Below are 279,552 nucleotides of genomic sequence, written 5' to 3' on the forward strand. Positions count from 1 at the left end.
GCTGCTGCTCTATTTGTGGATTGCACAAAGTAGGCTTAATATTCACGAACCTGTCCTGAATATGCATTTAATTGCCACAGGACTTTAAACAGCAATTCATTATTACCATCCTGAGGGAATGCCTAGCCTAAACAAGTCATGGTTCAGTGATTAATGTTCAGTTTTGTGATTATGTATTTGTTTCTCTGAAACAAGGTAATTCTTCATGTTTATTTATGTTTTAATGGATGGAATGATTGTATGGTGTACATGTCTGTCTAACAAGGTTCTTCTGACCTTGACCTTATTTTCATGGATATTTGTTCATATTTAAATTTTGTGATAAGGATTATTTCTTGGATACTATAAGTAAAAGTTATAAGAGATATTCAAAAAAGGGTCAACTATATTTGGTATACAGAATGATTATATAAAGGTAAACATGTTTGTCTGATGAGGTACATCTGACCATGAACTTATTTTCATGTTTTTATAGCGCCTGCAACTTTAGTGGCAAAAGCAAGACTATCTAAGCCATCCTACATTTCTTTTGTAGTCTTCTACAAATATTCACTCAGTTTTTGAAATTTTGATAACTCTGTACTAAACATGAACAGAAGTTTGTTTACAATCAAGCTAATATTCAGATGGAAATTTTGTAAAAATTTATTTCCTGTTTTTTTGTATATTACTTACAAGTGGTCTTAATTTTGCTAGCCTTCAACATTTTTCGAAATAGTGAAACATAGCAATCCTACATTCCGTCGTCGCCCCCACAAATATTCACTCTGTGGTTAAAGTTTTTGAAATTTTAATAACTTTCTTAAACTATCCTGGATATGTACCAAACTTTTACAGAAGCTTAAAGATTTTACAAAAATCTTCTCTGAAACAACTGGGCTAAATTAAACTAAACTTGGCCACAATCGTTTTTGACAGTGGCGTAGCCAGGGTTGAAATGATGTGGATGTTTCGCGGAGCGGAGCGAGGCAAAAAAATTTTGGACCTTTTTATGCAGAAAAATTATTTTTTATTTAAGCACATGTACTCCCCCAGAATCCGACACTAGTTACATTTTTGTTTAAATTCAAAATACACACCTTTTCATATATTTATATTTTCAACTGAATTTTATTGTTTCCTCGAAAGTACCTGCATTTAATTCATGAATATTGCATTTAAAAGTTTCCCACCTAATTTTATATTTGACATATCAAAAACGGACCCCATTACAGCGGCACTTTTGTATAATTAAGGAACTTCGGAATATAGGAACTGAAGTGACTCTTCTTTCCAGGAATTTGCGTCTACAACCTTAGGTTTTTGATTTTTGATTACTAGTATTTAGCTAAACGCGTTGCAGGAGACATAAAAATACCGGGCCTCCGACCAACCGGTCGTGTTAGCACTCTCATGTGTACAATTTTTGTCAGATTAAGTGAAACTCATATCATCAGCAATGTCTTTGACACTTTCAAAAATAAGTAATATTCAAATATTTTAACCAGTTATGACCCTTTGAAATATAAATGGTAATGGAAATCCCATTTCATTTGCTGTAAGCTTTAATTTCTCTGAAGATATTGAAAAGAGAAAAGAAAAAGAAAACAAGTGCTTTTTTAGTTATTCCCTTGTTCCTTGCCCTTTGATAGATAAAACATGACATGAACATTTCTGATGTGCATGGCGGGGAACAATTTGGACCTTTTCTTTAATTGAAAATAAAACTAGTATTTGAACCTAGATAGAAACGGGAATTCATAAGCCTAGGAATTTTCACGGTATATTACAAATTGATTTTTGTTATCACGTCGTTTACCATGTCACAAAAACGATACCAGGAGTCAGGATATGGTGTTTTAGTTGTTAGTTGCTATAGTAGATAAGAAGACATCACTTCACTAGGTTCAATTTCAGAGGAAACATGTCCAAGGGTCTGCGTTTCATCATCCTCTCCGCTTACCTTAATTAGCCGATAACGTAGATTTTTTTGACGAACAAAAGTTAACTTGAAACACTATTCTGCGATTGGACTATCTTGTTTACATATTCTAATTTATCCTGAATGAAAGACCATGCAGGCATATACTGCTTCGAAAATGACTGGATATTAACCTCAGCCTTGATACATTTGGATACTTCTGAGTTGAAGTCTGCTATTTTATTTTTTTGGTCAAAATGATGTGGATGCTTGAGCATCTGAGCATACATGCAAGCTACGCCACTGATTGAGGTATTTAGTTTAAAAATGTGTGGTGTGACCTGGCCAACCAACCCAGACCAGTAAGGTCTAGATCACTTACCTGCTGATAGAGCACCTGCTGATATAGCACCATCAGCTGGCGATACGGCACCTTTTTGGGAAAATTTGATTTGCCTCCCTTTGCACAGTGTCTTAAGTTTTCAGAGAAAAAACTATTATTGATATAATTTAACTAATTGCAAAAAAAAAACCACATTGTGTTCTTCCACAACCGTTTTTAAACTTAATAAAATATATCCACAAATGTGTATTTTCACAAACATATCTAATTTACAACTATTTTCTTCTCATTTTAAGTTAATTTAAATTGTTTTGTCGGAATTAATTTGAATAAATACTTTGAAATTGTAAGTATTTTTTAATTGGCTTTGTAGTATCTCCTTTAGATTTAAATAATATGTAAACTATAAGCTAAAAGAATAAGATTTAATTTTCGTTCTTAATATTTTTCATATAACTCACCAATAACAATGCCTGACCTGTCATATATATGCATGAAGTTCTGGAAGGGATGTTTATATATATATATTAGAGAATAATAGAAAAAGACAACAGAATGGACACAAAAAGGAAATTAAAAACAATAGGATAACAATAGAGAATAATATATGTAAACAACAACTTAAAGACAAAAATGTAAACCTCGTTCTAATTAGACAAACAATGGTGCCTGTCATACACATGCATGAAGGTCTGGATGGGTCGTTGATATAACAGAAAATAACGGAAAAAAGAAGACAGAATGGACAAAAATGAATAGATAATAATATTGGGGGAAAGGAAGAGAATAATGGCATAAAATGTAATGAACTTATAGATAGAGCAGGAGCATTTTTTTCTATTTGAATTTAAAGCACAATGAAATAACTGCCTCTAAAGCTAGATTGTTCAACACATACACACTTGGATATCCACAAATGTTCTAGTAAGAAGACAATCGAAAATAAATCAAGACCACTTAGAAAAAACACTTGGTTTTTTCACGGTATCTTATACAATTTTACTAACAGGGTGATAAGTTCTATTCAGGCAAAAACTACAGTTACCATCATCCGCTTGTCAACAGTTAAACTGTAGACGCATTTTTCGCGAATTTATAGTTTGTAAGGGTTATTGCAAACTTTGCAAACGTATGTTAGAAACAAAGGATATAAACGTGTGCTCGCTGAACCGTTTTTATCGTTTTTGTTAGAAAGAAATGCACTCTAGATACGGAACAACTTCAGTTTTTTTGTAGGGTTCGTGTTGATCAGTCTTAAGTTTATAGTTGTGTGTTTTGTGTACTTTTGTTTGTTGGTAATTTTTTCTTTTCTCCATGGTGTTGTCAGTTTATTTTCGACTTGTTAGTTTGAATATCCCTATGATATCTTTTGCATCTTATTTGTTTTCAATTAAAGTAAAACAGCTTGCTGAATGAGTGACAGTATTTTCAATTCTTTCTATTATAAAAATAATAATCCACGACTAAAAGATTGAATTTTCAGAGAAGAATTAAGCGCGTTACATTCTAAGCTCTGTGGACAATTTAATTTTGAGAAACCGTAGGACTTGACTACAGCTAACTTGAAAAGAGCATTGTTCGAATCGTATTATCAGATTATTACATGGCATTTTTCATATCGCATGTATTATCGGGCACAGGACGTTTGCGTTTTTTTACCTGTAAAACGATAGGACATTTGCGCTTCAAATACTATGGACATTTGCGCTTTTAATTTTGATTTGTTTATCAGGTGAAGATTTATCTGCCCTAAAATTTTCAGATGAATCAGACAACCCATTGTTGGGTTGCTGCCCCTAAATTGGTAATTTTAAGGAAATTTTACTGTTTTTGGTTATTATCTTGAATATTATTATAGATGGAGATAAACTGTAAACAGCAATAATGTTCAGCAAAGTAAGATTTACAAATAATAGGTCAACATGACCAAAATGGTCAGTTGACCCCTTGAGGAGTAATTGCGCTTTATAGTAAATTTTTAACCATTTTTCGTAAATCTCCATGATCTTTTACAAAAATCTTCTCCTCTGAAACTACCAGGCCAAATTAATCCAAACTTGGCCACAATCATCATTGATGTATCTAGTTTAAAATTTGTGTTTTTTGACCCGGCCAACCAACCAAGATGGCCCCCAAGGCTAAAAATAGAACATGGAGGTTAAATGCAGTTTTTGGTTATTACTCAAAAACCAAAGCATTTAGAGCAAATCTGACAAGGGGTAAATTTGTTTATCTGGTCAAGATCTATCTGCCCTGAAATTTTAAGATGAATGGGATAACCAGTTGTGGGGTTGCTGCCCCTGAATTGGTAATTTTAAGGAAATTTTGCTGTTTTTGGATATTATCTTGAATATTATTATGGATAGAGATAAAATAAACAGCAAAAATGTTCAGCAAAGTAAGATTTACAAATAAGTCAACAGGACCAAAATGGTCAGTTGACCCCTTTAGGAGTTATTGCCCTTTATAGTCAATTTTTATCCATTTTTCGTAAATCTTAGTTAACTTTTACAAAAATCTTCTCCTCTGAAACTACTGGGCCAAATTTTACTAAACATAGCCAGAATCATTATTAGGCTATCTTGTTTAAAAATTGAGTTTTTTGACCGGGCAAACCAACCAAGATGGCCGCTACGGCTAAAAATAGAACATAGGGGTAAAATGCAGTTTTTGGCTTATAACTCAAAAACCAAACCATTTAGAGCAAATCTGACAAGGGGAAAAATTGTTTATCTGGTCAAGATCTTTCTGCCCTGAAATTTTTAGATGAATCGGACATCTCGTTGTTAGGTTGCTGCCCCTAAATTGGTAATTTTAAGGAAATTTTGCTGTTTTGGGTTATTATCTTGAATATTATTATAGATAGAGATAAACTGTAAACAGCAATAATGTACAGCAATTTAAGACTCAAAAATAAGTCAAAATGACCAAAATGGTCAATTGACCCCCAAAGAAGTTATTGTCCTTTATAATCAATTTTTAACAACTTTCATAAAATTTGTAAATTTTTACTAACATTTTCCACTGAAACTACAAGTTCATTATAGATAGAGATAATTGTAAGCAGCAAGAATGTTCAGTAAAGGAAGATGTACAAACACATCACAATCACCTAAACACAATTTTGTCATGGACTGTCTGCTTCCTTTGTTTAATTCACATATGCCAAGGTGAGCGACACAGGCTCTTTAGAGCCTCTAGTTTATTCACCTTTTCCAACCTAAAGCAAGTTTTTTCCCCTGAAGTTTTTCTTTACATAAGATTATTCTATTCAAAAATTGATAGGGAAGAAAATATTTTTGGTTTTCATTGTTTTTGAATCCCCAATATATATGATTTATCTAACTTTTACCTAAAATTCTAAATCAGTAAAAGATTTAAACTACCTGTTAATATGTTTGAAAATTTAAACTGTTTTTAAGTAATAAATGCTTCTTCAAAATTTTACCTTCATACATAGTATTGTCCAGCTGCCAGTGAAACAAGAAATAGCTGTTCAGGTGTTGACAGTTTAAATTTTCAGATGGATATGTTGTTCATTTCTTCACATGACCCTTTGCGATTTCTATTTTGGATTAATATTTGCAATGTTTGAAATCTCTTGGTATCATTGTGCATACAATATTGGATTTATTTTATTTCACTTCTCAGACTTTTTATAGCAATTTTGCTTCTTAAATGTGACTTGTTTTTCCAAGATGGGCTTACATATGATGTTGTACATGTGCAATTCGAAATAGTTTTGGAGTATACCTTGTAGTGTTTTTTTCTTTGAAATCTACTACAATATTAATAGGACGTATGTGCATAAAATGCTGTGTTCACTCAAGGAAATTCAATTTTTATAAGATGGGATTTAGTTATGTTAAAAATCTTAAAATTTGAAAACTGCAATCCAAGTAGGCGATATAGTGTGAGTTCAACAACTTGTTTCTGTTGCTTTGAATAAACTAATCATAGATACCAGGACTAAATTTTGTATATACCATAGACGCGCCTTTCGTCTACAAAAGAGGGACGAAATATACCAAAGGGACATTCAAACTCATAAATCTAAAACAAACTGACAACGCCATGGCTAAAAACGAAAAAGACAAACAGACAAACAGTAGGACACATGACACAACATAGAAAACTAAAGAATAAACGGCACGAACCCCACCAAAAACTAGGGGTGATCTCAGGTGCTCCGGAAGGGTAAGCAAATCCTGCTCCATATCTGGCACCCGTCGTGTTGTTTATGTGATAACAAATCCGGTAAAAAGTATAATTCGGTAGGTCACATTCATGAAAGGGAAGAGGATGGATTGTAATTACGACGTAAGGAACATATCCGATATCATTTGTGAAACGGTTATTCCATAACGGTCAACCAACTCGTGATGGCGTCCGTAAAATTTACGAAGGGATGATTTCAATTTCACCATTTGGAACTCTTGGTTTAATAGCTTCCTTGTGAGCAGCAACCCTCTATCAAGAAAATCATGATAGGAAAAAGTAAAATCACAAAAATACTGAACTTAGAGGAAAATCAATTCGGAAAGTCCATAATCACATGGCAAAATCAAATAACAAAACGCATAAAAAACGAATGGACAAGAACTGTCATATTCCTGACTTGGTACAGGCATGTTCAAATGTAGAAAATGGTGGATTAAACCTGGTTCTATAGCGCTAACCCTCTCACTTTAATGACAGTCTCATCAAATTCTGTTATATTTACAGGAAATGCAAGCACGGGAATATCGTATCAATTAAGATATATATACCCCTTCTGCAGGTGCTGCTAGAATGTTGCTACTTAGAAATGGAAAGTTCACAATTGGAAAGCTGAAATCATCTCTTTTGTGGTACAGTTTTGTTTTCACCCGACCCTCATTGTCAATTTCTAGATGTAAGTCAAGATATGAAGCCGACTTAACTGTATCTGTAAAATCCTTGATCTCCAGTTCGATGGGATAGATGCGTTCCACATAGTCACCAAATTTTGAATTATTTACTGAAAGAACATCATCTATATAGCGGAAAGTAGAGTTAATGGATATTGCTAACTTCTTATCTTTCTTAAAAGACTCATCAGTAACGCTCGAATCCAAAAAAGTTTAAAAAGCCAAATAAAGTACACAGTTGAAGAGCATTGAGAGCCAAAACTCCTAAAAGTATTGCTAAATACAGCTGAGGTAATCTATGTCTGAGGTCCAAAAGCCTCAGTATTTAAAAAAAAAGTTTTGTAAACAGTTAATTTTTAAATATAACCATATCAATGATAATTCATGTCAGCACAAAAAGTGCTGACTACTGGGCTTGTGATACCCTTGGGGAAATTAATCTCCACCAGCAGTGGCATCGACCCAGTGGTTGTAAATAAACTCATCATAGATATCAGGACTTAATTTTGTATATAAGCCAGAAACACGTTTCGTCTACAAAAGACTCATCAGTGACGATCGAATCCGAAAAAGTTTAAAAAGCCAAATAAAGTACAAAGTTGAAGAGCATTGAGATCCAAAATTCCTTAAAGTGTTGCCAAATACAGCTGAGGTAATCTATGCCTGAGGTAGAAAAGCCTCAGTATTTCAAAAAAATCTAAATTTTGTAAACAGTTAATTTATAAATATAACCATATCAATGATAATTTAGGTCAGCACAAAATGTGCTGACTACTGGGCTTGTGATACCCTCGGGGAAATAAATCTCCACTAGCAGTGGCATCGACCCAGTGGTTGTAAATAAACTCATAGATACCAGGACTAAATTTTGTATAAACGCCCAGACGCGTGTTTCGTCTACAAAATAATCATCAGTGACGCTCGAATCCAAAAAAGTTTAAAAAGCCAAATAAAGTACAAAGTTACAGTTTTAATCTTTAAAGCACAAAAATTTAAATACTACCATTTTCAGAAAAGAGAGATATTCCATGATTGTAGATGAGACAGGTAATATATATGATAACCAAGAATAAAGACGTAAAATAATAGTTTGTATTACCCATATTTTATATTCAATACTTGCTTTTATAATCTTAAAAATGTTCACAATTACTCAATTAATGACGAAATATGAATAAAAAACTCAACTTTGAAACTATCGCCAAGTCACAAAATATTGATCACATGATTGAGATACAATGATAAAATGTAACTTTCAACACCCTGTTATATTCACTTCATGTATCTTTGTCTCCTTTGCATCACTGTCTTTAGGATTACTACATCCTATATATAGTTGTCCTGTTGTATTGATGGCAAGAGAAAGTGGATAAAGTATTCCTTTTTTCTTCATGTTGTAATAAGTCATCAAAAGGCCAGCATTGTTGAGAATGTGTATTGTATGTGTATCCATATCAGCGACAATGACATTGTCTTTTGGTGTTGTTACTATACCTTCTGGTCTGAATGGGATGTGCGAGTTGATATCTATATGTCCTAAATATGTTTTGATTATATTACCGTCTTGTCCTAATATCACCACGCTTCCTCTGACACTATCTGGATCACAATCTGCGACATGAATATTCCCATTACTTGTACTAGTTGATCATATTCATACACAGTTTCACGCACTCCCCTATTGTTAATAACAAACACAGCTTGTCTTCCCAGTTTACCGTGATAACCCCCTACAACTACTTTATTACTACTGGTAATGTGAATGCCTGTAGATAGTAAAGGATCCACATTATATGAACTGTCGGTTAATTTTCCAGTTGTAACACGTAGTTGTTGTAGTGTTGTTCTACCACTTGACAAAAGGACATCATTTGATGGAAGTACTGCAATGCCATATACTGTTGTGTTAATACTAAAAATTACTTTAAGTTTGTTTTTTTCAGGTCTAACTTTCTTCAGTACTTTATCTTTACTACAAGCTATCCACATTGACTTCTCATGATGTATACTTGGATATAAGTATGTTACTGTCGATAAGTCAGTTTGATGTGTTTTATTTATAACCATATCAACACTTAATTCAGTTGATTTTCTTTCATCACTCTGTAGAACTCCAACATTAGCCTGGGTTATCTCTCCTGGTATAAATTTAGGCAAAGCATTGTTAGTTGTCGAAATTCGAGTTCCTGGTTCTGTTTCCACTTTTTCAATCTTTTTGATCTCTTGGAAAAAAGTGATAACATCTGTAGCGTTCATGACATCCTTCAGTTTCCCTTTTTTGTTTTCTATATCTTCACTGGATTTTATGATTGCGGAAATACCATGCTCAATTGGTTCTAGAAAGCTTTGGTAACTGCTATCTAATTCCATTTCTAAGCTTTCAAAGTATTTGTCAACTATTTTGATTAAATTACTTTTATGAGAAAGAATGTCTTGCCTTACTTTCATTTTTGTTGAGTTTTGTTCAGCTATAAGTCTTTCCAATATATCCTTTTTGTTTGCCATCCTTAATTTTGCCGTATACATTTGACTAGTTTCTTTATTCAGTCTGTCTATTTCTATATCATATGCTTCCCTTATCTCAATTAAATCATTCGCGTCAACCTTATGAACTTTTGATACACAAGTTGGGCAAACGAGATTTTCACACTTCTTGCAGAAAAGACAGTAGAATTGTTCGGAATGTTCAATGCATTTAATATTAGTGAAATCCAATTCTTCATTTTGTTGTCCAATATCTTTGATATCAACAATCTTATGATCTGTTGCATTTCTAAACTTCGGATGAATTTTATCACGACAGTTATAACACATTAAAAGATTGCATTCTATACATTTCCATTTGATAAATTTGTCTGTTTCACAAAGCTGACAATTGATAGGTGTTTGGCTTTTCCGAATAGACTGGGAAAACGCCATTATCAACGTTTGTTTTATTCCAATCCCTTCTCTGTATTACATGGACAGACATTTACACTTTATTGCAGTTCAATGCATTCAGATGTTACCTCTATGAAATTTATCAAACCTTTTAAAAGGGTATTTAAGTGCATTTTATAATAAGAATATTAAAGGTTGAGTTACATGGCAATTTAACGAAGCGGAAAATTATTACGTGGATACACAGTTGAAATTAAGGTTAATATATGGAATTCTTTGTTAATAATGTAAAAAGAGTCAAGTACAGTAAATATGAATTGTTTACATCTGTTTCTATGGGCCTTACAAGTTTAATAAAGGTGCCGTATTAATGATTTTATACATATCATATAGGTGCTTTAACTGTAATTGTAGCTTAGATATATTTGTAAACGTTTAAATTATAGATCAATTTTCTTAAAACTGTCGATTCTGGTAGGTGCAAATACTAGTAGATCTATTTTGTGCATGAGTATAAATTCCTTCGAAAAAAATCCAGACGGTCGATCAGATGATAGTTTTATATTGACTGAAAACAGAATAGTGCATAACATTATGCCCAACAGCTAGTTAATACATGTCTTCAAATTTACAACTGGCATATAAGAATCGTGAAGGTGCTATGATTTATCGGTTTTCATGAGCTAAATTAGCAGTGCGTCATCCTTCAAATGGCTTCCTTTTAACGATTATAAAAATTAGTTGGTGGATAATGGGGAGATAATTATGACGAAGTAGAATCCAGACTGTATGTTCCTAATTTGGCTCGCCATATATGCATATAGGATGTTGATGAGCAATATATGTTAGTATACTACTTAATGGATACACTAACACATCAAAGGTGACCATCTTGTATTAATTCAGAAAAAAAAAATATAGAATGATTCAAATTTCAAAATCAAAAAATAAAACACATCACCCGAATGGATAACAGCTGTCATATTCCTAACTTGGAACATGCATTTTCTGTAAGTATCTATAATGATTATTACATCACTATGTCCATAGTTGTTGGCTTTAGATGAATTTGGCTATTTTATTTTAGGTATTTTAGACATATATATAGCTCTTCAGCGGTTTCGGTACTTATACATCTTTGGATTTTAAATGTTTGGCTTTGAGCGGTCCTGATGATGGTAAATCCAAGAAAGCGCTTCGGACGCAAGAAATTATTAAACGTGTTACTTTCATATTTTTAATAGACGAAACATTGATGATGACAGATTGAAATAAATTCACAAAACACATTTTAAGCAAATGTATTGTTAGCATTTTTTGTACGACCAATAGGGATATAGTTGCTTAACGCTAACTGTATTGAAGACTTGCTCACTTTCATATGTCACTAGTCTAAATACCACATGTTAAGATATTCGATAAGATAAATTCGTTACAAAATGTGCTTGTGACGTAATACGGTAGTTATATGGGGGTTCGAGCTCCGCTGTCACCCCATATTGATTTTTTTTTAATGTAACTAATAACGAACCTCGGATAGTGAGGGGAAAATATACTAAAGTTTGTTTTTAGAAAAGTTATTAGTCAATAAATAAAAACTGGATTGTAGACTTTAAGATGTTCAAATCGTGCATTCCACAAATGATGGCTGCAAGTTTAAGAGTAAATGGTAAAGTACCAGGATTTTTAATTTGGTACAACAGACGCGCGTTTCGTCTAAACAAGACACATCAGTGACGCTCATATCAAAATATTCATAAAGCCAAAGTTGGAGACCATTGAGGATAAAAAATTTCAAAAAGTTGTTCCAAATACGGTTAAGGTAATTTATGCCTAGGATAAGAAAATACTTAGTTTTTCGAAACATTAAAAGTATTGTAAACAGGAAATTTATAAGAATGTCCACATAATTGATATCCATGTCAACATCGAAGTGTTGACTCCTGGTGAGATAAGAAAAAAATAATGAGAATTACCACATTATTGATATTCATGTCAACACCGAAGTGTTGACTACTGCGCATGTGATACCACTTGATACAAAAGGACGAGGATGTACACAGCTATTGGTCGTCGTACGGTATTCAACAATGGACAAACCTCATACCGCATCGTTAAGCTATGAAGGACGTTGCTATTTTGTTCGAAATTGGAAATGAAGCCATACTACAAATATCAAAGATTAAAGAATCAAAAAGGCTTAATATAATGAAAGCTTTTCCATTACTGTTGGAACTAGCAGCCGGCTTCGACTGTGATTATTTTTAATACATGTATTTATTTTACATGTTTATTAGTAAAAGAATGTTATGGATATACATTTTAGGTCTAAAATTACAATAAGGTCATGAAGAATCAGACCGACTATATTATAATGTAAACACTATCGTATATGAGGTCACATTTCCATCTTATCAGTAATGCAAACTTACACAATTGAGTGGATGTGCTACAAGTAATTATGTGTACGTATTCTGTTTTCTATTTGATGACGATTTATATCCAGAATATACGGTTAAAGTTTAACCAAACTTTTTTAAACTATATTATAATCTGAGACTACTATTTGTAAAAGACAATCTAGTAAAACTTTGTCAAGACTCTTTTAACATTCAAAAGTTAATTTTAAACCATTGAAAATGGATATAGATTACTATATTCGATTTCTAAATTTCATTTATATTTAAAAACTAATTGACAAAGGTTCACCAAATATCTTACGAAATATATGTCGTCAGCAAATAAGAACTGAAAATAACGACAAATAACACGTTTTCTATGTTTCTGTTTTAGCCTTTATCATTTATTGTTTATGATCAATTCTAGATTACCTCCTGATTGTTTTACTATATACACTGTTGGAAGCAGGTATGTATACAAATTATTAAAAGTTCAATAATTCCCGAATTTAATAAACAGTTCATATATCTCGAGAATAACGCATCAACTTCAAGAAAATTTGTCTAAGACCAAAACATTAAGAGTTGAAACTCTTTTCACCAAGTATTTTTGTATAAAGCAAGTTAAAACAAAAGCTTTTCAAATACCGAGTCCAAAGGTACTTCAAGCCGTGTAACTAGTGTAAAACATTATCACTTAGATAGAGTGAAAATACATTGCCGCTTGGAAGACATGTTGAAGCCACTGCCGAAACAAACTGACAATGGACTAATTCATAACTTGCCCAAGTCCAAAAGGATTTTATTATTAAAGCTTAACGAGTTTGATTTCTTTCCATTTAAAATAAAATTATGTTGACCACTGAAACACTTTAGCAGCAAGTGGGAAGGAGGTAAAATAACAAAAATACCTCACTCCGAGGAAAATTCAAAACGGAAAGTCCTTCATCAAGTCGCAAAATAAAAAGCTCAAACACAACAAACAAACGGATAACACATGTCATATTTTATTCCCAAATTCTTCATATCTTCTTATTTCACTGGAGTTTAGATTCATTGCTTTCATAGTCGGATTGGTAGCAATCCAAAGTGTTTAATGACATTACGTTTTAAGAGACAGTGGTACATTTCTCAACAACTAAGGTTAGCACAATCGTAAACGAGCGGTTGGAAATACCAAAGGAATATCCAAACTCTTTATTCGAAAACAAACGGACAATGCCATTGCAAAAAGGGAAAACATACCAAGCGATTAACAACAGTTTACAAGACTAAAGAATGAGCAACACAAAGTCCAAAACATTAACGGGATTGATCTTAGTTGCCAAAAAAGGGTAATCTGATTCTGCTTCTTATGTGGCATCTGTTATTAGCTACCTTTGTTGATCACAAGTCTTTTTTTAAAAATGTTTTAGAAGGTGGACAAGAATGTCTGTCATGCACTTCAGTGGAGAGTGCTAATAACTGCAACCATCGAATCCAATGTGATGATAACGAGGTATGAATCATCTTTTTTAAGAACACTTGTTTACATACTTTTTTTTGTTTTTGTTCTTATTATTTGTTTTTGTTTTTATTATTATTATTTAAAACGTGTTTTTTTTATCTTAGTAGTCTGAAATATTCATGAAATTTGAGTTGCTCTAAACTTATCCAAGATTGAGTTTTTATCCATTTCCAGCATATTCTGAAAAAGAACAATATTTTTGGATAATATTTTTAGGGGCTTATAAGCTAATTGATATTTTCATCATACATCTTTATTTTCCATACTGTAAATCTTCTTATCTCTAATCATTCGCGTTAGATAGAAAGATTGGAAATTTGGAATATGTCAAAGCGAAAAAAAAAAACGACCAAAGAGCATATAAGAATATGCAAATAAACATGAGTTGGATTGAAGTATATAGTGACTAAAAAAATACTCGCATAAACCCTTATCAACCCAATCAAGAAACATGAAACACAAAAGAAAACAATAAACAAAAACACTAAATTTTAATTGATTTATATTTGCAGTTATGCTACATGCATCACTATGTAACGGAATCCGGATCCTCTGGGTTTGATTTTGGATGTGCCTCTCAGCAGGTATGTACCTTAATCACTGATGAATAGAAAATTATATACAACATCAAGGACATTGACTTTATCTCAAACATTTAAGTACTTGTTTACTTAAAGATGTCATGGGCAAGTGCATTGAATTTCCAAATGTATTTCAAGATTAGAGAGAAAATTACCAAGAGGATAATTACAAATCGTCAGAACAATAAACACAACTGACAACACCATGTCCCCGAAGAAAAATACGACACAAATAAAAACAACAATAATACAACTTTACATAAACACTAAAGATAAAGCAACATTGACAATCCGCCAAATCGGGTTTCCTGGATAGGTACGCAGATCCAGTTCTACTAGATGTACCTGTCTTGTTGCATTTTGCACTAGTGAAATGCGGCGATAAGTCGCATTTGGTTATTTTGCCATGTTTCCCCCCTTTGAATAAATATGAAGTTGTCCAAGGAAAAAGAACAAAATTGTTGTGTCTACGACCTATGGAACATATTGATGGCATCTGTGCAACAGATTTTCAATATCGGGTTTTGTCAAATTATAACGGCGTTTAAAAAAACTCTTGAAGTGATGACTTCAACTTTACCAATTATACGTTGAAGTCGGTATTTCCGTTATACTCTTTTTATCATTTATAACATTGAAACATTTGCTTCCTAATGAACAGTATCCCTCCATCGAAGAAGTCATGATTGAAAACACTTTTTTAATTGCTGCAAGCAGTTTGATTACTTTGTTTTAAATCTGGTCATATGTTTTAAAAAAAAAATCCCAAAATGCGCTCTTCATTGTACAATTTTCAGCACTGAAGATGATTTCGTCGAGATTTTTTTTTACCTTGCTGTGGTTTAAGAAGAGTTGTGACTTGATATGGACAAGTCTTAAACGTTCAGTAGTATAGATATTTGTTTAGAGAAGTTTCTAAACCTTTTAAACTTGTTACTTTCAGTATTTTTTTAAATTTTGCATGACCAGTGCGTAACGGTGTTTTTGAAACGGTAATGAAAAAAATGAGATTAAGGGAGTGTTACACATGTCAATTACCAGAAACGACAATCTTTGAAATCTTTATTATCGAAAAGATGTGTCTTAAGAATGGAGAAACAGACGCATCGCATTAACTAGTCAACTTAGACAAACAATTTTGCGATGGTGAAAATACCATTTGTGTAATGTGAATCTCAACAGTTCTTCTTCATTATCGTAATGCCGCAATTGTTTGAGCTCAGAGTAAACGTATGTTTATGAAGCCTTCATAATCTAAAGATGCGTGCAACCGATATTTGCGAGGACATGTTTATGCAATACCATACATCCGGTGAACAAGATGGTATTTTACTGCTGAGAAATTGGAAGTTTACAATTGGAAAGCTGTAATCATCACGTTTATAATAGATGCTTGTATGAAGTCTTCCTATTTTTAACCTTTTTACCTATTGTGTCTGTTTGTTTTGTTCACGCATCGTTGTCAATATAATGGAATTTGATGCGACTGTCATACAAGTGACATATTTAGCTAGCTATAAAACCAGATTAAATTCACATTTTCTACATTAGAAATTGCCTGTACCCAGTCAGGAATATGACAGTTGTTATCCATTCGTTTGTTGTGTTTGAGCTTTTGATTTTGTCATTTGACTAAAGACTTTCCTTTTTGAATTTTCATAGATCAGAATTTTTGTGATTTAATTTATAATTTGCATTATCAAAATTACAAAAAGGCGAGACATGTCTCTGTGCTTTTTTCATAATCTTATCCAACATTTTTCTTAATTCAGAAATTTCTGTACTAGTTCAGTGATATGTTTTCCAGTCCTCCCGTTGATAACACAGTTGAGCGTTTGATGTTGTCAGTTTTTATGGGCTCACTTCTATTTGAATACACCTTTGAGTTCAGAATGTTTGTTATTACATATTTTTGGTACATTAATTTCCCTCTGGAGTAGTCTTTGATATCCTCTTTTAAAGGCCAATGCTAGCGAGTGATTTCCTCATGAAAAAAAATGTACGAACCTAAAAAAACATTTTTAACTGATATAATTAACTTTTGTCATCGCCTGTTATCATGGTTATGTCAATTTTTGGGTGAATTTTTCTTCCATTTGTTATCTCAGTATCTATTTATTTGTTGTTCAACATACACGTTAATTTTAAATGATAATAAAGCTGTTTCATAAACTTGTTAAGGGCATACGATACATTTACAGGGGAGGTAATGGCGTTTCTAACGTAAAATGTTATTTTCGCGACGTCAAACTGTGACATATCGGGAAAAGATGCATTTTTCGACTAAGTTTTATCATTCAAACTGATTAAATTTGAAAACTAGTGCATGAACCTCCATTTTTTAAACCGACATTTTGTTTCATTTTGCAAGGAGATTATGTGCACCAAATTTTAAAACTGTGAATAGTGCAATTTTTTAATTTTGATAAATATACAGCAAAAAATTACGTTTTTTTCTCAATTCATGACCATTTGATAAATATGAGTTATCAAATACAGAAATTACAAATTATTTGACAAAAATAATTCGTGTTTATCGTTTAAAACAAAAAAGTTATGTCTTTCTTTCGAAAAGGAAAATACGGCCACAAATCAGAATTTTGAGCAAATATACAAATTTCGACCTCATTAAACTAAAAAAGTAGCACATGAAGATATATATTTTATGACATGTTTGATTAAATCAGGTTAAAAAAAGCCTATATGCAAATTTTCATCAACTTTTAAAAACTGAATCAAAACTGTATCGTATGCCCTTAATGTGTTTTATTGGCATTCCCGAAGTCTTGATTCTCTTGTTAGCTCTATACGTTTGTTTTTGTTTTTGTGGAAAGTATTATGTTTATGTTGGTTTTGCATATAAAGTTGATGAATTAATTATATGTTGAATGTTTATAGGTTTGTTCACAAACGGTCGGTACAATATTTGGACGTCGATCTGAAGGTCACCATGCAAAGTGTACATTATGTTGTGATGACTCCAAGATTTGTAACGAAGATTTAAACTGTACCAGTACAACACAAACACGTAAGTTCTATAATGAATATAAAAAGTAAAATACACTTATAAAAATAGGTATCGATGAATGTCAACTTTGGAGATTTCAAATGGACGACTTTTATTGTGAGGGTGGATAACCTGACAAACAGATGAGGTCAGAATATTTTGACAAATTACCGTAAAAGGTTACTGCAAATTTGCTTCATTGCTGATGATCAGTGTTTGGAGAGATCTTGATGCAGGTTTCTGTGTTACGACCTTCCCAAAAAGACATTAAACACTTTTTGATAGTTTTTCTTGTCTGACCTGCAGGCAAGAAAGATATCAAACACAACAGGTACTCTTTAAATGTTTATATATGGCCCTATGTTTTTTCTTGAATTAAAAAGACCACACTTCAAATTTGTCGCCTATTAAGTCTTAATTTGAAGATAAAAATGCAATACTATCACTATCACCATCACTAAGTATGTGTGTTACTGTACCAAATAATTGCTTTTTATAATTTTTTTTATTAGCATCTAGTTTACCACGTGAATGTGCAGATTTGAAATTGTCTACTAGCGGTGTTCATACTATATACCCGTATGGAGAACCACCAAAATCGATGTATTGCTTCGTTGATGATAAAGGTCATATATGGACGGTATGTTAACTAAATTTCTTTGCATCATTACAAAAAAAAAAGAAATGTCAATGAAGACAAAACAATTTATTCTTAAAGATAAGTAAGGATTTTGAATTTTATAGTCAAAACGGGTTGAAGTAATACCGGAACGAAAATAATTCAAACAGCACATATTTAAAAGCTAAATTAACATAAAGAGTAAAGAAAAATTTAAGTTGAAATTTATATTTGAAATATTGGATTAACAGCAATAGGGGGATGTGGAATAGGAGCCCATAAGACAATTCTCCATTCATGTTACAATGTGTAAAACGTAAACAATTATATGCTACAGTACGGCCTTCAACAGGGAGCCATGTTTCACCCAAAACAGCACCATAACATTGAGGTTATTAGAGGAAAACGATTATAGTTCACCCATGTTTATAACTAATCATATCCCCCCAACGAAAGGGTTGCAGTTTGCCGAGGATCTTTAGTAGCGTTCTGCTCAATACTAGCCCTTCAAAGCGATGTTCTGTCCAGGAACTATCACTTCCTCAAAACGGGTACCATGCAGAATTAATATTATATATGTATCTAGTAACCCTTTTTAATACCACCCTATTTGGATAAAACGGGGTATTTTTTCTTCTTTCTTTTTATTTAGGCTATTCAACGTCGCTTCGATGGATCTGTAAATTTCTACAGGGGTTGGCAGGATTATAAAAAAGGGTTTGGACAAGCGAGCGGTGAACACTGGATAGGTACATATTGAAATTATGGCAACGTTCTATGTTAATCCGTTTATATCTAGTCTTGGTTAATGCATTTAAAAATCCTCATCTGAAGTTCGAAGCTTACATTTATGTACACCAGACTCGTGTTTCGTCCAGAACAAAAATCAAAAGTGGCGCTGGAATAAAATCAGAAGACCAAAATCAGATACGATGTTAAAGAGCATTAAAACCGGAAATTAATAGAAATTTGTTTTGAATGAATATTTTAGCAATTGTCTTTTAAGTACTGTAAATCTAAACATCGTCACATAAGAACGTTTCTAAATGCAAGCTTAAGTTTAACATTTTTTATTACTTGTCACAAAAACAAAAAATGATTCACTATTGGTATTTTTGTTGAACTGTAACGTTGTTTTGTAAACTTGGGGATACACATTCACGATTTTTACTGCCGTCCTTGTCAGGACCATTCCTGATTAAAATTCGTCAAAAGTATGATCAAGATCCTGTGAATCGTGGATGGAGATCCAACCTTTAATTAAAATTTGTAACAAATACAATTTACTCACGACAACAATCAGATAATGTTCAGGAAGCGTCGATATTAAACCGTTTCCAAGCGATTTCATCCCGATAATCCTGTTCTAAATCCGATTCTTATCCGTTTGTATCTTTCTTTTGTAAAATTTGACCAAGTTTGTCACGACTTCGTCCCTATTCTACCAAATGAAAACCGACAAAGACCAGACAGTGACCAGACAGTTAACCGACGCTGACGGAAGTTATCCGTTCGAAAACTGTCGGCATACTCGGGATGATCAGGTACTGTCGGAACGTAATCTTACCACGGTCCGCTCTATCGCATTGCAAACGGCTTTGTCTGGTCTCAGTCGTATTGTATTCTGTTATTGTCGGGACTCTGACGTGGGTATCATTGACGAATTTCGAATTAATAACGGGACTGTTTCCGAACTGTTTCGGCAAAAACGGTTCGCAATCGACAAGATCTGGATGCAATCTGAACTCAATCGGCAGAAAAACAGCAAAATTTTTTCCCAAAGATCATTCCCGTTCCACAGGACACCGCCCAGAATAAACAGAACATTGTAAGGAATTCGATCCAATACAGCAGAATCTGTCACGACATAGGCACGATTATAATCCGACTAGACAAAATCGGCCGAGTTTCCCGGAATGTTACGGGACGCACCTAACTGTCGGGGTGCTTTGTCGAACTATTCGGACCCTTCCCGAACCGTAGGAACATGTTACGAACTTCAACGACTGCGTTCCGACAATGCTAGGACATTCCAGATTATTAAGGATAGTAATCCGAATTTTTCACTTTTCGAGTCGTATCGCTGTCTGATCTCAAATTATCACAAATTAATTCAGACATCTAAAATCTTTACGACAAACAAATAAACTGTCGTAATCAGGAATTAGTGATAGAAAAGGCTTATACCAACAACTGCATTTACTTCGTCTAAAATCGTCGCGGTGTAGCGACAAGGAATTGCATTTGTATATGGTAAATAAGTACAAAACACTGTATTATTCAATTACTTGATGTAAGTCTTATACATGTATAGTCGCAGTCATGAAAATTTGGCACCTTGTTCAATTATCAAACACATTCATTCGAGATGACATTTGTCAACTAGTGGAATCAAATATCTTTCCAAAAATCAACTACTATCCTACATTTTATTGTGCTTGCATTATATAATCCTGACCTCCACATAATCATTTTCCACGGTGGAATCAGACATTGTTATTACCGGGAGTGTTGACGTAGATTTCCACGTGCAGTTCATTTTCTAGGAAGCATCCGGATCTTTTCTTCATATTTATTGTAAGCATGCAAAAGGCGCCGGAAACTGTATCAACTCGATGAGACGATTATTACCAGAGAGTAACGAATTTTATGTAAATAAAGGATCCTCATAGAAACCGAGATGGCGGATTTACAATGACAAAAATATTGGATAATGTGCAGGTCAGGATTATACAGTGCAATCACAACACAATATAGGACAGTACTGATTTTTGTAAAATGTTTTTGATTCCGCTAATTGAAAAACGTCATCTCGAATAAATGCGGTTGATAGTTTATTTGTTTATTACCAAAACATGGTGCCAATAAAAGAGGGACGAAAGATACCAAAGGGACAGTCAAACTCGTAAATCTAAAGCAAACTGACAACGCCATGGCTAAAAATGAAAAAGACAAACAGAAAAACAATAGTACACATGACACAACATAGAAAACTAAAGAATAAACAACACGAGACCCACCAAAAACTAGGGGTGATCTCAAGTGCTCCGGAAGGGTAAGCAGATCCTACTCCACATGCGGCACCCGTCGTGTTGCTTATGTAATATATGACGCTGACTATAGTATTATTGACAATAAGACAACTATCCATCAGAGGTCAAACCATGTAAGCCATGAGTAAATTCTATCAAATTTTGTAGGCAATGACATCATACATGCAATTACAGCTGATTCGAATTACGCTCTCATGGTTCTGATGACAGATTACAACAATGTTACAAAGTATGCGGAATATTCATCATTTCATGTAGATACCGAAGAAAATGGATACCGTTTAATGTTAGGAAAATACACTGGGAATGCCGGTAAATCATATGAATATGTGCTTAATATTTCTTTTTCAAAAGATTTTCTCTTTCACATGAATAAGGATAACATTTCATGGTATGCATGTATTGTTCAATTCCGATATCCGTTCAATTTTTACATGATTTCTTTTAAAGAAATGATAATATTATTTATGAACCTTATTGCATCAATATAAAATTATGAGAAGTTGTATTATGCCAATGTAACAATTATCCACAAGAAACTAAACGACATAGAATAACGGGACTATGGGTTAGTGTACAAAGTAAAATATAAAAAATACCAAAATCCTAGGAAAATTCAAAACAGAAAGTGTCTTTCCAAATGACATTTCAAAAGCTCAAAAACATTAACCGAATGGAAACTTTCATATTCCTGACTTGGCATAGGCATTTCCTCACGTAGAAAATGGTAGACTAAATATCTCTTCCATTAGCTAACTAAACCCCTCACTAGTATGACAACATTCAATGAAAAGCAGTAATATTGGAAATGAAAAAGTATGGTCAGAATTGATATCAGACTAGCTATGCATATTGCTGGATCAAAACGTAAACGATGCTATGATTTTAAATCTATTAGCTAATGCCTCTTGAAGACGATTAGACGTGTTACTCCTTTTCCAGTGTAGTGTTTAAGGTAGCACTTCACAGTTAGGTGTGAAGTTTCGCATTTTGCCCCCTGTGGATTTTTCAAATATGAGAGCTAGTGTGCAATAAAATTGATTTTTGGATAGCTGAGTATTGAAATAGCCTTTGTTTGGGTTTATATGAACATCAAGGTTATGTAATGTGTGTAATATAGGCTGTTTTCTGTATGACAGTTCGTATTTGCATGTCCCTACCATACATTGATCCGGCAAGTATTGCAATGTCTTTTTCCAACTTTTTATCGCACGAACTTTGTGATTTGAATTTACGAAAAAATGAGGCGAAAGACACACATTTTTTATTTAGTCATTAGGAAGATTTAGGAAAACAGTTTCTAAAAAGGTATCACTCAAAGGCATTGAAATTCTAGTTTGATCCAAACTTTGGGGGGATATGTGACATGTTCACCCCCCTTTTTGCAATATTTTATGGTAAATAAATGCAGAATGTTGCCATGGATACACATAAAAGGAATTAATTTTTACCCTTTTAACTTCTGAAAATCAAATCTATGGAGGATACTGATTACATACATATGCACATGTACAACACAAACAGTTAAGTTAATGTATTAGAAATCCAGGAATAGGGAATAATGAAACATTTTGTGGCTCATTTTAAATTTTATTTTCTAACTGTGGAGTGCTACCTAATGTGCTGATATTTGATATTTACAGTCATTCAAAAAGAGACAGAAAATACCAAAAATATATACAAACTCAAGTCGAAAACAAATTGTAAATTTCATGGTAAAAAAAACCCTACAATGACGAAAAGAGAAACAGTACAAAATACAAAACACGGACACATTAAGACTACTCAAAACAAACCTCTACAAAAACCGTTGGATATTTTAGGTGCTCCAGAAATGTAGTCAGAACCTGCTCCTTAATTGGAACCCGTCGTCGTGCTCTAATAGATTTCTAAACTATCATTTTTAGAATCTACATTTGATATGAAAAGTTGAATCAATAAATAAAGGCAAAATTAGAATATCGCTGTTCAAAGTTATTAAAGCCGTTATACTTTTTTTATGTCTAATAGGTGATTCCATGATAACACATAACAGTCAGAAATTTTCGACATATGACAAAGACAGTGACGTGTATTCTGGTAACTGTGCACAGGTATATAAAGGAGCATGGTGGTATAGTAACTGCGTTGATGTCAATCTTAATGGTCTATATCTAAGGGGTCCTAATAGTCAAACTGCCCAAGGCGTAATATGGTTGACATGGCACGGATCCGAATACTCACTTAAAGCTACAACCATGATGATAAGAAAATACTGATTATAGCAAATTGATTTCGAATTTTCTTTTTAATATCACATTGCCTTAGTCAACGGTTGAAAGAACATTAGTATTATACTGCATTTTGTGAAACTCTTTTAGGAAATAACAAAACAATATGACAATTAAAGAAAGCAATTTCCGGTTTCATATACTAGTATTCTTTTTTCTTTATAGCTTAACCATTGTATGGTATCAAACGATTGAGGATAAATTTACATGGTTTTTGTTTCAATTACATGATCCAATTTTTTTTTTAAATCCGTCTTGAAACAGAATTTAAAGAGTCTGTATCATATATTTTAAACAGTATACAGGTTACCATACATTAAAAAGTAATTCTGCTCTACCTTTTGAAAGAAATTTCAAATTTCACAGGTTTTTTTTTCACGTTTTGCAACGAGGGATATTGCTAATCAAATGAATTAACTCCCTTAGTTAGTACTTTTGAATTTATAGTTACCCGCAAAATGTTTAGAATATATGATACAGACTCTTTAATTTCTGTTTCTAGACAATACATATCCTATTTTTGACATTTTCACTTATTGTGTCTGTTTGTTTTGTTCACGCATTGTTGACAATGTAATGGAATTTGTTGCCACTGTCATACAAGTGAGAGGTTTAGCTAGCTATAAAACCAGGTTCAATCCACTATTTTCTACATAAGAAAAAGCCTGTACAAAGTCAGGAATATGACAGTTGTTATCCATTCGTTTGATGTATTTGAACTTTTGATTTTGCCATTTGATTTGGGACTTTCCTTTTTGAATTTCCCTCGGAGTTCAGTATATTTATGTTTTTACTTTTTTTATATGCCCTATGTGGAGCAGGATCTGCTTGCCCTTCCGGAGCACATGAAATCGCCCCTAGCTTATGTCGGGGTTTGTGTTGTTAATTCTTTAGTTTTCTATGTTATGTCATGTGAACTATTGTTTGTCTGTTTGTTTTTTTTCCTTTTTAGCCCTGGCGTTGTCAGTTTGTTATAGATTTATGAGTTTGACTGTTCCTTTGATATCCTTCGTCCCTCTTTTATAACCACTAGGTCGATGTCTCTGTTGGTGGACATTTTATCCCCGATGACATCATCCGCCCAGTAGCAAAACTACAATGGCATAAATTTACGAAGATCAAACAGGAAACTGGCTCGGACGTCGTCCAGTATAAAAAGGTCAGAAACAGACGTCACCATGCATGACAAATATCTCAAACGTGACTCATTCAGATCATCGTCCTAGTGACAATAGCAATATTACACATATACAGCCGTGTTCAGTTCTCCTTAAAGATATTTTGGTTTTTGATGACACAGTACAACACTGTCAAATTTCGAAATGTGAGACCAAAGGCTGTAAAAATTGTGCAATTTTAATTAAAGATGATGAATTTACTAGCAATTTGACCAAGAAATCATATTTTACCAGAAGTTACGGTGATCTGAATTGTAAATCGATATATGTCGTCTACGGATAAGAGTGCAACCTTTGCGGATTGGTATATGTCGGTGAAACGAAAGGAAGGCTGAACAAACGTATGTGCGGTCAAAGATCAGACATTAACCTCAATGGTAACGACATTCTTTACTAGCATTTCAATCAGCCCCATCATTCCATCGTTTCTATGACAGCTCGCATTATTGAAAAGATATACCATAGCTCTAACAGTCCTAATTTTTCAACGACTCTCCGTAGACAGAAAGAGGACTACTGGATTAAACAATTGGGAACTGCGACACCATTGGTTGCAATGACAAAATTAATGGTATAGGTATTCATTTAGTCCTTCGTGTAACTCGGTGAATGTGATGAATATTTTCAACTCGATTCCTCGACGTAGACGCATTTATGGTCATCGTCATTATACATTACCTTCTCTGCATGATGTCTCTATTAATGACTTGCTGCCATTTATACATAAGCCGTTAGGTATTCATCACATTAACACGAAACTTTATTCATTACCCCTTTCAAAACTTCATTCTCTGTTCAATTTGTGACTGAAATCCACTGTTACAAACCCTCATTCAAACCAATACAAACTTGAAGCTATTATTTCGGATATTGCAAGTCACCAACTTTTCAAGCCTGTCCTAATTTCCCTAATCTTTCCTTTGCCAACAAAGGTCTCGATGGCGTCAAGTTAGGCAATATCCTTTATCATAAATTAGTTCAATCGAAAATATCTCCTTATTTCAAAGACCAGTCTGTACCAATCATTTCTTATACCTATACCAAACCTATTGCAACTAAAATTTTCAATTACAAACACGTTTTGCAGGATCCTGATATTTATGACTTCAAGTCTTAACCTCCTGATTCCACTTGTGCTAGTTCATGTGTAATCCTGCTGGCCACGTTATTAACGGTGACTCCAACATTGTTAATAACACTTCTCTTCGAAATGTGTTATCGAAAGGTCCGAAATATCGTGAGCCTAAATCCATCAATCGGAAAAACAACTTTAAAATTTGATGGATTCAGTTGAGAATTATGCCAGGCAATGGGCTAAGCGCGAGAAAGAAGACGAAGACACTCTTTCCGAATGGATTAAGGCATTGAGGTCGAAGATACAAATCAAAATTAAGAAACTGAATGGGTCTATCAATGCCCATGCTGTGTCAATCTTTAAAGACCCAAATGTTGCAAAACACCTATCCTACCTCCATGACAAATATGTTGTTGCCCCGCAGATAACAACATCGTTTTTGTATGTAAAACTCATTACATTAACTGCTTGATAAACGAATTAGGTATTGACAATTCACTTGAAATTCAACATATACCCTCACGACACTTACCAAAGAGGAAATTCTGGATAACCATAGGTCTGTTCTATGTTCCTTTGGAATTTCAATCAAAGATGAAGAACTTAAGTGTCCTTATAAACAACAGTATATTGTCAAGTGCTCAACGAAACCTCTTTCTAAATTATTAACATATATTTTATCAGCAATCAAAGACGGGCCTCAAAGTTATTGTGAAACTGCCTATTTTAGGGGTGGCGTGAATCAGATGTGGATACTTAAAAATTCCAAAGATCTTTTAGAGTACATACAATCTTACTTTCTTTCATTTTGTAACAATGTTAAAACATTTGACTCTTCTACTCTTTACACAAGTATTCCACATTCCGAACTAAAAGACAAATTAAAAGAGTTGGTATTGCTTTGCTTCATAAAAAGAATGGCCAACGTAGATACAAGTATCTTGTCTTACATATTGTCTTATGGAGGGATAAATCCTCCTTTGTTAAGGATTACTCTGATTCAAACAAAAAATCTCTGAAACTGATGTTTTCAAGGTGCTTGATTTCTTGATTGACAACATATTTGTTTGGTTTGGAGCACGTGTTTTTCAACAGATTGTCGGCATTCCAATGGGAACAAACTGTGCCCCTCTACTTGCCAAGTTGTTTCTTTATTATTTTGAGGCTGACTTCATGCAGGAACTTCTTAGAAAGAAGGATGAGAAGTTAGCAATAACCTTTAACTCTACTTACCGCTATATAGATGATGTTCTTTCACTAAATAATTCAAAATTTGGAGACTATTTGGAACGCATCTATCCAATCGAACTAGAGATAAAGAATACTACAGATACAGTTAATTCGGCCTCATTTCTTGACTTACATCTAGAAATTGACAATGAGGGTCGGTTGAAAACAAAACTTTACGACAAAAGAGATCATTTCAGCTTTTCAATTGTGAACTTTCCATTTCTAAGTAGCAACATCCCATGAACACCTGCATACGTGGCATATATCTCCCAATTGATACGATATTCCCGTGCTTGCATTTCCTATCATGATTTTCTTGATAGAGGGTTACAGCTCACTAGGAAGCTATTAAACCAAGAGTTCCAAATGGTGAAGTTGAAATAATCCCTTCGTAAATTTTACGGACGCCATCACGAGTTGGAGTAACCGTTTCACAAATGATATCAGATATGTTCCTTACGTCGTAACTACAATCCTCTTCCTTTTCATGAATGTGACTACTGAATTAGACTATCAACCGGATTTGTTATCACATAAGCAACACGACGGGTGCCACATGTGGAGCAGGACTTGCTTGCCCTTCCGAAGCACCTGCGATCGCCCCTAGTTTTTGGTTGGGTTCGTTTTGTTTATTCTTTAGTTTTTCTATGTTGTGTCATGTGTGCTATTATTTGTCTTCTTCCTTTTAAACCATGGCGTTGTCAGTTTATTTTAGATTTTTGAGTTTGACTGTCCCTTCGTTAATTTTACGGACGTCATAATAAGTTTGTTGCAATGTGACCTACCATGCTTGTACTTGCATGATCAACACGTAGAACATGATCTGCTTAACCGTCCTGAACACATGAGTTTAGTTTAAACATATTTATTTATAGTGGATTGGGAAACAAGTTTTGCAACTTATATTAATCCCTTTCCACTTTGCGAATGCGAGTGCTGCCTTGTAGCGGCATTAGCCTACTCTTTTTCGAAATCTACAAGAGTATCTTTAACGTGCAAGAGATGTGGCTCTCTCTTAACACGGGTCAGCCATTTATCGTCCCTTTCCGACGGACTATCATCGTTTCCTCACATGAGTTTATCTTTTATTTTCATTGGGTTCGTATTGCTCAGTGGTTAGCTTTCCATATTGACACGAACTTGTATTTTGAGTTCTGTTATTTGTCTTTTTCGTCGTTTTTCATATTTTAGTCATAGCGTTGTCAAATAGTCTTCGATTAAAGAATATCTCTTTGGTGTCTATCATCTCTCTTGTGTTTTCTTTTTCCACGGCATCGTCAAACAATTTACATTTTTAATTAATCCGTCAATCATGAGCAATGTTTCCTTTTTCTTTATTTAAGTTAGGAGGTGATGACATGATATACCTCGCTGAGACAGCACCCAATTAAACTATTTCGATATAACTTTGCCGTTTGCTCGAAATTGGAAAATGAAGCCATACTACAAATTTCAAAGATATAAGAAACAAAAAGGCTTGTTATAATTAGCCAATTCCATTATTGGTCTTCAAGTTTGACTTTTCTTTGATGTGTTGGTATAACGGACTTTTACTGTGAATATTTTTGATATTTAGTTTACATGTGTATTAGCAAAAGAAAGTTGTGGATATACATAGTAGGTATCAAATTAAAATCAGGTCATGCAAAACCAGACCGACTATGTTATAATGTAAGCACTATCCTATATGAGGTCATTTGATTTTTTTTTTATCTTATCAGTAATGTTAACTTACACAATGGAATGAATGTGCTACACGAAATGGTGTGTAAGTATTTTGTTTTCTATTCTATTACGATTACTTTATATATAGAATATAAGTGTAAAGTAAAGCCAATCATCTTAAAAAACTATATTGTAGTCTGAAACTATGTGTGATTGAAGAATTAGTTACAATCTAGTACAAGTTTGTTTAGAAGACTTATAGGGACTTAATTTTCATAAGCTCAACTATTTTAGCATTTTTAAGCTACATTTTATACTTGAAAAATGGATAAAGATTGATTTATTTAGTTTATAAACTACATTATAAGTTATTATGCTTTCACCCAACTAACATGGTTATTTCGAATCCGTCTAAATAATCGTGCTAGATGGGTCAAAGCATGCTAACATTTTGTTCCGTATTAGGTACCTAATTAATGAAACGTTTAAAACACTACGCAAAATTCACATGTTTACTCCGCCCACTAATCGTGTAACTTGATGATCTATTGATTTTCCATGTAGTGCATAGTTCGTGTGTTTTAGCCAACTAAAGATCGAGTTTGATAAAAGACGATTTGTCGATACTAGTGATGAAGATATTGAACAAAAACGTTTGAAAATTAGTGCTGACAAAACAATAAAGCAGCAACTATTTTCAGGGAGTATCTAAAAGTAAAGAAAATGTATCAAGGATTTGAACAGTATGACACCTTAAAACTAGTTGAAGTGTTGGGTACGGACGTGCGTAAATCTGGTTGAAATCGATGTAAAACAAATATACTGCAGTGCTTGATATACTCATTAAATAGATATTTAAAGGCTTCATCGTACAATGAAAAAAATGACATTGTGAATAATGAAAGTTTTAGCGCTTCAAGAGAAAATTTCAAAGCGGCAATGGCAGAACGTTAACGCATGGGTTTAGGAGACGTCGAACATTACCCGTCAATTAGCGAAGCTGACAGAATGAAAATATATACCTCAATTTATTTATCACATACAAAGAAAAAAAATCAGGGATAATGAGAAAATTCCAGTTCTGAATATTGCCCCGTGTCCTCCTTTGAAAAGTATGTAAATCAATAAAATACAGAGTGTGACAAATTATTTCAGAGACTAAAAGATCAGTTTTGGGAAGATGAACTTCATGGTATTATATAATTCTTGTACAAAGCGCCTCTATTGCCATTTAGTGGACCTTTGCCATGCAATATGTTTAAGCCTGGACATCTGTTTAACGATTTTACTGAAACTGCCGTAAACATAAATCGTACTCCTCTTTGTCCATAAGTTTTCAACGACTGTTCCGTAACTATTGTTTACAAAAAAGAATGACTTCATTTTTAGAAGAAGAACAGATCCAATAACATATGTGTATTTAGAACATATGTGTATATACCGTTTGGTTTAATGTGATCGGGAGCATTTCACTTTATTTCATTCCATCTTATTTTTTTTTCTTATCTATATTTCTATGGGTTTTCTGGACGAAAAACATTTTTTTTTCAAAAATCTGTTATTACTTTTAAGTTTGTATAATACAGAGATGTATAATAGATATATTTTATTTGCATTTCTCTAGATTGATAAAGCCATTGATTGCGTCATACATATATAGATGTCAACCAGTGGAATTTCCCACAAGCGGACCGGATAAAAAGTCAACTGGCCTTATGTAGGGCAACATAAGCGTTTACCTTACGTTGTTTCTTTTTATAGCACACATGATTTTAGGTCAATAGGTTGAGCACATTGGTTTAGAGTCAACATATTACAACGCGATTTCTGATTGGCTAGAGGCACATGTTTTGTAAGAAGGTTTCTTCTATTGGGACAATTTTATTGGGTTGTGTACGGCGAACATGGTTATTTAGCAGATGGCAAGGCAGCCAGTAGAACTCGAGTTTACAACTGCATAACTGCACAATTATATTTGTAATATTCTTTTTTTTTTACAAAGATCACTATATAACTTATGAAAAATATGTCATCAGATAATAAGCACTGTAAATAACAACAAACTTCATGTCTTTAATGCTTCTGTTTAGTGTCAATCATTCATTTTGTATGATTAATTCTAGATTACCTACTGATTGTTTTACTATATACGACGAGGAGAGTAGGTATGTATACGAATTGATAAAAGATCAAATATTCTTGATTTCATAAACAGTTCATGCTTCTCAATTATAACGCATGATCTTTAAAAAAAACCTAAGACCAGAAAATCAATAGCCGAAAAGTGATAGTGGCAAATTTTTCAACAAGAAAGGTTATCACCATCGTAAACAAGCGAAAAGGTTAAATCTAAAAAATACTGGAAACGTCATGGAAAATTCAAAGCAGAAAGTCCCAAGTCAAATGGCAAAATAAAAACATTTTAAAGGAATGGAAACAAACTGTCATACCCCTGACTAGGACAACAGTTTACAAAACACAATATCGAAAACTAAAAAATGAGCAACACAAAGTGAGAAAATATAACAAGATTGATCCCAGTTGTCCCGACAGAGTAATTTGATTCTGCTTCATATGTGGTACCGTTATTCGCTACCTTTGATGATCGTAACTTTTTTTCTTTTTTAAATTGTGTGTAGAAGGTGGACAAGAATGTCTGTCATGCACTGCGGTGGAGAGTGCTAATAACTGCAATCATCGAATTCAATGTGATGATAACGAGGTAGATATAGGCCATTTGTTAACAATGCCTGCTTACCAACTGATTATTTATCTACAACTCAGATTCAATTGACAGAATTGTCTCCTTTTTCGTATTAATAATTTATATAACAAAAAAAGATTTTAATTGTACAGATAAAACACTGTAATGAAAACAACTGAATATTTAGATTTTATATGAAACGACTATCCTTAATTGATAACATATTTTGAAAGAAAAATGTTTCTTCTGACATATTGTCATTAATTGATATCTTCATACATTTTTGTTTTTGTTCCTTTTTTTTGGGGGGGGGGGGATTGTTTATGTTTCAAGGACAACGGTTTTATCTTTGTAGTCTGAAACATGCATGAAATTTTAGTTGTTCCTATATCCCCAACGATTGCATTTTTGTCCATTTTCAGCATATTTTTTAAAAAGAATAATGATACAGGATAATATTCCTGGGGGCTTATATTAAGCTAATTGATATTTTCAGCATACACATCTTTATTTTCCATATGTACTTCTTATCTCTACACATTCGCGTTAAAAAGAAGATAAAATTGAGAATGGAAATGGGGAACATGTCAAAGAGACAACAATCCGACCAAAGAGCAGATAAGAATATGCAAATGAACATGAGTTGGATTGCAGTTTATAATGACTAAAATCATCTACCCTGATCAACCCAATCAAGAAACATGGATCACAAAAGAAAACAATAAACAAAAACACTCAATTTTAATTTGATTTATATTTGCAGTTATGCTACATGCATCACTTTATAACAGAATCCGGATCATCTGGGTTTGATTTTGGATGTGCCTCTCAGCAGGTATGTACCATTAAACGCTGATGTTTACCAATAATATACAACGTCAAGGACATTGACTTTTCTTCAAACATTTATTTACTTGTTCACTTAAAGATGTCATGGTCAAATAAATATAATTCCCATATTTATTTCAAGATTAGAGAGGATAACACGGGAATCATAATTATAAATCGTCTGAACAATAAAAACAACTAGATTTGGAGCCGGTATTTGCGGTATACTACTTTTATCATTTAGAACATTGAAACATTTGCTTTCTAATAAACAATGACCCTCTATCTTGAAAAACATATTTGGAAAAGCTTTGTTAATTGTTGCAAGCTGTTCGAATGAGTTGTTTGAAATGTGGTCAAAGGAATGGGAAGAATTCCACAAAGGGCTCTGGATTGTACAATTTCTGGCACTGAAGATGATTTCTTCTAGTATTTTACCATGCCGTGGATTTAGAGGAATTGGGACTTAAAATAGACAAGTATTAAACATTCAGCAGTATACAATATTTGTAAGAAGAAGCTTATTAACCTTTTCAAACAACTTTTTGTATTTTTTTTCAGTTTTGGATGATCAGTGCGTAACGGTGTTTATGCAATGGTCACAAAAAATGTGTCACTGGATATACCAATGAGGTTAAGTTAGTGATACAAATGTCAATAACCTGAAACGACGATCTTTAGAATTAATCGAAAACATGTGTCGTAATAATTAAGGCACAGACACATCGCATCAGCTAGTCAACTTAGTCAACAAATTTCGCGATAGTGACAATACCACTTGTGTAATGTGGATCTCAACTGTTCTTCCTCATAATCGTAATGCAGCAGTGTTTGAGCTCAGAGTAAACTTATGTTTCTGAAGTCTTGATAATGTAAAGATGCATGCGCGCTACCGATATCATTTAAGACATGTTTATACAATTCCATACATCCGATGGCCAAAAGGGTATTTCACTGCTGCACAATTGAAAGTTTACAATTGGAATGCTCAAATCATCACGTTTATCATAGATGATTGTTGAAGTCTTCCTATTTTTGACATTTTATCTATTGTGTCTGTTTGTTTTGTTCACGCATCGTTGTCAATATCAAGGAAATTGATGCGACTGTCATACAAGTGAGAGGTTTAACTAAGCTATACAACAGTGATCAATCTATACATGGTCAAGATTATGACAGTTTTTCTCAATTTTTTGCTGTGTTTGAGATTTTGATTTTGCCATTTGATCAGAGACTTTCTTCTTTGAATTTTTTTAATATTTTTGTGATTTTACTTTTTAATTTTAACAGTTGCATTATCAAATTAACAAAAGGGCGAGACATATCTCTGTGATAAAAGTTATTATTTTTTATAATAATATTATCCACCATTTTGCTTCAAAAATGCCTGTTACAATTCAGATATGTCAGTTCTTTTCCAGTCGTCCTTCTGTTGGTTGAAAAGTTGAACGTTTGGTGTTGTCAGTTTTTATGGGCTCACTCCTTTTTGAATACAACTTTGAGTTAAGAATATTTGTTATTTCATGTTTTTGGTAAGTTGATTTCACTCTGGAGTAGTGTTTGATATACTCTTGTTCGGGCCAATGCTGGCAAGTGATTTCGCCAATGAAACGAATGTACGAATTTAAACATATATTGCTAACTTAGCTTTTGTCATCGCGTGTTAACATGGTTATATCAAATTAAAAATATTTGAGTTAATTTTTCTTTTTTCCCTTCGTCTATTTATTTGATGTTCAACATACAAGTTAATACCGTTTAAATTTTGAATGATTTTAAGTTTCATAAACCTCTTAATGTTTTTGACTGTCATTTCTGAAGTCTTGATTCTCTTCAATAGCTGTATGATTTTAGTAGTGTTTTTTTTTTTAAAGTATTGTGTTTAGTGGTTATGTTCATACATTTTATGATTAAATTATATATTGAACGGTTATAGGCTTGTTCACCATCGGGCGGTACCATATTTGGACGTCGATCTGAAGGCCACCATGTAAAGTGTACACTTTGTTGTGATGACTCCAAGATTTGTAACGAAGATTTAAACTGTACCAATGCAGTACAAACACGTAAGTTCTATACTGAAAAAAAACCCGTAAAAATACACTAATAAAAAAATAGTTCACCCTTATCAATCATTGTCGACTAAAGAGATTTTTTAAGTAGACGACATTAATTGGGAGGGCGGACGGACTGACAAACAGTTGAGGTCAGACTAATTTGAATTATTACCATAAACAGTTATTGCTAGTTTGCTCAGAGCTGATGCACTTCAGTCTTTGGATTTGTTTGAACTGATTATAGAACAAACTGAAAAATACACTAATAACAGTTGAGGTCAGACTAATTTGAATTATGATCATACACGGTAACTGCAAGTTTGCATCAGAGCTGGTGATCTTCAGTGTTGTAAACCATCTAGATTATAATTTGTCAAAAACGAAATCTAAAACTTGGAGAGACATCCGATGATTCAAAATAGTGTTGCAGCAGATTTGATAGAGAAAAATCAAACACGATGTGTACTTCCTTAATGCCTATATATGGCTCTGTGTGATTGTTTAAATTGCTAAAAGATCAAACTGCAAAATTCAAAATTGTAGCGACGAAAGTCTTAGTTTTAAGAAGAAATGAAAATAATACCACTCAGTTTTAAAGGTTTTTTACACTCATGTTACATAACAAAATACAGGAACCTTTATATTTGAAGGATTCACTAGGTTGCCGTGAAGCTGCGTTACTGTACCAAATAATTGTTGTTTTGATATTATTTTTTTTTAGCATCTAGCTTACCACGTGAATGTGCAGATTTGAAATTGTCCAGTAGCGGTGTTCATACTATATACCCGTATGGTGAACTACCAAAACCGATGTATTGTTTCGTTGATAAAACTGGTCATATATGGACGGTATGTTTACAAAATGTCGCGGAAATTTCGCATCACATCAACAAATCAAAAAAATATCCATGTAGACAATATGATTTTCCAAAAAAGGGTTAAACAGATTTTGCAACAAAACAAAAACAAACAACACAAATACTGAAATTAAATTTACATATTAAAGTTTCAGTTAAAATATATATGTAAAATATTTGCTATACCATAGGTAGGCACGTAATAAATAAATTAGGCAAAAGTTTTCGATTTCTTAAGTCTTCCGATCAGTCGGACTATTGTTATTTATGTACCTGGTAACTTACTGAATGCAATATTGTGATGATAAAACCACAAAGTACACAAGAACATGCTTCTTCTTCCTTTCATTTAGGCTATTCAACGTCGCTTCGATGGATCTGTAAATTTCTACAGGGGTTGGCAGGATTATAAAAATGGGTTTGGATAGGCGAGTGGTGAACACTGGATAGGTACATATTTATTTTATTGCTATGTTCTTTGCTAACCTGTTTAATTTGTAGTCTTCGTTTAATCATCTAAAATATAAAGCTAATATGTTTGTACGCTAGAAGCGTGTTTTTCTCTACAAAAGACTCAATAGTGGCGCTCGAATCATATCAGAAGATGGTTTTTTTAAATGAATATCTTAAAAATTGTCTTTAAGTACTATAATCAAAACTTCGTCAGAAACAAATTAGAACACTGCTCAAACGACAAGCTCGACATTACCTCTCTTTGATCAAATATGGAGTTTGAAATTCGAAAAATGCTACAAGTGGAGTATGATACTGAATTTGTTAATCCATTTTTGTCACAAAACATATTTCTTATCAACCCAACCCGTGGGTATATTGATTGCTACTTCTTTAAAAAAAAGGAAAAAATAATAACATTAGATAATCATATTCAATTTTGGTAGAATTTTGATGTCTCTCATATATTAATGCCCATATTGATGTGACTGCATTGCAAGTATATTAAGCCTGTACGATAGACAATCACATATGATCTGCAACTATGCATCCAAATCAATATTATTTTGTTTATTGATTTTTTCTTTTAATTTTTTTTTGATAACTTTACGACAGACATGTATGAACTTCGTCTAAAATGGTGTATTTTGAAAATATTGTAGGCAATGACATCATACATGCAATTACATCTGATTCTAATCACGCTCTGATGATACTGATGACAGATTACACCAATGTAACCAGGTTTGCGGAATATTTGTCATTTCATATATCTAACGAAGAAAATGGATACCGTTTGATGTTAGGAAAATACACTGGGAATGCCGGTAAGTCATATGCATAAAACTTCGTGCTTTCATAAATATTTTTCAAAAGATTGCCTCTTGGAAAAATTTATATGACAAAAATACTGAACTGTAAGGAAAATTCAAAACAGGAAGTCTCTTATAAAATGTCAAAATCAAAAGCTGAAACCCACCAAATGAAGGGAAAGCAAATATAATATCCCTGACGTATTACCAATGATGTAATCATTAACATAGATGACATTAACGAAGCTATTGTTTATTGTACTGCATTCAACAAGAGCGGAACCCACACCGTATTGTCAGCTATAATAAAAGAGTGACGAAAGATACCAGAGTGACAGTCAAACTCATAAATCGAAAATAAACTGACGGGTGCGGGAATTCTCGCTACATTGCAGACCCATTGGTTGCCTTCGGCTGTTGTCTGCTCTATGGTCGGGTGGTTGTCGCCTTGACATATTCACCATTTCCTTTCTCAATTTGACAACACCATGGCTAATAAAGGAAAAACGCAAGCTATAATAAGACACGATAGGAAAACATTAATGATAGAACAGTAGAATGAAGTATGACAGAGAATAACCAATCATGACATCAACTGATATATAGGCTCCTGAATTTGGACTTTGCTGGGTTTTTAATAAATCCTGTTTCGATTTACATGTGTAGACTATGAACTATTGAGTTTCTAACTTTTCCTTTACTATGTCGTTGCCAGTCAAACAGTATCACTTCAAATAAATTCAAATAATCTTTTGACTTTGAATGTGACACAATTTTATTCAAATTTTAAACACATACAGTGGTCAAGATATGTTAGTGAGTGGTCATCCGGTTAATAATTGGACTACATGTTTCTGGTTGTTTATTTTTGCGTAAACGACAAAATGACTACATAGGCAATATGGTAGGATTGTGTATATGTTATACTTACAAACTGGTAAAACTACCAAATATTTCTATTTGTACTATTCTTACAATGTTGACATATTTGAATTAAAAGTAGGAAAAGTAGAAATATAGCTTTCGGATAATTTCTTAATTCACATGTAAGATACAAGAAATGTTATAATTTCATAGGTTTTGTATCGTTTAATCCCTTTAAAGATTTGTGTTTTTATTTCAGTAAAAAGTCTTGGCATTTCCTCCACTATATAAAATGCTTCTTTATAAAAACCCTAGAAAATGTTAAACAAAAGGAACATCAATTTTATGTAATCTTATACGGGTTTAGATGCTTACAAGGAAGTTATTTATAATGATTCGAATATCGTAACTACAATCCCCCTTTCCCCCGAATGTGACCTTCCACGTTAAACTTATAACGTGGTCTATACTAACATGAGCAATATGACTGTTGCCACATGTGGAACAGGATCTGCTTACCCTTCCGAAGCACCTGAGATTAACCCTAGTACTGTTGGGATTCCTGTTGCGATGTCTTGATTTTTTTATGTTATTTTTTGTGAACTTTTGATTGTCTGTTTTTTCTTTTTTCTTTTTTAGCCATGGAGTTTTCAGTTTAGTTTTTATTTTTGCGTTTGATTGTTACTTTGGTATCTTCCACCTCGCATTCAATGTCCCGACTTCCTTCAGACAAATTGTTTGAGTTGTTGTATCTATACCTTTAATCACATCGTAACTGCTATTGAAATTTTTATCATATTTCTACGTCAATTAAAAGTGTTGCTCCTATTTAAATGTAGTGTTTCAATGGAGTTTTATTTGGGTTTATTTGGGTTTTTTTCGGGATCAATTAGAGTGAGGCAAAATATAGAAAAGGCATATTCAAACTCATGATTCGAAAACAAACTGACAATCCCATGGCCGAAAAAAACCAACTGATAAATAGACAAGATGTGAACAAAACTATGCAGCAGCACTGACGTTTTGAAAGCCACAACATAATACTTTGGATCGAATAAAACCTTCAACAGAAGATAAAACGTACAGCCAAAACTGTATAAGATAAACTTTGCTGATAGGAATAGCTTTCTTAGATTCGGCATAATTATATTTTTTTATGATAGGAAATTTACAGTCAAAAGGGTTATTTGAATCTTGCAACTCCCGAAGCAATAAGATTTTAACATATGTCAAGCTCGAAAGAATAATTTCTATCATTACGTGCTTCTTAAATACTTTTAGGTCAATTTAGTTTGCTGATATAATTGATGTTTTTAATTTGTAAATGGGTTAAAAAACAAAATTTACAATAATTAATTCAATTGATTTAACTCTGGTTAGCGTTCGAATCATGACAATTGGATAGATAAGAAAAAGAAGAACATTGAAACCCAAAGATTCCAAGTTTGTCAGATATATTTGAAGGTCATCTATACCTCGAAGTTATAAACTGACCATTTAGTAAGTGTGACATTTATCATATTTCCTGTCAGCGCAGGAATGATATGAAATAATGCAATATTCACGATTTATTTGGAGTTTGAATAATACAAAAAATATTCAATAGCACTGATGCATGCAATACCGTAGCCGTCATATTTTCTCTTCTGTCTAATAGGTGATTCCATGATAACACATTATGGTCAAAAATTTTCGACATATGACAGAGACAACGATATATATATTCTGGTAACTGCGCGCAGATGTATAAAGGATCATGGTGGTATAGTAACTGCCATGATGTCAATCTAAATGGTCTATATCTAAGGGGACACAATGGTCAATCTGCTTTAGGCGTGGTATGGCAAACATGGCACGGAGATGACTACTCGCTTAAATCTACAACCATGATGATTCGGAAATTCTTATAAAAAACCAAATTAATGTTGAATCGTCTTTTTAATAAACTCATCATAGATTCAAGGATTAAAATTTTATATTTGCGCCAGACGCGCGTTTCGTCTACTAAGGAATCTTCATTGACTCTTTTATTTTCATTTAAACGTTGTGGTTGTTTCACCGGAAATGACCAAGGAAATAGCTCGATTGACGACACAAAATTTAGTTTTTAATTCTAGCTTTTCATCTATTATCTTATAATCCTTCATTCTAATTGAAAGATTTCTTTTTGAAAAAGTAATATCAACACGAATTATGAATAATTTAGAAAACTGTTTCATGAAAACATTTCATAGCATACATGTTCAGTTGAATTTTAATAAAGATTTGATTCTCGTTTAGCCTCGTTGTTATTTACCACCTTCTAATCAATATTCTGCCCAGAACGGGCACACTTCAAACTACATTACCTATGACAACTTTATTTCCTTTGCTAGTCAAGTAAAGTCCTTTAATAGCTATAATACCAGTCAAATGTTTATGGGTTACGAATGTGGCCTAATTTTACATACATATATGGTCAGCTCGTATATGATGTATAAGTAAAACACAGAAAATGCCTCAAGATATGAATTTGAGTAGTCAATAAAATTAACGGTACCAATTTTCTTGCACCAGATGCGCATTTCGACAATACATGTCTCTTCAGTAATGTTCGTGGCCAAAATATTCAAAATCCAAAGCTTATATAAAAGATGGAAGAGCTATAATCCAAAAGGTCCAAAAAGTATAGCCAAATTCGTGAAAGGAATCAGAGCTATGCATGAGGGAGATACATTCCTTAATTTATAATAATTTCTAATATTTTATAACAGCAAATTTTAATAACACAAAAAAAACCGTATTTTCATGCCAGTACCGAAGTGTTGTCAACTGTTGTCAACTGGACTACAGGTTTATGATTGTTTGCTAAACATAATGGTATATGGTAAATATAGGAAAATGCATATGTTTGTGAACATACAAAACTAAGAAAACGCACTCTACTTTTGAAACTACATATTCTTTCTTTTCTTTTGTTATTTGGGTTGTGTGTCTGGTGTTAGTGATCGTGTCCTATTTTGATAAAATCTATTATCCATGAATTAAAGGTTTCATAGTCCCGTCTTTTCAATTTCTGTTCTTATTTCAATAGAAATGTTGACAGTCCTTCCCTCCCAATGCGAGCGTAAAAAATGTCTGGACGCTCAACCGTCTATTTTAGTTTGATGTTTAAAGACCAAGATTGCTTCTGTCAGAGCTAAACACTTATTTATGTTTATAGAAAAATGAAACTGAAACTTCTTGACAATTCTGTTTAAAAGCCGGATTACTGTACATGTTGTATAGTGATGTATGTCGATTGTTGTGGACCCACTGGGAACAATGAATACATATTTTATGTAATTATCCTCTTCTACAGTTCTCAACCCATGTCATTGAAATTTTAAAACAAAGTGTGCATACTTTATGGTGTTGCTTTTAGAAAATTTCCTTCCCATTTCTCATTAATTTAACGTTTTATATCTTCATATTTAAAATATTAATTATAGACTATCAGCTTGTGGCACGGTTTTAAATGTTCCTGTAATATATGGCAAACATTAATAAGTTGCATGCATTGACAAATTGGAACTATTCACTCAGATTGATTTTTAGAATTCTCTAGAAATATTTTGAGTTAGAAATAGAGAAGTAATTTTTCATTTATTAATGCATTATAATATTATTTTATTAGAATTTAACTTTGATTGTAATTTTGTTAACAGATCTATGAACTTTTTATGGACTGGAAAATTACAGTCAAGATTCGTATTTTAAAATTACCTTTCCGTAGTAATAGTGACTGTTGAACATATTGAATTTTCGGATACCAAATTTCAACCATTACTTGTTTCTAAATCATTGAAACCAAATTTAATTCTTAATAGAAGGGGGCGAAAGATACGAGAGGGACAGTCAAACTCATAGATCGAAACAAACTGACAACGCCATGTCTAAAAATGGAAAAAGACAAACAGACAAATAATAGAACATATGACACAACATAGAGAACTAAAGACTAAGCAACACGAAGCCCACCAAAAACTGGCACTTTCATAGACAAGATGGTTATAAACCCATAACAGGTGTCCAATAACAAAATAGGTATTAACCAATTCATTCAATACATTTATTGGCATTCAAATCACAACAGTTAAAGGACGATTAAAATATGAAGTAGAGAAGCATTAGAAACTAAAAATTCCAAAAAGTTATGCCAAATATTCCAAAGCAATATATGTATTAAGGAAGAAACCAAAGAGCTATGAAAGAAATTTGTAAGCAGTAAATTTACAGAAAATAATAGTCTAAATGATTCAAAATGGCAATACATGAAGGCTGTGAAAAAGTGCAATATTGCCTTTAAAATATATAGTTTTAATAGCACTTAAACATAGCATTCGTTTCTACTTGAAGAAATATCATGCTTTTATAAATATTGTTGTATGCAGTACCTTAACCGTCATATTTGTTTTTGTTTATTAGGTGATTCCTTGCAGCGACAAAATGGTCAGAAGTTTTCCACATATGACAGAGACAACGATATATATTCTGGTAACTGTGCACAGATATATAAAGGAGCGTGGTGGTATAGTAACTGTCATGATTCGAATCTAAATGGTCTATATCTAAGGGGACACAATAGTCAATCTGCTTTAGGCATGGTATGGAAAGCATGGCTCGGATACGACTACTCGCTTAAAACTACAACCATTATGATTCGAAAATACTGATTAAAGCAAATTGAAATTGAATTTAAAAAGTTTAAAACCTCATTGTCTTTGTCAATGGTTGACAGAAAATTGGTTTTATAGTACATTGTATGCAAATTTGAAACGCTGTTGATGAAAAGAAAAAAACACTACTCTATCATGAATTGGTTGCCAGTTATGAAATATCCATTTTACAGATGATATAGATATGCTCTGTATGTCGTATCTACAAAACCGTCCCTCTTTTTCGAAATTGACCTACCGAATAAGAGTTATTACCGGGTCTGTACTAAAAAAAGCTAAACATCTCAATTATCTCCATCACATTTTCATAAAAGAAATAATGTTAAGGTTATATTTTTACTGCAAGAGGATCAAAAGTGGTCTCTTAGTAATCAAAATGTGCTTCCCACCATTAAAGACGAAGAAACAAGATAAAATGTATCAATTCTGCTGAATGTATTCTCTCGTCTGAAAAACGATCACCGTAACATTTATTCAAAAACCTTTATCATACAAACAAACGTTTGAAAAATGAATGTTTGGATTTTAAAAAAATCAGCAAATACCAATAGAACGGAAATTAATTATAAGTCAACAAACATTAAACAATATAGTGGTGTGACATCGGATTGACAATGTCATTACTACTAAAAAGACAATTATATCCAATATACATATCTTTTAAAACTCTTGAATATTAAAGATCAGGTTTTTTTAATATAAAATATCGATGAAACTACATACTTCTAAATTCTAAATTCTAAATAATAAAATTAAGTACAAAATATAAAACACTAGAAAACAAATAGAACTTTCCCTATATTAAAAACGATATATTGAAGATCATCGAAAATTTGGCGTATTTCAAATTAAACTTGGATATGAAAATACACTTGCAATCCTATGATTAACTGATACTTCTTTAATTGTATATGATTAAGGTATCCTAAAATCTATATTGAAATGTATAATAAGCTTTTGACGTCTCCGTTTCTTTAAAACCAAAGAGTTGTCTCATTGGCGCGCACATCAAATAGTCTTACTGTCATATTTATCGTATGCTTTACAGATTTATATTTTTTGTAATGAGTACGGTGTTTTCAAAACTAGTTATTCAGAGAAAATCTTATTTCAACTGATACGACAGAAACAATTAAAATAAGACAAAAACATCTGCTTCAATTGTTAATATCTGAAATTTAACGGTTTTTTAGATTGTAATCGGGCTTCATATTTTTTTTGGTTTACTGGAATGATAATGACAACTGATATTACGTTTTTTTACCCTGAGGAAATCTGTACACTTGCAATACTTTTGAATTATTTTAATGAAGTAACCAATTAAAAAAAAGAATAATATTGTATGGACAATATTTTTGATTATATGCAATTACGTTTATACATGGGAACTGCTATATCGGGTGTAAAATCACCTATTTTGTCCCCTTCTTTTCATTGCTATTATAACTGTCAGGTGCACGCTTTGTATCGGTATAAACATTAAAAAAAAAATGCGGTATGATTCCACATGTCATTTTCAATCTGAGACCAAATGACCAATATGTAAGCAACTATACATTCCCATCCGGAAGTTTACAATGATTCAAACCAATAACGCATAGCTGATATCTCTGTATTAAGCGTCAAGAAAACCCCATCCTACTTGTTAAAATTGTTCATAATTCCGATTTTTTTACAAACTTAATCTATAAAAAAAATAAAATTGAAACAGTTAAATAAGGGATAACCTCTCCTGTAGTTGTGAATTCAGAGATATACAATACTTTGAAATCGTTTATAAAGGGACTTAAAATTACACGTCCGGTCGGAATGGGGACGTTTAATCATACGCTTTGTGTTGTGAGAGTGACACGCTCTCTGTACGTTAAAGCATATTTGCAATAACACTGAGATGACTTTAGGTGATCTATATCTACGTTTATATTCCAGTGAGAGTTTAAATTTTACTCTCTTCCTTGGCAACCTACATAACGGATCTTTCTTATTGTAGTATTTGTTATTTCGGCCTGATTCTGCATGCATTATTTATCACTGGGAGTTAATAAATGAAAACAAAATATCAATCGATGTACAGTTTCATCGTCTAAAGACATTGTAAAAAGAGGGGCGAAAGATACCAGAGTTTCAGTCACACTCATACAACGAATATACACTGCCAACTCAATGGCTAATAAAGAAAAAGATAAACAGACAAATAATAGTACACAAGACACAACATAGAAAACGAAAGACCAAGCAACACAAACACCACTTGCGACCAAAAATTAACATCAAAAATATTGTTTCCAATGTATGAGAAATCGTAACAATTAGCATATGGAAACTTTAAAGTACACACAAATAAGGATCAACGTTATATGTGAAAGGGAAAAGACCACAGGCGAACATTATTTAACCTATTTCAATAAAATATCAACGAATATAACAGAGAAATTAATTGATGTCAAACTTTTTTATTGCCTCGACAGAAAGTAAAGATCCTTAAATACCTCTGTGGTAGCTCAAGTTTATCTGTCAATTCAGTTGAGTAACTTCATTGCATCATGAAGAAAAATGTCACCAGGGAATACAAAATATTGTACTTTAGATAATTAAAACTGGATAAAATTGCAGACGCATCAGTGTGATAAATACGACGACAAACTGCATGTTGATACTAAATGATATCTACAAAAGCAAAGAAATTATAAAAAAAACACAATTTCTATTTTATATGTAGTGTAAAGTGAGTTTGAATTGGTCCATAGTTTACTTTAATTACATTTCATGGTTCTCTGCAGTTAAGGGAGCAAACGATTTTTCTTAGGATCGTTAAAGTATGGGGCTAACAATTTCTGTTTCTTACCTTGAGTTTCGGGACCTAGAGCATAAATAACATTTTAACAGTAAAGGATTTCAGAAATCAAAATCTTTATACTTTTTTTTTTATAAAGCACTGTTTTCTTTTCCTTTCAAAAAAATGTTTCTATTGAATATTATTCTAATTAACATTTGTCCTATGGTCTCATATGTTAATTCCTATTTTTTTGGCGAACCCAATTACTGTTTGTATAAAAGAAGAAGATGTGGTATGATTAACAACGAGATAACTCTTCACAAGAGATCAAATGACACAGAAAATAACAACAACAGGTCACCGATTGTTTTAACATTTTACGTCAACTTGAAATAAATTCTATGTTGTATTATTTCATTTAAAGAGTGGATTGACATCAGTTTGAGAGTTCATTGGCCTTTGAAAAACCTTCATGTTGCAATAAACCAAACAGTCTAGCTGGAGAACTTAAGCTCAGGGAAATATTTTAAAACATTTATTTGAAAAGTTGTTAACTTTAATCTAAATACACAAATTCAATTGGTTTTTTGCATATAAACAATGCTTAAATATCAATGATATATGTACCATTGTTACGAAGGCGTAAAAGGTCTCGCTACAGCTTGGCGCTATGCGTTTGTTCGTCCGTTCATCAACCAAAAAATTAAACTTGCTTCTAAACCGCAGTTAATCTGATTTTATGTGAACTTACATGACTTAGTTGATTTTATTTTTAAATACTTACATCAACACATTTTCTATATGTGCCTGTTCTAATTCAGGAGCCTGTTGGTTTTGTTGATTTACGTAATACATTTCATATTGGTTTTTTTTGTAAATTTGGTTTGCTATAAATTAGGTCTGTAGTCTTCTCATATTTTTAACCCGGTGTATTTTATAGTTTATGTTTGTTTTTCTTCTCATAGATGAAGGGCGTACACTAGACAATTATTGCTTATATCCACTTGATTTGGACTTTGTGGATAGTTGTCTCATTGACATTCATTCTACATCTTCTTTATTTCATAAGCCTTATTAACGTGAGCCTATTTATACATAATAATAATTACATTTCTCCCATTTTCCATATTTTAAATTTGTAACAATTTCCAGATTACATAATTGAAAATTGATTTTGTAAGAACAATATTTGAGAAAAACAAATTGTATGACACCTGCAATTCTACAGGCTGTCAGAATTATGGAACAATCATTACCGATGCCGAGGAAATATTGCAGTCTTATTGCAATACGTATAAGAACATGACAACCTACATTTCACCCAACTTGATATGTTCTTTCATTTGCAACTAAGTTGACCTCTAGATGTATTTTCGTGTTTCTGTATCGCTAATGTGTTGTCTATTTGGCCACATTTGATAAATGTCCAGTAACGTCTAATTTATATCTTGCTTCAAATTGTCAACAGCAAAATATGCTGCTACAAGACAGCACTCACGCCGCAAAGAGGAAATGGTTTAATGTAATTCTCAATTACTTGTTTCCCAATCCACTATACATAATTTTTTGTAAACTAAAAAAAATCATGAATCTACTTACGATTGTAAGAGCGTCTTGGATAATCCTTTTTTGTTCTGGTATCTATGATTTTGATTTCAACCCCTGGGTCTTTTGGCGTTGTTGGTGGAGGTTTTCTAACCGAGCATATGACCAGCCCAGTAGTTAGCAATTATGTGTTGACATGAATCATAACTTATATTGTCATAATGTCAATGAATTGTTTGAAAACTGTTACTTTTTTCGAAAAGCTGAGGATTTTCTACCCGAGGAATGGATTGACTAAGCTGTTTTTGGCAAAACCTGTTTGAATTTTGGGTCCCAAATACTCTTTATCTGCGTTTTTAATTTGCATTTTTACCGTTTACATTTCAGCGTCACTGATGAGTCTTTTGTAGACGAAACGTGCGTCTGGTAGAAAAAATAAAAATATCAAACATTGATAAGTTAATTTGATATAATAACCTTGATGAGTTAATTTGATATAATGATCAGGTATGGTGAAGACTCGGTATTGTTATGTAAAGTATGATTTTAGTAAATTGTATCTCAACTTCTACTTGTGTTGGTATAGAGTAAAGTAAGTAGTGATGTATAACCATAAGATCTGATATAGTACTGGAGACTAGTTAAAAACAAAAATTATTTCATCCTGTTTATTATGTATGTATATATATATATATATATATATCCCTAACTTCCGCCTTACTAGGTACATCGATATCTTTTACCAGATATAACGCATACGTCCATTAATTTCAAACTCTATATTTACAAATATCCGTACTTATTTTTGTTTTGTTTTTTATTATCAAATAATGACTTTTACTACTTTTTAAAAGTTTTTTTTTGACACACGTCATATTATTGTGAAGAAACGAGTTAATGACATTATCTTCATGCTTAATTACACCCACCATTCAAATGTAAATAACTCCTCATACTGAAACATTCCTGTCAGAAATTCAAATGTAAATGACCCCATCTACTGAAATAATCCTGTAATAAATTAGTATTTATATGCCAATCGAACGTCAAAAACTTCGAGAGACGGCAAAAGTTCAAGTTCATTTCTATCAAGTACAGGATTTATAGCTAGAAGTTCACCGATAGGTCTTAATAAAATCTGTAAAATGTCTGCTCTTCTGTCACTCCAAGGTCATGGTCAGTGTTTGCATTGTTTCCATAACTCAGTTCAGTAATACAGTAAACAACAGAGGAAATGACAGAAATACAATATCGAAGCCTTTGTTACAGATTTCTTGTCTAGGTTTGTCACCATATGCTTCGTTAAAGTGTAACGTTATTTTTGGACAGTGACAAACAAAATGTGTTCTTGTTGTGATTTGTTAATAGACATGTATGCCATGATAACTACATCACTAGTTGAACATGTGGAAGACCCATAAATTTCAAACCCTTTTTTTAGTTTTGACTCTTGGTAGGAATTACAATAAGCCTACCAAACATTGATTGTAAAACTAAAATTCATCCTTTGTGGGCAGCCTAAAGTTGATAAAAATTAGCGGCGTGTATAAATATAAAACAAAACTAGCGGATTAATTCCGTATAAATATTTTTTTTTATAAAATGCGCTATGTTCACCATGGTAATTCACCTAAAACATCAACATAATTACTTTTCTAGCGACTCATTCGTTATACGTGCTTGCAGATAAACTTTGAAGACAGGATTGCAAACATTTAATATTGGAGTTCGTGTTATTTATTCTTTAGTTTTGTATGTTGTGTAATGTGTACTATTGTTTGTTTGTTTGTCCTTTTGTTGTGTCACGTGCACTATTGTTTGTCTGTTTGTCCTTTTCATTTTTAGCCATGGTGTTGTCAGTTTATTTTCGATTAATGAATTTTACTGTCCCTCTGGTATATTTCGTCCCTCTCTTATATAAGCTATACCGATAAGGGATAATTCAAAGTTCCTTCATTCATGAATATATTCATATGTATAAACAGGGGTAATTTGATTACCTAAAACTGTACCTTAAGGTTTGCAATAACAGATTGCATTTCTTGCGTATGTTGGTAAAAGATAACCTAATTTCACCACTTTAACTGTGATGATGATTGAAAATGAAATGTTTCATTTTTTTTTATGTTTTTAACAAGCCTTTTCAATTAAAACGACACAACAAATGAATATAAGGTTGAGGTTACACAAGAAATTTACAAAATTTGATACATAATGGCAGTTCATTGTATCGTTTTTTGTTGTTATTCTATTTATCATACTGGGCTCTACACGGCATAAGTTTTTGCATAAATATGGAAATGAAGTGTATACTAATTTAGACGATTCAACCAACAAGCAGTATTTCAGCATTGAATGGCAGAAAAACTACTGGTGAAGTAGGTGAAATTAAAAGAGAAATAGCATATTTATATAAAAAGCTCACAACCTTTATTGAAAACGTCAAACATATATCATAAAAACTCCAAATCTTGATCAGAAACAGAAAATCTAGAATTTTTTACAAATCCAGAGTCACTGCAGGGATCTATTGTAATTGTATATCTATCCGGAAGATGTGTTCGGAACTCATGTACCGACGCGACATCATCACATTCAAAATGTCTTATAAAAATCGGACTATTGTTGTATTCAGCACTTATTGCTAGTCTTTGTTGAGATCTTTTCTCTAGTTGACAATTCAGGTCTTTAATTTGGTCTTCCAACTGAAATTCGGTTAAATCGTAATAATAAATCATGGAAAACAGTTCATATATACTTTTTCGGTAAATATATGTAAAATTTTGTAGTACATCTTTTTTGCTCTCATAACATAGGTACTCCTCAAACTCATAATTTAATGTGTATGTTCCGAAACTCCAAAAAGAGACATATCTTTGCAGTTTTTAATCGTAAGACAACAGTACCTAAAACATTTGTCTGATTTGAAGAGATAACAGATTTGTTCTTTTTAATGTATTGACATTTTATCTGAATCTTCATTGCACACAGGTGACACATTCATAGGAGAAGATTTCTTTGGTCTTGTTTTGAGTTCCCTTTAAGGCTTTTTCTTGGTTCGTTTGTTCAAAATTAATTTATTAGATTAAAACATTGATTCAGTAGTGTTGCTGATTATCTATTTTCGTAATAGATTTAAGATTTTCGAGAAGTAATTTATTACTATGTTTTAGACCAGACGAAGAACATCAAAAGCAAAAGCAAAAACAGAAATCAGAAGTCGACATCAGGTCTTACACAAACTACAGGTCAAGACAAACATTGAACTAGCTACAATATCTGTGAATACTTTTAGTCAATCCCGTTCGAATTGACATTTACAGCTTGCACATATAATGTGCCAAAGCACCACTGGGTCATGTAAGGGGAGGATTGAACGCTCACAATCATGTTTCATCCCGCCATTATTTTGTATATCAAATTTATACATTTTTACATGTTCTAACGTTATTTTTCTATTCGTAAAGTATTATATTTGAAATAACAGTACTGTAGTTGAGGAGTTGCCACCGTCAATTTTGATTTTATGGTCACAAATTTCTGTTTAACTGTCTCCTCTAAGCGTCGCCAGTAAAACTGTATTTTCCACCATCAAATCGACAATTGACGGTGGAAACTCTTCAACTACAGTACTATTATTGCTAAAATGTATGCAAAATACATGCACATACCTCTGAAAGCTGGTTTTTAAATTCATCATTTTCTCTCAGCAGTTTTTGATGTCTTTCTTCCTCTTCACGACTAGCATGTGACTCTGTTATGGTTTTTATTTCTGAATTATATTTCTTGGGTCGCTTTTTTATTTCTATCATCTAAAATAAATAAGCAGAAATTAAAAGAACTGCTAAACTTGAGTTCCTTTGAGTTTTGCAATGCCAGACGTAAACTATGTACCTGGTGTGATTCTAAATTTAATCACATATTGGTTTACGACTGCGACTGTCATCGCCGGTTGCATGACCTTTTAACTTGTTTTCGGTGAAGTTTTAAAAAAAATATATGTATAATTGAGTGACTGACCTTGGGTGGCAAGTTTTGACCTCAAAATCATACTAGAGTCAACATTTAATTAAGACAGATTAATGATAGACCAAAACATTCATCATCCATTTTTCATCATGCTTATAGTTTATTTGTTCTTATAAGCTCGCTCACTGTAGCGCATACCAAATCTTTATTTCCGTCAACCATCCATTTTTTGCTTCGTTTTTTTTACATCATGTTACCGCCCTTATTCCAATCTGTTCGCCAAGAAATGCCTCATGTGGAAATAAATTCTTTCAGAAAGTAAAATAAATAAAAACTCTAAGGAAAATTCAAAACAGAAAGTCCCTTTTAAAATGGAAAACTGAAAGCTGAAAAATATCAAACAAATGGATAAAAACTGTCATATTCTTGACTTGGAACAGGCATGTCCATATATAGAAAATGGTGCAATTGACTCACTTGACTTCCCTATATTTACAAGTCTATATGTGTTTATCATATGGAAAACAAATGATGATGCAACAGCTCTAATGATTACAAACACTGGTCTATGAGGATATAACGCATAAACGCATAAGAGTTGACTACAGTTTTAGATGGAGACGCGTACGATGACGACGAACCCAGTCAAACTCATTTTCAAGTTCGACGAGTCTATCAGTTTTGATTTGTTATTTTGATTTGTATCTTCTTAGATTTCAACATCAGTTAACTTATTTTACATACACGTCAACTACGCCACTTGTTTAGACTTGTGTGAGATACTTTGGCAGTTGTTGTCTTATCTTATGTCATATCTCGATGCTTTATGTTATCCACTGAATTTTGTGTTATCGGTAAATCTTGTTTACAAATATAGTATGTGAATTATAGACCAAGTACAATTTTAAAAGGGCTTAAAACAATGTTAAGAATGTGTCTTATAGAAGACTAATGTTTGTTTTTAAGATGTTTTTTTTGTTGTTTATTGTTGTTAGGATTCTGTCTCATTGACGTATACTTCACAAAAATTACAATCTTACCTTTGGAACAAAAATAAGACCCGTGGATAATAAGCTGCATAGAAGAATGGCTAAAGACACAAAGGCAAAGCTGGCATCTTGTTGATTGTTTATAAGTAGTGTAATAGGAGCAGTTATTACACAAAGCACCTGTAAAGTACAAAATATGCAGAAAGTTAACCTCTGTATTTTATCGGCAAACGATGGAGCATGTACTCGTTACTTAATAGTTATACTTAAAAAAAAAATATATAAAAATACAACAAGGCTTCTAATTAAGTACGATAGACATTAGTTCATTTTACTCATTAGTTGCAGTGAAATAAAAAAAATATAATGTGGAAACCAATTATTAAGTTGAAGTCATCAGTGTTGCAATTCAAAAATCTCTCCAAAATTAATGCCAAGTATGGCTGCGACCATCTATGCATAAGGACAGAACAACCACAGTATTACAAGTTTTCACGTTACATAATCCGATACATTTGTACACAAATAAAGAAAAACAATTAAAAAGGCTTCAATCAATAGAGCAATGCTCCGACATTTTGGCTGATACTTTGAATCTCAATCGAATAAAACCTCAAATTTTTAACATATACAATACAAAGATGCAATAGAACCGAATGATTTACATTTGCTTCTTTTATTAAATCGTAATTGTATCTGACGAGATATTGAAAAAAATACTGCTGCATCGTTTTCATCACGTAATAATTATATTACAGACAAAAGATATAACAACTTAATTTACACTACAAATGATGACTGGTTCTTTGTATGGTGCTTCGAGAATATAGAATAAATCGGCTAAATCTCTTGAGAAATCTGAAGTAATGAATGTCCGTGTCAACCCCAACATTAGAGTATTCACAGTAGATGTAAACAATATTTACAAGGATGCTATTTTAGCCGCCATTAAATATAGCGAAACAGTCGAGAATATATTTGATTCTAAAGTCTATTTTGTTTTATCTCTTTGTTTTGAAAATATTGAAAAATTCATAATTGTATAACATTTGTTTGAAATATGCATCGAAGTATATACTCTATTATAATCCTTTCATTGATTTTAAGTCTAAGAAGATTTATTCTTTTGTACACTAATTTAGGATTATGATGTATTTGACAAATCTCGGTTAGAGTGCGAAAAGATGTCTCCCGGTACAAATTTCTACTCACCACAACATTATAAATGCTCATACCAACAAATCTAGAATCATTCACTTGTTTCAATTTGACACTCCGGGTTTCATAGGCTAGAAATATGCCGAATAATAAAAGGATTCCTTTATAACCAAATATAACTCCTAAAATTGAAATATGATAAACATTAAAAACATCTTTTAATTTAATTATGTCTTATTATAAATACAATGATTGAGAGCAAACACATCAAAAGTAGGGAGAGGGAGGAACCGACAAATGTCCAAGACTTGAAATATTTTTTGAAAACAATTTAAAAGAAAATGCTAAATTTTCGCAAGCATATCAGACGTCTCTTAATAACATTTAATTTGCCAATTGTAAAATGCTCATTCTCCGTTAAGCAGCACAAAATAAAGACGAAGAATACCAAGGGGACATTTAAACATATGGAGGATATGTGTGCCAGGAGTTTTTTTTAAAGAAATTTACTTCACTTTCCAAAATAAAGATGATGTATTTTCACGAAGTAATTTTGGTAAATTTGTAAACTGTTTCTATTACAGAGACCTTAAAAAAGATGACAGACCAAAGTCAAGTGTTGGTCATATCTCGACTTACATCTATAAATTGACAAAGAACGTCGATTTAACACAAAAGTTTACAACAAAAGACAGGATTTCAGCTTTCCATTTCTATGTAGGCTGCATATGCAGTATATAATTCCCAGTTGACATATAGAGAGCTTTCGCAATAAAAATATTAAACCAAAAAATTCAAAGTAATAGAGGTAAAATCATCCTTTCGACAGTTTGAACGCCGTAAAGGGCTAATTTGTATAAAATATCTGTGTAAAGATGACGATAAGTATGTTCAAGTTGTCGTTTCCACAATCCCACCTCATTTCCTCGAATAAGACCTTCCGAATTTTACTGATCATCGGGATTCTAATTACATGAGCAACAAACGGGTGCCATAATTCGATCAGGATCCGGTTACTTTTTGGAGTTAGCCGATTTTTTACCGAGTTCGTATAACCCAGTCTTTTCTATGTGTTATTTATTTTACTATTAATTGTCTTTTGGTGGTTTTTATCTCTTTATTTGACGTTGCATGGTCAGTTTGTTTTCGACTGATAAATTTGAGTATCTCTTTTGAATCTTTCGCCTATCTTTGAGATTGTTTTACAGTGGATAAAAAGTAAAATGAAAATAAATTAAGAACTCCGGGCAAAACGGAATGTGCAAAATCAAATGGCAATATCAAAGGCTCAAAACACACTTAAGAATATATAACAACTGTCAAATTGCAAAATTGGTACACTCATTTTCTTTTGTAAGAATTTACGTCCCATAGTTGGTAAAGTTATAGCCCCGTGATAATACGATCACGAATGTGTTCCCTCCTTATTGCTAATTCCTGCAATTATGCTATTTGTACTGTTGTCAGTATTCCTCCATTAGATTTACGCAGTTCTGTAGAACTATGTACATGTATTATGATAAAGACATATTTCGTGACACGAAACAAATAATTAAAGAGTCCATTAATTTAAATTGCAAATAAAACATTACTGTCACGTATAACAAATATTCTGCTTCGTCTTTTGGTCATTTTGCAAATAATGATTAATGTTTTACTAAGAAAATTCTGTCTCAGGTTAAAACAAATGAACGCAAATGTCTTAGAATTCGAAGATTGATGTCGAATTAACACTTTTTTTGGGCGAACATTCAGACAATTTAACAACATGATTTATAATAGCAGAAAGTATGCTCAAAATGGAATTAAATGCATGCATCTAATGCTATTTGGTGCACTTTCATCTTATCAATCAAAATAATGTATTAAGTTTGATGGATAATCTGCATGACGTCACAGTGCAAATATAAAAGATACATTTTGTGTTATAAGAAATCAACGTTCGTATTGCCAGATTCTCGCTTGTAACAATTAGTATTTTTTTAACTTCCAGAATGACCATGGGCAAAAAGAGCGATTAACTACACGTTTTCTGCACATACTCGACAATAATTAACACAAATTGCTTGGCCTGGTCAGTCCGTATGAATCGAACAATTTGGTAAATGTCATCCAAGCTGTGTATTGAGATTTTGCCATATATTTCCTTAACATTGACCAAATATTAGTCTTTTACGTTTGTAATTGTAATCTCCGTGATTACCATTTGCAGTCGATCTGAAATTGACTAGACTCACTCAGCATCAATCCATTTGTCAGATTTATGGTCATATTTGATAGGATTATATTTTATATTAGAGCAGAAACCTGTCTGGTTTTCTCCGTTTACTAATGGTTTTCTATTGCACAATACACACAACATGGACATTTGTCCCATTTTAATTGCAACCTCATTAATTATCGATAGTGAAATAAATAAAAATAAAAGTGAAATTATCTGTCTGCCTGAAGTTGAAAATGAACATGAAATGCTTTGTCGCAATCTTTCCGAAATGCCGTTGTATGTTAGTTTTTGGGTTATTAATTTTCAATGTTACACCCAAACATTGCATCTGATGTCGTCACGACTTGACTATGACTGATGAAAATGAGCCAAAAGAAGTGATAATTCGATCAACCAAATTATAATTCGAGTTTGAAACTAATGACGATTGAATGTTAACTTCAAGTTTGATTTTTTCCATTTGACATCTCGTTGTTTTAATTCACAGCGACGAAGTTGTCACAGTCTCAATGCATTAATTTAAGATAGTCTTTGAAATCTTCTGAGTGCTTTTTGTTTACAAATTATTCATCAATATCAATGGCTGTGACTCATGAATATTTACACGCAGAATGTATATTCCTTTTAATTACTTTAATTTAGAATATACTGACTATCAAGAATCTAAATTGTGCAAAACGTAATGTATTAAATGTATATAAAGAGAGGCGAAGAATACCAAAGGGTCATTCAAACTAATAAGTAAAAAATAAACATGGCTTAAGATAATAAAGACAAACAGACAAACAACAATAACTAAAACACAACAAAAAAAACCAAACACGAATCCCACCAAAACTAGGTTTTATCTCAGGTGCTTTAGAAGGGTAGGCCAACCCTACTCTACATGTGCTGATTTTAAATATTGCAAGCAATTGCAAAAGATAAAAGATTACAAGGTTAAATGTTATAGCACATCTAGAAACCATTAAATCACGAAAACACATATACGAAAAAAAAGGAAACAGACATGAAATCACTATGATTTAACTGTATCAAGTGTGTTATAGATTAAGAATCAACTTGCTGTTTTGTTTTATTATCATATTGCTACATTTATACTCATTGCTTGTAGAATGGAAGTTTTGAAGATAAGATATTCGCAATATCAATCATAATTATTTCATAATGATGTATTTCACTTAAACCGACACATTTTACTACTTTATCACCTGGTCGAATTAATGCAAAGAATGTCATTTTTTTTTTATCAAAATTCAATGTCATGCTTATGTTCTCGCAAATTAAAATTTTAGTCATAAAACCATCGGAAGGAAACGTTTCACTGTAGTTAATGATGAGAGAAAAGGTTTGGCAAATAAGTTTGTCACAATGATGCTCCTTATATTGATTGATTGACCCATTGGAATTAATTCATGCAAATTCGAACGAGACCAAATTATCAATTTATTCCATAGGGATGTTCGGAAAGTCGACCCAGGAGGGGAAAAATGACTGCCACTGAAAAATAAAGGTATGTTAGGTGGTATACATAAATTGTGCCTGGCAACAGGGCTACATACTGATCAATCAAAGAATTGTAGGAGAGGTCCTTAGCATGTAGAGAGCGTGCCACTTACTCATTAAGAGCTATCGGATTAATCGTCTGCTATCCGCTAGAAATTCATCTTCAAATTCATAGAGCACATACGACTAATCATAAAAAGGAAAGGTGTCACTCGGAGAAGTGAAGACATGAACGTGTTTTATAGGCAGTCAATCATTTTGATTTGCATTCTTATTAGGACAACGCCAATATATATATATATATAGGGTTGTATCATAAAATATAATGAAAGTGCCGTGAATCTTTTACTCACAATTGTTAAAAAAAACAACGGAAGTAATGTCCAAGGTTTCAACACAAATGGCAAATAACGGCAACAGTAGTATATCTCTATTTGAAAGTAAAAAAATCGATTAAAATAAAAACAAATCTAGATAAGAAACAAAAAAAATACAATGCTAGCATTTACTGTCAGGAATATGACAGTTGTTGTCCATTCGTTTGATGTGTTTTATCATTTGATTTTGTCATTTGATAAGGGACTCTCCGTTTAGAATTTTCCTCTGAGTTCAGTATTTTTGTGATTTTACTTTTTACACTACATTTTTATTTATAGACTGGTCACTTACCTAACCAAACTGACATGTTTTTTGAAGTACAGTGCTCTAGCTGGGGTTGGTACACTATATCTTCGTCCGTATTTGTCTGTGTTTCCATGTCAAATGTCTCTACAGTTCTGTACAACGGATCCTTGATTTGCCACGTTGTCAAACAGGCAACATCTAATACTAGAATGACTATCAACACTGTATACAGCTCACAACTATTTACCTTCTGCAAAATAACACATACATACTTATTTGATCGAATATCAATTATTTCAACAACAAAAAATATACTGAATACGTGTATTTTTACGGGGTCATACCATATCAATTAAATGTCGTTTTCAGTTATTAAACTCAAAATGTTCCAAAAAAGCTACACAGGAAGAAGAACCCATTAAAGATAAAATGTATATAATTGTGCACGCCAGGGGCGCAATTCTTCTAGAAAAAAATATACCAAATGAAAGCAATACTTTAAAAAAACATCATGTGTTCGAAGCGCTTTTCTTGATTTCGCAAAAAGCTGAATGTTAATGTGTTCTGAAAGAATGCATACGTAAACGAGATTGTGACCTGTTCCCAGTTGTTACATTTTTAGTCTGAATTCGAATATTGGATAACACATGAATAGCAAAAGACTACGCACACGGTCTTACTCCTTTAAGAGTTTATGTGATTCCCACAGTTTTTGTTGGTTACCTTAATTTGGTTTTGTTGCAATTTGTGGGATTTGAACATCGGTAATTTTTGCCTTTTGTAAGATGATTATGTGATCATCTACGACTTTGCTTTAAATAAACGTAAAGATTTATTTATGAATTATATGGTATATTAGGTATAAGAAATTCAATTGAATGAATTTTTGTTTTTGTAATTATCATTTAAGAAATAATTCATTGTGGCTTGAATATATCGTGATTTTACCACGGGTTGGCCCTTATCCCAAATATGTTACCATGAGCGATAGCGAGGGTACAATATCGGCATAAAGAGACAACCCGTGGTAAAATTACGAAATTCTAGCCCCCATGAATTATTCTGATTCTAATAGGACAAATAAGGCAATTCTTTTGGATCGAAGCGCTCTAGGTGGAGGCAAATATTTGCCGTTCCAATAAATAAACGCATTATTAAATTGGCGTAAAAGAACGTAGCAAATCGAATTAGTGATATGCTTAAACTATTTACAATAAAGTATTCAGATAGTTTTGGATGAATTCAAATGATTATTTACTTATATGTCTTATATGTATAAAAAAAATTGGCTTATACCACATTTTAGCATCGTTTGTTCACGTTTCCTTGTTTTCGGTTTCACCAGCGTGTATTGTCCCGTAAAATGCTTATATTCTTACGTCATCGTTCTGTACCGCCGGGTTCCTCATTCATAAAAAGCATATAACATGAGAGTACCATCGGAACAGCCAAGGCAATATATTCATATTTTACCACGGGTGTGTGCTGAAAGCGTTGGAAGGACGTCATGTCAGAATCACACTTATATTTTCAATTTTCTAATTACTGGTGTAGGTTGGGGTTTTACATTTTTACTCAAATATCATCATCCCATGACATGGTATATTGTTAAAATACTTAACATAGATACTTCGTCGCATGATTATTTCATATGTTAAAGTCAAGTACAACGTAAATAAGCTAGTATAGCTGTTTGAAATTCTAGTCTCCTTTCAACGGATTGACCACCGTTTGTTGTCTCCCGTGGGGACCTTTTAACATTTTGCATTGATAAAAACATAACCATACATACTATTATTTTTTTATTTTTTTTATTTTTAATATTTTTGAAATGTTATTTGTAGCCACCCTTTACACAATCATCTGCTTAAACCTCAGATTTTAATATTTAAGTTACATTAGCATACTGATTCCCTGATATCTTGCTTTCAGACAACACCAAACAGATACAAACAAAGTGATACTAAATATAAATTGAAAATTAACTCAATTTTCATAAAAATTATTCAGCATCAATAAAACTTACCTTTTTTTCTTTTTTCCTTGCAGTTGTCAACCTGTGAACTGTCCAAATTTTTGAAAACATTCCCCCATATCCCAATGTAAAACCAAGTGACAATAACCAACATCGGATCTGCAAATGGAAACAACATAAAACACACAAATCATATAGCTGATATTTTTTATTTAATCTTTCAACAATGCATCAATGTGTATGGAAAAGCGTGCTTTGCAATGATGATGTTTAAATGAGGAAACTGAATTACAAAATATAATGCGAAAATAGGGTTGTATCCTCCCCCCGAAAGATAGCAAGGCATTTGATCATTTTGTTGTTGTATGAATACTATGTGTTCATAAGTTTGTAAATCAATCATTGACGACGGACCTTTAATTCTTCACTGTTACTCTGGTTCCAATCAGTAACGGAAGTTAAAACAATATCATCAATTGACAATATAATTCAATGGAGTGGATTAATTTTTATAGAATTAAAAAATGTGGCTGTTTTCTATAAAACAAAATATAGCTGATAGGAAGTTACCTGGCAGATAAGAGGAAAGGTATCTGGTTCAACAAATTGTCCATCCAATCCCAATAAAAATATTGAAACCAAACATACCATACAACCGAATATGGTTATGTTATTCATATTAGGTTGGGAGTACGCTATGCACCTACAAAATAAGTATATGTTTGTCATCGATATATGCATGGAATTAAATAATAGGTTACACATAATTTGTTAGTTCCCTATCAAGTTCTATGAGAACTGACAGTAACAGTCAAGTGTTGTCAATTGTTACTAAGAAGCTAATACCACTATTGCATTTCAAACTTTAACGAAAACCTTGCTACTACAGGTTTTTCAAACAAGTTTCCGTTGTTATAATTACTAGTGTTAATTAAAATGTATCTTGGAAATTGAAAACCAAATATTAGCAAGAGACATCTGCTACCCTAGTGAGTCTTTGACATTTACTATTAATAAAACATTTGCAGATTGAAATGTTACCTTCACAATAAAATTGAATATGTTTTACTTTAATTAAATGCATATTTGTATTTCCATTTTTCATTCTCGTTTCCGAACACTTGAGCTGAATGTTAATAAAGGCATTGTTTACTATAAAAGTGCTGTTTGGTGTACAGAGGTCAAAAGAAATCACATATACCCAAAAAAATTATCTCTATTTTTGTTGTGTAAAAACAAATACCTTCTTCAACAGTAACGAATATATTAGTTTTGATATCAAATTGATCGCTTTTTGAATAATTTTACCAATAATTCTGACAGCAATATCAAAATATTTATGCTTGGTTAATCAAATGTCATCTTATATTTCACAATTACGGCTTCATCTAGGGATGGATGAACAGAGCTTCACATGGGAATATTTTCATTACTGGTGTAGTTTATATGTATCGATCATGCAGCATTTTGACAGTGGTCAAGGCTTCCATCACTTGCCCGATATAAAATTATAATTGTAATATTTATTTAAGAAAAAGACCACTAAACATAGCGTCTTGCATTGAACAATAACTGAAAAGGAAGTATTTACCGTTTCACAAATGATATCGGATATGTTCCTTACGTCGTAACTACAATCCCCTTCCCTTTCATGAATTTGACATACCGAATTAGACTATTTACCGGATTTGTAATCATATAAGCAACACGACGGGTGCTGCATGTGGAGCAGGATCTGCTTACCCTTCCGGAGCACCTGAGATCACCCCTAGTTTTTGGTGGGGTTCGTGTTGTTTATTCTTTAGTTTTCTATGTTGTGTCATGTGACTATTGTTTTTCTGTTTGTCTTTTTCATTTTTAGCCATGGCGTTGTCAGTTTGTTTTAGATTTACGAGTTTGACTGTCCCTTTGGTGTCTTTCGTCCCTCTTTTATCGTCCTTTATGAACAAACACAATCAGATACATATAAGAGTACATATTGGCAACATTTGTATTGCGTACATTCTAGACAATGAAAAAGACCAGATGAAAAATAATGCTTTCGTGAAGGACAAAGCTCAACGCCTTTACAAATTATTCCAAGGTTTTCAAGTAAAGTGCATTTGTTTATTCTGTACACACATTTGTTTGTTGGCATTGTAGTTAGGTTCGACTGTATGTTTGTTCGAAATATTTAAGTCGACAATTGTGTTGTATGTCTATGATGTATGTGAAGCAATTGTTGTCACGTTTATAACTAAGTATGTTATGATTGCTCACTCACATACAAATTAGGAAATGTAACGCATCAATAAAATTCTGTCATACAAGTTGGATGATAGCTAGCTATAACACCAGGTTTGAATCACTATTTTCTTTGAAAAAGCATGTTACAAATCAGGAACATAACAGTTTTTGCCAGCAGTACAGTTGGTTGATCTAGTCTTTGTGGACATTTTCCTTATTTAATTAAGCTTACAGTTCGTTTTTGTTGTTAAACAATTTTTTCATTTTCTATTGTTGACTTTTTTTTTTTTTTTTTTTTTTTTTAGTTTTTTATGTGTTCCCTGATTGCCGTATACCCAATATGTCTTTTGTTTATTAATGATCTTATCACAATAAAGCGGTCATTGACAGGACAAATAAAGTTATCTCTGAGAATTATGTCCTGGATCTTTGTTTTACTCTAGAATGTAAACAAGACTGCAGTTGAAAGTTAAAAATGGTGCACAATATCAGTAGTATGACTCATGTTCAAAGACCTTGCAATGTAAAAACATTTTGAAACAGATGAATAAAAAAGAAGTCACAGAACCTTCAGCCCTTTATTATATTATGTACAAGTTCGAAAAGAAGAAAGAGAGTTGAATTCATACCGTACCTTCTATGTTTGTTGACAATATTAAAACACAGACATACAATTCCAAAGATTATCCCCAAGGCAGCTAAGGCACAAACAGACACAAATAAACTGTATGTTACCACTCTGAGAAATGGTTCAATTTCTGTACGATCCGGTGGTGGTTTTTCACCTAAAAATGAAAATGGAGCAAAATCTGTATTAGTAGAAACATGAATCATAGGGTTCAAATGTGGATAATTATAAAATAACGAACCTGGATAAATTAATTGAAATCGTAACGAAGGAGAAATATATAGTTGCAAAAATCCAGATCAACTGTAGTGATACAAATATTTTGATAGGTAAAAAGTAAAATCACAAAAATACTGAACTCCAAGGAAAATTCAAAAAGGAAAGTCCCCAATCAAATGGCAAAATTTGTACTTGTACATAATATTCATTGTCTTTTTTTTGGAATGTAATTTCATCACAATTACACCTCTGTTTGTCAGCTTTCACATATTTTGTTGTTTTATCACAGTAGTTTGGTGTAAGTTTTATCTTGTTGATGTTTGTGTCCGAGATACTTTCGATATTTATTTCTATATAAAAAGACCCTTAAAAACAGTTTAATAAATCTGACATTAATTGATATTTCGCAAACAGTTCCAATATACAGTGATAGTATATACATACCTTTCCATTTCTCAGCATCAAACCATGTCAAATTATCTGTGTTATAATCATAATAACCTAATTTGCGATATGTTCCATCTGAAACAGAACATGGACTTGTTTACCTTAATATTTTGTAATTATGCAGTGATTAAAGGTCATTCATATTGAACACTTGCAATTTTGCTAGACGGTAAAAAATAATTGAATATAAACATAACTTACATTATTTCGTGTGTATTGAAAAAAAAACCTTATGTTCTACGAAGAAAAGACATTTAAAAACATTTTCATGAATCTGGAAAGCAATTCTGATGAGCCTTAATGAATTTTGAAAGATACATGATTTATAATTTGTTACCCCGTACGCATGTTTCGTCTACATGATACTCTTCATTAAAAGTAATACTAGTTATTAAACAGAATCAAACCTAAAACTTTAATGTAATTTTCATTGCAATAAACGGACAAATTCATTCTATATAAGCACTATTGTCTAGAGAAGATGCTTTCTGCGATCATATTTTATATACACTTGATATGTTAAAGGAATTTAACCGTTTTTAAATATCTTACTTATCATCTGTTCAATCTGTGTCCATGCAATTCTGTCACCTTCCGAGGAGAAAGCAACATTTCCCTGATAATATAGAATTAACAACACATCTAATAACTATATTGGAATGATGGTCTGCATCTTACGTCTAGACACAGTGAAAGAAATATTACGTTAGCCAAAATCTCAATGAAAACAATTTGTTTCGGTGAACCAAATTAAGAAAAGGGCATCCAAAACATTAACCATTGTGCTACTGAAGACTATCAAAATGTAATTGAAAATTAATGACTCTGTCTGATGACTGCTAACATTGATTTATTGTTGTTATATTATGTTTGCTTGTATGTTTCCGATACAGCACCATAAATCATAGAGTAACTACCACAAAGAATTTGTATAAGACTAAATAGAGTTTTAAGAACTTGGTTGATGCAGTTCATTTTGCCAAAAAATTGAGTTTTTAATTGTTGTAGTTGGAAATTTGGCAAACTCATTTCATTTAAAAACTTTTAATTAGAAAAGTCCACCAAAATGTCTAGCATAGCAATCAATAGACCACTTTCGAGTTCATCCGTCACCGGCAAAAACTCGTCAATTATACACGCCTTTATGACGTCATTTACCAGATAGAGGGGCTCGCCTGTATCCCTGCACTATTTACGTTCATCAAGCGTCTTAGTGATCGTCTTTGTGCAGGATAAACTAGAAATAATGGTTGCTCTGTAGGTACTTACTGACATTTCCCTAATGACAGCAGTGTTGATTGTCAATTTTGAGAATTCAATTTGCCGAATAATTCGTACAATATAGAATTATAGTTTTCCAACCACTCGCTCAACATTGGAAGGAAGTGACGACGCCCCTAAACGCACAAATGACGATGATAAATGCGCGTATAATTGACGAGTTTTTTCCGATGACGGATGAACTCGAAAGTTGTCTATTGCCGCCTCATTGTATACTGTTTGGTTATTCCAAAGAAATAATTAAAAAAAAATGACAGCCCCAAATTAAAGTAGGCAACGACTACTCATTTTAACTGTTTGAAAATGATACTTTTATGTATGCAATTTATTACACAGTTTTGTTCATTTTAAAATCCCATTTGATGATACAAATTAATTATTGAGAATGAAAGCCAATATATTACAAACCGAAACTCCAAGAAATCTTGTATTATTCATTGCTGAGTAAATTTCTCTTGTTACATCATTACTGTAATAGTCGAAATGTTCCAACGATTTCTTCTGTTCCGCCAACCTGAAAATACAATTCTGCCATTATTCTCACTTTTGAATTTCGATTAAAATGTTCATTCACCAATTGATGACCACACAGTGATTATAATCATTAAAAACATACGAATAAAAGGAGATGTTGTTCGTCTCTAGTTATGTCTTCTGGTTATTTTGTCATTTAGTTGGCTAAGATTTGAGAGAAACTCATGGGTTTTGAAATTATCACTATTACAATTTGATTTTGAATTTGAGTTATTCGACATCACCGTGCCGTGAGATAGTCATATATAAAAAAAGAGACCTCGACATGTGTGTCCAACTAGCTCAATAAAACTGGTTAAACAGAAACACTGTTTCAATATATATTTTAATGGCTAGCCATTAAACCAGATTCAACCCACCATTTTTGTCTTAAAATGTCCTATCCCAAGTCAAGAATATGAAAGTTGTTATGAAATAGTTCTTTCTATGTATGTAAGCGTGTGTTTTTTGTTTTTTTGCACTTCAGTTTTACTGTTGTTCATTTTTTTTCATCTTATGGTTGATGTGTTTCCTCGGTTTTAGTTTTTAACCCGGATTCGTTTTCTCTGTATCGACTTATGACCTTTAAACACCTGCATACTACAGTTGCCTTTTTATGTATTTGGTAAATTTTGGGTCCTCGTTGCTTTTCATTTCCTTATGTGGAAAATGATGGAAAAACCAACTGGTTTTATAACTAGCTAAACCTTTTCCATGGCTTTAAAAAGTAAAATAAGAAAAAATAGAAAAAGTAAAATAACAGAACCACCAAACTCAAGGAAAACTCAAAACGGAAAGTCCAGCAATGAATGGCAAAATCAAAAGCTCAAACAGATTGTTGTCAATTTAATGGAATTGTATGCGACAGTCTTACACGTGAGAGGTTTAGCTTGCTATCAAACCAGGTTTAATCCACCATTTTCTACATGAGAAAATGCCTGTATCAAGTCAGGAATATGACAGTTGTTGTTCATTCGTTTGATATGTTTGAGCTTTTGGGTTTCGATTGATTAGGGACTTTCCATTTTGAATTTTCCTCGGAGTTCAGTATTTTTGTGATTTTATCTTTTACACACCAAAAGAAAAGAAAACAGCTGTTATAAAACTTACTTGGTATAGGCATTTCCTTATGTAGAAAATAGTTGATTAAATCCCCGACTTATGTTGATATAAGAAGATGTGATATGAGTGCCAATGTGACAACTCTCCATCCAAGTCACAAATTATACAAGTAAACCATTATTGGGCAAAATACGGTATTCAATACGGAGCCATGGATTTATGAGTTTTGAATAGCGGTATACTACTGTTGCTTTTATTTATATGACATTCGCTAAACATTCAATTACATTGACAACAATGTGTGAATAAAACATACAGCAGTCAACATTGTGTTATAATCTTAATGACTTTGGCGAATTGAGTTCTGGCTAAACAGTAGATATTCGAATCACTACAACCGTTGTTTTTCGTCAAATGATTCATTTTTTACTTTGACTTGCACAAAGTGGAACTCATCCCCATCAACCCCACCCCAAACAATGACTGACATAATTATATTTATGATTCCCTCTATTTTAAGACAAATGGGATAAATATAATCAACAGTCAACAAAAAGTGTAAGAGGAAGTCATCATTACAGCGTTAAATTACATTATGTTGAGGAATGATGCCATCGTCTATTCAATAATTTTAAATGATTGAAATAAACTATCTTAATGGCATTTTTCTATAATTAATTTTTTTTCTTAAGATCACTCAATCAATAAAGATCCATGCATACATTTCTTAGGAATTCCTCTGGCACTTTTCATGACTATGGACATTTGAAAAAAACTTTAAGTTGTCAGAACATTATTCTGTATAAGTAATAAATTATAAATGTATTCACTAAAATCAAATGTATACTTCGAAAACAATTTTAAATGCTTCAAATTTATCTGAAACTTAATTGGAAAGACAATCACAACAGAAATTAAACTTAAAACAATTCTTAATTCCGATTAATCGTTTTCAAATTGACATTTATTCCTATTGGTGGCGGTGGACATTCGTTGCAAAACAGCTTACTGTTGGTGTGAGTCAAGGCTCCGTGTTAAATACCGTATTTTGCCCAATAATGGTTTACTTGTATAATTTGTGACTTGGATGGAGAGTTGTCACATTGTCACTCATATCACATCTTCTTATATCAATAAGTTTACAATTTCGGATAAATTGTGTTTTGACAAGCCATGCTTAATGCTAATTAATTTATAAATACGTGTATATGTTAAATAGCAGAAGAATATTTAAAGTATGTTACATAGAATCTGTGATATTAAATTGCTGTCTGTTTTAAACCCATGAGTGAACTCAAATGAGGGCATTGTACATATGTTTTACTAACCAACATATTCTTCATGGTAAAGAAGTATATTTAGCAAAGTCGATATCAGTCTGGTTTGTTTCGGATCCATTAAAGTATTTTCATTTTTTGAACAGTGTATGACCAGTTTAAAGGATATACAGCAATACTGTTTCTATGAAGAGACAGCAAGTAATTGATCAATTGAGAAACATCCGAACGCTTCTGAGTAATCTTCATCTTATTTTTGTTACTGTTATTGCGCTCTGTACATGTCATAACTTCATCACAACAAAGAGCGTATCAATGCTGTTCATTGAGGTTGACACATGTCTTTCAAAATATCAATTAAATTCTAATAACCTTTAAAATTGAGCTTCACATTTCATGATCTAACAGAGAAGTTATACAATTAGCTTGAGATTGATTTTTAACACTATGAACGCTGCCTTTAATTCGATTTCATAGAATAAATAAGTGACAGTGTAAACTTAGAAAACTCTTAAAGTGCTTTGATTTACTTATGTAACATTCCAAAACGGTTGATACATACAAAACGTCGAAAAGGAAGAACATACAAATGTGTCGATCAAAGACCATAAGATGATAAAAAGATAACCCACGAACAGATTAACAATAGCAAACACAGCACAACACAGTATTCTAAATATTGTGCAACATCCTTCAGTAAATTAGGAAGATCAGGAAAGGTTAGAACTTCCTGTTTGAAAAGTACACCGATTTTGAGTCACAACCGATCATAGGCCACAACGAAAGACAAGCCATAATTAATGGAGAGCCATGCAAAATGGTGATTCAGAGACGAGTCATAAATAAAGGCAACAGTAGTATACCGCTATTTATAATCAATGGTTGGTGAGTCATAACCAATGACGAGTCACCCAAATGTCTATTCATAACCAATGATGTGTCAACCATTTGTTTTGCATAAGAAAATGCCTATTACAGTTCAGGAATATAACAGTTGTTGTCCATTCGTTTGATGTGTTTGAGCTTTTCACTTTGTCATTTGATACGGAATTTCTGTTTTTTTAACTATCTATGGAGTTCGTTTTTTGTGTTATTTTAATTTCAACAATTGCCTAAGTAATCCCACTTTTTTTTATTGACGATTTGCAAACGTTAATATGTAACTTTAAAGAATGTGTTTAAAAGGGACATGACGTGTGACTGCTCACGAGACAAAAAATATCGAAGTCCAAATGAAGTGAATGTATGCAATGTATTGGTCATTCATCAATGAGTCAAAATCAACCGCATGGCCCGCTGCAAAAGACTCCGACATGACATATATGAAGCTTTTCAAAAGAGAGAAAAAAGGCCGGATTAATGACAAAACGATTGACATGAAAAATAGACAACAACCCACGATAACCACTGATAATCTTTATACTGATAAAAAAAGGTCATATTGTTTGTTACAAGATGTCGTTTGAGTAAGCTTTTAAATCACGTGCAAATAGACAATTGTTTTACGCATATTGTAAATCGTTAATCTCTGTTGTTGCTTCATGCTGATTTCAAATACTTTGATCTGAATTAATACGCACTGATGTAGTTGATAATTGATGTAATCCTCTTTACTTGAATGAACTAATGGCCACTCGCAATGGTTTCTTTCTAACAATTACGATCTCTCTTACTATACAGTGATGGCTTCACAGCAACAATGATGTATCTTCTTCACATGACACAAAGCCAGCAATAAATAGATTGCTGCTAAATAATAACACAGATCTAATTAACCACTGGTGCTGCAGAACTATCAAAGTGCATTGTCAAATCAAATTTAGTTTGGGAAGCTGTGAAAATTAGCATGCTGGGTAAATAAACAAGGAAGATTTTTTACAGATCAACCGATGCAGAATGATTTATATTGGGTACAAAATTTCCATTTCCATTTCTATCAAAAACGGAAAACCAACGCTTTGAAAGGAAAAGAAAATATCAAAATACAATTGTAATCGTCTCGTAATATCAAATTATTAACAAACAGATAATCACATATTACAAATGACAAATGACAAAAAGTAATGTGTCTGAGAATACTGATTATATAATACCAGTCATTAGATTAAAAAATCATTCGAAAGATAGTAATTTCATATATTATTTTCGCAATATTAACAGGTTTTGGTGCAAAATATTTGTTTGTGTTTAAAAAGGATGCCTCAAACAAATTAAAAGTCGGTGACATGTTTTTTTATATTTTTCCATGACCTTTATTTATAAGTGACAAATTTACAGATAACAAGGATGCCGCGAAACAATTGAAACACAGTGACTTCCTATCATTTCACTATGATTTTAAAATGTGAATAACAAATTTGTTAGAATTATATTTTTTTAATATAATTAGATTATGACATAAAAGCCAAAACGTAACAAAAGAGGGGCGAAAGATACCAAAGGAACTCATAGATCGAAAACAAACTGTCAACGCCATGGCTAAAAATGAAAAAGACAAACAGACAAATAACAGTACAAATGACACAACATAGAAAACCAAAGACTAAGCAACACGAACCCCACCAAAAACTGGGGGTGGTCTGAGGTGCTCCCGAAGGATAAGCAGATTCTGCTCCACATGTGGCACCCGTCGTATTGCTCATGTTATTACAAACCCGGTTAATAGTATAATTTGGTAGGTCACATTCAAAAGCAAACTCCCCGACAGTTCCAGTTCCGATCCGCATACGGGCCCGAATACTACTCTAAAAATTGATGGAGTAAGGGAAATAAGTTCCGGAACGGAAACGATCACTGTCCGGAGTTTGATTCGAAAGGGGAAGGGGATTGTAGTTACGACGTAAGGAACATCTCCGATATCACCTTTGAAACGGTTATTCCATAACGGTCAACCAACTCGTGGTGGCGTCCGCAAAATTTACGAAGGGATAATTACAACTTCACCATTTGGAACTTTTGTTTTAATAGCTGTAATAAACTGTGAAGAAAACATAATTCGATTTTAACCTGACATGAACCGAAAGTAAACATTTGATGTCATTTAAGTACACTTCTGAGTATTTTCACACTTACTGCATAGAAGTTTTATTTAGAGCTAAAGCTAAAGCCCAGACTGCATCGTACGCCAATGGAGCCTCTGGATACCCAACGATCTGACTTGTATCTGTAACATTCAGTTTCTCATCTAATCTTTCCTTGAATCTTTGTGAAGTCTGAAAAAAATAATTAACCGCAGTATAGAATTAAAACAGAAATATTTAGCGTATATGTTAAGGGGACGACCATTTGATATCCAGGGGGGGGGGGGGGGGGGGTGGGCAGGACGATTTGTTTTGGATCAGTTATTTATTTTTGTAAAATAAGAGGACAGATTATCTATTTTCTGCACTATTGAAGCAAGATTTTTCATTTTCTTTAAAGCAGGGGACTGATTATTTATTTTCACAACTATATTTATAATATTCGAAAACCTACAATTTTAAATTATTTGTTTATTATAAAAAAAAATATATGTATAGTTAAGTGACGTGACCCCCCTTAAGTCATTATGTACCATTTAATCAGAATTCATCATCATTCTCTGTAGAAATGACTCTTCTATATTCCCAACTGCATATACATGTATTGTCTTGCATACATACACAGTATTAAAGTATGGTTGTATCTAGCATTTTTTTTTTATGTATTGGCAATTATGTTTCGCCGAGCGGAGCGAGGCAAAATTTTTTTGAAAGGGTTTTGTAGCCACTGAGGGCCCAAGAAGCTTTAGAACAAATGATGCAAAATCATGCTTTCTGGGTGTTCCTTCAGACCCTTCCTTAATTTGAAAATATCGCCGCGGTATAGCCTTTTTGTGCTAATGCGGCGTAAAGCAACCAACAATCAATCAATTAATTTGAAAATGCAAACTCTGTTTTAATAATTTTGACAATATTTTGGTCTTAAAGCAAAATGTTTACATTCAGTGTAAGACTTAAGTTTCTAGGGACAATATCAAAAGACAAATATGCATGATAAAGCAAAAATATAATTCACATAGTTAAGTCTGTGGCTTCTGCTTTTTTTAAACTCATGATCAAGTTAATAACAAAATTACAAAAGGAATGCAACACTAACAGAATACAGAAGGGCAATCAAAGAACAAAAGACAAATAAATAAGAAACAATGATCTGGAAAAATCAAGGGGTGCGTCTGAGGGAGAACAAAACTTGCTTCTTGCAAGGCACTCGCCGTGAACACAATTTGATATGGAGACAAGCGTTTGGTTTTGAAATTTCCTACATGAGGCATTTGCCTCAATGTAGTTACGATTTTTCTCGGAAAAAAGATGAAATTTATATGAAGAATCTGTTGCCATCTTATACTTTCTATTAGACCTGCTGAGTTATTTATTTTCAATACATTGCAAGTCAGGTTATTTATTTTCAAACCACCACACAACAAACCATTTATTTAAGGGCAGGTTCCTAAGTTAACAGTTCACACGAAAGCTTGGTTTTTGTTTGAAATACAGATTGAACAGTACACAATAACATTTGCTTTAAAAACTCCTATTTTGCTAATTTATAATTTGTTTGTCTATTTGTCTTTTTCCTTTTAGCCATGGCGTTGTCAGTTATTTACGATCTATGAGTTTGAATATCCCTCTGTTATCTTTTGATCCTCTTTTTATAGAAATAATGAAGCAGTTTATTTAAAATTAATATGAGTTGAATGTGTCAAACTAATTATGACATGAAAACTATATTTCAATGCCTTTGTCGATTAATTTCAATTATTTTTAATCATAACGTTCATATTGCTGAAGATTAAAATGAGGGTAGCATTATAACTATACAATGGTTGTTCTGATAAAATCAAGTATAAAACACGAACCAGAGAAATATGTATGAATGAATAATGACAATAAATCTAGAAAAAGCACTTCAGAAGCATGAAATTTATAACGTGTTATTTCATTTTTTCAGCACTGGGTGGAAACCTCTGCTGAAAGACTATCACTCTCCGAGGGTATCATCAGATTATCAATTATTTGATGTACTAACATGATTTATAAAAAACTTTCTAAAATTGTCCGTTTAAAAATTGTGATATATTTTTGGTAATTCTTAGTTATACATGTATAGCTTTTTATTGTTTATGTTCTTACATTGTATACATCTTTAGATTTCTAATATATGTTTTAGAGCGTTGCAGATGAAGTTAAGTTAAGAAAAGAACTTTAGACGCACAAAATTCATATCGATTTTTTTTCTCGAATTTTTCTAGCATTGTTTTATGAAATATTATTTCAAAATGTATGGTTTGATTCTGTCGTCGTCCTCCTTAGATCTGTGAATACTATGGTTTGCGTAAATATTTTTTTAGTTACCGCCAATCATTCGCATAGCGATTTTAAAATAAGTCACCTATAGCGATGGTATTGGTAGACATTGTTTCAAAGCCACCATCAGTTAAAAACATTATTTAACTAACGGGTTTTAGAAGTTAAAGATTTTACTGTTACAGTAGTAGAAATGAGTTTATGGCATACGATAAAATAGCCTTATTCAATAACATTACAGTAGATCGGAAATTGTTCATATACCTAATGAAACTTGTGGTTGACCTAAGTGGTATTACATCTGAGAAAAACACTTATATTGATCCAGATCTTTATCTGATCTGTCAGAAAAATCTAGTATTAAGAATAGTTTTACAGAAACGTGGTTAGACATCAACGACTCGCTTTAGAATGCACTACCAAACGTATGCCTAATATAAATCTCCATCAAATCTCAATTGATATTTTATAAAACGAAAAGTGGTATTACAATGATCAATGGTTCTTAACCATTACACGAATGTCAAATTTGTTGACGATTTAATCACAACCTTGAATCGATTGATATCACTTTAATGTATTCAAAAGAGCTAGGAATAAACCACTATTTTGAATTAGATTGTACTTCGGCTTTCAAAATGGAATTCCGTTAATAATAACTAAACATATCCTAACGATAAACATATCACGTGACTTATAACGATTACTAGAAGATGTGAGTAATTCATTTTATTAATTCCGCAAATTATAGGGTGGCATATAGCATGTATAGTTATTATTGAGTTATTAAGTCACTGAGAATTTATTTTTCAATTCGAACTATTCCAGTTGTTAAACGTTATAAGCTAAGCCAATGCCATAATAGGGATAACGAGGTGTGTTGCAGTAGTGCTAATAGCACAGACACTGAATACAAGTTTAAAATCGGATAGCAAGTTGAATATAAGCCGTCGTAACAATTTTAACATCCCCAACAGGAAAGCTTTTTTTTTTATTAACTATCGATTAACTATAATTTGTTGATGTTTTAAACACGAGAAAAGCTTTAGTTAGAATTTTTGCAAATAGACCTATAATCAATGGAATTTCTGTGATATGCATACTTCGTATTTTTGGAAAAGTTTTAGTCCAGCGGATATCAGAATAATTGATCACTTTATGGTAAAAGCATGAAACTTGGCAAAATGAAAGATTAAAGGGTATAAACAAAATTCAGATATGGAGCCACGTAAAAAAAATCCAATATGGCCGCCAAATTCAAGATGGCCGCCATAAGTATAACATTTTTCACTTGATGAATATCTTTCAATTCTAATGAGTTCCAAAGATGTCAGAAACTTAAGGAAATACAATTCAGATATGACATTTATTATGTTGTTAAACCTTATGGTACAGAAATCATAGAAAATGGCGTCCAAATTCAAAATGGCGCGTCAAAATGTCTAAGTTTTACCATATTCGAATGTATACACCATTATTATGTGATAGAAAGTTATCAAAGCAGTAAAACTGATCTTTTTGATATCGACAAAGGGTAACAATGTATCATTTTTACCTGGGTACGAAGATAATATTTTCAAAATGGCGGCAATATTCAAAATGGCGCCGTTTAACATGTAAAAATTTGACGTTTGTTTTTGAATATGATATAAAATGATTAAAAAATAATGGATCCAAATGCAGGGTAATCAAAATAAAGCACAGTCTCAATCGGTTTCTCTGTCACAGTCCGGTGAGCATTTGCATAATGCTGTGCATTTTAATGCTGCTTTTAAGCATTTACATGCACCTCGACATCCTTTCTTACAGCCACAGTGGATGAGCTCTTGGCATGACATTGAAACTTCAGCCAGCACAGACCAGAATGGTACCCAAGTACCATCAAGTTTTTGCCAACCAAATAAATCTGGTGATGGCATACCTGGATTTGAAGCTAAACAATTTCCCCAAATAACACTTCCTTGGTAAACTGCACGTTTCGTATGTTGAAGAAGTGCATCTCTTGTTGGAGGAATATTGTCTATTGTTCTTGTCTTTTGTGTGAATAACTGTTTTCTTAACTCATTCACCGTATTAGCTGTACTAGACCGATCATACAAAAGAACAACATACCGTTCTATTACTTTAAACACTTTTAAAATTTCAACTTCATTTGGATTCTCAATAATCTGCAGAAATGCATCTGACAACTCCTCATATACGGACCATGTGTCCCAAGCTGATTTCTTACCTTTCCCAGAAAAAGCTGAGACTGTGTCACAACCGGTAAAGGCATGGAACAGTGGAAAGACTTTCGATTTCAATGGTCCTAGAGCAAGGCACAATTCATGAACTGAAATATATCGGAAGTTCTTTCCAGTGCCAAAACCTATCCACAGCTGTTCAATTTGCAGTCTGTTGAAACAAGAGACAGACAAGACAACAACATCTGTGTCAACTGTTCTGATCAGTATTCTGTTATGGCCTTTCAGTGAAGCATCTAAGGCATGCAACAACATTCTAGTATCAGCTTCCTCGTGTGAACATGGGCTTAACAATTCATAGCTGTGTCCTGCAGTATTTCCAAGGGCGTTGATCTTGTCAGTTACTACGATCTCATTGTCGATACCAGCACTGGTTATTTTATCAGCGAGAAAATGAAACAACTCAATTTTATTTTCATCTAGACGCAAGAATTCCTGCCAATTTCTTGGTACATTCGTTTCATCTTGAACTCGTCTTCGAATACCTTTCCCACGTTTTCCTCGAGTAGACGCCTTTAAGATATTGTCAATGTATGTGTCAAATACAATGTCAATTCTTTGTACATTTTTTCCAATATTCTGAATATACGGTACAAACACTTTTAAAGCGTATTCATTAAATGATTTGACATTGACACTACAGGTTGAACATCTGTTGGAGGGGTTAATCTCTCCAGACATTTTGAAAGAAGGTCAGCTTTTGTTCCTAGACGTATAGTACCATTTTGACTAAGCGATGGAGGGAAAGCATGATTCTCATGTCTGAAGAAATCGTCAAGGTTTCCATCTCTTGATTGACAAGCAATATACAATCTTGAAAATAAAGAACAATTACTTTTCAAAGCCATTAGCTTGTGATCTGTCATAGACGTTTTCTTTGCAGGAGGTGGTGTTTGAAAAAGTGGTACTAGTAACTTATTCCTCTTGATAGTATTAAAGACAGACGTTGTTCGATCAACAAGGCGTTCTTTCGTATACTTTTCAAACTGTTCTTGTCCCAATGATTCTATTGTGTTAACAGTTTTAACAACTGATATGTCAACAATGTTCTTCGAATCTAATACAAGCAAATCCTTACTTGTCTCTAAAAACGGATTTCCAAGATCATCAATTACATCATACAAAGACACAATGTCATTTCGGAAAGATTCTTGAAAGGATAATGTTTGTTCATGATGAAGTTTATTAGATGCGTTAGTGTTCACAAAGCATTCAGTGACATTTTCAAATTCATTTACCAACCTTACGAAGCGCCCCTGGATTTTCCGTCAACCCAACAGCACCACCATCTGCTTTAACACAAGCATTATTTTGTTCGTGGGCTTGATCAATAGCCATACAGGAAAATTTCTTCTCTGTCTTGTTGACAACAAAGTTGCCGTCAAGGAATGCTCTATGAGTTTCTGGGTTCGTTTTTGGTAACTGAACCATATCACGCAGATGAATTGGTAGCCATCGTGAATAATTGGTGTGATCCAAGGCAAAAAACCAAGGAATGATCTTTGAGAGAGCTTCAATATATAATGAAAAGTTAGCCTCACGTATAGACCTTATAAATATTAATACTGTCAATTCAAATCGGAGAGTTATATACCAAAATTTAAAATGAGGAGATTCTTTAGATCGTTCCAAACACCACTCTTCAAATTCTAAGGTAACCTCATCATCCCTCAAAATATCTTTGTATTGACAGTAAGCATTTGACAATAGACGGTAAAGTGTGCATGCTGTAACTTGGTGTGCTCTACGTGTTTTTGTAACATGAGAAGCCTTTAGAAATGAATCAGCTGTACCTGGTGATGTAACCTGTGCATTTACTAAAACACTAGTCCATCCACTATCTTCAAGCCAACTACCAAGTGCTTTGAACGCAGCCATCTCTATGTGTAGGCCACCGAACATCATAACAAAGTGATCCTCACCATATATCTGAGGCCAGTTCCACTGTATTAGTTTTGCTACAGTGAAAAGGGGTTGGTCAAAAGCAACAACTGGCGTTTGGCCAGGATTTAGCTTTCTAACAGCGCTACGAATAATGTTCAATGAGTGTCGTATCATTGCAACAGATTTTGCTTGCTCATGAAACAGAGGTAAAAGGGCAGACACTGCTGGTAATTTATTCCCATCTGGCAGGACTGCAGCATGATAGGCGGACCATGAAATATTTGTACCCACTGTAGCACTAACACTTGAATTTTCTGCAACATGTTTCAGCCATTTGAATTCCCCTTTTAATGCAGCTGGGAATGAGAACATATCAATTGAAAGTTCTCCTTCAACTAATGGAATATCTGGTTCGTTGAATCTTAGTACAGCTGGTGGAAGGTTTGAATAACTCTCTGGTAAAAGAGAAACTCTCTTTGACTGACATTTCAACATAGTTTCAGATTGGTCCAATGCTTGAACAACGCCTTGAGCATCCTCTGAAATATGTTGGAATAAAGATATACCTGTACCATGGAATGAGTCTTTTGACGATATACTGCTTGGATTGTGATCAATGTTGTCTACAGCAGATGAAGTGAATACATTTTGCAATAGATTGGTAGGGCAAACAATACCTTCTTGAACATAACGACGACAAGCATCATTGGCCATTGAAGTAGAAATTTCTAACACTCGATCGTAGGAGACAGACAGTCCAAGTTTGAAGAAAGTATCTACTAGATCACGTTTTCTAGTCTTACAGTGGATCATGACTCCCAAATAAACACAAACTGGAGGTTCATGATCTTTCATGTGACGGTTTGATTGTTTCTTTGTACAACTATACATCAGAAGCTGTGCTATTGTTAATGTCGACTGAGAATAGGAACGGTCCTGAATGTTGGGTCCAAACTGAATCATACTGATTAAAGAAAGCAATGACTGGGGTACAGAAGCTTCCTGACATCCCTTTGGGAAGGTTCCTTTGAATTCTGAATTTAATGAGAAAATATCTTTACGAACAAACGTAGCTGCTTTAGATATGTTGACAAACTCATTATCAAAGTCTTCTAAGCAGACTCTCTTCAGTGCAGGACCAATGTCATCTTTGAAAGCAAGAATGTTTTCACGGCCTTGTTTGTAAGCATCTAAGTCTGGGAAATTAGATACGATTCTGTCTTTTAGTCGTGAACTATTAACTCTAGATGAAACATCTGCACCTAGACATGTGATTCTTTCCGTATACAGTTTACATAGATCTGACAATTTGTAAACACTTATGGTCTCATCGCATGACCTTGTCTCATTTATATAAGAGACAAGTTGTGAGAAATAAAGATACAAAACAAACTTTATTCAAAAAAATATATATGGTGAGAGGTAAAGATATATAGATCGATAATGATTGCAGGTACATGTACATTTGTACAAGGACAGATAATATTTTTACTGAGGGTTGATGTTAATAATTTATAGTGGGAGTTTTTTTTTCTCATTTGATTTTTCCCCGACAAATGAGACTGTAACAATTGGGGCCCCCTTAGTTGCTCCCCTGGGCAACTGAGGGTTGATGTAACAGGCGATTGTTAATAAAAGATGTTTTATATTTAAAAAAAAAAAAAAAAAAAAAAAAAAAAAAAAAAAAAAAAAAAAAAGAGACAAGTTCTGAAAATGCAATGCCATGGATTTGCCTTTCTTTCTTAGATTCGACATTATCATTTTTCATTTCAATTCGAGATGCACGATTATATAGGGAAACTAAACATTTAGAGTGGTACTTTGCCTCCTGTGCAATTAGATCACCAGCACTTAACTTTGCAAGCAACAATGTGTCGTTCAATTTCACTGCACATTCTCTCACACGTGTATCTTGTCCAAATGTTGAGGACTCATGAAGGGCTTCTTGGCCATTTTCATTACAGAAAAAGCACACAGACGGGTTACTGATAGACTGAACGGAAAAGCTATGTCTAGTCTTTTTTTTTAGATGTGGTGGCTTCATCTATACTCTCACGTAATGTTCGTTTTTCTGCTCTATTTAACTTTGTCCTGTTTAGTTTTAAGTTGCAAGATTTATGCCAACATGCCTTGTGATCAATAAAAGACTGAGCTATTCCAGATCCCTCATCTAAGTTTTCAACGCACACATTAATGCCTTCAGGCATTAATCGCAATGCATGAAACTTCTTAATATTGTCAGCTAAAGATTGATAACCAGCCCCAACATTGAGACGTTTAGAATCAAATGGGCATATCAGTTTTTCATCTATAATTTCTTGGCATAGGATGCAATTTGCCCAATCAATATTATTTGATTTAGTTGGTTTGTCATATTCTACACTTGATACCCTGAATGTCTAATCAGTAGCCATGTTGTAAGAACTATGATCGTAAATTTGTTTAAATATTCCTTGTGGATAACTTCTGTATGCCAGACGCGTGTTTCGTCTACAAATGACGTATCAGTGACGCTTGAATCACAAAAGTCAAAAAGACAAACAAAATGTATGTAATTCAAGATGATGACCTGAAATCTTGAAATTTTCGCAAAACTCAATTATTTGTTAATTGTTAATGGCTTTCCAGATAAACACGATATAATGTTTAAAAATAAGACTTTTGGCGGCCATTTTGAATTTGTCGGCCATTATCGAATTGTTTTCCATATTCAGAAAAGATAAATTAGCATCATATTTAGCAATATACAATGTTTTGTGATTTTATTTTCAATGTTCAATTTAACTATTTTTTTTTTATTCTGCCTAATGACTGTTGGCCGCCATTTTGAATTTGTCGGCCATTTTGTGATTAGTTTTGATTGTTCAATATTCGTTAAAGATTAATAAGCATCATTACTAGCAATATGCATTGTGGTGTGCTTTTATTTTCAATTGATAAATTATACCTTATTTTTTGACTCCGTCTCATGACTGTGGGCGGCCATTTTGAATTGGCGGCCATTAAAGAATTATTTTTTTATTTTTCCATATTCAGAAAATATTAAGTACCATCATTACTAGCAATATGCATTGTGGTGTGCTTTTATTTTCAATTGATAAATAATACTATATTTTTGGACTCAGCTTCATCACTGTTGGCAGCCATTTTGAAATTGGCGGCCATTGTGGATTTTTTTTTATGGCTCCATATCCAAAAATGTTTATCAGCATCATAACTAACACTGTGCAAAGTTTCATGCTTTTACCATTAAGTGATCAATTGTCCCAAAATATTGGACTTAGCTGCTGGACTATTTGTCGGAAGGTGAACATAATCATTTTACTTTACGGTTATCATCCTTGTTTAGTTGATGAGATTGAAACATACATATATATATATATATATATATATCTTAGTGTACATATTGGTTGTCCCATTTATCAAATCCAAAACCATGTACAATAAAATAAGTAATTTCTTTGAAATTATGGTTTTCGTAATGGGCGTGGAAGTTATGAAGGAACAAACTAAATATGCAATCGAAAACTTAACTGTTATCAGAATACCTATCAATTCATTATTAAAATACCGCAGAACAAGATCCAAATTATTTTGATTAAGGTACCAAAAAAAAACCACAAACACCAATTAGGAACTGTCATGTTAACTTGAAAATGATATTCATACTCTTAAAAAGTGAAAAAACAAATGAAAAAATACTGAACTCCAAGAATTTTTTTAAACGGAAACTCCCTAATCCAATGACAAAATCAAATGATCAAACTCAGCAAACAAGTGGAGAATCAATCTCATATTCCTGACTTGGTACAGGCATTTTTTAATGAAAAAAAACCCGGTGGATTAAACCTTGTTTTATTTAGCTAGATAAACCTCTCTATTGAATATCAGTCGCATAAAATTCCATTTTATATCGACAATGTGTGAACAAAAACAAAAAGATATAATAGATAAAAGTGTCAAAAAAAGGGACACAGCAGTCAGCGTTTTGTTCTAACCTTGATCATTAAAAAAAAAAATATGTCAACAAAGAAAAACAAAAAGGCACATAGACAAAGCACAAAACATAAAAAACGAATGACAAGAACCAAAACACAGCTACACAATAACGGGATGTTTAAGTACAGATCCACATAAAAAGGATATAAATACAGTGTTGAAGAAATGATAAATATAGAAAGAAAATAATTCTTAGCTCAAAGAATAAAGTAGATTTTTGGATGGATAAGAATAAAGTAGCGATTATATCAGACTAAAAACTTTCAACAATGGTGTCTTATTGAAATATTTGTATTGTTTGGTCCCGATGGTCCTTCTCGATTCATGAACCAAATACAAAATAACGAAATATATTTAGCGTGAGTACACTACTATAGTCATCATTAATGCTAATTCAGATTGAGAACAGTAGTTAACAAAATATATCTACTCTATAGATGCACTCAGTTTTAAGTTCATATTCATCCAGGGTGATATTGACGTAATCTGTAATCTACTAACTTTCCACAATGATTAATCGCGTTTTCCTAATCAGACATAACATGTTTTTATAGTGATGTGTCCCAATGGAACTTCCTTAGGTTATGTCGGCCTATTTTGAAACATCCATCAAGACTGATTCGTGTCAGTTAAGATGTAACATTTGTACTATTGCATAATTGTGGTTGTCTTGTATAATTATGTCATTCCAGTAGTTACCTTCTCCTCTAGACGATGATTTATTATCATCAGTGGCGTAGCTTGCATGTATGGTCAGATGCTCAAGCATCCACATCATTTTGACAAACAAAATAAAAATAGCAGCAGTTTAACTCGGAAGTATCCAAATGTAACAAGACTGAGGATATGAGGACAACGTCCAGTCATTTTCGATGCAGTATGCCTGGTCTTTCATTTAGGATAATTTAGTTTATGTAAACAAGATAGTTGAATCACAGAAAAGTGTTTCAAGTTAACTTTTGTTCGTAAAAAAATTTCTACGTCATCGGCTAAGGCAAGAGGAGAGGAATGATACGCAGACCCGTGGACATGTTTCATCTGAAATTGGACCTAGTGGAGTGATGGCTTCTCGTTTGACTATAGCAACTAACAACTAAAACAAAAATTTCAGCAAAAAATTAAACCTTTATTTTTTCATTACAAATTTTATTTATTACACTATTAGTTATTACTTTATGATATGGTACAAAAAGCAACCCCAAAAATCGATTAGGTTTAGCCCCAGATGACTTTTAAAATGTTTATATCATTGAAAAAGCTCCAAATTATCTCCCTTTGGTGCAAAAATGCCATTTTTTTTGCATTAAATTTGAAATATCTTTTTTAACTCATCGGTGACCTATTATTTTTATTAAATATTGTTTTCAAATAAGCTGTACATGAACGAAATAATTGTAAAATTTAAGCGATTTCTGTAATTATGTTATTTTTTTTTTTTATTTCGATATTACCTCTATTTCTCCTATTAATTCAACAGAAAAAAAAGGACATTCACAAAAATGTATGCTTCTTCCGGAAACAGATTGTGAGCTAAAATGAACGGTGACCCCATTTTTTTATTTCATTTTTCTTTGAAGTATATGATTAAGTTTATTTATAAAAAGATATACCGAAATCCTATATTAGAAACAAAAATTGATTTATACCCAGGAGCCCCCTTAAGAGAAATAAAAGCTTCACACCAAATGAAATGGGGATTTCCGTCACAATTTATATTTCAAAGGGTCATAACTGGTTAAAATTATTTGATTACGACTTATTTTCCAAATTGTCAAAGCTTATTGCTTATGGTATAAGTTTCACTTAATCTTACAAGAATTGTACACATAAGAGTGCTAACAAGACCGAACGATCGGACGCCCGGTATTTTTATGTCTCCTGCAACGCGTTTAGCTCAGTAATCAAAAATCAAAAACCCAAAATTGTAGACTCAAATTCCTGGAAAGAGAAGTCACTTCAGTTCTTATGATCCGAAGTTCCTAAATTATACAGAAGTGCCGCTGTAATGGGGTCCGTTTTTGATATATGTCAAATATAAGATTGGATGGGAAACCTTACATCAAATATTTATGAATTGAATGATGGTAGTTTCGAGGAAACAATAAAAAATATAAATATATGAATTGGTGGGTATTTTGAATTTAAACAAAAGTCTAACTAGTGTCGGAATCTGGGAGAGTACATGTGCTTAAATAAAAAAAAAAGTTTCTGCATAAAAAGGTCCAATTTTTTTTTCGCCTCGCTCCGCTTGGCGAAACATCCACATCATTTTAACCCTGGCTACGCCACTGATCATACATAAAAAGACTAACAGGAAAAACAAAAAATACTTTCCTGGACATCAGACCCGTCAAACACCCCCTAGCGGAGTATTGAAAATATAAAAGAGAAGTTGTTGTATATTTGCTAATGAGACAGCTCTTCACAAGAGACCAAACGGAACAAAAATTAACAACGGTAAGCTTACTATGAGTTATGTTATTATGCTCACCATTCCAGATTGTGTTACAGTGTTCTCCTGATGTAAAACAACAGCCTCTGTTGTTATATGGCCCTCGAGAGCCTCTTTGATTTGGTCAGCAGTACAATTAACGGGCCATTTAGGATCCTTCTTCTTGTACCAGTTGTCTGGGTACCAACCAATTATAATCCAAACATATTTTTTACCATATAATTTTTCTTTGTATGCCTGAAACAAACCCATGAGGAATACTGTTGATGTATCAACATCAACTTAATCAAAACAACATGCACCTTTTTTTAATTGTGTTCTACATATTTCATATAAGCTATTAAAACAGAATAATTGTGGGTTCCATATCTTATCCTCGTTTGCAATTACTACTTTATACAGTACAAATGCAAATTGATTTAGTTTAATATTACATAACAAGATAGTCTAATTTCAAAATTAATGATTTTATAGAGATGCAAAGTTGACAAAATACATTGACGAACAACAAAACCTCTAATACGTACAATTCAAAAATTTCTAAGTTTTTTGTAACGTTGTCGTCTCGAAAAGAATTTTATGGTGTACCATACCTGACAAAACACTTTTCTTGCCATATTTTCATAGAATACTCCAATAATAATTCTTGCATCTTGACGCTAAAAAAAGTTGTTATTTTTTTTAAACATTGGAAAAGTATGTTTATATGTATACAATATATTCATTAAACATGAACTAAGTAATAGATATGTATATAATAATAGAATACATTTCAACTATGTAATTTTTGTGACTATATAAACTGGTTCGTCCCATTATCACAAATGTTTGTGTTGCTCAGTCTTTAGTTTTCTGATAAAATTGATTTACAAATGATTCAATTATCAAACAGAGATCAATTGATGTGTATGATCATCTTAAGACCTTCAACAATGAGCAAAACTCTGAACATAAGATCAGCTATAAAAAGCCCTGTCAAGAAAATATTAAACTATAAACGGGAAAAACAGTTTGTCTGTTTTATGGTTATAATATTATCCGTCTTTTGTCGACTAATTGTTTCGATTTCCCCTTTGATACCCCCTACAATAGTTACAATTCGAGTTGTCTAATGGTTAAGTACACTTTCTTCATAAAAATCCAACCAGTCTATTTGTTTTCATGAACAAGGTTATTAATAAAATAAGTAACGCAAAAGACAAAATCTAGATTTAAAAAAAATATTGTGTATCAAAGAAGAAACAATAATACACGTGTCCCTAGTCGAATAAAAAATGTCAAAGATATATTTTGCTGGGAACAAATATACTTTGATTTCTATGAGCACTTTGAAGTAATGCCTATTTACCACCATATTCCAAATCATCATCTATTTCCCTACGTATTTGTCAATTTAGCCATACGCTCCTCAACAAATATTCTTGGTTTCGATAAAAATAAGAAGTAATGGAATGAAATAAAACTGCATGTTTGCGCAAAAAATATATAGTACAATAAAATTGAGAATGGAAATTGGGAATGTGTCAAAGAGACAACAACCCGACAAAAATAAAAAAAAACACAACAGCAGAAGGTCACCAACAGGTCTTCAATGTAGCGAGAAATTCCCGCATCCGGAGGCGTCCTTCAGCTGGCCCCTAAACAAATATATACTAGTTCAGTGATAATGAACGCCATACTAATTTCCAAATTGTACACAAGAAACTAAAATTTAAATAATACAAGACTAACAAAGGCCAGAGGCTCCTGACTTGGGACAGGCGCAAAAATGCGGCGGGGTTAAACATGTTTGTGAGATCTCAACCCTCCCCCTATACCTCTAACCAGTGTAGAAAAGTAAAAGCATAACAATACGCACATTAAAATTCAGTTCAAGAGAAGTCCGAGTCTGATGTCAGAAGATGTAACCAAAGAAAATAAACAAAATGACAATAATACATAAATAACAAGAGACTACTAGCAGTTAACTGACATGCCAGCTCCAGACTTCAATTAAACTGACTGAAAGATTATGATTTCATCATATGAACATCAGGCACAATCCTTCCCGTAAGGGGTTTAGTATCATACCATCATAAAATATATGAGAAGAACATAACCCGTGTCATGCCAACAACTGTTTTTAGAATAAATGTGTTTAGTTCCGACGCAAAGACCTTATCAGTGACTCAATATTAACGCCAAAATATGCAATCTTTAATGACTTGACAACAGTATCGTAATTATATCCCTTCTTAATAAGTCTATTCAAAGGTTTTGTAAGTTTATGAGGTGAATACTGACACCTTTGTGCTTTATAAAGAATATTTCCATAAAAAAATGGATGTGAAATACCTGAACGTATAAAAAGTCTGCATGTTGAGCTATATTTACGAATGATGTCTTTATACCGATGATACAATTTAGTAAATGTTTTGACTAGTTTGTGATATCGAAAACCCTGGTGTAATAATTTTTCAGTAATACATAAATTTCTTTCGTTAAAATCTAAAACATTGTTACATACACGAGCGAATCGTACAAGTTGAGATATATAAACACCGTAAGATGGTGACAAGGGAACGTCACCATCTAAAAACGGATAATTAACGATAGGAAATGAAAAATCATCCCTTTTATCATAAATTTTAGTATTCAGCTTTCCGTTAGTGATATAGATATCAAGATCGAGGAAAGGGCAGTGGTCATTGTTAGTATTAGCTTTATTTAAAGTAAGTTCACCAGGATAAATTTCATTAATATACATACTGAAGTCGTCATTATTGAGAGCCAAAATATCATCCAAATATCTAAAAGTATTATTAAATTTGTTTATCAGATGTTGTTTTGATGGGTCTTTGCTTATTTTTGTCATAAATTGTAACTCGTAACAATACAAAAAGAGGTCCGCAATAAGTGGTGCACAGTTAGTCCCCATTGGAATTCCGATAATCTGACGATATACGGAATCCCCAAAGCGAACAAAAATGTTATCTAGTAAAAATTCAAGGGCATATATAGTATCAAAGCATGTCCAATTAACATAGTTTTTTTGTTTATTGCTACTAAAAAATGACCTAAAAGAGTTTGAACATATATATTCACATTCTGACTACTTACTTTTAAATTTCGTACGGCATTCGTTGGGTCAGTAAGGAAGTTTTGTCTAACAGAGACCTCTATACCAGCTTTTTTAACCCTTTCCTCCAAATCTTCTACTGTCTGAAATATCGAAGCATTTTACCATATAATGCCAAATAAGTGAATATTTCTTTTTATCATTTCTTGTATTTTATTTAATTTTATTCTCAATATAATAATTACAGAAATAAAGGCAAGAGTAGTATATATCCCTGTTCAAAAGTCATAAATCGATTGAGAGAAAACAAACCCGGGGTAAACTCAAACCGAGGGATACACAACAATTATATAAAAAAAACCATCATCAACTGAAACATTGAACTGCAACAAACAAACAAAAACGCCAATAAACATTGAAACGGACAATTGTTACAACTGTCAGAAAAGTGACCCAACAGTTATCAGTATTCCATAAGTGACTACAGAATTAGAATAAAACTTAATATAAAAAGAGAAAATGTGGTATGATTGCAAATGAGACAGCTCTCAACAAGAGACCAAAATGACACACAAATTAAGCATGTTTATGAAACGAACCAGATCAATCCTTTGTGTTTCGTGTCAATTTATCAATTTATTTAAAACAAAAACTATAATTTCGTAACTAAATATTCAGCAACCAAAAAAATGTTATTGTCTTTCAATCGTTTTCCGTTTTTCACCATAGTGCTCTCAGTTTGTTTTAGACTTGTAAGTTTGTACGTCTCCTTGATATCTTCTGCCTATCTATTTGTATCAATTTCACTTATGTACACTAGTATAATGAAACTTGCCGCTATTGAACTAAATTACTTACTTTTCTTAATTGAATGCATATTTATATAAGTTCACTCTGTAGTACTGAATGTTATCAAAATAGAAATTATAGCTTCAATGCAAGAGCATCTATTAAAGTGCTGACAGTCTAATCATTTACCAATGCGTTTATTTACAAGGTGATGCGAGGTCTTATCCATAAATGGATTGTAAAATGGGTACTGTAATCCAACAAGAGTAAAAACAACATCTTTGTATTGCAAACATTCTGAATAGTAATGACAATTAAGACCTCGGACATCACCCTCACCATTAGGACACTACAATGTAGTACAATTGAACTTTCCTTACAAAGATGATATAATATGTAAATGCACTTTCCATCTAGATTTTATTTCTTACTTACAATGTTACAGTGGAGGAAACTAATAATACAAATACCATTTCTCGATCACGTCACTCATACGTCAATTTTAAAGATTGCAGTGAGTGACAATGGTCACATTTATACCATTAAGATAATTTTATATTGCTATTTTTGTGTATCTGTATTTTATCTTAACGGTATTTATGGGAATATTGAGTTCAAAACATGAAATCTAATTTCACAGCGCTATTCTTATAAAACAGAGTACTGCTGATTTATTGTTTGTAAATGATAATAAAAGAAAAAAGGATCAGATGAATATTTCGACAATTAATATTGTTTTCAAATATGCCAAAAGGCAAAATTATTTGAAAACCTAATACAACCATTATGAGGACCATTGAACCAAAGGACTAAGAGTATAAACGAACCTACAGTGTATATTTGATATTTAAAAAAAAATGAGTTCTATAACCATCATACAACATGTCGGATAACTTTACTAGTTTGTTTCCCGCTATTCAAAGTGTAATGTAAATAGAATTATAGTTATAAGTACAAGGTTTTAAGGATGATGCTAATATATAACTAAAATGTTATTGTTGTGGACTTAGAAACATTGAAAGGTTTTAAAGCGCACATGCCATGGTAAAGCATGGACACTTGCAGAGCTGTTGTGAACCTTCAATGAAGGTATAATTTCTTAATTTTTGTTTTAAATAGTTATTGATGTTCTAGATATATGCTTTTTAAATAACAGTTATCACAACAATTTAACTGAAGATTTCATGAATAGGGTTAATCATGAGTTAGTGATGAAAGCCATGAAGTAGTTAAATGCAAGTATTATAAAATACTGTAATATTTAGATTAAACTTAAGGAATGTTTTGAATGACAAAAGGTGTCATTAATTGGTTTTCTGTATTGCTGGCAGGTAAATTCTTCTGATCAATTTGAAAGTTCAGTTCAATGACCAAATTCCAAATTTACAATTGAGTCTATGGTTAATTTGAATCCTGTTGTGGCCAAGTGAGGAACATTAACATACATTTACCTTGATTTATTAAGGTATATATAAGTTACTGGAACTCTGATTTTAAATTCTCGTCATGTCCTTCTATTTATATTTTAAAGGTTCATCATTGCATCAATGGAAATTTATTTTCGTTTAAATTGCTACGGAAAACTAGAGTGTGATTCTGCTGCCTCGATAAGAAAACGGGACATGTTATGAGTTGTCCTTTGATAAATTGTACTGTTATCTAGAAACTAACTCTACCGTTGTTGGGATACTTTGTATATTTTAATAAAAAACTATAGATAGAAATAAATGTTCTAACATACAAGCACATTTCTATTTGTTCATTTAAAAACAAACATTTTATATTACTATTTTATCTGTGTAACGGTGTGCTCATTTATTGATTACATGGTCCGAGACCACAATTGTCGTCCCTTGATTTTCGTTGTTCAGTCCCTAGTGTTAACAGTGGGTTACTTGCCATTAATTTTTATACTCCTTCCAAATTTATTTCTCCATGTTTAATGCCTCAAATTGTAAGTAGGGGGTGAAATTACACTGTAAACAAATTTGGGTCCAGAATTTTAAAGGAAAGTAGTGATTTGGTCCAGGTGAAAAAAAGGTGGCGAAATAGCACTTCGGAAGCTGTCAAAAGATTTCAAGACGCCCTAAAGATAAAATTGTCCATATTTTGAGTTAGAGACGATGAAGTTTTCTATAATTTTGATATAATTTGTCCCAAAAGTAGTACAACACACTGTGAAAATTTCATTGAGAAAGCGCAGATGGGATTTTTTTAATTTTCATTTATGTTCTAAAAGAAATGCACTACGAATTAATTGTGTTCTCGGACCACATGTCAAAATCGACCTCTGACGAAGTGATTATAAATTATGATAACTCTTGACAAATTTAATCGGTTATCAACAGGGAATGGATAGCTATTAACCTACAAGATGTATATACAAAAAGCCTTTAACTGACAGATAATCAAATACAGTGAAATTAATGGGTACGATCGCATTTTTTTCTCCATGATCATGACTTTGGTACAATTTCCTGAGTGTGATATCAATACTCTTTGTCGATACAACATCTGTACGAAATAGAGAATATCGTATATCCCGTGGTTAGGGCTTCGGCAAACTATCTGAGATTGTCATCTCCAAAACCATTATTGGGATACACTGCAAAATCTCTAGAGTGACAGCTGTTCCTTGGGCCAGACTTCAATACACGTTCTGATGGTATCACCAACCATGAGTTCGAGTCATATTACTGCATGCATTTTGTGATTTTTAAAACTATAAATCCTTCACATACAGTTTCACGGTTTTATACCGTTTGTTATTGGTCTGAATGTAATCTTAGTTATATAAAGATGTAGTATGAGTAACCATGAGACAACTCTCCAACAAATTCACATTAAGTAAAAGGTAACCCATTTTAGGTCAAAGTGCGGCCTGCAACACGGAGCCTTGGCTCACACTAAACAGCAAGATATAAAGGGCTCCCAAAATGACTAATGTTAAGGTAGCAATACACAGTTAGGAGTTTAGTTTCACATTTTGGCCCCTGTGGATTCTTCAAATAGGAAAGTTATTGTGTAATAAAATTAATTTTTAGACAACTGAATGCTAATTTAGACTTCAAAGATGGTTTATAAGAGCATCAAGATTATTTTTTACATGTTTTATGGGCTGTTTTCGGTTGGACAATCCGTATTTTCATAGCTAGACCGAAAACGCTCCAGAAATTAATGTAATGTTTACAAACACTTTTTTTCTACACGAAGTTTTTGACGCAATTTTACAAAAAAATGAGATGAAAGACATATGATTTTCATTGGATTTGCTGGATGATATATGTACACAGTTTCAGAAAAGGTATTACTTCAAGCGATTGAAATTCTAATTTTTAATCTTTTCCCCCCTTTTTGCAATATTTTATAACAAATAAATGCAGATTGTTGCCATGGATACACCCAAAAGAAATTATATTTATAATTATATGAAATCTATGGAAGATTCTGATTACATACATATGCCCATATATGACACAAACAGTAAGCTTGATATTACAAGAAAGCAATGAAAAGGGGATGGTAAAATTTATAAGGGCAAATTTTAATATTTTTTCCTAACTGTTTATTGCTACATAACCTTTCAAACAGGAAAACCAACGGTCCAGTCTATCTCAAAATCGAGAAACACTTATGAACCCCAGCAACGAACTATAACCACTGAACAACAGGTTTCTGGCATATGGCCGGTGCAACCAAATGCAGCAAGTTTGAACATTTTAACAGGCTCCAACCCTTCGCCCTAACCTGACGTAATGGTTTTACATCGCAATATAGAAAGACACACTATAGAATATCAATTGAAATGGCTTTAGTCAATCATAAACACTTGTGAATCACAACAACAAAGGTTCACCACTGAACATCAATTTCCTGCCATAGGAGAGGTACACACAAATGCAGAGGGTATAAAAGTGTTAACAGGCTCCAAACGTAACCCTAATCTGACGTAGTGGTGTTACATCACAATATAGAAAAACACACTATAGAATATAAATTGGAAGGGCTTTATTCAATCAAAAACACTTATGAATCCCATTAACAAATAACAACCACTGAACATCAGTTTCCTGCCATAGGCCAGATGGAAATCAATGTTCTCTTACCATATTTCCCGATAATGATAAATTCAGGGATTCAACCAACCTAGTCCTAGTTTCATGCGTCGTAAGGTGAACTTAATTAGAGACAGCTGTAGTTGTTCAAATAAATGTAATCAACTAAGAACATACTAAATCAAGATAACAACACAACAAGGTATAAACTCGCAAAGGAACAGACCGGTTCGTGGACAAAGTCTTTTATAATTAAAGTAATTGACTTAGTTGTTAGTATGGAAGGGATGACTGATATTATATCAAAACAGTTCAGGTACTTTGATCTAACATTTTTTTTCATATTTCGTAAATCAATTAAGAAAAGACAAATTAAGTTACAAATAAGAACAGAGCAATCGCATGAACTCCAAAAGGAGCAAGACCACGTGCTTTGCCATGATAAGCGTCTTCTACTATGCAGGCATCATCGGCATCGGTCTTTAATCATATTAGACCGCGAAGTCTTGTCGTTAGAGAGTTGAGACATCGGTCAATACAGAACAGTATAAAAACGCGAGTGTCTCCTGTTTAAAACACCAAAACTATTCTTGAAGCAATAAATTTCATGTCATTGACCAAAAGGTTTTATATAATCAATTATAAAAAAAAATCAAAAAGTCAAGGAATATGTATATATACATTTCCTGTTTCTAAACAATCTGTTTATCAGTCAAAGATAGTTATCTGGAGAATGTGGGTACATATAAGAGCCGTGGTGTAGTGGTTAGTGCATCGGACTACTAACACAAAGGTCCCTGGTTCAATTCCCGTTATGGACTGAATTTTCGGCTCTCCCTTGACACCATTTGCGAGTATGGTCTTGAGGAAACGATGATAGTCCGTCGGAAGGTGACGATAAATGACTGACCCGTGTTAAGAGAGATTCATATCTCTTGCACGTTAAAGACACCCTTGTAGATTTCGAAAAAGAGCAGGCTAATGCCGCTACAAGACAGCACTCGCACCTGCAAAGTGGAAAGGGATTAATGTAAGTTGCAAAACTTGTTTCCCAATCCACTATAAATAAATCTGGAATACGATACAGTAGCAGGGGCAGATAATAACGTTTTCAAAACTTTTCGTGTTGTTTTCGCGACGTTGGTAACCAGAACGTTGTAATTTCGCGATGTTTCTAATAAGAACGTTAACATTTCGCGACGTCGCTTTAAAAGAAGTCATATTTCGCGGAATGTTCACTGACGTCATTAATTTCGGTTGCGCGAATTTCAAAAAAGTACCTGCTAAAAAAGTGGCCATGCCGTTTCTAAAAGACGGAGAAATCCGCCGAACAGCAGTGAGACTAAAGGAAATACTTGAGATGTACAAACATAAATCAAATACAATTTTGCATGACAAAATTGAAGAAATGGTGATAGACACAGAAGAGAGTACTGACAGTATAACATGAAAAGACGAAAGAATTGTGGAGCTTTTTAGTCTGGCACTGAATAACTGCCAAAACTGCACTTCCCAGTGGAATCTGCTCAACGTAGAGAAAGAAAAATTACAAGGAATTGGGGTCTATCTTACTATTCGTTGCTTGAACTGTAACATGCTGAAAAACATTTTACCAATAACACAATTCGGAACAAAACGACCTGCAATAGCTAATTATGAGTATTGGTAGCTGCTTAATGTCCAGCGGCAAATATACATCCAAATGTTATTTTAATGAAACTTAAAGAAATGAGAAAACGTATGAACCCGTGATTAATGAGAAAAAATTAACAAAATCTATGGCGCGTAGACATGGTGGCTGAATCGGGTCTGGTATTAAAATCCATACACATAAGTCATTACTACGGCGTGTTGTAGAGCTGTGCAATATTTTTCATGACGAGCAGAGTTATTTTTATCAATTGATAATGAATTTCGAAGTAAATAATACTATCTTGAATTGAAAAACATCAGAATCAAAATAGTTAAGTTTGTGTCTTTTTTTTTCTTTTCTTGTTTAGCATTTGGAAGCCTCCAAATTTTACGGAGAATTGTCATTGTAAGGTCAAAAACAGACTATCAATGAAATAACAAAACCGACTGCATGTGCGAGACCCTCATTGGTGGACAAGGTCGTATAACACACATATTGGTAAATAAAAAAATAACTAAAGAGAGTGTATCATCCTGTTCTGGACTTGAAATTGGTACATAAAAAAGAAATGCCGATATAAATTCATATTTTAAAAACATAGTATTGTATGTGTACGTAGAAAAACTGTCATTAAAAGTCCGTTAAAAAGATTTCAAAAAAATATATTGGTGTCGTTTTTGGTTTGAATTTAAGCAAAATATTACCAAAAGATGCAGAATTGTTACACGTTAGTTTGTTTAATTGGTTGTATTTTCTTTGTATATGAAACTGAATGTAATAGAACAAAACAAGAAAACGCCCGTTCATATATGCTGTTTAAAAAAGGGCTTGTAATTAAATGGTGTCTTTTGGTATTGTTCATCATATTTTTATTTTGTTCATTGTTTTGTACTTAAATCAGGCCGTAAGTTTCCCGTTTGAGTTGTTTTGCATTTGTCATTTAGGGACCTTTCATAGCTGACTCTGTGGTATGGGTTTTACTCATTGATGAAGGCCGTCCGATGTCCTATAGTCGTTAACTTCTATGTCATTTGGTCTCTGGTTCTTTTTTGTATAAGCATATCTCTATTGAACTTCAACATATTGAGAGATAAAATTAGATATCGGCAAATGTTCAATAACTACAAACAGACAGACCAGAAAGTATACACACGTTAAAACTCGTAGCTGTCAAGCTGATCAGCAAATTTGAAGTCATTCAGTAAGGCTGTTTCTGAGAAAAGTAACAAACATATTGTTATACGATCGGACATAAGAACAAACGAAGTGTTTGCAATATAGACAAACAAGTAAGCCAATAATTATACATATAAGCCGTATAAAATGTAATGGAACTTATCTATTGATAAGACATCATTCAATATAGTTCTCTAATACCGGCTGCTGTACTTCCTATGAAATGATAAACTACAACTTCATTTTCGGTCGATTGAGGCAATAAGGACATGAAATTGCACGAAGCAGCTCTAACTATAAAACCAGAAGTACTCCCTGTAATTTAAATTTTAAAGCTGACAATACGGTACCGGATTGTTATTGTCGAAGGTTATATGGTTGTCAATTAATGGTACCACCCACTTAACTTATAGTTGGTTCATAATTTGCCACGACATGGCCTTTGACATAATGTTGTCTACCTTCTTTCAGTACATGAAGCAATTTTGAACTAATGTCGGACGGAGATGCACCTTTATACTTCTATCAGATTTTTCGTTTTGCCGTACATCTGACAAAGTAATCTGCTAGAATCCTTTTTTTGTCTTATTTTTTATTATGAAAAAGGTCCTGTCCAAATTTCGTTTTCGTCCAAATGTTTAGCACAAATGATTTGCCATTTTAGGAGTAACCATCTTATGAAACTTATGATACAAGTATCAACGCTTAGTGGAAAAAACCTGCATATACTGCTTGACAGCATAGTCGTGTACGGCGGGAATTATTACACGACGTTGTTGCGATTAAAACTTAATAGTTCGTAATTTAGCGCCATACTGACAAGCGTTGTAAGAAATCAAGGTATGTGGCTTTTGTTGAAAAAACAAGCACGTGGACCCCTATTTTTTTCTTTTGTAATCAATCAAGTACTGTGTCAAGATCACTCCGCCAAAATTTCAAGAAAAAATCAACGATCAAATTTTTTCTGCACTTCCGAATAGTCACAAAAATATGATCAATTTCTTTATTTTGAAAATAGCAAACACGTTACGCACGTTATTGCGTCAATACCGTATAATCAACCAGTCCACACTAATAACCAGCTTTTCTATAAAATCATAACAGTTAAGTTATATAAAACTTATATCCATAGACTAGACAGGTAAATACTATTCCGAAAAAAAGTACAAATTGTTTTATCATATTTTACTTTAGTTAATGAATGGCTGTTATTTATTTTGAATTTATTGAACCATAAAATTAATTTTTGACTCTTCACATTGAAAAATCCGCGAAGCGGATTATGTTAAATGTGAAGAGTCAAAAATTAATTTTATGGTTCAATAAATTCAAAATAAATTATTGCCATTCATTATAAATAAATTTATATCAATAATAAGGCTCAAAGATGTATATTAATTAAGGGCATACGATACAGTTACAGGGAAGGTAATGACGTTGCTAACGTAATTTGTTATTTTCGCGACGTCAAACTGTGACATATCGGGAAAAGATGCATTTTTCAACTGATTTTTATCATTGAAACTGATTTAATTTGAAAACGAGTTCATGGACCCCTATTTTTAAAAACGGCATTTTGTTTCATTTTGCAGGGAGATTATGTGACCCAAATTTGATAAAACTGTAAATAGAGGATATTTTTTAATTCTGATAAACATGCAGTAAAAAATGACGTTTTTTCCTCAATTCATGAATATTTGATAAATATGAGTTATTTCGGAATAAAAAATGCATATTTTGTTAGGATATTTATAAAATTCAGAAATAACCGATTATTTAACAAAAAACAATATGCGTTTATCTTTTATAACAAAAAAGTAATGTCTTTCTTTCGAAAAAGAAATTACGGCCACAAATCTGAATTTTGAGCAAATATACAAAATTTCGACCTCATTTTACTAAAAAAATAGCACATGAAGGTATATTTTTTATTACATATTTGATTTAATCAGGTAGAAAATAGCCTATATGCAAATTTTCACGAACTTGTAAATACAGGATCAAAACTGTATCGTATGCCCTTAAAACGAATAACAACGTACACAGAATGTTTGCATATGAATACACAACGTTAGAGTGGGCGTGTCGCCATAAAAATTGATAACATTGAAAATAAAGCTAATTCTTTTAACCAATCAGAAGACAGTAAATACACCAAATTTATTTATTCTAAAATAAGGACAACATATTGACAAAACGTCAAAATATGCGTGTCAGACGTAACAGACTATACACTATACACTATACATCACTTTAGCAGGGGTGTTTATGTTCTTTAAAATAGTGTTATATCTACGAAAATTCGAAGGAATGATATGCTTTATATATTAAGTATAACAATATTACTGGATATGTGTTTCTGATACGACCAACGCTATTTTTTGGCAAAAACAAATAGTGTTCATTATGGTCAGATTTTGGAAGATGTTAATTTATCAAAATTTATAGGTTTTGAAATATAAGATTGTATGATATTTCGTTTGTGTAATTTCGGCTCACATAAGTGCATTCATAGACCATATCAAAGTCGAATTTTTGCAGCACTCACACTACATATAAAAATGCAACGGCTTCTGGCAAATGTCTTGCAAGATGTCCAATGCCGGATTTCGTCGTTTGTTTACAAATAAATTGTCATTTGCGACGTTATTTATTGAAAATTTAGATTAGTTGCATGCTAAATAGTGCTTTTCCGTAATTGTGCTTTAACTTTACAAAACAGCTACATACTTTTTGATAACTTGCGTAGTCAAAACGACTTCGTTTTCAAAGAAATGAAATGTCTTGCAAGTTTGTCCACCGAACGATTTTCGTACGTTTTCAACGTTGTCGATTCGGGGTACGCTATTTATGGTGGATCATCTGCATATAGTTCTTCAGATAGAAATTTCTTGATAGTCAGATACTATAAACAAGACCACAAAGTATTAAAAAAAATCCGATGAATGGGTTTGTTCGTTTATAGATGAGGTTCTTAAGTTGTGAAAAAAATTTGTATCACAAGAGGATAACAAATCATCTTTGTCAAATTTTCAAATTTGGGAAGCGTAAACTGACTGCGATTTTTTTTCTCTGCAATAAGATTCAAGTGTATAGAATTGAAAGTGAAAATAAAATTAGGCCTAAAGCGTGGCTATATACCTCTCCACATCATATAAAGCTTTTAAACATTTGAAATGAATTAACCTTTTTCATTTCAATCGTTTAATTTCATAATCTAATTGTACCGCTATTAAAGAAAGTATAGTGAATTCTATAAGCAAGACCCGTTTAACTTGTTATTCCCGACAAACTTTTTATATTAAGGCAAAATACATATCCTGCTCCTTTTCGGATCTAAATGGGAAAACATTGCACTTTATTACGTTTTATGTCAATTGATCTCTGGTAGAGAGTTGTCTCATTGACACTCATTATACCGTATATATCTTCTCATTTCATATAGCTTATGCATTACCCAAATACGATATATTTTGTTGTTTGTTGCTTACGTTACTTTCATTGGGAAATATTCCATGCATATTCAGTACAACAAAACATTATAAGAAGTATCCATATTGATATGCAAAACAAAAATTGCAAGCGAAATACAAAACTTATCCCAAATAATCGGTAATAGTTGTAAAACGTAAAAATTTGACGTTACCATTTGAGACGCAATATCGTGCTTAACGTCAATCTAAATCGGGAACATAATAATCTGGTTTAACCTTAAACTTGTTTCATCATGTTGATGCCATGGATCCAGGGAACATTTTACAAAAAAAACGGTTAAGTTATGGCTTTTCGTTCAAAAGTATTGTTACTTTCTTTAAAAATCCTTATTTATGAAATTTCAGGGATTTTCTTCCAAATATGCAAATTTCGAACCAAATTATCACAAAAAGTAAGTCATGAAGGTACTTTTTTCTTTGCATATTCAAAAGTACACATTGAAATTGACCTTTTACCAAAATTTCAGGAAAAAATCAACGAGGGATCTCTACTGTATCGTATGCCTTTAAACTAAGACAATATTAAAAGAAACCAGAGACAAAGGAAAGCACTTTAGTTACCAATTTAAAATTCACAGAGTTGTAGGTTGTCGTGGATGAACTTATTAAGTCACATTTAATTACACGACAACGACGGTGTCCATATTGATAAAGTATGTAGTTATTAAAGACAATGGCCATTGAGACATCCCGAGAAATATCATTTGTGGCATTGCTAAACAAGACTGTAGTATAACAGCACCACATGCCAAGACAATTACAGGTTAGTATCAAGTATAATTGTAGACGACAATGCTTATTAAATGTGAACTTACCGAGGTGAACAGTTCTTGAGTTTCCTGTATTGTTGCAATTCTCTTCCATCCAAATTTTTGACAAAGTTTTACACGTGTGGGATTGTGGAGTGTTGCAGATGGATGGGTACGGAAGAATGTGGGAAACCTTTCCCTGTGTGATAATGCTGGCGAGCTAGAACCGTATCCAAGCTGGAAATAAACATTAAGAAAATATTATTGATAGAAAAGTTTTAAATAGGAATGTAAATAATATTATCCTGATTTAGAGTAATTTCTCACAATTTGATTGGCTGATATTGTCCTAATAAATTTCAGTACAATTTTTTATCACGTCAATTGGAATTATCTCCCTTATTTATTACGTCAATTGGAATTATCTCCCTTATACCATTGACCTAATAAAAAAAATTGAGTTGCTTTATAGTCATAATATTTTTATTTTTTCACAGTTTTAGATTAAATATCTATAATATATTATTGATATTGTCCTAAAATTGAATTTGAATATAATAATATGTAATATAACAAAATCAGGATAAATTCGTTACACAGTGTTCAGTTGTCCTAATACGGAATTTATCGGGTCAATAAAATTCATATCGGGTTTGGCTTCGCCTCACCCGATATGAATTTTATTGACCCGATAAATTCTCGTATTAGGACAACTGAACACTGTGTAACTAATAATATTCTTAATTTTGTATTGGTATAAATTCAAATCCTACACGTTGTACTACAAATGTCTAGTTATATATTGCATAATTGTAATAAAAAGACAAGGTCGACATTTTGAAATAGTAAGAAATCAAGGTTCCAACTCCCGCTGGCAAGGTAGGCCGTAGATTGATTTGGCTATTATTTCTCTGCCATATTTTGTCAATAATCTCTTTCTGTTCTAAAACACCATTGGCTTTCTAATATTCAACTTTGAACATTGCTTATGAAGGTAAACAACGCATGAAATTACATAGGTTTTTCGTAGTCTTTTTTATTTCTGTGTATAAGATTTTTAGCCTGAATATCGGTAGTTAACATGATATATTATATTATTGGAGCAGGAACTACTTACCCCTCCACATAATATAGTATCGGTAGAGTAAGAATTACCCAATATTTGGTTTTCTGTTTTGCGTTTTGTGGAGATTGTCACTTCATCTTTTTGCGTTTTGTCATGGGATTTCTACCTGCCTTCAATACAACATTTTTTTTAATTGTCCCCTTGGTTTGACAGTTTTTATTGCTTCGTTTGATGTTATTGGTTTTTTTTTCATTATCTTATGGCGTTTCCGTTTTTAATTTTTCTCGGAGTTCGGTGTTTTTGTCCTTTTACTTCCTAGTACAAGTCTATCCTTTTTAGCATCTGATATATTTTCGAAAAGGAACACGTAAATAAAAAATACGACATAACATATCCTTTAAGCTGAAAACTGTTGTAATGTAAATATTTTCTAAATAGGTTATTTCCAATTGATGGTAGAGTTAATAATAAGTTTGTCGTTCTTATTTCAGAGGCAACGGTATATAAAAGTGAAGAATCTCCGATAATCATCCGCTAAGAAATAAAACGGGAAAAGGAAATGGTTCAATCATAGTTTTATTGAATAATGGTATGATTTATAGTGGACAGAGACGTAAATTAACGGGAAAATCAATAACACCATCATAGGAAATGGTCAAAATTCAGCACATGGACAATATGGTGAGACAGCCATACATCGGTTGGAATTAAAGAAGTAAGCTGCTGTTGTAAACTGGCGGACTGTTGCTCTCCGATGATACCATCAGTACAGCACATCTTTCTTCTTTTTTTGAAGTTATGGTGTTATATGATATTATATACAATAATATAAGAAGAACTGTGTAAATTGTATCAGATAAACCTACGGTTTTTATGCTGAATATGAGAATAAGTTTTCAAAGGGAATAAAATTTCTAAGGGAATAAAATTTCTGTACAAAATTGATCTGATTTTGTAATCTGTTATAATCTGTTCATTCGTTTAAGAAGCATTAAATGCCATTCATCAGAACATAATTTGTATTAAGGAGAAAATAATATTAAATCGAATACAAAATTGCATTTTGTGCGTGAGAGTATTTTAGAAATTGAAGTGCAATCAAAACATGTCAGAAAATATAACATCAAAATGCTGTGATGGATAGAATAGCATGCAATTTATATTTCATAAAAATTTGAAGAATGGGGTGATTATGCAACCAATTTCAACGCTCTCTCGGAATGTCATTAAACTTATTAAAGTTCTCCTAATCTTACTCAGGCAGTAATCAATAAATTATATTAAGATTTTTTAAATGGAAGCATTCACAGCTGCAGGTTCTGATATTTTCATTTAGGCCTCTTAGATTATAGAATCTTCATCTTTTATCAATATAATTTTAAAACAGTTTAATGGTAAAGAAATGCAATTTTAATGAATGGCTTGTGTAATGGTATGGAAAATTAAAATTTCATATACCCTCATTATTGCATAATTTTTACATCTCTTCTGGTCATTTCAAAATGCAGATAAACAACAGATAACAGATGAGTTAACACCATTTAAGTTCAGCAAAACCTGCTAAACAGTAACTTCTTTTTAGCAAAATACATTTTTGTAAAGCCATTTTTTTTATTTCCCGCCGTAGATATACCTATGCATTTTGACCATCAAATCAAAGGTCGCCTCTTTTAATATTTTAATTTCACAGGTCAATAGAATGACTTTTTTATACAGATTTGACCGTAATATTTTAATAATGTATCAAGTCTGTAATAATGGATAACCACACGCACTACACACATCTAAATTATACTAAATCTCTCTCTCTCTGGGTTTAAAATGTTGTTGTTATTAGTATTATGATGTTTGTAGCTATATTGCTATTGTATGTTAATCACTTTTTAAAAATGCGGTCCATACAGGTAAGAGTAGTTTTGTGGCTCCTTGTTGGTAGAAACGTAGACCTTTTATCGTAAATATAAAAAAAATATGGTACATATTTTCAAATAACCAAAAGAATAAATTTCGAAATAGCATAAGATAATCACTAAAACGGTTTCTAATTTTGGACAGACATATGAACATGCTCAGGTGTAAAAGTAGGTTTCTGAGGTTTTAACCTCCTTCTCAACATGTGTAACCGCAAATGGTCATGAAGGCATATTCAAACTTACATGTTAACATTTCAACCATGTGTGCGTGAAACTAGTTATTCTACAGTTATTGTATAATCATCTGTTACTTTACAACTCAGTTTCAGAAAGTTCAATTATGCTGATATATTTCAACTCATGAGAAAGGTTAACTCTATGCACTAAGAAATAACCAGAACACGGTTAAACTGTGTTCAAAGAAGTTCGGATAGGATTGCAATCAACTATATAATTTATCTCTCGGAATTCTACTAAATTTGCAACGTATACAACTATAGCTTAGAGGGCACACTTTATTGAAACTGCAAGTTTGACATCATCAATTTTATTGTCACAACGTTATCGTATTCATGATCAACATTTCAAATAGTGAATTAAAGTTCTGGTTCTTGTTTTATAGCTTTACCACACAGGATAATATTAAGAAGTTGAAATAAGAGAATTTTCATTTCTCAATTTATCCGTTTAATAAGATTTAATTCAATCATTTAGTTAGTCTCTGTGTTCTCAGAATTAAAAAAAATATCAATGTCCATAATATTGCTTTTAGAGTTCAGGGACTCGTCCACCAACTAATAACTACGAAAAAGATCTTATCTAAATTGGCTATTTCCATCAATATAGCAAATACATCGGGATTTCATTTTGTTCGGAAGTGATATACATCTCCTTAGAAGCAAATTCTTTAAAGGTGGAATATGTCAGTTGGAAAAGAGTTTTGATTAGGAAAATCTATACAAGAAACACATTTTACTCTTGTCCATATCTTTAACCAAACTCCCTGCCCGTAATCATCTTTTATTCTGTATGCTGGAGTATATCTGAGGCGACAAAAACCTAACGAAAACTCCTGATTTCTTTAGGCAATAGATCGATTAAAACAATAGGAAAATAGCCTCAAGAATGGAATAAGATTATAAACGATCTGTTATCAAATCTTACTCCATAAATAAAGAAAAAATGCACTGTTTTTTTCTTAGAAAACCAATTCACTTGCTACGATTTGCAGAGCAGACATTGTTTCTGGTCTTCTCAGCATGTTCCTTCATTTTACTATTTTCCTTGTTCCCAATCATTTTTTCTTAACAGTATCACATTAGTATGCCTTTAATTATTCCATGACTTCCGCATGCTAGCTAACATATTAAAAGCATGTCAATCAAAAACATTAAAACTATCATTTAAAAGAGCCTTTTCTAATAACAAAACAAAAATAAAACTTTGTTTTTAACAACGGTGATTCACCTTTTCCGTGAAATCCATTTCATAATGTTTGCTTCATATTGGATTATGTTTGTAAAGTTCATATGCATGCATAAACATAAATTTACACTAGTACACATCACATGCTACTATGCTCTGGTTTGTTACATGAAAGTATCTTGTATTAATGACTGTTTATCAATGAGGATATAATCACAATTGCTTGCTTGTGTCGTTTTTTATATGGCTTTTATAAGGAAAAATACATGTTTCAAGGCATTTAATACGGCTATACTTCGTGTATATTTTAAAGAATTTATTCAGCGTTTGTCAAATTTTTATAGTGAAGTTATTTCAAAACAGAGGTTTTATTTCCATTCATAAAGCGTAGTGAGTATTTAGATTTTCAAAGCTAACATCGTTCGATTTTTCGCCTTTCAAAGTTCAGATCGACTATTGAGAAGACATCATGAAAAGATCGAGACCAGAATAGGAATTAACACGTGATGTGTTTGCTTTTATGACATTCGCGGCAGACACTAGCGTTTTGAATCGATTTCAACAATTAATTGTGGGGAGAAATGGTAATGAGACAGTAACAAAAATGTTTCCTGTATTCAGTTGAGTTTTGCTGAACCCTTCTCAAACGTGTTTGTTTTTATTATTCGTTAAATAAATAGTAAGCAAAGTGTTTAACTTCTTAACAGTAAATCTCGTATATTTTCCTTTTCAACTATAGTAATGGCTTTATATAGTATAATATGCTATGATATTCTCTTTCCCGAAGCCGAAATTCGCCGTTTCAGAATCTAATGGATTGTTAATAATTATAATTTTCGTAGCACAAAACAAAAATAACGGCATTTCATTTTTTGAATTCATACTATTTAAGTGTGTGCCTTAGAAAATATTTCCCTGTATACAAGTATATTCGAACAAAGTTATTTGATACAATAATTTGATTAAACATCTTTATCTTTACTAAAATTGACCCAAATCGTATTCCCACTTCTCGATTCCTTTATTAAGTTGCCTTTTTCTTTAATTAAACAAAATAACTCATCAAACTACAAATACGTTTACAAAAAATGTTATAATGAATAAAATGTAGCTTCGTGATTGCGTGGACTCGCATTGCATCAGTTTAGAATATTTGTTTTAACAAATTGAAAATAACACAAATGGGAGCTATAACCGATATCATATCAACAATTTTCAAGCATTAATGTCATATTAAATAAAGATCTGTTTGGATAGCAATAATAAAAATTAACTGTTATATTCAATAACCATTTCTATTCCCTAGAAATTAATGACTATAAACATACCCTAATCAATCATCGGTCATTACTACCGTTTGTTTTGGCTAACACTAAAAAAATAATTGAATAGCAAAAGGCACAGCAAAAATTGCTCACATAACAAGATGAAATTGATTAGAGTTGACACAATTTCCCATGGGATACTACATCACCGGAAGTAAAGAGAAAATTGATTGCCGATCATCAGCATATAATGTTGATGGGATATCACATACTAAAAAAATAAAAATCTTTAAATATGTTCTTTTTTCAACAAACCGTAAAACAAGTTATCTAATAAAAGACAAACAGAAACTTTTAACTTCAAAGAAAATGTTGACGTTGACGCTTAAAGATCTTTAACAGTCTTACGGTTCTTATGTAAAGTAGAGATAACTTTACGGACTCAATTTCGGGACTGTCTTTTCATTAACGAGTTATTTCCTGTCTATTTTAAGGTTTAATATGTTATTTTAGTAACGTTGTTAGTTTGCTATGAGCTATTTACATATTTTATCTAATGACCAAATTTTGAATTTTGATTTTTAGAATATGGTCTCAGCTTAATAATTTAATTTGAAGTCTATATGCATACTTAAAAGGGTTTTAATAAGATTGTCCCTAAATAAACATGTTTTGCATTTTAATTCCTTTGACGTCGATAAACTAAATGAAACAGCATGCTTCTAATGACATTTTGTCGTGGACTTATTCCGCTGACATTCCAGAACGGAAATACAATTAAAGATGCAGACAATACGTAACGAAGAATCGTATTAGTTTGTAATATCTCATTATTTGTAAACTTTACGATTCGATTTTAGACATTCTATTTCTTTATTAAACTGATAAAATGTATTGAATTATTTGATCTACTTATGTATCTATAAAAAAGAGAGGTTGAAGATACAAAAAAGACAAGACAGTTAAAATTCATAAGATGAAGAGAAAAGAACAGATCTATGTTAAAAAAAAACGAAAAGAAAACTACGGTTTACAGATACAAAACACTACATCAACAACTAAAGGCTGAGTAACGCAAACCCCATCAAATACCGGAGTGGCCGCTAGGGCACTGTGAGGATAAGCAGACCTTGAAAAAATGAGACACCCGTCATGTTGCTGATGGAAAGTGCAAATTCGATAAGAAGTCTAATTCGGTAATGTCAAAGTTAATGCCCGCGTCACACTGTCCCGATTTTTATATACGATGGACACCCGAATGTGAAAATTGTAAGTGCATACGAAGTTGGTCCCGATCTCGTTAAAATACCAAAAAGTGACCGAAGCAAGTACGATGAATAACGAAGTCTATACGATGGTGCCGAAATTATATACGATAGCAAAAGATGGACATACGAAGGTTAACCGAAGACGGGTATTTAAGCTTCATATCTCAGCCGTAGCCTACACGATGGATCACGAAGGCTACACGATGGGTTACGAAGGTTACATGATGGATTACGAAGGATACGCGATGGATTACGATGATGGCACGGCCATACGATGTATAACAGACGTGTACAGATTACGATGCATTTAAATTATATGCCGAATTCATCACGCGTTTGAGATTGCTTTAATGAAATTGGTTTCTCATTTTTTTACCTGCAGGTTCTAAAGACAATATTAAAGGTATTTCCACCTACTGAATGTTTTGGTTGATTTCTAAAAAAAATAGTTTATGTATCAAATATGCATATTCAATTTACCATTTTCTGCATGTGTCATATACAAATATAGTGTCCATATTTGTCCCCAATTTAACAAACGAGGGGATGCCACGCTCGGCATTGTCTTGTTTGAACTGTAAAATGTGTGCAATAGTCTGAATAATCACCCATAATTATGCCCATGTTTACTGATCTATCTTAAAGGTAAGGTAATGGGTTCCTTGATCCTTTCTATTCAAAAAGAGCGCTTTCCAGGAGAATAACATAATAATATAGACTAAAGAAAGGATGTGGAAAAAGCAACAAATGCGGCAAGATATGACATATAGAAAAACAAAATGGTTATGGAGTAAATATTCCTGTGACAACAACTCAGACGATACATAAAAAAATCAGAAAAATTGGGTTTCCCTATATACGTGTACCCGCAGTGTTGGTGTACGAGACGCATTTATGATTTTCATTATGTTACTTGATATGAAAAATTGACAAAAAATAGTAGTTTACTTGTAAAAGTAAATCTTGAGCCTGTAATAGCTGCTCTTCTGGTTCAATTTGAATTAATAGAAACAACGCTGTCGCCATTCTTGTTCTCATAGAATCATATTGTATGAGCTCCATGTTTTGTGAACGTATTTCTTAACTGTCGTATTAGACTGACCAGTCCATATCGCGCATGGCACTTTAAATGTATTTTAGCGCGAACATTATTTACATTAAGCTGGATTTATTGCCGTCATAGTTCCATCTTGTCGCCTTCGTATTTTTGTTCGATGGCAACACGACGGTTTTACGAGGTCTTCACGAAGTCGTGTTGCCATCGTAAGACCTTCGGGTAGCTTCGTGATTCATTCGTGTAGTCATCGTAATGTCAAAACTGCCCGATGGAAACGATGGAAACACGAATGCAATACGATGTTCAAAGATGCATTCGCGGTGACATTACGATGGTGAGGATGGTGATACGAACTCAATACGAACCCTCAACATCGGACGCACCTTCGGGGATTTGTTAACATGTTAAATAATTTAGAACCCTTCCCGAAGTTGTCCCCGAAAGCTAGAAAAATTTGCTGATGGTTCTACGAGGGTTAAAGATGGCACTACGAATAGCCCGATCTGGATACGATCAGAACCGATTTTGAAAATTTCCATAACCGTGTTGCCATCGGCTTAAAAATCGGGACAGTGTGACGCGGGCATAAAGGAATAGAGAACGATATTTAGGCTACGACATTTGGAACATATCTGTGGTCACAATAAACTCATCATAGATACCAGGACTAAATTTAGTATATACGCCAGACGCGCGTTTGTCTACAAAAGACTCATCAGTGACGCTCGAATCCAAAAAAGTTAAAAAGGCACAAGTGACACGAATAATTCATTACCATCAACAGACCTATGATGGCGTCCGTAAAACTCACAAAAAGTACAAGATGGTCTTGAAGTGTCATTTAAATAACGTTTTATGGTATTATTGTATCTGTCTTTGTGAATATGACTTATTGTGTTTAGTCAATTTTTAGTTAAGTCCATTGGACGTGGCTTGGCACTTATACGTCCTGAAATTTGGTGTTGTGCTATGGTTAACTTTCGTATTCTTGTCTTTCACTTTTGCTTGTGTGCTTTGTCTGTATGCCTTTTTGTTTAGATATTTGTTAGTTTTTACAGTGATTAACATTATAACACAATGCTGACTTCGGTACCCCTGATAGTGAAATGTTTACCATTTATGTCTCCTTGTTATGTTCATAGACCGTTTCCAATATAAAGGAATTTTATGCAACTTTCATACAAGTGAGAGGTTGAGCTAGTTATAAGATCCGGTTTTACCCACCACTTTCTAAATAAGAAAGTGCATTTACAAAAACAGGGCTATGACAGTTGTTATCTTTTCGTTTGATGTATTTGAGCTTTCCATTTTGACCCTTGATTACGGACTCACTGTTTTTAAATGTCCTCGGAGGTGTTTTTTTGGTATTTTTGTTATATTTTTTTTCATTCTTACTCTGCATTGACAGAGAGCTAGAAATATTTTGTGTGCATGTTTCTGTTAATATACTGTATATTTTCTCATTGTGGATGCACTACTATTTGTATTCTTTTATACATATGATAACAATGATAATCTATGTTTCCAAAGGTAAATACCTATGTTTTTGATTTTTTTTCGTCTATTCTTTATTATCATATTTAACGCATGTCCGGGAAATATTTGTTGAGGTCTTTACTTTCAAGAACTATTATGTTTTTAGCAGGGGTATGGAATTATCCTCACATTGTTTTCCTCCTCCAAACAAATAAATTATCAAGTTCTTTTTTTAACGCTGTTGTTATAAAACACGTAACAATATCATGTTTGAACTATAAGATCACTGATGCCTGATCGGTACATAAGGTGAGCGACATTTACCCCAAAATTACACAAACATTCTTCGTCTTAATCAATGTCTCTGTGATGACACTTTCTCATTACAATGATTTCTAAAAAGTGAGCTGTAACGACGTGTCAGTCGTTTGCGTTGAATTGTATTCAATCTGAATAATATAAAGCAATTATTCTATTTGAAAAAATATCCCTCGGCAAAAGTTTAATTTTTATTTTGCATGTTGAATACACATTTACTGACTGCTGATTGTTAAACATATTACTCTGATTGGTGTTGTTTTGTCCATAGATAAATAGTAACGTATTCGATGCAAACATAAAAACACATTATATGAATTTAATGTACATTTGAAAGGGACGTTAGCTGTAAATTTAAAGAATACAGCAACAAAAATCAAATCTATTTTTTTTTAATTTCAGACATTTATAAAGAAACTATTCCCGGAACACTTATGACAGGTCAGGGGAGCATAACAATTAAGCAAGCTGTTGCTCAATCAATGAATAGAATTATGTCAGTCAATTTATTTCATACAGATTAGGCACTTATTTCCTGAAAATACAAGTAGCATTTTGTAAGCTTACCTATAATTTCTGCATTCGTACTTGTCGGTTTTAACATTTTCAGACAATAATTAAAAGGCAAAACAACCCTTTTATTTATCTACCTATTTATCTATCAACTTCTCCATCTATGTATCCAACCATCAATGCATCCATGAATTCATTCATCAACCCATCCATCCATCCATCTGTATCATACACATTGAGACAGAATAATTTTTAGTTATTTTGTCCCAGTTGACAACAATACAAACAACACAACAAACTATATTGGCATTACAATAAGTTGATGCTTACCACAATAAGATTCCACATTTTTGCTGCCTGTGCTACGAATGTTGATACTATACTACATCCAGTTAATACCATAATTTTGGTTGGCTCGTTGTATAGGAGTTCATATAACTTTTTGGTACCAAGACCTGGAAGGCACTGAAAAAAATAGATATGTACCATCAATCCGCTTTATCATATGAGTTAAAAAAAAAAAAAAAGAAAAAAGAAAAAAGCAATAGTAGTATATAGCTGTTCGATAAATGCTAGTGATGAATAATTACAAAATGTATTTTGTTATTGGTGTATCAAAAATATTGATGTAAGAATATAATTTCATGAATTTGAACGTTTAAAATGATTACCTACCAATATAAAGAACCGTTCATCATTTTTGAAAAAAGACTATAAATGACAGTCGAATTAGTTATTGCCACTTCATGATAGATTTAATTGAAAAATTAACCAGTTATCTAATATTACTCACAGTGAGGGACTAGCAAGCAATTTTTAATTTTAGCTTATTTAACTATAAAACTTTCTAGAGTTAAAAAGAGGTGCATCTCTTTTCATACAAATTTGTTTAAGAAAATATCTAAAAATGGTGTTTTGTCGTTTCTTGTATAGGATAAAAATGAGAGCTCAACATGCTGTATTGACACTTGACATTACTTATGTCTTTTGTATTAATTCGTAGTTGGGCGGCTTCCTCATTGCATTGCTCATTTCAAACATCTTCGTGTATTCATGATGATAAAAAGGTTTGTATTGTCCATTAGTAGGGCAAGCTTTATAGGTTTCGGTATAAACATTTCGAGAATACTTTCAATCAAGAATACCAAAAAGAAACAATTTACAATTAATTCATATATATATTTTGTTTATTATTTAAACATTTTTAACAGGTTTAATTTTTCGATCATATAGGACACCGCCAATCTACTCAGCATCTTGTAGTTCAAGTATGTTGAAACTTTCAATTATGGTCTATATAAGTGCGTAGTGGATCTATTAAAATAAGCATACAAAGCGATGATTTTGTCCTTTTTGTTGCTGTGTCGAAAGGAAATTCATTAAAGATTCCAGGTTTATGATTTTGTGTGCCAGACGCGCCTTTTGTCTTTAAAAAAGTATGTGAGGACCAATCAAAAATGTTAAAGGTCAAAAATGAACAAGGATATTGAGAACTCAAACTCAAAAACGTTTTGACTAATACAGACATGATTATATATTCCTAGGGTAGGAAATTCTTAATCCTTCGGACAACTCAAAGTTTTGTGAACGGAATTTATGAATATGACCATATCAATGATATTGTATGACAACACAGAACTGCTGACTAAGAGATTTTAAGGTTGACAAGAAAACATATAACCATGTATAATTTGTCACGATTCTCTTATTTATTCAATTTAACAAAAACATAACTCTAGGGCAAAAAGAATCTCAATAAACAACAGACAAACACATTTAAACATTTGCCATACAGCGAATTGTGTTTGCCTTTACACTTGAGGGTTCTCTTTACTTTAAATAAGCGACAGTAAAACTAAATCATCGGGAATCTATAAACGTCTCTTAAATGGTGTCCAATAATTATGCCGTACTTCTCGCATGTTGAAAATTAGGCATCCTCTGGGAAATTTTCTGTTTCTTTCAAGTGTTAGCCTTTGACGTCTTTGTCTTCGTTTTACATTCTACACCGGCACCGTGTCACTTCCAAGGAAATTAGAAATATTTATCACTTCTGTATTACGTAACATCATTGCATTGTATCAACAGTATCATTTATCACGTGCGTGCAAGTAGATATAACAATGTCTAAAGGAGGGAAATGCATCAAATGTTGCTATTTGATATGAATAAAAGAAGGATGCGGCGTTAACGTAAAACTAACATTTGTGTGTTATAAATGATTTTAGCACGACAGAACAGATACATGTTTGAATTGATTTCAATCACAGGGGTTGAAATAAGACATATCTATGATTTCATATTTAGAAGAGTTTTCTTTTTTTGTAGTTTTTTTAGCAGTCTATGTCACTATATGTCACTGGCACTTTTTGTTATCTACTATTCGTAAGTTTCGCTGTCCTATAATTTCTCAAATTTATTTGTATTGTAGTCATGTTATGTTGTCATTTTTATTTTATATTTAAAATTGTCATGTTAGAGGTTTTGCATGCAACAAAACCAGGTTTAACCCACCATTTTTTTTCTTAAAATGAACTATACCAAGCCAGGAAAATGGCCATTGTAATATTATAGTTCGTTTCTGTGTGTGTTACATTTTAATTTTGTGTTTCTGTTGTGTCGTAGTTCTTCTTTTATATTCGATGTGTTTCCCTCAGTTTTAGTATGAAACCCGGATTTGGTTTTTTTTTCTCAATCAATTTATGGATTTCGAACAGCGTTATATTACTGTTGCCTTTATTTGGTACAACTTTGAATCGAATTTATTTTACAACGAGCCCATTTCGACTGATTTTTTTTCACACCAGGGTATTTTTTTAAAAGTCTTAACTAAATTTCAAAGTAGAACAGCTCTAAGTGAGTAGAAGTTTGAAATACTAACAATATTGTAACCAAAGTCAAATCTCACAATTAGCCAAAATGTTGAGTATTTTTTCTCAAAGTTATAAGCAGAAAATTCTTAACCAAAATTCGATTTTCGTACAAGAAAGGCGATAAACTATCTTTCGAAAAAAAAAATCATTTTGATTAGAAACGATAGTATTCGTTGAAAATTTTATAAAACTTCTTCTTTTGGAAAAACTGTACTAAATGTCTTAACTTTAATATGTAGTGCTGTACAATGTTTTATATTTATGGTTAGGCATCCATGTTGGAAAAAATATTATAATTTCCAGTTTTAAATCGTCTAAATTATATATTCAATAAAACTAAGGCCGTACGGTGACCTATAGTTGTTAATGTTTGTGTCATTTTGGTCTTTTGTGGATAGTTGTCTCATTGGCAATTATACCACACCTTCTTTTTTATATGGGGCAATATGCGCAATTGTTATTCCATAGGCCGTAATGGTAACGTTTTCTTCTGTTGCTCAGCCCATATCGTAAACTTGTATATGTATGATGGCTTGTTTCGTAGCTGAGACATTTTTACATATGTGGTTAAATTTTCGGGGTACGAAGTGTGATTCATTTTTCCGCAATTTAGCAAACCCCGAGTATCCTTTTGCGATGTCGCTCCTCATGGTTATAAATCCCAATTTTAACACAATAAGTTCTTTGAAATTTTAATACTTTGAACACATTTCATAGCTCCATGGTTTTTACACATTTATTCTGTGTTCCCTTATTTTCTAAATTAACACTAATGGTTCAGCTCAGTCATTTGTTTATCATAGAAATGTGTCAAATATCACTACACAGAGATTTTTTGTTTACATGTGACTTTTGTGTTCCTCATTTCAAGGCGCATTAGGGGTATTGTCCCATATAGAGAGTTGTCTCATTGGCACGCATAACACATCTGCGTAAACCACCCGAATTTGTGAACTTATTCTAATCACTTTCGTGCTTATGCCTCATTTATGTTTTCTCTAAAAAAAAATATATTTTGACTTTTCTAACTTTGGTAAGAATTTTATTTACAAAAGGTATTCTTCTTTAGGAACAATATGTCTTGTGTACTTAAAAAGTATTGTAGAATATCAGTTTTTAATAAAAATATGAACCTGTTGGCGAGTGACTAATACGTAAAAGGATTCATATTGTGTCAAGCGGCTGATATTTCACATTACGATATCATTGTGACTAGATTCTGATTTTCGATTTATCGACACGTACTTGATATCAAAATGCTGCAATTTGTGCAATTTTTTGTAGAACTCAACAGAGTGATGCAGGAATCGGGAATATGAACACTGTCTTTTAACAGAAATACAAGATATTTCGAAAATAATTACAACATCAAGCGAATATTCCATGATGTATTTTTTACCAGTTGTCACAAAATCTTTAGATTAAAGTGTTCAAATACTTAATTCTCTAATCTCACTAACGTCTTTTTTGTACTTTTGAAAAGAAATTTGATATTCTGACACGAACAAAATAAGAATCTTTTCCTTTAAAATCTTGTGCTAAAAAGTACATGACATTTTTGGGGAAGTTAACTAACTATAAACTTTGACCTTTTGTACATTTTTAATTCGAGAGTCACCGAAGATGAGTCTTTTGTAGTGGAAACGTGCGTCTGACGTACCTTTTTTTTTATCAATGATATATTAAATAATTTTGAACTGTTTTGATTACTTGATCCATGAACATTGTTTTTTGTAAAGTCATAAACTAATGTTTCGTCGGAAATTAAATCTAAGTACGATTTTAATACGCCTAGGTAATTCTTTTATGTATATATTATGCATTTATGCACGACTTGACACAATTCCTCCTTTCTTTTTTTCAAGAGGTAAACAGCATTATTTGATCTCAATATATGGCCCAGACGATGCTTAAATCTATTAATTAAAAACATATCAATAATCAAATATAGCAATATGTCTGGACTAATTAAACCAATTCTATCTGTCATTCGTGAATTTTGCTGAAGGTAATATGAAGTATCTACTAAAGATTTGATTTACTAAGGAACAAAGACAGGATTTAGTAAAGCACACAACAGATATGGTCACTACGACTTCCATTGAAAATACTTGTTAATTTTCCAGTATTACAGTGCTAAGAAACGTTTTGTGTAAACAAAAAATAGTTTGTAGATAAAGTAGAAATGAAAATTAAAGTAGCTTCAAACTCAATCGTGTATATATATATACTACTCCGTTATCAAATATGTCGTATGTTCTCAGTAATCTTACTTTACTATCTGTGTATCTATTCCTAATCAAAAGATCAGTAAATAAAGGCAATAGTAGTATACCTTAGTCAATAGTCAAAAGTCGACTTAACTGAAACCAAAACGGGTTGCAAACCAAACTGAGTGTAAACACATCAACTTTAAGAGGAAACAAAACGGAACAAAATAAATATTGCACTGCTACAAAAATAAACGATTCCTTACATAGAAACGAACTATGTGATAACAACTTGGTACAAGACAGGTAGTAAATTGGCGTATCGAATTGCATGTCAGTCATGTAACCATTTTACAGACTTGTTTTCCACGTTAACTTAATCATTTGACAAATTTGATAATTGTACGATTCATGTGAAACATATTGTCAAAATAAATTTGTATGCACTTTCGAAATTTGATCGTCCAGGAAATGAGTGTATATTTTTTTATACATGTACGTTCATATGATAAAGATTCTTTTTCTGGGTTTTTTACGAAAGGTTTTTATGAATATCTCCTTAACGTTCTTCAGATGCTCACAAAAATAGTACCTAATTTGTACATTTTTCACTTTGAAGCTTATTTAAAATGAGACAGATAAAATATATTTTACTAATCAATTGCTCTTTACATATCTCAATTGATACGTAAAGGGTCGTGTAAGTTCAAAATTCCATTACAACAGGATTTTAACATTGAATTCCCTATTGTGAATTTCCCATTTCAAAAAAGTAGCATCTGTCCCATTGTATGGCGTTTGCACATCTCAATAAATACATAATACACAAAAGAAAAGCGAATATCAAAGGGCTGATAAAAGCATTATCGAAAATAAAATGTCATGACAAAAATGGCCAAAATAGACCAAAAAAAGTTATAAAACAATAAACTATAGACAAAACGAACCCCACCATGTAGCGCCAAAAGTGTTGCGCATGTTAGTACAAACCCGTTGATAGGTCTTAATCGGTAGATCACATTCAGGTATTTTCTTAAAAAAGGCCTACTCTTCGAGTTATGAGGCAGAACTATTGAACTCGTTACTGCATAAGTTTTATAGTTACCATATCGAATCTTTTGACCAATACCATATGTCGGTAACGCTCTTCCCTAACGTCATGTGTCTGTGAGTTGATAACCAAATGTTCACATTTATAAGGTATAGATTTGCACTTAAAATTGTAATATCTTTGTAAGTTATATCTTACTTGACAAAATATTTCTAGTTTATTTTGGATATGGATAACTAACACTTCATGTAAAACTTTAATCAAAATATAGGCAAACTGGTGTAAATCAAGATTTCATTTACAAAAATTCCAGTTGTTCTTTCATTTTAACGTATGTGTTTTGCATCCTTCAAATGTTTAAGTTCAGCTGTAGTACAAATACGTCTACATGATAATATATCGTTCTATGTAGAGAGATAATTGTATTTGTACATTGTGCTTTTTCAATAAGTTAAAAAAAACTACTCCGGGTCAGGGATAATTGAGAATAATAACCACTATGTATATCTTTTCTCTTTTGTTGTTTATTTTCAGAAACACCGTTATGGTTATAAATTCCCTTGCGTGATTAAGGTTATTTCCAGAAAACAAAACATCTGTAATAATAGCCCTTCGACGTTTTGTTAAGCTATTTTCCACAAAAAACGACAGGACAGGAAATGATTTGCATGTCAATAACCGCCAAAGAAATTGATCTATATCACCTATATCTTCTGAAAGGTCATTGATAAAAATATATAGGTTACAAAATTCGCACAAAAAAGTTTTGAAAACATTTATTAGCAAAGAACTGACCGAAAATAATGTTTAGAAAAAATAAATGCGAATATATATATTGATTCGGCTACTGAGTCAGATTTGTTTTATCATAAAAGCTGAGTTGAAATGTTTATCATCATTGATCGATTTTTTTTTTCGTAATAACATAATTGATTATTGGACAGTTTAATCCATTTTAAATTGATTCAGTAAATCATCATCTGACTGAAATTCAACAGAAAGGCTTTTAGGAGCCTTGAGCAACAAATTAGTGTTGTGTTTGAAGTTTTGTGCGATTACTCTTAACACATTACTTATTTATTAGATTAATGATACAGTCACAATCTTTTCAATGCAACTGCAATTTAAACTTCGATCTTGGTAACTAATGCCTAGTATCAAGAGAAAGCAAATTAAATGAGAAGGCATTGGCTTCGTCTTGAAAAATAGTTGTACAATTTTACATATAACAGATCTTTGCTGTAGAAGAATGGTCTTAGACAATGTTTTTTTTTATTTAACTATGGAAATCACGGTTGTTTTCTTGTAGATGGTAAAATCCTTATATCAAGCTTGCGTCTTTTAAAAAAATCATTCATAATACAAATCTTAAAAAATATCTTAAAAATTAGACAATGCTGTTCTATCTGGTTTATTTAAAAATGCATAACTAAAGGCAACAGTAGTATACCTTTGTTCAAAAGTCATAAATCGATTGAGAGAAAAAAAAATCGGCTTACAAACTAAAGCCGAGTGAAACACATCAACTATAAGAGTTGATAACAACAGAACGCATAACACATTTATTAATTATCTCGTGTAATATACAGTATGATGAATGTATCAATAGGGCTGAGGGTAACGTTATTATAATATATATAGTTGATTTCGTTTTCTAGCCACAATTCGTGTATGGACTTTTCCATTAGTATTTTGTTATTTTATTGGATTCTATTTTTTTTCAGTGGAAATTATGAATTTCTGTTTCTTTGTGGGTTTGCGTTTTCGTAATCTTTTAATTTTGATTGATATGCACGAATTTCTAATTTTAATCATTCCAGCAATACAATGATTAAAAAAATTAACAAAAATTAAAGTTGTAATTTGGAATATCGTTTTTAGCTGTCAGACCATCAATTAAAAATCCCCATATATTTAATCATCTTTTTAGATTTTATAAGCTTTTTAAATATTTTACCATACGTTCAACTTCATATAAACCAGGTATATCCTGAACTTTTTACATGCCGATTTTCAACAAATGTTTGTTCAATGTTTATATTGATTCTTTAAGTAAAAACTTCCGTTTCAAGGTCAAGTACAACTAAAAGCTTAAGTAATCTCTGATATCCTGGAAAACTAAAATAATTGTACTAAAAATTGCATTAAGGTGGTACCCAATACTTTCACTAAAATTAATTTGGCTCGTTTAATTTTTATAAAGTTTTGGCAGAGTATTTACTTTGACACTTTGACAAAAATGTAAAAATTCAAAAAAAAAATTAAACCAAGCGTTTTGTCAGAAAAATTACACTGGTTATATAGCAATTTGACAAACACCAATTTTAATCATTGAGAAGCTTAATTTTTCTTTTTCAACACAACGTAATTTAAACGTTTCGCTGACTTTACAGAGTTATCTCCCTGTAGTGTAAGGTACAGCCTTTATCCTTAATTTTAATGCAAACTCATGAACAAGTAAATATTTACTAAAAATGGTCAACTTATAATTCTCGTCCACCAAAAGTTTCATTTCTGCAAATGTGTATGTTCTTTAAGTAAAAAGTGTCATCAAAAGTACCAAAGTAATAATTAATGTGAACTTATACCTGTACTACTTATGAGTCAGATTTTTCTTATCAGTTCTGTGCTTATCATTTATCGACAAATTTGTCGTAATCACATAAATATCGGAAAGTTTAATCCATTTTAAATCGAATCAGTAAATCATTAGATGACTGAAACTCCATTGAAAGGCTTTCAGAAAACATTAAGCAGCTAGTTAGTGTTATGTTTGAAGTTGTGTGCAATTAATCTTAGAACAGAAGCATTCTTTATAGTTATGCTATAGCACATTCTTTTCAATGCAATTTCATTTGTATCAGTTTGTATACCATAGATATTTGCTTTCGGGAAATAATCTGAGAAACGGATTATTTGTTAGATATATTAGAATCCGTAAAATTGATTTATTCAAATCAACTTGCGTTTGTTTTCTGCTAGATAACGTGTTTGCTCCCTTACGTTTCATTTTTAAATATTTCAATGCTGGTCTCAGAGTTGCATGACTCTATTACTTATTTCTTTATACAGGTTCAACCAACCATTTTTCATAAAATTTCCTGTTCCAAGTCAGGAAAATGAAAATAGTTATCTTAAAGTTCGTTTCTGTGAGTCTTGCATTGTCGTTTGTTTTTTGTGTTGCACTTGAGTGTTTCCGTTGTTTCGTTTTTTTCCTCTTATATTTGACGTGTTTCCCTCAGTTAAAGTTTGTGACCCGATTTTGTTTTTTCTCAATCGATTGATGATTTTCGAACAGCTGTATACTACTGTTGCATTCATTTATTTCTTTGAAATATCGTGTGAAGACATATAGACAAATACATAGGTTTGTTCGATTGATCATGTACTGTAGTGCGCAAGTTTTGGTGCACATGTAAGGGTTTCTGATGGAAACATTGTTTCACCAACTTTTTCAGCGATACAAGGTTTAACAAGTAAATATTTTTTTGAAAAGGTTTACAAATGTAATATCGGATTAAATGCCACGTGATACAGAGTACACACTGATATATCAACACAGCATACCAATACAGATGCATATGATGTTTAAACAATTTAACAATTAAAGTTCGTCCATACCGAGAACTGGGCACTATTATTAAAGTCAGCCTAGTTTATTAAGTCTGAAATGAAAATCGCAGTGGAAATGTAAATAACTTTCTGAGGTAATTGTTAGGTAACTTGTTATTTTTCTTTATTCAGGACTGGAATCAATATCTAATACTGGACTTGTAAGCTCAAACGGAATTGGTCTCGTTGTCGGACAATAATCAAGTTTAAAATAGTTTGCACTTCATTTCCTTGTTGTTGTCTGGGTTGCACTCATTTTAAAGTGGTTAATAGTTTCATTTGGTGCATTACGATTAACTGGCTGTTTCTTTGGCGAAAGACCAACAGTTTCGCTAACTTTTCTTATAAGCTTTTTTGATTTTTTGATAGTGAAAAATATTGACTCCAATGTTTAAGAACATTTGCTCCTCAATTGATGTATTTGTTGTAGCATCGATTTATAACGCGTAAATGAAGAACTGCAAATATCACAGTTTTGTGTTGAAGGGATTTAAATTCCATACAAAAGACATCGCGAATAAACTAAACAATTCAATTGCTTAACTATAAATTTGTTGAGAATTATTGGGAAGGGTTAATTACAAATTAATGACAATACACAAGCTCAGAAATAAAGTATCGAAGTATTGTAATGTTCAACACAAATCTTGCAAAAGTTTTGCAGTCATGCATCATTCGTCATATGATTCCAATTCATAATTTTGTCAGAATTACATATTCTATAGAAATTTTCTAAGATAAAAGGCAACACACGTTTTCAAAAATCCAAATTTTCTTATTTTGCACGATCCTATTTTGTGAATTAACATTCAATCACCGAATAATGAGTATGTGTTTAAAGCTTTGAACGATGATCCTGTTTAAACTAGAACCCTTTTATATTTACACTACGCTTAAACGGTTCATGAAAACCGTGTCAGCCGAGAACCAGCTCATGTCCGTTTTATAATAGTAAAATCGAAATCATTCTGTGAAAAGATTTTACGGATTCTTTTAGCATTATGGAATATCAGCGTTTATGTTGACCACAGAGAAATGTTTCAATCGTTACTCAAATTCCGTCCGATTTCACTCGATTGGGAAACTACCGACCAAGATGCTGTATGCTCTATATCATCTTCTTATTTGTAATTGTCTTTTCTTTCTGTAAATATTATTTATTTTGCAAAGCATTGAATATAGCATATTAAGGTCGGCTGACGTCGAATCAAAATTTGCATTAAAACTACATGAAGTTAGATTATACAAATTTTTACTTTCTACTTTAATTGTAATCGACCAATATATAGATATAGGCAGATGTTGTTGATTGCCGCAATTCAAATGAGAAAAATGTCTGCCACCTATTTCGGAAAGTTGCAAAAGCTAAAAAAAAAATAGAACGAACATGGCTTTTTTAAGACTTTGATTGTTTCCAAAGAACCTTGGTGTGTTTTTTAGTCTTATTTTTTACTTTTCATAATAGCTTGATCATACATATTCGGTCAGTGAGCTTTTTAGTCAATGTCTTATTGCCTACAGTAAAAACACGAATTAAGACGCCGATATAACTGAAATAATTTTCTAGAAATATACAAATGTATTACAATAAACATCCATTTACCAAAATAACAATATGCACTAAGACAAACAATTTATTAGATTACCTGAGAGAGATCGGTTTGTTCCTTTAAATCATCAAGCTATTTCTATTACTGTTTTGTCTTTACCATATTTCTAGTAAATCGGAGATTCCTTTATTTTCGTTTCTTTGGTATAAATATGCATGTTTTGATTAACAATTTTATTTTTTTATATTCTAAATTGCAGTATAATATGACGACCTATAATCGACAACCAGTATAATCTCAGTATATTTACTTTTCGCGCAAGCAAGCGCATAAATACACAAAAACTGTTGTTCCGCGTTACCCCCAAATTAATTATAATACCAAATTTTCTGTATTTTCTACACCATTACCCACAGTTTACGTACGCCAAGATTCAGATACCATATAGATATTTCTATTCTTAAGCAAAATAAAAAAAGAGTCCATTTCAATATATTTTTCGGGTTAAAATTACATAAAACGAAAATTCCGCGAAATAATGTTATCGTCTTGGCTTGGCAACGAAACAAGGTTTACGTCACAATTATATTTCCGTAAACAAACAATCAACTGTAAACACCGGGCATTTTAATGATTCTTATACGCGTCAGAATGCAATAAGATAACATAAGAAAAAAATATATAGGTAAAAAAGCGACTGATTAAAAGTAAATATTGAATGATTCAATATAACAAAAAATTACCGAGTGTGTCCTATTATAATCGAAATAATTCCTGGTATCTGTATATTTGTTTTCATTTAACCATGGGTTGTGCATTTATATTCGTATTTTACCCCCCGCTTACGGCTACCATGACTTATTTCTTTATTCTTACCTACATTTTTGCAAAGATGACTATAGCACAAATGTCATTTTCTGAATACTTTCATTCGCTGTTAACCTTTTCATACAAAAAATGAAAACATTAGTAGTTGACAAATAGGTGTTTAATTAATAACAACAGAAATAGCTATTTCAGACTTTATGGGACCATGGACACATACACCATTGTATTGTCAAATCCCTCAGAGAAAGTTAAAATAAGACGATGTTCGTGTACTTATAGAATAGAATAGAATAGAATAGAATATTTTTATTTCCCAAATTACAGGGCCCATAAAGGGCATAAAATCAGATACAATTGATTTACATAATTAGTAACAACAGCAATAATAGAGGCATATACATATATAATTGGAATATAAGCATTGGTCAGAATCAAGCTAAAACCCACATATATATATTGTGAATAAAAGAATAATAAAATTACATTATACATGCATATGTATTTATTTTCAAATTATTTACTTGACTAAATGTCAGTGTTCATGCCTGATCTCCTTAATTCAATATATCATTGGCTTTCAAATATTTTGACATTAAACTTCTTAATGAAGGTCAAATAAGAAAATAGCTATTCGGATGCATACATTGATTTATAAAGTGTTATTTTCATTTACATAGTACTTTTCTGATAGAAGGATCAATCTGATAAAAAGAAATTATATAAACATCTTGAAAAAGTATTGCACCACTTGCGTTGAAAACAATATAAAATGACATAATCGTAGAATATGTTTAATTTGGATTTAATCAAATACTTTTAATCCGTTTATGTTTTAAAATTGAATTTGTGTTATGAACTTACAATTCAGGCAAAATGAAGAATATAGAGACGCATCATTAAAACTGTACTGAAAGAGTTATCCAAGCTTTGTTTTGTCTTCTATATCAACATTTTTATCAAAGTAATCTGACACAAAAAAAATGTATGTTAAACTAGGCAATTCAAACAGTTCTAAATGAGTATAATAAATTAAAAAATCTGTATTTATTGGAGAACTAATGTTTTGGAAAACTGAGTCTTGCAAATTTGCAAATTTTTGGTAAAAAAACACGTACAGATGTTATGTTTTATCCATATAGCATTACTATTGGACAAGATGTAATTTAAGACAATGAACTCAACTTTAAACCATAAACAGATTAAGAGTATTTGGTAAAAGCCATTCTACAATCATGTCATTTTGCATTGTTTTCAATGGAAGTGTGGCAATACTTTTTTCCATGTGTATAGTAACTAATGGCGCATTTACCTTTTACGCAGACTGTAAACAGATAATGTTGATGAAAATAAACATTATATATTAAGCCAAAGGAATTGCATGTGATTGATGAAAGTCTTATGTTAAAAGTTGGTTGGATTACAAACCGTTGCTATCATTGATACAGTATATATGTCAGATCTTCAGTTAATAGGTCACACATACTTTTTCATTTGTGAGTTTCCCATTTCTCGCAAAAATTCAAATGTTCATGAAATAAATAAAAATCCTAAGAAATTGGAAATGTAACCTGCAATTTACACGACGATGCATTGATTAAGAAATAAAATAAAGGTTTGAATAACATTTAGAACTCAGTCTAAATTATTTTGTTAATTGTCTTGCTGTTAAACAAGCATGGAAAATACGCATCCTAGTTTCTGGTGAACGCTGATTTTTAGAAAGCTACCTTAAGGGCATACGATACAGTTACGGGGAAGGTTTTGACGTTACTAACTTTAAATGTTATTCCCGCGACGTCAAACTCTGACATATCAGGAAAAGATGCATTTTTCGACTGATTTTTATCATTCAAACTGATTCAACATGAACACGAGTTCATGGACCCCTCGTTTTTAAAATGACATTTGGTTTTAATACGTATGAAGTTCATTTGTACCAGTTTTTATAAAAAAAAAAGTCAATAATGCAATTTTTAAAAAGATTTAATAGATATACAGCCAAAAGTATTTCAAAGTATTGTACATGTTATATACCATATATTTCTTCCAACCCATTAAACATTTCATGAAACAACGTTATAAGGAGACTCGTAAAGGTTATAAGTGCAAACAATATTTGTGCTACTAGGAAATTATTTCCATAATCAAGCTGAAGTAACTAAGTATAATATTGAAATATATTATATTCACGTACTCAGCGGAGAGCGACCTGAACCAAGCAATCCTATAGTTAAGGCAAAAAAATATATATTGAAAAGCTCAAATCGCCTATTGATTTTATCTCGTAATCTATTATGTCATTTTTTGTTAATCTAATATAAAGGTTTTTAGTATTTCATTAAAGCTAAAAAGACCCGATCAGACAAAAATAAAGTCGGTAACTTAATTTTGTTATTAGTACATAACACTCAATATAGATTATACGTTATTGAATAATTATATAACATAGAAAATACCAATAGGTCGCCCCCGTAGGCAACTGCTTTAAGGAAAACTTTAAAATTAAGAATTTTGATAAACAGAAAATAAACAGATTTTCTTATGTTCACAAATCAGATAAGAGCTTAATACATAAAATTTTCGGTGAAAAATTATGATTCATTTAGTTTAAGATATGTATATAAATCGTACATTTGAACATTTTACTTTGTTCCTACTGTATTTTTTTATATCTAGGGCTGGACAAGATACTCGGATATATAATACGGACGTCCTATAATAATAACACTACAAAAATATTTTTTTCATAGCTCATCCCTGAAATTAAAACTCGTCATTTCATTGACTTTTATGAATTTTTTTTTGCCAATCACAAATTGTGTTGTACCTTGAATTCCTTTCGATCTTTAAATATTAAATTGCTGATGTTTGAATTTCATATTTTGTCTTTAAATGTTTTATGTTCTACCAATATTTAGTTTATTTGTAAAGTACTTTATCTTTAAGATTAATTGAATAAGATCGCACAACAGACAACAAACATTCTGTAAATCTTATTTCACCATTATATAATAAAGTATAGATAAAAAAACATTCAAAAACTCAATATATGTTTAAAAAAAAAGTAAAACAACAAAAGCACCAGACTCAAGGCAAATTCAAATCGGAAACTCCCTTCTCAAATGGCAAAATCAAAAACCAGAACACATTAAAAGATCGGAAAATGACTGCCTTAGTATATAATGCTTCTTTATAAAGCTGATGAAAACATATATACATAGAATAATAGGTAGTTTCGATTTTGATACTGACTATATCATGTGGAATATCTAGACGAGCCCGTATGGGCGAGTTTCGATATTTCACATGATATAGTCAGTATCAAAAACGAAACTACCTATTATTCTGTTTATCGGTAATTATGACGTCACACAATGTATTGTCTAATATTTTCAGTGATACAGCCAGTAAGTTGATACTTGAATATATTAGGCAGTAAGATCAAAGGGAAAATATACGAATTACCGATAAATAAATATATACTAGAACACACCCGTGAATCGCGCAGGGGTCTGTGACTGAATTAAAGAATATAACTATGCGTAAGCCTTATTTTAGTATTGGTAATGTTATCTGATAAAGTCATGCCGATTTTAAGATGCACAGTTTTCTCTGCTTTCAACATCTTTCTATTTGAACCCGTCGACCTGGAACTTATCTATTACTTGGCATTATTAATTTTATTTGGAAAACAAAAGGGCCTGCATGAAAGGAGTATTTTTTAATCAACAGCATTGTCCTGTATGAGTTATAAATAAAGTTGAATTCTTTGATTCGCTGTTTAACGTAATTCCGGCTAACAAATTGAAAACTGTACATGCTGTACCTATATACGCCTTATTTTCAGTCCAGATTTTTATTATTCGTATTGTCATTTTAGAAAGTCATACTGATTAAAATACTACAATCAGGAACAATGTGACAATAATTGAATTTAGTAGTGTCAACACTGTGATTACGACCCGTGTATATAGCAAAATCCTAAATACAGCGTTTGGTGGTGCGCCTGTCAGATGCGGAACGTACATATAAGATAATAGGTAACAGGTGAATATACTATTGGTATCGGTATCGGATTCGACCTGGAACTTCTTAATTATTGGCAATATTAATTATGTGGAAAACAAAAGGGTCTGGAGTGGTGTAATTTTTAATCAACAGCATTGTATTATATTAGTTATATATACAGCTGAATTCTTTGATTCATCGTTGTTACGTGATGACGGCTGACAAATTGGACCTCGTAATTTTAGTATTATAGATATGATATGCCTTATGACGTGAATATCATGAAAACTTAGATACAAAAGTACACGAGTTCAACAAATAAAGTATCAGTTTTGCTATTTCAACATATTGATATGACACAAGAAAGGATATGATCTAATAATTCATAATTGAAAACCTGCACTTGACTAACCCAGGAAGGCTTTCCTATAAAGGATTTTACAAAGAATTTTCATTTCACTATTGATCTCGTTTAGTATTATGGACAAATTTCTTCTATGTGATTTTTTTTACTGTATTACCATTCTGTTAGTAATTAGCATATCTTATGTATTGGAGAAGCTAACAACATCAATGCGATCAATCAAACATCTTTACTAATGACTTTGATCTCTTAACAGTCATTTCTAGTAATTACCGGTTTTCAAATCAGGAAAACAATTTTAGATACTTATGGGACAGTATAATTGTCTGTCATTTCCTGTCAATTCACATAGCTCAACAGTTCTGAGAAGATATTATATCAGTTGGAATTGTGTTGTTATACAATGGATAAACAGAAACATGACTGCAGCAAACTGTTTAAAAGATCATTACGAATAATGTCTTAATTTGATGGATTCTCTTTAAGTGGTACATGTAATCAAATCGTCCTTGTGCTTTCAAAAATATTTGCGTGACTGTATTTGAAATAATGTTTCTTTTTCTCAAAAATTGATATTTAGTCTTTTCTGTTTAGTCATTTCATTTACAAGATTGAAAGTTTGACCGTTTGCTTGAATTTTTATTTCTTTACCTAAATGCCGTATTTGTCTTTTCTTAGTAATTATCTTAACAGGTGATGCATGGAGATTCTAGATCTGTTATTGCACATATCTTTACAAGTAATATTTTGTGGAAATATCTTTGTAAAATAAGTTTCAAAATTCTGATAGCAAAAAGGTTGTTATCAAGAGTAGACGAAATTGTCCATTGCGTAAGCCTCTAATAGTTTACGTAATAAACGTTGTAACAGCAATGGTTGTTAAAAGGATCTTTGTATTATTTTGGATATAATACATCAAAGTCATCTTGGATATTTTTATACTTATTCAAATAAAAAAAATCATGAAACATTTCCGATTGTGCGGCTACGTTGCAACCCGAAATTTGGAATGTTTGGTCCTCAATGCACTTCGGCCTGTTTTTGACTTTTTATCAAACTTTATTTGATTGTAACTGATGATTCATTTGTAGAAGAAACGTGCGTCTGGCATTCAAAAAATTAAACACTTGTATCGATGACAAGTTCATAAATACAGTGAGGTTTATTTTGATTAAACTTTGATTTACTCAAGATTTGTAACGATATCAGGTAAAGTTTACCTGAATCTTTTTCAGAAGATTTTACATCAATGTGCAACCTTCCTGACAAAACAACTCGTATTTAAAACACTTGTACGACGGTTCCAAAATACGAAAGTTATATTTGATATACTACATTGTCATGTGTTTTTTTAAAGATCACTGAAGTATGGTAAGGAAGTGACATTTATCTACGTCAATCATTCATCAATAGCATTAGTGGAAAAGACAGAAATCGGAAGACGCTTTTAATTTGAATTACAAAATTTACCAATTATATATTTATATTAGACTTTATTGAAGATAAAGGAGTGTCTTTAAGTCTGTTTTGCAATAATGACTTTGATGGAAATGAACCACTTAGTATTAAATAACATGATATAATGGTTATTTCAGAAATAAGAAAAAAGCCGACTGGTAAAAAATGTCTAAATGCCAGGTCTACTTTTACTTTTATATTAACCTTGGGATAAAAACCTAAATCTACATCCGCAGCATCAAACAGACCATACTAATGCTTAGATCGCACATCTGCTCTAGAAACAACCCTATGAGGTCAGTATGGTCCAGTATGAGTAGCGGAAAACGGTTCCACACGACACGAATGCAGGTAAACTCATACTTTTTCTTGCGCGATATAATGAAATTAAAAAATATTCTTCAACCGTTTGCAAATAAACTCATCATAGATACCAGGACTAAATTTTGTATATACGCCAGACGGGCGTTTCGTCTACAAAAGACTCATCCTTAACACTCGAATCCGAAAAAGTTAAAAAGACAAAATAAAGTACGAAGTTGAAGAGCATTGAGGACCAAAATTCCTAAATATTTTGACAAATACATCTACGGTAATCTATGTCGTCTGAAGTAGAAAAGCCTTAATGTTTCAAAAAATTCAAAATTTTGTAAACAATAAGTTTATAAATATAACCAAATCAATGATAATTCATGTCAGCACAAACAGTGCAGTGCTGACCAATGGACTTGTTATACCCTCGAGGAAATAAATCTCTCCAGCAGTGGCATCGACCCAGTGGTTGTAAATGAACTCATCATAGATACCAGGACTAAATTTTGTATATACGCCAGACGCGCGTTTCGTCTACAAACCCAACGCTTTAATGTCAGTAACAGTTTTGTGATTGCTTGATGAACAATATTATGTTGGAATATATTCATTTTTATTTTCATTTATGATAATTCGTCAATTCTTATTTTTAAATTCAAATGGCATGTCTAAATCTTTGCTTCATTGTCAGTTGACATTAGGTAAAGTTAAAAAAATGTCTCACCGATCTTTAGATTTTATACATAAAATGAGTTAATTGTTTGTCAATGTTTTATCCAACTGGACAAGTTAGTTAATACACAAAGTGAGATATGTAATCGAGTGTTAATCCAAAATCTGTATTTTAAATATTGAAGTAATGTAAAGAAAAGATCGACGCTACATGCCGATTCACACATAGTATTAAATTATCTTTACATATTTTAAATAAAATAGTTCCTATTGAAAAAAGTAAGATATTTTGGGTAGTTTAAGTATTTTTGTTACAAGAAAAACAAAAAAGTAGAGTAGCCTTATTTTCCTGGGGTAGATATGAAAAGGAAGGTTAATAATGGTTACCAAACATCGTTCCTTTGGCACTTTTTTCAATTCAGCCTTAGAGTCCAAATAATCTTTATATCACCATAATATTGATTTACCTATACGAATAAAAGGAAATGTTCTAAACAATGTTTTTAGACATCCCGACAAAAAATATACTGCAATTGTTAAGTTGTTTGAAATGACTCAGCCCGACAAATGTGGATTTGAAGATTGATTAATTCCATAAAAAGCGGCGTCACATGTTACATTGCAATTACATCAGAAAGCATGTAAAACATGATCACTTTTAAGATAGAAACAGAGTTAAAACAATGAATTATTTTCTGTTAAAAACCATGATCATACAATGTAAAAATATGTGAACATCGCCAAGACGAACATTGGAAAGGTATATTTTAGATGACCTTTTCACTGTCAGCACTGAAAAAAGCATAAAAAAAAAATCGGTGATTGAAAACAAACGTAAATTTATCGTTGTCATCCTGCCGTCCATGTTCGGGAAAACTTCTATACACTAAGGTGTGCTCTATTCCTTCAGCTTTATGACCAATGAATATAAGTGTTTTGACTTTTAACATGGAGTGCATTTAAAATTCTACAAATGCCTGTTGCATTCTTTTATCAGTTCAAACATCTGATTTAATTTACAGCTTTGAACTAAATGTTTCAAGATAATCTCATCTGTATTCATGTATAACCTGAAGGAAAGTAAAGCACAACAGTGCAATCTACAGATAGATGACACAAGATTACAACTTTGATGAACAAGACATGACAACATTTGTCATTTCGGAGCCTTTAATAACTCACTATGCGGTTGTTGAAAGCCGTATGGTGACCTATAGTTGTCAATTTCTGTGTAATTTGTGTCTCTTGTGGAGAGTTATCTCATTGACAATCATACCACATCTTCTTTTTTATAAGAATACTTTACCTAGTTTAATGCTATGAACGGTTTGTTGTATGTATTATAAGAATACAATGCTATTAATGCCACTCAGTTTGAAGAAAATCCAACGCTTATGAAACGTCTGAATTACGTAACTAGAAAATATAATAAAGCTGGTGACGATTATTTAGTGACCTATTTCAAAGACTTAATTGACAGCTAAATTGATATTAATTTCCTGGAAAATGAAACCTTTCATGTGGAAGATTGGAATTCGGCGTAATTGGCAAATTCTCTTATATTTACTTTTACTTGATTTGTATACTTTCGATTATGGAAAGATTCCTGAAGTGGAATAACGCGACTTTCTTCGTTCGAAAAAGTTATGTATGTGAAAAGTATTGCAACTGCAAACGTATAGATAAGATTAAAATACTGTATTGTATGAACATAAATCAGGTTTCTCATCAAGTCTGTAGAGGCAGAGTTATTAGTCTTAAACGTGATCTGTAAAAGCATTTAAGGGTTGATTCTCACTGTTTCAGCCTTCAACAGTAGACTAAATTTGTCTCGTACATTAATGTATGCATACATTATACATTTGATTGATTTGTAGTCTTTATGTATACCAAATACATTTATGAGATTTTATGATCTATGATTTTTTTTGGCCTTTTCTCTCACTCAATCAACAGATCCTATTCTACTTCCACATTTCGACATTCAATCCAGCTATTGCATAATTTTAAACTTATGGTCAATAAATATCAATTTTTATCTTTATGGTTTTGTTTCTGGGACTATTATACTAACAAGTTTCAGTATTTATTTTACACTTCTAGCTTTTGTAAAAAAAAAATTATCTCTGATAACAATCGCTTTTTGAGTCGGATTACGATTTGTATGAACAAAGAAATCTATTTACGAGCTATTTAAGAATATATATATAACTAATTAATTTCGACCTTATAACTTCTATAAATTCTTATGATGAAGTATAAATGCCAATGAAACAACTATTCAACAGAATTGAAATATAGCATTGATAGGCCAACATACGTCCGTCAACTATGAGCAGACCCCATGTCATACAGTCAGCTATCAAAGGTACTAACATAGTGTAAGGTACAAAACACACACACAAAAAAACAAATATCCAACGTCTTGATCTATGCCAAACAAGATACGAAAAACAAATAAGATAGACAACAAACAACCACAACCTCTAATCATATGTACCTGACTTGGGACAGACAAAAATAGACAGGATAGTACATTTTGTGAGCCATATACTCTTACCTTAACCAGTTGTTTAATCAACACAACATAAGATCATTCGCAACTTTTGTTTATCGAAGAATGCATAGTTTGTTTGGTTTATGTTTTGCCTAGATCACATTGGTAAGACGTTTTCGAACAATACAATTGTAAAGTTCGTAAAATTCCGATTGTTTCACATCCATTATTATCAAATAAATGGTTTAGTTTAAGTTAGACTGATACATAATTTATGCCGTTAGTTTTCTCGTTTGAATTCTTTTACATTTCGGGGCCTTTTATGGCTGACTATGGGGTATGGGCTTTGCTCATTGTTGAAGACCGTACGGTGGACTATAGTTGTTAATTTATGTGTCATTTGGTCTCTTGTGGAGAGTTTTCTCATTGGCAATCATACCATGTCTTCTTTTTTTATATGAATCAGACTACTATATATTAATATTTTTACATAAAAGAGTTTTCATTGTGTACACGTTTATTGTGTTATCTTAGAAATATATCAAATTCAATTTTCAAACATTGTGTCTGAAATCAAGTCGTGAAACAGATGAAGCCCGCCTCCAGGTAGTGGATTTTCTTGCCGTGTTGAAGACCCATTGTCTTATTGGTAATCACGCCACATCTTTTTTGTTATATGTGGCTATTTTCTGTCCTTTGGTGGGGTTGTAGTCTCGTCGACACATTCCCTATTTCCATTCTCAATTTTATGTATTGTGTGTTCTATGACGAAAAAAAGATGGATTGTGCGCTTGGAGGATAACAGACTAATGGGTATAACTCTGAAAAGCATATCATTAAGTTAATTTGTAACTCAGTATGCTTACATGATAGAAAATTCAAATACAAGATATAAAACAGTAATTGGAATAGTCTGATGTCTTCATACATTGTGTCCTTTAAATGCTTACAGTGTCATTTATGTTGAAATTATAACCAACCAATCCACAGCAGTGATAACATTTTTATCAGATAAGGTAACGGACCAATTATGTATTTATATACCAGCAGAACTGTTACAGATTGTCGAAGGGTTATTGGATCAGACATACTTTGTTTTAATGGTTATGATGAATTTCTTGTTCTTATAAAGAAGAATAAACGAGTGCGGAGATATAATAAAGGTCTAGGGAAGTCTAACATATGTTTTATAGATGCTATTAATATTTCACCTTACTGTTCGTTTTGTTTATCATTGATTGATTGATTGGTGATGAGAAATGTGCATGCATATTTTGGACGATAGGTTCTGCTTTATGGGTCGACTAGAATGAAGGACAAAAATTACAAATGTGAGATTGTTTTGTATAAGCTTATAAAGGCATTACATCACACAAGGTGGTTGTAAATGGTATTTTACTTCATGTAGAAAACGTGTCACCCAAACCTTACATAACGTATTCGTTGCGATTGGGCAAACCTGTTTATCTGTATACACCATGAACAACCAAACTGATACCTTTTTCAACAATATATTAATCTCATACCTCATTACAGCTTTGTATAAGAAGACCAGAGAAGGTTAAAAAAAATGTTTTTGCGTTGAGTGCTCATATTGCAAGTTTTGTATATTAATCAGGCCGTTAGTTTTCGCGTTTGAATTGTTTTACATTTTTCATGTCGATGCTTTTTAAAGCTGACTATGCGGTAAGAGCAGAAGACATATGAAACATCCAATGTCTTTTGCTACAATCACTATCGAAGAATCCTTTTTTTCAGTTTGATAATGATATCTTAATGATAAATTTAATTTCATTTTGAAATTCTACTTATTTGTTTTGTTATTAAGAGTTACATATTCCTGTTGTATATTTTAATGCGAATCCGACAAAGTGTACTAATATTTTGCGTCACCCAACTATTGACTCAATACACGAGAAATAGACTGTCTTGGAAACAATTGAAATTTTAGAGCAAAAGTAATTTGTTTCAAATTCAACTAACCTTGAAACAATCTAATAAGATATTCGCCCCATTAATTCACAGCAGTTCACTTTTAAATTGAATACTAAAGCAATGAAACAGAAATCCTGATTTAAATGGAATTATTTATTTTCTGATTTATTCTCGTCCTGTTTTTAACAGGGATTTTCAACTACAGTTGACACCTAGTTGTTTTAGTAGAGTGATATATGATAGTAACTGTTCAATGGGTGCGTGTTTATCTTTGAATTTTGAAACACGTCAAAAAATAGTAAAACTGAGTACTACAATTGTGCAATTTTGATATTTTGTATGCATATTGTGACACACGCTACTTACATGAGTTGCATGTTTTGAATTAGATACTTATATCTAAATAAATGAGGCCCATTATTAGGTCAAAATCATTGCAAAAAATGGATTGTTTCATGTAAATGTGAAGTATTAAATAAAGAAAATGGGTCAGACTCGATGAAACATCAACCAAACAACAAATATATATAAAACATATCTAGAGGGTTAATTTATTTTATAAGTCTTTAAGAAAAGAAATGTTTCTATACAAAATGTCGATAACAGTCCAAAAATGTTTGTTAATTTTATCAGAACCACGTTTAAAACACAATTCTTCAAATAACGAAAAACCTTATATTAAATATGGTTGAACTGCTCTTACAATATTGCAGTGACTTGAAATAAAGTGTTATTTTACAATTAATTAGAGACGATAAGTCCCGAACAGCAATAGTAAAAAGGTCAATATCGACCTCGACCTTCATTTTGTATTCAGAAACAGCATGTTCCAATTTAAAAGCATTGTTCGAACAACTCGGAAGTTATATGCAATGAAACGACGTCAAGTTTCATTTTCTTATCATCAAAGTCCGAACTGAAAATGTAAAAATCATTAATATCGAACTTGACCTCAATTGTTTCATGCAGTAACAACATATTCGAATTTGATGAAGCATTGTTTGAACGGTTCATATTAGTTACTAAACGGAAACAATTTGAGCTGCTTTAATACCTATGCCCGCAGTACAATCCTAAATAAATAACCGTCGAAAAATCAGTTAATAAAAACGGTCAGTCGGATAAACTCAAGTGCACTGAATGTTTCCAAACAAGCAAAAACAATAAAGAAAAATAAACAAAGTAAGTGCGATATAGTAATAATATAAGAAAACCTATGTTTCTTATATAAGAATAAATAGGGAAACTTGCATCAATAAGCTGAACTTTCCCAATAGAATGAAATTCAGATCATGTGTGTTTTGATTACAGGGATCTCATAGCATTCTGCTTTACTTGCTGTTCTGGTAATGTTTACATCAGCCAATGAAAGTTCAGCCTTTAACCATTTGAAGGTGTGTATCAATTGAACAAAACCAGAGAATCTCCAAAAGGCCGTTAAAATAGAAAGACGAACGGAGCGTTTTCGGATCGTTGTAAGCACAGCTTGGACAAAGGATCTGTGCTTTAAATAGATTGTGAACTTTCCAGCACCGTAATGCAAAAACGAAATTGTCTTCAAAGTTTCGTCGAATTGGTATAAAATTATTAAAACACCTATTTTTTTTATAAAGAGAACTGGCTTTCAAATGATGACACATCATAGTGAGTGTTTTGTTTATATCCTTTTAATATGTTATTTGTTCTGTGTATTTCTCCTTATTTATTCTTTCCTAATATATAGATGGCTACGTAAGTGTTTGACAGTTATATTCGGAATAAAGGCATAAACAATGTTATAGACGTTTTATTCATAAATTTAAATTATATTATTCGTAAATTTCTTTAATAAGAATATACGCTGGTTATGTGTTAAATAAAACCTCATAAAATTTAAAATTCCATTTGCCATTAGGAAGTATTAACTTGCCTTCCAAATTAACTATAAAAAGTGTTTCTCTTTTTAAAACTCTTAAATGTTTTCAGACATCAGCCATCTGCATATACAAATGATTATATAGGCCAATATACAGCTGGATTCTGTCTTGCAATAAATCTTTGGTTTTGGTAAAACACAATACACTTGAGATTATCCCGCATGGTTAAGAGTAAATATTCGTAACAGTCATACTCAAAAGAATATGTCTTGATAAAATTGCCACTATTTTGGAATTGTACAAGAATCGAAATTCAATCTCAGACGAACATGATTTTTATTTGTTCTATCGTGTAAACATTTTTCATCAAATTTATTGTAACTTCTGGCCCTTATTATTCCCATTTATGGTTAACCAGAAAGCACTACGACAAGAGCATTTTTCAATGTAATGCGCTGATTGTAAAAACAAAGAAAACTAGTTCCAAAAAACTAAAATATTCAAGTATTAAAATGTGCTTACCTTGCTGTCTTTTGGATCCATGTTCAAATAAAAATCTTGTAAAATATCGGAATTATTATTTACATCTTCTAAAGCCATCTCTACTGCTGGAAGACAGCCTTGACCTCCCGCCCAGCTACCGGACATGGGGAAAATTCCTCCTATTGTCAAATTTTTATGTTTGAAACACTCAAAAACTTTTATCCAAATTAAATTATAAACCGATATTAAAATCCATCTCTTAAGCAACATTTTAACGTTTATCAACACATCTCGTAAAGATTTATAATTAAAAACTGAATTCATCCAATACCATACACTCGCTTTCTCACTGCTAAAGCATAAATGGTCTGAAGCTTACAAAATTCCGATAGCCAATGTAAAGGTTACAAAAAAATAAGCAGTTATTGATGAATTTTAGTCAGAATCATTACTAGTGCTACTTGTTGGAAAGTTCCCTTTTGTCAATATGTCGTCTGCTTTTGCCATTCGTTATGTTATGGACATGATCGCTTTGAAGAATTAAATCTATATTTGGCTTTGCAGGAGGTATTGAAACTAGATAAAATACTAGTTAAACTAAAAAAACGTTAATTAAGTCAGAAGTAATGAAAAAACGTCAACCAACAATTTACGTTTGAATACTATCCTCGATCATCATTCCCATTTCACTGGTGTTAAAGGAATCAGGACATTTTAGGTATGAATATATTTACAAAATGTTTATATACTATAGCCTTAAACAAATATTTATGGATATATCCTTCCGTTCCTTAATACCAGTCACTTTTTCTGGTATCATCAACTTTATTGTCGGTGCTTCGGTACTGTCATACTTTACTTAAATTCACTGATGAAAACTTTTAAAAAACAAATACGTAACTTAGGTTCTTTCTTCATCATGCAAGGTCGAACTTATATGGGTTTGACCATTTTATTCAGGGCCATTTTGGTAATAAAGCTCTTCACGTGTTTCGGTATTGAAGAGATATATCATATCATGTTATGGAGGAGGATTTGTGAAAAATACAAGCCAAAGAGGCTGTGAAATTTCCAAAGCCGCTAAAATCACCAAACTATATTCAATTATTTCCTTTCGTGTCATTTAGTTTAAATGGTTAATTTACGGATTGATGCTCAATAAAGGAAGTCATTCAAAAACTAACATTTACTTTTTTTTGATTTTTTTTTTGCCTTTACTGGGAATCTATCTCCCTTCATAAAGTCTGGTATTGGCTGTTTAAACGAATCATTGCTTTTAAATGGCTATTTGTTCCAAATTTATGTTTTCCAACTATCTTGAAAACGATTGACAGAAAAATAAAAGTATAAACAGTAAAAAATCATAAGCAACAAAAGTTATATAAAAAGGGCTGATATAGCGGCAATACTTAATTTACCCTGAATAGAGTGTTTTCCTTTAACAGTATTTTTTGCCTAAATAATTGTTACATTCAAAACTGTAGAAAGAAAGACGTCATAAAAAGAAAATTATAATCTGCAATACAAGATAACAAAAAAAACAATGACTATTGATACCATCTATCAGGTCCTTTTAAAAATATACTCCTTAATGACAATTAAAGGGCATTAATGGTATGAGCTCGAACCCCGTTTTATGGTAGGTTCTAATCATATGAAAAAACTAGGAAGACCTTGTATTCCTGATGAAGATCGGTAGTTTTCCCCGGCTCTAACGTTTTTCTTCACAAAATGTAGATGTCCACCATGATGTTGCTAAGATGCGTTTAGTTTCATTAATGACCAACAAACTTACAAAATATAGATGTCAATTATATGTTGTTTTTATTTTTAATCCATTACCTGAAAAACAATGAAAAAGAAACAACTGCGAGAATTTATTTATGTTGATTAAATAAATGTCTAAGGATATGCCAATTTGACTAAAATGATGCATAGATTCCTCGAAAGAGTTGTTAACCTTTCAGGACAATGTTTAGCATGTTTTCGTTTCTTTTTAATGCTATGAATAATTATTCATACAATATTGAAATATAAATAAATTTGAGCCGGGCATTTCAATCAATACTATATATTATACTCGAACTGTACGGATTTGCGCATAACACTAACTGTTGTTTTCTTTTATCATAGAAAACACCTTGCGGATAATAAAGTCCATCCGACTTTTGCAACAGCTGCCTGTGTTTACTTCCATCACTTGACACAATATAAAGTTTGTAACTTGTTCTAGCTACAACATAGATGTTTTTATGAATGTCTAAAGCCATACTTAGCGTAGACTGATCTCCCGGTATTGTTATCTCCCATACATGTTTTCCTTCATAATCACAACATTTTAAAACATTGGAATCAGAGTCTGCATGATATAAAAATGACCCATCGAACACTATATACTGGCTGGCGACTGGTATTGTTTTGATTTGGGTCCCAGTTGCATCAAAGATTTGAACACCATATCCTTTAACGGCAACTGCTAATTTGTTGTTTGAGTGATCGATTCCGTAACATTCCCCAATCACGTCTAGTTCTTTGACAGTTTGTTCTTGGTCCTTACTGAAATCAATAAAGGAAACTTTTTTCGCTTCAGGCATGGTTACAGCAACAACGGATTCATCAATAATGGCGATATCAAAAGGTCTTGATGCAGTTTCAATATCACGAAGAAAGCGACAGTTGCAATCATACAAGAACAGCCTATGCGATTTTATATCATTGTTTGCAAATAATATTGAGTCATTCTGTAAAATAACACAGCCAGTTAGTAAACAAGGAGAACGAAAAGACGCTTCTTTACTTTTTATAATTTTGATGGTGTCAATGTGTCTGGTAGCTTTTTTGGTAGGTTTTATTTGGACCTTGGCAATTTGTCCTGAACTTCTAAGCTTGACCTCTAACGGTTGTTTCTTTAATTCAATGTGACAGATTTCTCCGAATGACATTAAACTTTTAAATTCCTCGGTCTCGCTGAAAATTAAATCTGCATTATCAAATTCGCCTTTTTCGATACTTTCAGATAGAAAAGTTTCTTGCTTTGATAGAATACTCTCAAATTCGGACAGACTCAAAAATACTTGGAGGTTATTTCCTTGTTCTGTTGATTGCTGAATATTCGTTTTTATGTCTTGGACATCTTCAAGTTTCGCCTTTAATTTTTGTATTCCTTCGCTAGTCGTTCTGTCATATTCTTTAGTCATCCTCTCTATGTTATCAAACTGCTGTTTTATCAAACCATCAATCTTTTCTTCTACTTTCTTCTTCGTATTGATAATTTCCTTTTTAATCTTCTTAATCTGGTCTGCAATGTCACGCTTCGATTGCTCTTTATTTTCCATTATTTGCTCGATTTTTAAAATCAACCCACTAAACCCCTCATCAATGCGGTTAATCGCTACAGAAGACTTCACATTTTCAATGACATCATCAATTGGACATAGACCTTTGCAACCTTTGTGGTTATTAGTGGTACATCTTATACAACATGGCTCTTGGTGTTCAGGGCAGTAAAGCTCAAAACTCCGCTCGTGATATGAACATGACTCCATCACATGTTTAAAGATTTGTGGAACTTGTTCGCGTTTGTCAAAAGGAACTATACCATGTAATCTTAGTGGTTTAAAGGAGCTGTGGTACTTTTGGCAAGTCGAACAAAGACCTTCTTTACATACTGTACACCAAACAGACGCATCTTTTTTAGAACCTCTGATGCTACATGGTTTACATTTAGAATCAGCCTGTTTGTCCATTTTAATGATCTGTAAAGTGAAATACTCAAGTTATATAAGTTTTCATTGTCACAAAATGCAAATCACAAGAAATCAGGATTAAACTATGCATACTTAAATTACTAATTTGATGACCTCTTATTATAATAATTTTTTAAATTTTTTATGTAAAAATTACTGAAGTTTTTTTTTTGCCAGCGATGGATTCATGGATGTGCGCCCTCTACATGCTCTATGTCACTTTTGATTAAAAACAAAATGTAAATGTTTAGCTTAAAATTGTCAAAAAATTGTTTTTATATATATCTTCCGTTTGAGAAATGACAATACGTATGAATCCGTGATTAATGAACAATTTTTAACAAAAGCAATTATGATACTTTGGTTCTTGATAAGGGATAATAAAGCTACCTAAAGTTTGATTTAAAACAAAGTAATTTATCAAGTTTAGGCAAATAATTCGGTAAAGAACTTTATTAATCATGATAATAATTGTTAAATATTAATTTTATTCCAAAAAAGTTTCTTCTTTATATATTCATGGTAAATATCATGTTCTAAAAACCTTGTTTTGTGTACACTTAACCCACACAAGACCTAAATTAACTATCGACTGCATGTAGACAAAACATGATTAAGGGTATACGATACAGTTTTGATCCCGTATTTACATGTTATTGAAAATTTGCATATAGGCTATTTTTTGCCTAATTAAATCAAATGTGTAATAACAGATATACCTTCATGTGTTACTTTTTGAGTAAAATGAGGTCGAAATTTCAGATATTTGAACAAAATTCGGATTTGTGGACGTATTTTTCCTTCCGAAAGAAGTGCATTATTTTTTTGTTTTAAAAAATAAACACGGTCTGTTTTTTTAAATTGTTTGTAATTTCTCTTTTATATAAGTATCCTATGAAGTTATGATTAGTTTTGTTAGGAAATAGTTCAAATTTATCAATTGTCTGTGAATGTAGAAAATAACATCATTTTTTGCTGTATATTTATCAAATTTTAAAAAAAATGCACTATTTACGTTTTCATGCAAATTGGTACACATAATCTTCTTATGTAACCAAACCAAATCTTATTTTAAAAAAGAGGGGTCCATAAACTTGTTTTCCAGTTCAATCAGTTTGAATGATAAAAATCAGTCGAAAACTGCATCTTTTCCCGATAAGTCATAGTTTGAAGTCGCGAAAATAACATTTTACGTTAGCAACGTCATTACCTCCCCTGTAACGTATGCCCTTAACACTACATGTAAACGTTGAGTTTTATCAATGAGAACGTAATTATGTATTTACATGTGAATTACACTAACACAGCATTGAGTCTAGGTGGACACGGCCTAAGAGTTCGGTATGTTTGATTTTTTTTGTACACACATTTTTTGGATATCTCATTATATTCATCTCGGTAATTATAAAAGTCAATATATATAGTTTGCCTAAACTTGATAAATTACTTTGTTTTAAATCAAACTTTAGGTAGCTTTATTATCCCTTATCAAGAACCAAAGTATCATAATTGCTTTTGTTAAAAATTGTTCATTAATCACGGATTCATACGTATTGTCATTTCTCAAACGGAAGATATATATATATATATATATATTCGATTTTCATATGCAGTTAAGGTTCATCATAACCTTTTGGCTAAAAATGGCCGTATTTACACCACAAATTTTACTCTGAGTACAAACAAACCTATTCACCTGCAAAGTATTAAGGGGTGGCAGGAACTAGATATTTAAATTTTAAATGCGTATTATGTTTTAGAAAATTATAAATTTTACTAGACGTTTCTGTCCAGTTTTCTTCGTTCCCGCAGGTTCACATGTTTTTCTGTACTCAGAGTAAAATTGGTGGTGTAAATACGTCCATTTTAGCCAAAAGGTTATGATTAACCTTAATCATGGTTTTTTTGCATGCACACATCTATGAGATCGATCTTTAACGTATCTGTCACGTTTATTAATTGATTATTCACACCTAATGATGACCTTTCAAGGTAGAAAAAGTGTAAAGAAAGAGGACCACTAAATCAGAATTACGAACCTTGATCAACTTTTTGTGTGAGACCCTATCCTTATGCTCTTGATCGTCTACCGCTCCAGTAAAGTGTTACTTCTTGGTGCAGAACAAAGAGAGACAACTACATTGATTATCACGGGGTACACGATGTACAATTGTGAAACAGTTTTATCAGGATTTGATTTTATCCTGCAATCGACCTTTCTACTACGCATATACATGTTAATAGATAACATAAAGTGATAGACGTATCTTGTTAGTTTATAGACTCTCGGTATTCACTTGTGTTGCGAGCGAACGTTTATGTTTAGATAACTCTCATGACTGTCTACATAACAGTTTAATATTGGAGTGTTAATTGCGCTCCGCATTTTAGTCGTTTCGATTCAATTAAAAAAAGTTTGTTAATATATAGATACATTTTATTATCTTTTTTTAAAGCGTGACAATATGCCTCGACCCATAATGGCATTTACGTTAAAGCTAGAAGAGACATAATTCTAACAGGGTTCATTTTATACATGCTATAAAACGTGAGATGAAAGCAATGAAAATAATGAAAAATGAAATCAATCATGTTCGCAAAAGTAGAAATTCATATCGAAACTGGCAACTTGAAAAGAAAATAAATCTGAAAAATTAGATGTATCAATAGAACAATTACAAATAGGTAGGATATACTTACTCATACGGAGCACCTAAGATAACCCCAAGCGTTGTGAGTTTGTTTTCGACTTAGGAGTTTGGATGTCCTTTTTTTTAATCTTTAAGTAGAAATGAAGGCTGTCATCATCAAATGACTCCATGTGTCGTAAAATTTTAACTATCGATGATCTAAATGAAAATTAGTATGCAGAATTATTATATATCGCCATAGCTTATTATATTTTGCTGAACTCGATAAAATAGCATATTTATGCTGAAGAAGTACTGTTGTAGAATTTTTCAAGAAAAGCAATACACTTTTTTGAGCTCGTTCACTTTTCCGTAACTTTCCTTTGACACAATGTTCATGTATTTGCGTCAAATTTAAAACCGATTTAAAACCGTCGTTTACGCTGATTGACTCCGGGTCAATAAGTGGGCATCTCATTCACCAAAATACTCATTTCAAATTTCATTTTTCATAATTTATGTTGCATAAAACATTTTGACACTCTTAAAACTAAAAGAGCTGATAGCATTGTCCTTTAGTGCACTGTTAGAAATATGTTTGTAACACAAACTCTTAGGAAGCAACCGTTTAACTTCAAAAGGGGGGGGGGTATAGTTATTGTTCTGAGTTCGCGAAAAGTGTGAACATTTTTTTTTACTCTTTCGACGGTTCAATCTAACATTATAAGGTATGAGGAAAATCTGGATTCAGAATATTAAGTCATCTGCTTGACCAGAATAATTTATTTTTTATCAAATTAGGGATCAGAATATTTTTTTTTTAAAACCCATAACCCCTCCTCCCTCCTTGAAGTTAAATGTATATAAAAAATACAACAAAAACCAACAGTAATACTAACATGTATTTCATATAATAATATCGATTCGCATTTCGACAGTGAAAGATTGGTTTGAGAGCTATTATCAAAATCTAACATATATGTGTGGTTCGACAGTTAATACGACAATGTGTCGTTATATTCGAAGAGCTAACTTTTTATTGCCCGGAGTTTGTTCTTTACACATTGGCTTTTTGTAGAATCCATGTTGCTAAGTCTTGGGTTTTCTATATTGTCTTTTGTTTGTTGTTATTTTGCTTTTCATTCTTCTGCCATTGTATTGTTAGGTTGTGTACATTTTGTACGAATCATGAGTCTGAATATCACCACGGTACTTTTGGCAAACGAGGTGATTTAAATTGTGTGTATGTGTTCTCCCAAATGCTCAGCAAAATGAAAATATTTTATCCATCATATCGCATTTACATATATTTTTTCATACGTTAAACACGTGAATGTTCGCACTTAACAAACTATATTGAAATGGGAGTGCTACTTACAAATAAACTGCTCAAGCTCAAGGACGAATGACAAAAAAATACACAACATAAGTATGACGTTCATCATCTCGAGCTTGTTGACCGTTTCGATGTGTCGTAGTCACTAGCAACTCACTTGCAACATGTTTCTTCATTTTGTATCTTACTATACCAGTACAGTCGTCTGATCAGTAATTTAACAGATTGTGACATTAAGGCTGATTGTAAATTCGCATGACGGGTGTTGCAAACATAGTATGAGAACCTTGCCTAATGGGAACAAAGTGTGCCCCTCTTCTTATCGATTGATGAGTTTGGCTGTCCCACTGGTATCCAGCAGTGGCATCGACCCAGTGGTTGTAAATAAACTCATCATAGATACCAGGACTAAATTTAGTAAATACGCCAGACGCGCGTTTCGTCTACATAAGACTCATCAGTGACGCTCGAATCCAAAAAAGTTGAAAAGCCAAATAAATTACGAAGTTGAAGAGCATTGAGGACCAAAATTCCTAAAAGTTTTGCCAAATACAGCTAAGGTAATCTATGCCTGATGTAGAAAAGCCTTAGTATTTCAAAAAATTCAATAATTTGTAAACAGTAAATTTGTAATATAACCATATCAATGACAATTCATGTCAGCACAAAAAGTGCTAACTGGGCTTGTGATACCCTCGGGGCAATAAATCCCCACCAGCAGTGGCATCGAACCAGTGGTTGTAAATAAACTCATCATAGATACCAGGACTAAATTTAGTAAATACGCCAGACGCGCGTTTCGTCTACATAAGACTCATCAGTGACGCTCGAATCCAAAAAAGTTGAAAAGCCAAATAAATTACGAAGTTGAAGAGCATTGAGGACCAAAATTCCTACAAGTTTTGCCATATACAGCTAAGGTAATCTATGTCTGATGTAAACTACTGTCATCTTTATTTATGTGTTTTGTTTGTCTTGTGTATTTCTGTAGTTCTTATTAAATATTGTTTTCTCGTTTGAATATTCATTCATGTATATTTACCTTATGTCTTACCGTGACCTGTATGGTTTTCTTTACGGTATTTATTTTTCTCATTATTGAAGGCAATGTAACCAATAACTGCTATTATCACATATTTGTTATGAATACCTTAGATTTTGCATATGCAATAACCTCAAAATTGCCCGGGGCAAAAAAAGAGATATTCATATTGTGCCCTGTTCCTATAATGACGTCACGTCATTGCATCCTTAACGACACGAATGTGAAAAATTTCTTAAGATTTACCTTTTATGTACCACTAAATTGTTTTAATTGATCTTTTTTCTCTTTTCTGCATAGCTTAAATATGTGATAAAAAGATTATAACATGTTTTTTCCATATTAGCCCGGGTATCATCCCTCGACCCACATCGGCCCTCGGCTAAAGCCTCGATGCCGATATGGGAGTCTCGGGATGATACCAGGGCCAATATGGAAAAGGACATGTTATAATCTATACTTATTAAATAATATGAGCAAATAAACCCTAATACGGATAAATAAGCAATACTGAAAACGTTCCACTGTCGATATAAATCAAGATTTAATATTGCTCTTCGAACAGGGCTAATATGGAGAGAGAAAAAAACAGGTCCAGAACAGAAAAAAGCAAGAAAAAAGCCGTATCAGCCCTAGGGCTAATGCAAGATGTTCACATCCGGTTTTCAATTTTCTGACGCAAATACTAAACTTTGGAAGTATCGTTATGCGTAAAAACATTTTATAATATTTTTTAAAATAAAAATCATAAAATAAACAGGTTAAATGATGTGCAATGGTTTGTAAAGTCTTAACGTTTTGAAACGAAAAAAACAGGGCCAATACAGAAAAATCGGGAAACAGCCGCATTGGCCTATGGGCTAATACGGGACGTTCACTTCCTGTTTTTAATTTGCTGATTATCATTTAATAAAAGTGTTATGAACAGGCTGTTTTTGTATAGGCATTGGTATAGATTCTCGGTCAGCTGTATTGACCCTCGATCCTACGGGTCTTGAGGCCAATACAGCAAACCTTGAATCTATACCAGTGCCAATACAGAAACAGTCAGTTAATAACACTATAATATCAACGTTATTGTATCTCTACAGCCTGGATAGTTGATAAACGAGGGATGTCAAACCATAACACGGTATGACATGCTGCCATGCGATTTGATTCATAGTTCTTGGAGGGGGAATTGCGGCTATATTTCATACATAGATATTATATGAATATATGTATTTATCTATATCTAAGTCTTCAGTTAACAGTCTGTTGATGAACGATGAATCTTATAGCACACTAACTTACTTCCAAATTTCTAGAAGCTGGATGTAGTACCTGAGATAAATGCCATACGAAAAATGCATGGGACGAACGAATTGATACACGGATCGGATAAAGCAGTATATTCTCCTGGTTTTGAAGTAGGGTATAAAGAAATGAAAAGATTAAGAAATTTAAACAAATATTTAACTTGTATTAGATTACACACCTGTTGGTGCTACTGTTGCTCGATCATTGGCTTTCTGTTCGTAGACAATCCGATATATGGCATTCCTTCATTTTCCTTTGCTATCGTTTTCTTTGTTTATCCGTGATTTTTCTTGATAAACGGGTTAAATGGCTATAGCTATGAATACAATCAGGAAACTGCAATTGTCTTTTTTTTGTTATATTAAGTTAATTAGTTTACTAGGTAATGTTCGTTCTTCATAATCTTAGCTGTTAAAGGGAAGAGTTTTAATGACTGCTGTTGTCTCTTCATATTTATTTTACAATAGTCTGATCCGTATTTTTCGACAAATGCCATTGTAATAACTTTGATATCCTCTTCCTGTTTGTATAGCATTTTATTTAACGAGATGATTATTTGAATTAATACAACCTTAATACAAATGATTTTAAAGTTTTCGATTATTTATTTTTTTCATCATACAACATCGTACAGTACAGCTGTATTGCTTGGAATTGTGATCATCAGTAATTGTTGTTTCCTGGTGTTGAAATAAATACCCTTTGGGTTTGAAAGTTCATCTGACTTTTGCAACAGCCGCTTATAACGGGTACCGTCACTTGAAACAATATAAAGTTTGTCACCATAAGAATCTAATACGTAAACATTTCCGTTTTGGTCTACTGTAATGGCCATATGACTTATATTTAGTGCTTTCGGCAAAGTTATTTCCCAGATATGTTGTCCATTATAATTTGTACACTTTAACACACTTGATTGATAATCGATATAACAAATATGTGAATTGGCGAACGATACACAACGGCTGGCATATGGTATTGTTTTAATTTTTATTCCAGTATCATCAAATATCTGTATACCATAACCTTCAACAGAAACTGCAAGTCTGTGGTCTGAGTAGTCGATTCCGAAGCATTGACCGATCACATCTATTTCTTTGATAACTTTATCCTGATCAGAGCTGAGTTCGATGAACAGAATCTTGTTTGCTTCAAAAAGAGTAACAGCAACAACAAAGTCATCTTTAGATACAATATCGAATGGCTTTGAGCCGACCTCAATGTTCCTAAGGAAGCGACTGTTGCTATCAAAAAGGATAATCCTCTTACTGCTTTGATCGACAAACAACATGGAATCATTACGCAAACTTGTACAACCGGTTGCATAGCAAGTGTCTGGAAATTTCATTTTATATTTCTTTTGAATTTGAATGTTATCGATATTTGGTGTAAATTGTTTTTCAATAAGGGTTGGTATTTTTGCACTTTGTCCGAAACTGAAATGGTTAATGTGTAACTTTGTTTTCTGTGATTCGATATTGCAGATGTCTACAATAGACAACATGTTTTTGAAGTCATCGTTAATACTAATAATAAGCTCTGTGTTATCCAGTTCCCCTTTCTCCATACTTACAGATAGCAAGTTTTCTTCTCTTGACAATAGGCTCTCAAATTCTGAGAGACTCAAGAACAATTTAAGATTTGTGCAGTTTTGCGTTGCTTGACAAATGTCTAATTTTATACTTTGAAGGACTTCTAGTTTTTTTCTGAAGACTTTCTATACCTTTGCTTGTCGTTGTGTTGTGATCTACCAGAATATCATCCATGCTCTCATAGCATTTCTTAATTAATCCTTCTAGCTTTTCGTTAATACGTTTTTTCATGTCCGAAATTTCTAGCTTCATAGTTTTGATTTGCTCTTCTGTGGCAAGTGTCGATTTCTTTTTCTTTTCAATATTTTTTTCAATCTTACAAATCAAACCATTTAAAACTCCTCCAAGCTGCTGAATTGCAACGGAAGATTTCACATTTTCTATGACATCTTCAATCGGACAAATATTGTTACATCCTTTATGGTTTTTAGTGCTACATCTTATACAACACAGTTCTTGATGATCATGACAATAATGTTCAAATGTCCGGTCGTGTTCAAAACAGGTCTCTCTCACATGTTCAACAACAGTTGGGATTGATTTACGTTGTTCGAAAGATATTAGATTATGTGAAGCTAATGCCTTTGTTGACAAATGATGTTTATGACAACTCAAACAAAGACCTTCTTTACAAACAACACACCAAATCGAGGCTTCTACGGATAACTCTCTGAAGCTACAGGGTATGCACATACTTTCATCCATTATAGGTTTGGAAGCCATTCGAATTCCTGAATTAAAACAATGAAACATTGATCCGATGAGTTAAGCCTTTTTCAACTGATGTTAATATTTTGTTCATCAGTTGTTTTGTTAACCATTGTCCTTGTAAGAGGAGGTACGGACCTGCTTATATGGTTAACGCCGATATTTTTTGTAATGTGCTTTCCCCAAGTCAGGGGTATGTTATTTAGTGGCTGTTGTATGTTGATGTATATAATATTTGAATTTCGTTTATGATTTTGTTTGTACATAATTTGGGCTTTGAATTGTTTTTAATTTTTATTTCTTGATCTTTTATAGCTTGCTTTGCTATATGGGTTTTGCTCATTGTTAAAGGCGGTATCATGACCTATAGTTTTTACTTTTATGTCATTTGGTTTATGATGGAAAGTGGTCTTGTTTGCAATTTTATATTAGGCGCGTTTGACGTCTTATCAAGTCATCAGTAATGGTGTTTCCCAATTATTTATGAATAATCCTAGGAGTGAAAATTAGGAGATAACTGTATTGTTTTTGAAGCTTTAAGGACGTCCATCGGTAGTTTTACTGTCTCAAATTTAGTTTACCTGGGACGCGTAGGTAAAAGGTTATTTGCGACAGTAAAACTACCGATGGACATCCGCAAAGCTTCAAATACAATACAGTTATCTCTATTCTAATGCAAATTAAAACAAGTTCATAATCAAATTTCAATCATTATTTAAGTGTAAAATCTTCATTAAAGAAAATTCCGGGAAAAGATTTTATCTTCTTTGGTCCCTACACTAGGTGGTGTCATAGGTATGCTTATCGGACCATAGATGAATTATCACGTTGTGATTGGTTAAACGCCGTCACGTGGTGACCCCCTATGAGACCGTAGGGGGTTAGTAGGTTTCATAGGGGGTCTATGACGCGTTAATGGCGACGTCATCTATTAATGGTGTTGCGTTTCGTTGTTTATTTTTCAACAAAACGCCGCAGAAAAGTCCAGCTCCGGCCTCACCCCCTATGGATTTTACTAACCCTCTATGGATCCATAGGGGGTCAGTAGCGAACCATATAACTTATATTCAGGCGTCAAACATAAACACCGGGCGTTTTCTGACTTCTGTGCCGCTTCAGAATGTAATAAAATTTGATATTAAGAAGATTTTTAGGTGCAACATGTGAGTTTTTTGGCTTATAATTGTAGAAATTGCATGTCAATACATTGATCAATTCAAAATGTCGGCTTCCCTAGTTACAGACAAAGCAGATAGAGAATTTTACGCTAACTTTCATCGAATCAGAACCATTGATACAAAATAATTGCATTATAATTCATAATGTCTGTATAGCTAAGTTATTATAAACTATAACAATCAGTTGCAAATGGTACTCTCAGATCGGTGTGTTATGTCTGTTAGTCCTTTTGTGCTTTGTCTCAACCTTTTTAATTAATTTTACTTTAGTGGTTATATAGATTGCCACTGAATATCATATGCATTTCATTTATTTCTCTGTATATGATTCAGATTTTTCTCATTTAAATTGTTTTACATTTGACATTTCGGGGCCTTTAACCTCTTGATATGCGGTATGTGTTAATATATACATTGTTGAAGGTCCTACGATGCCTTATAGTTTCTAACATCTACGTTATATGGTCTCAGTAGAGTGGATAGTTGTCTCATTTGCAATCATACTACATTTTTTTTTGAATGATTCTATTTTATGTCAATGATATCTCATGTTATACGTCTTTGTTAAAGAGTCCAAGTTAAAGAGTCCACGCTAAATTAAGTACCATGAAACCCTGTAACGATCTGCAAGTTTTTTCCCCAAAGATTTGTAAAAACAATAGTTTTTCTAATAGCCTTGTTTAAATAGAACTTGAGACAAAATATTTAGTTCTCCATTAAGAAATCATATGTATGTACATTTTACCAAAAAATATATAAATACGTTGCCTGGTTTAAAACCATTCTCTGATGTTCAGTAGATGTTTTTTTAAGTGGTTCATAAGTTTTTCTCGTTTCTCGTTTATTTATATAGATTAGACCGTTGGTTTTTCCGTCTGAATGGTTTTACATAAGTAATTTTTTGGACCCTTTTGCTGAAGACCCTACGTTGACCAATATTAACTTAACTTTTATAAATTGTGACTTGGATGGAGGGTTTTCTCATTGGCACTGATACCACATCGTCATATATATCCATTAATATGAGAAGACAAACATAATGTTATCAAAGATTTAAGTGTGTCAATTTCGAAAGAAAGTTTTAGTCCTTTTGACGGATTAAGATAATTGCTTTACAAACTAGAGGGAATAAAGAGCTTGTGGCGCTCATCATGATCTATGCGCATAATCAATATTAGTCACTCTCCAACAGCATGGACACGAATAGAATTAATGACCAAAATATTTTCATCTTGTATTGCGGATCTTTTTTTGAATTTACAGTTTCTCTTCCTTCTAAAGTTTTTTGGCCAGTACAAAAAAAAGGTAAACAAAAAACATTTCATCTAAGGACAATAAATCCTGTGAGGATTTCGGCAAAATCGGCTTTATTTGTAGATCCTATCCTTCTTGTCAATTTTGCTTTGAAAATGTACATCTTTCATTTATTGTATCAAGATAATAGGCAAATATAAAATATTAAACAAAATATAAAGTCATTAACGAACAAAAACTCTATGTAGACTGTTTGTAGAATTAGTCTTTTTTCTACTTCCTTATTTTCCAATTATAAGAGAGGCTATCTATATACTTTAATAGTTTTCAAGATAATATGCAAAAAAACGAATGAAAACTCGGACTATTTTAATAATTCCGCGATGTTGGTTGGCAGGCGGAGTCATCTGACACATTTGTTAAGCTAGATACCCTATAACTATGATTGTGCATTTGACCTTGCGGTTTCAGAGTAAATTTTTGTAAAACCTGACAACGACGGACGACGAACGCCAAGTGATGAGAAAATTTAGCTTACCCTTTGGGACAGGTGAGCTAACAAAAGAACAACAACACCCTAAAGTTTAGAATTTAGATTGTTTAGTTTTTTATTAAGTCACTCTTAGACATTGGTGAAGTAAATGCTTAATTTTGCTTCTCGGCACACATGCATTCTTGTCATTCTAATTGTTCCTTTCCTACACTGTCAGAGTAAATGCTTTCTGTCCTTTTACGGCTCACTTTGGTAAACATCACAATTGCATACACTGGATTCCTTGTTATAAAAAAGAGGTGGAAGATACTAAGGAGTCAAAGGTCGAAAGTAAGACATCGTCATAGCAGTAAAAAATATTCCACAGAACACTGCATAATATATGTAATATTTTGCTTTAAAACCTCTATAACAAATCCGAATTCATACACACAGAAAATTACAGCTAATACCTTATTTTTCCAGTATCGATTTGTGATTTATGGTTGCATTTAGTAAGATGGTACAAGTTCGATATCTGAGATTACATGATATCATTACTAATCTATTTAGTCGATGAAATTAGCAAACAATGACCCTGCACTGAAAGAGAAGACATATATCCTCTTTTCGAATGAGTTTACGATGTGAGATCGTTGATTGAATTTAAAACTAGAAGGACACGTGTGGAACAGGATCTGCTTACTTTTCCAAAGCACCTGAGATCATATGCAGTTTTGGTGAGCTTCGTGTTGCTCAGTCTTTTTGATCATTAAAAGATACAATATAGTTAAAAATATAGGCGGTCTTTCCCCCTTTAAAATTAATTGAATTTGGGGGGGGGGGGGGGGGGTGTTTGTTTGTTTGTTTCTGTATGAGGTCTATATTATTGTTACCGGAGAAGTTTCATGTTTAGTTTGGAAAGTTTTTCTTTTATTTTAGGTACAGCGCGCGTGCCACATCACGTGACACGGGTTTATAATAACGAAAAGTTAGTCCTTTTTATTTCTTTTTAGGTGGGGACTTTGAACAGACAACATGTAAAGAGACGGAATAAACACAATGTAATTTCTTTTGTCATTGTAGGAAATTGACATTTGGATCACAGTTCACGGGCAGTGCATGTTTTGGATTTAATTGATCCGGTGTAACTTTAAAACACATTTATTGATTATTTTCTGATATTGTACATTTTTCAGCACCTGTTTGTAACACAGATTAGTATTTCAATCTCGGAGCGGACATTTTATTGTAGGTTTTTACTGAGATTCACGGACCTTGCAAGCGATTTTTACGGCATTGCCATTTCTTTTCTCTAGGAAAAGCTTTGAGAGATATCTGCACCAAGTTTTTTTATAAACTTTAAGTACAGGTATGCCCTGCTGACTGCAAATTTTGAGGTCGATTGTACTTGTAGTTTCAGAGTACATGTTGATTTTTTTTCAGAAGTGACGCAAGAACAATATTAAATTTCAATTTTTCATGAAACATGATTGATTGATCATGATCATGATTGATTGATTACTTGATGTATTGATTGATTGATTGATTGATTGATTGATTAGTTGTTTGGTTGGTTGGTTGGTTGATTAAACACGTTGGATAGGGTCAATTGAAACAGCGAAAAGGAAACAAAGAAGATCTTGGACCGTATATTAAACACATGAGACGGATACATGATTGATTGATCATGATCATGATTGATTGATTGATTGATTGATTGATTGATTGATTGATTGATTGATTGATTGATTAGTTGGTTGGTTGGTTGGTTGGTTGGTTGGTTGGTTGGTTAAACACGTTTGATAGGGTCAGTTGAAACAGCTAAAAAGAAACAAAGAAGATCTTGGACCGTATAATAAACACATGAGACGGATACATGATTGATTGATTGATCATGATCATGATTGATTGATTGATTGATTGATTGATTAGTTGGTTGGTTGTTTGGTCAAACACGTTGGATAGGGTCAGTTGAAACAGCGAAAAAGAAACAAAGAAGATCTTGAACCCTATGATAAACACACGAGACGGAAACGTGATTGATTGATTGATCATGATAATTATTGGTTGATTGATCATGATCATGATTGATTGATTGATTGATTGATTGATTGATTGGTTGGTTGGTTGGCAGGCAAACACACATAAAACTCTTCAAGTAGTGCCCCAAATCACAAATGTACATGACCTTGACCTTTGACCTTGTGACCATTGTCAAGGTCATTTCTTCACAATGTCATTGCAGAAGACCCTATGAGTCAAGGTCATTTTGTTTGAGAGTTTTGTCTAATAATGGCTTTATATAAACCATCAATGGGGATTATGTCCTTACACAATGGTAAAACCAATATAGTCATAATGTAACAAAGTTGCCCCTTGAAGTCCTTAACATTTTTCACTGCTTAAATTTTCTGTATCTATAACCATTTAAGAATTATAGGGAAATCAAAGACATATGAAAATCTCAAATATGACCTTGACCTTTGACCTTGACCTAATTTTCATTTTTTTGGACCAAGGACCTCAAATCAAAAGATCCTAGGTCTCTAGCACTTATGGTTTACAAGATAGAAATGCATATCACTTATAACAAATGCATAAGGGGAAATAACTCTCATATGGAGCGTTCATATCGCTTCGGTCAAAATAGGACAAATCATGCGAAGGATATAACGAGTAATTTTGTAAAATAAATTTGTCATAATATTTTACGGTTGGGAAGAAGTTGCGCTAACAAGGAAAACAGTGTTTGGGGAGATAACTCTTACAAAGAAAAGTATTCGTTTACGCAGGGTAAATTTCAAAAGCGCATAAACTGTTCGATATCATATACCAAATATCTAAGCGACATATTGCGAAACAAATGTTTATCGCAAGGACAAAATTAGGCGGAAGAAAAAAAAAAAAAAAAATAATCAGAACAAATACAATAGGCTTTCCACAGAGAAGTGGAAAGACCTAATAATTGAAATTATGAGGTGTACAATTCTATCCTAATTATCAAGACTTGTAAGACTATGGGTTATATCTACAAAAAATCGTATAAAACTGCAAGTTCGTTCCATTTTGTGCATACGAGCAGTTGTTGTTTCTGTCTGTCCATATGGATACCACATATATTAAAAAGCGCATCTGTTCTTTGTAAGAGTAGTCTATATTTTTTTCCATCGGGCGATACAATAAAAAATTGGTCTCCATGACGCTCAGCAATATAGACGTTTCCATCTTCATCTGTGTAAAGGGAAGGGTACTCATAAAACTTTGATACAGGCAGTTGTATATGCCAAATACATTGCCCGTTATCATCACAACATTTTAGTTCTTTTTGTTCATCCTGAACGTAGTAAATGTAAGACCCATTAAAGGACAGAATAGTACATGAAAATTGTATAGTTTTCAAAAGTGACCCGTCGATACTAAATATTTGGATACCATATCCTTTTACGGCAATTGCTAGTCGATTTCCGGAATAATCTATCCCAAAGCATTCGCCTAATAAACTTATCTGCTTTACAATTTTATCGTCAGAGAGAATCTCAAGAAACAAAACTTTTTTTGCACTTGGCAAAGTAGTAGCTATAGTTGATTGGTTCAATACAGCTATACCAAATGGAGGACATTCAGTAGGAATGTACCGTAATAGTGTACAATTTCCATCATAAAGCATTAACCTTTTGTTACCTGAAAAATCTGTGAATAGAAAGGAGCCGTTTGGTAAGATAGCACAGCTGGTAACCTTCACATTGGAAAACTTCATTTCTTTTTTCTTGACGAGTTTAACATTGTCAATATTTACTTTAAAATTGTGATTAGATTTCCCCAGTATCCTCGGTGACTGACTGAGACTACCCGAAAAAACCTCAAGAGAGTTTGTTTTGGTCTCAACTTTACCGAGGTGTTCTTCTTTCAAAGCATTTTTGATATCATCAAAAGGCTTAAAGCTAATTTCATTACTATTAAAATCTCCCTTTTCGAGGCTTGTAGACAGGAAACTTTCTTGTTTGGATAAGGACTCTTCAAATACAACCAAACTCAGAAATAATTGAAGATTAGTTCCATTTTCTTTTGCCAGAATCAAACTTGATTTCAATGCACGCATATTATTTAACCTTTCTTTCAGTATATCCATCTTCCCCGACATTTCCTCACAATATGCTAATCTTACTTCATCAATTTCTGCATATAAGATCTTACATATATATTATCTAGCTTTTTTTCAAGGCATTTCTTCAAGTCAGTTACATCTTGCTTTGAAGTATTGACCTGATCTTCGAAGGTATGATCAGCTTCTTCTTTCTTTTGTATAATCTTTTCCATCTTTAAAATCATCCCATCTATTCCCTCTTCAATGTGATTAATTGCTATAGAAGATTTAACATTTTCAATGACTTCATTAATCGGACAAACGTTTTGACAACCTTTATGATTTTGAGATATACATCTTATACAACACGGTTCTTGATGGTCAGAGCAATAAAATTCAAAGTTCCGGTCATGTTGCAAACAGGTTTGTTGCACTTGTTCAAGCATTTCGGGAATTGATTCACGCCCTTCGAACGGGAGTACATCATGTGATTGTAAAGCTTTTATTGATAGATGATGTTTCCTACAACTTGAACATAGACCTTCTTTACAAACTAAACACCAAAATGAAGCCTCCTCTGATAGGTCTCTAAAGCTACATGGCATGCACATGTGTTCCATATTTAAAGTGTGCGAAGCCATTCGAATATCCTAAATTGAAAAAAATAATACCAGACACAAGTTGGTTCCTTTTTCCTTTTTCCTTTTTCGATATTCAAATTTTGAAAAATATTACAAGTCCAAACTAAATTTTTTTTCGCTTCAAAACTTTTTTTCCTCAAAATTTTTTTTCCTCAAAATTTTTTTTCTTCAAAATTTTTTTTCTTCAAAATTTTTTTTTCCTCAAAATTTTTTTCCTCAAAATTTTTTTTTTCTCAAATTTTTTTTTTCCTCAAATTTTTTTTTCCTCAAATTTTTTTTCCTCAAAATTTTTTTTTTCTCAAATTTTTTTTCCTCAAAATTTTTTTTCCTCAAATTTTTTTTCTCAAATTTTTTTTTTTCCTCATTTTTTTTCGTTTCCTTATTCAATTTCTTTTTCCTTATTCGATATTTATTTCCTTTTTCATATTCATTTCCTTTTTCGGTTTCTATTCCCTGAATCGGATTCTATTTCCTTATTGGGTTTCTATTTCCTTATTCGGTTTCGATTTCCTTATTCGGTTTCTAGTTCCTTATTCGATTTTCATTTCCTTATTCGGTTTCTTTTTCCTTTTTCAATATTCATTTCCTTTTTCGTTTCTATTTCCTTATTCGGTTTCTGTTTCCTTATTTGATTTCTTTTTCCTTATTCAATTTTCATTTCCTTATTCGGTTTCTATTTCCTTATTGGATTTTCATTTCCTTATTCAATTTCCATTTCCTTATACGGTTTCTTTTTCCTTTTTCAATATTCATTTCCTTTTTCGGTTTCTATTTCCTTATTCAGTTTCTATTTCCTTATTCGGTTTCTATTTCCTTATTCGGTTTCTTTTTCCTTATTCGGTTTCTTTTTCCTTTTTCAATATTCATTTCCTTTTTCGGTTTCTATTTCCTTATTCAGTTTCTATTTCCTTATTCGGTTTCTATTTCCTTATTCGGTTTCTTTTTCCTTATTCGGTTTATTTTTCCTTTTTCAATATTCATTTCCTTTTTCGGTTTCTATTTCCTTATTTAGTTTCTATTTCCTTATTGGGTTTCTATTTCCTTATTCGGTTTCAATTTCCTTATTCGGTTTCTAGTTCCTTATTCGATTTTCATTTCCTTATTCGGTTTCTTTTTCCTTTTTCAATAATCATTTCCTTTTTTCGGTTTCTATTTCCTTATTCGGTTTCTATTTCCTTATTGGATTTTCATTTCCTTATTCGATTTCCATTTCCTTATTCGATTTCCATTTCCTTATTCGGTTTCTTTTTCCTTTTTCAATATTCATTTCCTTTTTCGGTTTCTATTTCCTTATTCGGTTTCTATTTCCTTATTCGATTTTCATTTCCTTATTCGATTGCTGTTTCCTTATTCGGTTTCTATTTCCTTATTCGGTTCTATTTCCTTATTCGGTTTCTATTTCCTTATTGGATTTTCATTTCCTTATTCGATTTCCATTTCCTTATTCGGTTCCTTTTTCCTATTTCGATATTCAATTTTGAAAAATATTACAAGTCCAAACTAAATTTTTTTTTTCTTCAAAATTTTTTTTCCTCAAAATTTTTTTTTCCTCAAAAATTTTTTTCCTCAAATTTTTTTTTTTCTCAAATTTTTTTTTTCCTCAAATTTTTTTTTTCCTCAAATTTTTTTTCCTCAAAATTTTTTTTTTCTCAAATTTTTTTTCCTCAAAATTTTTTTTTCTCAAATTTTTTTTTTTCCTCATTTTTTTTCGTTTCCTTATTCAATTTCTTTTTCCTTATTCGATTTTTATTTCCTTTTTCATATTCATTTCCTTTTTCGGTTTCTATTCCCTGAATCGGATTCTATTTCCTTATTGGGTTTCTATTTCCTTATTCGGTTTCGATTTCCTTATTCGGTTTCTAGTTCCTTATTCGATTTTCATTTCCCTATTCAGTTTCTTTTTCCTTTTTCAATATTCATTTCCTTTTTCGGTTTCTATTTCCTTATTCAGTTTCTATTTCCTTATTCGGTTTCTATTTCCTTATTCGGTTTCTTTTTCCTTATTCGGTTTCTTTTTCCTTTTTCAATATTCATTTCCTTTTTTCGGTTTCTATTTCCTTATTCAGTTTCTATTTCCTTATTCGGTTTCTTTTTCCTTATTCGGTTTCTTTTTCCTTTTTCAATATTCATTTCCTTTTTCGGTTTCTATTTCCTTATTTAGTTTCTATTTCCTTTTTCAGTTTCTATTTCCTTATTCGGTTTCGATTTCCTTATTCGGTTTCTAGTTCCTTATTCGGTTTCTTTTTCCTTTTTCAATATTCATTTCCTTTTTCGGTTTCTATTTCCTTATTCAGTTTCTATTTCCTTATTCGGTTTCTATTTCCTTATTCGGTTTCTTTTTCCTTATTCGGTTTCTTTTTCCTTTTTCAATATTCATTTCCTTTTTCGGTTTTTATTTCCTTATTCAGTTTCTATTTCCTTATTCGGTTTCTATTTCCTTATTCGGTTTCTTTTTCCTTATTCGGTTTATTTTTCCTTTTTCAATATTCATTTCCTTTTTCGGTTTCTATTTCCTTATTTAGTTTCTATTTCCTTATTGGGTTTCTATTTCCTTATTCAGTTTCGATTTCCTTATTCGGTTTCTAGTTCCTAATTCGATTTTCATTTCCTTATTCGGTTTCTTTTTCCTTTTTCAATATTCATTTCCTTTTTCGGTTTCTATTTCCTTATTCGGTTTCTATTTCCTTATTGGATTTTCATTTCCTTATTCGATTTCCATTTCCTTATTCGATTTCCATTTCCTTATTCGGTTTCTTTTTCCTTTTTCAATATTCATTTCCTTTTTCGGTTTCTATTTCCTTATTCGGTTTCTATTTCCTTATTCGATTTTCATTTCCTTATTCGATTGCTGTTTCCTTATTCGGTTTCTATTTCCTTATTCAGTTTCTTTTTCCTTATTCGGTTTCTGTTTCCTTATTTGATTTCTTTTTCCTTATTCAATTTTCATTTCCTTATTCGGTTATTATTTCCTTATATTTACAACTATCAAACATCAACACGCACCAAACTGGATGTAATTGAAAGATATCTAGAGGTCAATATACAGGCTCGAACAAAAGACAAAAAAGGAAAAGTATAGCGAGCTTTTTGGGATGAAGTAAAGACCGAACGTCAGTTTTAGTCGGATATACTTTAATGTTAGTCTTACATGTATAGATGTGTACATATATCATTGATTCAGTGGTGATGGCAAATAGACACTGATAAGTCTTAAATAAAATTTTATAGTTTTGAATGTTTCTTCATCAGTTGACTAAAACTAAGTGGAGGTATGTTCTTATTGCCGACAAGAGAGGCACTCAACCTATATTAATTTGTGCATAAAGCGATTGAAAGTTGCTAAATACTGAATGTTTTTGCCACAAATGCGAAAGTTTTAATCTGTGTATATATACTTAAAATACGATGATAAAATTCATTTCTTTTTCAGGATTTCTGTCAGATCCAACCATGTAGTAAGTCATGTTGGTGAGATATGGTTTTAGTCGATGATGTTCCTGAAGAACCTGTAGTACAAAGTATATCACTGGATTGAGCTCTCTGTCTAAGTGTATCATTAAAGTGCTTTGCTTTGAGCTGAGTTCATTGCTGTGCAATTCATTCTGTGTGAAATAAAGATTTGACATACAACTCTCATGTACAAGGATTTGTCAAAGTAGTATTCATTCTATGTACAATGTACTAGTATGTAATAGGGAGATAAAAAAAAAGCATTTTATTTCGATTCGAACCAAACATTATGTGTCTATTGATCAAATTGAAGAAAAAAAAACCGGACAATGCTACTCCCCCTTCACGCAATATTATGCTAGGTTGTTTTAATACATCTGTATTGCCTACTAAAGACTAGGACCTGAGTGTAAATGGTCATTCAATTATGTGAAGAAGAACAAATTTAGGCCTATCTGGCCTAATTGATTTCTAAAACTATTATATTTCATTGTACCTGTTCAACATTTTTTCATTTATTCGTTTATTTCTTAATTTGTGTGAATTAACATATGTTTGGATTGGGAAACAAGTTTTGCAACTTATATTAATCCCTTTCCACTTTGCGGGTGAGAGTGCTGCCTTGTAGCGGCATTAGCCTACTCTTTTTCGAAATCTACAAGGGTGTCTCTCTTATCACGGGTCAGCCATTTATCGTCCCCTTGCGACGGACTATCATCGTTTCCTTAAGACCATACTCGCAAATGGTGTCAAGGGAGAGCAGAAAATTGAGTCCCTGAAATTGTCATCCCGAACGGGAATCTAACCAGGAACCTTTGTGTTAGTAGTTCGATGATCTAACCACTACACCACGGCTCTCACTAACATTGTTACAGTAAATGTTAATTACTACACTTTCATACCACAACAAATACTGTAATGGTATCACTTATATTTGTGTCCATATATTATAACCCAAAAAATAAAAAGAGAATAATTTTGCACTACCATTTTTGTATTGAATATTATAACTTTTTAGATATCTAGACACATTAACTAGATGCTCATAATATCCACCTTACATGCTTGAATTCTACCAGATTACTCTAAGAACAGTTATGAGTCTTTGAAGCATGCTGACAACGGATCTTTTCACGATATCATTTTCACATTAGTAAAAACTCCTTTTTGCTTTGACAAGCTTTGGAGGAAATATTATCAAAGAATTGAAGAAAAAACCACAACACATAAGTTCTCTTTCTAGCTCATCTAGCCCCAAGCATCATTTCAGGCATTTTCATTACTAAAAAAAACAATTCGACATTTTGACAAAAAGTTTTACTAATGATACTGACGATCCACCATAAAGTAATATACATAGATCCATACAAATAGTAAGCAAATACATATGAAAAAGATGTGGTATGATTGCCAATGAGACCAAAATGACACAGAAATTAAACAACTACAGTACGACCTTCAACAATGAGCAAAGCCCATACCGCATAGTCAGATATTTAAGGCCCCGAAATGACAATGTAGAACAATTCAAACGAGAAAACTGACGGCCTTATTTATGTACAAAAAATAAACGAAAAACAAATCCACACTCATCTGTGTCCACACTTGTTATCTAATAAAATATCATACAAACACTATATATATATATATATATATATCATTAATTCGTATATTTTAACATATTTGATTCGTTTAGAGATAGTCACATGTTAAACTATATTTTCGAAGGTAGAGAAAAAACGGCGGATAGCAAAAAGCATATTGACCGGCAAAAAGCATATCGCACGGTTATTTTTAGAATATCTAAAAACCGATATACTTTGTGACGTCATGTACTGAATTTCATGGGCGGATTCTGGATTTTAGAAAAGGGGCGACATTTTTAAAGATGGCTGAGCGAAGCGAGTCGAAAAAAATTGTGACCTTTTTGGGGGCTAAAAAACATAAAATTTGTGTAGAATGCATATTTAAACGGTTCCTTATTTTGGGCATATATATTTTATAGTTGTTGTAAAGTGTAAGGGTTGAACATTTTTTTATGCTGTATATATAAAATAATAGTATGGATCCAAAGCTATTTACTGCTTTATTGCATGTAGGACCTCGACATGGACAATTCTTGTTTGTTGTATGTTAAGTTAGAACAACCTCACAGATTGCTTGTTGTAAACCAGATATACGCCGGGCTCTTCAATGAAATTTACAATACGACCGACACGATTGAAGAAAGACAAACAAGCAATTTTTTTTCCAAATGCTCGGTTGATATGTTTCGCCAAATTTTTTTAATGGAAATGCGGGGTTCCAAATTAACAAAAGGCTACGACATAATTCTAAAATGACAGCGAGTTTATGAATGACGGTTGACAAATGGATCACACACAGCAGCTGGTGGCATTTCGGTCTTGAAAAAAGTATTTAATATGCAGTATCAGTTCGCCGAAACAGACATTCCAGTCACACATGCAAACCCCCGCCCCCAAAAAATACGCCCGTTTTTTTGTTCATCATGTTTATATAATTCTAAATAATTTTGTTGGAAACTTTCGTTTCTTATAGCAAAAAAGTGGACAAGATTATTGTTTTCAATCCAGATACGGTCAAAATTTTAGTTTTTAATAGACAAAAACCCAAGTCAAGTTTTTTTTCTTTCAAATATCTCAGACCGCCTTCTCTAAAAAATGGTTCGTTCCTTACACTTTAAATCTATTTAGACTGGGGACCATCATTCAGCTGTGTTATTTCTAGTAAAAATAGGCTGGGGCGTTTGGGGTTACACAGGTTTCCGTAGGTAAGTAATAATGTTGTGGAACTTTTTTTCAAGAAAGTGTAATAGAGTATAACTTTCTGTCTCGTGGAATTGTGAAATAGAACTTCAAGTCAATACGTTCTTGTTCAATCCTGTTTCGTTTTGAAGATGTCATGATTGTTATCCTCAGTCTATGTGTTACTGAAATTTGATTTTCAAAATGACTGAGTGACGTTTTACGGCGAACTGGTCAACTCCGCCATAGCGAATCACATGAGTTTGTTATAATCAGTAAATACCAGCAAAAAATATCATTATAAGTAAAGAATTGTCGCATAAAAAATAAATACACGGGAAATGGGAAAGTTCTCGAAGACTTGTCTGATTAATCAGTTTCCCCAAAAAAGTCCAAGCAACGCCTTATTTGACCCATCTAGATCCGCCACTGCCAGTCAAACTACGTCTTTCAATGTAAATAAAGAAACAAAATCATCAATTGTATATGAAAAATGAAATATATATTATCACTAAGTTTACTGAAACAATATTTTGGTCGAGAGAAAAATTACAATAAAAAGATTTGAACTTGGCACTGTTACATTGTGTACGATGCCAACGACTAGGAGATCACGGCTATGAACAGCCCGCATTTGATGCTGAAAAATTTACATTATTATATATTGTACATCTGTATCAAAAGCAATTCTGCTTGAGATTCACAACACGTACCACAAATCATACTAGTTTATTGATTGATTGACGATGGATGTTAGATGTCATATAAACGTTCAAAACAATCTAAACATAATGTAAATGAAGGATTCAAGGATAGTTTCACTACATACATAGAAAGTATAAACACAATATAATAAAAGTACATAATTTAAAAAATTTAGAATGCAAGTGTCATTCTTAAAAGAACTATGAGAGACTGTTACATTTTTGTATTTACACAGAACATAAAAGTGCAATGTCACCATGCACATTCAAGGATGATGGATTAATCAGTTTACACAAATATTTATGTATACTTATTCAAATTCAATTAGTTTAATTACCAAATTTTAGAAACTATTTATATTCACATATATTATTTAAATATTTCTTTTACATTATAGTATATATTTTTTAGTTTGAAAAGGATGAAAGTGTCTCATATGTCTTAAAGGCAGGGATCTAATATTGTTTTAAAGATTTTTTTTATATTGTATATGATGATGTATATTGGATCGTGACACTATAATAAACTATTTACTTACTTACTATATACAGTAATTTGCAATCAGCATACAACAAATGGAAGTTTTTAACGACCTTGACTGGCTATCTAGCATACGTGTACAAGGTTGATAATTACTAAATATAAATTACAAATTTACTCCGATATATATACTAATATATAAAAACTGTTGTTTCTAATTTGTGTTTGTAGCTATGTATACTGTATTGTTTAGTACTATATTTGTATTTTTATACTATTAAACGAGAAGACCTCCTTTTGTGTGTCGCTTCTCTTCCTTCCATGATAAATTAATCATCATGCCTCTGGGTTTTAAAGATGACATGCATAGTCACATTTGTCGTCCATTCTTATGGTTCATTTTTGGAGAAAAACAACAAAAAAAGGAGTCCGAATGAGGACAAAAAAATTGAGAAAAAAAAAAATTTGAGGAAAAAAATTTTGAGGAAAAAAAAATTTGAGGAAAAAAAAATTTTGAGGAAAAAATTTTGGGGCAAAAAAAAATTTAGTTTGGACTTGTAATATTTTTCAAAATTGAATATCGAAATAGGAAAAAGGAACCGAATAAGGAAATGGAAATCGAACAAGGAAATGGAAATCGAATAAGGAAATGAAAATCCAATACGGAAATAGAAACCGAATAAAGAAATAGAAACCGAATAAGGAAATAGAAACCGAATAAGGAAATAGAAACCGAATAAGGAAACAGCAATTGAATAAGGAAATGAAAATCGAATAAGGAAATAGAAACCGAATAAGGAAATAGAAACCGAATAAGGAAATAGAAACCGAAAAAGGAAATGAATATTGAAAAAGGAAAAAGAAACCGAATAAGGAAATGAAAATCGAATAAGGAACTAGAAACCGAATAAGGAAATCGAAACCGAATAAGGAAATCGAAACCGAATAAGGAAATAGAAACCCAATAAGGAAATAGAAACTAAATAAGGAAATAGAAACCGAAAAAGGAAATGAATATTGAAAAAGGAAAAAGAAACCGAATAAGGAAAAAGAAACCGAATAAGGAAATAGAAACCGAATAAGGAAATAGAAACTGAATAAGGAAATAGAAACCGAAAAAGGAAATGAATATTGAAAAAGGAAAAAGAAACCGAATAAGGAAAAAGAAACCGAATAAGGAAATAGAAACCGAATAAGGAAATAGAAACTGAATAAGGAAATAGAAACCGAAAAAGGAAATAGAAACCGAAAAAGGAAATGAATATTGAAAAAGGAAAAAGAAACCGAATAAGGAAATGGAAATCGAATAAGGAAATGGAAATCGAATAAGGAAATGAAAATCCAATAAGGAAATAGAAACCGAATAAGGAAATAGAAACCGAAAAAGGAAATAAATATTGAAAAAGGAAAAAGAAACCAAAGAGGAAATGAAAATCGAATAAGGAACTAGAAACCGAATAAGGAAATAGAAACCGAAAAAGGAAATGAATATTGAAAAAGGAAAAAGAAACCGTATAAGGAAATGGAAATTGAATAAGGAAATGAAAATCCAATAAGGAAATAGAAACCGAATAAGGAAATGAAAATTGAATAAGGAAAAAGAAATCAAATAAGGAAACAGAAACCGAATAAGGAAATAGAAACGAAAAAGGAAATGAATATTGAAAAAGGAAAAAGAAACCGAATAAGGAAATGAAAATCGAATAAGGAACTAGAAACCGAATAAGGAAATCGAAACCGAATAAGGAAATAGAAACCCAATAAGGAAATAGAATCCGATTCAGGGAATAGAAACCGAAAAAGGAAATGAATATGAAAAAGGAAATAAAAATCGAATAAGGAAAAAGAAATTGAATAAGGAAACGAAAAAAAATGAGGAAAAAAAAAATTTGAGAAAAAAAATTGGAGGAAAAAAAATTTTGAGGAAAAAAAATTTGAGAAAAAAAAAATTTTGAGGAAAAAAAAATTGTGGAAAAAAAAATTTGAGGAAAAAAAAAATTTGAGAAAAAAAAAATTTTGAGGAAAAAAATTTTGAGGAAAAAAAAATTTTGAGGAAAAAAAATTTGAGGAAAAAAAAATTTGAGAAAAAAAAAATTTTGAGGAAAAAAATTTTGAGGAAAAAAAAATTTTGAGGAAAAAAAATTTTGAGGAAAAAAAAATTTTGAGGAAAAAAAGTTTTGAAGCAAAAAAAAATTTAGTTTGGACTTGTAATATTTTTCAAAATTTGAATATCGAAAAAGGAAAAAGGAAAAAGGAACCAACTTGTGTCTGGTAAAAAACAATGTCAATATGTTTCTTGCAATATACTTGCTGCATCATCAATATATTTTGAAAATAAAATTTCGAAATACATTCATTCGCGTATGTTCTGCAGCAGAAATAGAATAAATACCGATATGATGGACTTTACTGCATTTAAATAACATTTACCCGTGGAATTCAATATAAAGCAAAAATCTTTTGTCATATTAAAACCGTCTTTATCAGAATTTTCAGTACTGGTTTTTATTGTTTGTTCTTTTATATTTATTACTGATCACTGATCACAATTAAAATGGAGATAAAAAAGTTTCATCCATCCCCTTTTCATGTGGTCGTCTCAAATCAGGAACCTCATTAGTACGTGTCGTGTATCATACTTAGTATATGTGTTATTTGAACATGTATAGGACTCAATGTGATTTTTCTTGTTCCTAGCTTACATAGATTCGTGACGACTATGATCTTGACATATAAATAAACACCCGTCTATTCTCGAAGACTGTGTGTTCTCCTCTATATGTCATGGTTAATTTTGTAGTCGTCTCTGTGTGTAAATCCTAATATACCATGTATTCAAATTTACAAGGGGTACATGATTAAAATGTCAACTTCAAAATATCTTTCGTTTGCACATCTTACCAAAATTCATTCACTACACGAGAAACACTAAAATAAGATAAAAACAGTTCATTCGGGAAAGCCGCGTGTTTAGCTTAAATGCAATCAAGTACAGCACTCAAAGTTGCAATGGTTTATTATGAGCATATAATGGTACCTAAATAATAACAATCTTCCTGAACCATAAAACTTAAGAGGTTGGTTACTTTCTCTTTGAGATTCGAATGCAAATAGGCTGGAAGTCTACACCTTTCATGATGTTCGCAGGCTGTTGAAGATGTCTTACATTAAATATGTCGGATTTTGTACTGATTGATATTTTAGTCGATGGACATAATGTATTTATAAGTTGTAATTGGGTTTGATTATAGTAACGTTGATTGAAAGATTATTTCTTGGGGTATATTTGTCTTTATTCGGTTGAACTGTGTGCTTCGTGTAGATCTGGTGAGTCATTCCCTTTGCAACTGTATGAATTCTACAGTTTAGTTATAGGTTGTGCTATTCCACCACTATCACAGATTAGGGGAGGGTCGACCTCGTTCAAACATGTTTATTCCAATAATGTTATATGTGTGCCTGCATGTCCAAAGTCTGATGCCTTTAATTATATTGTAGTTGTCTGTCATACCGGTATTTGTCATATCGAGGCTTTGTATCTATATATTACTATGCCATATATACGATATGGGTGTTGCTAAATTTTCAAGTCACCCTGTGATCTAGAGCTGCTTTCTATCACTTCATTTGCTTTCTGGTGGGTGATTGTCTCACTATCAATCATACCTTGTCTCTCTCATTTTCAACCCAGCCCCGTGATACTAAGGTCAATGTTCCGTAAAAACACAGTCCTAAATCTGGAATAAAAGTATGTCAGAGGATTGCATGTAGTTTCATTTTCTGCTTAGTGTAACTTAACTTCTAGTTTACCCTTGTTCCAAACTGGTAAATTGATTAGGAAGAGACTAATCAAGGCTTTAGACAAAATTGTATGTTAACCTACCTTGAGAGATGTTTTTCTGAGGCTTAAATGTAAAGTCCGTTATAAACGAAAAAGGAAAAAACTGTCAAATGGATTTAACTTCCTTGACAATATGACAGAGCATGCGTAGATATATTTAACATGTTTAATATACTGAAAGACCTGAAACACGCAATCGCTTCATTCGCGAATATTGTACCACAAGATTTTATCTCGGAAAAAAAATTAGCATACTGAACTTACTATGTCAGTTCAATCATATTTAAAAAAAAAAAAATATAGATTTATCTCTGCAAAAAAATTAAACATACTGACTGTAAGCATATTTGCTTTTAAATTTGAAATAATTTATTCCGGATCGTTAAACAGATTCTCAACAGATTTTAATTAAAAATAAAACTTTTTTAGAATTTCGTGATAACCAATTAAGGTTGTATAATTACGCAGAAACGCTAGGACATTATGAGTGAATTAATATGTATGCCAAATATGCAATCTTTAATGACATGATAACGGTATCGTAACTATATTCCTTCTGAATCCGTCTGTTTATAGGATTGGTTTTGTTAGCTTTTGTTTGAATCGTCAGTTTTTGCTTTGTCATAGAAACTGCCATAAAAGATTGGATTTGAAATACATGAGCGTATTTATAAAATGTCTGCATGTTGGTTTATATTTACGAATGATGTCCTTGTACAGATGATGAAATTTAGTAAATTATTTGTCTAGTTTGTGGCATTGAACCCCTGGTGTAATATTTTGTTCAGTAATATAGAAATTTCTTTTACGAACGAGCGGTAAATGAGTTCTCGTTGACATCCCAAGTAAAATTCAATAATTTAAAAGCTTACAGTTTTCGAATTTTACATCGTTACAAAAATTTAATAAACTACAAAATTGATCGATCAAATTCCGTATTCAGAGACAAAGAGGCTGTGGAATGTTTATTCTCTCTTCGTGATAAATATGTGGTTGTTCCAAAAGACATTTAAAGCTTCGGGTATAATATAGTTTTTGTATTTAGGTGATCCCACATCCTATACATAAACTTGTACATTTTCAAAGTAAAATGAGATTTTATTAAATAAATACTTACCATCAAAAATTCTGAGTGCATCCATCTGCGCAAGTCTGACAGGCGGAAAACCCCAAATAAAAATATCATCCAATGAGAAAAGGATGACCAGTGCCCGTATAACCATGCCTTTATATCATCCATTTAATTTTCCAACGTAAGCAAGACGCCATAGGAAAAACAGGGGATGCAGGGGAGATTGGGAGGGACCTTTAATTTATGATGGTAAGTATTTATTTGATAAAATCTCATTTTACTTTAAAAATGTACAATTTTATGTCAATAATTACGTTTCCATCATAAATTCTGAGTGAAATCAGAGACATATATATACAGAGATTGGCAACTTATTGTTACGGCTATTAACCAGCGGTCAACTTCACGCGTGTGCACGAGATTTCTCGAGAGAAGAAAATTCGGCAAACAATCCGCCATATTGATAATTTACAAACCGCTTTAACGTACAGAAAACAACCAAATTATAATAAAATACAATCTATATCAACACAATTCAGTTAAGAATAACTTAAATTTATGTAGAGGCATAGTTTATTTGTAATTTTAAGCTTTCTTTAGTAATAGTTAATAAAATTATAGGCGAATTTGTATCGCGATCCAAGAAGCCCAAATTTTAGATTCTGTACTCGATAAGGCACCCGACTTTTGGAACAAAAATAAATAAAACTAAGCAATATTTCGAGGTTGTGCTTGTTTAAACAATGACATATAAGGTTTATAAAACGGTTTCTTCTATTATAGTTGGACTAGGATAATCCTGAATAAAATGATCGTTGGATAACAAAACTACTTGAATGGCCTCAAAATGGCTTCTCGATGTCGCTATTTAGCACAATTTCGTCCTATAGAATTCTCATTCTGAATGAAATGTCACCTTAAATCATTGTTTATATATATAGCATTCTTGATATCTTACATTGTGACAAATACATTATGTTTATTCAATATATATAAATCATGGTTATTTTACTCCTGTCCCTTTTTATTCACCTTTAATTTAACACATCTGCAATTGCTTTATAAAAGATCCCGGAATCATATCAGGTATGCTAAATTACTAAACACATGCTAATGTTCTTGTTGTTAATCTCCATTGATTCAGATTTTAATGTTGGTAATTAAAAATCTTGATCATGGCAATAAAACTGTTTATAATTTGACACCTATTAATAAGTAAACATACTGTAAGGTACATGAAGTAAAGATCAAACATGTTAGGTTATCAGTAGCTGTATGATTCTTCCTCTTAATAAGTTAGTAACTCATGTAATTAAACCCTTGGACATGCAGAAAGATCACATGTTGTTAACAAATTGATGAAGTCTTTCTAGATAAATTATTAACATCATAAACAAGGTAGTGTGAACCCCTGGTATTAAAACTTGAAACTTTTTATCACAGTGTAAAGTAGCCCAACATATCTTATCAAGTTGTTATGCATTATAAATGTATATTATTTTTTTTTGAAGAAGGAAATATCTTTTTGCAATTGCAGAGACATATATGCACCACGAAGCCATTTAAATTCAGTACCATTTAGCCACTTTGACATTTTGTGTTCATAACAATTATGCAATCTTGGCGGAATTGATGATTCTTAAAGTTTTTTCTTAGGGAAGTATTACAAAATTAACATAGCATGCATGGACAGGACCTTTAATACTTTTAAAGGACATGTACTTTTGCATATTCTTTTTTTAACAAATGGGTCCTTGGCAAAAGGATGAAGAAAAAAATAACATTTTCGCCTAAATTACCTTTCAATTGTTTTCAATGTTGTCTTGAAGTGTGTCCACGGAACCCAGAGATAGATTTCAGAATCTTGTCACAGTCAGGACATTTGTAACCATCAGTAGCAGTAACATCTGCACTTAAACTCTTGTCAATCTCCTTGACCTTTTTTTTGGGGGGTTGGGGGGGGGGGGGTTGCACACCTGTCGCTTGAACAAAGTCGTCGTCACTATCTACAATTGGGTCAGTGTCTGTGTATTCCCCTAACAATATATCTAAATCTAAATCGTCGTCCCATGATAAAAAAATCTGTCTTGGACATCGTGAATTTCATATCACAACAACCACCAAGCATCAATTTTAATATAGATATAAATATTGAGATGAAACTGTAAATTTTTGATTAAAAATTATTAATTAATGAAGAATCAGAAAAACAATTTAGTGAACTGGTAAATGGACAATTGGTCTCACTTCATTTAACAGTGAGCACATATCTGGTCAAGGTTTAGTTGCTCTGCTTTCTAAATTAAATTAAACTCGTTTTTATTGGTCACGCAGTACAGTAATTTATATTGGATAAAAAAATCAATTTAAAAGTAGAACTCACTTTTGAATTTCACTTTTCAGAAACACCAGAAAACAGGTAGTCAACATTTTAATAATTTAGAATTTTTATGTTTAAATATGTCTTAGTTTGTCGTTGAAACTTCTATCAGCGTAGCCAATTTGTTAAAGAACATTGTGTTTCGTCGTTTGTTCTTTTTTCAAAACCCTCCCTCCCATTCCCTTAAGGTGGAATATGTTTGTAAGAGGCGGGTATGAAATTTATATTTCATTTGTATTTCATAGAATTTTTAATTTGTTATGCTTCATTCTTTAAATTTATGAAGATACTACTTAGTAGTTCTTTAATTTAGTTTATTTGTCAGTTATAATCTATGATCACTTTGTATTTCATTTGTATTATATTCTTGACATATGTATATATATGATTATGACTACCTGCTAAGCCTAAATAAAAGTTTTTATTTAAACGGTATTTTCTTCTGAATTAATTTGTTAATTTTAAAAGGGGAAATTTCGCTTGCTGACATCTTCGACATTACAGTTATTTCCTGTAAAGGTAATAATTTTCCACATACACACCTAATCATGGGACCCCCTAATTAACAGACCGATTAATGCTACAAGTAAACAGTGTCATATTATTATTCAACTGCGAATTTGTTTACAGTACAAGATTTTAATTCTGAAAGTCTTTGTCCTGGTCCTTAATACAAAGAAAAACAACAGGGTGTTCCGAGTGATTATTATCGGTTGTCTAGACTACCGCTAATCTCGTTATCATATGATTAGAGGATGCTGGGTACGAGTTTGCACGCGTGAAGTCAGCGAGATTTCCAAAACGCTAATCTCTTTAGTATACATGTCTCTGGTGAAATATAGAATATAACACAAAGCTGAATCCCCTGAACCAGAAGATGCAGGAGGAAACACAACTCTTTGTGCGGAAACTAAAGGTCCTAAGGAGTACAAACTCTGAGCTTGAGTAGCTAAAGACTGCAGATAATGAGAAATGAAAGATTTTTCAGTTCTCCAGAAACCTGCAGATAAGACTTCCTCTAAAGAAGCATTATTAAACAGGGCCAAGGAGGTAGAAATAGCTCTAACATCGTGGGCTTTAACATGCATACTATTCAGAAGTTCTTCATTAGAAAAACTGTAAGCTAATTGAATAGTTTTACAGATCCAAGTTGAAATGGTTTTAACAGACCAATCTTGTTTTCCTTTGTTAATATGAATAAATAACCTGGATTTGAGGAGGTGCGGAGACTTTGAGTTCTCTGAAGATATAAAAGTAAGACTCGGATAGGACAGAGTACTTTAGAACTTGAATCATCAGGAAGGGCTGGAATCACTATCGGTTCTGAATCTCTACCAGGAATTTGATTTTTGGCTAAAAAAGCTGGATCCGTTAATAGGGTAACAGATGACTTATCCCTATTAAAACGAAAGCAGTAGTCAGCAGTGGAAAAAGCATGAATTTCACTTCTTCTTCTACCAGAAGCCAAGGCAAGAAGGAAACAACACTTATACGACAAAAACTTGATTTCTACCTTTTCCGCAGGTTCAAAAGGATGGTTTTATAAAGCTGATAAAACAAGACTCAAATTCCAAGACGGGATTAAAACTCTCTGTCTAGGGCGTTCAAGAGTGAAATTCTTAACTAAAAGAGAAATGAATTCATCATTACCAAAGTCTGGACCTCCAGACAGTTGAATCGTCCTAGAAATAGCTGATCTATAGCCTTTAATAGTAGAGGGAGATAATCCTTTCTTTTCAAAAAGGTGGATCAGAAAGTCTGCTAGTTGTTGTACAGAAATTTGGAAAGGATCAATTTCCTTCCCACTACACTAACTACTGAAGATAGTCCACTTGGCATCACAGACGATGTTAGTGGAATCTCTGACTGCCCTGGAGAGATGTCTGGCTGCGCATTCAGAAAAACCTCTCGCCTTGAAGCTATCCCTGAGAGAAGCCACGCGAACAGATGTAGCTTCTCTGGATTGAATGAAGTAGCTTGCCCTTGAACTGGGACATAAGATTGTGTCGTACTGGAAGAACCAGTGGAAGAGCACAGGATAGATGAAGAAGATCTGGAAACCAGGCTTGTTTGGGCCAAGCTGGAGCAATAAGAATGATCAACCCTTGCTCTGCTGAGATCTTCCGAAGAACTTGTGACAGAAATCTGAACGGTGGGAAAGCGTAAACGAACATCCCGTCCCAAGGAACACTCATGCAGTCCACTGCGTAAGCTTTTGGATCTGGTACAGGAGACATGAACACTTTAATTTTGTAATTGAGGCTTGTTGCAAACAGGTCTACATGGGGAAACCCCCACTGAAGTGTTATTGCTTGAAATACTGATTGTAGAAGTTTCCATTCTGTATTGACGGGGGTAAAAGAGGGACGAAAGACACCAAAGGGACAGTCAAACTCGTAAATCTAAAACAAACTGACAACGCCATGGCTAAAAATGAAAAAGACAAACAGAAAAACAATAGTACACATGACACAACATAGAAAACTAAAGAATAAACAACACGAACCCCACCAAAAACTAGGGGTGATCTCAGGTGCTCCGGAAGGGTAAGTGTTCTTGACAGAGCATCTGCTAACACATTGAGTTTCCCTGGGACATGACGAACTACAATCTGTAAATGAAGTTGATTGCAAAGAAGAAGGATTTCTCTTGCTAAAAGATACAGCTCGTAACAATGAGTTCCCCCTTGGTTTCGCAAATAAGCCACCACAGTGGTGTTGTCCGTTGCTAGAACCAGAGATTTGTTCTGCAGTAGGGACTGAAAATGAGACAGGGCAAGAAGCACTGCCTTTATTTCTAGTATGTTGATGTGTTCCTTCAAAAGATCTGGAGTCCACACTCCTGACACTGAAAGACTTTCCAGATAAGCTCCCCAACCGAGGTTGGAGGCATCTGAGAACAGAGTCTGATTTGGAACTGGAGAGGACAGAAGTTGGCCTCTCAAAACGTTTGCTTGAGAAGTCCACCAAACCAAATGAGGAAACAATTCCTGATGAATGATTGGAACTGGAAACTCCCAATTCTGTGTAGCTGGGAGCCAATGTTGGTGTAGATAAAATTGAAGAGGTCGAATGTGAAGGCGACCAAGTGGAACAACATCGGCTAGAGAATTCAAGAGACCTAGCAGTTGTGAAAACTGGCGAGCAGTGACTGGTTTTTTTTAGATAGAAACAGATGAATTTTTGAACAAAGATTCTGAAACTTTTCCTGAGGAGGTCGAACTATGCACTGATGAGTAAGGTAATGTTCGCCTAGGAAAATAAAGTCCTGAGACGGAATGAGATCCGACTTTTTCCAAGAAATGAGAACCCCCAGAGAGAGCAGCAATCTGATGACTACATCTGTATTGAGAGAGTTTCTCGGTAGAAAGTTCCTTGATCAGTGAGTCGTCCAGGTAAGAATGAATCTGAATAGCCTGTGAATGAAGGTGAGCAATTGCTACCTGCATAAGTTTGGTGAAAGCTAGTGGTGGAGTTGACAGACCAAAAGGGAAAGCCCTGAACTGGTAAACCCTTTTGTTCCAAACAAACCGAAGGTATTGAAGATACAGGGACTTCCTCCACTGCCCTCTTTGTCAAAAGAGTCTCTACTTCTGTTGACAGAGGAAGAAACTTCTGTGGATCTTGAGTATTGGACAGTGGGATAGGAACAGGTGAAAGAGGTGGTTGTTCTTTGAATTGAAGAGTCAATCCCCCTCGAATTACTGACAGAACCCAACAATCTGAGGTAATACTTATCCATTTTGCTAGAAAATGAGTTAACCTCCCCCAACTGGTAATTGAGAAAGAGGAGTTTTGTAGTACATCTCTGGATTGGGTTCTGACAGTAACGTATGAGGGGCAACTTCCTAGGAAAAGGGGTTGGCCCTCTTGCCACCTCTCTTAAAACTGTTAGGTTTAGATCTAGGGATTGAAGATTTCTTAGGTTTATTACCTCCATCATTAGTGATTTTCCTCCTCTTTTCTTGAGAATTATAAGATGAGCCTCCAGCAGAAGAATAACTACCTCGTTTAGAATTATTTCCCGAAAGAGATACATTTACCTTCACTGGAACTGGAGTTTGATTGAGATGTTTCTGTACCTCATCAAGTGGTAACCCAAATATCTTCTCATCCGAAGGAGACTTGATTAAAGCATCCTTAAGATTACTGTATCTGACACCTTTGCCTTCTCCAAAATTTCAGATCTTTTGGACAAGGTGCAGTTGGCGATGGAACCCATAATCAGCAATTGGGAGGCACCCAACGCCTTGTCTACCTGTAATAGGAAAGGTTTGACCTCTGGTGGAAGAGAAGAGTCTTTAAGAACTGGGGCAACTGCTGATAAGAAATGTTCAGCTGTGCCTAGAACATGAGAAGCGTTTCTAAGAAGATTCTCTGTTTTAGACCAAACAGACGGAGTAAGACGCAGTCCATCGGCGGGTTTAGAAGAAATAGTAGATGAAAACACCTTGTCACATTTGGGTACTAGTTTACCCAAAGTAGAGTAAAACATTTCATAATCCTTAGAGCGGAACTGCTCAGTGAATGAGGCAAGACCGAAACCACTAACCTGGGAAAATTGGGACTCATTAGACACAATCCCATCATTAATGATCTGCAAAGAGTTGGACATATGATTAGACTGTGGAAAACTACTATGAGATTTATTATCATCTACAGACAGACCACATGAATCCTCAAAAGTGGAGGTTAGTTTCTTGGGTCTGGGAGGTGACTGAAAAGGCACTTTGTTGACATCTCTCATGATTGTATAGACAGAATCTTTGAGATCCTTCAAGGAGGAAGGAGCATCTTCAGTCTCTGGTTCTTTACCAGAATTGGTAGAAGACTGACCAATTACAGATGAAGATAAAGACACAGGAACAGAAGGTTGCAAGACAATCTGAGAAACCTGAACTGAATTTTCATCTTCATCAGAAGTAAACCCTTCTTCTTGGCTGCCTGGGGCGACTGAAAAACGTTCCTCCTCGTCACTGTCTTCCAGGTCACTTCCAATGTCCTAATCTGGACGGAGTGAAATCACTGGAGAACTTGACTTATAGGCAATGCTTTCTAGTGTACACAGGCGATTGGAGAAGGAAGTCAATTCCGAAGAAATAGACTTACGAAAATCATCCAAAATACTCTTGAACCCATCTAAGGAGGGGCCAGAGTTAGCTACCTGATTAGACTGATGCCCAAAAGAAGAGGTAGGCAGAGCAGCAGGTACAGATATACTACTACCCCTACTAGACACTGCTACAGGAGGAGCAGGAACTGACAGATTAGGAGTAGTACTCTGTGGAACAATAACTGGTGTTGGTCCACAATAAGGCCAGAAACCTGGAAAGGGCTGACTAGGAAAAAACTGATTAGGAAAATCTTGACCAGGAAACCCTTGACCATGAAACCCCTGACCAGAAAAGCCTGAATAAGGATAACCCTGAGACCAAGGAGGTCTAGACCATGACATGGCATTACTAGCCGAAGCCGGTAAAGTTAAGCCACAATAGGACGCTGGTGCTCTAGAACCAGGTAAGTTCAAACCCATAGAGATACCAGGGTAAGATGAAATGGACCCTGTGGTGTCAACTGGCCTAGAAAAAGTGTGTGTAACCGTAGCAGTGGTAGGGACATCTCCATCATAACCGACAGAACATGCATGCAGGGTCTGTTGACCGGTCTTAGTAGTCACCGGAGTAAAAACGTCGGTTAGTTGACTACTAATAGGAGGGGTTCCCTGCCCTACCGCTGTTACGGTCACAGAAAAAGGTAATGAACCGTCTAAGAAAACATCATTGCCTGTAATGGCCTCATAAGGACTGGGAGCATTAAACTCCATAATTAAATAAGTATGAAGTTAAACACTTATAACAACAATATAATAACAAAAAAATGTCAAATAAATAATGGTATGGGGATACCTACGATATTCAATATAGAAAAAACAAAAAACTTTAGTCTTCTCTGTAAGTTGTGTAATAATACAAAAATACGTGTGTCTCGATGCGCAGGCGGAAATTAAATGGATGATATAAAGGCATGGTTATACGGGCACTGGTCATCCCTCTTCTCATTGGATGATATTTTTATTTGGGGTTTTCCACCTGTCAGACTTGCGCAGATGGATGCACTCAGAATTTATGATTGTAACGTATTTATTGACATAAAAAATATAATTTGAAAAGGATGAGATTTTTGCCGAATCATAACAGGTCATTCATGGTTCGATGAACATTACATTGAACAGCAAAGTAGAGGATTTACCTTGTTTATAAATAACAGCTCGTTTTGTGTATATAGATTAGACCGTTGGTTTTCCCGTTTGAATGGTTTTACATTAGTAATTTTGAGGCCCTTTATAGCTTGTTGTTCGGTGTGAGCCAAGGCTCCGTGTTGAAGGCCGTACTTTAACCTATAATTGTTTACTTTTTAAATTTGGATGAAGAGTTGTCTCATTGGCACTCACACCACATCTTCCTATATCTCATTATAGATACCAGGATGGAATTTTATATTAAGGATGTACTTAGGTGAGGTTAGGTGAAATTTAATAAATTAAGAAGTTGAAATTGATACCATAAACTGGTAGATCATAAATTAAGGATAAAGATGAGCTATAAATATTGATAGGTCATGGACCTCCTTTTCCAGATATTTAAGATTTAAAATATGGCTGGAAAAGGCTGACTCTGACTTTTACCTTATATTTGCATTGGTATTATAAGGTCTCAAAACAAAAGAAAGAAAATTAAGGATCTTCTAAAATTTTGGTAATTGACCTTTCATGAGCTATTAAGTCTTATATGAAAAAATAAATGGGTGTTATCGGGCAAAATATTTTACATTGTATTGTATGGAAAAACACCAAGGAGTTCGAACATTTGACACAAAATTAAAAACCTCACCTAAGTACATCCTTAAGTTTGCGCCTATATATAGCTATAAGCTGCACAAAATTAAGCTCCGTAAAAACAACGGTACAGTATCGGCTCATTAGCATGTTCTACAAAGGAATTCACCTTTCGACTGACAAAAAATCTGAGTGCAGTGCAAGAGGGTTTTCAGACAAACTCACGAAGAAGTTTTAATTATTATGTGGAGTTTAACCATTTTGAATAAATTCTGGATAATTCTAAATCAAGATCTTTTCTGAAATGATCTGAAATCAATGTTTAGCACACGCTATATATTTATTGCTTAGAGATTCCGTGCGACATATTTTGTAAATAGTGAACAAAAAGGCGAAAAATGATACACAGAGGAACAAGTGATCAGTATGTTGGACGCTGGAGTTTCTTATTGCCAACATATTTGTTGAATTTGAAGGTAGACTTTTTCAAACAATTGTCGGCATCCCTTTGAGAATGAACTGTGCGCGTCTCCTTATCGACCTCTTCTTATTCACATATGAATCAGACACCTGTCTAAAACCAGAAGCTCAAACAAGCCAGATTATTTAATTCCATATTCAGATATATTGACGATGATCTTTTCATTAGTAACCGAACTTTTCTGATTGGGTTCCATTGATATAGCCCCCTGAACTAGAAATTAAAGACATGGCTCCCGACGCCTGATTTTTAGAATTTAACCTCGAATTTGACATACACGATCATCTCAGTACCAGAATCTATGACAACGATACGATTTTGAGTAATAAAGCAATATGCCAACTTCACCTGCATATGGGATATACACTTCCCAACGTAATCGGTCTGTAGGAGCCTTGCAGCTTACTTAGACTTTGTAAAACGTCACCAGAGTCTGGGCATAAAATTGATGAACCAGGGGTATCAAAAAACCGTCTCGTTCTTTTTCTAAAACAGTTCATCGGAAGGAACCAACACCTTGTTGATAAATTAACTGTATTAACTTCACAAATAATACGTGATGGTCTTTGTGTAAAGATTCTGGGTACATATGTTGTTAGTCATCTTAATAACGTGTTAAAGCTTCACAAAGCTCAGTAAAAAAACATTGGTTTTCCCATTTGAATCGTTTGACACAGTAATTTTGATGCCCTTTATAGCTTGTTGTTCGGTGTGAGCCAATGCTCTGTGTTAAAGGCCGTACAATACCTGCAATGGTTTACTTTATAAATTGTTATTTGGATGGAGAGTTGTCTCATTGGCACTCACACCACATCTTCCTATATCTATATAAAACTTTTGTGTGTCTCCATAAATAGTACATTTTCTGTTTCTGATTTTATCAATATAGTGCAAAACTGTACTAATATATACATCACGTCACTGTGTAATTGTGCTATTGTAAAAAAGGTTCGTTCATTTTTGCTAATATGCTTTCAAATTGCCTATGTGTGCCTTTTTGTGCTCCTTTGTTACATATTTGATTGTTTTTGTAGTGATTTAGAATAATATGACAGTTGTTATCCATTCGTTTAATGCGTTTGAGCTTTTGATTTTGCCATTTGATTTAGGACTGCCCGTTTTGAATTTTCCTCAGAGTTCAATATTTTTGTGATTTTACTTGTTACATCATATTTCTTGAATTTTGAGGTAGACTTTTTTTTTAACAAAAAGGCGAAACATGATACACAGAGGAACAATTCAGTAATCAGTATGCTGGAGTTTCTTTATGTGTTCGAGCTTTTGGTTTTGCCATTTGATTAAGGACTTTCCGGTTTTAATTTTCCTTAGAGTTCGATATGTTTGTGATTTTATATGTTTCATCATATTTGTTGTATTTTGAGGTAAACTTTAAAAAAAAAAAAGGGCGAAACATGATACAGAGGAACGAGTGATCAGTAAGCTGGAGTTTCTTATTGACAAATTGTAGGTTTTTCTATGGGAACAAAGACAAAGACTTTGTAAAACGTCATCAGTGTCTGAGTAGAAAGTTGATGAACCAGGGGTATGTCAAAGAACGTCTCGTCCTTTTCCTAAAAAAGTTCATCGGAAGGTACCAAGACCTTGTTGATAAATATTCCGTATCAACTTCTCAAATAATACACGATGGTCTTGATGTATAGATTCTGCGTACTGATGTTGTGTATCATCTTAACAACATGTTTTATTGTTCTTTTATTTGTTTTTGTTATATTATTAAGATTACTTTTACTGTTGAATGGTTTTATGTGATATCTGTTTGACGTGGCTCGGTACTTATACATCTCGTCAATGTGTTTGTATTGGCTTTCATTTTTTGGTGATTTGTTTTGTATATGTGACTCTTTGTATTTCTTTTGTGCTTATAACGTGACTCTGTACTTTAAAAGATCCCGTCAGTTTGATATTTGTCTATAATATGTCATTATGATATATTTCTATTATGAATTACTATATACGTTGAACCACAAACATCAAAATCAATCAATGGCGTAATGGAATTAACAATTTTTGGATTCTCAAATGTTCTATGTATAACTTTTGAACTAGTTTGAATCTCGGTCTATTTCTGTAATTTATTCTTATATACTAGTACTTTTGATTTTTTAACCCTGTATGCGTACATTGCCTATGTAAATTTTAAAATTGTTTGTATGCACATTGAACGACAAATTTATGTGACGTATATAATTTTTCTGACGTCAGACACTCAAATCAATCCATGTGTTCGTAGATAGTAGATGTTTTTGTGTCCTGTTAAATTGTTCCTTTTAAAAGTTTTGGACTCTCATAAATTCTATGTATAACTTTTGGACTAGTTTGAATCTCGGTCTATTTCTGTAATTTATTCTTACATACTTTTGATTTTTTAACCCTGTATGCGTACATTGCCTATGTAAATTAAAAAATTTTGTGTATGCACATTGAACGACAAATTTATGTGACGTTTATAATTTTTCTGACGTCAGACACTCAAATCAATCCATGTGTTCGTAGAAAGTAGATGTTTTTGTGTCCTGTTAAATTGTTCCTTTTAAAATTGTTATACGATGATGACTGATGTACCCATATTTTGACTATTATATTAATTGTGACTGTTTATTTAACGCATCATGTAAATGTAGCGGAATTTGACGAGACTGTTATTAAAGTGAGAGGGTTAGGGCTATAGAACCAGGTTTAATCCACCATTTTCTACATTTGAAAATGCCTGTACCAAGTCAGGAATATGACAGTTCTTGTCCATTCGTTTTTGATGCGTTTTGTTTTTTGATTTTGCCATGTGATTATGGACTTTCCAAATTGATTTTCCTCTGAGTTCAGTATTTTTGTGATTTTACTTTCTCCTAGCCGAACTCTTCTTTTTTTCATAAAAGTCGGAGTTCCTTCATACACCTGTCAAAAAACTAAAGATCAAAGAAGGCATATTATTTATATTCACATGTTGATAGATTGATGATTATCTTTCCAATAACAATATAAATTTTATTGATTGGGTTCCATTAATATATACCCCAGAACAAAAGATTAAAAAACCAACACCTCAGTTTTAGACTAGTTTGATCTGATTGTCACGTCACTGATGAGTCTAATGTAGACGAAATGCGCATCTAGCGTGTCCAAATATAAGCCTGGTACCTTTGATAACTTATTCTACCTCGAATTTTGCGTAAGCGGTATTCTCACTATCAGAGTATATGACAAATAAAGCCGAGTAATAAATCACTTTTCAATAGTCATGCATCGAACAAGCGAAAACATATTAAGATTACAAACTAAAACAGAAGGAAACACATCGATAAAATGGGGGAATGGAAATGGGGAATGTGTCAAAGAGACTAATACCCGACCATAGAGCAGAAAACAGCCGAATGATACCACTGGGTCTTCAATACATGAAAAATACCGCATCCGGAGGAGAGACAATTTCGATTTTGAAACAACTTTCCCCCCACCTTAGCGGCAACATACAAACTCCCCCTGCATATGGGATATACATTTCCTCAACTCAGTTGGTAATCAAAAGCTTTCAGTTGATACTCGAACTTTGTAAAACGTCACCTATGTCTAAGCAGATAGTTGATACCTCTGTTTTACTGTTTTATCTGTTATATCGGTTTGTTTTGTTTTAACATCAAGCTAATGGAATTAGTCTTTAAATTGTCTAATGCCATTTGGTTATTCTTTGTTGACATAGCTCTTTGTTTTTATGAAGATTAAGATTATAAAAGAACCACATTTTTTAACATTCTAAACTATTGTCTATTTACTTTGCTAACAAGTCTTTGTCAATATGATGGAATTTTATGCCACTGTCATGATACAAGAAAAAGTTTTAGCTAGCTTATTTATATGTATACTAAAGGTGAGAAGGATAGATTGTTAAAATTCTAACAGTTCGAAAACTGTATATTGACCTCAATTTTTGTCATTATCATAGTCCCAGCATATTATTTTATTCATAATTTAAATTTATTTCTACAAGTCCTGATGTAAAGTCAAAGCATCCTGCACTGTTATGGTGTACATATAAATTATAAAGGCAACAGTAGTATACCGCTGTTCTAAACTCATAAATCCATGGACAAAAAAGAAAATCGGGGTAACAAACTAAAACCGAGGGAAACGCATTAAATATAAGAGGAGAACAACGACATAACACTAAAATGTAACACACACAGAAACGGACCGAGCATCTGACAAAATCCCATGAGAATAACAAATATAACATCAAATCCAATGAATTTGGGATACATAAGTACCGTAACACGTCTTATCACAATGTGAATTTACACTAAAAAATAAGAGAAAACAAACGACACAACGTTAAAATGTAATACACACAGAAACAAACTATAGATGTCAGATTATAACCATTTACATCCGTAAAAGCAATATTAATCCTTCGCAAGTCGATAGTAAGAATCCTACTTTCTCCCCTTCTCCCTACTGACAATTATTGATGATGTTTTATATTATGACAATATTACCTATTATTAGTATGTCTGTTTTGTTCACAGTTGTAAATATAATGGAATTTGATAAGACTGTCATACAAGTGGAAGGTTGAGCACTATAAAACCAGGTTCAATTCACCATTTTCTACATTTGAAGATGCCTGTACCAAGTCAGGAATATGACAGTTGTTGTCCATTTGTTTGATATGTTTTTATCATTTGATTAGGGACTTTCCGTTTAGAATTTTCGTCTGAGTTCTGTATTTTTGTGATTTTACTTTTTAGCAGTTACTGCAGTCTTGTGGACAAAATAGATGTTGACAAATCCTGAAATCTTGTGTACATTACTACTCTTATAAAACCTTATTTTACACAAAATTGTGAAGTATTCCATTTCCATTGATAATTAATCACCATTATTCAAAAGAAGGAAAAAAATGCCCAAATTTAAATAAAATAATACAGGAATACAAATACTCCTAACAAAGGCAATTACAAAACTCTTGTTAGTATAAAAAAGAAGATGTGGTATGATTGCCAATGAGACAACTATCCACAAAAGACCAAAATGACACAAACATCATTAACAACTATAGGTAACCGTACGGCCTTCAACAATGAGCAAAGCCCATACCACATAGTCAGCTATAAAAGGCCCTGATAAGACAATGTAAAACAATTCAAACGAGAAAACTATCAGCCTTATTTATGTACAAACCAGATGCTCCGCAGGGCGTAGCTTTATACGACCGCAGAGGTTGAACCCTGAACGGTTGGGGCAAGTATGGACACAACATTCAAGCTGGATTCCGCTCTAAATTTGGATTGTGATTAAATAGTTGACACAGCATAGGTTTCTGACACAGAATGAATGTACTCAAATGAACTTAAATTTTTTGTTTTCTCTTAGAGCAATTCACTATGCTGTTGAATATTAATCCTCTCAAAAAAATGTTTGAAGAAATTTTCTTTTTATTTATGAAATTTCAAATGAGAAAAATTGAACCCAAATTTTAACCCTTTCCCTTATTCCAAAACTAATTTCAATTAAAATATTCTAATGGAGTTTGCAACAATTACTACTCATTTAAATACATCATAAAATATTAAGATGTAAAAAAACTGCTTGTTATCACTAAATGGTAAAGATTATTTAAATTTATCAGTTGGTAGTAAAAAGTGAATATACATTGTATATTGTATATAACAAAGATTTAAGTTGATTCTGGACAAAGAAAGATAACTCCAATTAAAAAAAATTCTTGCAGATATTTCTTGCTTACTATACTGGACAAAGAAAGATAACTCTTAATTATAAAAAAATTTGCTATTTCACAATATTGTGAAATTAGATATTTCTTGCCATTGCACAATACTGTGCAATTGAAAAGACTTGCTATTGCACAATACTTAATATAATAATTTTAGATCCTGATTTGGACCAACTTGAAAACTGGGCCCATAATCAAAAATCTAAGTACATGTTTAGATTCAGCATATCAAAGAGGCCCAAGAATTTAATTTTTGTTAAAATCAAACTTAGTTTAATTTTGGACCCTTTGCACTTTAATTTAGACCAATTTTAAAACTGGACCAAAAATTAAGAATCTACATACACAGTTAGATTTGGCATATCAAAGAACCCCAATTTTTCAATTTTTGATGAAATCAAACAATGTTCAATTTTGGACCTCGATTTGGGCCAACTTGAAAACTGGGCCAATAATCAAAAATCTAAGTACATTTTTAGATTCAGCATATCAAAGAACCCAAAGGTTTCAATTTTTGTTAAAATCAAACTAAGTTTAATTTTGGACCCTTTGGACCTTAATGTAGACCAATTTGAAAACAGGACCAAAAATTAAGAATCTACATACACAGTTAGATTCGGCATATTAAAGAACCCCAATTATTCAATTTTGATGAAATCAAACAAAATTTAATTTTGGACCCTTTGGGCCCCTTTTTCCTTAACTGTTGGGACCAAAACTCCCAAAATCAATATCAACCTTCCTTTAATAGTCATAAACCTTGTGTTTAAATTTCATAGATTTCTATTTACTTATACTAACGCTATGGTGCGAAAACCAAGAAAAATGCTTATTTGGGTCCCTTTTTGGCCCCTAATTCCTAAACTGTTGGGACCGAAACTCCCAAAATCAATACCAACCTTCCTTTTGTGGTCATAAACATTGTGTTTAAATTTCATTGATTTCTATTTACTTTAACTAAAGTTATTGTGCGAAAACCAAGAATAATGCTTATTTGGGCCCTTTTTTGGCCCCTTATTCCTAAACTGTTGAAACCAAAACTCCCAAAATCAATCCCAACCTTTCTTTTGTGGTCATAAACCTTGTGTCAAAATTTCATAGATTTCTATTAACTTAAACTAAAGTTATAGTGCGAAAACCAAGAAAATGCTTATTTGGGCCCTTTTTGGCCCCTAATTCCTAAAATGTTGGGACCAAAACTCCCAAAATCAATACCAGCCTTCCTTTTATGGTCATAAACCTTGTGTTAAAATTTCATAGATTTCTATTCACTTTTACTAAAGTTAGAGTGCGAAAACTAAAAGTATTCGGACGACGACGACGCCAACGTGATAGCAATATACGACGAAAATTTTTTCAAAATTTGCGGTCGTATAAAAATTAAAGAAAAACAAATATATAACACATAAACAAACGACAACCACTGAATTACAGGCTCCTTACTTGGGACAGGCACAAGTTAGAGCTAGTTTACTCAGGATTTTCTTATCCCAGGCATACTCACAGATTACCGTAGCAGTATTTGGCACAACTTTTTTGAATTTTGGATCCTCAATGCTCTTCAACTTTGTACTTGTTTAGCTTTATAAATATTTATAAGAGCTTCACTGATGAGTCTTATGTAGATGAAAAGCACTTCTGGCTTACTAAATTATAATCTTGGTACCTTTGATAACTATTCCTAGTTGTAGATTAAGACTTATTAGCTCTAAACTATTGCAAAAATAAACCTTGAAATAAACAAATAAACATCCAACATTCAATCACCTTTATTTTTTGCAATATTTATACAGCACTTTCAACACATGCACTATAACAAATAGGAAGGGGTATTGGTACAAACAAAATGTACACTGATTTTTATAAGTAACAAATAAAATGGCAATGAAATAATACGCAAAACATAAAGCACCAATCTATACGACGGTCTTACATATTGAATCTTTGGTCTAAGAGCAGTGGATTACAGTATAGAATGTTATAGTGATATTAAGGTGAAAAAAATATGTTTTTAAAAATGATGGTGGCAATGTCAGATTGCTAAGTAATATGAACCACAGTCATAAGATCAGACATAAATAAATCATGTTAATAATAACACTTTCAAGGGGAGGTAATATCTATGTGCATTTTAACAGTAATAAATGTCAAAGAATGTAAGACATCTAAATATTTGTGAAATTGAACTCACTGGTGAAAGGGAAGGATCTCTTAACCTTAAGTAAGATAGGCTTACAATCTAAAACAGTAGGGAAAACTGAAACTGAAGCCAGTTAATATATAAACAACTGAACAATGTACAGTAATGTAGTAGGTTAAATTATTATTAAATATTTATTTTTTACATGAATATTTATGGAAATTAAACATATAGCAAGTAAAAAAAAATAATGCTTAAGTATGGAACAACCTTAGCTTGTCATCTTTTCATAGTCAACGTCATCCATCCTAGCTAATGTCTAGATGGAATGGGTAATACATACATTTCATTCAAGAGATGGCCTAAAAAGGATCCATATCTTGCCTAAACCACACATGCTACACATTACAAAGAAAGCACAAAAAGAATTGAGATGTCCTTACATACAGATACTCTCTGTGCTTATTTATTTTCCCTTCAAACATTAAAACTGAACCCATATACCTTAAAAACTTTTTGTCTTCCTTTTTAGAGACGGTCTATCAAATACTTTTCCTTGATTTTGCTGCTTTTACAACAAATAACAAAACAATTAGGTTTTATAAACATAAACCATTACCAAAAACTATAAATAGGTGCTTTTATTTTGTTTACATTTAAACATAGAAAAAAACAATATATTAAGAAATTTAAACATATAATGTTTGCATATTTTGAAATAACTACATGTAATTATGAAAGCTATTTCAAAGAAGTATTTAAAAACAGCTGCTCTTAATCTTTCAGTACAAGATTTTTCACAAAAACATGACAAATTAATAATGTATTCAACAAGACAAAATAATGAAATACACTGATAAACAAAAGACTAGTTTACTTCAATAATAATCCATTATCACTACAATGTAATAGATTACATATCACAATCTCTCGGTTTTATAAACATTAATTGAATAGGAAACAATTAAAACTATTTCTGATTACCTTTCTTTAGAAAACCTGTGTACAATGTCCCTAAACAATCATACCATACACACCACAATATTGTGTGGTAAATATGTTTTACTGTAAATTATTTAAACTGAACTAGAACTTCAAACATATAAGTATGTTCTTTGAAGTGATGTTTGTATGTTTGGTATAAAACAATAACTGCTGTTTAACATAAACATTGTATGTAAAACTGAAAACACAGGACAGGAAGATTGGAGTAGATGGTTTAGAACATTTAAATGATTCATATATACATCTGTCATGTCTTTCACAAACTTACCATATAGACAACACTATCACAAGCTGGACTTTAAAAAAAACAGTAATACCTACTCTACTCAATATCATGGTTCAAGTGTCTTTGGACAAGATTTGGGAGATAATTTCAATGTTCTATGCTGTGAGAAAACTGCTTTATATGTTGTAGTATACATGTATGCTAAAACGTATGCAGTTCTAGTGTTACATATACGGCTGATTTCTTTGTAACATCTTTAATTCATATATTGTCCCCTTCATAAATAATGCTTAAATGTATTATTTTCCAGTTTATCTTGAACAGAAATTACAAATTTGCAAATCTATTCACTCTATCAGTTCAAGTACAAATCTGCAAATGATAACTTTTCAATTATGTAATAATTTTGTTATTTCATTGAACACAATTAAAAGCAGATCCAAATTTTCCATCATCTGTTAAATGAAAAGAATCTCACAAAAAATCTGTACATTGTTTAACTAAATGTTCGACAACACTTTTTAAGTAGTGGGAATCTTTTTCCATGGCATTGAAAAGATTCTTTGCTTTTAATGGTTTATTTAGGTTTCATTTGGTTAAAATATTTGGGATTCTTTTGGTTTATAAATTAAGTGATTTAAATAAACCTTCAAATAAAAAAATACCCAACCTCTATCTGAACAAAAGCTACAAATTTAAATTTAGATTTTCTTTTTCTCATCATTTGGCATCAAATGTTATTTCAACATGTTTAAGTTTGTTAAAATTTTCAATCAACTATTGCTTCATCCTACTGACATGACTGAAAACTTATTTGTTTTAATAATAACAATCAAAATAATTGGAATATCAATTTAAAATAGGATTTTTATCAATTGCAAAGTCACAAATTTGTTTACATAACTTCACCAGGACTAAAGATTCTTTTTCTCTCTGCGACTAAAGATGAAAATGAGGACTTCTTTTATTTTCTTGACTTCAGACCAGTCCTATATAATTGTAAACAATAATAATAAACACATACACATATTAGTCAGTGTTATGAACACAGACCCTTTTCCAGACATATACATGTTAAATGTCAGTCACTATTGTAATGATAGGTAACTACCACTTCTTTTTGTGTTCATCCATGCTAACACCACCGGGACCATATGCAACCACCAAAAGTAGTCCTCCAATAACCGACAGTGTCTGGAAGAAATCATACTTCAGGAAGTCTCTCATAGGTTTGTATGAGGGAATATTCCACCATGCATTGAAATAAACATTAATACATGTTAACCAAGCTACCAATACAAGGGCAGATAATTTTGTTTTGTAACCTACTGCTATCAATATTATAAGCGCTGTGCCAACCAAATTTTGAATAATTTGGAAAAAGTCAAAATCTAATCTTAACAAAGTAAGAAACATAAGAACTAATAGAATTCTTCCGCTAAGCTGCATATACTGTTTTGGGTTGTTTTCTCCAATTGAGGGTAGACCTGCAAACAGACTCTTTCCTTCAGCTTTATCTTCAGCTAAAAGCAGTACAACTCCACCAACTAAAGCCAGATTCCTGAAATACATTAAATATTAATAGATTAATAGGATCGCAACCAATATTAAATATTCAATAGGTATTTTTCTTGTATATCATCTTATTTTTGACATCTAGTTGGAAGACCAATATTCTGACATTTTCTTATTGGTCAAAATTAGAAGAAAAAAAATCTAGTCTGGGGCATCAGACTAGTGGCTAATGATGCAGACTGTCATCTGTAATGATTTAAAAACATTGCCTAGCAATGATCATAAGAATACAAAATCATCTTGTAATGTTTTGCATAATGCATATTTTTTATGTTTTCAGATCTGGAAAGACTGTAACATACATTTATATGAAAGACAGATTTCAGAGAATCCAGCATATTTGATTTTCATTTGAATTTACAATGTAGAAACACTAATCATGCTAATGCAATATGTGTACACAGTATACTCAACATTTTGTGCTTTCAAAAGTATGAAGACAATAAATAAATCTTTTTTTACATTGTTTTAAGACATCGCTTATTAAACCCTTTAATAGTAACATTTGAGTTTTCTATGAATTCACTGTTATCTCATATAAATATATTACATGTATAAAATGAAAAGCTTCACAGTTATATGTGTGTGTAATGTGCATTCAATTAGTCAACTTAAGAAAGATGACAGGATTTTATATGCAGTAAGGCTTAAATTAAAATACAAATGTATTGTTTGTTTGCCCTTTACCGACCGACCCTATAAATTCATTTCGACTAAAAATCTTTTATTTGTATTTACAAGCATTATTTTGTTTTTATTTCATTCCTACCAAAAATCTTAAATTTGTAATTCCCCTCAAAAACTATTTTACCGGAATCCTTGTATTTTTTATCTTCCCCGTATAAGGTTAAGTCCGTTGGTATCAAGTGAGCGTTTGGAATGAACACTTGCATTTAGAGATTCAAAGCATTTAATTGAAATACATTGCCCTGTGTCTTTATACTTGAAGAGCAGAGTTCATTTAAAAAAGTTCGTCCAATACAAAATTATACAACTTCCTATGTAGGGACTTTGGTGTTCCGTAGATCAGGATGATCAGGTAAATCATACTTAAACAAAAGCAAATACAGATAAATATGATATCATGCAGATTTTGTATCTACATGTATAAAATAAAATATTATGTACCTGCCTGCCTACCCATGACAAAAATGTACCGAGCCAAATTATTTTTTGGGAAAGTAAAAGAAAATATTTTACCCTCCTACAAAACCTACCCTGATTTAAAAATTAGGGTCTGAAAAGGGCAAACAAACAATATTTTAATTTAGGCCTAAGGGATTATATTCATAACAAGCATGACAAGTGACTTTTATTTATTTTGTAGGTAGAGTTATCTTCCTCAGTCATAATCATGCATGTAAATTTCTTTGACTGACATACAATGACATAGTATGGTTTTAGTTATAAAAGTGTGTGCATGCAACAGAATTATTCCCCTTTTACTCACCTAAGAAGAAATTTTACATCCCACAATATACTGTAAGCTATTGTCTGAAATAAAAAGAATAAATGATTTTAAACAAAGGCATACTAAGCGCTAAACGAGTCTATATTTTCTATGTAATTTTACTTTCTTCATGCATGTGAGTAAAAATAAATAGTGGTATATATATATATAATATACATCAACAAGACAGCAATCCTTCACAAAGTAAAATATGTTTTATCATGAAACAATTCAATGGTAAAACCAAAATAAGAATATATCTTGAAATGTGTATATAATCTGAATTAAAGTGTACAATGCTGAAGTCTTATATTGTTACTGAATACTTCTCATGGTCAGAATACAATATATTTCACATTTTTAAAATAAGTATTGATTCATCTTGAATACAAAAATATTAAAATGAACAGCATCTCAAAAGAAATGAAATCAGACAACCATGTTCATGTAAACAGAAATTTGTGAGAAAATAATCATCCTTATATTGCAACTTCAACATGTTCAAATGTCTGATATGGCTAAGTTTTCAGTAAAGTGCTGTTTCAATGGGTGTCCCAGAAAAATGCATTTTTTTTCATATTTCAAATTATTTTGAGTTTTAATGCAGGTAGCTAATCAATTCACTGTATGATGAAGAGATAATATAAACAGTCTCATATGAAAAGTTTATTGTTGAATAAAGTATTTTATAAATTAAGTGTTGAATTCCCTATTTTTTGAATGCTTATTTTGTAACATAGTCGCATGACCCAAAATCAAAATTGTTTTATAAACCTTTTTTTATGAATGGCAACTAGGTAAAAGGGAATTTCAGGTAAAACAATAGGTTTGACAAGGTTTAGGACATAAAAACATGAAAAATCTTCGAAAAATAAGGATAAAAACAATTTTAAATGGTCATGTTGTCGGACTAACATTTTCTGTCTTCTTCTTAAATGAAATATAAGTTATGTAACAATAGAGGGCAATTAAATGCACAAAATATCTTGAGGCTTGAGCTTATTAACTAAAATGTGATAATTCATCATGAAGTTACAGCATGTACAGCAGAAAGTTTCATTTTTTTCAGGAAATTGTCATTAAAGTTTACTCTTGAAAAATCTGTCCAACTGTTACGGGCGAAAAATTTCAATTTTCATTTGCAAGTTGCCAACTCAGTTTAAGTTTATTGTAATCATGGTAATGTTTATGACAATAAATTTTACGACAATCGCGATGTGCATACAGTATTGCTGTCAACTGTTCCTTTTTACTCGAGGTCAACGACATCGAAGGGGTAAACGCTCTTTCTGTCCAACCAAAAGATGGAAGTTACATCCGAATAAATGTTACGTCCAACATCCAATATATTCTCTAAAATGGCTACCACAAGTCACAGAATCAATTTCACTTCCACTTTGACAATAACTTAACCTTAAATACTACAGTATATATGAAAAATTAAGAGGTTTTAAACTGTTGACAGTCTAAATTTGACATAATTTTGAAAATTAGGACGTAACAAGAGTCCTTTAATGTTCTGTTGGACAAACCTTAGGACAAAATTTTCTAATGTCAGACGTAACAGGTTTTTTAAAAGTAAAAATAAACTTGTTAACAACTAACAAGTTCACATAAATTTAAAAATAGTTCTCAGACCCTTCCTCGTCTCTTCTTCAGGGGACCCCATTTTTAAATTGCCATTAGGATCAGTAAAATAATGAATTCTGTCCTATATTTGTCCGACCGGGAATATAATCTGTTCTATGTTTGTCCTACAACAGATGAATTCTGTACGCTGTTCATCCAACAGTTTTTTATGGTTTTGTTTTATCCATTTATTTAATAATGAACCATTTTACCTCTTGCTGAGGAACACCAGCTGTAGATATTAGTATAAACAGCATAGTTTTGATTTTGTTTTTTACTTTGAATGATGCAAATGGAACAAATTCTCATCCAAAAATGTCCCCGTTAGTCCAACATATTTTAAGATTTTTCAAACTTATAAGTTATTTTTGATAAATTTAACAAAATGATTAACTTTAATTGAAGATCTTATGAACTGTCAGAGAAAAATTAATACATTTATTAACAAAGCCTTCATGTAACACTAAACAGGAATATATTCAATTATCAATGTCCTGTTACGTCCAACATAACCTCTGTCACACATGCTATTTAGGTCTAATTTTATGTTTTCTGACTAAATAACTATCTTTTTACATGTAAAACCCTAAACTAGAATCATTCTCTTTTCAGAAAATCATGTTATTATGATTGAAACAGCTACTTTTAAAATCATACATGTTGTCACACACTACCAACTATACTGAATACTTAGCCATATCTAAAATATTATCATACTATCAATTGCAACATTTCGTACTATGTTTGTATGTATTTCTGAGAGTTCCAATATAATATAAATATGATGTAGATGTACAGTACTGTACACATGATATATAAAAGGGCAAGTTATATACCTGCAAGCAAATGATCCCCAATAAAACTCCACACGCTATTGGGACTTTCTGTCGACTAAGTATCATAACACACCCTCCTAACTGGCCAAACAAATTCAGCAATACAAACAGGGTGGCTAAGAAGTAACCACATCCCCATGTTGAGTCCATGTAGTCTCTTTGTTCTCCCCATTGTGTCCACATTCGTATCCCATCCTCAAGAAATGTGCTGATTAAACAAAACCTGGCAACATGTGGTAATATATGTTTACTTTTTCTTAAAACCTAAAAATATAAATTCAATATTCTATTTCTATGTTTGTGTGCTAAAAGCAGCAGTTAACAGTAGCATCATACATGTATTAATACATTGGTAAACATACAAAAATAAATCATAAGGAATGTCAATCTTAAGAGTTAATCAAGACTGTAAAGTTCTGTGTTTTTTCTTCTCTATATTTTTTGTTTTTAAAGACAAAAACACTGTTTGAATACCTGTCTTTAATTTACTTTACTATGTCTATGTGTCATGTATGTTTAACTTTGCAAATGTTGGGATATTTATCCTGCTTATAAAGTATCTTAAACTAGCCTTGACCAAATAAGGTGTATAAGACCAAATACATCTGACAGAAAAAGTTTTTGCTGTCATATGCTTATGTATATCTTTCTATTATTCAATTATGACCCATTATGATAACACAAGACCATAGTTTTCATGAATTGTCTTAAAATGTTCAATTATGACCCATTATGATAACACAAGACCATAGTTTTCATGAATTGTCTTATAATGTTATGTAAATCATACACAGATTTTACAATCTCTCTACACTTCTGTTAGCATGGTAATATAATTTAGTTCCAATATGATATATGTTGATCCCATGACCATACAATGAAAGTCTAGCCATTTTGTAACACAATTCATACAATTTTGAAGACTTGTGTGTACAATATTTCAGACCATATGGACAACTTCAGTGTATTGATTGTTTAATTTTTTTTAAAAGGTATTATTATCATCACAATTTATCCCAATTCAACAAATGTATGCCAGAACCTGTCTAAATTATAAGAGAGCTTTATTTAATATTTTTTCTATTCTTTTATATTTATAGAAATAAATACTTTCAGTTGGTGTTGCTAATAAATGTATGCATCTGGTAGCAAAACATGCAAAAATCAAGAGCCTGAGGATGCTTTGAAACATCTGAAACTGAAAGTGTTTTGAGCCGGTTGCCCTTTTTCATGTAAAAAGATTTAGATCTAAATGGAAAATCATCTTTTCTTAATAATACCTGATCCGCTACATCTTCTGCTCTATCCATTAACTCTCCTTGGCGTGGCATTTTGGTATAAGCACCAAAGTTCTGCTGATTTTTCTCAGCCACGTACCCCCATGTATTAACCGGAAGTACACTTTATTATCATCATTGACAGAATCGAACTTGCAGACGAAAATTAACAAAAATATAAGAAAAATACTTTCTCATTCAGTAAAAGTGTTATAAGCATAAATGTAGACACATATAAATATTTTATTGCAATAGCTACATTAAAATGCTTTATGATAAATGACGTAAATCATATTTTTCACATCATTATCCTTTTTTATACAGAGGAGTGAAATTATTTAATGGAATGCTTGCCACGTTTGCATCGCGCGCCCTCTTGTGGAATTAAAGAAAAATAAACAAAGAGAAGTTAACTGAATCAGCTTCCGTTAAAATGTCTGGGAGTTTGGATTTGAGCTCTGCTAGAAAACAACTTCAAGACACTCTTGGTGATGATATGACAGCGTATGCCTTTTTTGAAATTTCTTTGCATTTTGGACTTTACCCTTTATACATGTTTTCATTGTCACCTCAGTGATCTGAGACTTATTTTTTTAAAGGTTCATAATTTTCACTTGGTCTAACGACTAACTCTTTGTCATTGACAAAAATGGCTGTGTTTACACTATGAAATTTCTCTGAGTTCTGTCAAAACTGTGAAACTTGAAAATTTTACACTGATTGGTGATACAACTTAAATTAATAAAATGGTTTTATATTGAAAGGTGATCCTTCCGACAGGAGTACAATAATCCCGTTTTCAGGGGTCTCCTACCGTTCTCCTGTTAAGGAGAAAAAAATCCTGTGTATGAGAAATATTTCATGAATGAAAATTTTCAGCTTCCATTTTTGAGAATTTCTTACTACGGTACACATGGTACAGGTGTAATTTACACCTGTGTTAAATTTTACCTGTAAATCAAAGAAGATATATAATTGTATGGCTTCACTTGAAAGCTTGGGTGTCAAACATGCTGGTAATCAACGATGCTAACCTCTGGCTAATGATCGCTAATTGCTGTTGTGTGATAAAAACTTTGTGTATTAAATTTTTGAAATACATTTTGGTTACTTCCCTTTGATTTATCCTGTTATAAGTTATTTATCCTTCAAAAATGTAAATTGTACAATAAATGAATTATATTTTAATCAAATAATCATAAAAGGATGGTAATTAAATGAATTTAAATGTTTTGGGACAAATAATATAAAATAAATTTACAAAATATTGTAGGAATCTAGACTTCTTTTCAAAGATTAAATTGAAATTTATATATAATAATTCTGACTTTTTAATTATTCGTTAAACATTTCCATATATATATATTTTTGTAATTAAATGCATGTTTCTGCATGTATTATAATAAATCTCTGTCACAGTGGAACAATTTGCATGACCCAGCCCTATACATGTAGGTGTAAAGATGTCTATAAAATAAATTTAGTCAGTAAAATTGGTAATCAGTCGCGTCAGTCAACTAAAACAAGCAAAATCTGAAACACAGTCTCAAGTTTCTAGAAATATGACTTTTATAATGTTAAAAAAACATGCAATTTACTATTATTATTGTTAGTTATTTTTTAATTAAAACATGACAAAAATATACATGTTTAGCATATTTCTTTCTTATTTGTATATAATCATTTATTTGCAAGCAATGAACAATCAATTATCAAACACAAAACAAAACAAGAAACAGAATCTTCTCAATATTTTTATTTGATAATTAAGAGATAACTGTATTGTATTTGAAGCTTTAAGGACGTCCATTGGTAGTTTTACTGTCGCAAATTTAGTTTACCTGGCAACGTGTAGCGGAGACAGGTAAACGGGTATTTGCGACAGTAAAACTACTGATGGACTTCCGCAAAGTTTCAAATACAATACAGTTATCTCTATTCTAATGCAAAACAAGTTCATAATTAAATTTCAATCATTATTTCAGTGTAAAATCTTAATTTAAGAAAATTCAGCGAAAAGATGTTATCTTCTTTGGTCCCTACACTAGGTGACGTCATAAATGTAGGTTTGCTTCCGATGTCAAACATAAACACCGCACGGTTTCTGGCTTCTGTGCCGCTTAATAATGTAAAAATATTTCATAAAAAGAAGATATTTAGCCAATTTTAGGTGCTGCATGTGAGTTTTTTGGCTTATTATTGTAGAAATTACATGTCAATGCATTCAGCAATTCAAAATGTCGGCTTCCTTAGTTACAGACAAGGAGATAGAGAATTTTACGCTAACTGTCATCCAATCAGAACCATTGAAACAAAATAATTGCATTAGAATATGTTATCATTCAAATAGAAAGACAACAAGGGTACTAGGGTGTATAAACACATTACATTCTGATGCAAATGAAAGAACACTTTAAAAGACAATTTCTACATTGTATGGTTACATTTACGACAAAATTAATGTCGATAAAAAACCTGATCTGAGTCCCAATCTCTTGACAAAAATTTCCCAATCTCCTGGTCTGAGTTTCACAGTCAATCATCACATGTATAGGTGATTGTCAATTTAAAATAAGGAGTGGAGTCATTAGATAGCTGATTAATCGACATAAAAAAGTCACATCTTTGTAGCCTAAGAAAAATATGTATTATTAAAAAAAGTAGAAAATATCTGTTTGCACATTTTCTATATAAAACCCTCTTCTTTTTCTTTAACTAATTTTAGCTGTAATTTAAAACCAATTTTGATCAATGTCATTGAATTATTGATCTTTTTTTTTTGTTTAAATTTTAGTTAAGAATAAAACCATTGAACCTTGTCCTTCCCCATTTTTATACGACCGCAAATTTTGAAATTTTTTTCGTCGTATACTATATTGCTATCACGTTGGCGTCGTCGTCTGTGTCGTCGTCGGCGTAGTCGTCGTCCGAATACTTTTAGTTTTCGCTCTCTAACTTTAGTAAAAGTGAATAGAAATCTATGAAATTTTAACACAAGGTTTAAGACCATAAAAGGAAGGTTGGTATTGATTTTGGGAGTTTTGGTCCCAACATTTTAGGAATTAGGGGCCAAAAAGGGCCCAAATAAGCATTTTCTTGGTTTTCGCACTATAACTTTAGTTTAAGTTAATAGAAATCTATGAAATTTTGACACAAGGTTTATGACCACAAAAGAAAGGTTGGGATTGATTTTGGGAGTTTTGGTTTCAACAGTTTAGGAATTAGGGGCCAAAAAGGGTCCAAATAAGCATTATTCTTGGTTTTTGCACAATAACTTTAGTTTAAGTAAATAGAAATCAATGAAATTTAATCACAATGTTTATGACCACAAAAGGAAGATTGGTATTGAATTTGGGAGTTTAGGTCCCAACAGTTTAGGAATTAGGGGCCAAAAAGGGACCCAAATAAGCATTTTTCTTGGTTTTTGCACCATAACGTTAGTATAAGTAAATAGAAATCTATGAAATTTAAACACAAGGTTTATGACCATAAAAGGAAGGTTGGTATTGATTTTGGGAGTTTTGGTCCTAACAGTTTAGGAATTAGGGGCCCAAAGGGTCCAAAATTAAACTTTGTTTGATTTCATCAAAATTGAATAATTGGGGTTCTTTGATATGCCGAATCTAACTGTGTATGTAGATTCTTAACTTTTGATCATGTTTTCAAATTGGTCTACATTAAGGTCCAAAGGGTCCAAAATTAAACTTAGTTTGATTTTGACAAAAAATGAATCGGTTGGGTTCTTTGATATGTTGAATCTAAAAATGTACTTAGATTCTTGATTATTGGCCCAGTTTTCAAGCTGGTCCAAATCTGGGTCCAAAATTAAACTTTATTTGATTTCATCAAAAATTGAATAAATTGGGTTCTTTGATATGCCAAATCTAACTGTGTATGTAGATTCTTCATTTTTGGTCCCGTTTTCAAATTTGCCTACATTAAGGTCCAAAGGGTCCAAAATTAAACTAAGTTTGATTTTAACAAAAAATAAATTCTTGGGCCTCTTTGATATGCTGAATCTTAACATGTACTTAGATTTTTGATTATGGGCCCAGTTTTCAAGTTGGTCCAAATCAGGATCTAAAATTATTATATTAAGTATTGTGCAATAGCAAGTCTTTTCAATTGCACAGTATTGTGCAATAGCAAGTCTTTTCAATTGCACAGTATTGTGCAATTGCAAGAAATATCTAATTTCACAATATTGTGAAATAGCAATTTTTTTTTAATTAGAGTTATCTTTCTTTGTCCAGAATCAACTTAAATCTTTGTTATATACAATATAGAATGTATATTACTTTTTACTACCAACTGATAAATTTAAATAATCTTTACCATTCAGTGATAACAAGCAGTTTTTTTTATACGACCGCAAATTTTGAAAAAATTTTCGTCGTATATTGCTATCACGTTGGCGTCTTCGTCGTCGTCGTCGTCGTCCGAATACTTTTAGTTTTCGCACTCTAACTTTAGTAAAAGTGAATAGAAATCTATGAAATTTTAACACAAGGTTTATGACCATAAAAGGAAGGCTGGTATTGATTTTGGGAGTTTTGGTCCCAACATTTTAGGAATAAGGGGCCAAAAAGGGCCCAAATAAGCATTTTCTTGGTTTTCGCACTATAACTTTAGTTTAAGTTAATAGAAATCTATGAAATTTTGACACAAGGTTTATGACCACAAAAGAAAGGTTGGGATTGATTTTGGGAGTTTTGGTTTCAACCGTTTAGGAATTAGGGGCCAAAAAAGGGCCCAAATAAGCATTATTCTTGGTTTTCGCACAATAACTTTAGTTAAAGTGAATAGAAATCAATGAAATTTAAACACAATGTTTATGACCACAAAAGGAAGGTTGGTATTGATTTTGGGAGTTTCGGTCCCAACAGTTTAGGAATTAGGGGCCAAAAAGGGACCCAAATAAGCATTTTTCTTGGTTTTTGCACCATAACGTTAGTATAAGTAAATAGAAATCTATGAAATTTAAACACAAGGTTTATGACCATAAAAGGAAGGTTGGTATTGATTTTGGGAGTTTTGGTCCTAACAGTTTAGGAATTAGGGGCCCAAAGGGTCCAAAATTAAACTTTGTTTGATTTCATCAAAATTGAATAATTGGGGTTCTTTGATATGCCGAATCTAACTGTGTATGTAGATTCTTAACTTTTGATCATGTTTTCAAATTGGTCTACATTAAGGTCCAAAGGGTCCAAAATTAAACTTAGTTTGATTTTGACAAAAAATGAATCGGTTGGGTTCTTTGATATGTTGAATCTAAAAATGTACTTAGATTCTTGATTATTGGCCCAGTTTTCAAGCTGGTCCAAATCTGGGTCCAAAATTAAACTTTATTTGATTTCATCAAAAATTGAATAAATTGGGTTCTTTGATATGCCAAATCTAACTGTGTATGTAGATTCTTCATTTTTGGTCCCGTTTTCAAATTTGCCTACATTAAGGTCCAAAGGGTCCAAAATTAAACTAAGTTTGATTTTAACAAAAAATAAATTCTTGGGCCTCTTTGATATGCTGAATCTTAACATGTACTTAGATTTTTGATTATGGGCCCAGTTTTCAAGTTGGTCCAAATCAGGATCTAAAATTATTATATTAAGTATTGTGCAATAGCAAGTCTTTTCAATTGCACAGTATTGTGCAATAGCAAGTCTTTTCAATTGCACAGTATTGTGCAATTGCAAGAAATATCTAATTTCACAATATTGTGAAATAGCAATTTTTTTTTAATTAGAGTTATCTTTCTTTGTCCAGAATCAACTTAAATCTTTGTTATATACAATATAGAATGTATATTACTTTTTACTACCAACTGATAAATTTAAATAATCTTTACCATTCAGTGATAACAAGCAGTTTTTTTTATACGACCGCAAATTTTGAAAAAATTTTCGTCGTATATTGCTATCACGTTGGCGTCTTCGTCGTCGTCGTCGTCGTCCGAATACTTTTAGTTTTCGCACTCTAACTTTAGTAAAAGTGAATAGAAATCTATGAAATTTTAACACAAGGTTTATGACCATAAAAGGAAGGCTGGTATTGATTTTGGGAGTTTTGGTCCCAACATTTTAGGAATAAGGGGCCAAAAAGGGCCCAAATAAGCATTTTCTTGGTTTTCGCACTATAACTTTAGTTTAAGTTAATAGAAATCTATGAAATTTTGACACAAGGTTTATGACCACAAAAGAAAGGTTGGGATTGATTTTGGGAGTTTTGGTTTCAACCGTTTAGGAATTAGGGGCCAAAAAAGGGCCCAAATAAGCATTATTCTTGGTTTTCGCACAATAACTTTAGTTAAAGTGAATAGAAATCAATGAAATTTAAACACAATGTTTATGACCACAAAAGGAAGGTTGGTATTGATTTTGGGAGTTTCGGTCCCAACAGTTTAGGAATTAGGGGCCAAAAAGGGACCCAAATAAGTATTTTTCTTGGTTTTCGAACCATAGCGTTAGTATAAGTAAATAGAAATCTATGAAATTTAAACATAAGGTTTATGACTATAAAAGGAAGGTTGGTATTGATTTTGGGAGTTTTGGTCCCAACAGTTAAGGAAAAAGGGGCCCAAAGGGTCCAAAATTAAACTTTGTTTGATTTCATCAAAATTGAATAATTGGGGTTCTTTAATATGCCGAATCTAACTGTGTATGTAGATTCTTAATTTTTGGTCCCGTTTTCAAATTGGTCTACATTAAGGTCCAAAGGGTCCAAAATTAAACTTAGTTTGATTTTAACAAAAATTGAAACCTTGGGGTTCTTTGATATGCTGAATCTAAAAATGTACTTAGATTTTTGATTATTGGCCCAGTTTTCAAGTTGGCCCAAATCAAGGTCCAAAATTAAACATTGTTTGATTTCATCAAAAATTGAATAATTGGGGTTCTTTGATATGCCAAATCTAACTGTGTATGTAGATTCTTAATTTTTGACCCAGTTTTAAAATTGGTCTAAATTAAAGTGCAAAGGGTCCAAAATTAAACTAAGTTTGATTTTAACAAAAATTAAATTCTTGGGCCTCTTTGATATGCTGAATCTAAACATGTACTTAGATTTTTGATTATGGGCCCAGTTTTCAAGTTGGTCCAAATCAGGATCTAAAATTATTATATTAAGTATTGTGCAATAGCAAGTCATTTCAATTGCACAGTATTGTGCAATGGCAAGAAATATCTAATTTCACAATATTGTGAAATAGCAAATTTTTTTTTAATTAAGAGTTATCTTTCTTTGTCCAGTATAGTAAGAAAGAAATATCTGCAAGAATTTTTTTTAATTGGAGTTATCTTTCTTTGTCCAGAATCAACTTAAATCTTTGTTATATACAATATACAATGTATATTCACTTTTTACTACCAACTGGTAAATTTAAATAATCTTTACCATTCAGTGATAACAAGCAGTTTTTTTTACATCTTAATATTTTATGATGTATTTAAATGAGTAGTAATTGTTGCAAACTCCATTAGAATATTTTAATTGAAATTAGTTTTGGAATAAGGGAAAGGGGGATGTGAATAAAAAATTGGGTTCAATTTTTATACGACCGCAAATTTTGAAAAAATTTTCGTCGTATATTGCTATCACGTTGGCGTCGTCGTCGTCGTCGTTGGCGTCGTCGTCGTCGTCGTCGTCGTCGTCCGAATACTTTTAGTTTTCGCACTCTAACTTTAGTAAAAGTGAATAGAAATCTATGAAATTTTAACACAAGGTTTATGACCATAAAAGGAAGGCTGGTATTGATTTTGGGAGTTTTGGTCCCAACATTTTAGGAATTAGGGGCCAAAAAGGGCCCAAATAAGCATTTTCTTGGTTTTCGCACTATAACTTTAGTTTAAGTTAATAGAAATCTATGAAATTTTGACACAAGGTTTATGACCACAAAAAAAAGGTTGGGATTGATTTTGGGAGTTTTGGTTTCAACAGTTTAGGAATTAGGGGCCAAAAAAGGGCCCAAATAAGCATTATTCTTGGTTTTCGCACAATAACTTTAGTTAAAGTGAATAGAAATTAATGAAATTTTAAAAACAATATTCATGACCACAAAAGGAAGGTTGGTATTGATTTTGGGAGTTTCAGTCCCAACAGTTTAGGAATTAGGGGCCAAAAAGGGACCCAAATAAGCATTTTTCTTGGTTTTCGCACCATAGCGTTGGTATAAGTGAATAGAAATCTATGAAATTTAAACACAAGGTTTATGACTATAAAAGGAAGGTTGGTATTGATTTTGGGAGTTTTGGTCCCAACAGTTAAGGAAAAAGGGGCCCAAAGGGTCCAAAATTAAACTTTGTTTGATTTCATCAAAATTGAATAATTGGGGTTCTTTAATATGCCGAATCTAACTGTGTATGTAGATTCTTAATTTTTGGTCCCATTTTCAAATTGGTCTACATTAAGGTCCAAAGGGTCCAAAATTAAACTTAGTTTGATTTTAACAAAAATTGAAACCTTGGGGTTCTTTGAAATGCTAAATCTAAAAATGTACTTAGATTTTTGATTATTGGCCCAGTTTTCAAGTTGGCCCAAATCGAGGTCCAAAATTAAACATTGTTTGATTTCATCAAAAATTGAATAATTTGGGTTCTTTGATATGCCAAATCTAACTTTGTATGTAGATTCTTAATTTTTGGTCCAGTTTTAAAATTGGTCTAAATTAAAGTGCAAAGGGTCCAAAATTAAACTAAGTTTGATTTTAACAAAAATTAAATTTTTGGGCCTCTTTGATATGCTGAATATAAACATGTACTTAGATTTTTGATTATGGGCCCAGTTTTCAAGTTGGTCCAAATCAGGATCTAAAATTATTATATTAAGTATTGTGCAATAGCAAGTCTTTTCAATTGCACAGTATTGTGCAATGGCAAGAAATATCTAATTTCACAATATTGTGAAATAGCAAATTTTTTTTTAATTAAGAGTTATCTTTCTTTGTCCAGTATAGTAAGAAAGAAATATCTGCAAGAATTTTAATTGGAGTTATCTTTCTTTGTCCAGAATCAACTTAAATCTTTGTTATATACAATATACAATGTATATTAACTTTTTACTACCAACTGATAAATTTAAATAATCTTTACCATTCAGTGATTACAAGCAGTTTTTTTACATCTTAATATTTTATGATGTATTTAAATGAGTAGTAATTGTTGCAAACTCCATTAGAATATTTTAATTGAAATTAGTTTTGGAATAAGGGAAAGGGGGATTTGATTAAAAAATTGGGTTCAATTTTTCTCATTTGAAATTTCATAAATAAAAAGAAAATTTCTTCAAACATATTTTTGAGAGGATTAATATTCAACAGCATAGTGAATTGCTCTAAGAGAAAACAAAAATTTTAAGTTCATTTGAATATATTCATTCTGTGTCAGAAACCTATGCTGTGTCAACTATTTAATCACAATCCAAATTTAGAGCGGAATCCAGCTTGAATGTTGTGTCCATACTTGCCCCAACTGTTCAGGGTTCAACCTCTGCGGTCGTATAAAGCTACGCCCTGCGGAGCATCTGGTTTACATCTTAATATTTTATGATGTATTCAAATGAGTAGTTATTGTTGCAAACTCTATTAGAATATTTTAATTGAGATTAGTTTTGGAATAAGGGAAAGGGGGATGTGATTAAAAAATTGGGTTCAATTTTTGTCATTTGAAATTTCATAAATAAAAAGAAAATTTCTTCAAACATTTTTTGAGAGGATTAATATTCAACAGCATAGTGAATTGCTCTCAGAGAAAACAAAAATTTAAAGTTCATTAGAACACATTCATTCTGTGTCAGAAACCTAAGCTGTGTCAACTATTTAATCACAATCCAAATTTAGAGCTGAATCCAGCTTGAATGTTGTGTCCATACTTGCCCCAACCGTTCAGGGTTCAACCTCTGCGGTCGTATAAAGCTATGCCCTGCGGAGCATCTGGTTTAAAATGCCTCGTACTTAAAAGTTTTCATTTTTCTGACTTTATTCCTGATATTGTCATAACAGTCTTAATGAAAAAATATTAAATGTTCAGCTTCTAGCTATTTACACAAAAACAAAAATGTACAATGTATTTGGGAATCATCTTGAATGACTTTACATTTACTTCTGTAAATAGTTATCAACGGTACCAGGATTATACTTTAGTAGGCTAGACACGCGTTTTGTCTACATAAGACTCATCAGTGACGCTCATATCAAAAAATTTATAAAGCCAAACAAGTACAAAGTTGAAGAGCATTGAGGATCCAAAATTTCAAAAAGTTGTGCCAAATAAGGCTAAGGTAATCTATGCCTGGGGTAAGAAAATCCTTAGTTTTTCAAAAAATTTACAGTTTTGTAAACAGGAAATTTATAAAAATGACCACATTCTTGATATTCATGTCAATACCGAAGTGTTGACTACTGGGCTGGTGATACCCTCGTAAGAATTCCAAATAACATTACAATTTATATATTTATATTGCAGATATCTACAGAATTTAAAGTTATGGTTTAAACAAAAGGTAAGCCATTAGTCCCATTACAAGAGTGTATCTTACACTGTGAAAGAGTTGGCAAGGTTTTTGAATTTCAATGGTTTATTGAGCCTTGATAGGGAGAACAATTTTTGAATAAAAGATTCCATTTATGCAAGAAAAACTTAGTGAAAATGGTAATATGATTATGAATTTTCCAGAATTTATCAGAACTTATGACAGTTTGTTGAGCACAACATTCTACAGACTATACATGAATCATTAATGATTTACATGTATACTCATATACTCCGACATTCAAGTGACCAAATAAAGTGTATGTGTACAACATGTACAAGGATTTACTATACAAATATTTGATGTGTATAGCCATACCTACCTTCTGCGGTTGGGTTGTTGTCTCTTTGACACATTCACCATTTCCATTCACAGTTTTATTGCTAAGAAAATTGAACAAATTGTGCACAAGGGCATCGATCCACAAATATAATATCTGTTATAAAAATATCCTTTGTTCAAGCTTTATTACATGGATGTTATTCTTCCTCATGTTCATTGAGATAATATAAAAAAGAAGATGTGGTATGATTGCCAATGAGACAACTATCCACAAAAGACCAAAATGACACAAACATTAACAATTATAGGTCACCGTACGACTTTCATCAATGAGCAAAGCCCTTTTGGTTGTTATGAGCCTTTAGATTTTGTATATATCAACCTTTGAGCCTCTTGTACAAAGTTAACATTTTATGTCAGCCTATGAAGATATTTCCTGTACCTTCTGCTTCTTTGTCAAAAGCTTCATTTGTTTTTTCACATGTTTCAGTGCTAAGATATTTTTTTATACGACCGCAAATTTTGAAAAAATTTTCGTCGTATATTGCTATCACGTTGGCGTCGTCGTCGTCGTCGTCGTCGTCGTCGTCCTGCGTCGTCGTCGTCGTCGTCGTCGTCCGAATACTTTTAGTTTTCGCACTCTAACTTTAGTAAAAGTGAAAAGAAATCTATGAAATTTTCACACAAGGTTTATGACCATAAAAGGAAGGCTGGTATTGATTTTGGGAGTTTTGGTCCCAATATTTTAGGAATTAGGGGCCAAAAAGGGCCCAAATAAGCATTTTCTTGGTTTTCGCACTATAACTTTAGTTTAAGTTAATAGAAATCTATGAAATTTTGACACAAGGTTTATGACCACAAAAGAAAGGTTGGGATTGATTTTGGGAGTTTTGGTTTCAACAGTTAAGGAATTAGGGGCCAAAAAAGAGCCCAAATAAGCATTATTCTTGGTTTTCGCACAATAACTTTAGTTAAAGTAAATAGAAATCAATGAAATTTAAACACATTGTTTATGACCACAAAAGGAAGCTTGGTATTGATTTTGGGAGTTTCGGTCCCAACAGTTTAGGAATTAGGGGCCAAAAAGGGACCCAAATAAGCATTTTTCTTGGTTTTTCGCACCATAGCATTAGTATAAGTCAATAGAAATCTATGAAATTTAAACACAAGGTTTATGATTATAAAAGGAAGGTTGGTATTGATTTTGGGAGTTTTGGTCCCAACAGTTAAGGAAAAAGGGGCCCAAAGGGTCCAAAATTAAACTTTGTTTGATTTCATCAAAATTGAATAATTGGGGTTCTTTAATATGCCGAATCTAACTGTGTATGTAGATTCTTAATTTTTGGTCCTGTTTTCAAATTGGTCTACATTAAGGTCCAAAGGGTCCAAAATTAAACTTAGTTTGATTTTAACAAAAATTGAAACCTTGGGGTTCTTTGATATGCTGAATCTAAAAATGTTCTTAGATTTTTGATTATTGGCCCAGTTTTCAAGTTGGCCCAAATCGAGGTCCAAAATTAAACATTGTTTGATTTCATCAAAAATTGAATAATTGGGGTTCTTTGATATGCCAAATCTAACTGTGTATGTAGATTCTTAATTTTTGGTCCAGTTTTAAAATTTGGTCTAATTTAAAGTGCAAAGGGTCCAAAATTAAACTAAGTTTGATTTTAACAAAAATCAAATTCTTGGGCCTCTTTGATATGCTGAATCTAAACATGTACTTAGATTTTTGATTATGGGCCCAGTTTTCAAGTTGGTCCAAATCAGGATCTAAAATTATTATATTAAGTATTGTGCAATAGCAAGTCTTTTCAATTGCATAGTATTGTGCAATGGCAAGAAATATCTAATTTCACAATATTGTGAAATAGCAAATTTTTTTTTAATTAAGAGTTATCTTTCTTTGTCCAGTAAAGTAAGCAAGAAATATCTGCAAGAATTTTTTTGAATTGGAGTTATCTTTCTTTGTACAGAATCAACTTAAATCTTTGTTATATACAATATACAATGTATATTCACTTTTTACTACCAACTGATAAATTTAAATAATCTTTACCATTCAGTGATAACAAGCAGTTTTTTTACATCTTAATATTTTATGATGTATTTAAATGAGTAGTAATTGTTGCAAACTCCATTAGAATATTTTAATTGAAATTAGTTTTGGAATAAGGGAAAGGGGGATGTGATTAAAAAATTGGGTTCAATTTTTCTCATTTGAAATTTCATAAATAAAAAGAAAATTTCTTTAAACATTTTTTTGAGAGGATTAATATTCAACAGCACAGTGAATTGCTCTAAGAGAAAACAAAAATTTTAAGTTCATTTGAATACATTCATTCTGTGTCAGAAACCAATGCTGTGTCAACTATTTAATCACAATCCAAATTTAGAGCAAAATCCAGCTTGAATGTTGTGTCCATACTTGCCCCAACTGTTCAGGGTTCAACCTCTGCGGTCGTATAAAGCTACGCCCTGCGGAGCATCTGGTTTTAGCTTAGAACTATCAATTTGATATAAATGACCTGAATCTTACAGATTTCCAAAGAAGATTTTGATCTGGAAGCCAGAAAGTTACTGACAGAAAATACAGGTATTTACATGAATTATAATAGGCAAAAATGGTTTTTTTTTTTTATTTCTGTAGCATGACAGAACTTAAAAATGTGTAAAGTTTATGTTATCTGAAATTCATTTGTAGAGGGAAATAATTCAATTTGCTTTCATACATGTAGCTTTATTTATTATTTTAATAAATTTGAAAGTGTAGCAGTTGCCTCATTAATTTAAAACTTTCATTAATCATTTCTGTTTTAAATGCTTTTAAATTTTTGAAACTATGATTTGTTCATTTATTGGTTAAATTTTATTGCAGAAGAAGGGAAACCTCACCTGATATGATTTTGTTACTGAATCCATCCAACAATATCTTAATTTTGTTTTTCATTCCAAATTCTCCTGCTACTCACATTCAGAATACATTTTTCAAATATAACTATCTTGTATTCCAACGTTTGTGTATGCTAAATCCTGAGAACAAAATACATGTAACATACATAGCACATTTATGCGCTTGCTGATTGAGTTGAAACAAAAATAATAATCTGTTCTCTTCATCCTCTTTGCTCACGCTAGCACAATTGATCTAAAGTAAATTAAGATGACCCAACTTAGCCCAACACATGCCCAAGCTATATGAATTTTACTTTATATGTTAAATGATAAACAAAAACTTTACATTGTCTTCATAACTGTTATTATGTGGCTAACTTTCAGAGATACATAACATTGTATTGGTAAAATATGGTGTCATAGATGTATTACATGTACATGTAACATGGAGTTGAAAAATATCAAGAGCTGCATTATTATAACATTGGATCGATAACTGTTAGAGTTATATAACATTGTATTAATAAATGCATTGCAATGAAAACTATCAGAGCTGCATTGCATTGTGCTGACAGAATTTATTGTGTGCATGTATTATTGTGTCTTTTTGTGATTTTGTCATTTTCAACTATAATACGATTTTAATTTTTTCGATATTGAGAAAAATCCTGTTAAATTCATTTAAAATATTTTAAAATGTGAGTTTAAATTATTGCAATTATAACGTAACCCAGTCAATTTTTTTCACAATAATTCCTGAATTTACAGTATATAAAAGAAGGTGCATGTGAATGTTTTCAACTGTTCTTTATTTATTTCAGTTCATCTCCATAATGAGTTCCTGTTGGCCATTATGTCAAGATGTCAGAGTTTAAGTACTTCATTAGGTATGTACAAACTTTATTAAAATTTTCCTTTATATGAATTTCAAAATTTACAAGAAAAGTAGAGATATTTCAATTCTGCAGATGTTGATTAGTTGATCAGAATAAAGTATGTATTTTAATTGGCTAATTAGTCCTTTTCTTGTAGCAGTGTTTATGTACCTGCATGTGTATTATAGCAATATAAACATAGTCATGTGTCCATTTCAGTTCCAAGGGAGAGCAGCGTATCTGGACGTGTTTCTGAGCAATCACGAATTAAACAAAAAAGTAAATTACGGAGAAAATCTACCAGTTCTAGGAGTACATTACAGGTCTGTTCCATATTCTAAGGATACGAGGTTAAGAGAGGGAAGAGTAAAATATACTCTGGCATTTACCGCTATAATATCTCCACAGAAAAATGTCTGTGGGTAATGTTTGTAAAATAAAACAAGATATATGTCATATAATTACTATTTGACACAAATTTCCACCAGAGTCCAAATGACGTGTTTTTTAGCAACTGTAAATTGATCGGTATGACTATTGTTCTTAGCTTTTTCATGTTTGTGTTTAGATTTGGTCATGATCTTGATGCAAGCGCTTATGTTACTACCCTCAAGGATTATTATTTTTTTTATACTCTTCACCATCATATAAAGTATTGGTGCATTTGAAACAGTAATGAAAAGTAAAGAAATGGTTAGGCCAATTTTCTGATTTTTTTTGTGGGGGAGGTTCCCTTGAATTTAAAAATGGAGAAATATTATAAATGTTTTAGATTACACATCCTTACAGAAGTCAAATGTTCACTTTCCTTTTTTGCATTAATCCTTTAAACTTTATACATTTATAAAGGAATAACTGCAAAAATGCCTGTCTGGCTTAATTTTCAGATCTTATCTTAACCTACATGTATAAATCAGCCACAACCTTGCCCAAATTAATATTTCCTACAAGTTTGGATAATCTTCAGATTTGTTAAGACTTTTGAATGTCTTTCCTACAAGTTTGGATAATCTTCAGAATTGTTATGACTTTTGAATGTCTTTCCTGTCATTTAATTAAGATTTATTGCAACATTACCCATATAACCATATAAATTGCACCACAAAAAACCTATAAAAAAAAAAAATCAAAGAAAACAAAGCACCACAACAGTCTTAAATTAAATTGAAATTGATTCAAGGTCTGAGTGAAGTTTCATTGATAAGAGAGTAGAATTTTATCTCAAGTTTGAATGCTATATTATCATATATAATTTTATATTTATTAAGATATGTATTTACTTTTCAGAAATTTGTTCCTTCCAATCCAGTTAACTTTGCACCACTAGCAACGTATAAAGGGGGTGAAGAAATAAGTAAGTCCAGCATAACTTTATTCTCAATGTTTTTGGGATATTAAGAGATTGGTACATTATATTGAATTTTTGCTTATTTGTAAGATGAAACATGAATTCTATATCAACTGTTTTGAAGCAACAAACAAACTGGTGGAACAGGTTCTTCAATTGTCAAAATGTAAGGCTTTAATATAAACGAAATTAAATCCACATCAACATTGGGAATCTGTCCAAGGTTAGAAGATTGCCTTTTATAGTTGACTATGCAATATGGGCTTTACTCATTGTTGGAGCTGTACATTGTCCTAAAGCGGTTAATTTCTGTGTCATTTTGTATTTTGTGAACAGTGGTCTCATTGGCAATTATACAACATCTTCCTTTTTGGGATAAGATTAAATAAAAAGCAATCAAAACCCTATGTCACTGACTTGATATCTAAATCCTTCAAGGCTTATCACTACCATTTCGATACACAACAAATAGTGCATTGATCATACCATTCTATACATCCTATCCATGAACATTTAAAGAAATTTATCAATGTAATATATGATCAGATATGCAAGTCACAAAATGATGTTACACCTGTAGAGAAATTACATTACTTCAGCAAGTTGAAGGAATTTTTAATATCTGTTCTTAAAATATAAATGATGTCATTTGTTAATAGATATAGGAAGATGTGGTGTCATCTTTAAAATTGAAGTTGTCTCCCATTGTCCAGAATTTTAGTTGAATCAACTACAACCAATGCTTTATATACAATACAATATTTAATTTTACTTCCCACTGATAAATTAAAGCAATCTTTACCATTCAGTGTTTATAAGCACCTTGATTATATATATACTTTTTAACCCATTGTCTGCCTATAGATATAGGAAGATGTGGCTGTTTGTTTCCATCAGTATTTCTGTTCCTACTACAAAACTCTTTTTCAGGAACTTCATATCAGAGCTTCTTCAGATTTTGTGTACTGTCAGTATTTTTTACTGTGCCCTGTGTCTAGATCCATTGTAAGAATATCACAGCACATTTCGAAAAAACTATCAACAATGTAAAGGAAGCTATTTATTGTACTTCTCTTTCTAAAGTAGGTGGTTTAAAGGGACTTCTTTCTTCCATCCCTTCACTTGTCTGGGTTTTTTGTCCGACAATCTGCAACAGCTCTTGAACTGCTTGATAAAATTTTGTGAAATTTTGGGTATTCCTAGTTTCTCCATCAAAAGTGTATGATTAATTATATATTTTAGTGCTGAAAGTGGTATATATTAAACACAAACTATTAATCAATAAATGTGTTTTTACTGAAAATTCTTATATCTATGCCATCTGTTTATTTTTCAGATTTTGCCACAAGAGAATTAGCTGTGCCAGATATATCTATGGTCCAAGGTAGAATGTTAGTGTGTGCCTGGGAAACAGGGTTAGAGGATGTATCAGATACAGCAGTCAAACTTATAATGCATGCAATAGAGGTAAAAAGGGGGGATCAGATACAGCAGTCAAACTTATAATGCAGGCATTAGAGGTAAAAAAGGGGGGATCAGTTACAGCAGTCAAACTTATAATGCAGGCAATAGAGGTAAAAAAGGGGGGATCTGTTACAGCAGTCAAACTTATAATGCAAGCAATACAGGTAAAAAGGGGGGAGGCAGATACAGCAGTCAAACTTATTATGCAGGCAATACAGGTAAAAAAGGGGGGATCAGATACAGCAGTCAAACTTATAATGCAGGCAATAGAGGTATAATGGGAGGTAGGCAGTTTGATAAACATTATTTGTCAACGAAAAAAGCGGCGGCGTCCACAAATATTCACTCTGTGGTTAAAGTTTTTGAAATTTTAATAAATTTCTTAAACTATACTGGATTTCTACCAAACTTGGACAGAAGCTTGTTTGTGATCATAAGATAGTATCCAGAAGTAAATTATGTAAAAATTAAATTCCGTTTTTTCAATATTTTACTTGTAAATGAACTTAGTTTTTCTGCGGGGAAACCAAGGCTTCCAAAACGGTCATATATGCCGGTCATTTGTATAATGTCCGGTAAAAGACCGGCTGGGCAAAGCATGAAACGGTCATCTACTTTTTAGTTTCAAAGGCTTTTTCGGTCATTTTAACATATAAATTTACGATCTTTTTGACCCAACATTTTGCCTTTAACAGCCATACATTTCCGGTCATTAAAGTGACATGATGATTAATTACTATCAAAACAACCCCTACTTCAATACTTTCTAATTTTAATCAAGGCTAATTAGTTGTTGGACAGCTGAAAACTACCTGTACAGGTGACAGGTAAACTATTTTCAGTACCGGACATCGTATAAATTAATCGGTCCATTCCCTATTATTTTCGTACATTTCAGCAGCTTGTATCTAATTGATTTAAAATATATAATAAATACATTTATAAACATGATTTGATAAATCATTTAAAAAGGTTTTAAATGAAAAATCGTCAGCACTATGGTGTATGAACAAGAACACATGTGCGCATGTGCATAGGTAGGAAATTCAATTATGCATCCTACATTTCTTCAAAAATGCTAAAAGTATCATTGATACCTGTATCTAACGTTCATTTCAAGTATTTTGTTGAAGAAATAACGTGGAAAGAGCTTCTTCGCTCAGTAGTTCTATGTTAACGTACACGGATTTTACATATCCGTTTATGGTCCATGTTTTACCATTGTCAAGTCAACATCCGGTTTTGAAAAATGTGACTTTAAAAACGAAAATAAAGTCCTAGACAACTTCATTTTGCACAAATAAAGAGTCTATTGCAGATATGAGCACGCTGATGTGCACACTTTGAATGATGCAATGCCAATTTTAACAGTTTATGTCAGAACATCAAATTCATATCAAAGTAAAGTTTAATATCGATTTTAATTTAATGTCAATCATTGGGATGACCATCTGATTACCATAATTGCCTTTTGTGACTTTGTCTTAGGAATTAAAATTTGGATCAGATATAAAATGTCCGGCTGGCTCAGAAAATTTTTGGAAGCCCTGGGGGAAACATTACATTCACTCTGTGGTTAAAGTTTTTATAATTTTAATAACTTCCTTAAACTATCCTGGGTTTGTACCAAACTTGGACAGAAGCTTGTTTATGATGATAAGATAGTATCCAGAAGTAGATTTTATTAAGAAATAAATCCATTTTTTTCCATATTTTACATTTGAATGAACTTAGTTTTTCTGCTGGGAAACACTACATTCACTCTGTGGTTAATGTTTTTAAAATTTTAATAACTTTCTTAAACTATCCTGGGTTTGTACCAAAATTGGACAGAAGCTTATTTATGATCATAAGATAATATCCAGAAGTAAATTTTGTAAAAAATAAATCCATTTTTTCATATTTTACATTTGAATGGACTTAGTTTTTCTGCTGGGAAACACTACATTCACTCTGTGGTTAAAGTTTTAAAATTTTAATAACTTTCTTAAACTATCCTGGGTTTGTACCAAAATTGGACAGAAGCTTTTTTATGATCATAAGATAATATCCAGAAGTAAATTTGGTAAAAAAATGAATCCATTTTTTCCATATTTTACATTTGAATGGACTTAGTTTTTCTTCCAGTTAACATTACATACATGTAAAGTCTGCAGTTAAAGTTTTTAAAGCACTTATTAGATTCATAAACTATGTTTGATTTTTACCAAACTTGGACAGAAGATTCTTACAATCATAAGATAGTATCAAGAGGAATATTTTTATTGATTTTTTTCTTAACGCCTGCCATTTACAGCTAAAGTAGGCGAGACACTGGGTTCCGCGGAACCCTTACACATTTTTCTTTAAATGAACTTTATCTCATACTTAATAGAAAAATTTGTAAGGGTTCCGCGGAACCCAGTGTCTCGCCTACTATTGCTATAAATCACAAACTCAACTAAAATGAGGAAAAAAATCAATAAAAATATTCCTCTTGATACTATCTTTTGATTGTAAGAAGCTTCTGTCCAAGTTTGGTAAAAATCTAGGATAGTTATTGAATCTAATAAATGTTTTGAAAACTTTAACTGCAGACTGTATGCAATGTTAACTGGAAGAAAATCCAAATTTACTTCTGGATATTATCTTATGATCAAAAATAAGCTACTGTCCAAGTTTGGTACAAACCCAGGATAGTTTAAGAAAGTAAACTTTAACCACAGAGTGAATGTAATGTTTCCCCGCAGAAAAAACTAAGTCTATTTAAAAGTAAATAGGGAAAAAATGGATTTATTTTTTCACAAAATTTACTTCTGGATACTATCTTATGATCATAAGCAAGCTTTTGTCTAAGTTGTTTCCCCGCAGAAAAACTAAGTCCATTTATAAGTAAAATACGGAAAAAATGGAATTTTATTTTTACAAAATTTACTTCTAGAAACTATCTTATGATCATTAACAAGCTTCTGTCCAAGTTTGGTACAAACCAAGGATAGTTTAAGAAAGTTATTAAAATTATAAAAACTTTAACCACTGAGTGAATGTAATGTTTCCCCGCAGAAAAAGTAAGTCCATTTATAAGTAAAATATGGAAAAAATGGAATTTTATTTTTTCAAAATTTACTTCTGGATACTATCTTATGATCATAAACAAGCTTCTGTCCAAGTTTGGTAGAAATCCAGTATAGTTTAAGAAAGTTATTAAAATTTCAAAAACTTTAACCACAGAGTGAATATTTGTGGACGCCGCCGCCACCGACGCCGACGACGACGGAAAGTAGGATCGCTTAGTCTCGCTTTTTCGACTAAAGTCGAAGGCTCGACAAAAATGAAATAAAAAAATGGGGTCACTGTTCACTTACGCTCACAAAGTACCTTCGAAAGAAGCATACATTTTTGTAAAGGTAGTTTTTTTCTGTTGAACTAATAGGAGAAATATCTAGGTAATATCGAAGTAAAAAAAGAACTTAATTACATAAATCACTCAAATTTTACAATAGTATAGTTTAAGTACAATTTATTTGAAAATTATAATAAAAATATAGGTCACCCATGGGTCATAAAAGATTTTTCAGTTTTAATGCCCCAAAAATGGCAATTTTGCACCAAAGGGAGATAATTTGGAGCTTTTTCAATCATGTCCACATTTTAAAAGTCATTTGGGGCCAACACCAATTGATTTTTTTTTTAATGATGTTTTAACCATATGATAAAGTAACAACTACTAAAGGTAATAAATAAAATTTGTAGTGAAAAATAAATGTTTATTTTTTTCTGAAATTTGTATACCCTTGAGCCTCCTGAAGCAGTGTTGAAAGTATTTTTTTCTGAAGTGATGTGATATTCACTTGCTGCACTTTGCACAATATACAATAAACTCATAAATAATTGTTCATTATAACAATACTTTAACTTTATAAAAGAACCACAGACTTAACTGTCTATTGTTTTTATAACTCTTGAGAACTTATGCATATGATAGTGTCAGAATTATGGCAGTTAGTGTTTTAGGAAATGAGCTCCATATACAAATAAACAGTTTTTACTGAAAAATTTGTATACCGTGGATTCATTTTTATAAGTGGGACACCAATTTTTGTGGATTTTCATTGTTAAAGGGAAACCACATTAGTAAAATGTTCGACAATGTAAAAAAATACTATAGGTTTGTATTAAATTGGTATGCACAAAAAAAAAGGCAACAGTACTAGTTTATTTAAAAAAATAAATTCCTATTAATTCATGAAGTTTAATTAAAATGTTTCCTTTTTATTTCAGAACCAATTAAAGAATATAATATCACAGGTATTATCTAAAAGAAGTGGATACAAAGTGAGAGAGAAGAAATTTAAATATGCCATGGGAACACAAGTATTAAATCCTTACCTAAGACATACCTCTCAGATAGACGACACCTCAACAGAAAGGTAAATAGTCTGGTGGATAGTTGTCTCATTGGCAATCCTATCCCATCTAACTTTTATACAAGTATTAAATCCCTACCTACGACATACCTCTCAGATAGACGACACCTCAACAGAAAGGTAAATAGTCTGGTGGATAGTTGTCTCATAAGCAATCATACCATATCTCCTAACTTTATAATACAAGTATTAAATCCTTACTTACAACATGCCTCTCAGATAGATGACACTTTAACAGAAAGGTTTGAACTCTGGTGGATAGTTGTCTCATTGACAATCATATTATATCTATTTGAATTTATACAAGTATCAAATCTTTACTGTCAAAATTAATCTGACTTCTCAAAGATAAGACACTTTTTACAACAAGTTAGGAATGTTGGAATTGAATACTTCAGAAACTAACTAAATGGTTCTGTTTACATCAACGAATTGCCAGTGAATCACAGGAAATCATACTTCTAATTTCATCTATACATTCTACATGCTCTAAAGAATAATGGACAGCCAATGCAAATAATATAAGGCAGGCATTACCTGTAAATGGGGATGAAGTCTGTATGAATTATTTTTTGTAACTAAAATATTTTGAAAGAAACGGAAATACCGTAACGTTTCCGATTTGGTTCTGTTGTTAGGGATTTTAGTTGTGACGTTATTTAAGTTATGACGTCATATGCAATGTAAACAAAGAAACGCTTTCATCAGGTTATAATTACTTTAGATGTATGTTTCATTATAATACGTTATTCTGATTGGCTAATTGCACATCACATGTTATTCAGAAAGCAATTGCATGAGACAATAACATTTCATTCATGATGACACGAGGTCCCACAATAAAGTGCACAGGTGAATTTAAAAATTAAACTTCATGAAAATCGTGTTTTTATAATCCTAGCTAAAACATGTAATTATAAGTATTGAATGCTTCTTTTTGTAACTTTATAGGGTTGTAAAAGCGTTGACCGTGCGTACATTTTTAGAATGAAGCGCTGCCGCGCTTCATACAAAATGTACTTCGGTCAAGGCTTTTACACCCCAATAAATTTACAAAAAGAAGCATTCAATTCTTAAAGGTTTTTTTCATATCAAGGAGTTATTAAAAAATGAAATTGGTATTGCGTTCCTTCCTATTTTATACTAGACTAATAAATATATATTTTACTCAAAGTTTCATACAAACGAGACTGGAAAAGGGAAGTACATTGTAGATTTCTGCGACGGTCCGGGATTTCAAAACATGACATAAAAAAAAATTGAACGATTTTGAGTTCATTAGTACAATGAAAAATTCAGGAAATTTTCCCGAATTTTTTTTTTTATTGAATTTTCTACTGTTATTGGGGACTACGTCCCCATATAAGGAGGATAAAATTTAACAATTGAACCATTTTTAATATTGGCATTCTTTAAAGATAATGATAAATGACACAAAGTATTTTTTCAGTTGAGATTGGTTCCGTATGAATATTTGTTAATGAAACAACACAAGAACACTGAAAAACAAAAAAGGCACCTAGAGGTCAAGATTTGGTCATCAACAATTCACACTTTATCTTTACAAAATTTTAAGCTCTTATATTCATCCAGAATATTTCAAAAATCTACCATTCTGTCATCAACATTATATTTGCTGAAGAAAACAATTCTTCAAGATGAAAAGAAAAGGCAACTTGTTATGGTCATAAAACCTCCATTTGTTTTAAAAATCAATTGGAGGCTTGATAAAAGTTGAATATATGTTCAAAGAAAGTACTTACCATTATTATAGACAACAAAAACATAGGAACAAGTGAAATAGTAGGAAACAATCAAAATTATTATTGTTCATACATCGTTGACAATGTAATGGAATTTGATGCGACTGTCATACAAGTGAGAGGTTTAGCTAGCTATAAAACCAGGTTCAATCCACCATTTTCTACATTAGAAAATGCCTGTACCAAGTCAGGAATATGACAGTTGTTATCCATTCGTTTGATGTGTTTGGACTTTTGATTTTGCCTTTTGATTTTTGATTTTCCTTTTTGAATTTTCCTCGGAGTTCAGTATTTTTGTGTTTTTACTTTTTTATAACTGTATCATAGTACACTTGCAGTACGTATACTAACAGTACAAAACTCACATGCTTTGTTATGATTATCTTTAAGATACAAATATGTTTTACTTTTTGTTTTTAGTGAGGCCACATCAATTACAGCAAATGCCCTCCACATACCCTGTCGTAAGCCTCCTTTTGATATTGGTAGTGCCCAGGCTGCAGAACAGTTATCAACAGCACAATTTCCTGCCAGTAAAGGGCCAGTAACTCTGTTTGAATTGCTGGAAACATTACAGGTATGTAATTCATGCAGTGGTTGTCCTTAGTTGCTGTTTATTATATTTGCATTTGGTTTAATGTTTTAATGTTTTGTACAAAAGTATGGCTGTTAGTTTTCTCTTTTGAAAAGTTTTATATCTGAAAGTTCAAGCTGATTTTGTGGTATGGGTTTTGCTCATTGTTGAAGGTTGTATAGTTATTAATTTTTCACTGATAAGATAATAATATTTGTAACATGGGTTCATTGCAATGTTTACATGTCCCCCAGACAGGGTTTGCCCAACCTTGACCTCATTTAATGGACCAGTGATCAAGATTAAAATTACATTATTAGATTCGTTTCTCAGATACTATAAATAGAAGATCAACTATTTAGGTGTATATGTCAGATAGTCAGGTTTATTCTGACCTTGACCTTATTTTCATGATTCATTGGTCAATGTTAAGTTTTTGTGTTTTGGGATGTTACTCAAGTACAATAGGTCAAATACACATTTGTTGTCTGGAATGATTGTAGGGTGTACATGTCTGTATGGCAGGATTTTCCTAACCTTGACCCCATTGTTGTGGATCTTTAAAATTGTCAAGTTTCTGAGATACTTGTAGTAAAGTAAAACCTGTTATAATTTAAACATTCAACATAAAACAAATGTTCAGTAAAGGAGAAGAAACATTTCAGTGTATGTCCTCTTGTTTTTAGCTCACCTGGCCAAAAGGCCAAGTGAGCTTTTCTCATCACTTGGCGTCCGGCTACCGGCGTCGTCGTCTGTGTCCTGCGTCCGTCGTCGTTAACTTTTACACAAATCTCCTCTGAAACTACTGGGCCAAATTAAACCAAACTTGGCCACAATCATCATTGATGTATCTAGTTTAAAATTTGTGTTTTGTTACCTGACCAACCAACCAAGATGGCCGCCACGGCTAGAAATAGAACATGGAGGTTAAATGCAGTTTTTGGCTTATAACTCAAAAACCAAAGCATTTAGAGCAAATCTGACAGTTGGTAAAATTGTTTATATGGTCAAGATCTATCTGCCCTGAAATTTTTAGATGAATCGGACAACTCGTTGTTAGGTTGCTGCCCCTAAATTGGTAATTTTAAGGAAATTTTGCTGTTTTGGGTTATTATCTTGAATATTATTATAGATAGAGATAAACTGTAAACAGCAATAATGTTCAGCAGTTTAAGACTCAGAAATAAGTCAAATGACCAAAATGGTCAATTGACCCCCTAAGAAGTTATTGTTCTTTATAATCAATTTTTATCAATTTTCATAAAATTTGTAAATATTTACTAACATTTTCCACTGAAACTACACGGACAAGTTCATTATAGATAGAGATAATTGTAAGCAGCAAGAATATTCAGTAAAGTAAGATGTACAAACACATCACAATCACCTAAACACAATTTTGTCATGAACTGTATGCTTCCTTTGTTTAATTCACATATACAAAGGTGAGCGACACAGGCTCTTTAGAGCCTCTAGTTTATTGAGCAAATATTCTTCAGTGTTTTCTAGGCTGCACCTTTTTGAAACATGGTAATCTGCCCTTCATTACCACTGATTAACAAGGTACAAAACTATTTCTGACACTTTTATAATGAATATATATGCTCTTCTATGTGTTTTCTCATTGTTACAGATTTTTAGTTTTATTGATTTTTTGTTTTTTTCAGCTGTACAGAAGTTCTATAGCATCCCACTCTGTATATGCCCCAGCCATAGAAAGAGTTATCCACAAACTGTGGCATCCAAGTCGAGAGGAGATAAACCAAGAACATATTCATCATCAAGAAGTGACAATAAAACAATTACACAGTCAATCTGTTATCAGATAACACTAATAAACCATCATTTCACTTTTATCCAATTATCAAGCCATAAAATATTTTCTTAAAATGCAGGTGCCTCTTTGGGCGAGTGATCTTAGTATAAGTAGTATATGGTCAACCATATAACTAGCCCCTCAACACTACATGAATTGGAATTCAGCACATGGCAGTTTGTATTTTACTCTAATAATGATTAGGTTTTTGAGTTATCCTACCAAAGGTTGTAGACCAGTCAATATAGCATAAATTTGACCCTAACCTTGAAGTAATTTCAACAGAAGATTTTTTAGTTTTAATCTAGCATTATACCCCAAATATACACAGAAAGTGTAAAAAGTCCAACAAAATCTAACTTAAGGAAAACTAAAAAAAAATTGATTTTAAAATTCCTATGGAGATTTGCATTGAAATGGGAGATACCTCTGCAAAAAAAGGCAGAAATATCAATAAAAATGGATACAAAATTATAATTTTACCACTTCTATTCAACAGAATGTCTTGATTTTTGATAGTTTAGCTGTCTATAGAGTATAACAGACAACTCTAGAGGTGTTTTCATATCTACTATCAAGCTACAACCTAGATTTCATAATTCATTAGTTGACTATTTACTAAATTTTCCTCAAAGATTCTCATATATCTAGTAAAATTAATTACTGGGTAAGCATATATTCTTCTTTTGGTGGTTTAAAGTTTCTCTAAACAAGGTAGATGCTGTCCGTCAGTCCGTCCTTCCCATGAATATTTTTCGTCGCATTTTTCTCAGGAACTACAATACAAGGATTTCTGAAATTTGGTTTCAGGGTTTATCTAAGTCAGCTATACCGTGTGATGCGATTTCAAATGGATCACTTGACAACTTCCTGTTTACCGAACACTTGTATGATTTTACACATGAAAGCCAAGTTGAAAATTTTCGTCACATTTTTCTCAGGAAATAGGATACAAGGATCTCTGAAATTTGGTTTTAGGATTTATATAAGTCAGCTATACCGTGTGATGCGTTTTCAGATTCATCACTAGACAACTTCCTGTTTACCGAACACTTGCATATTTTTACACTATTAATATTATCCACTTGCGGCAGGGGTATCATCAGTGAGCAGTAGCTCGCAGTTTCACTTGTTTGCAATTTCTTTACCTCTTTTATATTTCTTGCTCAAAACAGTGCAAACATGAGTTATCGGTCTTTGATGAATACCCAGATGAAAGTGTAAACATGGCGCTTCCGTTTGTTGAAAACCTTGTCAAAATCAGAGGAAATTAATGGAATTTACAAGAATTTGAAATGAGGGAACATTTTTTTTAAAAGAATATGGAAGAATTAAAGCCAAACTAATATACTTTTTTGACATAAAATGTCGTTTTATGTACAAAACATTTGGAATGGACATCATTCAGTGAGAAATTTGTACAGCCTCGTAAAAATTTTCAAAATTTGGCGTTTTTGGTTAAAAAATCACAATATTGGGTCAAAGAGCAGAATTTTGAGAATTTCACCTAGATAATGCCGAAAATTTGAATATTTTATGAAGAAAATTTTTCAAAACATGAACAAAACTGTGAAAACTCAAGAGTAGCTTCTGTCTGGGCAGCAATCTGACAGTGAAAGGGTTAATGGAAAATGTGCAAAAAATTTTTTTTAACTCTGAAGCAGAACGGATGAACGGATGGACAAAAGAACAGAAGGACAGACCAGAAAATACCCACAACTCTTCGGTTTTGTACATTTTATAAGCAGAAAATTATATAATTATATAATATAGTCAAATAGGAACTTATTATAAACCCCATCAATTTATCATACTTCACATGAATTTAAAGAAAATCAACCAAAACTGGAGAAAAAAATAGACTCATTTTAACAGAGTAATCTCCCTTTTCAATGTTAATTTCCATAAGAAACTTAAAATGGATTTTGAGTTCCTCGAGTTACATTTTAAAGGACTTTTTTCTGTGTATATTTGGAGCTTAATGCTATAGACTAGAACTGAAACATTTTCTGTTGTAATTAGTTCGAGGTTCAAACTTAATTTGACTAGACTATTGGTGGTTCACTCCAAGCATTCAAGATTCCTCCAAAAATAAAAACTGAATGCCAAGAAATAGCATATTAATACTGGTGTTTAACACCAAATTAAGTGGTTGAGATAGCATCACTATCTGTCTGACTTCATCAGTTCATACAGTTATAAATGTTATCCACTTTTTTATCCATGCAGTCAGAAAACAAATAAGTCCTAAAACAAAATATTGTTTGTTTCCCCAATCCTGACCGACCTGCAAAAAGGGTGCTACTCATAAAATTTTATTGTCAAAACTAAGTCGAAAATGATTTTATTCATTTCAGATTTTCGGCTTGCAGCATCGTCCAATACTATGATACTATTCAGGGTTTTTGGAAAAATAAAATTATTTTCCTACCTACCTACCCACACCTTGCTTGGCAGGGTCAGGATCGGGGAAACAAACAATAAATTAATTTAGGCCTAATGAATGAATACACATGATATTTTTTTTTATAGCACCTTTAATTATACCAGTATAATCATACAGTTCTTATAACCATAACTGCCATATTGGACTTGTGAAATCAAAACAAAATTAAATCTATAAATAAAGGCTACATCTCTGCTTCAATGTATAATAACTGAGCTTTCAATGACAATATTATAGAAGTTAAACCCGTTCAACAAACATGCTACTGTGTAAATATAACATATATATATATAATTTAATTATGGATGTAACGCGCTTCTGATTGTCTGGCGTTATTTTGTTATCAGACCATAGACATAATTTAGTCATGTGACCCTGACGTCATCAACGTTTTTTCAAGGTTTTCTACGGTCTAAAATGGAATTTAGTATTAAATTATAAGAAATGACTGTAATATTTTTTATGTTATTTCTTCATAGACAGAAAAAAATATTACAGTCATTCCTTAAATATTTGTTGAAAGACAATAAATCATTACAAATAAATAACCTGTCCTATTGCTGCTGTATTTAAAGTCCCCATGTTTTCCTGATCAGAACATACCTATATATTCTGGATGTCATCAAGTTAAATACTAAATTGACTAGCTACTACACTGATATTTATATGTCATTATGCGATTATAGATGTCTAATAGTGTCCATGATAAAACAATTTCCATTCATTTATCAAGATCTCAATTTTTATGCATTCATTCAACAATTCTTCAATTTTGAATTCAAAAGCCTATTGAAATTTCTTTTTCCTTTGGAATTTCTACGTTGACATTTATAAAAAAAAAATCAAAGCACCACTCAGCGAAGTTGGCATTTTTTCTTCATAAAATATTCAAATTTTCGGCATTATCTAGGTGAAATTCTCAAAATTCTGCTCTTTGACCCAATATCGTGATTTTTTAACCAAAAACGCCAAAATTTGAATATTTTATGAAGAAAAATTTTCAAAACATGAACAAAACTGTGAAAACTCAAGAGTAGCTTCTGTCTGGGCAGCAATCTGACAGTGAAAGGGTTAATGGAAAATGTGCAAAAAAATTTTTTTAACTCTGAAGCAGAACGGATGAACGGATGGACAAAAGAACAGAAGGACAGACCAGAAAATACCCACAACTCTTCGGTTTTGTACATTTTATAAGCAGAAAATTATATAATTATATAATATAGTCAAATAGGAACTTATTATAAACCCCATCAATTTATCATACTTTACATGAATTTAAAGAAAATCAACCAAAACTGGAGAAAAAAATAGACTCATTTTAACAGAGTAATCTCCCTTTTCAATGTTAATTTCCATAAGAAACTTAAAATGGATTTTGAGTTCCTCGAGTTACATTTTAAAGGACTTTTTTCTGTGTATATTTGGAGCTTAATGCTATAGACTAGAACTGAAACATTTTCTGTTGTAATTAGTTCGAGGTTCAAACTTAATTTGACTAGACTATTGGTGGTTCACTCCAAGCATTCAAGATTCCTCCAAAAATAAAAACTGAATGCCAAGAAATAGCATATTAATACTGGTGTTTAACACCAAATTAAGTGGTTGAGATAGCATCACTATCTGTCTGACTTCATCAGTTCATACAGTTATAAATGTTATCCACTTTTTTATCCATGCAGTCAGAAAACAAATAAGTCCTAAAACAAAATATTGTTTGTTTCCCCAATCCTGACCGACCTGCAAAAAGGGTGCTACTCATAAAATTTTATTGTCAAAACTAAGTCGAAAATGATTTTATTCATTTCAGATTTTCGGCTTGCAGCATCGTCCAATACTATGATACTATTCAGGGTTTTTGGAAAAATAAAATTATTTTCCTACCTACCTACCCACACCTTGCTTGGCAGGGTCAGGATCGGGGAAACAAACAATAAATTAATTTAGGCCTAATGAATAAATACACATGATATTTTTTTTTATAGCACCTTTAATTATACCAGTATTATCATACAGTTCTTATAACCATAACTGCCATATTGGACTTGTGAAATCAAAACAAAATTAAATCTATAAATAAAGGCTACATCTCTGCTTCAATGTATAATAACTGAGCTTTCAATGACAATATTATAGAAGTTAAACCCGTTCAACAAACATGCTACTGTGTAAATATAACATATATATATATAATTTAATTATGGATGTAACGCGCTTCTGATTGTCTGGCGTTATTTTGTTATCAGACCATAGACATAATTTAGTCATGTGACCCTGACGTCATCAACGTTTTTTCAAGGTTTTCTACGGTCTAAAATGGAATTTAGTATTAAATTATAAGAAATGACTGTAATATTTTTTATGTTATTTCTTCATAGACAGAAAAAAATATTACAGTCATTCCTTAAATATTTGTTGAAAGACAATAAATCATTACAAATAAATAACCTGTCCTATTGCTGCTGTATTTAAAGTCCCCATGTTTTCCTGATCAGAACATACCTATATATTCTGGATGTCATCAAGTTAAATACTAAATTGACTAGCTACTACACTGATATTTATATGTCATTATGCGATTATAGATGTCTAATAGTGTCCATGATAAAACAATTTCCATTCATTTATCAAGATCTCAATTTTTATGCATTCATTCAACAATTCTTCAATTTTGAATTCAAAAGCCTATTGAAATTTCTTTTTCCTTTGGAATTTCTACGTTGACATTTATAAAAAAAAAATCAAAGCACCACGCAGCGAAGTTGGCAATTTTTCTTCATAAAATATTAAAATTTTCGGCATTATCTAGGTGAAATTCTCAAAATTCTGCTCTTTGACCCAATATCGTGATTTTTTAACCAAAAACGCCAAAATTTGAATATTTTATGAAGAAAAATTTTCAAAACATGAACAAAACTGTGAAAACTCAAGAGTAGCTTCTGTCTGGGCAGCAATCTGACAGTGAAAGGGTTAATGGAAAATGTGCAAAAATTTTTTTTTAACTCTGAAGCAGAACGGATGAACGGATGGACAAAAGAACAGAAGGACAGACCAGAAAATACCCACAACTCTTCGGTTTTGTACATTTTATAAGCAGAAAATTATATAATTATATAATATAGTCAAATAGGAACTTATTATAAACCCCATCAATTTATCATACTTTACATGAATTTAAAGAAAATCAACCAAAACTGGAGAAAAAAATAGACTCATTTTAACAGAGTAATCTCCCTTTTCAATGTTAATTTCCATAAGAAACTTAAAATGGATTTTGAGTTCCTCGAGTTACATTTTAAAGGACTTTTTTCTGTGTATATTTGGAGCTTAATGCTATAGACTAGAACTGAAACATTTTCTGCTGTAATTAGTTCGAGGTTCAAACTTAATTTGACTAGACTATTGGTGGTTCACTCCAAGCATTCAAGATTCCTCCAAAAATAAAAACTGAATGCCAAGAAATAGCATATTAATACTGGTGTTTAACACCAAATTAAGTGGTTGAGATAGCATCACTATCTGTCTGACTTCATCAGTTCATACAGTTATAAATGTTATCCACTTTTTTATCCATGCAGTCAGAAAACAAATAAGTCCTAAAACAAAATATTGTTTGTTTCCCCAATCCTGACCGACCTGCAAAAAGGGTGCTACTCATAAAATTTTATTGTCAAAACTAAGTCGAAAATGATTTTATTCATTTCAGATTTTCGGCTTGCAGCATCGTCCAATACTATGATACTATTCAGGGTTTTTGGAAAAATAAAATTATTTTCCTACCTACCTACCCACACCTTGCTTGGCAGGGTCAGGATCGGGGAAACAAACAATAAATTAATTTAGGCCTAATGAATAAATACACATGCTATTTTTTTTTATAGCACCTTTAATTATACCAGTATAATCATACAGTTCTTATAACCATAACTGCCATATTGGACTTGTGAAATCAAAACAAAATTAAATCTATAAATAAAGGCTACATCTCTGCTTCAATGTATAATAACTGAGCTTTCAATGACAATATTATAGAAGTTAAACCCGTTCAACAAACATGCTACTGTGTAAATATAACATATATATATATAATTTAATTATGGATGTAACGCGCTTCTGATTGTCTGGCGTTATTTTGTTATCAGACCATAGACATAATTTAGTCATGTGACCCTGACGTCATCAACGTTTTTTCAAGGTTTTCTACGGTCTAAAATGGAATTTAGTATTAAATTATAAGAAATGACTGTAATATTTTTTATGTTATTTCTTCATAGACAGAAAAAAATATTACAGTCATTCCTTAAATATTTGTTGAAAGACAATAAATCATTACAAATAAATAACCTGTCCTATTGCTGCTGTATTTAAAGTCCCCATGTTTTCCTGATCAGAACATACCTATATATTCTGGATGTCATCAAGTTAAATACTAAATTGACTAGCTACTACACTGATATTTATATGTCATTATGCGATTATAGATGTCTAATAGTGTCCATGATAAAACAATTTCCATTCATTTATCAAGATCTCAATTTTTATGCATTCATTCAACAATTCTTCAATTTTGAATTCAAAAGCCTATTGAAATTTCTTTTTCCTTTGGAATTTCTACGTTGACATTTATAAAAAAAAAATCAAAGCACCACTCAGCGAAGTTGGCAATTTTTCTTCATAAAATATTCAAATTTTCGGCATTATCTAGGTGAAATTCTCAAAATTCTGCTCTTTGACCCAATATCGTGATTTTTTAACCAAAAACGCCAAAATTTGAATATTTTATGAAGAAAAATTTTCAAAACATGAACAAAACTGTGAAAACTCAAGAGTAGCTTCTGTCTGGGCAGCAATCTGACAGTGAAAGGGTTAATGGAAAATGTGCAAAAAAATTTTTTTAACTCTGAAGCAGAACGGATGAACGGATGGACAAAAGAACAGAAGGACAGACCAGAAAATACCCACAACTCTTCGGTTTTGTACATTTTATAAGCAGAAAATTATATAATTATATAATATAGTCAAATAGGAACTTATTATAAACCCCATCAATTTATCATACTTTACATGAATTTAAAGAAAATCAACCAAAACTGGAGAAAAAAATAGACTCATTTTAACAGAGTAATCTCCCTTTTCAATGTTAATTTCCATAAGAAACTTAAAATGGATTTTGAGTTCCTCGAGTTACATTTTAAAGGACTTTTTTCTGTGTATATTTGGAGCTTAATTCTATAGACTAGAACTGAAACATTTTCTGTTGTAATTAGTTCGAGGTTCAAACTTAATTTGACTAGACTATTGGTGGTTCACTCCAAGCATTCAAGATTCCTCCAAAAATAAAAACTGAATGCCAAGAAATAGCATATTAATACTGGTGTTTAACACCAAATTAATTGGTTGAGATAGCATCACTATCTGTCTGACTTCATCAGTTCATACAGTTATAAATGTTATCCACTTTTTTATCCATGCAGTCAGAAAACAAATAAGTCCTAAAACAAAATATTGTTTGTTTCCCCAATCCTGACCGACCTGCAAAAAGGGTGCTACTCATAAAATTTTATTGTCAAAACTAAGTCGAAAATGATTTTATTCATTTCAGATTTTCGGCTTGCAGCATCGTCCAATACTATGATACTATTCAGGGTTTTTGGAAAAATAAAATTATTTTCCTACCTACCTACCCACACCTTGCTTGGCAGGGTCAGGATCGGGGAAACAAACAATAAATTAATTTAGGCCTAATGAATAAATACACATGCTATTTTTTTTTATAGCACCTTTAATTATACCAGTATAATCATACAGTTCTTATAACCATAACTGCCATATTGGACTTGTGAAATCAAAACAAAATTAAATCTATAAATAAAGGCTACATCTCTGCTTCAATGTATAATAACTGAGCTTTCAATGACAATATTATAGAAGTTAAACCCGTTCAACAAACATGCTACTGTGTAAATATAACATATATATATATAATTTAATTATGGATGTAACGCGCTTCTGATTGTCTGGCGTTATTTTGTTATCAGACCATAGACATAATTTAGTCATGTGACCCTGACGTCATCAACGTTTTTTCAAGGTTTTCTACGGTCTAAAATGGAATTTAGTATTAAATTATAAGAAATGACTGTAATATTTTTTATGTTATTTCTTCATAGACAGAAAAAAATATTACAGTCATTCCTTAAATATTTGTTGAAAGACAATAAATCATTACAAATAAATAACCTGTCCTATTGCTGCTGTATTTAAAGTCCCCATGTTTTCCTGATCAGAACATACCTATATATTCTGGATGTCATCAAGTTAAATACTAAATTGACTAGCTACTACACTGATATTTATATGTCATTATGCGATTATAGATGTCTAATAGTGTCCATGATAAAACAATTTCCATTCATTTATCAAGATCTCAATTTTTATGCATTCATTCAACAATTCTTCAATTTTGAATTCAAAAGCCTATTGAAATTTCTTTTTCCTTTGGAATTTCTACGTTGACATTTATGAAAAAAAATCAAAGCACCACTCAGCGAAGTTGGCAATTTTTCTTCATAAAATATTCAAATTTTCGGCATTATCTAGGTGAAATTCTCAAAATTCTGCTCTTTGACCCAATATCGTGATTTTTTAACCAAAAACGCCAAAATTTGAATATTTTATGAAGAAAAATTTTCAAAACATGAACAAAACTGTGAAAACTCAAGAGTAGCTTCTGTCTGGGCAGCAATCTGACAGTGAAAGGGTTAATGGAAAATGTGCAAAAATTTTTTTTTAACTCTGAAGCAGAACGGATGAACGGATGGACAAAAGAACAGAAGGACAGACCAGAAAATACCCACAACTCTTCGGTTTTGTACATTTTATAAGCAGAAAATTATATAATTATATAATATAGTCAAATAGGAACTTATTATAAACCCCATCAATTTATCATACTTTACATGAATTTAAAGAAAATCAACCAAAACTGGAGAAAAAAATAGACTCATTTTAACAGAGTAATCTCCCTTTTCAATGTTAATTTCCATAAGAAACTTAAAATGGATTTTGAGTTCCTCGAGTTACATTTTAAAGGACTTTTTTCTGTGTATATTTGGAGCTTAATGCTATAGACTAGAACTGAAACATTTTCTGTTGTAATTAGTTCGAGGTTCAAACTTAATTTGACTAGACTATTGGTGGTTCACTCCAAGCATTCAAGATTCCTCCAAAAATAAAAACTGAATGCCAAGAAATAGCATATTAATACTGGTGTTTAACACCAAATTAAGTGGTTGAGATAGCATCACTATCTGTCTGACTTCATCAGTTCATACAGTTATAAATGTTATCCACTTTTTTATCCATGCAGTCAGAAAACAAATAAGTCCTAAAACAAAATATTGTTTGTTTCCCCAATCCTGACCGACCTGCAAAAAGGGTGCTACTCATAAAATTTTATTGTCAAAACTAAGTCGAAAATGATTTTATTCATTTCAGATTTTCGGCTTGCAGCATCGTCCAATACTATGATACTATTCAGGGTTTTTGGAAAAATAAAATTATTTTCCTACCTACCTACCCACACCTTGCTTGGCAGGGTCAGGATCGGGGAAACAAACAATAAATTAATTTAGGCCTAATGAATAAATACACATGATATTTTTTTTTATAGCACCTTTAATTATACCAGTATAATCATACAGTTCTTATAACCATAACTGCCATATTGGACTTGTGAAATCAAAACAAAATTAAATCTATAAATAAAGGCTACATCTCTGCTTCAATGTATAATAACTGAGCTTTCAATGACAATATTATAGAAGTTAAACCCGTTCAACAAACATGCTACTGTGTAAATATAACATATATATATATAATTTAATTATGGATGTAACGCGCTTCTGATTGTCTGGCGTTATTTTGTTATCAGACCATAGACATAATTTAGTCATGTGACCCTGACGTCATCAACGTTTTTTCAAGGTTTTCTACGGTCTAAAATGGAATTTAGTATTAAATTATAAGAAATGACTGTAATATTTTTTATGTTATTTCTTCATAGACAGAAAAAAATATTACAGTCATTCCTTAAATATTTGTTGAAAGACAATAAATCATTACAAATAAATAACCTGTCCTATTGCTGCTGTATTTAAAGTCCCCATGTTTTCCTGATCAGAACATACCTATATATTCTGGATGTCATCAAGTTAAATACTAAATTGACTAGCTACTACACTGATATTTATATGTCATTATGCGATTATAGATGTCTAATAGTGTCCATGATAAAACAATTTCCATTCATTTATCAAGATCTCAATTTTTATGCATTCATTCAACAATTCTTCAATTTTGAATTCAAAAGCCTATTGAAATTTCTTTTTCCTTTGGAATTTCTACGTTGACATTTATAAAAAAAAAATCAAAGCACCACTCAGCGAAGTTGGCAATTTTTCTTCATAAAATATTCAAATTTTCGGCATTATCTAGGTGAAATTCTCAAAATTCTGCTCTTTGACCCAATATCGTGATTTTTTAACCAAAAACGCCAAAATTTGAATATTTTATGAAGAAAAATTTTCAAAACATGAACAAAACTGTGAAAACTCAAGAGTAGCTTCTGTCTGGGCAGCAATCTGACAGTGAAAGGGTTAATGGAAAATGTGCAAAAAATTTTTTTTAACTCTGAAGCAGAACGGATGAACGGATGGACAAAAGAACAGAAGGACAGACCAGAAAATACCCACAACTCTTCGGTTTTGTACATTTTATAAGCAGAAAATTATATAATTATATAATATAGTCAAATAGGAACTTATTATAAACCCCATCAATTTATCATACTTTACATGAATTTAAAGAAAATCAACCAAAACTGGAGAAAAAAATAGACTCATTTTAACAGAGTAATCTCCCTTTTCAATGTTAATTTCCATAAGAAACTTAAAATGGATTTTGAGTTCCTCGAGTTACATTTTAAAGGACTTTTTTCTGTGTATATTTGGAGCTTAATGCTATAGACTAGAACTGAAACATTTTCTGTTGTAATTAGTTCGAGGTTCAAACTTAATTTGACTAGACTATTGGTGGTTCACTCCAAGCATTCAAGATTCCTCCAAAAATAAAAACTGAATGCCAAGAAATAGCATATTAATACTGGTGTTTAACACCAAATTAAGTGGTTGAGATAGCATCACTATCTGTCTGACTTCATCAGTTCATACAGTTATAAATGTTATCCACTTTTTTATCCATGCAGTCAGAAAACAAATAAGTCCTAAAACAAAATATTGTTTGTTTCCCCAATCCTGACCGACCTGCAAAAAGGGTGCTACTCATAAAATTTTATTGTCAAAACTAAGTCGAAAATGATTTTATTCATTTCAGATTTTCGGCTTGCAGCATCGTCCAATACTATGATACTATTCAGGGTTTTTGGAAAAATAAAATTATTTTCCTACCTACCTACCCACACCTTGCTTGGCAGGGTCAGGATCGGGGAAACAAACAATAAATTAATTTAGGCCTAATGAATAAATACACATGCTATTTTTTTTTATAGCACCTTTAATTATACCAGTATAATCATACAGTTCTTATAACCATAACTGCCATATTGGACTTGTGAAATCAAAACAAAATTAAATCTATAAATAAAGGCTACATCTCTGCTTCAATGTATAATAACTGAGCTTTCAATGACAATATTATAGAAGTTAAACCCGTTCAACAAACATGCTACTGTGTAAATATAACATATATATATATAATTTAATTATGGATGTAACGCGCTTCTGATTGTCTGGCGTTATTTTGTTATCAGACCATAGACATAATTTAGTCATGTGACCCTGACGTCATCAACGTTTTTTCAAGGTTTTCTACGGTCTAAAATGGAATTTAGTATTAAATTATAAGAAATGACTGTAATATTTTTTATGTTATTTCTTCATAGACAGAAAAAAATATTACAGTCATTCCTTAAATATTTGTTGAAAGACAATAAATCATTACAAATAAATAACCTGTCCTATTGCTGCTGTATTTAAAGTCCCCATGTTTTCCTGATCAGAACATACCTATATATTCTGGATGTCATCAAGTTAAATACTAAATTGACTAGCTACTACACTGATATTTATATGTCATTATGCGATTATAGATGTCTAATAGTGTCCATGATAAAACAATTTCCATTCATTTATCAAGATCTCAATTTTTATGCATTCATTCAACAATTCTTCAATTTTGAATTCAAAAGCCTATTGAAATTTCTTTTTCCTTTGGAATTTCTACGTTGACATTTATAAAAAAAAAATCAAAGCACCACTCAGCGAAGTTGGCAATTTTTCTTCATAAAATATTCAAATTTTCGGCATTATCTAGGTGAAATTCTCAAAATTCTGCTCTTTGACCCAATATCGTGATTTTTTAACCAAAAACGCCAAAATTTGAATATTTTATGAAGAAAAATTTTCAAAACATGAACAAAACTGTGAAAACTCAAGAGTAGCTTCTGTCTGGGCAGCAATCTGACAGTGAAAGGGTTAATGGAAAATGTGCAAAAAAATTTTTTTAACTCTGAAGCAGAACGGATGAACGGATGGACAAAAGAACAGAAGGACAGACCAGAAAATACCCACAACTCTTCGGTTTTGTACATTTTATAAGCAGAAAATTATATAATTATATAATATAGTCAAATAGGAACTTATTATAAACCCCATCAATTTATCATACTTTACATGAATTTAAAGAAAATCAACCAAAACTGGAGAAAAAAATAGACTCATTTTAACAGAGTAATCTCCCTTTTCAATGTTAATTTCCATAAGAAACTTAAAATGGATTTTGAGTTCCTCGAGTTACATTTTAAAGGACTTTTTTCTGTGTATATTTGGAGCTTAATTCTATAGACTAGAACTGAAACATTTTCTGTTGTAATTAGTTCGAGGTTCAAACTTAATTTGACTAGACTATTGGTGGTTCACTCCAAGCATTCAAGATTCCTCCAAAAATAAAAACTGAATGCCAAGAAATAGCATATTAATACTGGTGTTTAACACCAAATTAAGTGGTTGAGATAGCATCACTATCTGTCTGACTTCATCAGTTCATACAGTTATAAATGTTATCCACTTTTTTATCCATGCAGTCAGAAAACAAATAAGTCCTAAAACAAAATATTGTTTGTTTCCCCAATCCTGACTGACCTGCAAAAAGGGTGCTACTCATAAAATTTTATTGTCAAAACTAAGTCGAAAATGATTTTATTCATTTCAGATTTTCGGCTTGCAGCATCGTCCAATACTATGATACTATTCAGGGTTTTTGGAAAAATAAAATTATTTTCCTACCTACCTACCCACACCTTGCTTGGCAGGGTCAGGATCGGGGAAACAAACAATAAATTAATTTAGGCCTAATGAATAAATACACATGCTATTTTTTTTTATAGCACCTTTAATTATACCAGTATAATCATACAGTTCTTATAACCATAACTGCCATATTGGACTTGTGAAATCAAAACAAAATTAAATCTATAAATAAAGGCTACATCTCTGCTTCAATGTATAATAACTGAGCTTTCAATGACAATATTATAGAAGTTAAACCCGTTCAACAAACATGCTACTGTGTAAATATAACATATATATATATAATTTAATTATGGATGTAACGCGCTTCTGATTGTCTGGCGTTATTTTGTTATCAGACCATAGACATAATTTAGTCATGTGACCCTGACGTCATCAACGTTTTTTCAAGGTTTTCTACGGTCTAAAATGGAATTTAGTATTAAATTATAAGAAATGACTGTAATATTTTTTATGTTATTTCTTCATAGACAGAAAAAAATATTACAGTCATTCCTTAAATATTTGTTGAAAGACAATAAATCATTACAAATAAATAACCTGTCCTATTGCTGCTGTATTTAAAGTCCCCATGTTTTCCTGATCAGAACATACCTATATATTCTGGATGTCATCAAGTTAAATACTAAATTGACTAGCTACTACACTGATATTTATATGTCATTATGCGATTATAGATGTCTAATAGTGTCCATGATAAAACAATTTCCATTCATTTATCAAGATCTCAATTTTTATGCATTCATTCAACAATTCTTCAATTTTGAATTCAAAAGCCTATTGAAATTTCTTTTTCCTTTGGAATTTCTACGTTGACATTTATGAAAAAAAATCAAAGCACCACTCAGCGAAGTTGGCAATTTTTCTTCATAAAATATTCAAATTTTCGGCATTATCTAGGTGAAATTCTCAAAATTCTGCTCTTTGACCCAATATCGTGATTTTTTAACCAAAAACGCCAAAATTTGAATATTTTATGAAGAAAAATTTTCAAAACATGAACAAAACTGTGAAAACTCAAGAGTAGCTTCTGTCTGGGCAGCAATCTGACAGTGAAAGGGTTAATGGAAAATGTGCAAAAAAATTTTTTTAACTCTGAAGCAGAACGGATGAACGGATGGACAAAAGAACAGAAGGACAGACCAGAAAATACCCACAACTCTTCGGTTTTGTACATTTTATAAGCAGAAAATTATATAATTATATAATATAGTCAAATAGGAACTTATTATAAACCCCATCAATTTATCATACTTTACATGAATTTAAAGAAAATCAACCAAAACTGGAGAAAAAAATAGACTCATTTTAACAGAGTAATCTCCCTTTTCAATGTTAATTTCCATAAGAAACTTAAAATGGATTTTGAGTTCCTCGAGTTACATTTTAAAGGACTTTTTTCTGTGTATATTTGGAGCTTAATGCTATAGACTAGAACTGAAACATTTTCTGTTGTAATTAGTTCGAGGTTCAAACTTAATTTGACTAGACTATTGGTGGTTCACTCCAAGCATTCAAGATTCCTCCAAAAATAAAAACTGAATGCCAAGAAATAGCATATTAATACTGGTGTTTAACACCAAATTAAGTGGTTGAGATAGCATCACTATCTGTCTGACTTCATCAGTTCATACAGTTATAAATGTTATCCACTTTTTTATCCATGCAGTCAGAAAACAAATAAGTCCTAAAACAAAATATTGTTTGTTTCCCCAATCCTGACCGACCTGCAAAAAGGGTGCTACTCATAAAATTTTATTGTCAAAACTAAGTCGAAAATGATTTTATTCATTTCAGATTTTCGGCTTGCAGCATCGTCCAATACTATGATACTATTCAGGGTTTTTGGAAAAATAAAATTATTTTCCTACCTACCTACCCACACCTTGCTTGGCAGGGTCAGGATCGGGGAAACAAACAATAAATTAATTTAGGCCTAATGAATAAATACACATGATATTTTTTTTTATAGCACCTTTAATTATACCAGTATAATCATACAGTTCTTATAACCATAACTGCCATATTGGACTTGTGAAATCAAAACAAAATTAAATCTATAAATAAAGGCTACATCTCTGCTTCAATGTATAATAACTGAGCTTTCAATGACAATATTATAGAAGTTAAACCCGTTCAACAAACATGCTACTGTGTAAATATAACATATATATATATAATTTAATTATGGATGTAACGCGCTTCTGATTGTCTGGCGTTATTTTGTTATCAGACCATAGACATAATTTAGTCATGTGACCCTGACGTCATCAACGTTTTTTCAAGGTTTTCTACGGTCTAAAATGGAATTTAGTATTAAATTATAAGAAATGACTGTAATATTTTTTATGTTATTTCTTCATAGACAGAAAAAAATATTACAGTCATTCCTTAAATATTTGTTGAAAGACAATAAATCATTACAAATAAATAACCTGTCCTATTGCTGCTGTATTTAAAGTCCCCATGTTTTCCTGATCAGAACATACCTATATATTCTGGATGTCATCAAGTTAAATACTAAATTGACTAGCTACTACACTGATATTTATATGTCATTATGCGATTATAGATGTCTAATAGTGTCCATGATAAAACAATTTCCATTCATTTATCAAGATCTCAATTTTTATGCATTCATTCAACAATTCTTCAATTTTGAATTCAAAAGCCTATTGAAATTTCTTTTTCCTTTGGAATTTCTACGTTGACATTTATAAAAAAAAAATCAAAGCACCACTCAGCGAAGTTGGCAATTTTTCTTCATAAAATATTAAAATTTTCGGCATTATCTAGGTGAAATTCTCAAAATTCTGCTCTTTGACCCAATATCGTGATTTTTTAACCAAAAACGCCAAAATTTGAATATTTTATGAAGAAAAATTTTCAAAACATGAACAAAACTGTGAAAACTCAAGAGTAGCTTCTGTCTGGGCAGCAATCTGACAGTGAAAGGGTTAATGGAAAATGTGCAAAAAATTTTTTTTAACTCTGAAGCAGAACGGATGAACGGATGGACAAAAGAACAGAAGGACAGACCAGAAAATACCCACAACTCTTCGGTTTTGTACATTTTATAAGCAGAAAATTATATAATTATATAATATAGTCAAATAGGAACTTATTATAAACCCCATCAATTTATCATACTTTACATGAATTTAAAGAAAATCAACCAAAACTGGAGAAAAAAATAGACTCATTTTAACAGAGTAATCTCCCTTTTCAATGTTAATTTCCATAAGAAACTTAAAATGGATTTTGAGTTCCTCGAGTTACATTTTAAAGGACTTTTTTCTGTGTATATTTGGAGCTTAATGCTATAGACTAGAACTGAAACATTTTCTGTTGTAATTAGTTCGAGGTTCAAACTTAATTTGACTACACTATTGGTGGTTCACTCCAAGCATTCAAGATTCCTCCAAAAATAAAAACTGAATGCCAAGAAATAGCATATTAATACTGGTGTTTAACACCAAATTAAGTGGTTGAGATAGCATCACTATCTGTCTGACTTCATCAGTTCATACAGTTATAAATGTTATCCACTTTTTTATCCATGCAGTCAGAAAACAAATAAGTCCTAAAACAAAATATTGTTTGTTTCCCCAATCCTGACCGACCTGCAAAAAGGGTGCTACTCATAAAATTTTATTGTCAAAACTAAGTCGAAAATGATTTTATTCATTTCAGATTTTCGGCTTGCAGCATCGTCCAATACTATGATACTATTCAGGGTTTTTGGAAAAATAAAATTATTTTCCTACCTACCTACCCACACCTTGCTTGGCAGGGTCAGGATCGGGGAAACAAACAATAAATTAATTTAGGCCTAATGAATAAATACACATGATATTTTTTTTTATAGCACCTTTAATTATACCAGTATAATCATACAGTTCTTATAACCATAACTGCCATATTGGACTTGTGAAATCAAAACAAAATTAAATCTATAAATAAAGGCTACATCTCTGCTTCAATGTATAATAACTGAGCTTTCAATGACAATATTATAGAAGTTAAACCCGTTCAACAAACATGCTACTGTGTAAATATAACATATATATATATAATTTAATTATGGATGTAACGCGCTTCTGATTGTCTGGCGTTATTTTGTTATCAGACCATAGACATAATTTAGTCATGTGACCCTGACGTCATCAACGTTTTTTCAAGGTTTTCTACGGTCTAAAATGGAATTTAGTATTAAATTATAAGAAATGACTGTAATATTTTTTATGTTATTTCTTCATAGACAGAAAAAAATATTACAGTCATTCCTTAAATATTTGTTGAAAGACAATAAATCATTACAAATAAATAACCTGTCCTATTGCTGCTGTATTTAAAGTCCCCATGTTTTCCTGATCAGAACATACCTATATATTCTGGATGTCATCAAGTTAAATACTAAATTGACTAGCTACTACACTGATATTTATATGTCATTATGCGATTATAGATGTCTAATAGTGTCCATGATAAAACAATTTCCATTCATTTATCAAGATCTCAATTTTTATGCATTCATTCAACAATTCTTCAATTTTGAATTCAAAAGCCTATTGAAATTTCTTTTTCCTTTGGAATTTCTACGTTGACATTTATAAAAAAAAATCAAAGCACCACTCAGCGAAGTTGGCAATTTTTCTTCATAAAATATTAAAATTTTCGGCATTATCTAGGTGAAATTCTCAAAATTCTGCTCTTTGACCCAATATCGTGATTTTTTAACCAAAAACGCCAAAATTTGAATATTTTATGAAGAAAAATTTTCAAAACATGAACAAAACTGTGAAAACTCAAGAGTAGCTTCTGTCTGGGCAGCAATCTGACAGTGAAAGGGTTAATGGAAAATGTGCAAAAATTTTTTTTTAACTCTGAAGCAGAACGGATGAACGGATGGACAAAAGAACAGAAGGACAGACCAGAAAATACCCACAACTCTTCGGTTTTGTACATTTTATAAGCAGAAAATTATATAATTATATAATATAGTCAAATAGGAACTTATTATAAACCCCATCAATTTATCATACTTTACATGAATTTAAAGAAAATCAACCAAAACTGGAGAAAAAAATAGACTCATTTTAACAGAGTAATCTCCCTTTTCAATGTTAATTTCCATAAGAAACTTAAAATGGATTTTGAGTTCCTCGAGTTACATTTTAAAGGACTTTTTTCTGTGTATATTTGGAGCTTAATTCTATAGACTAGAACTGAAACATTTTCTGTTGTAATTAGTTCGAGGTTCAAACTTAATTTGACTAGACTATTGGTGGTTCACTCCAAGCATTCAAGATTCCTCCAAAAATAAAAACTGAATGCCAAGAAATAGCATATTAATACTGGTGTTTAACACCAAATTAAGTGGTTGAGATAGCATCACTATCTGTCTGACTTCATCAGTTCATACAGTTATAAATGTTATCCACTTTTTTATCCATGCAGTCAGAAAACAAATAAGTCCTAAAACAAAATATTGTTTGTTTCCCCAATCCTGACCGACCTGCAAAAAGGGTGCTACTCATAAAATTTTATTGTCAAAACTAAGTCGAAAATGATTTTATTCATTTCAGATTTTCGGCTTGCAGCATCGTCCAATACTATGATACTATTCAGGGTTTTTGGAAAAATAAAATTATTTTCCTACCTACCTACCCACACCTTGCTTGGCAGGGTCAGGATCGGGGAAACAAACAATAAATTAATTTAGGCCTAATGAATAAATACACATGATATTTTTTTTTATAGCACCTTTAATTATACCAGTATAATCATACAGTTCTTATAACCATAACTGCCATATTGGACTTGTGAAATCAAAACAAAATTAAATCTATAAATAAAGGCTACATCTCTGCTTCAATGTATAATAACTGAGCTTTCAATGACAATATTATAGAAGTTAAGCCCGTTCAACAAACATGCTACTGTGTAAATATAACATATATATATATAATTTAATTATGGATGTAACGCGCTTCTGATTGTCTGGCGTTATTTTGTTATCAGACCATAGACATAATTTAGTCATGTGACCCTGACGTCATCAACGTTTTTTCAAGGTTTTCTACGGTCTAAAATGGAATTTAGTATTAAATTATAAGAAATGACTGTAATATTTTTTATGTTATTTCTTCATAGACAGAAAAAAATATTACAGTCATTCCTTAAATATTTGTTGAAAGACAATAAATCATTACAAATAAATAACCTGTCCTATTGCTGCTGTATTTAAAGTCCCCATGTTTTCCTGATCAGAACATACCTATATATTCTGGATGTCATCAAGTTAAATACTAAATTGACTAGCTACTACACTGATATTTATATGTCATTATGCGATTATAGATGTCTAATAGTGTCCATGATAAAACAATTTCCATTCATTTATCAAGATCTCAATTTTTATGCATTCATTCAACAATTCTTCAATTTTGAATTCAAAAGCCTATTGAAATTTCTTTTTCCTTTGGAATTTCTACGTTGACATTTATAAAAAAAAATCAAAGCACCACTCAGCGAAGTTGGCAATTTTTCTTCATAAAATATTAAAATTTTCGGCATTATCTAGGTGAAATTCTCAAAATTCTGCTCTTTGACCCAATATCGTGATTTTTTAACCAAAAACGCCAAAATTTGAATATTTTATGAAGAAAAATTTTCAAAACATGAACAAAACTGTGAAAACTCAAGAGTAGCTTCTGTCTGGGCAGCAATCTGACAGTGAAAGGGTTAATGGAAAATGTGCAAAAAAATTTTTTTAACTCTGAAGCAGAACGGATGAACGGATGGACAAAAGAACAGAAGGACAGACCAGAAAATACCCACAACTCTTCGGTTTTGTACATTTTATAAGCAGAAAATTATATAATTATATAATATAGTCAAATAGGAACTTATTATAAACCCCATCAATTTATCATACTTTACATGAATTTAAAGAAAATCAACCAAAACTGGAGAAAAAAATAGACTCATTTTAACAGAGTAATCTCCCTTTTCAATGTTAATTTCCATAAGAAACTTAAAATGGATTTTGAGTTCCTCGAGTTACATTTTAAAGGACTTTTTTCTGTGTATATTTGGAGCTTAATTCTATAGACTAGAACTGAAACATTTTCTGTTGTAATTAGTTCGAGGTTCAAACTTAATTTGACTAGACTATTGGTGGTTCACTCCAAGCATTCAAGATTCCTCCAAAAATAAAAACTGAATGCCAAGAAATAGCATATTAATACTGGTGTTTAACACCAAATTAAGTGGTTGAGATAGCATCACTATCTGTCTGACTTCATCAGTTCATACAGTTATAAATGTTATCCACTTTTTTATCCATGCAGTCAGAAAACAAATAAGTCCTAAAACAAAATATTGTTTGTTTCCCCAATCCTGACCGACCTGCAAAAAGGGTGCTACTCATAAAATTTTATTGTCAAAACTAAGTCGAAAATGATTTTATTCATTTCAGATTTTCGGCTTGCAGCATCGTCCAATACTATGATACTATTCAGGGTTTTTGGAAAAATAAAATTATTTTCCTACCTACCTACCCACACCTTGCTTGGCAGGGTCAGGATCGGGGAAACAAACAATAAATTAATTTAGGCCTAATGAATAAATACACATGCTATTTTTTTTTATAGCACCTTTAATTATACCAGTATAATCATACAGTTCTTATAACCATAACTGCCATATTGGACTTGTGAAATCAAAACAAAATTAAATCTATAAATAAAGGCTACATCTCTGCTTCAATGTATAATAACTGAGCTTTCAATGACAATATTATAGAAGTTAAACCCGTTCAACAAACATGCTACTGTGTAAATATAACATATATATATATAATTTAATTATGGATGTAACGCGCTTCTGATTGTCTGGCGTTATTTTGTTATCAGACCATAGACATAATTTAGTCATGTGACCCTGACGTCATCAACGTTTTTTCAAGGTTTTCTACGGTCTAAAATGGAATTTAGTATTAAATTATAAGAAATGACTGTAATATTTTTTATGTTATTTCTTCATAGACAGAAAAAAATATTACAGTCATTCCTTAAATATTTGTTGAAAGACAATAAATCATTACAAATAAATAACCTGTCCTATTGCTGCTGTATTTAAAGTCCCCATGTTTTCCTGATCAGAACATACCTATATATTCTGGATGTCATCAAGTTAAATACTAAATTGACTAGCTACTACACTGATATTTATATGTCATTATGCGATTATAGATGTCTAATAGTGTCCATGATAAAACAATTTCCATTCATTTATCAAGATCTCAATTTTTATGCATTCATTCAACAATTCTTCAATTTTGAATTCAAAAGCCTATTGAAATTTCTTTTTCCTTTGGAATTTCTACGTTGACATTTATGAAAAAATATCAAAGCACCACTCAGCGAAGTTGGCAATTTTTCTTCATAAAATATTCAAATTTTCGGCATTATCTAGGTGAAATTCTCAAAATTCTGCTCTTTGACCCAATATCGTGATTTTTTAACCAAAAACGCCAAAATTTGAATATTTTATGAAGAAAAATTTTCAAAACATGAACAAAACTGTGAAAACTCAAGAGTAGCTTCTGTCTGGGCAGCAATCTGACAGTGAAAGGGTTAATGGAAAATGTGCAAAAAAAAATTTTTAACTCTGAAGCAGAACGGATGAACGGATGGACAAAAGAACAGAAGGACAGACCAGAAAATACCCACAACTCTTCGGTTTTGTACATTTTATAAGCAGAAAATTATATAATTATATAATATAGTCAAATAGGAACTTATTATAAACCCCATCAATTTATCATACTTTACATGAATTTAAAGAAAATCAACCAAAACTGGAGAAAAAAATAGACTCATTTTAACAGAGTAATCTCCCTTTTCAATGTTAATTTCCATAAGAAACTTAAAATGGATTTTGAGTTCCTCGAGTTACATTTTAAAGGACTTTTTTCTGTGTATATTTGGAGCTTAATTCTATAGACTAGAACTGAAACATTTTCTGTTGTAATTAGTTCGAGGTTCAAACTTAATTTGACTAGACTATTGGTGGTTCACTCCAAGCATTCAAGATTCCTCCAAAAATAAAAACTGAATGCCAAGAAATAGCATATTAATACTGGTGTTTAACACCAAATTAAGTGGTTGAGATAGCATCACTATCTGTCTGACTTCATCAGTTCATACAGTTATAAATGTTATCCACTTTTTTATCCATGCAGTCAGAAAACAAATAAGTCCTAAAACAAAATATTGTTTGTTTCCCCAATCCTGACCGACCTGCAAAAAGGGTGCTACTCATAAAATTTTATTGTCAAAACTAAGTCGAAAATGATTTTATTCATTTCAGATTTTCGGCTTGCAGCATCGTCCAATACTATGATACTATTCAGGGTTTTTGGAAAAATAAAATTATTTTCCTACCTACCTACCCACACCTTGCTTGGCAGGGTCAGGATCGGGGAAACAAACAATAAATTAATTTAGGCCTAATGAATAAATACACATGATATTTTTTTTTATAGCACCTTTAATTATACCAGTATAATCATACAGTTCTTATAACCATAACTGCCATATTGGACTTGTGAAATCAAAACAAAATTAAATCTATAAATAAAGGCTACATCTCTGCTTCAATGTATAATAACTGAGCTTTCAATGACAATATTATAGAAGTTAAGCCCGTTCAACAAACATGCTACTGTGTAAATATAACATATATATATATAATTTAATTATGGATGTAACGCGCTTCTGATTGTCTGGCGTTATTTTGTTATCAGACCATAGACATAATTTAGTCATGTGACCCTGACGTCATCAACGTTTTTTCAAGGTTTTCTACGGTCTAAAATGGAATTTAGTATTAAATTATAAGAAATGACTGTAATATTTTTTATGTTATTTCTTCATAGACAGAAAAAAATATTACAGTCATTCCTTAAATATTTGTTGAAAGACAATAAATCATTACAAATAAATAACCTGTCCTATTTGCTGCTGTATTTAAAGTCCCCATGTTTTCCTGATCAGAACATACCTATATATTCTGGATGTCATCAAGTTAAATACTAAATTGACTAGCTACTACACTGATATTTATATGTCATTATGCGATTATAGATGTCTAATAGTGTCCATGATAAAACAATTTCCATTCATTTATCAAGATCTCAATTTTTATGCATTCATTCAACAATTCTTCAATTTTGAATTCAAAAGCCTATTGAAATTTCTTTTTCCTTTGGAATTTCTACGTTGACATTTATAAAAAAAAATCAAAGCACCACTCAGCGAAGTTGGCAATTTTTCTTCATAAAATATTAAAATTTTCGGCATTATCTAGGTGAAATTCTCAAAATTCTGCTCTTTGACCCAATATCGTGATTTTTTAACCAAAAACGCCAAAATTTGAATATTTTATGAAGAAAAATTTTCAAAACATGAACAAAACTGTGAAAACTCAAGAGTAGCTTCTGTCTGGGCAGCAATCTGACAGTGAAAGGGTTAATGGAAAATGTGCAAAAAATTTTTTTTAACTCTGAAGCAGAACGGATGAACGGATGGACAAAAGAACAGAAGGACAGACCAGAAAATACCCACAACTCTTCGGTTTTGTACATTTTATAAGCAGAAAATTATATAATTATATAATATAGTCAAATAGGAACTTATTATAAACCCCATCAATTTATCATACTTTACATGAATTTAAAGAAAATCAACCAAAACTGGAGAAAAAAATAGACTCATTTTAACAGAGTAATCTCCCTTTTCAATGTTAATTTCCATAAGAAACTTAAAATGGATTTTGAGTTCCTCGAGTTACATTTTAAAGGACTTTTTTCTGTGTATATTTGGAGCTTAATTCTATAGACTAGAACTGAAACATTTTCTGTTGTAATTAGTTCGAGGTTCAAACTTAATTTGACTAGACTATTGGTGGTTCACTCCAAGCATTCAAGATTCCTCCAAAAATAAAAACTGAATGCCAAGAAATAGCATATTAATACTGGTGTTTAACACCAAATTAAGTGGTTGAGATAGCATCACTATCTGTCTGACTTCATCAGTTCATACAGTTATAAATGTTATCCACTTTTTTATCCATGCAGTCAGAAAACAAATAAGTCCTAAAACAAAATATTGTTTGTTTCCCCAATCCTGACCGACCTGCAAAAAGGGTGCTACTCATAAAATTTTATTGTCAAAACTAAGTCGAAAATGATTTTATTCATTTCAGATTTTCGGCTTGCAGCATCGTCCAATACTATGATACTATTCAGGGTTTTTGGAAAAATAAAATTATTTTCCTACCTACCTACCCACACCTTGCTTGGCAGGGTCAGGATCGGGGAAACAAACAATAAATTAATTTAGGCCTAATGAATAAATACACATGCTATTTTTTTTTATAGCACCTTTAATTATACCAGTATAATCATACAGTTCTTATAACCATAACTGCCATATTGGACTTGTGAAATCAAAACAAAATTAAATCTATAAATAAAGGCTACATCTCTGCTTCAATGTATAATAACTGAGCTTTCAATGACAATATTATAGAAGTTAAACCCGTTCAACAAACATGCTACTGTGTAAATATAACATATATATATATAATTTAATTATGGATGTAACGCGCTTCTGATTGTCTGGCGTTATTTTGTTATCAGACCATAGACATAATTTAGTCATGTGACCCTGACGTCATCAACGTTTTTTCAAGGTTTTCTACGGTCTAAAATGGAATTTAGTATTAAATTATAAGAAATGACTGTAATATTTTTTATGTTATTTCTTCATAGACAGAAAAAAATATTACAGTCATTCCTTAAATATTTGTTGAAAGACAATAAATCATTACAAATAAATAACCTGTCCTATTGCTGCTGTATTTAAAGTCCCCATGTTTTCCTGATCAGAACATACCTATATATTCTGGATGTCATCAAGTTAAATACTAAATTGACTAGCTACTACACTGATATTTATATGTCATTATGCGATTATAGATGTCTAATAGTGTCCATGATAAAACAATTTCCATTCATTTATCAAGATCTCAATTTTTATGCATTCATTCAACAATTCTTCAATTTTGAATTCAAAAGCCTATTGAAATTTCTTTTTCCTTTGGAATTTCTACGTTGACATTTATGAAAAAAAATCAAAGCACCACTCAGCGAAGTTGGCAATTTTTCTTCATAAAATATTAAAATTTTCGGCATTATCTAGGTGAAATTCTCAAAATTCTGCTCTTTGACCCAATATCGTGATTTTTTAACCAAAAACGCCAAAATTTGAATATTTTATGAAGAAAAATTTTCAAAACATGAACAAAACTGTGAAAACTCAAGAGTAGCTTCTGTCTGGGCAGCAATCTGACAGTGAAAGGGTTAATGGAAAATGTGCAAAAAAAAATTTTTAACTCTGAAGCAGAACGGATGAACGGATGGACAAAAGAACAGAAGGACAGACCAGAAAATACCCACAACTCTTCGGTTTTGTACATTTTATAAGCAGAAAATTATATAATTATATAATATAGTCAAATAGGAACTTATTATAAACCCCATCAATTTATCATACTTTACATGAATTTAAAGAAAATCAACCAAAACTGGAGAAAAAAATAGACTCATTTTAACAGAGTAATCTCCCTTTTCAATGTTAATTTCCATAAGAAACTTAAAATGGATTTTGAGTTCCTCGAGTTACATTTTAAAGGACTTTTTTCTGTGTATATTTGGAGCTTAATGCTATAGACTAGAACTGAAACATTTTCTGTTGTAATTAGTTCGAGGTTCAAACTTAATTTGACTAGACTATTGGTGGTTCACTCCAAGCATTCAAGATTCCTCCAAAAATAAAAACTGAATGCCAAGAAATAGCATATTAATACTGGTGTTTAACACCAAATTAAGTGGTTGAGATAGCATCACTATCTGTCTGACTTCATCAGTTCATACAGTTATAAATGTTATCCACTTTTTTATCCATGCAGTCAGAAAACAAATAAGTCCTAAAACAAAATATTGTTTGTTTCCCCAATCCTGACCGACCTGCAAAAAGGGTGCTACTCATAAAATTTTATTGTCAAAACTAAGTCGACAATGATTTTATTCATTTCAGATTTTCGGCTTGCAGCATCGTCCAATACTATGATACTATTCAGGGTTTTTGGAAAAATAAAATTATTTTCCTACCTACCTACCCACACCTTGCTTGGCAGGGTCAGGATCGGGGAAACAAACAATAAATTAATTTAGGCCTAATGAATAAATACACATGATATTTTTTTTTATAGCACCTTTAATTATACCAGTATAATCATACAGTTCTTATAACCATAACTGCCATATTGGACTTGTGAAATCAAAACAAAATTAAATCTATAAATAAAGGCTACATCTCTGCTTCAATGTATAATAACTGAGCTTTCAATGACAATATTATAGAAGTTAAACCCGTTCAACAAACATGCTACTGTGTAAATATAACATATATATATATAATTTAATTATGGATGTAACGCGCTTCTGATTGTCTGGCGTTATTTTGTTATCAGACCATAGACATAATTTAGTCATGTGACCCTGACGTCATCAACGTTTTTTCAAGGTTTTCTACGGTCTAAAATGGAATTTAGTATTAAATTATAAGAAATGACTGTAATATTTTTTATGTTATTTCTTCATAGACAGAAAAAAATATTACAGTCATTCCTTAAATATTTGTTGAAAGACAATAAATCATTACAAATAAATAACCTGTCCTATTGCTGCTGTATTTAAAGTCCCCATGTTTTCCTGATCAGAACATACCTATATATTCTGGATGTCATCAAGTTAAATACTAAATTGACTAGCTACTACACTGATATTTATATGTCATTATGCGATTATAGATGTCTAATAGTGTCCATGATAAAACAATTTCCATTCATTTATCAAGATCTCAATTTTTATGCATTCATTCAACAATTCTTCAATTTTGAATTCAAAAGCCTATTGAAATTTCTTTTTCCTTTGGAATTTCTACGTTGACATTTATGAAAAAAAATCAAAGCACCACTCAGCGAAGTTGGCAATTTTTCTTCATAAAATATTAAAATTTTCGGCATTATCTAGGTGAAATTCTCAAAATTCTGCTCTTTGACCCAATATCGTGATTTTTTAACCAAAAACGCCAAAATTTGAATATTTTATGAAGAAAAATTTTCAAAACATGAACAAAACTGTGAAAACTCAAGAGTAGCTTCTGTCTGGGCAGCAATCTGACAGTGAAAGGGTTAATGGAAAATGTGCAAAAAAATTTTTTTAACTCTGAAGCAGAACGGATGAACGGATGGACAAAAGAACAGAAGGACAGACCAGAAAATACCCACAACTCTTCGGTTTTGTACATTTTATAAGCAGAAAATTATATAATTATATAATATAGTCAAATAGGAACTTATTATAAACCCCATCAATTTATCATACTTTACATGAATTTAAAGAAAATCAACCAAAACTGGAGAAAAAAATAGACTCATTTTAACAGAGTAATCTCCCTTTTCAATGTTAATTTCCATAAGAAACTTAAAATGGATTTTGAGTTCCTCGAGTTACATTTTAAAGGACTTTTTTCTGTGTATATTTGGAGCTTAATTCTATAGACTAGAACTGAAACATTTTCTGTTGTAATTAGTTCGAGGTTCAAACTTAATTTGACTAGACTATTGGTGGTTCACTCCAAGCATTCAAGATTCCTCCAAAAATAAAAACTGAATGCCAAGAAATAGCATATTAATACTGGTGTTTAACACCAAATTAAGTGGTTGAGATAGCATCACTATCTGTCTGACTTCATCAGTTCATACAGTTATAAATGTTATCCACTTTTTTATCCATGCAGTCAGAAAACAAATAAGTCCTAAAACAAAATATTGTTTGTTTCCCCAATCCTGACCGACCTGCAAAAAGGGTGCTACTCATAAAATTTTATTGTCAAAACTAAGTCGAAAATGATTTTATTCATTTCAGATTTTCGGCTTGCAGCATCGTCCAATACTATGATACTATTCAGGGTTTTTGGAAAAATAAAATTATTTTCCTACCTACCTACCCACACCTTGCTTGGCAGGGTCAGGATCGGGGAAACAAACAATAAATTAATTTAGGCCTAATGAATAAATACACATGATATTTTTTTTTATAGCACCTTTAATTATACCAGTATAATCATACAGTTCTTATAACCATAACTGCCATATTGGACTTGTGAAATCAAAACAAAATTAAATCTATAAATAAAGGCTACATCTCTGCTTCAATGTATAATAACTGAGCTTTCAATGACAATATTATAGAAGTTAAACCCGTTCAACAAACATGCTACTGTGTAAATATAACATATATATATATAATTTAATTATGGATGTAACGCGCTTCTGATTGTCTGGCGTTATTTTGTTATCAGACCATAGACATAATTTAGTCATGTGACCCTGACGTCATCAACGTTTTTTCAAGGTTTTCTACGGTCTAAAATGGAATTTAGTATTAAATTATAAGAAATGACTGTAATATTTTTTATGTTATTTCTTCATAGACAGAAAAAAATATTACAGTCATTCCTTAAATATTTGTTGAAAGACAATAAATCATTACAAATAAATAACCTGTCCTATTGCTGCTGTATTTAAAGTCCCCATGTTTTCCTGATCAGAACATACCTATATATTCTGGATGTCATCAAGTTAAATACTAAATTGACTAGCTACTACACTGATATTTATATGTCATTATGCGATTATAGATGTCTAATAGTGTCCATGATAAAACAATTTCCATTCATTTATCAAGATCTCAATTTTTATGCATTCATTCAACAATTCTTCAATTTTGAATTCAAAAGCCTATTGAAATTTCTTTTTCCTTTGGAATTTCTACGTTGACATTTATAAAAAAAAATCAAAGCACCACTCAGCGAAGTTGGCAATTTTTCTTCATAAAATATTAAAATTTTCGGCATTATCTAGGTGAAATTCTCAAAATTCTGCTCTTTGACCCAATATCGTGATTTTTTAACCAAAAACGCCAAAATTTGAATATTTTATGAAGAAAAATTTTCAAAACATGAACAAAACTGTGAAAACTCAAGAGTAGCTTCTGTCTGGGCAGCAATCTGACAGTGAAAGGGTTAATGGAAAATGTGCAAAAAAATTTTTTTAACTCTGAAGCAGAACGGATGAACGGATGGACAAAAGAACAGAAGGACAGACCAGAAAATACCCACAACTCTTCGGTTTTGTACATTTTATAAGCAGAAAATTATATAATTATATAATATAGTCAAATAGGAACTTATTATAAACCCCATCAATTTATCATACTTTACATGAATTTAAAGAAAATCAACCAAAACTGGAGAAAAAAATAGACTCATTTTAACAGAGTAATCTCCCTTTTCAATGTTAATTTCCATAAGAAACTTAAAATGGATTTTGAGTTCCTCGAGTTACATTTTAAAGGACTTTTTTCTGTGTATATTTGGAGCTTAATTCTATAGACTAGAACTGAAACATTTTCTGTTGTAATTAGTTCGAGGTTCAAACTTAATTTGACTAGACTATTGGTGGTTCACTCCAAGCATTCAAGATTCCTCCAAAAATAAAAACTGAATGCCAAGAAATAGCATATTAATACTGGTGTTTAACACCAAATTAAGTGGTTGAGATAGCATCACTATCTGTCTGACTTCATCAGTTCATACAGTTATAAATGTTATCCACTTTTTTATCCATGCAGTCAGAAAACAAATAAGTCCTAAAACAAAATATTGTTTGTTTCCCCAATCCTGACCGACCTGCAAAAAGGGTGCTACTCATAAAATTTTATTGTCAAAACTAAGTCGAAAATGATTTTATTCATTTCAGATTTTCGGCTTGCAGCATCGTCCAATACTATGATACTATTCAGGGTTTTTGGAAAAATAAAATTATTTTCCTACCTACCTACCCACACCTTGCTTGGCAGGGTCAGGATCGGGGAAACAAACAATAAATTAATTTAGGCCTAATGAATAAATACACATGATATTTTTTTTTATAGCACCTTTAATTATACCAGTATAATCATACAGTTCTTATAACCATAACTGCCATATTGGACTTGTGAAATCAAAACAAAATTAAATCTATAAATAAAGGCTACATCTCTGCTTCAATGTATAATAACTGAGCTTTCAATGACAATATTATAGAAGTTAAACCCGTTCAACAAACATGCTACTGTGTAAATATAACATATATATATATAATTTAATTATGGATGTAACGCGCTTCTGATTGTCTGGCGTTATTTTGTTATCAGACCATAGACATAATTTAGTCATGTGACCCTGACGTCATCAACGTTTTTTCAAGGTTTTCTACGGTCTAAAATGGAATTTAGTATTAAATTATAAGAAATGACTGTAATATTTTTTATGTTATTTCTTCATAGACAGAAAAAAATATTACAGTCATTCCTTAAATATTTGTTGAAAGACAATAAATCATTACAAATAAATAACCTGTCCTATTGCTGCTGTATTTAAAGTCCCCATGTTTTCCTGATCAGAACATACCTATATATTCTGGATGTCATCAAGTTAAATACTAAATTGACTAGCTACTACACTGATATTTATATGTCATTATGCGATTATAGATGTCTAATAGTGTCCATGATAAAACAATTTCCATTCATTTATCAAGATCTCAATTTTTATGCATTCATTCAACAATTCTTCAATTTTGAATTCAAAAGCCTATTGAAATTTCTTTTTCCTTTGGAATTTCTACGTTGACATTTATAAAAAAAAATCAAAGCACCACTCAGCGAAGTTGGCAATTTTTCTTCATAAAATATTAAAATTTTCGGCATTATCTAGGTGAAATTCTCAAAATTCTGCTCTTTGACCCAATATCGTGATTTTTTAACCAAAAACGCCAAAATTTGAATATTTTATGAAGAAAAATTTTCAAAACATGAACAAAACTGTGAAAACTCAAGAGTAGCTTCTGTCTGGGCAGCAATCTGACAGTGAAAGGGTTAATGGAAAATGTGCAAAAAAATGTTTTTAACTCTGAAGCAGAACGGATGAACGGATGGACAAAAGAACAGAAGGACAGACCAGAAAATACCCACAACTCTTCGGTTTTGTACATTTTATAAGCAGAAAATTATATAATTATATAATATAGTCAAATAGGAACTTATTATAAACCCCATCAATTTATCATACTTTACATGAATTTAAAGAAAATCAACCAAAACTGGAGAAAAAAATAGACTCATTTTAACAGAGTAATCTCCCTTTTCAATGTTAATTTCCATAAGAAACTTAAAATGGATTTTGAGTTCCTCGAGTTACATTTTAAAGGACTTTTTTCTGTGTATATTTGGAGCTTAATTCTATAGACTAGAACTGAAACATTTTCTGTTGTAATTAGTTCGAGGTTCAAACTTAATTTGACTAGACTATTGGTGGTTCACTCCAAGCATTCAAGATTCCTCCAAAAATAAAAACTGAATGCCAAGAAATAGCATATTAATACTGGTGTTTAACACCAAATTAAGTGGTTGAGATAGCATCACTATCTGTCTGACTTCATCAGTTCATACAGTTATAAATGTTATCCACTTTTTTATCCATGCAGTCAGAAAACAAATAAGTCCTAAAACAAAATATTGTTTGTTTCCCCAATCCTGACCGACCTGCAAAAAGGGTGCTACTCATAAAATTTTATTGTCAAAACTAAGTCGAAAATGATTTTATTCATTTCAGATTTTCGGCTTGCAGCATCGTCCAATACTATGATACTATTCAGGGTTTTTGGAAAAATAAAATTATTTTCCTACCTACCTACCCACACCTTGCTTGGCAGGGTCAGGATCGGGGAAACAAACAATAAATTAATTTAGGCCTAATGAATAAATACACATGATATTTTTTTTTATAGCACCTTTAATTATACCAGTATAATCATACAGTTCTTATAACCATAACTGCCATATTGGACTTGTGAAATCAAAACAAAATTAAATCTATAAATAAAGGCTACATCTCTGCTTCAATGTATAATAACTGAGCTTTCAATGACAATATTATAGAAGTTAAACCCGTTCAACAAACATGCTACTGTGTAAATATAACATATATATATATAATTTAATTATGGATGTAACGCGCTTCTGATTGTCTGGCGTTATTTTGTTATCAGACCATAGACATAATTTAGTCATGTGACCCTGACGTCATCAACGTTTTTTCAAGGTTTTCTACGGTCTAAAATGGAATTTAGTATTAAATTATAAGAAATGACTGTAATATTTTTTATGTTATTTCTTCATAGACAGAAAAAAATATTACAGTCATTCCTTAAATATTTGTTGAAAGACAATAAATCATTACAAATAAATAACCTGTCCTATTGCTGCTGTATTTAAAGTCCCCATGTTTTCCTGATCAGAACATACCTATATATTCTGGATGTCATCAAGTTAAATACTAAATTGACTAGCTACTACACTGATATTTATATGTCATTATGCGATTATAGATGTCTAATAGTGTCCATGATAAAACAATTTCCATTCATTTATCAAGATCTCAATTTTTATGCATTCATTCAACAATTCTTCAATTTTATTTTGAATTCAAAAGCCTATTGAAATTTCTTTTTCCTTTGGAATTTCTACGTTGACATTTATGAAAAAAAATCAAAGCACCACTCAGCGAAGTTGGCAATTTTTCTTCATAAAATATTCAAATTTTCGGCATTATCTAGGTGAAATTCTCAAAATTCTGCTCTTTGACCCAATATCGTGATTTTTTAACCAAAAACGCCAAAATTTGAATATTTTATGAAGAAAAATTTTCAAAACATGAACAAAACTGTGAAAACTCAAGAGTAGCTTCTGTCTGGGCAGCAATCTGACAGTGAAAGGGTTAATGGAAAATGTGCAAAAAAAAATTTTTAACTCTGAAGCAGAACGGATGAACGGATGGACAAAAGAACAGAAGGACAGACCAGAAAATACCCACAACTCTTCGGTTTTGTACATTTTATAAGCAGAAAATTATATAATTATATAATATAGTCAAATAGGAACTTATTATAAACCCCATCAATTTATCATACTTTACATGAATTTAAAGAAAATCAACCAAAACTGGAGAAAAAAATAGACTCATTTTAACAGAGTAATCTCCCTTTTCAATGTTAATTTCCATAAGAAACTTAAAATGGATTTTGAGTTCCTCGAGTTACATTTTAAAGGACTTTTTTCTGTGTATATTTGGAGCTTAATGCTATAGACTAGAACTGAAACATTTTCTGTTGTAATTAGTTCGAGGTTCAAACTTAATTTGACTAGACTATTGGTGGTTCACTCCAAGCATTCAAGATTCCTCCAAAAATAAAAACTGAATGCCAAGAAATAGCATATTAATACTGGTGTTTAACACCAAATTAAGTGGTTGAGATAGCATCACTATCTGTCTGACTTCATCAGTTCATACAGTTATAAATGTTATCCACTTTTTTATCCATGCAGTCAGAAAACAAATAAGTCCTAAAACAAAATATTGTTTGTTTCCCCAATCCTGACCGACCTGCAAAAAGGGTGCTACTCATAAAATTTTATTGTCAAAACTAAGTCGACAATGATTTTATTCATTTCAGATTTTCGGCTTGCAGCATCGTCCAATACTATGATACTATTCAGGGTTTTTGGAAAAATAAAATTATTTTCCTACCTACCTACCCACACCTTGCTTGGCAGGGTCAGGATCGGGGAAACAAACAATAAATTAATTTAGGCCTAATGAATAAATACACATGATATTTTTTTTTATAGCACCTTTAATTATACCAGTATAATCATACAGTTCTTATAACCATAACTGCCATATTGGACTTGTGAAATCAAAACAAAATTAAATCTATAAATAAAGGCTACATCTCTGCTTCAATGTATAATAACTGAGCTTTCAATGACAATATTATAGAAGTTAAACCCGTTCAACAAACATGCTACTGTGTAAATATAACATATATATATATAATTTAATTATGGATGTAACGCGCTTCTGATTGTCTGGCGTTATTTTGTTATCAGACCATAGACATAATTTAGTCATGTGACCCTGACGTCATCAACGTTTTATCAAGGTTTTCTACGGTCTAAAATGGAATTTAGTATTAAATTATAAGAAATGACTGTAATATTTTTTATGTTATTTCTTCATAGACAGAAAAAAATATTACAGTCATTCCTTAAATATTTGTTGAAAGACAATAAATCATTACAAATAAATAACCTGTCCTATTGCTGCTGTATTTAAAGTCCCCATGTTTTCCTGATCAGAACATACCTATATATTCTGGATGTCATCAAGTTAAATACTAAATTGACTAGCTACTACACTGATATTTATATGTCATTATGCGATTATAGATGTCTAATAGTGTCCATGATAAAACAATTTCCATTCATTTATCAAGATCTCAATTTTTATGCATTCATTCAACAATTCTTCAATTTTGAATTCAAAAGCCTATTGAAATTTCTTTTTCCTTTGGAATTTCTACGTTGACATTTATGAAAAAAAATCAAAGCACCACTCAGCGAAGTTGGCAATTTTTCTTCATAAAATATTAAAATTTTCGGCATTATCTAGGTGAAATTCTCAAAATTCTGCTCTTTGACCCAATATCGTGATTTTTTAACCAAAAACGCCAAAATTTGAATATTTTATGAAGAAAAATTTTCAAAACATGAACAAAACTGTGAAAACTCAAGAGTAGCTTCTGTCTGGGCAGCAATCTGACAGTGAAAGGGTTAATGGAAAATGTGCAAAAAAATTTTTTTAACTCTGAAGCAGAACGGATGAACGGATGGACAAAAGAACAGAAGGACAGACCAGAAAATACCCACAACTCTTCGGTTTTGTACATTTTATAAGCAGAAAATTATATAATTATATAATATAGTCAAATAGGAACTTATTATAAACCCCATCAATTTATCATACTTTACATGAATTTAAAGAAAATCAACCAAAACTGGAGAAAAAAATAGACTCATTTTAACAGAGTAATCTCCCTTTTCAATGTTAATTTCCATAAGAAACTTAAAATGGATTTTGAGTTCCTCGAGTTACATTTTAAAGGACTTTTTTCTGTGTATATTTGGAGCTTAATTCTATAGACTAGAACTGAAACATTTTCTGTTGTAATTAGTTCGAGGTTCAAACTTAATTTGACTAGACTATTGGTGGTTCACTCCAAGCATTCAAGATTCCTCCAAAAATAAAAACTGAATGCCAAGAAATAGCATATTAATACTGGTGTTTAACACCAAATTAAGTGGTTGAGATAGCATCACTATCTGTCTGACTTCATCAGTTCATACAGTTATAAATGTTATCCACTTTTTTATCCATGCAGTCAGAAAACAAATAAGTCCTAAAACAAAATATTGTTTGTTTCCCCAATCCTGACCGACCTGCAAAAAGGGTGCTACTCATAAAATTTTATTGTCAAAACTAAGTCGAAAATGATTTTATTCATTTCAGATTTTCGGCTTGCAGCATCGTCCAATACTATGATACTATTCAGGGTTTTTGGAAAAATAAAATTATTTTCCTACCTACCTACCCACACCTTGCTTGGCAGGGTCAGGATCGGGGAAACAAACAATAAATTAATTTAGGCCTAATGAATAAATACACATGATATTTTTTTTTATAGCACCTTTAATTATACCAGTATAATCATACAGTTCTTATAACCATAACTGCCATATTGGACTTGTGAAATCAAAACAAAATTAAATCTATAAATAAAGGCTACATCTCTGCTTCAATGTATAATAACTGAGCTTTCAATGACAATATTATAGAAGTTAAACCCGTTCAACAAACATGCTACTGTGTAAATATAACATATATATATATAATTTAATTATGGATGTAACGTGCTTCTGATTGTCTGGCGTTATTTTGTTATCAGACCATAGACATAATTTAGTCATGTGACCCTGACGTCATCAACGTTTTTTCAAGGTTTTCTACGGTCTAAAATGGAATTTAGTATTAAATTATAAGAAATGACTGTAATATTTTTTATGTTATTTCTTCATAGACAGAAAAAAATATTACAGTCATTCCTTAAATATTTGTTGAAAGACAATAAATCATTACAAATAAATAACCTGTCCTATTGCTGCTGTATTTAAAGTCCCCATGTTTTCCTGATCAGAACATACCTATATATTCTGGATGTCATCAAGTTAAATACTAAATTGACTAGCTACTACACTGATATTTATATGTCATTATGCGATTATAGATGTCTAATAGTGTCCATGATAAAACAATTTCCATTCATTTATCAAGATCTCAATTTTTATGCATTCATTCAACAATTCTTCAATTTTGAATTCAAAAGCCTATTGAAATTTCTTTTTCCTTTGGAATTTCTACGTTGACATTTATAAAAAAAAATCAAAGCACCACTCAGCGAAGTTGGCAAGGATTATCTAGAAAGCTTATCAAGTTTTTTACTATAAATACTTTCTGCTGCAAACAAGCAGGTCAACTACAGTGTCAAATGAAATACAGGAGTTTCAATATTTTCATCCTTTAGAAATAAAGCATAGTCCTGAGCCATTTTGAAACAGTTCTAAGAGCTAGAAATGGTTATGAAGGGTTTATATTTCTAATCTAGAAATAATAGATATAAACACACTTCATAACTTATTAAAAATCTTTAAAAGCTAATCAAACATATTAAGGATAGAATACACATACATGCTTTTAAAACAATGATTGAATAATTCACACTCAATCTTCACACTTAATCCAGCTAAAGCATAAGATTGGCTATTCATGCCTTACAATCATACACACGTATTTTGCCTCTGAGCTAGAAAACAGGAATTACATGACGATGAGGGTACATATCACATGAAATGGTAAGAATAAACAAATATATCACAATTTTGCTTGTACAGATCCAGCCATAAGGTTTTTCATGTCTATCAGACTTTGCCGAACTGAGTTAGCCATTTTATTAGAGTCAGTTTCTGGACTACAGTTGAAGGCAGACACACCAAATATAATCTGGGATTCCTGAGGATTATAACACAGTCCATAGCCATTAGGAACTACTGGACCAAATACTAAAACAGCTTCTTCTTTTGATGGAACCTGAAACCAGAAATAAGTTATTGGTGTTGACATATAATAATCTGAAAAGTTTCCCCCCTTAAGGAGGCTTGAGGGTATAAAAATTTCAGAAAAAAGTTTAACATTTGATTTTCATTACAAATTGTATTTGTTACCTTTTGTAGTTGTTACTTTATCATATGGTACAAAAATCATTCTAAACAATCAATTCGTGTTGACCCCAAATGACTTTTTAAAATGTATACATCATTGACAAAGTTCCAAATTATCTCCCTTTGGTGTAAAAATGCCTGTTTTTTTGCTTTAAAATTGAAATATCTTTTTTTACTCATCGGTGACCTATATTTTTTAATATAATTTCCATATAAGCTGTACTTAAAACTAAATTATTGTAAAATTTGAGCGATTTCTGTAATAAATTTCTTTTTTTATTTCAATATTACCTTTCATTTCTATTACTTCAACAGAAAAAAAAACACCTTTACAAAAATGTATGCTTCTTTCCAAGGCAGATAGTGAGCGCAAACGAACGGTGACCCCACTTTTTTATTTTATTTTTCTATTAACTATAAGATAAAGTTCATTTATAGAAAAATATAGAGAAATCCTTTATAAATGATTTAGACCCGCGAACCCCCTTAAGCATTGCTTTTAATTTGACTGCAGCAAACATAAAAAAGGCAGAACTAATGATTCATCTAGTGTTATAGGGTGTAATATAAACTAACTCTTATATAAGTACAAATGTACTTGTTTATACTTATAAAGACCCTCAATTTCATGCAATGACCCTGTACTACAATGTACTGATATATGAATTGTTGATAAAACATTTAAGTTTTACATATTAAGTTTAATACATGTTATATTACTTTAAGCTATTAGTTGTAGAACAAACAATACATTTTTGGGGTTTTTGGAAAAATTCTCTTCACATAACTAAATAGCAGGATATGTTAAATATTATGTAGGAATTAAATGAATACAATTTAATGATACCCCAATCCCTGAAAAAAAATACTTTAGCATCAATCTAAAATGTACCAACCTGACTGGTAGATAATTTAAAATGACAACTGGTGCTGTAGGTTTGGTCCATATGTAAATCAGGAACATTCATTCCATTCTTTATTGCAGCAAGTTTTAATCCTAACAAATGTCTATCAATACCTTGTCCATTTATAGCCTGTAAAATAAATCTCTTCATTTAACAGCTGTTTTTCCCCACATTTTTTCCACACATACACTTTACTTTCTGACAGAGTGATGAACATTCACAAGATCCAAAATAAATTATTGTTTACATTCTACTTTTAAATAATACTCCAAATGGCCAACAACACTTCAAATAGTCTGCAATTTTATTTGCTATGGTCTACACGTTTTGGGAGAAGACTTTATAATCTTTTTTAACTTGTGTCTTATCCCTTTTGCACATTTACGCATATAAAATATGTTTAAACTACATGTTTTGTCTGCCTTTGCAGGCTTCATCAGGACAATTTTTTCATTTGTATATCAGTTTACATAGATTGTGTCAGGAATTTTTTATTTGCAATGCTGGAAAAGCAACATGTATGTCTCACGCTACTCTCATCTCCTAGGACTTTCATAGCAGACATGCCAAAAATTACTTTTAGAAAACAAATATGAAAATCAAAAAATATTTTCAATATGACATCTTCCACTTTTAAATAAAAACTATCTGTTTAACACTGATGCTGGTAGATGCAGCATGGTTACTGTTTTTTTATTGTGATTGATGTTTTGATGTCTATTTCAAACTGTCTTTAACTCGACTTAAATTCACGTTTTGAGTAATAATTCATTTTTCTATTGTGATTGTCAAACAGGAAATGCTGCATACAAATCATGCTAATAAAATTTAGAGATTTTTTTTTTGATTTTTTTTTAGATTATTTTTTTTTTAATTCTTTATATTATTATTTATAACTTCCAATTTACAAAATTAATTATATACACAAATATAATAGCAATATATAATATATAAATCTATAGATATTATCTAATCAATACATCTTTCTATTAGGAAGCATTTTTTTTGTTAAATATACAAATATAAGATAAAGAGTAAAGCAGTTTGTACACCGGAGAGAGAGAGAGATAGAAAGAGAAAGAGAGTAAGAGAGAATAGTGTGGTGATTTTTAGAGATTTTATTTATGCCAAATGCATTCTATCCAAATTCACAATAAAAAAAAATGCAAATATTTTTAGATTTACACTTCTTTCTGTTATAATCTATTTTTTCTCCATAATAACCTGTTATAAACTTGGAATAATGCCCTAACCAAAACAATTTCTTAATATTGTTAAATTCAAAGTTTGCAATTTCATACAATTCAAAAGATAATCAAGATGCTGTATTATCATTAATAAGAGAGAAATTTAGAGATCCAAAGATTTAAAAAAAACACATCTAGATTCCAACAGTATACATACTTCATTAACGTAATTTTTATGCGAGTTGACAGCTTTCTTCAGTAATTCTCTTTTCTGCTCCTGCGATATATTAGGATCACACATCCCTTTACAGAATGCTAATGATTCAATTGAACACGATCTTATTGTGTCTGTTCTCCCGTGTTGATATTTCCTTAAAGAAGCTGTTTCGTATGTAGCACAGGGCTCGTTATATAACCTAAATAATACAAACATTCAATATTACATAAAAGTGGTCAAAAACTACTGGTAAAAAAACGTAAAAATATTGTGAAAAGGACTTGTCATCAGCTGTCAAATTCTTTTTTATTGATTGGTCTTAAATTTTTAGGTTTGATTTAAAGTTTACTTTAACATATTTCTAAATTTCAAAATGTACATAAGAAACATTGATACTTTTAATAAAACTTTTTTGTTATTTTATATTTATATGGATCTTGTCTATATACCAGCTGTGATTATTTGAAATATCTACTAATTTTCACTTCTTCGTACTACATTTGTATGAACATCAAGATTATTCTCCTTAAATCTATACAGAGAAGTTTTAGCTAGCTCTAATTGTATAGTTTTATTGTTGATATTCACCTTAATTTGTATCTAGTGTTAAATTATGTATTTGTATGACAGAACTTTCTTGGTATTCCCAATTATTGGAAGAATTTTATACACATAAGTAGTATACCTAAAACGACAAAGTTATTTTTCATTTACCTGTATATTTTCTTAAAACTGTTTTTTTTCATAAGTGTTTTTTTTTTCTTTCGAAGCGTTAAATATTTGCCATGACTTTGTTTGGACTTGTATGTTTGCTTTTTGACCTTGAATGTGTGTCCATTATACTTTATTAACTGTGCATTTGCATTCAGGTATCACAGATCAAATTTATTCGTTCATTGTGTAAATTTACGTTTTTCGATTGAGTTAAGCCGTCTAATTGATATTTTATCGTGTTTTTCTATGTTGTGATGTTATGCTATTGTTTCAGAAAAAGGAAGAAGGTTTGGTACCATTAAAACGTTTAATCCCGCTGCAAATGTTTGCACCTGTCCTAAGTCAGGAATCTGATGCACAGTAGTTGATGTTTGTATGTAATTTATAAGTGTTTCTCGTTTCTTGTTTTTTATATAGATTAGACCGTTGGTTTTCCTGTTTGAATGGTGTTACACTAGTTATCTTGGGGCCCTTTATAGCTTGTTGTTCGGAGTGAGCCAGGGCTCTGTGTTGAAGGCCGTACATTGACCTATACCTTCCTATAATGGTTTATTTTTATAAATTTTTATTTGGATGGAGAGTTGTCTCATTGGCACTCACACCACATCTTCCTATATCTATTGTATTCTATAATAATTGAACACCTTATGTTAACTATCAGTATTATTATGAACAATGATATTGAACTGTTGATTTCACTATAGTATTTCCCCTAGAGTAAAAATCTGAATACTTGATAATGAAAGAATTTTACAAACCTATAGAAAGCTAACTGGAAAGCTGTCTGTATGTAACTATCTGGACTTAATTTTACAGATTTAGGAAACTTTTTTCCGTAGTCTGTAAATTTGGCTACTGTTAAATCTAGGTCTTTAACTTGCCTACAAATAACAACATTTGGATAAAACATTTGTTGACAATTTATCTCAGTAAATTATGTTTGTAAATATGTGATCGTTAAGTTTATCACATTGTTCAACAATACATACATGTATGTACAGAATGAAACACTTTGGTTTCTCACAGCCAAACAATAATTTTCAGGGTTACACAGACAAAAAAGCACATAAATATGTGCAAGCATAAGACGACTTGTCGTCAAAATACAAATTCGTTCAAATGTAGTACACCTGTACTCTGCATTCCGAGATAATAATCTGTTCAATAAATTTTTCAATGTAAAGTCTCACCATATGAAGGCCCATTTCCATTAAATTAAAAGTACTTATTACATGTAAAATAATAGATAAGGCAGGTGGGGGCTTATAAAAATGTCTCCCATTCCCCATGCTTTATTCTGGAACAACCCTTAGCTTTAATATCTTACAAACTTACATATCTAAGTTTTTTTTGGCTTGGTCAATTGCCTCTAATGATTTATTATCCAAGTTAAATTCTAGCTTCTCCACAGGTTTGACATTCTCTGCTGGCAGCCCTTCATCATGTTCTGTTTTACTACAACACAGTCAGAGGTAAGTATTTATACAACAAGCAACAAGTTATCCCTATAATACGAACAAATAACAAGTTATCCCTATAATACAAACAAAAAATAATTTATCCCTATACATGTAATACAAATTTTTTTTTTTTTATCCCTATAATACAAACAAAAAACAAGTTAACCCTATAATACAAAAAAAAAAATTATCCCTGTAATACAAACAAAAAAACAATTTATAATACAAACAAAAAATATTTATCCCTATACATGTTATACAAAAAAAAATTATCCCTGTAATACAAACAAAAAAACAATTTATAATACAAACAAAAAATATTTATCCCTATACATGTTATACAAAAAAAAATTATCCCTGTAATACAAACAAAAAACAAGTTATCCCTATAATACAAACAAAAAAATTATCCCTATAATACAAACAAACTAGAGGCTCTAAAGAGCCTGTGTCGCTCACCTTGGTCTATGTGAATATTAAACAAAGGACACAGATGGGTTCATGACAAAATTGTGTTTTGGTGATAGTGATGTGTTTGTAGATCTTACTTTACTAAACATTCTTGCTGCTTACAATTATCTGTATCTGTAATGAACTACGTCCAGTTAGTTTCAGTGGAAAATTATAGTGAAAATTTACAAATTTTAAGAAAATTGTTAAAAATTGACTATAAAGGGCAATGACTCCTTAGAAGGTCAATTGACCATTTTAGTCATATTGACTTAATTGTAAATCTTACTCAGCTGTTCAATATTGCTGTTTACAGTTTATCTCTATCTATAATAATATTCAAGATATTAACCAAAAACAGCAAAATTTCCTTAAAATTACCAATTCAAGGGCAGCAACCTAACAACCGGTTGTCCGATTCATCTAAAAAAATTCTGGGCAGATAGATCTTGACCTGAATAACAATAAAACCCCCATGTCAGATTTGCTCTAAATGCTTTGGTTTTTGAGTTATAAGCCAAAAACTGCATTTTACCCCTATGTTCTATTTTTTGCCGTAGCAGCCATCTTAATTGGTTTGCCCGGTCACAAAACACAATTTTTTAACTAGATAGCCTAATACAATGTAATGATTCTGGCTGTGTTTGGTAAAATTTTGGCCCAGTAGTTTCAGAGGAGAAGATTTTTGTAAATGTTGACTTAGATTTACGAAATGGTTAAAAATTGACTATAAAGGGCAATAACTCCTAAAGGGGTCAACTGACCATTTTGATCCTGTTGACTTATTTGTAAATTTTATTTTGCCGATCATTTTTGCTGTTTACAGTTTATCCCTATCCATAATAATCTTCAAGATAATATCCAAAAAAAGCAAAATTTCCTTAAAATTACCAATTCAGGGGCAGCAACCCAACAACAGGTTGTCCCATTCATCTTAAAATTTCAGGGAAGATAGATCTTGACCTGATAAACAATTTTACAACTTGTCGGTTTTGCTCTAAATGCTTTGGTTTTTGAGTTATAAGCCAAAAACTGCATTTTTCCTCTATGTTCTATTTTTAGCCATGGCGGCCATCTTGGTTGGTTGGCCGGGTAAAAAAACACAAATTTTTAACTAGAAACTTAAATGATGATTGTGGCCAAGTTTGCTTTAATTTGGCCCCGTAGTTTCAGAGGACAAATGTTTGTAAAAGTTAACGACGACGGACGACGGAAGCCAAGTGATGAGAAAAGCTCACTTGGCCTTTTAGGCCAGGTGAGCTAAAAACAAGTTATCCCTATAATACCAAAAAACATTATCCCTATACTACAAACAAACCAGATGCTTCGCAGGGCGTAGCTTTATACGACCGCAGAGGTTGAACCCTGAACGGTTGGGGCAAGTATGGACACAACATTCAAGCTGGATTCAGCTCTAAATTTGGATTGTGATTAAATAGTTGACACAGCATAGGTTTCTGACACAGAATGAATGTGTTCTAATGAACTTAAATTTTTTGTTTTCTCTTAGAGCAATTCACTATGCTGTTCAATATTAATCCTCTCAAAATAATGTTTGAAGAAATTTTCTTTTTATTTATGAAATTTCAAACCCAATTTTTTAATCACATCCCCCTTTCCCTTATTCCAAAACTAATCTCAATTAAAATATTCTAATGGAGTTTGCAACAATAACTACTCATTTAAATACATCATAAAATAAACTGTAAATAAAATGTAAAAAAACTGCTTGTTATCACTGAATGGTAAAAATTATTTAAATTTATCAGTTGGTAGTGAAAAGTGAATATACATTGTATATTGTATATAACAAAGATTTAAGTTGATTCTGGACAAAGAAAGATAACTCCAATTAAAAAAAATTCTTGCAATAAGATATTTCTTGCTTACTATTTTGGACAAAGAAAGATAACTCTAATTAAAAAAAAATTGCTATTTCACAATATTGTGAAATTAGATATTTCTTGCCATTGCACAATACTATGCAATTGAAAAGACTTGCTATTCCACAATACTTAATATAATAATTTTAGATCCTGATTTGGACCAACTTGAAAACTGGGCCCATAATCAAAAATCTAAGTACATGTTTAGATTCAGCATATCAAAGAGGCCCAAGAATTTAATTTTTGTTAAAATCAAACTTAGTTTAATTTTGGACTGTTTGGACCTTAATGTAGACCAATTTGAAAACAGGACCAAAAATGAAGAATCTACATACACAGTTAGATTTGGCATATCAAAGAACCCCATTTATTCAATTTTTGATGAAATCAAAAAAGTTTAATTTTGGACCCCGATTTGGGCCAACTTGAAAACTGGGCCAATAATAAAAAATCTAAGTTCATTTTTAGATTCAGCATATCAAAGAACCCCAAGGATTCAATTTTTGTTAAAATCAAACTAAGTTTAATTTTAGACCCTTTGGACCTTAATGTAGACCAATTTGAAAACGGGACCAAAAGTTAAGAATCTACATACACAGTTAGATTCGGCATATCAAAGAACCCCAATTATTCAATTTTGATGAAATCAAACAAAGTTTAATTTTGGACCCTTTGGGCCCCTTTTTCCTAAACTGTTGGGACCAAAACTCCCAAAATCAATACCAACTTTCCTTTTATGGTCATTAACCTTGTGTTTAAATTTCATAGATTTCTATTTACTTACACTAACGTTATGGTGCGAAAACCAAGAAAAATGCTTATTTGGGTCCCTTTTTGGCCCCTAATTCCTAAACTGTTGGGACCTAAACTCCCAAAATCAATACCAATCTTCCTTTTGTGGTCATAAACATTATGTTTAAATTTCATTGATTTCTATTTACTTAAACTAAAGTTAGTGTGCGAAAAACCCAGAATAATGCTTATTTGGGCCCTTTTTTGGCCCCTAATTCCTTAACTGTTAAAACCAAAACTCCCAAAATCAATCCCAACCTTTCTTTTGTGGTCATCAACCTTGTGTCAAAATTTCATAGATTTCTATTAACTTAAACTAAAGTTGTAGTGCGAAAACCAAGAAAATGCTTATTTGGGCCCTTTTTGGCCCCTAATTCCTAAAATGTTGGGACCAAAACTCCCAAAATCAATACCAACCTTCCTTTTATGGTCATAAACCTTGTGTTAAAATTTCATAGATTTCTATTCACTTTTACTAAAGTTAGAGTGCGAAAACTAAAAGTATTCGGACGACGACGACGACGACAACGACGACGCAGACGACGACGCCAACGTGATAGCAATATACGACGAAAAATTTTTCAAAATATGCGGTCGTATAAAAACAAGTTATCCCTATAATACAAACAAACAACAAGTTATCCCTATAATACAGTCACAGATGAATAGATTTTTGAATTGGTACCAGTAAATTATCTTAATTATTTAATTGGGATAGTTTATAAAATTCCATTATTCAGCTATCGAGATTGAAGAAATCCTATAATCCACAAGCAACTATGTAAAAATACGTTTCTCTGATGAAATCAAATGAATATTCATTTTTTATTAAAAAAAATCACAATTCTCCACAAGAGACCAAATGGCACAGATATCAACAACCATAAGTAACAAGGTTGACAATAGGACTCTTATGTGACTTACCAAAATTCTGCTACATGATCCATGAGGCTGACTACAGGGGGTCCTTCAGCTGTTGTATGTTCATAACTCAAACCACAAATACCATTCCTACCAACAACAAACTGAAATAGAGAAATAAGTTTACAGAAAAGCAATATCAAAAGGAGCTCATTCACAAGGTGTTGTTGTCACTTTAAAAATCCCATAAATAACTTCTGTAAATATGGTCAGATCAAAATGGTGTACAACATGATTGAAAATAATCCTACCAAGTACTGTGGATTCATTATTATTCGTTGGATATCAATTTTCATGGATTTCGTGTGAACAGATAAACCACGAAATTTAATGTTCAACGAATATCAAATATTCTGTAGACTTGTATGCATATTTCGTGAAAACCACAAAATCCAATATCCACGAATGTGTAATTTTTTCTCAATCCACGAAAACTCTCAAGAGCCTGAATCACTCACCTTAATTCTTTTGGTGAAATCTCTCATCAATGATTATTTTGGCTTTTCAATTTATTTAAATGTTCTTTGGATCGTCCTATTTTCTTCAAAAGCAAAAAAAAATCATTTTCTCCTATGTTCTATTTTAGCCATAGGAGCTATGTTTCTTTACATACAAGGAAATAAAATATAAAATTTATACTAGATACTCTGAAACTCATTTAGCCTAAGTTTGGCTGAAATTGACACAGCAGTTTCAAGGGAGAAGATTTTTAAAAGTAAGTCAACATGATGAACAAATTGTGAAAAAAAGTCTTTAAAGGGCAATAATTCCTTAAGGGGTCAATTGACAATTTTGGTCAAATTGACTTATTTGTAGATCTTACTTTGCTGAACATTATTGCTGTTTACAGTTTATCTCTACCTATAATAATATTCAAGATTAATAACTAAAAACAGCAAAATTTCTTTAAAATTACCAATTCAGGGGCAGCAACCCAACAACAGAATGTCTGATTCATCTGAAAATTTCAAGGCAGATAGATCTTGACCTGATAAACAATATTACCCCTTTGTCAGATTTGCTCAAAATGCTTTGGTTTTTGAGTTATAAGCCAAAAACTGCATTTGTCCCCTATGTTCTATTTTTAGCAATTGCGACCATGTTTGTTGATGGATCAAAACTTCGGATACACTTTATAAACTAGATACCCTAAGTAACATTCAGTTAAAGTTTAGAAGTATTTGGCCCAGTAGTTTCAGGAGAAGATTTTTGTAAAAGATTACTAAGATTTACGAAAAATGGTTAAAAATTGTCTATAAAGGGCAATAACTCCTAAAGGGGTCAACTGACCATTTTGGTCAAATTGACTTATTTGTAGATCTTACTTTGCTGAACATTATTGCTGTTTACAGTTTATCGCTACCTATAATAAAATTCAAGATAATAACCAAAAACAGCAAAATTTCCTTAAAATTATCAATTCAGGGGCAGCAACCCAACAACAGAATGTCTGATTCATCTGAAAATTTCAAGGCAGATAGATCTTGACCTGATAAACATTATTACCCCTTTGTCAGATTTGCTTTAAATGCTTTGGTTTTGGAGTTATAAGCCAAAAACTGCATTTGACCCCTATGTTCTATTTTTAGCAATGGCGACCATGTTTGTTAATAGATTAAAACTTCCGATACAATTTATAAACTAGATACCCTAAGGAACATTCAGTTAAAGTTTGGAAGTATTTGGCACAGTAGTTTCAGAGGAGAAGATTCTTGAAATAGTTTACGACAACAGCTGACGGACGCCAAGTGATGGCATAAGCTCACTTGGCCCTTTGGGCCAGGTGAGCTAATAAATGAATCAACAGTATGACAGATTTCTGTTTTAGATAGACTAAGAATAGTTGCATTCATTATAAAGTGTCATTGTAACAATACTAACACAAACAGTCAAAGTTCCATAACTCCTGTAACAGTTGCCAAATTAAACAGTTAAGGAAATATGAAGACAATCCTACAAAGTATGAAAGCTATGTGTGATTTGTTTTGAACAGATGGAGACCAATACTATATCCTCTCAGGCCATAGTTAATTCAACAGCATAGTTTAGTTTTGCAATGAGTAAAATCTTTTTTTTTTCATACATAAATAAATTTGGGCAATTGGATGATTTCAGCTAAAACCCAATGTGTTAATATCTAACATGTATAGTTACTTTACACCATGGGGCAAGATATACCTGTATAGTCAGGCCAAACTAAATGTTGCCTGCCACATACCTGTATAGTTTTATCAAACCATCTGTTGCCTGTATTTAATTGACTGCCACCCCCGTGTAACATCATTTTAGCCGCTACACTCCTCTCGTCAGACATGTCCTCAGGCAAAAGTTCATCAAGACAGAGTACAAAAATACTTCTCTTTATATTCTGTATTGATGCTTGGTTAGTTTTATCTGAAATAGATTTGGTTGAGTAGATGTGTAAGACATTACTCATACTGTGGATTAATTTATTTTTGTGGGTATCAATTTTCATGGATTAAGGAAAACTTGCATGTTCGTGGATATTCAATTTCAAGGTTTTGCCGAAGTCTGCATACAGGCTTATAGAAAATTTGATATTCATTGAATATTTAATTTCGTGGTTCACCTGTACCCACGAAAGCCACAAAAATTGGTATCCAACGAATAATAATAAATCCACAGTAGTTGATTTTACCAAAACCTAAATACATAATTTGTCAAATATGTTTATTATGATAAAATCACAAGATGTTGTATGTACTACAAAATGAAGACCAATTACTGTATAACATTAACAATAAAATTAACGCTATTTTGAGGGATTAAAGCCTATTATTATTTTGGAAATTTCCGGGACTTCACCTTACTCTGTCATTTAGAGAAATCTTGGGGAAAACATGAACAAAATCCTCTACCATATTTTTGAACCTCTAATATAGCTTAAGAAAAGATAAGAAGAACAGATTTGGAGAGGAATGAGTGTATAAATTTACAATAAAAAATGATTATTGATGCAATTACTAAATTGTCTGTAAAAGTTCTGGAAAAATTTATAGATTATCCTTGATTATCTCAACAAGATTGATTTTCTCGCTTGAGCCGGTAAGGGGAAAGTGAAAAAGGCATCAAGTTAAGATGACCAATGATAATCTGTTTATGCCTATTTTATCTATAATGGCGTTGTCAATTTCGTTAACAAAACCACATGTGCCTTTAGTTTCTAGCAATAAATTTTCATTTCATATCACTAGACTCTGCTAAGAAAGGAAATTATCAGTCAGTAAGATCAAAATAATTTCGTAAAATAGCCAAAGGAAAATTTCGTAAAATAGCGATATTGATTATTTTCAATTGACATACCTTTAACTAAATGATTATAAGCTTTAGCCCAGGTGTTTCTATTCTCAGAAGTCAGAATACCAACTGGTGTGCTAGAATTTTTAGACATATCAACTACTTTCTGCAGCTGGTTATAAATCTGGTCCACACTTAGAGGCTTGTGGTTTTTACCATAAGCTTCTAATGAGAAAAACTGAAAGAAAACAAAAAACAATCGTATTAGGGCTTTTCCAGAAAAAAATGTATGGGGGGGTTGGAAGGCAGTTTTTGTCAGCACCCGCCACCTAGGTAATTGCAATTGAAAATTATAGTGCATTATAGTGTGAAAAGTTGCTCTGATACCCATCACCCATGTATTATTATACAATGTGCCTTCCAACCCCCCCATACATTTTTTTCTGGAATAGCCCTTAGTTAATCACAAAAAGATTATAAATTTTCAGGCCTTTCAATAAGAAGCAGTAACTTGTTCTTTTACATTGTACATTAATGATAACTTTAAACTAATTAAGCATGTTATATAAGGAATTTATTGGGAAGTTCCATCTGCAAATGAAAACAAAAATAACAGTTCATGTGAAAGACACCGACTCTCCAGAATGTTAACAAAATATGGTTGGTTGTTGTCTAATTTATGTAAACCAACGTCTTCTTTCATTCTTTCTCTATAAAAAAAAAAAAAATGTCGGAAAATTGACACTATTTATCAAATTAAACATATATTTATTTTTAAAGTAACACTAGCCCTACATTCCCATTAACTTTGCACTTAGAACTGCACATATTTGTTTTTGAAGAATTTTTTTTTCAATGCCAACATCATTTATATTGCCTCACAGGGATTTTCAACGAGTAAACATCATTTTAAAATTACTTAAAATAACAAGTTTGACAGACACCCTTGATGTTTTATTTATAAAAAGTAATAAAAATATTATGTAGGTTATACTCATGACATTTCAACTGTATGTAATCAAATTATTATGGAAGTGATAATTTCCTAAAATTTATCTATTATAATTTCACAAATTATTAAAAAAAAAAAAAAATATATCAAAAACACCTGCTAACTCATTTCATCAAAACAATTCTAGATATTTTTATGAGTTACCATTGATGGACATGACAAACTAGTATTTAAAAAAAATTCAAGATTTCTTAAAGGGTATTTAGTATAGCTCCTAATATTCGTACCAATTTAGTGTTTGTTGGAGAATCTTCTCATTTGCAATAACACTACATCTTCTTATATATAAAGTTTAAAGGGTTTTAGCTGACAACAAGAATGTGTCCTTAGTACACTGATGCCCCACTCCCGGTATCATTTTCCATGTGCAGTAGACCGTGAAATCGGGGTCAAACCTTTAATTTGGCATTCAAATTAGAAAAAGCATATCATAGGGAACATGTGTACTAAGTTTTGAAGTTGATTGGACTTCAACTTCATCAAAAAATACCTTGACCAGAAACTTTAACCTAAAGCGGACAGATGGACAAACAGACAGAAGGGCGAATGGACGCACAGACTAGAAATTATAATGCCCCTCTACTATAGTAAGGAATTTTTAAGTGCAGCAGAAGGGATAACTTTGTATTTTCATAATTCTAGAATAAATAATCTCAATGTAATTTCAATCCGCTACTTACTGTATTATTGTGGATGACTGTAACGTGAGTCGGTGGGTTTGGTTCATCAGGAGGAAAACACTCCCATGTATCCTTCTTTAGTCCAGGTGTGCGACAGGCAGATAAGATTTTATAAAACTGTGTCATACACAATGGATTCTTTCCCATATATTCGACGTCTAATGTCTGTCTGTAATTAAAACATTTCATATACAATGTGGGTATTCATATATGTAGAAAAAATAATAATGTGATGTTCTGCATACACATTTATACATGAAAAAGATCATTTATGGCAAAAGCAACCAACAACAACAAATAGATATATTATATTTTGAGAACAAATTTTTCAACAAAAATATATTCTGAGGATTCTGACATTTCCTTCGTTTGTCACAAACCTGTGAATCATTTAAAAAATAACTTGTGTAGTAAACTTCACTTGTAAATTTATCTGCGTGTGGGAAATTCACTCTTAAATGTCTGTATCTTCCACATTTAGATTGTTAAAGACATAAATAAGATTGAAATTAGGTTCAATCATCTTCTTTCACAATGAATCATTTGATGCCAGCAAAATAGACTTTTGATCACGGTCACATATCTCATAATGATAATAGCTATGATGAATTTGACTACCGGTATACATTTGTACTTTTTAGGGCCTTTTGATAGCATAGCTCCTACATTTCTGTATATTCTTATATATACATCTCAGCTGGCTATTTAATGTTTGAGGATTGCAGAAGAAAGTTCATCAAGCATTTAAGAATATAATATTTAAAAACATTTGATTTTACATTTTTTACATTTCTATACTCACTCATCAACCATAATCTTATAGTCCAATACTCCAGCAACAAGTTTGGCAGCATATCTAAAATAAAAGGCAGTTTAAGGAGGTAGACCTAGGTTAAGGGAAATAACTCTTAAAATCATCAGTACGTTTGTGTCAACCATTTTCATAAATATGTTCTAAGCTTCTAGGATACATAGATTATTTTCAATCTGTTTCAGGTAAATGCTTAAAATACGTTGATGAAACTTGACTTTAACAAACACATTACTGATTTTAAGAGTTATCTCCCTGAACCAAGTTCTACCACCTTAATGTTACATCTAATTAATAAAATTACAATTTTATTTAGGTAATATGGAAACATTTCTCCCACATTCTGTAGTTACCATTCTGTATATATACGTAGTAAAGGTGAACTAATAAATCAATGACATTCAAATACCCTCAATTTCTGCTTTTTCCTCTCTTTATATGTTAGGATTTCAAATAATCAAAGTATTCAAGGTACATGGTCTAGTCATAATACTTCAATAAATAATTTGAATGAAATTTTGATAGTAAAGACGACTGCATGTTCAGAGGACTTATACCAAGCAATGGTAACTTTTTTTCCTACCATGGAAAATTTACCCCCCCCCCCCTTTTAGTATGTCTGATGTCTGAAGCTTTTAAAATAATGTATAATGTATAAAATTATCTGGAATGAAAAAAACCCAGGGGGGTTCAATTTACCATAGGGTCAATTTTCTATACAGGGTGGTGGGAAGGTTCAATGTACCATGGGAGGGGATCATTTTACAATAGCGGTATTTTGACCCCTGGATCAATTTTCCAGGGGGTTAAAAATTCCATATAACACCAGTATGTATTACAGATTTACAGATTTTGTGATACATTGTTCCCTTTTATTTAAGACCTGTATTAAAATAAAAGAAACAGAGTTCCAATGTCACCCGTCCTGCACATATTTTATCTATCCATGGTACAAAGCATTGTGAAGGACAATTTTTATTTTTAAAAGATAACAACCTGTAGATCTTTCAAAATTTTTGGTTTATAATATCATCTGTATCACACCTTAGATGTCAATAGGCTTCTTTGATGACCCCCTCCCCTATTCTAATCCCTTTGTCATGTGATTTCATTCTACTATAAATCAGTAGTCATTCTGTATAGATCTGTGAATTACAGAACAATTTCAAGATAAACCTGAACCAATAACCTCTAATTATTTGTCGTGTAAATTTATCATCTTATACCTCAGTTGTCCCTCTGTATCTGTATAATTCTGTTTTGGTAAAACAATTCCAGGACTGACATGAATTACTACAGGGTTTCTAAATTCTAAATAAGCTACACTGGCCCACCATTCTGATAACTGAAAAACAAAAAATAACAGATTTTAACACTGCTTTTCTGAAATGACAAAAAGGAAATACTTTACTTTTGACATATATTATTGTAGACACTGGTCTATTATAAGTGTTATAGACTGTATTTTGACATCAAGATGTGATTTGATCTTTTTATTTTAATTCATATTTATGAAATTAGTGGAATAAAAATCTTTGGTGTTTTTTTTGAAAGATTTTTTATATCACTATTTGAAAAATGTCATCTTGAGTGAACATGGCTGGCAATTAAAAAAAAAATGACTAAAAACTTGGTGCCAATTTAACAAGACAGTGACTATTCTTTTTACTTTATGTACAAATTTAAATTTAATTTCACTAATGTTATTTGGAAAATGACGCAATCTTACCCAGTTTACTTCTTTTGTAGCTCTTTCTTCTAAGAACTTCTGTAGTTTTGGTCCAGATTCCTTTCTGAACTCCTCAACGTACTGTAAATATGAATATATTTGTCAATAAGATATCTTTCCAATATTAGACCTGAACATGGTAGACAATAAAGCTCTTGAACAGTTAATATATATGGTACACCTTTTTTTTGTATAAATTTAAAAGCATTGAGCCAAATTTAAAAGAGGCCTTTTACAGCCGACTATATATACTGTATGGGTTTTTCTCATTGTGGAAGACCACTACGGTTGCCTATAATCATGACAATTGCGTATATCCACTTCATTTAAAATTTGGTGGATTGTTTTCTCATTGGAGTATCATACCACATATCCTTATTTTCTAAACAAAAAAAGTTTCAAAAAACAGTCCACTTTCCTCCATAATGACGCTTTTTGACGCCAACCCCTTTACTCCATAATGACGCCTTTTGACGCCAGTGTAGTAACTCAGTTGAAACGCTTTGACTACAAAGTGTCTGTAGTAGACTTAATAAAATTTATATCCAATATGAAAAGAAATATCATAGGAATATCTGACTTACATTTTCAGCATTTTATTGAAAAATCCTATGCGAATCAGGTATACCAAAAAAAAATCAATGGAGGAAAGGGTTAAACATACCTTACATGCCTTATGGTCTCTTTTCAAAAAGCATTAACAAATAAATCTTACTATAATAGTGTCAGTAATGAGGATACAATTCCCCAAAGTGCCTGTATTGTTTACCTGGCTCATGTAATATGTTTTATTTCATGTTTTTAATTTGAACCAGATTGTATTTTTTTTTTTTTTAAATTTATCAGAAATTCACTGATGTTTGAAATAGCATTTTTCCATTTAGTAATCAGGATTTTTTTTCTTAATGCGAATCTTGACCTTTGGTATAGTTTTAGTTATTTAGCATCATAGTCATTCGAGATATTTCGGTATGAAAAAATATAAAAATTAACAATTACAAAATAGTAAGTTTTGAGCATGGTTTTATTCTATTTCCTAGAATAGCTTATGAGGGTTTTTATTTTTCGTTTAGAGTTTGTGAATGTTGTCTTTATTCATTAACATGCAACATGTACAAGTATCTTATGTTTTTAAATAAAAAATATGTGTATTGAGAATTAAACAGTAAATATTTTCATGGTAAATAAAATGTTTTGTCTTTCAATTTTCACTTCTCATTGTAATGTTTATGTTATACATGTTATATTTTTGTTGAAGATAGTTTACCTTTTTTGTTTGTTCAAAGTCTTCATCAGAAACCAATGGTCTTACTGTTCTAAGATACTTCTGCAGTGTGGCATCTAGGGCAGGGACAGGTAATTTAGGCAAGGACTCCTGCTGGGCAAACATTCTGCCTATTACTTTTGTAGGCTTCATTTTTTGTTGTTTTCCTATGATGTTTTTTAACTGAAATAAAAAAAAGTGTTAACATTATATGTGGTCATTATTATTAAAACAAAAATGTAGACAGTTGTTTACTTTTAAGTTTAAAATATTCAGCAGTATAAAGGTTATGGATTTAAACATGTTTAGATAAATATGGTCGTGTCCTTTACCTCACCAAATACTCGACTTTGTAGGTGTTGCACTTTTTAAGTCCAGAACATTTTCCTTGTAAACAGTCTTTGAGATATGCTTTTTCTAAGTATGACCATTCACCTACATCAACATGTACATGTATATGTGTACATACCCTTTACTATTATTTTCTGGTGAGAAGCAGGAAACAAAAATAGTTTCGGTTTTAGGAATAATGAGGAATAAGTTTATTAAACATGTTAAACAGTCAAAAAGAACATTTTAATAAGGTATTACAGAATTCAAAGAATCTACAAGATAGGAAGTACACAAGTAATGTGTCCATTAATCATGTTAATCAAAAAGTTGCCATTGAATACTCAAGATATATACTGAGCCAAAAAGTTTTGCAACAAAAATATATATTTTTATTTTTTCAAAATCATAACAATCATGACAATATATGATTTTGATAATAACGAAATGGAATTATGACATGTCAGAAGCAACATGCATGTTTATCACTCAAATTCACTAGGAAGTTCTTTGAATGGGCTGCAGTAGGGTCAAAACGCTGAAATTTGTATAGTGTTATTCAAAAATAAATTTCTCATTCATGCTCTATATGTGCATCAATGAAGGATTGGCAAGCACTGCAGTAGCTGTCATTAGTCAATGCACTACTCATGTGGCGGGACTTAACTTGTCACATGTTGACGTAAAGCGAAGGTAGCACTCCTCCCTTGAGGTTAGTTTTTTTTGTCTAGCGGATCTTGACCTTTGCTGTGCAGTTGCAAGTTGTCAATATCTGTTTGTTAGTCTCTAAACTGTTGATAGTTATCAAAGGTACCAGGATTATAATTTAGTACGCCAGACACGTGTTTCATCTACATAAGACTCATCAGTGACGCTCATATCAAAATATTTATAAAGCCAAACAAGTACAAAGATGAAGAGCATTGAGGATCCAAAATTCCAAAAATTTGTGCCAAATATAGCTAAGGCCACACCAATTTGATTCCTTGTTCGACGGACCCGCCCACACCTATTTTTTTCAAAACAGAATTTTTTTATTTTTTTATAGTCCCGCTTCCCACATTCGGAAATGTAATCATGTCCATTTCCCGCACCGTTTTTTTTGTAAATATTCTAAAAAGATATCAACATCTGTTTTTAAAATCACAGTCTAACCTGTATATTACAATTTTAAATATAAAAGCACCCCATCACACCTCTTATATCCATGTGGAGCAGGATCTGCTTACCCTTCCGGAGCACCTGAGATCACCCCTAGTTTTTGGTGGGGTTCGTGTTGTTTATTCTTTAGTTTTCTATGTTATGTCATGTGTACTATTGTTTTTCTGTTTGTCTTTTTCATTTTTAGCCATGGCGTTGTCAGTTTGTTTTAGATTTACGAGTTTGACTGTCCCTTTGGTGTCTTGGTCCCTCTTTTAAATATCTGTGAGAATATTTGTTTCAGCACGAAACCTATTAATCCAAAGGAGTGCTTCAATATAAATTTATAAAAGCGGAAATATATACCGGTAAAGAACAAAACATTGGTTCCTTTCCCCCTTACTTATATTCCCTATCAACAAATGTTCGTTGTTAGAATAAAGTACACAGAACTACTGAAGGATTTGCCTTCAACTGCAGTTATATTGTATGCTGGCGAAAAAAAACTATCCATAGCCGCTGCATGTTTAAGCCTGTCGTTCAGCATCGTTTGTTGATGTTGTTCATTGGTATTTTCCCGTTCGGATATATAAATTAGAACGTTGGTTTTCCTGTTCGAATTGTGTACGCTAATAATTTTGGGGTCCTTTTTAGCTTTCTGTTTGGTCTGTATCAAAGACCTGTGAAAAAGGCCGTACTTTGACCTGTGTTTGCTATTATCAGGTTGAGAACAACCCACCCTCAGAAAAGGGGTAATTTTACTGATGTAGAAAAGAAAATAGAAATACCAACATGACCAAGGATTTGTTTAGTTCATTGTAGTTCTTACATACAAAACCTTTGAAAACTTAGAATTCTGTACTCAAAAAGAGGAGAGTTACATCATATTTTAAACAACTTTTTCTAAAAGAGGGGTCCACTTATTTTGAATAATTATTAAACTGTTAAAGTAAGTGTGTTAACATTAAATACATTGACATTAAAGTCCAGGAATATTACAAAAATTCTTGGATATGTTTTGACCATTTTATACCAGATAGATATATAGTTCTTTGAGAAAATATGAGCCCTTTTGTACAAACAAATACGTTATAACTTATATTGATCCCTCATAAAACATGTAAAAGGGATACATTTATAAAATTAAGGGTTGCCCCCAAACTGAATATGACTTGGATGGAGAATTGTCTCATTGTCATACATAGACCAGATTTAATTATTTCTTGGTGAATAGGGAAACAATACTTCAGAAATTAAAGAAATGTCAAAGTACAAGTGATAAATCAAGTTTAAATATTGTCAAAACCTACTTTTTAATGTTTACAAAAAAAATTTATAATCGCTCGCCTCTACTTTTCAAGCTTTGCCTCAAAAATTTGCAAATTAAATATTTTTTTATTAAAATTTTCAAATCGCTCGCTCGCCCCAAATTTTGGAGTCCAAAAATCCGTAGAACAAGAAATTAAATTGGTGTGGCCTAAGGTAATCTATGCCTGGGAGAAGAAAAACCTTAGTTTAGTTGACTTATGCACATTCAATCAAGCCGTGACGTTGACAACACTCATTCCGGCATCAACCATTCCAAGAGCTTCCTGACGGTCATTTTCGGGAGGCCTGGTTGATGCCCCATGTAATTTTTTCTAACGTTAATGTGTTTTTCTTACCAATAGTGTGTCTCTAAACATTAGTGAAAAATAACTTTCAAATTTAGTTTTAAACATGTTAAAGGTACAGGTATGGAAGGTAAATCATCACTTAAACTTCCAAAGCATAAATGGCGCAAAATCAATCACCCAGCAAAAAGTACCAGTGTTTAAAATTACAGGTAGACATTAGACCAGAATTAAAAATATATTGGTTTGCCCCATTCATATCCAAGGTACACACAGTGGGTAGGCTCGACAATTATAGAAAACTTCATCAGCTCTAACTGAATATGGACAATTTTATGTAAACATGTAAAGGGGGTCTCGAAATCTTTTGACAGCTTCCGAAATGCTAATTTTTGACCTTTTTCAACTGGACCAAATCACTACTTTACATTATAATTCATGAATCAAAATTTTTTACAGTGTAATTTTATCCCCCTTCTTGCTACTTGAGGCATAAACCATAAAGAAATAAATTTGAAAGGGGTAAAAAAAATTGACAAGTAACACACTGTCCACACTAGGGACTATATTCGTGGACAACGAAAATCAAGAGATAATAACTGTGTACCTGGACCTAATAGTTGATCAGGTCAACTTTTCTTTCATCATGATCATAAATTTAAAAAAAAATAAATTTAGAAATAATATTACATGTTCATTAACAAATGTTGGCATGGTTGTTATCTTGCTTACTTCTAAATATAAAGTTAATTCTTCCAATAATGAAAATGTAATTAGCATTAGCATATCTGTCAGGACATTATAATATTATAGTGTAACCCTAATTAATAAATTATTCTCTTTTCTTTTAAATTATTTTCCAAAAAAAAAAACGAAAATAAGATCTAGAAGAGTGGTAGCATGATTTACATCTTTTAATCTAATAATGTATGGATAAGAACAAGAAAATACCAAATGAGAGAAAAGAAACTAACACATTAAATAATATTTTATTTATTAAATGAAAGTTTGACAAAAAACTGTGTTCAGGTGTTCATGCCGCAAAAATGCCAAATATTGAAACAACACAAATGTCAGAGGTATGAGCTACCATACACATGATACACTTACCACAGAAGATCTAACTACCCGATGCATAACTGTGTCCTATATTTTTAACCCAGATAAGGTTCAATTTATTCTGTTCTGTACACACGTACTAAATGGTTCAAAGTCTAAGACAAAGTTCTACTTTGTGGACCTGTTACTGTTACTGGTAATTTCCTCCTCTCTCAGGAGCACTCCCAAAGGGATACATAAATTTTAAAGTATAGTCTAAGAAAGGATATATATATTTACAACTTACGTTAAACTGTACAGTTTCCCACCACCCTTGGCTATTGCGTATACTAAAAGCATTGTTCATTTGGCATACTTTAAGTCTATTTACACACTGTCTATAATATTACTTCTTATGTTTCATCTTTTAGGAGATAAGTTCTCCTCACATGTAGTCCATAACATAATGTCCTTGTTATTTGTTCAATATCAGTATAGTTGTCCTTTTTTAAGCGAATAGATGTTCTCACACTTTCACATGTAGAGTCAAGAATAAGTTTCATTAGTTGTCTATTATCAAGATCTTCGTATGTTCCTTTTTTAATGTTTTCTAGATAGCATTTTAGAGTGTTCAAGTGATTTCTTCGTACATCCTCTAATCTATCACATATCAATAAAAAATGTTCTAAATCTTCTGTATCATTTTGGCACATTTTACATTTTGCTGTTTCTTTATTATTACTAAACTTGGCTTTATTAACTTGTAAAGTATAAGTTCCTGTAAGCAGTCTGGCTTTTACTTCAGCTTTTTTCACCTCAATATGACAGTTTGGTACAGATTTCCATATCTGATGAGCATTTCCTATAGCATATGACTGAATATTTAGTAGTTTCAAGGTTGACTTCTGTTGTTTCTCTTCTTGCCACTTAACATCCCAGTAGTGTATTATATGTTTCTTCACTGTTTTTTTCCATTTCAGAGTATCTAATTCCTTCTCTAATAATGTTTCAATTTCTGGTAAACCATATTTCTCTAATCTCTGAATAGCCTTAATAATGTAACTTTGTCCATTGCGTTTTGCCATACTTAATTGTCTTTCTAAAATTTTGAATTCTAAAGTTTCTTTGTTGTGAAGGAGATTTCCTAGAAATGTTAATATCAATCGGTCTACCAGAGAATTATCCCCCTTTGTTTATATTCCTCTTCAACTCGATCTTGCGCAATGGAAGATCATTTTGGCGGGAAATTAGAACTATGAACTAGGCCACATTTAGGATGATTTAGATCCATTTTGACCATTTAGTATATTTCTTTTTAAGTTATACTCATAAATGGATCTAAGTCAATCCTAATCTGTAAATCACTTCCTTTTAATAAATTTGCTTTTGAGAATCTCGCATTCAGTAATGGTATACTCTGAGACTCAGGTATACCACAGACGCTTGGGTCTATGATACAGATTTTTTTTTTTTTTTTTTTTTTTTATTAAAATATTCAATTTTTTATATATATAATACATATCTATCACTTCTGTGCATGTCTCATCTAGTTTCGAGTGATTTAAACGACCCAGAGAAAACATGATACCAAATTTTACTATCCATACTAAGAAACAAATTTATGGATAGTAAAATTTGGTATTTTCTCTGGGTCGTTTAAATCACTCGAAACTAGGTGAGACATGCACAGAAGTGATAGATATGTATTATAAATATAAAAAATTGAATATTTTAATAAAAAAAAAAAAAAAAAAAAAAAAAAATCTGTATCATAGACCCAAGCGCCTGTGAGGTATACTATATTAAAAACACTCGATTATTCAATTCAATTCAAATCAATATTTTACTGGAAAGAGCACAATAGAGGCGTGATCCAAATACAGACAATTATAATATTAAAACAACATATAAATGAAATAAAGATTCATGTAACAAGTCATGAGCCAATTCTATGTATACAAATACATTATAGACTGATATTGATACCATAGATTTATATCATAGTTTCAGTATTATTTTAGATTTTCGTATATTTACTTAAAACACACAATACAAGATATTTATATATATGTATATGCACAAACTACTGTAAAAGATTATTATCTGATGAAACGGTATGGTGGTCTCTCAAATCAAGAGCTTCTTCAATATACATACAAATAGATTTTAATTCCTTTTCAGACATAGGATTTAACATTTTGGTAAAATTTTCATCCAAATTATTTGAATTAATATCGATTATAAAACAGACATTGTAGATCATTGTATATATATAAGAGACAATATCTGAAAAAAAGTCTAGTTTCTATGTCCCCCACTTCATCAGCAATTATTTTTTATTCAACCATCTTTTTTTTAAATTTTAACGGTTTCAGTGTAAACTAAATTATATAATGCACTTACCCCTGCCAATCAAACACTCATTCTTATATTTCCTCTGATAAAATATTGTAATTTAAATGTTCAACCCCCACTAAAATCATGTTGTCCCCTGTGTTTTTTTTAAAACTAAATCATTCAAATAATATCCAAATTAATTAAACAGGCGTCCGATTCTCACATATATTTGTTATATAATAAACTTGCCCCTAATTTGTCTTTTTATATTATAACTATAGCATGTAATAACATTTTGCAAATTTTAAGAGAAAAATAAATTGTCCCCAGGGGTTATTTCCCTCCTGTTACCACACGTTTTTTTTTCATGAAGAGCATCATTTCTTGAATGTATTAGTACAAAGAAATAGTTGGAAAGACGGCCAGGTTTGAAAATTCAAGCCCATCCAAGGTAAGAATTTAAAGAAAAATACTTATTGGTGTTCTATCCTGTTATGGCCTTTTCTTACACTTTCTGAGAATATTTTTAAATGTGCACCATGTTTTTATATCATCTTTTTAAAAGTTATATGTCACAGGAAATACA

The 279,552-nt window shown here is 31.9% G+C and overlaps 8 protein-coding genes, 1 long non-coding RNA gene and 1 pseudogene across 11 annotated transcripts; 4 read left to right on the forward strand and 6 right to left on the reverse strand.

Moving 5' to 3' along the window:
* Positions 1-8,707: 8,707 nt before the first annotated feature.
* Positions 8,708-10,051, reverse strand: LOC134706075 (tripartite motif-containing protein 46-like). The gene has a single exon (XM_063564784.1). The coding sequence runs from the start codon at positions 10,049-10,051 to the stop codon at positions 8,708-8,710; it is 1,344 nt and encodes a 447-aa protein (XP_063420854.1).
* Positions 10,052-13,824: 3,773 nt separating this feature from the next.
* Positions 13,825-17,518, forward strand: LOC134705500 (uncharacterized). The gene is made up of 3 exons (XR_010105583.1): positions 13,825-13,909; positions 14,431-14,502; positions 17,398-17,518. It is a non-coding gene; the product is annotated as an uncharacterized LOC134705500 (long non-coding RNA).
* Positions 17,519-17,539: 21 nt separating this feature from the next.
* LOC134706076 (fibrinogen C domain-containing protein 1-like) lies at positions 17,540-23,436 on the forward strand. The gene is made up of 5 exons (XM_063564785.1): positions 17,540-17,552; positions 18,019-18,146; positions 18,778-18,874; positions 21,326-21,490; positions 23,189-23,436. Exons 1-5 carry the CDS (start codon positions 17,540-17,542, stop codon positions 23,434-23,436), a joined length of 651 nt encoding a protein of 216 aa, XP_063420855.1.
* Positions 23,437-28,650: 5,214 nt separating this feature from the next.
* Positions 28,651-41,865, forward strand: LOC134705501 (microfibril-associated glycoprotein 4-like; annotated as a pseudogene).
* Positions 41,866-48,596: 6,731 nt separating this feature from the next.
* Positions 48,597-133,489, reverse strand: LOC134708273 (gamma-aminobutyric acid type B receptor subunit 1-like). The gene is made up of 18 exons (XM_063568688.1): positions 133,193-133,489; positions 107,775-107,909; positions 97,210-97,380; positions 85,289-85,390; positions 82,783-82,848; positions 82,229-82,426; positions 69,360-69,499; positions 63,844-63,949; positions 62,707-62,770; positions 62,152-62,229; positions 61,495-61,645; positions 59,205-59,337; positions 58,686-58,793; positions 56,705-56,909; positions 52,360-52,487; positions 51,199-51,327; positions 49,861-50,001; positions 48,597-48,894 (listed from the first exon to the last, which is right to left on the reverse strand). Exons 1-18 carry the CDS (start codon positions 133,475-133,477, stop codon positions 48,643-48,645), a joined length of 2,592 nt encoding a protein of 863 aa, XP_063424758.1. The 5' UTR covers positions 133,478-133,489; the 3' UTR covers positions 48,597-48,642.
* A 1,471-nt stretch (positions 133,490-134,960) lies between these two features.
* LOC134708275 (E3 ubiquitin/ISG15 ligase TRIM25-like) lies at positions 134,961-164,494 on the reverse strand. Of its 2 annotated transcripts, none has more exons than XM_063568690.1 (2): positions 164,422-164,494; positions 134,961-136,908 (listed from the first exon to the last, which is right to left on the reverse strand). In XM_063568690.1, exon 2 carries the CDS (start codon positions 136,897-136,899, stop codon positions 135,211-135,213), a length of 1,689 nt encoding a protein of 562 aa, XP_063424760.1. In that variant the 5' UTR covers positions 136,900-136,908; positions 164,422-164,494; the 3' UTR covers positions 134,961-135,210. The 2 variants fall into 2 exon arrangements, with proteins under 2 accessions (XP_063424760.1, XP_063424759.1); XM_063568689.1 differs by lacking the exon at positions 164,422-164,494 and adding an exon at positions 138,939-139,061.
* Positions 143,823-144,773, reverse strand: LOC134706077 (uncharacterized). Its single transcript, XM_063564786.1, has one exon. It carries the CDS (start codon positions 144,771-144,773, stop codon positions 143,823-143,825), a length of 951 nt encoding a protein of 316 aa, XP_063420856.1.
* An 18,151-nt stretch (positions 164,495-182,645) lies between the features above and the next one.
* LOC134708277 (surfeit locus protein 4-like) lies at positions 182,646-191,333 on the reverse strand. The gene is made up of 4 exons (XM_063568693.1): positions 191,034-191,333; positions 189,754-190,017; positions 187,289-187,332; positions 182,646-185,824 (listed from the first exon to the last, which is right to left on the reverse strand). Exons 1-4 carry the CDS (start codon positions 191,082-191,084, stop codon positions 185,371-185,373), a joined length of 813 nt encoding a protein of 270 aa, XP_063424763.1. The 5' UTR covers positions 191,085-191,333; the 3' UTR covers positions 182,646-185,370.
* A 76-nt stretch (positions 191,334-191,409) lies between these two features.
* On the forward strand, positions 191,410-217,014 carry LOC134708276 (transcriptional adapter 1-like). 2 transcript variants are annotated; one of them, XM_063568691.1, is made up of 10 exons: positions 191,410-191,534; positions 201,488-201,524; positions 204,378-204,432; positions 205,553-205,618; positions 205,826-205,929; positions 206,894-206,960; positions 208,291-208,421; positions 212,679-212,827; positions 215,008-215,164; positions 216,829-217,014. In XM_063568691.1, the coding sequence occupies exons 1-10, from the start codon at positions 191,464-191,466 to the stop codon at positions 216,988-216,990; spliced, it is 999 nt and encodes a 332-aa protein (XP_063424761.1). In that variant the 5' UTR covers positions 191,410-191,463; the 3' UTR covers positions 216,991-217,014. The 2 variants fall into 2 exon arrangements, with proteins under 2 accessions (XP_063424761.1, XP_063424762.1); XM_063568692.1 differs by having other exon boundaries at positions 191,418-191,518.
* A 37,438-nt stretch (positions 217,015-254,452) lies between these two features.
* LOC134708278 (carnitine O-acetyltransferase-like) lies at positions 254,453-277,837 on the reverse strand. Its single transcript, XM_063568694.1, has 15 exons — positions 277,802-277,837; positions 276,702-276,831; positions 272,512-272,691; positions 271,245-271,325; positions 270,742-270,860; positions 269,507-269,560; positions 268,705-268,873; positions 267,079-267,250; positions 265,973-266,148; positions 263,758-263,858; positions 259,581-259,700; positions 259,004-259,126; positions 257,532-257,730; positions 256,119-256,256; positions 254,453-255,091 (listed from the first exon to the last, which is right to left on the reverse strand). The coding sequence occupies exons 2-15, from the start codon at positions 276,726-276,728 to the stop codon at positions 254,876-254,878; spliced, it is 1,875 nt and encodes a 624-aa protein (XP_063424764.1). The 5' UTR covers positions 276,729-276,831; positions 277,802-277,837; the 3' UTR covers positions 254,453-254,875.
* Positions 277,838-279,552: the final 1,715 nt, after the last annotated feature.

The sequence above is a fragment of the Mytilus trossulus genome, chromosome 2, assembly GCF_036588685.1.
Source record: "Mytilus trossulus isolate FHL-02 chromosome 2, PNRI_Mtr1.1.1.hap1, whole genome shotgun sequence".
NCBI lineage: Eukaryota > Metazoa > Mollusca > Bivalvia > Mytilida > Mytilidae > Mytilus > Mytilus trossulus.

What these genes read in the sequence shown, in the direction of transcription:
- LOC134706075 (XM_063564784.1), bottom strand. Translation starts at nt 10,051, where the DNA reads ATGGCGTTTTCCCAGTCTATTCGGAAAAGCCAAACACCTATCAATTGT.
- LOC134706076 (XM_063564785.1), top strand. An exon ending in ATAAAGGTCATATATGGACG is followed by an intron (nt 18,147 to 18,777) that starts GTATGTTAACTA and finishes CTTTTTATTTAG; the next exon opens with GCTATTCAACGTCGCTTCGA. An exon ending in AAAATACACTGGGAATGCCG is followed by an intron (nt 21,491 to 23,188) that starts GTAAATCATATG and finishes TATGTCTAATAG; the next exon opens with GTGATTCCATGATAACACAT.
- LOC134708273 (XM_063568688.1), bottom strand. Translation starts at nt 133,477, where the DNA reads ATGAATTCAGTTTTTAATTATAAATCTTTACGAGATGTGTTGATAAAC. An exon ending in TGATGCTGAGAAATGGAAAG is followed by an intron (nt 61,646 to 62,151) that starts GTATGTATATAC and finishes TTTCATTTTTAG; the next exon opens with GTGAAAAACCACCACCGGAT. An exon ending in CCTTTCCTCTTATCTGCCAG is followed by an intron (nt 58,794 to 59,204) that starts GTAACTTCCTAT and finishes TTCCATTTGCAG; the next exon opens with ATCCGATGTTGGTTATTGTC.
- LOC134708275 (XM_063568690.1), bottom strand. Translation starts at nt 136,899, where the DNA reads ATGGACAAACAGGCTGATTCTAAATGTAAACCATGTAGCATCAGAGGT.
- LOC134706077 (XM_063564786.1), bottom strand. Translation starts at nt 144,773, where the DNA reads ATGGAGAAAGGGGAACTGGATAACACAGAGCTTATTATTAGTATTAAC.
- LOC134708277 (XM_063568693.1), bottom strand. Translation starts at nt 191,084, where the DNA reads ATGCCACGCCAAGGAGAGTTAATGGATAGAGCAGAAGATGTAGCGGAT. An exon ending in TGGGGATCATTTGCTTGCAG is followed by an intron (nt 187,333 to 189,753) that starts GTATATAACTTG and finishes TTTTTATTTCAG; the next exon opens with ACAATAGCTTACAGTATATT. An exon ending in GATGTAAAATTTCTTCTTAG is followed by an intron (nt 185,825 to 187,288) that starts GTGAGTAAAAGG and finishes AATGTATTTCAG; the next exon opens with GAATCTGGCTTTAGTTGGTG.
- LOC134708276 (XM_063568691.1), top strand. Translation starts at nt 191,464, where the DNA reads ATGTCTGGGAGTTTGGATTTGAGCTCTGCTAGAAAACAACTTCAAGAC. An exon ending in CTTGGTGATGATATGACAGC is followed by an intron (nt 191,535 to 201,487) that starts GTATGCCTTTTT and finishes TTTATATTGCAG; the next exon opens with ATATCTACAGAATTTAAAGT. An exon ending in GTTACTGACAGAAAATACAG is followed by an intron (nt 204,433 to 205,552) that starts GTATTTACATGA and finishes TATTTATTTCAG; the next exon opens with TTCATCTCCATAATGAGTTC.
- LOC134708278 (XM_063568694.1), bottom strand. Translation starts at nt 276,728, where the DNA reads ATGCATCGGGTAGTTAGATCTTCTGTG. An exon ending in ACTTTGAACAAACAAAAAAG is followed by an intron (nt 271,326 to 272,511) that starts GTAAACTATCTT and finishes TCATATTTACAG; the next exon opens with TACGTTGAGGAGTTCAGAAA. An exon ending in ATAAAAATTACGTTAATGAA is followed by an intron (nt 256,257 to 257,531) that starts GTATGTATACTG and finishes TTTATTTTACAG; the next exon opens with GCTATAAATGGACAAGGTAT.